The 285,206-nt window shown below is 51.0% G+C and overlaps 2 protein-coding genes and 1 long non-coding RNA gene across 12 annotated transcripts; 2 read left to right on the forward strand and 1 right to left on the reverse strand.

Annotated features, from left to right (window-relative positions):
- Window positions 1-4,770: 4,770 nt before the first annotated feature.
- On the forward strand, window positions 4,771-88,716 carry Grip2 (glutamate receptor interacting protein 2). Of its 5 annotated transcripts, none has more exons than XM_074044489.1 (24): window positions 4,771-4,852; window positions 62,429-62,506; window positions 62,750-62,885; window positions 63,758-63,903; window positions 64,485-64,571; window positions 65,057-65,132; window positions 66,089-66,234; window positions 67,133-67,280; window positions 67,383-67,552; window positions 68,444-68,569; window positions 68,833-68,982; window positions 70,452-70,638; window positions 71,096-71,241; window positions 72,017-72,097; window positions 73,350-73,413; window positions 73,502-73,647; window positions 74,499-74,643; window positions 76,536-76,675; window positions 77,192-77,371; window positions 78,172-78,340; window positions 79,718-79,823; window positions 83,842-83,985; window positions 85,212-85,358; window positions 86,335-88,716. In XM_074044489.1, exons 1-24 carry the CDS (start codon window positions 4,798-4,800, stop codon window positions 86,491-86,493), a joined length of 3,132 nt encoding a protein of 1,043 aa, XP_073900590.1. In that variant the 5' UTR covers window positions 4,771-4,797; the 3' UTR covers window positions 86,494-88,716. The 5 variants fall into 5 exon arrangements, with proteins under 5 accessions (XP_073900590.1, XP_073900588.1, XP_073900591.1 ...); XM_074044487.1 differs by having other exon boundaries at window positions 73,347-73,413; window positions 86,335-88,715; XM_074044488.1 differs by lacking the exon at window positions 4,771-4,852 and adding an exon at window positions 38,724-38,869 and having other exon boundaries at window positions 73,347-73,413; window positions 86,335-88,715.
- A 2,432-nt stretch (window positions 88,717-91,148) lies between these two features.
- Slc6a6 (solute carrier family 6 member 6) lies at window positions 91,149-168,075 on the reverse strand. Of its 5 annotated transcripts, XM_020175672.2 has the most exons (17): window positions 167,959-168,075; window positions 154,505-154,548; window positions 140,215-140,323; window positions 128,610-128,849; window positions 127,115-127,249; window positions 125,639-125,870; window positions 117,240-117,372; window positions 111,200-111,334; window positions 110,050-110,153; window positions 109,802-109,926; window positions 105,896-106,008; window positions 101,602-101,739; window positions 100,593-100,695; window positions 100,007-100,107; window positions 97,868-98,038; window positions 95,022-95,158; window positions 91,149-92,204 (listed from the first exon to the last, which is right to left on the reverse strand). In XM_020175672.2, exons 3-17 carry the CDS (start codon window positions 140,231-140,233, stop codon window positions 92,189-92,191), a joined length of 1,902 nt encoding a protein of 633 aa, XP_020031261.1. In that variant the 5' UTR covers window positions 140,234-140,323; window positions 154,505-154,548; window positions 167,959-168,075; the 3' UTR covers window positions 91,149-92,188. The 5 variants fall into 5 exon arrangements, with proteins under 5 accessions (XP_020031261.1, XP_020031264.1, XP_073900595.1 ...); XM_020175675.2 differs by lacking the exon at window positions 140,215-140,323 and having other exon boundaries at window positions 167,959-168,074; XM_074044494.1 differs by lacking the exons at window positions 140,215-140,323; window positions 167,959-168,075 and adding an exon at window positions 167,754-167,899.
- Window positions 168,076-184,930: 16,855 nt separating this feature from the next.
- Window positions 184,931-189,431, forward strand: LOC109694030 (uncharacterized). 2 transcript variants are annotated; one of them, XR_002213075.2, is made up of 4 exons: window positions 184,931-185,080; window positions 185,649-185,807; window positions 188,740-188,962; window positions 189,218-189,431. It is a non-coding gene; the product is annotated as an uncharacterized lncRNA (long non-coding RNA). The 2 variants fall into 2 exon arrangements; XR_012436117.1 differs by having other exon boundaries at window positions 185,649-185,725.
- Window positions 189,432-285,206: the final 95,775 nt, after the last annotated feature.

Genomic DNA, 285,206 nt, shown 5'->3' on the forward strand with positions numbered 1-285,206 from the left:
TTGCTCTGCCCCACTTCACTGAGTGACCTTGGACGGGTCCCCGTCCCTCCCGACATCTGCATGTATCAACAGCTGCGGAAAAGGGTTAGTATGAGGTTCTTTCCAGCTCTAGACACCTGGGATGCCTTCCACAGGATGTCCCCAGCCTTCACCTACTTTTATCACAGCCATACTGCAAAGGCGGGGGTTATGAGCTCCACTCCCAAGATGGGTAAACTGAGGCTCAGAGAGGTGCAGTGACTGGCCTGAGCTCATGCGGCAAAGGAGCTGCTCCCCTTGGAAGCATGGATGTTGTGAAGCGATGGATGCATTCCAGTGCACAGTGCAGGGCTTGCACACAGGAGGTGCTCAACAAATACCAATGGAGTGAATGGAGGAATGCTGGAGCTGGGGTTTGGACCTGAGGATGGGTGGTGCTGAACACTTTGCTTCTTCTAACTCCCAGCACTATCCCCAGATAGTCCGAAGGAAAATATCTGGGTTTTTTTTTTAAGGGGAAGGTCTATAAAAATGTGGAATACTCAATGTTTGATAGCAATGATCAGGGAAGGAACGGAGTAAAGATCAGGACGATGGGGAGGCCAGGCCCAGACCCACAGCTCGGTGTGAAGCCTTGCTCAGGAGCTCCAACCAGAACACAAAGACTGTTCTGCAGCCTGCTGGGTCCTGAGGTAACTGCAGAGCCATGGTTGCTGCGATTGCAGGCACACTTCCCCACGTGAGTGATTACCTTTACACGGGGGTCTCTGGTCTTGAGATCTCTCATCAGCAAGAGAATTAGGAAGAATGCACTCCCAATGTGCACATACTTCCAAATGGAATAGACATACACACTGGTAACCCAGGTATTGAATACCAGGAACGCTTCTTGCTTTGTTTTCTTAGATTTAAAAACAAGATAATTTCATAGTTCCTTCCTTCACCCTTGTGGTTTGGCTCAGCCCCCCATGAGCCGCCTCACCGGACTCAAATCTGCCTGCTCCCACCGCACACCAGCATGTTCCCAGGAAGAATCAGAGTCCAGAGCCCTATTGCTCCAGCCCCGGGCACCTGGAGTCACATCTGCCCCTCGTCTCCCGAGACAGCCGGAGGCCTGGCTGGATGGCTGTCTTCAGGATGACCTTGGCTGAGTGTGGTGCTCTCTGGTCTTGGCTGCTCTCTGCAGCAGGTCTCACAGCCTTCACTGGCCTCCTGCACCGGGACACCCTGACCTGCACAGGGGCCTGGGGTGTGCGGGCTGCTGGGCTGGGCACTACAGAGGCAGCGGCAGCTGAGGCAGGGCTTGGGATCAGCTGCTGTTCTCAGAGTACCTCTCCCACGTCCACAGTATTCATACAACCAAAATAGAGCTAACACTTACATGGCGCCTCCCGTGAGTCAGGCACAAAGAGCTTCACTCTGTCAACTCACTGAACCCTTACACCAACCTCAGCAGGGAGGTGTCACTAGCATCACCTCTCCCACTTTACAGATGAGAAAACTGAGGTCACACAGTTCGGAGGTGGATTTGAGGCCAGGCAGCTGGTTGCCCCATTAGTTCTCCTTGGGTTCCTAGTTCTTCTGACTACAACTTCTTATTATTGGTCCTAAGACCATGACATTTTCCTCTTGTCCTATTCTACTGCTCTTCCTGCCATTTTTATTGCTATTGTCACTACACATGTGCATCCACTTCCAATGGGGTTCTGTCCAGACAAACCCATCATAAGTCAAAAATGTACTGAATACACCTACTGCTTGTGATAGCTCAGCAGCACAGTGAGATATGGAGCCTAAGTCACTTTCCTTTGTGATCATGGGACTGACTGGCAGCTGTTCTTACTGCACATTGCTAGCCTGGGAAAAGAGCAAAATGCAACATTCTAAGTTGGGTCTTTGCTGAATATGTATCACTTTCACACCATCATAAAGTCAAAAAGTCGTAAGTCAACCATCCTAAGTTGGGGACCATCTGCGTATTATTCTCCTGCTATAGTTTGGATCATAAATGTCCCCTCATGTGTTAAATAAAGGCTTGGTCCCCAGGCTTGGCGCTACTGGGAGGTGGTGGAACTTTTAAGAGGTGGAGCTAAGTGGGAGGTCTTCAGGTCATTGGGGGTGTGTCCTTAAGGGGATGGAGGAAACCTGGCCCCTCCCCATTTCTCTCTTTTTCTTCCTGGCAGTGATGTTAATATTGTGCTCAACCAGAAACTCCCACCATGCTGTGCTGCTACAGGCCGAAAGCCTCAGGGCCAACCAGTCATGGACTGCAACCTCCAAAACTGTGAGTCCAGATCAACTTTCTCTCTGTATAAGCTGACAATCTCAGGAGTTTGTTACAGCAACAGAAAGCTGACTAGCACCCCCAACCCCCCCCAATACTGGCTTTCTACTGCTGCCTCCTCTCACTCTTTCTTCCATATTTGTGCTTCTCCTCATTTTCCCCTCCCACTTCTACTTACAGCTGTTTCCTGTCATGCTGCTATGGTTTTTCTTATTACTATTGGGGTTTTTTGGGGGTGGTGCTGGGATTTGAACTCAGGAGCTCATGCTTGCTAGGTAGGTGCTCTACCACTTAAACCACATCCCATCCTTTTTTGCCTTAGTTATTTTTCAAATAAGGTCTTGCATATTTGTCCAGGCTGGCCCTGAACACCTCTCCTGTGAGAGGTGGAGTCTGTGCCACCTCCCCTAGAACCTGAGCAACCTGTGATGTCTTCGCCTGGTAGCGTATGGCAAAGTGATGGGACGTAATTTCCAAGGCAAGGTCATCTGAGGAATGTGGCTCCACCCTGTGCTGCTGGAACTCCCACACTTGGAGCCTGAGTCCCATGACAGAACTTTAACTGCCCTGAGGCTGCCATGCCTTGAGGAAGCCCAGGCTCCGCAGAGATGCCATGGCAGGCTACTGGGGAGCCAGGTCCTACTTTGCCTCCCCTTTGAGTGCTCATTGCAGCTCCAGTGTCAGACAGCAGACACTAGCAGGTGAAGAAGCCTCCAGAGGATTCCAGCCCCCCCTTATACCTCCGATATCATAGAGCTGAGATGTCCCCTGTGCCCTCTGTGCCCAAGGTCTTGACCTACAGAGTTCATGACCATAACAAAGTGGTTGTTTTATGCACTCACTCATGGTTTGAGGGGACTGTTTTGCAGTGATGGTTACCAGAACGCCCTTTCTCATGTGCGCTGTCCATCTGCTCTCCAACCACTGGGGAGTTCCTGGACCCTTGCCTTGCACTCCATACTGGCCTCCTTTGCTGGGGCCTCCTGTCCTCCATGCTGGGATCTTTGCCGCTGTCATCACAGTTCCAGCAATGTCATCGTCAGAGCAGCATGCATCCCGGCTGTGGAGGCCATCAATCTGGACGCGGACAGGAGCAATTTGCAATTTTGCTGCCAGGGGAGGCTCACTTTCTTGTCAGAAGCTCACAGCCATTAAGACAAGTTTTGGAGTCAGCATTCTGCAAGTCCTCCCTCACTCCAGGCCCCTGGCCTGTGCCCTCCTGTCTAAAGTGGTTAATAATTCAGAATTAAAACAGGGCTGGAATGTGACCCATCAACGGTCAAAGCAGAACGAATAAGTGATAAGTATCTATTGGACTTTGTGGGTGCTGGCTTGGGGTGCCTTGGAGCTGGGCAGATCTGGATTCAAATATCAGTTGTGCTACTCCTGGCTGTGTGGCCTTTGGGCAATGCACTTACTGTCTCTGAGTTTCAGTGTCCTTATTTGTTAAACTGGGCTAATTACACCAATCTTTCAGAATTGTTGGAGATCTGACATCACACTCTTCCTTACAAAAGTGCTGCTTCTGCACTGATAGGACCAGCTACCTGGGATCCCCCCACTGAACTTCCTTTTGGACACAAGTGGCTGGCACCAGCCATTTCCACTTATCTGAGCAAATGTGAACATAGAGCCCTCCTCCTTCTTTCTGCATACACTACAAATACTGTTCTTTGCTTTTGTCACTAATGACCCCTCTCAGAAATGCCTTCCTCCTTTGATGGCTGCATAGGACTTCATGTTCTGTATTGTACACCCTCTCCCCCAAGGTCCCTTCCTTCCCATGGAGCAAAGCAAATCTGACTTCCCTGGGCTCTGAGATCTGCTGGGCTAACTGCTTCCAGGCGGGAGGAGCTGTGTTCAAACCTGCCAACAGACAAACCTCCTCTCCCACCAGATCCAGCCTTTGCTGTGTCTACAGACAAGCCCTGCCCTGTCTGAGCCTCTTTGGCTTATCTGCAAGATGCAAGCCTAAGGCCTCCTCTTGGGGTAAGAAAGAGTGAGGCTTCTGTGCATCCCTTTTGCCTCTCAAGGGCCTGCGGTCAAAGGACATTATTCATTCACTGGCTCGTTCATTCACTTATTTCATTTATTTATTGATCTTTTCACTAGTGCATTCATGGCTCAGTCACTTCTTCACACCTTGCTTCGGGTCTTTATCTGCTCAGTTAGTCATTCACTCACGAATTCCCGGTGCTTAGTTATTTGGGTGTGCGTGGGTCAACTTGCCCACTGGAGGGTAGCGGCGGGCACCCCCTCCGCCGCCCCGGCCCCGCCCCCGCCCCGCCCCCGCCGCCGCCCGGCCCCCGCCCCGCGCCGGGAAAGCGCGCGCTCTCGGGGATCGCGGGGAGCGTCGCTGCTCTGCCGCCGGCTCGGGAGGCTGAGCGATCCCGGCGGCCGCCCATGCCCGGCGCCCTGGGCCCGCGGCCCTCCCCAGCGCTGCGCTGCGCCGTCCGGCTCGGCGGGGGCGGGGCCGGGGCCGGGGCCGGGGCCGGGCTGGCCAGGCCAGGTCGGGCCGCAGGGCGGCCGCGGGGATGCGGGGCTGGCGGAGGAACCTCGCGCTCTGTCTGCAGCGGCTGCCGGACGAAGGTAGGACGCGGCGCCCGCGCGGCGCGGAGGGCGGCCGGGGGCGACACGCGGGGCCCGGCGAGGATTCCCGGGGCGGGGGCGGTCGGCGGCAGGTGAGGCGCGGGAGGAGGGGGCGTCCACCGAGCGGGGAGCATGAAGGGTCACCGCAGGACACGCGGTGCGGTGCGGAGCGGAGCGGAGCCGAGCCTGGTCCTAGGAAGCCCGCAGGGGACTCCGCCGGGCGCGCGGAGGTGGGACCCGGCAGGGCGACCCCCAGGGGCTGAGCGAAGGGTCTGAGTCCTCCTCCGAGCACCCCTGGGCTGGCCCGCGAATGCCATTCCCGGGGCGAGTCGGCTGGGGCAGCGGCCCCGTGCCTCCTCCCTCCGCGCCAGCCTGCCCGGGGCGGGATGAGCCCGCGCTCGCGGTGGGCTCCTGTGGACCCCGAGGCTGCAGTCCCTCGCACCCAACTTTCCTTCGCACGCCTGGCGGCACCCCTGCGTGAACCCCAGAGTCCGCAGTTGCTCAAAGTTGCAAAGAAGCGTGTGCATGTTTGGGGGTGGGCTCGGCCGCGCTGCCCCCTGCCCGGCCTACACCTGCCGCAGCGCTGCGGCGCAGCCCCCTGAGCTCGGCCTCCCGCTGCTCCTCCCCGTACCTGTTGTCTGCGCCGCTTGCAGGGAGAGAGGACGAAGGAGGACCCACGCCCGGGGCCTGTCATCGCCGAGCAAAGTTTGGGTTTGGTGCTAATTAAGAATTGCTAGAGCTGTAAGTCCAGAACCAGGTGACATGAGAATGGCAGCTGCCACTCCGTTACTCACTTTGAGGGGCACACTGAGCAACACCGACAGTTCCCGCCTGACTTTAACCTTCACAAGCACCCCTGCGGAGGGCGCTATGATTCTTTTCCCTTCACAGGTGAGGACATGCCCAGAGAGGTGAGGCCCCTTTCCCAAGGTCACACAGCCAGGAGGTGGGCTAGCTGGTATGTGAACCTAAATCTGTGTGACCCTAAGGCTTTGGTACTTTCTAGTCCCCCTTTCTCCAGTTTGCCTCCAGGCTGGGTTTTCCAGTTCAGGGTGGGTGGGTGGGTGTGTGTGTGTGTGTGTGTGTGAGTGTGTGTGTGTGTGTGTGTGTGAGTGTGTGTGTGTGTGTGTGTGTGTGTGTGTGTGTGTATGAGAGCTGGTCCTGCCCCTTCTGTCCTGTCCCCAGGGCTAAGTAGGGTCTCTCACCCCTACCCCACTGAGGCCCTAGGCAGTGAGGGCCCAGAAGCCCAGCCTGCATAGTCTTATTTAGACCTCCATCAGACTTTCACTGGTGCCCCAGACCCTGGCAGGCATAGAGGTCACCCAGTTGTGGCAGACCCTCCACTCCTCTGAGCCAGGCCAGTGTGGACCAAGCAGCTTTGGGATTCAGGCTCCTTTCTGAGACTGAGGGACAAGGCAGGAGATGGGGCTGTCAACTGGGGAGTGGAGCGGCCCCAAGGAGCAGAGTAAATTAAGATGAAAATCTTGCAGAGCCAGATGCTGGCCACCAACCTTGAATCTTGAGTGTGGCCCTTCAGAAAATGGGGTAGTTTTGGGACATCATCCTCCCTCTCCAAGGCTCACTTCCTGTCCTTATAGAGAACCTGCACACATGTCCTGCCTGGGGGTACCAGCAAGGAGGAGATGAGGTCTTGGCCTGGGCATATCACGCAGAAGGCTCAGAAGTGGGGCTATATGTCCTGAGGAGGGTGTTTCTCTCTTGTCCCTGGCCCTGTCCACCCTGTGTGTGTGTGTGTGTGAGTCCTGGTGGACAGTGTGTAAGGCAGTGTGTGGTGATGGGTGATGGATGTATGAGCGTGTGACAGTGCTTGGTGTGAGTGTAGGCATGTGGGTGGCATGTTTGAGATGCATGTGAGGTACACGAGGCACATGTGTGACACATGAGGTATGGGGTCTTGTGACATATACAGTAGCTTCATCTGCCATTGGCCACTTCCTCGATCCAGGATGTACTTGGCATTTGAGCTTTCCCTGGAAAATCTTACTTGGGATTGATCCTTGAACTCAGCAGGAAATTACTATTCTAAAGAGACAATGTCTCTGGCTTTCTCTGGGACACAGGAAAATTGATTCCCATGGCTGGGTCTCAAATGAGAGGGTATGAAATGTGGGTGCAGTTTGATAAGAGGCTTGTGGTGGGAGGTGAGCAGAGCAGAGGGGGACGCAGATGAGAGACAGGGCACGGACCTGGCATTTCTGAGGGGACCTTCAACCATCCATATGTTTTTGAACAAGACTAGTTCTTCTGGGTACCATGAGTTGAGAAATTTAAGGTCTCAGAAGAAGGGCAGGCTTGGAGATCAGGCTCATGCCTCTTCTAGATCCCTCTGAGTGCAACCGTGTGACCTTGGATGTGTACTTAATTTTTTGAGCTTCAGTTTTTTCATGCATAAAGTGGGAAGGACAGCCTTGCAAGGTGGTCATGAAGAGTCTGTGCTAGCATGGCCTAGTGCAGGGACCAGCACGTAATAGGTGCTCAAGAAATACTAATCCTGCCCTTCCTTTCTGATCATTGTTATCTGGCTCAAGTTCAGGTTTGGAGAAATGACCTGGAGCATCAGTCAGTGGACAACTCAAGACTCTGAGGGGGTTTTTGGGTTGAGTGGCCGGCATGAGATTCTGCAGTACTGGGGTCTGCAGCATGAGATACCGCAGTAGGGTTTTGTCTACCATGTGGCTACCTGACTACCACCTGGTCTTGCCCAATGAGACTGACTGAGAGTGTCAGGACAACTCCACATAGTTTTTAGTGATCATTACCTTAAAGAGAGACACATGCAGCCATGGGATTAGAGATCCCGTGATTCTTGCTTTCTGATATTCTTGGGGGGGGATGTATAATGTGACTTGTGACTTCCTTCTGCTGGATTGATCTTCCAGTGAGCCTCTACCTTGACCTTAGTGGTCCGGTAGACAGTGACACATTTCCATCTATTCATGACAGCAAATGCTTCATGAAGGACCCTCTCTTCCTCGCTGCCACACCCAGAGAGGATCTGGCCAGTGCGTACATGCAGTCAGAAAAATAAAAGTCAATCCTTAACCTCAAGTTGCTCCCAGTCCCTCAAGTAACAAAAGTTCAAGGTGCCCAGAGCTGGAGGAACATGGAGTGAAAGCAGCAGCACATTTCCACTGGGGTAGATGCTCGGGGGAGGGCACTGTGTGACACAATTGAGAAGTCAGATTTCCACCAGCAGCATCTCCCCATGGTGTGGCCTGATTAATGCTGGTGCTGCTTATGCTGGTCCTTCCTGCTCTCTAATAGACTCTTGAAATGTTAGCCAGAAGGGTTAACAGAAGTCATCATGTCCAACTCTTTTAATAGAGAGATGGGGACATAAAGAAGCAATGAGGAGATGATTTTTGGGTTTTTTTTGTATCCATTCAGCCAGTATTTACTGGGCCCTGCTCTGGGTGCTGGGGATTCAGCTCTGAACAAGATGAAGACCTGCTGAAACAGAGTTCACACTCTAGAGGGGGAGACAAGGAACAAGTAAGCCAGTAAAGTGAATGGGATAGTTTCAGAGTCCTCAGTGATAGGAGACAACCCAGAAACTTGGGAAGATGTGATGGACAGCCCCAGGGGAGGAGATTTCCTTAGACAGAGACAGTGACTTGAGCTAGAACTAGAGAACGAGAAGACCAACCATGAGCAGAGTGGAAGAGTGATGCAGGCAGGGGAGAGCAAGTGCAGAGGATGGTGCTGGTCAGCAGGGGCAGGGCAGAGTGGATGGTCTGACCTGCTGGAGGAAGAGCTGGAAGAAGTAAGGGAGAGTTATGAACGGTAATGCTAAAGGAGCCCACATCACAAATGGCAAGCTCACCATCAGACCTTGACTGCTTGGGGGAGGACTGAATTGTACTGTGTTGGGAGCCTTTGGAGGACTTGACCAAGGGGCTTAGGCTGGCTCCGAAGATGAGCAAGGCTCTGACTGGTGTGGATGGCAGTAGGGAGAGGCATCCCAGACAGAGGAATGGTATGACTAAGGGGCGGAGGTGGGCAAGCTGTGAGAAATGAGGCTGCCACAGGAGGAAGGGACGGATGGCATCGAATACCGGCTCGTGGAGCTGTCCAGGGTGCTGACAGCCACATGTGCGTGTCTGGAATTATGGCCAGTGGGACAGCAAAATGTGTGTGTGTCCCCTATGGTACCCAGCTAGCTGATGTGTCCCTGTGCCGGTTACCTAGGAGACAACAGGAAGACGATATGGCTGAATTTGATTGGCTACTCACTCCTACTGCTCAACTCTCTGTCAGAACCGCATGCAGGGATTAGATACAAATGGTCCTTGTGGGCATGCCAAATGCCGGGAGACAAGATGTTTGCTGCCCCAGGTCCTGCATGTGTGTGTGTGGCTGCCAGTTCGTGCATGTGTGCACATGACTTGAACAAAGCACATCTGGAGCTAATGAGCGCCCTGCTGTGAAACATCTGCTGGCTGCCTTAAATCAGGTAGCAGGGACCCAGATAAATTTACAAAGGACCAGCCAGACTTGGGGAAAGATCTTTTGTGTGGTTTTAATAACTGCAATGTCAACATCCGAGCTGATTTTAAATGTCTCCTTGTACCTCCAAAAATGCAAATAAAGCTTTGAATGGCGGAAGTTATTTCCCGTGACGCAGACCGTGATGTCAGTGAGCAGAATTTCCCCCCACCCCCACCCCAGGCACAGGGTGGTGTGAGATTGTAGGTCGGATTTTTCTCTCTTCTTTTTTTTTGGCGGGGGGGAGCGGGAAGACAACCTTTCTTTTACTTTGTCAGTAAAAGGACACGGAATCTATATTCCAGTTTCACTCAGAAAGGTAGCGGGAAAACAGAATCATCAAAGGGATTCTTGAGCAGTTGGCTGTCCATAGCAGCAGCCCAGGTAGGCTTGGAAAATAGATTTTTTTTTAAATAAAAATTCAGTTTTGGGGCTGCAGAAGATTAGCATCCTCCATCTCTCTTCCCTGCTCCTGCCTCCTACTTTGCAGGACCTGGCAGATGATGCAGTTGGTGAGGAAGGAAACAAGGGTTTCCACCTGCTCTTCACTTCTCTGTCCTAGGCTCAAGTTTTCACAGGCCATGTGTGATCCTTCTCAGCCTCTTCCTTTTTCCAGTGGGGGAAAAAACCATCCTGCACTTTCCATGCAGCTCCCACTTCCCACATCTTCCTCAATGCCGGTTAGGTGTGTTTTATTTGAAACATCTGACAGTGGGTTTCATCTGTTTACAACCTTGCTCTCCGTGTGCCATTACTTGCTGTAGGAGTTTCACACTTCACAGGCCTACACAGGGAAGGCAAGAGGTAAAAGATGAGTAGAGAGAGCCCCAAGGCCTTTGCACTCACTTTTCCCCCTGCTGGACTGATATTCTAGGGCTCACTTTTTGCCATTGTGTCCCCCAGAGAAGCCTTCCCTGACATCCACCTAAAGTGACAGTCCTTTAGCCCTCCCACTTTCTTTCTCTTTCCAGCCCTTTGCACTGCCTGACGTTATATTATATACTCTTTTGCTGCCTGTCTCCCACTACTCTGTGACTGGGGCTGTGATTATGGCCATTTATTCTCCTCTGTAGCTCCAGTAACAAGCCCAGTGCCTGGTACTCAGTAGTTGCACATTAGGTATGTGCAGGCTGAGGTAGTGAATTGGACCTGGGAGATAAGAGCAGAACCAGAAAACGTAGCCTCATGGGAGCTCTGGCTCAAACTACCAGATTTTCTGATTCTTCTAGAGAAACTAACAATTCACAGTCACTGGAATTTATGGGCATGGGCCACTTCCCCCAGCCAACCCTTGTTTTTTTGAGACACGGTCTCACTGTGTAGCCCAGGCTTGCCTGGAACTTGCTATGTTGCCCAGGCTGGCTTCAAACTTATGATCCTCCTTCCTGAGCCTCCCAATTGCTGAGATAATAGGCCTGTACTACCATGCCTGGCTGAGGGAAGCCAATTTTTCAGATGAGGAAATTGAGGCAGAAAGACATACACAGGAGCAGAGAAGGGATTTGAACCAGGCTGTTGTAGGTCTTCTTTGTTTGTTTTTGGTGGTACTCAGGGCTTCACACTTGCTAGGCAGGTGCTTTACTGCTTAAGCCATTCCTCTAGCCCTTCCCTGGCCCCTGGTCCCAGGATGAGCTCCTTCCCACCCCAGTACTGGAGTGAGTTCTTCTGTCTTGACACACTAATGGATGTGGGGACACGATTCTGCCAGATTTCGGAAGGCACAGATGATTATGTCTGGCTTATAGACAGGTATCATGTGACTTTCACAGTGGCTTGACACATTTGTTGCTGGTAAGCTTTAAATGGGAGGGGAGATTTCAAATAGAAATAGAGATTTGCAGCTTTCTTCAGCTCTGGCAGCCCTGAGCTCTCTGCTGCTCGCTGTGCAACACATTGCCACACTCCTCACTCAGCCCTTTCATGCACCAACTCACCTGTTTAGCCATAGAGGCACTTGTGATGGAGACCTTGAACTCACCCACTAAAGGAATCTGAGATCCATTCCTTTTTAGGCAGGAGCAAGAGAGAGGCAGCTTTAGAAAGCTCCCATTGGGTGCTACAAGGGTAGGAGGTAAGTTGAGGCAGGGACACTCCTAAAATGGGTAGGGGCATTATCTCAGCACTTCAGGGGTGTCTCTGCTGTCCTTGTCACAGCCCTGCAAGGCTGAGGTATCAGCCTTATCAGAAGAAGAAACAGGAGCTCCAAATGCATACTTCATGAGGGAAAAGATTGAAAAATTGGAACATAAAAAGTACAAAGTTGCGTAGGACAAAAGAAACCACCCACAAGGTTCAAAGCTAAGCCCCAGACCAGGAGGGATGGTATTTATGACGCACAATGCTGATAAAGAATAATATCCTGAGTACATAGAGCTCCTGCAAGCCAATAAGAACAGATAAGCAATCTAGGGGAACAGTAATAGATTTGAGCAGGAAGTTATTAGAAGGAGAAACACAAATGGCCAGAAAGAAGATGAAAGATAGACTGCCTCACCGTCTTAGGGGATTAGTCTGTTAGCATTGGGGAAATGGCTCATAGAAACAAATACAGTACCAATTTTAAGAGAAAAATTTAAAACTCACAGCACCTAGTGTTGGTGAGACCATGGGAGAAGCAGACTCTGACATCCACTGTCAGTGGGTCGAGTCCTGTTGGAGGGGACTGACAGTTATTTGTTAATCTAGGAAGTGGGACACCCTTTGACCCAGCCTTTCCTTCCTGAAGTATCTGTTCTATAGAAATGTCTAGTACAGATGCATAAGGCAATATGGACAAGGTTGTTTTGGCATTGTTTATGAAAAAAGGAATAAATTAACTGTCCATCCACAGGGGACATGTGCACTGAAGGAACACATGGTTCAGATATACACCTCAAACACAGTGGTGAGGAGCCTTTCTCCAATCTATGCCTCTTACCTGCCATGTCCCCACTTCTCCTACGGCAGGTGAATGTTAGCCAATTCTAGCATGTGTTTCTCGAGGCTTCTTCTGTGCCTCCAGGAGTCTCTCACCATGTGCTTCTGCACTCTGCTCTTTATCATGAGATATATTGTACACAAAGGAGAACAATAGAAATGTGTGCTTTTAAAAGCACACACAAGGTGATCCTCACTGCATCTGTCCCTGGCTGAAGCAATAGAATGTGGCACTCAGTGCCACAACACTCCAGACGCTCTTCCATTTGTGCTCCTCTTAGGATTCATGTAATTTTACAAAAAGGATAGGACTTGCAATAGTTTTATTGTTCAAGGTCTTCAGTTAGTGGGAGGTTTGGTTCAGCTTTGGCCCATCACTCAGGAGGGTGGAGACTACAGGTAGAGAGGAGAGAGAAGTGGGCAGGGGAATGGCCCAACCACATGATGACAATTGTGGAGGCTGGGTCGAGGCCTGGGTGGACACCCAAAGTTTCCTGTCCAGAATTCTCCTGGCTTTGGGAGATAGGAGCTAGCTCCTTCTGGCAGCACAGCTGGGGACTCCCACTTGGGAGGGAGCCCTTCAAACAGCCACTCTTCAACCAAGTGAACAGCGCTTCCCCTCTCCTGTCCAGTGAGGTAATTTACTGCAGGGTGAGAAATGAATTTTTCCATGAAACTTCCCTTCTGTGCTTGTTGACTGGGCTTCCAGATTGATATCTGCGGTATACAGGCAGCAGACTTGGGGTTGGCAGGGTCCTGGAAGGCAGGTGGGTGGGGCAGCTGTAAATCAGTAGCCTCCAGGTCTCCCAGGTGGGTCACCTCTCCAGTGGGTTCAAAGGGGCTCAGAGAAACCATGCCTAAGGACAACAGGAAGGACCCTCCCAGAGAGATCACTTGGTCCGGTTCTCTTGGGTCCTATGTGAGGAGACAGTATTCAGAGAATGGGAGTGGTGGCCCAGGGTCCACAAGGAGGCCAGGGATCCTAGACCACGTTTTGAGTGGTTTAACTTTGGCCATTATTTTGTTTCTTCTAAGCATAAATCAGGCCTTCCTCTGAACAACTCTGGATCACATGCCAACACTTGCTGAGACTATAGCAGTGGCTAAGAGCTTGCTGCATTCTTCCCCCAGGAACTCACAGGCTCAGCCAGTGGTCTTGAGGGAGGTGTGGGGGGCCATACCCAGAACAGGCTCCTGATGAGGGGTGGAAAAAATATTAAGAGCTTCAGTTACCATCTGTTTTCTATCACACTTGGATTTTTCCCATTTTTATGTAAGTTGTATAATATGCATGATATACAAATGGCTAACTTGTTATATGTATACATATATCAGAGGAATGCACAAGTATCTTTTTTTTACAGATTGGGTTTCAGGACCATAAAAGGCTAGGGGAACTCCTTTCTATCTATGTCAAGGGAATACAGTAGTTGGGCAGATTCTGGGGTGGGATCTTGGAAGATAGAGGGCAGCCAACATTTAGGAGCACCTATTAAGTATCAGCACAGGCATGGCCCTCTCAGCAGAAGCCTGACTCCTACAAAGCAGCGGGAGGCAGGATGGCTGACCCCAGGCTATCGTTTGAATATGGTGCTCCCCAACTCAGGCAGGAGTTAATTCCCAGTCTTGTGTTAATAGTATAAGATGGAAACTTAATCCAAGTGGGTGTTTAGAGGTGGGGACTTTGGAAAGTGATCAGGTTTTCATTAGGGTGGAGTCTCCATGATTGAATCTTGGTGGCTTTATAAGAAGACAGAGATCAGACACACATGCACACATGCTTCCTGTCTTGTCATATGGTGTTCTGCATGGCCTTGAGGCTGTATCATCACCTGATGAGGCCCCTAAGACCTTACGCCTGAAGCCAAAATGAACCTCTTGTCTTTACAAAGTTAGCTTGCCTTAGGTATTTTGGTATAGTAATGAAAATAGACTAATATCCCATTTTACAGATGAGGAGATTGAGGCTCAGAAAGGAATGGGATTTTCCCAGCTTTAATGCCTGGCCTGGGACTGGACTCTTTAACTCTCTTGTTGGCCTGTTTCAGGGTTCTTCCTCTTAAGGTAACTGTTGGATGTGTGAACTATTTTATGGTGAAGTACAGCAGCAGCAATGAGCAAAGGCATTGCTATGCCCGCTTTCCAGACAGCACTGAGAGGAACACATTTCTCTGGCCTCTGGCATCATATAAAATATATTAAGTGACTTTCAGGTTCAACATGTAATTGCTAAACACAGATCATTTGATAATAAAGACCAAGAAAAAACTAAAATCATCCTCCACCAACCCATTCCCCAGGGTACATGGGTGTATTTCCCTCTAGCCTTTTTCACTGCTTGTTGTCATCATACTACGCATACTATTTTCTGTTTTACCTTTTCTTCCCTTGGCTTTCTAGGGTCAGCATGGCCTTGGATTATTAAAAACTCTCCTTGTTGCACCCTGCCCCCTCGAGGGGCCACAGTGGGCATGGTTTATTTTCCTGCTCCCCTACAGTTGGACATCAAGGTTATTTCCAGCCTTTTGCTTTTATAAATAAGACCTCAGTGAAACTTGGCTTTCCTGTGGCTTTCATCAGCCTGTAATGCAATTCTGCGTAGGCTTCCCCCCACAGCTGTTATTTCTTACACTTGTCATTTTTAATGGCCACATAATCTCCTGCAGTGTTGCTGTCCCTCATGTTCTATGCCATTTCTCCTTCCATATCCCATGCGGCCTCCCCACTGCCCCTCTGAGAATGGGCCAGTCACTCCCTAGCGCCTCTGATTTGGGGATCTGACCTCCAGGGGGAAGGAAGGGTTGTCTCTGTTGCCTGGACCCCAGGCATTTGCCTCCTCCCTGCATCCTGGCCTTCACACGTGCTCCCTTTTTATTTTCCATTGCCTAACTAGCACGTGTCAGTCACTGTCTACAAGCTGGAGTGCAGTAGTGAACAAGCCCGAAGCTGATGGAGCAAGGGACATGGGTCATATGCAGATGGACAAATGAAAGAGTTCACTGAGGGAAAAGCTGCTCAGAAGGCAGGGCAAGGGGATCAGATGGCAGAGGGTGACAGGGTAGTCAGAGAGGGCCTTGTGGAGACCTGGAGAAAGTTCCTGATGGAAGGATCACAGTTGGTGTGGCTGTGGTGCATGTGCAAGTAACCAGAAGCATGGAATGGGAGGTGGGATTGAGAAGGAATCTAGGTTCCCTGGGAGTCATGGGAACTTTTGCAAGAGTTTTAAGCAGAGCTGCCATGTGACCTGATTTCTCACGCCATCCCTTTCACCTGCTGTCCTTTCTGCCTCTCATCTCTTAGGCTGAAAGGACCCTCCAATTCTTCATCTGTAATATGAGTAGTAATAGTGTTTGCCTTCCAGGGCAGCAGGGGAGTGAGCTAGGGTGATCGTGGGGCTGTCCAGTCATCACTGTTTGTGAAGAAGATCTGCTCATACAGAGTTCCCTGGCTGTTTTCTGCCTCCCTCAAGTCTAATCTGTAGTTCATATGGTTCCCTCTGACAGGTGCCTTAGGACAACGTGGTCCTGCAATCTCCAATCCTTCCTCTCACTTCCCTTGGTCCCAGAAGTGGGGGCCTGTGGCCTGTATTTGATCTGAGCGTTCTCTGTGAGAGGCACCGGCCAATCCTGCCTCCCAAGGCCACTGGAAGGCTGTAAGGGTACTTGGTGGGCTTCACAAACAGCTCCAGAGGCACTAAATCAAGCACCTTAAGAAATAATCTTTTACCCTGAAATCTTCGTCATGTTTGAGGGGTACGTGTGGACGCCCTGCCTCAGTCCTGCCTGCAGGTACCCTGGAGGGAGGTGGCAGGTGGTCCTTGGGGGACAATCAAAAGCAATTGCACTGGATTCCCCACACTTAATTTAATGAAAGGGCCCTGTGGGGAGGCGGAGGCAGCGAGGCAAGGCCTGTGGGCTGTGGGCAGGAGTGATTCGGGGGAGATTTATAGTACTTCATAAAAGATTCAGCTCCAGGCTGAGCTTGAAGGCTGCTGGGCTCAGTGCCTGAGCTCTGTCTGTACAGACTGAGAGGCAGGTGGCCTGGGGAACCCCACAGCTCTAAAGACTTTGTGACTCTGGGCAAGTCCCAACCTCTCTCTGGACTCTGCAGCACCACAGGGCACTCCAGTTCCTCCCCCAGCCCATGGTTCTTTGCCCCAGCCTGCCTCCTACCAGACATATTTTTCACAAGTATTTCCACACCTGTGAGGTTCTCCAACTATGTTCCTCCCTCCCATAGTGCTGTTCCATCATTTAGAGGAGGAAACAGAGTCTCTGAGAAGTCCACTCAAGTACTCAAGTCACCTGGCAAGCCCGGGGCAGTGACGAGGGCTGTATGGTCCCTTGTAAGTGTGAGGGAGACACCTTTGTTGACTCAGGGCTAGAAGGACACTTGAGACTTGCATGAGGTTGATCTGATTTTCTACAACTCCATGTGGAGTCTGATCTGTCAGGTTTTATTTTCTCTTTCAACAGAGAAGGGCCAGGAGAATGACAGAATCAGCCTGGACCCAGAGCAACTAGTGCCAGAGGCGGGGATGTGGTCCAGTGTTCTCCCCAGTACGTTGCTCAAGGCTCTAGGCCTCCATGCACTTGCTTTGTTACCCTGGGCAAGTGACCTGACCTCTCTGAGCCTCAGTGTCTTGATCTATGAAATCAGGATGACAATGTTCCCACCTTTCAGGGACACTGCGAGTATCAGATGGTGGCACAGGGCCTAGAATAGTGCCTGGCATCCATTCCCTCTCAGAAAGATTCTAATTCCAGGGCCTCTCAAACTGTGGAGGGAATCTTACTCACAAGGAGCCCCTCCTTCTCACAGTCCTGGGCTTTGCTGGGGCAGCCTGGATCCGTTCTGAGGCAGAAGAAAAGAGAGGGAGCTTGGCGTAGGCTGTGGTGCAGATGGCAGGCAGCTAATTTATTTACCTCTTTCTAATAAATATGCATGACACATAAATAAAATATCTCACTTGTCCTATTCCACCCGGATCCAGGCAGGCAGTGACAGTCGGCAGCATAGCTTAGAAGCTGGCCTCTGAGTGTGGCGTCTGGCGAGGGGGTGATGAGTATCTACTACTTTTACTTCCCCTCCTGCCACACACCCAGCAGCACTCTGACTTCCAGTTAGGGGTGTGGGCTTCTCTCCTGGCCACCTAGTGCTTTCTGCTTTCCCTGGAGGTGGGTAAGACTGGACTTACTTATGCTGGGAAGTGGTGGGACTGTGTATGGCACTGGGACCAAATACCTGAGAAAGGCAACGTAAAGGAACCTCGGTCTCAGAAGTCTCAGTATTATGGCTGGCTCCAGAGTTTCTGGGCCTGCGGCAAGGCAGAGACATCATGGCAGAAATGTGTGGAAGAGTGGAGCTGCTCACCTCATGGCAGCCGGGAAGCAGAGACAGGGAGGGACTGGGGAGCAAGTAAAACCTTCAAGGACATACCTCCAGTGACCTACTTCCTCTCCTGGTTTCCATCACCTCCCAGCAATGCCATCAAATCATGACTCCATCAAGGAATTAATCCACTAAATAGGTCAGGTCAAAGCCCTTAGGATCCAGTCACTTCCCCAAAGCCTCATCAGCTGCAACCAAGCCTTTAACACACAAGCCTTTGGGGACCACTTGAGATTCAAACCATCACTGCTGCCATCAAAGCCAAAAACAACCCGTCCTGGGTGGGGTGGACTGGAGGACTCCTGGAACATCCCTTGAGATGGTTAGACCTCAGAGGAGGACTTAAGCTTGACCTGCTTGTAGTTCACACATCAGCTTCCTGGGAGGGTTCCTGGCCTCCATGTTTTCTCCCCACTGAAGTCAGCTCTCCCATTCCCCTATTCAGCTCATCAGGGAGCCTGGAAACCCAGCTGTAAGACGGTAACAATTCATGGACTTGCTGCCCTGTAGCTGAAAGAAACCTAGAGAAGGGCCAGGGAGCAGAGCCAGCCAGTGGAGTCCATTCCTCCTCAACCTTGGTGAAGTCACCTGACTTATGAGTCTCAGTGTCTTTGTCTGTGAAATGGGCACAGCGTTGGTCCTAACAGGGTGTTGTATGACATATTCATTTAGTCACTCTACAGGTAGATGCTGCCTAGGCCCTGGGGATACAGTAGTAAATAAGGCAGACTAGGACTCTGCGCCAATGGATCTTACATCTAGTAGGTGAGCCACCAAGCACCATGGCAACAAACAGATGTGCACTCTAATGGCAGGTCAAGAAATGAAAAGAAATGAAGCAGAGTCAAGGGCTAGAGAGGGAGGGAGGACCCCTTCCAGCTCAGGTACTCGAGGAAGGCCTCCTGAATGATGAGAAGCTGCCAGCTATGCAAATAACTGGATTGGCGGAAGGAAAGGCAAATGCAAAGGTTCTGAGGTGCAAATAAGTTTGACAAGGTCAGGGAAGGCCAGGTGGTAATAAAGCAGGCAAAACTCTGGCATGGTTCTTGACATGGAGCAAAATACTTGGCCTTCCCTTCCTTCCCATTGCTTATGTGCTTTCTCACTCTTCTTTTGGCCTTCCTTGAATCTTTCTTGTATGTGTGAGGGTCAGTGATTCCTAAAACACACAAGCTGAAAGGACTTTGTGACTTGTGCAAAAGTTCCTTTTGATCCATCCAAATGTAACTTAAGTCCTATAGGAGGCCTCTGATCTCACCGTCTGCTTCCCTGGCAGTTTTACTTAGCAGATATAGTCAACAAAGTGTTTATATCCACAAGATATAAAGAGCTCCTATAAATTAACAAGAAAAAGAGACAACCTAACAGAGACCTGCTAAGGGACTGGCACAGGTGCAATAAAAGGGAAGAAGTCCAGGTGGCCAGCAAATGCACAAGAAGGTGCTCCACAGCACCTCACTTAAGACAGGTGAAACTGAAAGCCACAGTGTAGCACCTGACATATGTCAAAAAGCCCGGCACCCGAGTGCACTCAACAGAGTTTGAGCTGTGGGGCTGTCATGCCCCGAGAGTGGGAGGAGTCCCGAGATAAGGAGTAAGAGAGTCATGCTCTTCTTCCCTAATCTGTGCCCTTGGCAGCCCTGCTGCTGGGTCCCTTCTCCCACGTCTCCCTACCTTCACAACCTCTTCTGTGTCACCCTGTTCCTCAGTTCTGCTTCCAAGTTTGCATATACCAGTGTCCAACACAGAAACCAGTTCAAAGCCTCCCAGCTGAACACAGCCACCTGCTCTTCCTCATGCCTTCTGGGGAAAGCATTTGGTTATGACAAAAACCCAACCCCAACTGGCCCAAGTGAGAAAGAGACCTTCAGTGCTCACCACAGCTTCATGAAGGGCAGTGTCCAGGGCTCAGAGGTCATCAGAGCTTGGCCTCTGCATCCTCATCTTTCTCTGGGCTGTTGGCTTTGCTTCAGGTAGGCTCTCCAGACTCTTATTATTCTACCTTCTGGTGAAAAAAGAATGCATATTGCTCTAGCAAATGTCCTGAGGCCATTTCCCATTGGACAGCATGGGATTACATGCCTGTCATGTGTTCTAGAGAATGGACTGTTCTGATCGGCTAAATCTGCTTGTGCCCGCTTTGGAAGCAAGGTTCATCCTTATGAACTAAACGGTAAGAGGTTGCCCCAGAACAAGATGTCAAGTGGGCAGAAGCAACTAATGTGCACTGCAGGAGTCTCAGGTCACTTGGGTGAGGATGGGGCTATCTTATTTATCTGTCCATCCATCCATCCATCCATGTGTCTACCAACCATGTGTCTTATCTATCTATATCCTATGTATCTATTGATCAAGTCTGATTTTAAATAACTGGCAGGCCAGGCAGACTCAAATAGGGTTTCTATGGTGGAGTCTTGAAGACAATTCCTTCTTCTTTAGGGATCCTTAGTCTTTGCTCTTGAGAGCGTATAATGATTGGATGAGACCCCCCCCCACACACAGACATTAATGAACGAGTCCACTGACTGAAATGTAATCACATTGGAAAAAAAAAGTTTCACAGTCCCAGACTTGTGTTTGACCAACCTAATGGATATTACAGTCTGGCCACATTTGGGGAAGGGAAAAAAGGTGCTTCCGACACCATAAGGGAAGTTAAACACATGTGGTTCCCAGTCCACCTGAGGCTGTGAGGAACCATTCAGGAAGGGAGTGGAGACAGATAACCTTGGCAGAGGGAAAGGGAGAGCTGAACCCTACTGGGGACACCAGGACCTGAGCAGGCCTGGTGTCCATGGACTAGTCATGAGTGAGTGTTGGCTCAGCATCTGCTGTGGGCACTGGGGTAGGGAGTGGCCAGCTCTGCCCCTGCCTGTGCCCCACAGAGATCCCCAGGGTCTGGAAGCGGGCAGTCCCTGACCCAGCAGCAAGTCCCACAAGAATCAGCAGCTCTGTGAGCACCCTGGCATAAGGTAGTTTAGCCATCAACTTCTGTGCCAAAATGAGGTAACAAGAGATGGTAGCACAAGAACCACAGTGATTAGTGTTGGAGGAGAGCCACTAGGCACATGTGGTCAGGCTTGCCCTTCCACCCCATCTAGCACCAAGCATGGTTCAGCAGCCGTGTGGAAGGGCACAGGGTTGCAGCTGCTTCTCCATCAAGGAGCCATGTGCCCTGGGGAGGTGCTTCCCTCTCTGCACTGCTCAGTGAGATTCTGGACATTTGACAAGGGCCAACCCATGCCTAGTGTTCAGCCCAGTGCGAAGCCAAGAGGAATGCTGCAGAGTGTCCCACTGGGACTCAGGGAGGGAGCAGAGTTGCCTGAGGTGGTAAAGCGGGATATGAGGGGAAGAGTGACTTGCAGCCCAGCTTGGCCTCATGCGAGAGCCCTGGCCGTCTCATTTCCATGGACCTTCTCCACAAAACCGTGCTTGGGCTGTGATGGTTACAGTGGTTGTTTTTGCCATCACAATCCCTTCCACCTGTAGAGTGCTTTCTAGATCTCCTGTACATCACTGTCAGTCAGCTTCCCATTACTGTAACAAAATACCCAAGGCATTTATAACTTATTAGAAAAAAAGGTTCATTTTGGCTCAGGATTTCAAAGTTCCAGTCCAAGACTGAGTAGCCCACTGTTTTGGGCCTGTGGAGAGGCAGCACATCATGGCAGGAGTATGTGGCAGAGAAAAAATACTTACCTTCACCAGCCAGGACACAAAAGAGGAAGAGATCAGGGTCCCACAATCCCTTTTGAGGGTATAGCCTCAATGACCTAAAGACCTTCTAATAGACTGCATCTCCTAGAGGTTAAACTCCTGCACAGTAGTGCCATACTAGGGACCAAATCTTTAACACGTGACATTTGGGGGACACTCAGCATCTAAACTATAGCAACGTCCATCATCCTATCTGATCACATGGAGCCTTCAAAGTTTATAAGAAGGCTGTCTCAGGAACATTTGTTAAAATTAGCTTTATTGGGGTATGCTTTATATACAATAAAATATACTCATTTTCAGTGTACAGTTTAAGTTTTCACAAATGTAGGCACCTGTGTGAGCACCAGCCCAATCAGAATGTAATGAACATTCCCATCACCTCCAGCAGCTCCCCTGTGCCCTTTCCACCAGACTCAGGTGACACAGATCTGCTTTTTGTCAATATATATTGTATGTGTCTTTTTTTTTTTTGTTTTTTGGCAGTGCTGAGGTTTGAACTCAGGGCCTCATGCTTGCTAGGCAGGTGCTCTACCACTTGAGCCATGCTCCCAGCCCAGACTTCTCTTTTTAAAGAGTTTCTTAAAGTCTTGTCTGTGGCTTCCTGCGCTTGGCCTGTTTTGAGAGGCACCCATCAAGAACTAGGGTCTTGCTCTTCCCGGAAGTCAAGTGCCTTGCTGTGCTCCCCATTCCCTTGGTGGCAGCATTTGTATGGTCTCTACTTTGGGCTGGAGGGAAGAAAGCTACTCTGAACACTGATGTGTAGGCTGTCTGAGCGCGTGTTTCCATTTGTCTTGGTGAAATACCTAGGAGTGGCACTGCTGGGTCACGTGCTATATATGTGATTAATTTCAATAAGAAACCGTTAGGCTCACTTTATGGAGGATCAGAAACCAGAAAGTGGTTCACCTGGGTCACCAAATGTGAAACAGCCCAGGCCTGAGCTCTGCTACCTTGCTATTTATTCACCTGATAAATGAAACACAAGAAAGTCCATTCCTTCAAACCCTTATGAGCACCTCCCCGTGCACCACTTCTTAATCCTTGCAGCAACCCTGTGGTAACCACGTTATCCCTATTACCCAGCTCAGGGAAGTAATGGGGCTTGCACAAGGTCACCAGCGAAGACTCAGGCTCAGGTGCTGTGCTTTCGGTTTCTGTACTGCACCAACTAAAAACACAGAGAATAGTCACATTTACTCTCTGGCCCACATCAGTAAGGTCTTGCACATTGATGGCCACACTGTCCCACAGCCTCAGCGGCTTTTTAACATACCACATGCAGCCACTTGCAGTGCACTGGAGATGGCAAGCAAGGGAACAGCAAACAGAGCCTGCCCTACCTGACCTCAGAGTCCAGGTCTGCCCTAAGGAGGAGAACCCCTCACCAGCCTGAGGGGGAGCCAGGGAAGACCTTCTCCCCTTCCTTTTCCCCTTCTCCTTCTTTCTTCTCCCCTTTTTTAACTTTTAGCAAGGATGTATTTTAGTACAACAGGATAAAGTATGGGGGTGGGGGAAGAGAGCTATCACTTCTTAATACCACCATACTAGGGACCAACCTTTCGTTTGGGGGGACAACTCACATCCAAACCATAGCACACATTTCTATCTCTGCGTCTTCCTGACTCTCCCTATCAACTGTGTCTCTCTCTCTAGATCTCTCTTTCTGTCTTCAGTTTCCTCTTCTCTTTCTGATTCATAACACGTTTCAGTTTCTCATGGATTTTCTAAGAAATAAGCATGGATCATTTGTCTCTTGTCCAATCCATCATGAACATAGGTAGCACAAGTAATCAACACAAAATAAAGCTGACATTGGCTAAAACTATGCACAGGGAAAATGGCCATTGATCTAAAAATTGACAAAAGAATCAAATCTCCATGCCAACTTTAAGTGCTGCAAAAATTTGACTGAAAACTGGAGTTGACAGAAATAATGGCTAGACACAGAAACCCACAGGGGTAGAAGTCGGCTGATCAGTATGTGATTGATGAATAAAATCCTCACTACAAATGTTAATTAGGAGATACCCGATTTCAACAAAATTGACCTCAATAAAGCAAAAAAAAAAATGAGTGGAAACCATGGAAGTGGCTAAACTATGCCTTGTAGAGGATGAATCAACGGTTTAAGTGGAATTGACAGAGTTCATGCTAGAAAAGGCTTCCTAGGTCATCAAAATTGCTGAAATTGGAATGTTGGATGTCCTTGCTTTCTGACAGTGGGCTCAAAATGTCCAACTGTCTGGAGGGAAGACCTTGGTGCCTGTGACATGCTCAGTAAATGCTGAGTAACTGAAGTGTCTCTTAGTAGTTCAGGGTTGCTGCCATTAGGCTGTGTGCTGGCCACACAGCACCTTTAGGAAACATCCTGGTATCACTTCCTCTCCACCTTTCAGTTGCTCCCCACTGCTGTCAGGATTGAATTCAAAGTCGTCCCATGGCCCACAGGCCCATGTGGCCAGCCACTGAGCCTCTCACTGCACCCTTATCCCTCAACTGCTCTCCAACCACACTGGCCTTCCCATTCTTGGGGAACAACAAGCCAAATGAGAGGAAGAGTGGCACAGTGGGATCTGATTCTTAGAACTGATTCTTATGTCTCTTGTTACTTATGAGCTGTGTGACCTTTCTGCAGGAAATGTAGTCTCTCTGTGGCCCAGTTTCTCTATCTGGAAAATGAGGCTAATAGCACCCACAGTCCTGAGGATGAAGTGAGTTAATGCAGGAGAGCTCCCAGGCCTCTGTGCCTGCTGCATGGCAGCAGTTCCACTAGTATCCATTCTCCATCCTAGCCCCCAGCCCTTGCCTTGCTATGTTCTGCATGGGGTCTTTGTTATTCAGACTGAGCGCCTCCAGATCTTACCACAAGCCTCTCAAGGCTGCTCCATCACACTCATAGCACCCAATCTTGTCCACCAAGCACTCACTGTATTTTGTAACCTACTTGTCCCTGAGCCCCACAGGGGCAAGACCTCCCATCCAACCTCAGCAGTAGTGGGGATACTGGCATTTAGCAGGTGATCAACAGATCAGGGCTGCTGGGGTGGTAGACTGCACCCTCTCCCTCCAGTGGTGACAGTGCCATTGAGACCTCCTGTGTCCCCCTTGGCTGGCAAACAGACTCAAGCTCCATGCAGCTCACTGCCATGGAGTATGACTTCTCATACTGAGGACAGGGTTGAAGCTGCCCCTGTCCCTCCCTGCCTCCTAGGGCTTTAGGGAGACAGAACAAGCCTCAGCAGATGCCCAAGCAGATGCCAGCTGCCTGATGACAGCTCCTTAATTGCTTTCTCCTCATCCATTTTGTTTTCCTGACCCTGGGGCAGGCTCGATAGGCTGCCACCCTCTGGCATGAGATTTTGGTGACTGAAGAACTCTGCTTACCATCTTTCCAGTATCCCCTTGCATTCAGAGGACACCTTTAGAAATTCTGCCTTAGGCTCAAGACTGCTCCTTTTTAAGCAAGTGGCCCAGGGGCCATTCTTCAGAGAACCAGCATTGGCTGAGGACCTACTATTGCTGGCACTATGTTGGGGCCTGCTGGGCTCTAACCCAGGTGCCACATGCCACTCAAAACAACAATGGGCAAAGACACAGGGTCCACTGATTTGGGAGTGGCTTTCTGGGTTCCTCACTCCAATGTGAGCTCAGTAGAAGTCTTAACCCTGGTATGTTCCCAGGATCCTGTGAACTGGGACTTTCTCACAGAAAGTGCTGGGAGAGGAGTGTGTTTATATTGTTGCAGTCAGAACCCGAGGAATCACTTGGCTGTGGGTCATGAACATCTTCCCCTTCCCCTTTCATTTAAAGTCATAAAACACACAAGTGAGTATAATTTAGAAACATAACACAAAGAATAGTGAAAAAAATGAACACTCTTGTGATCACCCTAGTTAAGAAAAAGAACAATGGGGCTGCTAGGGATGTTAGCCTAGTAGGAGAGTACTGGCCTACCATGCACAAGGTTCTGGGATCCAGCCTTAGCACCAAAACAACAAAAAACTTAAAAAACAAAACAAAACATTGCTAGCCCCTTAGAATACCCCCACAGATTCACCTCAAATTGTGTCCCCCTCTCCTCCACCCAGAAGTGCTCACACTCCTCATTTTATGGATAATCATTCTTTTGGTTTTCTCTACAGTATTAACCACTGTATGCATCAGTACATAAGAAGTTTTTGCCTGTTGCTAAACTTCCTGTATTTGGAATAACACAACGTATATTCTTTTCTGTGCAGCTCTTGCACTCAACGTCATGTGTTTGCTATTCAACCATTTTGTCATGAAGCAGTAGTACGCTTTTTCATTGCTGTGAACTCCATTGATGTTTGGAAATATGCTCTATTCACTTATTCTAAGTCCATGGACTTTTGGATTGTTTCCAATTTTTGACTGTTAAAAATGCTACTATGAATATTCTTAAACATGCCCTCTGGGTACCCAGCTGCATGTGCTCCTGTTGGGTATATACTTTAAAGTGGCACCACCAGGCCATAGGATTTGCAGATTTAAGCAGCCTTATCGAGATGTATTTTTGGATGTGTGTATTTCAGAATTTTGACAGATGTTGTCAAATACCTTTCCAAAGTAGTCCCAGGTTACATTTCATAGGCAGGGTATAAGACTTCCAGTTGCCCCACATCCTCACTAATATTTGGCATTGTCAGATCTTCGGGGATTTGGAGGGCATGACTTCGTTTTTATCAAACTTTCCTGGGTATTTTACAAAGGGAAGCATCAGAATAACATGTGAGTTTGAAAAATACAAACCTAAACCAAGCATGGTGGTACATGTCTGTAATCTCAGCACTCAGTAGGCTGAGGGAGGAGAATCACCCGTTTGAGGTCAGCCAGGGCTACAGAGCAAGACTGAGGCCAGCCTGAGTTATTTAGCATGACTGTTTCTGAATAAAGAAAAAAAAAAAAGACTGAGAGTATAGCTCAGTGGTAGAGTGCTTGCCTAGCATATGCAAGGTTCTAGTTTCCCTCCCTAGCACTGCCCCCCAAAAAGGAGGGGGACAAAACAGAGAGAGAGAAGACAGAAACAGAGAGAGGAGAGAGGGAAGAGAGGAGGGAGGGAGGGGGAGAGAGAGAGAGAGAGAACACAGGCCTGGGGCCCTGCTGGGTTATGCTGAGTGAGAACCCCCTAAGCCAGGGTTGGAGTGCAGACATGTAGATGAGCCAGGCCGCACTCCTTGGTGCTCCCCATCACAGGTCTGTGTTCAGGCAGCCCTCTTGCAGGAGGCTATCTAGCTTCTTGTTGATTTGCAGTTCTTGATGACCTCTTCTCCCAGTATCAAACCACCCTTCTCCAGACCCCATGGCCCTTCTCTCTGGCTGGACCTTTTGTGTCATGTCCCAGTGCTTTGGGAGGTAAAACAAGGGTAGAGGGGTCAGGGGCTGGTGGAGTGACTCAAGTGGTAAGAGTGCCTGCCTGGCAAGCATGAGACCCTGAATTCAAACCCTGGTGGCACCAGGAAAAAAACCTGTTTTAAGGGTAGAGGGGTCAGGGAGGGGTTGGCATTGGAGGCAGCTTCACCCAATGCTGCTGGAGAGCCCTCTGGGTTTCATGACAACCTTCATGTGCTATTCCTCAGTGACAGCATGCCTCCTCCGTAAGCTGACTCTAGGACTTAAGAGTAATGTGTTCCTCCCCCGTGTCCCTCCCTCCAACCCTCCCAAATGAAATGAGCATCCCACTGGCCCACTCCCAGTTCTGCATGGTTGAATCACGAGGCTAGTGAGAGGTGGGAATGCTCCCCTTCCAGTCTCAGATTCTGGACCTCGTACATGAGTTAGGCATGAGACCCCGAGACCTTCAAGACGGGCGGATACACGGGCTTTGAGGAGATGGCTTGGCTCTGAGATTCCTTCAGTGTGTGACACTGGGCAAGTGACTTAGCCTCTCTGAGCTTCAGTATCCTATAAAGTAGACATGCTTCTTGGCCTCACAGGACTGTGTGTGCCTGTAACGAGTCACCATTTTCCTTGGTTCATTCTTTTTTTTTTTTAAGTGCTGAGGTTTGAATTCAGACTCTTGCTTGCTAGGCAGGGACTCTACCAGTTGAATTGAACCATGCCCCCAGCCTCTGAGTCACCATTTTTCTTTGAAACATCCTGGATGGGTCACATTACAACCCTCTGGTCCAGACCTCCCACATCTCTGATTTTCAGGCTGCACTAGCCTCTTCCTTGGTCATCCTGCCTCCATTCTTATCCCCCAGTCTGCTCTTCCCCGGTAGGTCCAGGTATCTGGTTAAACCCTAAGTCAGATCACTTCTCCCCTGCTCAAATTCTGTTGTGGCTCCCTCCTCCCTCAGAGAATTTAGTGCTGGCCCAACCCTCTGATCTGCCTCATGACCCCTCTAACATCCTCTCCCACTACTACTTTGCTCAGCTCCAGCCACACTGACTTCCTTGCTGGTCTTCACACATACCAAGCACACATCTGTCTCAGATCCTTGACAACAGCTTTGTTCTCTGCCTGGCTCAGTGGTCTGCATTCTGGGTCCTGTTTCTTTTACTTGTGGAAAGACATGATCACAGAGGCTTCCTCCCCAAAAAATCCTCACCTCACTTTTGTCTTCCAAGTTCTTATTTCAACCTACATTATATTACACCCATATTATGCTGATTGTCCACCTTCCGTGGTAGGTGAGTTTTATTCCCTGTCAGAGCAGGAGAGCTGCTCCACATCTGTCTGATGAGCCAGTGGGTGAAGGAGGGGTGCAATGTATGCACAGGGTTTGGGATGAAATGGTGCAGGACGACCCCTGCTGTTATGATTGCTTCTCTCGCAATGCCTCTGTTGCCTGAGCTTTGGGAAAATCCTAGTTTGAGGACACGCGAGGCCCATGTGCGAGCTGCGTTTGTTTGGTGATAGCCTTGTCCCAACCTCAAGTGTTCCTTATCTCTGGAGTGCCAGTGTCAGCCTAAGCCTCCTACTGTCTCCTGGCTCTGGCCACAGTCTGCTAGGATGCCATGTGACAGTGCAGCCGAGGCATGCACGGTGCCCAGGAAGGGCCTGCACTTCACAGCATTATTAGGTCCACCTATGGTGGATGACTGCCTCCCTGAGTGGAGCCCATGCTGCAGGGACAAGGGACTTGGAATACCTTAAGCACGTGCCCTCTTCTTCCTTATAGATATCTTTTCAGTGCCTGGAAGCAAGGGTCCCTGGTTCAAGACTTAGGCTTGTTCTCTTGCTGAGTGACATTGCACAAGTGTCTGCCTCAAACTGAGGCAGAAACCAAGAGGAACAAATTGTGTTCTGAGGGACAGGACTGACAGCAAAGAGCAAGAAAATGCCTCAAGGATGGGTGGTCCTCTTTTCTTCCTCCATTCATCAAAGTTGAGGTCCTTTGGGAGCCATGGCAGATTGTAGGAAAGGAGAGAAAAGTGATGCAGTCCTTTCAGATATTACTAAAGGTAGGGTCAGGTTGGACCAGGCCAAGTATAGACAGAAACCCAGCCTGTATCACACAGTGGCCTTGAGGAGGGAGTTCAATGGAGTTGAGGGAGAGGCTGAAGAAGCCAGAGGCTGGGGTGAAGTTTTGGGCGAACGCAGCCTGTTCAGTAACAAACACCAAAGGCTTACACTGTCCCTTTGAACACCAAATGATCTGGGGTCCAATGATGCTGATACCCTGCTGTGACCCCACCTTGAATCTGATGACCTGTGGCTTCAGTCCACTTACTGCTGTGGCTTCTGCCGATAATTCTGGCATTCTCTGTTGCTGTTCCAATGGCTTGTGGCAGGATCCCAGTGCGGTGTGGATCATGAGTGTGATACCCACGGCTCTGGATCCACCAGCTGGGATTCCATGAGGCTGACATGCTGTAGCTCCAGGGTTTGTCTTATATGCTCTCGTGGACTATCACTAGTCCCCTAGGACATGTCTCTGTGGTCCCATCTGTGAACTCCATGATCTCCATGAACTGTCACCAGTTCCTTACTGGTTTGGATTCTGATTCCAACACCATGGTGCCTGACTGGAATGGCCAGAGCCAGGAGACTCTGTCCAGATTGGTGGTCCTGCAGCTCTGCAACAAAACAGACCAAGGCCATCCTGCAGCCAGGCCAGGCTAGTCAAGGAAAGCAGAGGGCACCACTGGTACATACTCCTCCCTCTTGTACCCAGGGTCACAGGTAGGGTCATCTCTGGTACAGCTACAGTGTACAGCTGCTGCCTATGGGTCACAGGCACTGTGAATTCTGGCTTCAGTGGTACCACTATGACTGTGTGACCTCAGACCTCCTTTCTCTGAGCTGCAGGTTGGGAGTTTGGGTATAAAATACGTATCAGGATGGGGCTGTGTTGGTGGCAGGTGGACAGAAGAAACCCAATGACCCCTTTGTGGTGGTTTTTGGTCTTCTGTATGGCAGGTGAGGAATACAGTCACAAAGACTACCCCAGGGAGGATAGTGCTGGGACATGGATCCTCCAGAGGTCTTATACCCACTCCCCTGGGCAGTGCTGTGATTGTGGCTGCTTAGAGCCATGGACACTGTGACCCAGAGCACATAGGTTCTTTGCAGCCCTTTCTCATCCCTGGCACTGGCTGCTATCTTGGGAGCTGCCCTCCAACCTCTCTTGGCCTTGGAAACTTGGGACAAGATCTGTTTGGGAGGTCCTCAAGCCACAGGGTCTGGAGTGGGTGGGGCAGGGAGGCTGTGGTTACTTGTTGTGTGGAGGCTGGAGGCCTTTCCCTACTCTTATGTGGGGACCTAAGAAGCCCTCAATCAGTGGGAAGTCCAGCATTCCTCATGCCACCAGCACCATTAGCACATCTGCTGAGTGGGAGCCTAGCCCCACGGGTTTCAGCCCTGACTTTGCTTTTGATGGGTTCTGTAACTTTGAGCTTGTTCTTTTCCCTTTCTGGACCTCAATTTGGCACTGGCCAAATGAAGACAAGAACCCCTAACATAATAATGTGTATCCCCAAGGGTGGACCAAAACTTTGTTCCCTCTCCTCAATTCCTACTTTGTTTCCTAAATGGAGATCTCACTGGCTGGTGCCAAGGTAGAGCGTGACCAAATGTGCCCTCCCAACCCCTGAGTTGTGGGGTCAGTTCTTCCACAGTGCGGACTGAGCTGGAGCCTGGGTCACATGGCTGCTAAAAGATACCAACCCCCCTCCCCCAGTCTGCCTCTAAGTCTAGGGCACTTTGGCTGTCCAGTCTTCAAGGATGGCCAGGAGGCAGAAACCCAGATAGGGAGGTACAGCCCAGGATTAGAAACTCAAGATGCCTGTGTAGACAGCTGTGCCCCTTGGCACTCATCACCCATGCTCACTGTATTTAATCTCACCACTCCACACTCACGTGCAGACACATGGAGACCTGTGTATGTTTCCAATAGCCAAGTGGGTACCTGGCTATGCTAGAGCCAGGCTGCCTAGTCACACCCTACTCTGCTCAGAGCCATGGGACATTGGCTCTTTGCCTGGGTCCTGGTACCTTGGTCTCCACATTTGTGACATGAGGATAAACACAGTCCCCACCTCACAGGGTGTCAGACGGTTAATGTGCATAAAGACCTCGAAACAGGGATATTGCAAAATGATAACTTTAGGTGTCACAATGTAGCCCCGTTTTTCAGATGAGGGAGCTCTGAAAGCAAATGCCTGCTCTGAACTCTTAAGTCAGGGTTGGTTCACAGAGCACTTGTGTTACTACCTGATGGTCAGAGCCATCAAGGGATTGGACCATGCCATACCCAGTGATGGATGACCAAGTAGCAGAGGCTTTGAATTCTAACAATCCCAGTAGTCCCAGTAGCCTAGTGTCCCTTCCTTGGGACTCAGCAGGTGCGGCAGGGAGCAGGGGCATGGTGGGGAAGGGCGCCTCTGCCTCGCCTGGCTGGAGCAGCCGCAGCCCTCATGTAGTACAAGAGACCCATAACCGCGGGCTTCCCGGCCATTGCTTCTCAGTACCACCGTAGAGACTCTACCAGGAGCGAGAACAGGCAGGCCACCTGCTTCCTAGCAGCTGGCCTTGTAGTGCACCTGTCGGCCATCCTCCCCGGACGTGTGGGAGCCATCAGACGACCTCGGACTTCCCTGCCCCACACTGCGGCCGCCTTCCCTCCGCACCTCTGAGTCCCCTGCCTGCCTTGCAGGGCGACAGTCTGGGGTGGTTCAAGCCCTGGGCTCACTGGGCCATTCCAGCCAGCGGCCAGGTGACATTCCCTATGGCACTGCACCACCTGTGATAATCATGCTGGGCCTTGATGCCTGCAGAGCCCCGAGTTCTGTGCCCGGGAGAGTAGGTGCTCGATAGCGGTTTCCCTCGTGGTGACCCAGGCCCGTCCGCTTCCGAGACTCTGAGGAAAGGTTCTCACTCACAGTTCTGAGGGTCCGGTCCGTGGTCCGGTTGCTGGGTGGCTTTGGGCCTGTGGCGACGCAGCACATCGTGGCAGCAGCACACAAAGCCACTCACTTCCGGTGGGAAGTAGAAAGAGAGCGGAAGCAGAGACCGGAAGAGGCGGGCTCTGGAAGCCCTTCGATGGCACGCCCTCAGTGACCTCACTTCCTCCCGCTAGACCCCGCCTCTTAAAAGCTCCACCGCCTTAAAATAGAGCCAAGGGCTGGAGACCAAAACTTCAAGGCAGAGGCTTTTAGGGCTACACTTCCGATCCCTGTCCTGAGCTCTGAGCTCTTAATCGTCATCTTAATCATCCTTTCTATTATCAATGGGGAACCATCCACCCTGTTTGACCCAGGTGCTCCTGCTTCTGACTCAGAGAAAGGAGCAAAGCCAGTGCTGCCAACAGTCTTTCCCGCTCCCATCTCCGCTGATCGCCAGTACACTCACCATCAAGGCCCCACAGCCTCCTCCCCCTGTAGTTAGGGAGAGTGCTAAATCACAGGGCAGTCCATGCTCCAAACACCACAATGGCTCCCACCTTCCACGGAGGAAAAAGCCAGGGTCTTCAGGGCCCTACATTACCTCCCACCCCCTCACCTCTACTGCCCTCCCCTCGCCACCCCCAACCCCAGCCTGTGCTGCCCCTCCCTGCTGCAGCCCCCTCCTCTTCCATGCTTTTCTTCAAGTCACCTCACTGAGGCCTTTGGTGACACTCTCCCCTTTTTATTTTCACATTTTAAATTTTCATTTACTTCTAAATGGCACCTATAACAAGGAACACCCCAGAGGCATTTTAAAGGCAAATCTCATACTTTTTTTCATCTATATTTCTAACAGATAAAAGGCTTTTTTCTTAAAAACTACAATAACAGCATCAACCCAACAGAATGAACCGTAAATTCTCAATATCATCTCTGCCGGGTCCTTTTGCAATGTCCCCTACTTATCTCCAGTATGTTTTCATGCACAGTGTATTCATATTAGGTCCCGGTACTGTGTGTGGTTGATCAGTCTCTTAATCTGTAACAACCCCTTTTCCCTCTGTATTATTTTTTCTTTATTTGTTGGAGAAACCAGGTCGTTTGCCCCACAGGTTATTTTCATGCTGTCTTAATGGCGTCATCTGTATCTTGTATTGTCTGTCAACTGGTCGTTGGATCTGAAGCTGGGTTTGTTTCAGTCCAATTTTGCAAGCAGGCATTGTCACAGAGAGTGCTGTGGGCTTTCTCCAGGTCCTTTCAGCAGGCACTGAAGGCCAGGTGGATAATGCTCAGCCTGGCTCAGAAGTTTGAGCACTGCCTGCTCTCCCACTGCCATGGGTAAGGGCCAATCCTTTGTTTCCTTAGGTCTGCAGAATGTACTTTCCCAATTTCATAATTTCTTCTGTACTTATTTCCTGTGATTCTTCTATCAAGAATGACTTTCCCTTATTAGGTTTTTCTAAAACACCACCGGCCGAGGAAAGAAAGATGAGGTCAGATGGTGCTTCATTCTTTATCTTCATTTGTCTGTTTATGGGCAAATGAGTCAGGGCCTTAACTACCTCCAAAGGGACCAGTGAGGTTTTTTTCTTCCCTTTTGAAAATCATTATGTGCACATGGAATTTTACAGTTTTGCAGTCATTTTTTTTGATGCTCGAGTTGTCCCAGATTTGGTCATTGGGAGCCCCAGGACAAGCTTCTGTGTCCTTCCAGCCTTCCCCACTCAGACTTTGAGCATTTCCTTCATTTGTGAGTCTGCAGAAAGATGCCTGGGTGGAGACGGGGTGCAGGGGTGAGTTGTAGTCCACAGTCTGAGTTCTGGGGAGACAACATCAAAACTGTGCCCCGATACCTCTTACCTTGCTCTATTTACCTCTCCCATGTGATGTCATTTACTTATTACATTTGTCATTTATTCTCTTTCCTCCCACCAGAAAATCAACACCACAAAGTCCTGATTTTGTTCATGGCTGTACTCTTGACTGACACACAGAGGTGTTTAATGTTTGTTGACTGAGTGAATGGATGGATGGATGGATGGATGGCCCTTATGCTATCCCTCCTTCAGCCTGGGGAAGTGGTGAAAAGGGTCCCCTACCCCCACTCCTTTCCTGGTCTGCAGAGTCTGCCTTGGAGACCTGGGTCTTTTTTAGATCAGCAGAGCTGGGTAAAAGTGTCACGTTGGGCCCATGGGGAAGAAAAGGCCGAGAAGATTAAAGGCATCTTTGATGAGATGCTAATTTGTTTCTGGAAGCAGGTGGGGGTGGCAGCAACCCGGAGCCCCAGAGGCTATGCGAGGCTAAGTCAGGAACAGAAGAAGTAGAATGGTAGAGGCTGGCTGGATCCCTTCAAGATCTTTCTGCTTCTTTCAACCCATCTCTTGGGCTCCGTGTAGCTCATTATTTGAGGGGAGCCAGACAGTCCTGTGTTTGAATCCTGGCTTGGCCACCTTAGGCAATAGGAACACATTCTCTGGGTCTTGGGACACTGAAGTGAGAATGTTAAAGGGAAGGTGACCCCAGGAAGGATGTAGGGGTACAGCCATGGCAGCCAGAGAACAGCAGGGACTTGCTGGAGGCCACACAGCTGGCTCTAGGATTGTCTGGGCCAGTCTGCCCCGGTTGTTTCCACAAGGGCTCTGCATCCTGTGGTCTCATCTCCTTTGGGGGGCTCCTGTTCCTCACACTCTCCCTTGGGCTGCTTTCTCTTCAGCAGGAACTCTGCAAAACCCTGGGGTCAGCTGCAGCCTGGGGAAGGCAGGCTTGAGCTGCCTGGAAGGCAGCACTCCAAGACCCCCTCAGAGTACTGACTCAGCTCCCCGACGGGGTCTGCCAGGTCAACTGCTCAGTAATGGCTTCTGCACCGGCAAGGACTTCATTCCCCAGCTGTGGCCTCTTTCTACTGAAGTGGAAGGTTTGGGGGCATATTATTCTGTGTTCTGTTTCCCACTCATATATTTACCTATTTATTCGTTGAGCCTTTGCTGAGACCCCTGCTGTCTCTGAAATCTGGGACTCCAAGATGAGGACAACTCTAGATTAGTCAGGACCTTTTTGGGGTTCAAGTTACCAAAACAAAACAAAAAATCCAATTTGAACTGGCTTAAGCAAAGAAGAAGGGGATTTATTAATTTAAATAACTGAAAAGGAATATATGGACTTCAGGTATGGTGGGTTCCAGGTGCTGACACGACCTCATCAGGATTGGATCAGTCTGTCTCTTTCCTTATCAGTGCCACAGTGGCCACCAGCAGCTCCAGACTGGTACCACTTCTCTGCACCCCAGAGGAACCTCTGTTTCCTGACAGATTCAGGAAGGGTCTTTCACTGGGCTGACAGGTCACATGATCACCCTCAGCCAGTCACCATGGCACATTAATCTGCTCTTGGTCAAGACTCCTCCTGGAGCTGGGGGACAAAGCTGCACCCCACTTGAGCTTTGAGAGAAGCAACTACCAGGAGTATGGGCTGATGGTGCCAGAGCAGGTAGCAGAAGTTTGTAGGAGAAGTTGAACTACACGTGGGGAGGGAAGATTTGCAGTGAGCACCTTCTGTATACAGAACATGGAATCACTGCTTCCTCCCCACAGCCCTGTGAGGTGCAGATTCTGGTCTCCAGCGTTCAGGGGAAGCAGGCTGGGGAGAGCATCTCTTCCACTAAACGGACAGTTCTTAGAGGGCAGGAAGCTGGTGGCTCAGCTCTGCTCCTTGTGTGTGGCAGCTGACACAGCACTACGTAAGATCTGGGTCTTCTGGGACCCACACGGCCACCCCCTCCAACCCAGAGCAGCTTGAATAGGCTGAGCCAAGTGGCTTCCAGGTGGGTCCTGCACTCTTTGAATGGTGACGCCCTAAGCATGGGAACAGACAGGGAGATAGCTCTGCTATTCCACCCCACAGTTCTCCCTTCCTGGGCCCATCATGGGGTCCACATTCCACGATCAGAGCCTCCTGGTCCTGCCCACCTCCCTTGGCATCCTTTTCCTTTGAGATAGAAAGCTTGGCTCATCTGCCCACTCGTTGACCTGACCTCCCGTGGTCTTCCAGACTCCAACTTCAGTTGCAGTTGTGCTCCATGCAACATCAGCCTTCACCATACTGCTCACCAGTACGTACTGGGTGCTTACTGTGTGCACCCAGTAAGTTACTATTTGAGAAGGTTCATGTCCTTTGGATTTCATTTCATCCTCACAATATAAGAAGGCGCGTACTGTTATTACCCCATTCTACAGGTGAGGAAGCTGAGACTCAGCAGGTTAATTAATAGTCTGACAGCCAGAAGGTAGTAGAGCTGGGATCTGAGCCAGGCAAGCTGGCTCCAAGGGCTGCACCTTTAAACACACCTGCAGCTGCACCCAACAAGCATTTTACCCTCTCCCAGTCAATGCCGGGTGAAACACCAACCTGGCCCTTGGAGTTCTCTTCACTGGGCCCAGGATAGACTAGGGGATGGGCAGGGAAGCCATCACTTCTACTGTGCAGAGAAGATATTGAGGGAGCCATGGAGGGAGTCACATGTCTAAGGCTGCAAAGTGGAAAGTATCCAATTCCAGCTCCGTAGCCAGTCTCTTTGCACCCCCAGGTCCAGATGTGGAGATGACCTAGTCTGGTGGCTAGGATCTGAGACCCTTCTCTGTCATAGTTGTGCTGCATGACCCTGGTGGAGCTCACCCTCTCTGAGCTTCAGTTTCCTCATTTGTAAAATGGGGATCCCCTGCTAAGACCACACGTGCACTGAGAGGAGTCATGGAAAGCGGCGGGGTCCCGATTTTTCTGCCTCCCCCTCCTATTCCCATCCATGTAGAATAATCACAACACTAATAGCCAGTACTTATTAAATATTAAACATTTACTGCATGGCAGCCTCATACAGTCCTCACCATGTCAGAGGCAGGAAGTGACTGTCAACTCCATTGTCAGATGAGGAAACTGAGGCTTAATGAGACAAGCCAAGCTGGGGTTTGAACTCAGGTCTGCCCATCCCTGAAGGCTTGTGTTCTGTGATCTCTCCCCTAGAGAGATCTCTCTGTTTGCACTCCTAAACTGGAGCCTTGCTCTTCAGCAGGACAGGGCCTTTCCTCCTCTGGAGTGCGGGGGCAGTGGCAGTGGGGCGACAATCTGTTCTCCATGTCTCAGGAAGGAGCCAAGCAATGTGGCTTATCCTAGGTTGGCCTTGCAAGGCTCTGCCACCCATGCCTCAAGGATGAAGGACAGAATCCCCCCACGGAGTCAGAGAAAGGAGGCTGGGGGGCTTAGGGGTGTGGCTCAGTGGTAGAGTGCTACCCAGTAGCATGTGCGAGGCCATGGCTTTGCTCAGTGCCTCTGGCCTGAGTCACCCCCTAGGGGAAGCTCCGTCTTCTCCACAGGCACCTTGCCATGCCTGTGACAGGATTCCACTTGTGGTGGGAGCTCAGCCTGGGGCCTGCTGTCTTATTGTGGAAAATCTGCAAGTCTCAGGGAGGCATTAAAAGCCCGGTAGAATCAAAAGCAGCCTCCCGCCTGGAATCACAGGGTGGGAGACCATTGAGAAGGGCATCACTTCTCACTGAGTCATGCCTTTTTATTAATTGCTGGGTCTGTTTTCCAGAAATTGCCCTGCACTCCATCCGGAGTAGGAAGCCTGTACTTTGGTGGCTTTGGGTACAGAGCTGGCAGGAGGACTGCCTGGGGGAGACATCAGGCTTCCTCAGGGGAGGCGTGAACAGCAGTGAAGCCTGATTTCTATGGCAGCTGTGATTCCCCAGCCGGCACCTGGCCTTTCCTGAGTGTGGTCTGTGCCCAGATCCATCGTAGGGCTGAGTGATTTGGGGAAAGGATGAGGGGAACAGAGGTCCTGTCTCTGCCTGCTCTGTGACTCTGAGCAAGCTGCCGCCCCCTGCCTCAGTCTCTCCAGGGGTAATACTGCCAACCTCAGGAAGCAGGGTGGGAGATCAGAGAGGAGGTAACCCAGGGAGAGACAGGATAGAAAGTTGGACGTGTTTACTGAGCTCCTGCAGACCCTGCCTTTGTCTTTTTTTTTTTTATTATTCGTATGTGCATACAATGTTTGGGTCATTTCTCCCCCCCCCGCCCCGCAGCCCCCTCTTTTAACTCCCCCCCACTGCCCGTCTTTGTCTTAAGAGCTCCCAGACTTGGGGACAGGCAGACAATCTAAACCTAGTATGAAATGAATTACAGCACTCCCTCACCCCCATCTGTGGTTTCACTTTCCATGGTTTCTGTTACCTGTGATAAACCATCGTCCAAAATTACTAAGTGGAAATAAAGATTATTTGCTAATATCATTATTTCTGTGTATTCCAGAAATAAATACTTCATAAGCATAAGTTTTAAAATGCATTCTGAGTAGCGTGGTTGGGTGGATTCACTCTGTGTACACTACCATCCCCTTTGCAACTTAGCAGCCATCTGGGTTATCAGAATCAAGTAGGAAGGTGAACACTATTCTGACGCTGCCCTAATAATAAGCCACAGGAGAAAACATAGTGTATGTGGGGTCCAGTGCTATCTGCAGGCACCCACTGGATTCTTGGAATGCATTCCAAGCTGGTAAGGGAGGACCAGCCAGTCTGGCCAGTCCTTCCAGCAGGCAGGAGTCTCTGAGGACTGAGCAAGCAGAGAAGTTCCACAGAGAGCTTCTGGGGAAGGCCAAGTGCAAAGGCTGGAGGCATCAAAGGAAACCTGGAGAGTGTGTGTGTGTGTGTGTGTGTGTGTGTGTGTGTGTGTGAAGAGCAATATAGCTCAGTAAGACATGGGCTGGGCTAGGCACTTTTGGCGGGAAGAGGATTGGGGTGGGGGGGTAAGGGACGTGTGACAGCGGTTTGCAATTCCAGAACATCGGAGCTGTGCTCCTGGAGAGAGCTGCGGTGGAGGAAGGGCCTCGCCTCAACCCGTGCTGGCTCTGGGGAGGATTATCTATTTTAGCAACTCGGGGAGGGAGGAGGCAGGGAGCGCCCAGCCTCTGCCAGACACCCAGGCAGTTCGGAGCGCAGCGCAGGGGAGCCGGGCTCCGGGCGCCCGAGGCGAGCGGGCTGCGTGGGTCCCCGGCCTCGCAGCGGCCCGCGGGCAGCAGGGGCGCGATGCTGGCAGTGTCGCTCAAGTGGCGGCTGGGCGTGGTGAGGCGGCGGCCCAAAGGTACCAGGCGGGACTGGCGGGCGGGGCCTTGGGGCTGTGGATGGAGGCAGAGGCCAGGGGTGCAGAGGAGCGGATTCGCTCTCTGCCCTGCTACCCAGCTCTGCCTGGCCTCCCCAGCTAAGCTCTGGGGATTTCTCTAAGGCGTTTTCCCCTGGATCCGGGTCTCTTTTTCTCCCTGTTTGTGCCTCTCTGCGCAGCCCTCTCCTGCCTCCTCACCTCTGTCTATCTCTGGTTCTTTCTCTCTCTTTCTTCATCTCTCCTCTGAGTCTCTTATCTCACTCTGGGTCTCTTCCTCTCTCTCTCCCTGCCTCCCCTCCCTCTCCCCTCTCTCTTTGTCTGGTCCTCCATGTCTTCCTCCTCCCTGATGCTTCCCCCCAACTCTCTCTGCCTTTCTATTTTTCCCCTCCAGCTCTGTTCTCTCAGTTCCTAACTGTCCTTTCCCTGGGTCCATTTCACCTTCTGTCTCCCTCCTCCCTCCTCCCTCCTCTGTGCATCTCCTTATCGTCCCCATCCCCTCAGGGAGGCCCTTTTCTCTCTCCCCTGTTCAGACTGTGGGATGTCCAGCCAGTGGAAGGGTCAGCAGGAGCTGGTGGGAGGGCAGAGGGCTCTGTCAGGGAAATTGAGGCCAGGGGCTGTGGACAAAGGTGGACTTGGCTCTGGACCACTCTGAGTCAACTCTGAGCCACAATGTGAGCTGGTCCCACCCCTGGGCACGCGTCCAAGCTCTTCAGAGGGCAGGAGGATGGGGCTCGGGGTGGGTCAGGGTTGGAGTGGGGATGGGGTGGAATGTATGGAGCTGGGCATTAAGCCTCCAGGTTGCTGACCCAGGCTTCACCTGTGGCCTAGGCTGCTGCTTCTCTGTCTACAATATGGGGGATGGAATGAGGTCACAGTCCTTCTGCTTCAGGCAGGGAAGTACAAATAACCAGACTAACAACATTTATTCAGTTAAGGAACTTACCCAAGGCCACATGGAGCTCTCCTAAGAGTATTTTTTAGTCTCTGAGGGACCTACGTGAAGGAGGGATGCCTTGGAGAAGGGCCAAGGGCCTTAGGGTCCATGGGGTGACAGAGGGCTTTAGGCCCTCTCGATCTCTGAGTAGCTGGAATCTGACATCCCAGAGTCCTTGAAGCCCTGTCTGCAAGGGTGACAGAGTGGCTGACACAGGGCACAATCAGGAACAGGGTTTCCCTTGGGGTTTTCCAGGGACTCCTGTGCTGGGACCACCCTCACCCCAGGGAGAAGTCCCACACCCCATCAAGGTCCACTGTCTTCTGACTCAGATCCACAGGCCCTGAGGTCCTCAGCCAGAGGTACAGGTGAATACATTCTAGGGCTGTTTTACATGGGAACATCCGCACCCCCCAATCTGGAGAACAGCAGACTAAATGCTGTGGATCAAATTCTGCACCTAGGAGATAAAGGAAGTACTTGTATGGGCTCAGACAGGCCTGGGTTCAACTCTCATCCCTGGCTCTTATTCCCTGTCTGACCTAGGACAACGGCTGTGGCCTCAGTCTCTTCATCTGTAAAATGGGCCCAAGAAAAGCCATCCACTCGAAATGACACCTGGAAAACACCGAGGCAGGGCCTGTCTCCTAGTAGACTCCTGGAACTTGGAATTCCACCTTCCCACCCAGATCCACAGCCACACACCACTGACCCCCGGGGTAGCTAGCTGTCTGTGACCCAAAAGCCCTTTACAGAAAATAGGCAGAGAAAATAAAAAAGCACATGCCTGACTGGCTGAGGACATACTGTGTGCAGACATACGCCAGGATTCTGCCTCACGCATCCCTGCCACTCTTTCACGGGGTAGGGCTCCAAGGGTTTGGCTCTGGTCTGCAGACCACAAGGTAGGGCTGCAGAGAGGGGACTGTGGTAGAGTCTGTGGCAGAGGTGAGGAGCCAGGGTTATAGGGCACAGATGGATGGATGGATGTTGAGTCAGAATACACTGTGCCGTTCTTTGGTTCAACAAATATTTATTGATTGTTCTAGATTCTAGGGGCACAACATGGAATAAGACAGACAAAAATCCCTGCCTTTGCCTTCCTGAGTTGTGTCTGCTCGTGCCCCTCCACGGTCAGTCCCTCTCTTCCCCCGGCCCTCCTCCTCTGGGAGGAGGCTCCCTCGCACTCCCCCTGATCCCACATCTGTATCCTGGCATTTCTTACACTGGCACAATAGCAGTCAGGGCTCAGCACTGACCACCTCCCTCCAGGTTCATCCAGTCGCCTGGCTCCCGTGCCTTCCCCAAGCCTGGGGCACCAGGATTGCCGATCCACCTTGGAGACCCCAGAATTTCTTTCCTCACCAAAATGCTAGGGCTACACTCAACCCGGAATCATTCCTGGAATGGCAGAATCCTGGCTGCCTGGAGTTCAGCTCTGGCCCTGTTCTCTGTTCTCCGAGCATTTGCTGGGCGCTTGCTGTGTCCCCGGTGCTGTGTTAGGCAGTTCACATGTGCTTCCTCATCCTCTTAACTGGCCCATGAGTTGTGAAGTAAATTGGTGCGTTGCAGCTGGGGAAACTGAGATTCAAAGAGGAAGTGGCTTTCCAAGGCCGCATGCCTAGGAAAGAAGTAATGGAGTCTGAGTCCACACAACCTTCTGCTTTCCAAGTCCAAATGGCCTCCAGGGGACACTACTCAGTGGCCAGGACTCCTGCGGAATAAGAGATCCTCTGTTGTGCTCCCAACATGTGCTACTGGCCTGCTTTTCCCCCCGGGCTTCCTCTGCATCTCCTGCAGCCCCTGCCCTGAGACAACTTGGAGAGACAGCAATGGCCCCTAGAGTGCTCTGCTCTAGGCCGAGTGCCCCCCTTTCTCCCAACACAGGGTCTTACCCCCCCCCCGACCCCTTCACACACATCGGACCTCTGTCCATGCCCCGTCCTGCCTCTGCGGCTTTTTCAGAGCAGAGGATGAAGTCAGCCCAGGCCCTGGGGAGTCTGAGCCGCCCAAGCCTCCCTGATTCCAGGACACACTGGATGAATTTCCCATCTAAATATCGGCCCTGCTCACGCCACCCACCAGAACCTGAGCTACTCTTGTCAGCTAATGTCTCTGTGTTGTCTCCGTTTGTCAGCTTGAATGCTCAGTCCGCGGGACCATCTGCCTGCCTTAATTGTGTGGATAATTGTGAAGCGTGCCCACTTGGCCTCCCGCCCAGCGGAGACAGCCTGATGGGGCAGAAGGAACATCCATCAGTCAGGAGCCGAGGCCAAGGCCGAGGCCAACTCCCTGTGGGTCTCTGAGCCGGTCCTGCTCCTCCAGGCCTCAGTTTCCTTTCTGTGCTCTGGCCTGCTCTCTGAGAACCAGGAGCCTCTTCACTGCACACACACCCATCCACCCACTCACTGCACTTGGCCGACCTTGTCTCTGTAGCCCCCGCATCTCACTGTCTTGGCCGAGATGTCAGTGACTCATAAGCAGATGTGGTGGGCAGGTGGGCAGACACAATAGGGCACAGAGCCAGCGAACTCCAACAGCCACGCCTCTGGCGGCTGGTGTCCCTATGGGATGACCTTGGGCAAGGTCCCTGCCACTTGAGGAGCCCAGGTGCCCCAAAACAGAATAGCTTTGTTGGGGAAGGTTGGTTTGGGGTTTGGAGGCAGATGGGGGTCACTTGGAGTTCATGTTGGGGGATGGCAGTGAGGGGGTCCTAGGCTGACCAAGGTTGAGCAAAAGCAGTACCCCAGAGACTGGGGCTCTTCCAACCCACATATGGACCCCAGTTTTACACACAGGGAGATTGAGGCCATTTTTGCTCAAGGTCCCCCAGCCAGGCAGAGGTGGAGGTGGAGCCAGAACTTGAACTCAGGGCTCCTGTGAAGCCCCAGAATGTCCCTCACTCTTCACCTCTGCCTTAGTGTCAGGCTCTTCTGGGGACAGATGAGCAAGCAAGAGGGTGGGACATCTAGCCAGTGGACACAAGGGGAACTGTGGGAGTTCAAGAGCTCTGTGGATCACAGTGAAGCACCCCATCCTACAGGAGGACCTTGGGAGACGAGGGGAAGGCTCCTTGGGGACAGGAGAGCAAGCAGTCTAGGAAGACCTTGCAGCAAAGGCTCAGAGCCAGAATCAGCTCCGAGTCTGCTTGCTGGGATGGAAGGGAGGACAGATAGGAGGCTGATGGGTTTGGGGCACCAGGTAGCAACCTCCCAGTGATTCTTCCTCACCTGCATTCGGGGGGGAGAGGGGCATGAAATGTGGCCAAGGCCCTCCACTCCTCCTTCTCCACCAGAATGGGACTGTCAGCCCAGAGCTCTCCCTGCCCTAGGATCCACCGTTCCTCTACAACTCCAGGTCCTCTTTTAATATCAAAGCCCAAAAATGGGGACAAAACCTGGTGAGGTCATCCCCCACTCAAGAGAACTGTGACACCTTGGGAGACAGAGACACCAGTTCCCCCCAGGGTCCTAGTTTCCCCATCTAAAATGAAGCCATTAGTCCAACCTTGCAGACTGAAGCAAGTACCACCGAAAGTGGGGAGCAGGCTGAGATCTGGAGGGACCAGGCAGAGGCCAGCTGGGGCTGTCACCATTACAGTCTGTGTTTCCATTCTCTCTGAGCCTCCAGTTTCCTCCATGTACTGTGACGCACTGGGCATAGAAGACGTCCATCCAGCACGGTCAGATGTGTGGCTTAGGCAAAATGATTTGTCTACTCTTGGGGGGAGGGGCTTTTCAAGAAGAGGTCTTAGAGTCACAGAGTGAAAGGCCACCCACCCTGTCCAGTTACATACCAGGTCACCACTGAGGCCACATTCAGACTCTGAGCCGTGACCTTTCTTGCCAGGGCTCAGAGGCCATGGTGTGGGCCCCGGGGGAGGCAGAGGTCAGCAGGCTCCAGGTATGGAGTGACTTCTACCCCTTACAACTGCTGGGGCCTTTGGCTTATCCCAGCTGTGAAGCTTGGCCATGCCCTTCTCTCTTTCTCTGGGTGTCAGTTTTTCCTTGTAGGCAAAATGGGCAAATGCTCACCTCATAAGGCTTTTGAAAGATTCTGCACATAAAATACTGGGTACCCAAGAGATGCTCAATAAACGCCAGCCCGGCCCTCTGTCTGGGGCATTTGCATTTGGACAGAGGGGACTCCTTGATCCAGGCGGTGGGAGGTGGGATCCAACCTGACCAGCCAAGGCCCAACTCTCCTGCTACCCTCTGCTGGCCACAGAGCCCATCCTTGGCTCTTGCTGCCTTCATTACCAGCAGTGGGGTCAATACAGTCAGGTCCCTGGGTGCAGAGGCAAAGGGACTGTGCGTGTCCTCCTCCCCAGATCACTGGAGGGTCACCCACCTGCAGTCATGGTGCCAGGAAGGCACTCAGAGCTCTCTCCTATATAGCCTGTCTTTGCCCACAGAAGCTACCCCACCTGCCTACCCAGTGCACCGGCTCTTGCTGGCGAGTCTTTTTCCACCTTCTGCCCTTTGGCCGGCTGTGCCCCTGCCTAGAATGCCCTTCCCACCTCATCCCTGAGGGTTTATTTAGTTCCTTTGTGACCCTCTGCATGTGGTTCCTTCCACGAGGGGTGCCGATGCTCTGGTGTGTACCATCCTTGGTATACAGAAAGCCCTGTGTGAGCTGAACCTCGAGCCTGGCTTTCTTGGTCCTGGCCCAGGATCTTCTCCAGGGCAGGGCAGGGAGGGGCCACATGGTGGCATTTGACATCCTGATTGAGAGATGGAAAGGTGCCTTTTACCGGAGCTAAGCCCTGACAGTGTTTCTTTGTTTAATCAACAAAAGTGTTGGGTTTTTTTGTTTAGAAGGCAGTGAAAGGGCAGATGGGCAGAGACAGAGTAGCCCCCAAGGGCAGAATGGGTGAGGGTTGGCTGGGGTCAGCTGAGGCCCCCTCCCTGCTCCCCAGGAACTCTGTATTCATTTGAGTTAGTTTCCTAGGACTTTTAACTGACCTTACCTTCTTTCCCTCCATACTCTTCCATAGCTCACAGGTACTCTTAGGAGAGAGTTCTAAATTCTATTAACATGCTATTGGAGGAACTTGGTTTTTTTTTTTTTTTTTTTAACCCCTGCCTCCAAAGGGTGAACTAAATCCCTCAATTCAAAACATACATGGTACTTACTGGGCCAACTTAGCACCTGTTCTGGCGTTATCTTACCTTTTTTTTTTTTCTCCTGCCCTATCCCCATTCTGTTACTCCTCTGTTGGTGAAATAGATCTTACACATAGGTGTGTCTTTGAAGCATATGTAGTGGTGTGTGTGTGTGTGTGTGTGTGTGTGTGTGTGTGTGTGTATGTGAGAGAGAGAGAGAGAGAGAGAGAGCAAGAGGGAGATCCTAAGGAACTTAAGAGTTGTATGCCAGCTGGGCACTGTGGCTCACACCCGTAATCCTAGCTACTGAGGAGGCAAGGATCAGGAGGATCATGGTTCAAAACCAGCCCAGGAAAATAGTTTATAAGACCCTATCTCGGGAAAAAAAAAAATCACAAAAAAGGGCTGGTGAGCAGCTCAAGCAGTAAGAGCACCTGCCTAGCAAGCTCAAGGCTCTGAGTTCAAACCCCATTGCTGCCAAGAAAAAAAAAAAGTTATATGCCAGGAAATGGAACAAAGACCAGATAAGTAATTCAAAATATTTTAGGGATTGCTTATGCCAAACACAACTCAGAAGACCCTGCTAGAATCCTCATGCAATATTAGTAATTAATCCTAGCATAAAGTTTGTCTCCATGAGGGGGTCTGGCCAGGTTTGCAGCTTCAACTCTGCAGTGTCAGGTCCCTAAAGGATGCTCAGAGCCTTGCCCTTCTGGCTCCTGTGTGAGTGGATTGGATGGAGGAGACACCTGAGGCCAGGTTCTGGGAGGGGCTTGGAGCTTCCACACCCTCTCTAGGCTCCACCCTCCACCTGTCCATGTGCTCTGCTACCTGGAAGCTCCTGTGCATGGGTTTGTAACTTACACAGAGGCTATTCAGGAGTAGCTGGCCTTCTCACTCCCTTCCTCTCTATTCCTTTCTTTAACTTGACACTGAGTGTTCTAACATTCATTCACAAGGCTGTGCTTCTAACTGCTGTGTCACACTCTATGCAGCCACCCGTGTCACCTTGTCCCCTCCCTTGGGATGGGAGCTCAGTCACCTTTATCAACAACCCCGAGAGTTCCTGTCCCTTAGGGAGCTGTGGGAGGAGGAGTTTCTTTCACACCTGCCTGGGTGAGGGAGCTGGGACACAGGGTAGACAGGTCATTTCTCTAAACACCACCAGGTGCCTCTAGTGTGGCTGTCTCAGTTTACCCTCCCTCCTCCCCTTTTCTTCCCCTCTCTCTTTCCATCTCCCCAAATCATGATATTTCTAACATTTGCCACTTGGAATAGAGTCAAGTGGAAGCCCTATGAGCAGGACCGCTCTTTGTACATGAACTTGGAGCCATTTGCCTTCCCAGCTCTGCCTGGCTTATTCACAGTTAGTGTCCATTTTCCTTTTGCTTCCTGCTTTGCATCCTAGCTCCACGAATTGTGGCTTGTCTTCCCCTACTCTCATGCACATGCTGGCCTAATCAACCAAAGGGGAAACTAAACACAGAGCCGCCAAGGTGCCTGGCCCCTTCCTCCCTCTGGCCCCCCATCCCTGTGCCATTCTGTCCCTGTGGCCTCCTCTGTGGCAGCATGGACCCCAAAAAGGAGCCCTGGACTGGTAATACCTTGACTTTCCTGAGCAAGGGAGGCACCTGGCCTCTCTGAATATATGGGTCCCTCTACCCAACAGTACTGACTTCTGTGTGCTCTCACTCATGGGCTGTTGAGAGCACTTCCATGTGCTCTGGGTGGGGTTTTTTTATGGCTGGCATCAGGCAGGCCTGGGCTCCAATCCTGACTCTTACCTTAACAGTCTACGTGACGATGAGCAAGTGGCTTCACCTTTTGGGGTATGGTTCCTCATTTCTGCAAGGCGGCTGCTGTGAGAGTAAAGTAAGATGCTGAGGGTGGGCTATCTGCTTCTCTGCCACTTCTGCTGCTTCTCTTCGTTACCAGCTCCACCCGCTCTACTAATGATTTTTTTAAAAATGAAAGATAGGTAAGGAAAGACCACTAGAGAGAAGGCTTTTATTGAGCCAGCTCGGGCAGGACAGATGGGAGTCTCCAGGCTGACTCAGAAAGTGAGCCAAGCAGCCTGCTTATATAGCCAGAAAGGGGGTGTGGCAAGGGTGTTGGCACCAATCACAGTAGTCCTTCGTGCAATTGAAGGATCTTGTTTGCACCAATCATAGGCCTTCTGCTGGGCCAGCAGGAGAAGTGCTATCCATTCTGGTCTGGGTGAAAATGGCTGTTAGAATTCACCAAGGCTTGTGATGGCAAAAACAAACAAACAAACAAACAAAAAACCTGACACAAGCTGTTTGAAACCGTCATGGCTGGGATAGCACCTTCTGGAACTAGAGTTGAGCTTTAGCAGCAAGGAGATGTGGTTGCCCTGTAGCTTCCTCAAGGCCTCCGTGGAGTGTTCAAAGCAGCGGGGCTGCCATTAGGACAGGATGACCAGCTGCTGGGCTGACAGTCCTCTGCTCAGGGCAGCGGGGCACCAGGGAAGTCTAAAGGTGTCAGTTAGGGAGCAAATCACCCTGGCCCCCAGCATCTTAGCTTATTTACAGGAAAAATAAACACTGAAAGGGAGCTTATGATAAAGGCCTGTCATTAACGTTAACAGTATTAACAGTGCTCTAGCTGTGCTTAGCTCCTGCCGCAGTGCCCAGGGAGAGCTGGGTCCCTCTGAGCTTTCTCACAGCTTGGGAGAGAGACCCTGAGCCAGTGAGTCTCCATGTGTGCTGCCCTCAGGCCTGGGAACTGGTGGGTCTGTAGGTGGCATGACCTCCTGAAGTTCTACCCACAGGGATGGGGAAGATGTAGGTAAAGACAAAGCCCCTAAGAGGGGGTCAACCTAGTGGCTGGGAATCAGACTGAGCCTTGGGTAGCCCATCTGTGAAATGGGAAAAACAATGCCCTCCCCACTTTGTTTAACCACAAAATTCAAGGTCTGAGGAGGAACAGGTGGGAAGGAGCCATTGTCCTGGTCTGGCCCCTAGGGCCCGGGTGGTGATAGAAGGAGGAAGACATGACTGACAGCCCATAGCAAGAAAGGGTTTATCTTGCTTGTCCTCAAATTGCCATCTCTGCCTTCCTCCCCACCAGACTTCATTTCCGGCTGCCACTCAGGGGCCCTGCTGGTCTGACACGTTTCACTGGTATTATGGCAAACTCAGCCCTGTCGCCTGAGAGGAAAGATGAAAACCTGGGTCTGGGACCCAAGTCTGTGTTGGTGAGACCTCTAACAAGGCCTCTCTGGCTTCCCATTGTGCAGTAAGGGGTGGCCAGGGTGGCCAGGGATGTTAGGAGTCCCACGGCATGAGGACAGCACAGTGTATCAGAGAGCATGCCAACTGCAGGGCCTGCGAGTCCCATTAGGAGGCACTGGGAGGTCCCACAGGCCCGGCCCTATATGGGCTGGGAACAGGCTGGAGCAAGACCAGCCCAGTCTACAGGCCCCTTCCAAGGCCTCCACTCTCACCGCTCACAGGTGGGAGACAGATGTGGATCCTGGGGCCACACAGCTGTGCGTGCCAAAGCTAGGATTCCATCCTGGGTGCTCTGCCACATTGAATAGTGCGTCTGGACTTTGTCACAGTGTTGACATGCAGTTCTTGGTAGGGGATGCATTCACACAGGGCGACCTGGTCCATTTTCTGCTGCTGTCACAGAATGCCTGAGCTTGAGAAGTGTGTGCAGAAGGAGGGTGGTCTGGGCTCACAGTTTTGGGGGCTGGGAAGTCCAAGGTTGGGTGACTGCCTCTGGTGAGGGCCTTGAGCTACATCAACTCGTGGTAGAAAGTCAAAGGGTGAGCAGGCGCGTGCAAACACAGAGGACACAGGAGCAGCTTGCTTTGCAACAACCTCCGTCTCGAGGTAACAGTGCAGTTCCCAGAGAGCAGGAACTCACGCAGGGGAGGTTTTCTGCCCAGGACCCAAACACCTCCCAGCCAAGGAAGCTGAGGTCCAGAGAGGCTGATCACACGGCCATCAGTCATCTCACAAAGCCTAGGGGTGCAGAGGTGTCATGGCTTCTGGTGACCTTGGGGTGGGACGGGGAAGGGGGGGGCTGCCTGTTATCTCCCCCAGGCTGCCCAGCCTCCCTCATGTGCCAAACACAGTATTCGAACATGGAACAGCCAGATGCTGTCCCATGGGAGCTGCCAGAGGCCCAGGTGTCCAGCCACCAAACCCTGCTGCAATCTGTCTCCCTGTCCTCTGCCTCCCTTAGGCTGGTAGCATTGGACCAGAGGGGTGTCTGGAGCAGGGAGCGGCAGCAGGGTTGCCTGTTCTTGATTCCCAGAAGGGGCCCACACTGCTCATTCTGAGCCAGAAATCTTCCTCCCCTTTCCCCTCAGCAGCTTTCCAGGGTGTCTGAGGTCCTTGTAAAGACTCTTCACCTCACCCTCCCTTGCTCTACAACCACCCATAGCTCCCGATTGCCTGCAGCCAGACTCCTTAATACAGCGCTTCTCAAACTTCCATCTGGGACTCTGTTCATACCAGATTTTGATCTGGCAGACCTGGGTGGGGTCCGGAGTCTACACTTCTAACAAGCTCTTAATGACACCGCTTATCATGGCCCTCAGAGCACACTTGGAGGAGTGGGACCTCCATAGACTGTCCCTTCCCTAGCCTGGCTCCACCTGCAGATTTTTCCTGTCTGCTTCTGCATGGGACTTTGTCCATGGATGCACACCTCCATTGACTTTCCACACATCCCTCCCTGCCCTTCAAAGGTCCCTCCCTGGCGGACTCCCCAGATGGCAAGTTGCTTCTCACCTGCACTCTCAGACCCCTTTGTGAACCCCTAAAACCCTGAGAGGCTCACAGCAATGCTAGAACAGCAATGCTGGCTCCAGGCTTCTGCTTCCACCCATACCAGCTGGGTGACCTTGGGCAAGTTGCTTAATCTCTCTGGGCCAAATTATTTCTTTAAGCCCTGCCTTGTTCCGAAACAGATCAACAGTTGCTTCTGAGTGTACACTTGGATAAAATCAAATAAAGAAATGCTGGCTGGATGACGGGGGCAGAGGGTGGAGGGAAGACCCTGTTTTCTTAGCTGTCTCATCCCTGGTGTCTGACACAGCAGGCACTCAGAGAAATGCTGTGAGAGCTTTCCTGTGATCCACAGTGTGACCTTTCCAGGGGCTTCTCATTCACAAAAGTAAATTCCAAAGGAGCGTCGAGAGAGAAAGAAATGGGGCAAAGCTTCCCACCGCCAAACGCACCTGTCTGGAGAGCAAATGTTTTCTTAAGAGAAAGGGCAGATGGGTTCCAGAGGCCTGTGCGCCATGCCCTCTGCCCCCTAGAGGGGCCACAGATGGGGAAAGAGGCAGTCTCTCTTTCTGCCTAGCAAATGGAGCTGGGCCTTTGATTGGACCTCTGTGCCAGGCAAAGGTCAGTCTTCATTGCCAGCCCCTCTTACCAGGGCCACATTGAGCCTGTCCCCTGCTCCCTACTCCATCCCATTATCCTGCAAATTCCCCCAGGATTCCCGTCCTTTCCCTCTGGCCCCCACTGCCCCTCCTGTGGATGAGCCATTGACATCTCTCTTGGGTCTTTGGTTTCACTGCTGGTTGAGGGAGCTGTGGCTGGTGCCTGGACCTGGCCTCCAGGACACAAATGAAGTCACCCAAAGAGGAAGGCAAAGTGGGCAGCAGGAAAGAGACTTGGGCCTGTAGACAGGTTTAGAGCCTGGATAGTTCTGAAGGTGCCACCAGAACTGGTTGAATAGGAGCCCATGTGGGGTGGCCCAGGGATGACGGCTGAGGGGCTCTCATTGTTCTGAAGAGAATCTGGAAGAAGCTCCCAGGCCCTGGCCACCGGACACCCTCTCCTGTGGCATGAAGGACGCACACATATTTGAACACTGCTTGTCCCCTGTAGCAGGGACCTTGTCTGACTGGTTCTCTGCTACATTTGGCTGGGTGCACTGTGCAGTTGCACAGGTTGTTGGCACCGTCGTTCAGTGCCTAAGGTCACTGTCACACTGCCCTTCTCCCCAGCACCTGGACACCTGGGCAGTGTCTGACCCTGTTTGGTGGGGTGGGGATGGGAACTGTGGGGTGTGGTTGGCACCCTCTGTCTTGGACAAGTGGATCCTGAGTGTCCATTAAGACTGCCTGGTCAGACCTGAGCCACTGTGGGGGATTCCTAGTGTGTGCAGGGCAGAGGCCCAGCTGGGGCGGGGAGAGGACAGCATGCCAGCTGTGGGGCAGAGCCTGTGACCAGCTGCCCCTGCCCATCAAGCCCAGAGGCAAGTCTTCACAAATAGCTGGGCGGACACTCCGTGCAGCAGGCTGTGGGGCTTATGTCCCCAAGCTCCATCTCTGGAGAGAAAATGAGGCAGGTGGGGGTGGCTGGAGCATCATTATCAGGGCCCTGGGGCTGTGAGCACCGGGATCGGAAACAGCTTTGCAGAGGTGCCCAGCAGGATTCACAATGTCAGATAGGCTCCTTATCTAGCTTGATCCCTGGGCTTCTGGGCGACTTCTGGTGGGATCTGTGACTTTTTAAAGAATAAACTTTGGAAAGTACTGTTCCTCTTTGCCATATGGAGAAACTGAGGCCTGGAGAGGGTAATCATTCTCCTGAGTCAGGGCAAATTAGGAGCAGAACTGGACCCAGGGGCTGTGTGTCTAGAAGCCCTGGGGAGGGTCAGGCATGCCATCCTCAAAGAGCCCCTGTCTAGCTTCAGACTATGGGGCTAAGCGCCTTGGACCCCACCCTGGAGCCAGCCAGTTGATGACAGCCGTGTCCCCTTTAAGCAGAGAGCCGTTGGCTGCAGTGTATGGACTCAGTGGACTCGCCCAGCCAGTGGGAGGGAGCTTCCTCCTGGCTCCTCCCCGGGGAGTGAGCTAGGCAGGGACCAGTGTGGCTCCGGCTTGGAGTTGGTGAACAGCAGGGGAGACAGCAGAACCATGCTGTGTGGGCTCAGCCGGGACAGCCCTGGAGAGGAGGGTATGTAACAGGATGGGGTTACAGCAGAACAGCCTCTGCTGCCCAGGGAGGGGATGGGGACAGTAAAATCCAGGGTTGTCACTGCCCAGACATGGGGCTTGGGGAGCAGGGGTAGGAAGAGGGCATGGGACCATGGCCAGGTGAACATTGGGAGGACTATCTACCATGCTGCAGGGCTCTTCCACATGTTGAGGGGAGCAGCTGGCTGTCTGGAGGTTCCAGGCAGCACTCAGCTCCCAGGGGCTTAGGGAGCCAGGGAGCCTGTCCCTTTCGCCAGCACGAGCCAAGCTTTGCCCAGGTGTCACGGATGCATGGCTATCTACTAGAAGCAACTCCCCCAATTGCAGAGGTGGGAGCCCAATACCGGGTCACCATCAGGGTGATGTAGTGCAGAAGGATGGACCTGGAGGTTCCCGGAATTTAGCAGGGACATGGAGCACAGCTGCCACATTCCTGGGTGGCCAAGGCTGAGACCTTGGGGAGGGACTATGGGGTAGACATGGATGTTCTCTCTATCCGTTGTCTCAGCTAGCTGGACCAGCCTGACCTCCCTCCAGCAGGGGATTTGTCAGGTCATCCTACACCTGTTGTCCCGGGGTTGCCACCCCAGCCTCACAGGCCTCCATCCTTCTCCACACTCCTGACATACTGTGACACATCCTTGAGGACAGAGACTGTGTCCCATGGACAGAGGTAGAAACCGAGGCTCAGGGAGGGCGATGGCCGAGCTGGGACTGTCCCTCGTGGTTTACAGTAGAGCCCCTGACCTGCCTCCAAGGGCTCAGTGAACTTTGCCTCTCACTCCAGTCCCCCAGCAAGGGGCAGAAGTGGTCACCCCAGTTCAGCCTTAGTCCCCAGATAACATTCACAATAATGGAAGCAGCGGTCACAAGAACCCTTCTGGGCCAGGCTCTGTTCTAAGCCCTTGCTGTACATTTAATCCTCACAACAACACCGTACTTTGGGTACCATTATTCTCCCCATTTTACACTTGGGGAACCTGAGGCACTGCAATGTCAAGTGGGCTTGTCTGAGGTTTCACAGCCAGAAGTGGCAAGGCTGGGACTGCTCCCATGTCCCTTCCTGGTCACATCAACCCTTTCAGCCCAAAGTCCAGGTGAGGGGTCTTCTTCTGCCTGTCTGTCACAGCCAAAGGATGGTGGAATAATGGAGACCTCACCTGGAAGTCTTTTCCATCCTTCTGGGCTTGTCACCTCCATCTCGGCCAAGGCCCACCTGCCTGGGCCTTTGCCCCAGCCTCCTGGCTTCTACCAAGGGCTCATAGTAGGGAGACTGCAAAATTCAAGCCTGATCACAGCTCTGAGCCTGGCACTCAGAGCTCTCGCAGATCTCCCTGGCATTTTCTCTCTTTGATCACTTGCTTGATCTTCACCATCACCACTGCATCTAGTCTCCCCGCCAGGTCACAGGACCTCATGATCACGTCTGCTTCAGTTGACATCAGACCCAAGACTCTTTTTTAAAGCACAAGAGTCTTTTTTCGAGCACAGCAGGATCTAGGGGCTCAATTAACATTAGGAAGCTGGGTCTCTTCATCTCTAGCTCTGCCTTTCTTAAGCTAAGCTTCATTTCCAGGCAGACACTCACTTCCTTGACTTTCAAACTCAAAATCAAGCAACATCCCCAAGGACAGAGCCTGTTTCTAAAAGTTGCAGCAAATATCTCAAGACTGCTCTCATTGGATCACATGCCCACTGCTAACCAATCACTGGGCCTCTGATTGGCCAAGACTAGTCATGTGACCTCCCCTGGAGTTGGGGAGGGCAGCCGCTGGTGGCGGTTCCACACACCTCCACACCACACATGGGAGGATAGGGTCCTGAGAGGCTGGTGCTCCTCTGTGACAGCAGGGACTGGGGCTCAGGGGACAGGTGGCCCAGGACTCTTTCTGCACTGGATGAACTTTGCCTGGGTGGATCTTTTCTCAGGACCACACTTTGGGCACGTCCAGTCTCTGTCGGGAGCTCACTCACCTGCCACTAACCTCAGAGTGCTTGAGGGAGGGGATGGTGACCTGCCTCTGGTTGGTTGGGGCATAGTAGACTGCACACAGGTTTTGGCAGGAAGCCCCGCCCCGATATGGTTCTCCTGCCTCAGGGATTGGAGGCCTCCTCTGACTCCCCAGCCACAAAGGTGTCTTTGTCACCAGAGCTCAGAGACTGCTAGGCCTGAGCCAGCACTTTCCACCTAGCAGGGGCCCTGGAAGGCTCGGGCAGAAAGTGTGTGCACCCTGTCCTGCCCCTTCCTCCCCTGGAGGCTTCGCCAGAGGCATCTCTTGGCCCTGGGATCCCTCAGGCAGGGCTGTGGCTCTGGGGGAACCTCAGAGGCCACTTGCTCGGCAGTCAACAGCTGGCACCCATAGTCACAGAGGCATGGGTTTGCATCCGGACTCTGCCCTTCCTATTTTCTGGCCTTGAGCAACTCATTCTGCCTCTTTGATTCTCATTCTGGTCATCTGTAATGGGAACTGAATTCAAAAAAGACTTGTTGGGCGCTTACTGTATGTCAGGCAACACTGGGGGCTCACGCAGTGGTGAACAGATGGACAAAAGCCCGACTCCATCCGCCCCCAGCTGACATCCCAGTGAGCCCAGGCAAATAGGAAATAAGACGAGTATGTGACTAAAACAAAAAAAAAAAGGCCTCTGGATGGTGTTGCATGCTATGAGGAAGCAGAAAGCAGGGAAGAAAGGCAGTGGGAGGGGCTGGAGGTGTGGGGGTGTCCATGCAAGCCATGAGCTGCACCCCCTGAGGAGGTGACATTCCCTGCAGGAGGTGAGGGAGGGAATTTGTGGTCGGAAAGAGTCTTCCAGGCAGAGAGAAAAACCAGTGCAAAGGCCCTGTGGGAGGCCCTTATGTTCAGAGAGAAAGTAAGGAGGCCAAGGAGCAGGAGTGGAATGGGGGAGAGGAGAGCACTAGGAGGTGAGACCAGACATAGGCTTTTTCTGTCAATGGGGCACACTGAGTCTTCTCTCTGCTTCAGGCAGCCACCCTTGAGAAATCAAATGGTTCTGTTGGCAACCCAGTTTTGAGGTCACATTCCTTGACATTACCAGTTTTAGAGAGAAGTGGGAGGGTGCAAACCCAGAACACAGCTGGTTTAGCCTGTACCCCTCTCACGTGGTGTGGGGCTGTCATTACCCCCTGGAGAGGGACAGGGATGTTGGCAGGAGTGTGGCTCCAATCCCAGCCCCTCCACCCGCCCCCCCCCAGGCTTAGCTACCATGACAGGAAGAGAGAGGGGTGCCTGCTCACAGTGGGCTCAGAGGGAGGACCATGGAGCTGGTCCCCTCCCCAGCGATGCTCATGGTTCCTGGTAGCACTTACCCTGCCCAGCCTGAGGTTCCTAAGCCCTCACATGGGCCTCTAGCAGTGCTGGCACCCAAACCCCTTGCCTGGGGCTCTTTACCTCCATGTTTGCAGGGAGAGAGCAGAGCTGAGGTTAAGGGTTAGCTCATGGGAGTCAGAGAGACCAGGTTCCAGGATGCCCTGCAGCACACCCTCTGAGTGGCTTCTCTGGGCCTCAATCTTTCTATCTGTGACCTCCCTCCTTGGTTCTCAGGAGAGTTAAATGAGTGGCCCCCATAAAGTGCTTATGGTGAGCCAGCCCCGGGAAGGGCCCAACACAGGCTACTGTAACGTTTTTCTGTTCTTTATCTCTGGCAGTGACACAGAGTGATGGAACTTTTGTTTTCTTTGCTGGCACAGGGGTTTGAACTCAAGACCTCACACTTGCTAGGCAGGTGCTCTACCACTTGAGCCACACCACCAGCCCGTGTTGAGGCTTTCTGACTTTAACTTAGCATGGACACACTTCCCATTTCCTTTAGAAACGTGTCGTGCTACCTGTGCTGGTCTCCCCGTGTTTCTCTGGCCCCTGAAGGCTGGCTTCCTGGGAGGCCTGTGGAGACTGAAGCCAGCTCCCAGCTTCCAGGGTTTCTCCCTCTGGTTCTATTCTACTTCAGCCCAACAGGGACAGAAAATGTTGTTCTGGGATAAATTGCCACAGGGGCAGGCTACTGCTGCCCCCAGGCCTGTCCTGAAGAAGGGGGCCCAGGGGGCCAGACTCCTCAGGAAACCACATGGTCTGGGCTTGACTGCTGGCTCTGCTGCCGCCTAGCTCCTAGGAGCTGTGTGTCCCTGGGCACTTCTCTTAATCTCTCTGTGCCTCGGTTTCTGTATCTATAATATGGGGTGATAAGGCACCCACCATTGAGGAATGTCATGAAGACAAATGGTGATCATTCTAAAGTTCTCAGGACAAGCCTTGGCTCAAATCTTTTTTTTTTTTTCTTTTTTTATGGGATGGGGTTTGAACTCAGTGCTTTGCACTTACAAAGCAAGCACTCCACCACTTGAACCACACCTCCAGTCCATTTTGGAGATGAGTTCTCGAGAACTATTTCCCCTGGGATGGGCCTCGAACCCCGATCTTCCCCATCTCAGCCTCGCAAATTGCTAGAATTACAGGCTTGAGACCTGGGCGCCTGGCACAGGTTCAAGTCTTGACCTTGCCCCTTACCGTGGGACATTACTTAACCTCACTGTGCCTTAGACACAAAGTTCATCCTTCCCTTTCCTGGGGACCAGCAATGCCTTCCACAGTGGATGGAGGTTGGACGGTCACGTGGTGGCCTAGGAATTGTCAGTGGCTCCCATGCATCACCGGGAAAGCAGGAGCAGGGAGTGGGGGCCACCATTCAGACATTGAGGTGCCCCCTTCTCACGGCACAGGTGTCCTGCCTAGTGTGTCCAAATTGGACTGTGGACCCGCTTACATGCCGAGTGCCCTTCCTCAAGGTCACAGAAGCTGGCCTTAGTCCCACCCAGCCCCTTAGGCCTCTTTCCTGGCATCCGGCTTAGGCGGGACCCTGGCAAGGGGCTGACTTCCTTTTCCTTTTGTCAAAGCTCAGTAGCTCCCTGGGGCTGCAGAGAGGGGGTGATCATGAAGACAAATTAACAAGGATTTCAAGAAAAACAAAATTAAAAGGAAGCCCACCACCCTTCCAAGTCCTGGCCAGCCATGAGATCCCAGGTGTCCAGGCCTGTTCTCTGGGTGGCATTTCCTCCCCATGTTCCCCTACTTGCCTGTCCCCATGGGCAGGGACTGGCTGGCATCACAGCGGAAGTGAATTTCCCTTTGAAGCGAGTTCTTATAGCACGGATTGACTGAAGGCAAAGCTCGTAATTGCCCATTGCTGGAAGGAGGAGACAGAAAAAAAAATGTAGATAAAAATATCTCTGTTTTTTATGCACGTTTCCAGCTGAAAATTGGTGGGAAAGATGTTTTTGAAAAGCCTTCATCGCTAAGCATGTAATTACCAGACCCAGAACAAAAATGAGAGAGTGGGAGACAGAGCATGTTTGCTGAGGTAGTAGGCTGGGGTCTGAGCCCCATGGGTTTTCTAAAAATAAAGTAAGCCCCTCAACTTCTCAAGTGCTGGCCAGCTGCCCTCAGTGAAGGGAGAGATACCCCCGTTTTACAGATGGACAAAGAGAGACTCAAGTCACACAGCCAGTTAGTAATTCTGACTCTGCTTTGATTCTCTGTTTGAATGCTGCCTCAGTTTCCCCTACCCAAGGGGGAGAGTGAGGCACAGTGAGGTCCAGTGTCACCTTTGAAAAAGCATCAGCAAACATAGCATTCCTTCCAGGGAACTCTGAATGTGGTAGGTCACTGTGGCTGTGCAGACGCCTCTTACCCAATAACTCACCCACTGGGTGTAGCCTCTTGACCTCCAAGAGGGTCCTCATGGCCTCACCCTGCTATGCACGGGCTTCTCTAGAGAAGTCTCTCACATAGCCGCTTACTGTCGCTCTCTCTGTCTGCACACAGTGCTATGAATCTTGGTGTGCAACACAGAGTTGTCCCCTTTCCCCCCAAAGACTGGAGAAGAGGTGGCTCACAGCCTGAGCCCAAAGCCAGCAAAATTTGTAGAAGGGAGAGAGTTGGGGCCACTAGGGTAGAGATGGCAGACCTACACACCTCAGCTGTCCCAAGGGTGCCAATTCAGCCCTGAAACATGATCTGAATATTGGAATGAGGAAAGGGCAGAGTGGGAGCTTCCGAGACAGACTAGGAGGACCCAATGGAGACACCCCAGGAGAAGGGGCCTCTCTTCAGCCACTGATTCGTCCAGCCTTTGCTTCAGCACCCAGCATTTAGGGATCCCATTGGTCCTCACTCTCAGTTGCTGAGTTCTTTATTTTTTATTTTTGGGGCGCAGAACTCCACCTTCAGCCCCTGTTTTTCTATGCTTCATTCTGAGGGAATCTGCTCTCACTTTGGCAATTTGGGCCTCAACTTCCTTCTCTTTCCTTGAAGAATCATCCTCTGAGCGCCCCCATCCTGCACCCCTTTCCTGTGGGCACATGATCCCTGGAGCAAGCCAGCCTATCTCTGGTTTTCCCAGGACAGCTCAGGAGAAGGTTTTTCCAGTGGCAGAATCTAATCTGCAACATTTTAATTTCGGAATTGCCCTCATGAAACACCAGAGACGTTCGCTGTCACACAGTTGATAGACTCCAGTCTTCTTAATTTTATTAGCTCAGAAACATCTTGTTGAATCTAAATGAAGGGCGCATTAGGAAACTCTAATGGGACGCACTATACTTAATGGTGTGTTGCCCGAATTGGTGGCGGCTGATGGGAACGGGGGTCTGAGGAAGGAGGTTGAGCAGAGCTGCTGGGGACACAACCCCAGAGGCCTGAGCAATGTTTCCTGGCTTAACTGCTATTTGATTTGTTACTTAACAGCTTCTGGCAACAAAGGGAGCCTGGTTATTTTGTGTGCTGGAATGATTTCTCAGTGGATTGAAGGAAGGTGATGAAGGTTTCCATAGATCCAGGTTGAACTGCAACCCTGGTCCAGGCTGAGGCCCATCCCTGGTCCATGCTGAACCTGGCTCAAGACTATAGAGCAGTTGTTCTAAAAGGGAGGGAGGGGTGACATTGCTTCCCCTAGGGATCATTTGGCAATGTCTGGAATCAACTTGACTGTTACAGGTGACAGCCTCTGGTGATTAGAAGTGTGGGTGCTGTTGAAGTTCCTAGGGTGAAGAGAAATAATCCTACTCAGCCATGGTGAGGAATTATGCAGCAAAGACGTCATTAGCACTGAGAAATTTGCTGTAGATTGAGTCCAATTTCTGATGATGACTGAGCTCCAGCATGAGTGGGAGGGGTGTGCACAGGGTGTGCATGGATGATCAGGTCACAGGAGAACCCAAAGCAGGCAGTGTGCAGCGTTTTGCTGCAGGGAGGGTGGGCTGTGGCATTGCTTCAGAGCAGGTGACCTGAATACCTGTCAGGCACAGACTGCTTGGAAATGAACAGGTGAGCTTACAGGAAAGTATGAATAACCTCAGGCCTCAAAATGATGAGGGTGAGCCTGGAAATGGGGTCAAAAATGTTGCCACTCAGCAGACTCTTCTGCTACCACACTAACACTCAGCAGGGTCTTCTGTTCTCCTCAGATAGAAATGGTGAGAAGGTGAGAACCTCTTCCAGCTCTGGCAGTCCTGGCCCTCGAGGGCCCAAGGCCTAGGGGCTGCACTGAAGGCCCAGACGCCCACAGCTCCAGGCCTGAGGCTAGGGGCCTTCTGCTCCAGGCTTTGGCCGCAGAGACCATGGCTCTGGCCACTCGGCTTGGACACTCACTGCTCTGCTTTAACCCCAGTTGCCCCAGGACTTGGCAGTTACTATAATCCTCTGCTCCCAACAGCAGTGAGTGGCAGCAGCAGGCAGCACCTGCTTGTGTCACAGCTCCTGAGCAGGCCTTCAGTGTTGGGACCCTCAGCTCCTACAGCAGCTAGTGTTACAGCCCTCCAGCCTGGAGTGCCTGAGGCCTTGGAACTTCCTGGAACTCTTCCAGCAACCATAGCCTGCAGTTTCTTGTCTCGGGCTCTTCAGTCTTTCTTCAGACTGGTCCTCTCTCACCTTTTTTCTACTTCTGCTGTCCCACATTGTCTCTTGCTATTGTCACTGTGAAAGTGCTCCTACTGACCACTACAACTCCTCTTTGTGTTACTAGCTCAGCCCCCTCTATTTATAATAAAAATGCAAAGTAAACAAAGATAGGACCGCTGGAGAGAAGCCTTTTCTTGGGCCTAGTGTTGTAACACGCAAAGCAGCACAGGAGGGTGTCTCTCAGCTGACCAGAAAAGTGAGCTGGGCAGCCTGCTTATATGGCCAGAGAAGGGGTGTAGCAAGGTGTTGGCACCAATCACAGTATAGCTATTCATGCAAATGAAGGATTGTGTTTGCACCAATCGTAACATAGCCCTTCATGCAAATGAAAGTCTGTGTTTGCACCAATCACAGGTCTCCCTCTGTGCCACCAGGGGAAGTGCTCCCGCTCTGGTTTGGGTGAAAATAGCTGCATGGTCATCTAGAGGTCACAGAGGCTTGTTTTGCTTAGAGTGCTGCTTTGCAGGGCAGGCTGTCTGGAGGGGTCACAACTTGAGCTTGTCTTCAGCCGTGGTTGTAGTGGAGTGTTCTCAGAGTGTCCAAAACAGCCATGCCAACTGGCTCTTGAAAATCTTAATCATTCACAGAAAGCATTAAAATGCTGTTATAATGAACGTTCCACACAGAACTAACAATTCTAATAGCATTTACTGGTATTTAGCAATGTTTGGCAGTGTTTGGCTCCTGCCTGTTCTATGAGTCCATGGATGTGCCTTTCTTGAAAAGACACAATTATGGAGACTAAACAGACCTGTGCCTTTTGGGAGCCCAGGGGATGAGGTGGTGGGGGGGAGAATATAAAGAGGCAATGAGGGAGAATTTGCAGAGGTGATGGAACTGTTCCAGAGCTTGATTGTGGGGGTGGGTTGAGGACATTTTGCAAAGAGTACATTTTAGTGTCTGTCAGTTTTTAAAAGCAGAAGAGAATATAAGTGAGGCTAGCATACTAACACACACATACAGATTGCTAAACCCAATATCCGAAGTACCGAGTTTATTAGGTCCTAGGTGGGGCCCAAGAATTTACATTTCTAGCACATTCCCTGTGCTGGTGCTGCTGGTCTGGGGCCACAGTTTGAGAACCTCTGTGTGATGCTATCCTATAGTTGTCCCTTGGTACCAAGGGGGACTGGTTCCGGGACTTCCCCTCCCCCTACAGAGTAACAAAATCCTCTGATGCCCAAGTCCCATTTAGAAAGCAATAAATTATTTGCATATGGTCTACTTGCATGCTCCCATGTACAGTCAGCAGTCTACCTGCAGGCTCCAGTTCTGTGGGTTCGACCAACCACAGCTCGAAAATATTAGGGGGAAAATTGCCTCTGTACTGACATGCACAGATTTTTTCTTGTCATTATGTCCTGAACAATATAGTCTAACAACTGTTTCCATAGCAGTGACACAGTGTTAGGGACCGTAAGCCATCCAGAGGTGAGTTAAAGCACATGGAGAATTGCGCAGGTTCTTTGTAGGTGGAACACCACTTTTCATAAAGCAGCCGAGCATCTGCAGGTTTCAGTGTCAGGGGTCCTGGGACCCGTCCCCTGCCGACACTGAGGAACAACAGTATTTTGAGTCATCTCTACATTTGTTAAAATTACCCAATGCTATGCTCGGGAATGACAAGAAAAAAGTTTGTTCATGTCCAGTACAAATGCAATTTCTTTTTCACGAATATTTTTTTTCCATGGTTGAATCTGCAGATGTGGAACCCACGGGTATGGAGGGCTGACCATCTTATGTTTGAAATGCATGGACCATTACCTTATAACTTAAAAAACAGAAAGATTTCAATGCAGATTAGACATGTTTAGAGAAAGAAGGGGGAAATGTGAGAGAGGCAGGCAACAGGTCCCAGAGGACAGAGGGCCCAGTCCCAAGGCCATCTGTTAAGAAACCATATTTGCAGGAACAGTGGGGGAGCATTGTCTTCTTCCAGGAAGGCCGAGGGAGACCGACTTGCCCAAACTTACTCAGGCCTCCCAGAAGGGCTGATGATGGGGCTCATAGACTGTAAAGTGCAGGCCTGCGTGGGGTCCTCTGTGGACAGAGTTTGCTCAGTGTCATCCCTGTCTCACTGGGGCCTTGCACCTGCATGCGAGCATCCCCAGCCCCTGCAGATGACAAAGCAGCCCCTGGGGTGGGGTAGTGGACTTGGGTTCCAAGCCACATCGTCCAGCTTCCCAAGCTGTGGACCCTGGACACAAGCTCTCTCTCTGAGCCTCGGTTTCCTCATCCGTGCTGTGAAAGGGTACTGCCAATGGTAACAGTGGTGATGATGGTGGCGATGGTGATGACCCCACAGGGTGTCAGGTGTTCTCCCATGGAATAGCTATGAAGCCCAGGCACATGGCGGGCACTGAGCCTAACGTTATTCAGAGAGGGTGAGGACCACGCCTTCCTTAGGGGATGAAGGGCACGAGGATTCCTCTCGGCTGTGGCCAGTGGCAGGAAGGACCATCTCACACCGCAGCCACCAAGTGGGAGATTCCTAAGCAGGGAGGCTGCCGGGGATGGGAACGGACGTGGTGCTCATCCAGTCTTTTCTCTGGCTTTCTCCCACAGACGATGGGCCTTACGCTAAGGCAGGCAGGGACGTGGGAGGGGACGTGGCCCTGGCCTGTCGCCGACAGAGCATCCCAGGTAAGGAGCTTCCTCTCCTTCCCTCGAGGTGCAGCGGGCCATGTGGGTCACACAGCATGGGCCCTGCCACTCATCACCCCGTGATCTCAGAGCAGTCACTTGGCCTTTCTGGTCCTCCTCTGGGAAGTAGGTGATGACCCAGCAGCCAGTGGCTGAGTGCCCGGCTGCCCTGTGTTAGCCTCCCTTGCCTTAGTGCCAGGTCCGGGCACCCCGGCCACCTGCTCACCCTCTATCTGCCGGCAGAGGAGTTCCGGGGGGTAACCGTGGTGGAGCTGATCAAGAGAGAGGGCAGCACGCTGGGCCTGACCATCTCCGGAGGCACCGACAAGGATGGCAAGCCTAGGGTCTCCAACCTGAGGCCCGGGGGACTGGCAGCCAGGTGAGAAGAAGGCTTGGGGGGCCCTTGGGAGGCCACAGAGGGAGGGACTTGGGCCTCTAAGGCAGTTAGGTAGATAGTTTGAGGTCCCCCTGAGAACTTGGTGTCCACAGCAGGCAGGCCTCCAGCAGTGACTGTCATTCTAGGCCCCATCTTCCTCCCTCTTAGGCTAGGGGTCAATGCAGCTACAGCATCCCACTGTCTCCAGGTGATGTGTCCTTCCAGACCTCTGCCTGTGGTGTTCCCTCTGCCCGTGAGGCTGCTCCCTACAGCACGCTCCCTATTCATCCCTCAACACGCGCAGCACAGAGGTCGCAGCCCCAGGGAGGCCCTCCTGGGCTGCAAAGGCAGCACTGCGCTGTGCCCAGACAGCCCTGTGGGCAATCTGTGCACGCGCTGCCCTGCGCTATCCCTGCCTTTCACCTCTGTGGCTCCTTTAGGCCCTGAAAGTTGTTGTCAGCATCTCTGGCACTGCCTCTCTGGGCCTAAGTCACTGATGAGTGTCCAGTTGAATGGGGGATTTTCGGTGAAGAATTGGGAAGAGTGCAGGACATGATGGCCTGGCTGTTTCTTGGGCTTGTCCCATGCTGGTCACTAGAGCTGCCAGTAGGAGATGACACGTCAACACAAGGAAATGCTGGCAGACCAGCATAGGGGACAAGCTGGAAAAGGCTTGGGTGTCCAACAGTCCAGGTTAGAACTGGCCCTTATCCTACTACCTGGCTGTGTGACCATGAACAAAACGAATGACCTCTCTGAGCCTCTGCTTCCCCATTGGTAAAATGAGGATCCAGAAATCATCCAGGAGGGTGGTGTGAAGGCCAATGCCCATGGGCTTACACCGGTCACCACGCACGCTCTGCTTCTTGCTTCAGGAGTGACCTGCTCAATGTGGGCGACTATATTCGGTCAGTGAATGGGATCCACCTGACTAGGCTCCGCCATGACGAGGTCATCACCCTGCTCAAGAATGTGGGCGAACGTGTGGTGCTGGAGGTGGAGTATGAGCTGCCCCCGCCCGGTGGGTGCCCTTGGACCAGGAACTTTCTCCACTGCCTCAGTCATGGGCGGACACAGCCACCTCCCTGATGGGGCCTGGGTGGTGGGGGACCATGCTGGATAGGGTGGGCGGTGCCTGGACACGGGCTTCCAGGCCTCACCTGGGGCGGGGTGCAGTAGTCTGTCACCAGGAGGTGGTGGGACCCCGCTAATAGCCCCCGTCACTGCACATTTAGATGGAGGGGAAGGACTGGGGCACGTTGGCTGGATAAATGGCCTCAGGCCGCACTTGTCCTGCCCTGAGGCCAGAAGCTTGGAGTCTCTCCAAGTTCTGAATTTTCAAAGCTGGCCGAACAGCTTAAAATCTGAGTGTCTATCTGGAACACAAGACTGGCCTCTGCCCTGTCCTCTCTGAGTGGCTGACTAGCTGGGCGTTAGGGACGAGGTGCCCTCTGAGCCTCATATCCTGCCTGGAAAATGGAGAGCGATTCACCCTCCCTGTGGCCGGTCACCCAGCACTGCTGGAATGAGCTCTGGGGACATCTGCTGACTTGGAGATGTGACAGAGGGACTCAAAGGAGACCTCCATCCATCTCTCTGCAGCCCCTGAGAACAACCCAAGGATCATCTCGAAGACAGTGGATGTCGCTCTCTATAAGGAAGGCAACAGCTTTGGCTTTGTCCTCAGAGGTCAGCGTTAAGGGACAAGAAAGAGGCCACGGCTGTTGGCACGTGCGCTCTGTATGCTTGGTTGAATTTAATAGATATCTTGCTTCTGACTTTGAAGAACCCAAGTTTAGTGTTAAATGGGGAAAATGTGTGAAGCAATGAAGTGTGCATGGTTGAAGGGAGCGAGGCAAAAAAAATGGCTCTAGAAAACAAGGTGAAAGCCGAGGTTGAGGTTGAGAACAGAGTTTGGAGCTAGAGAGCAGCCAGGGAAAAAAGGGAAAAAAGATGAGCTCATAGGAAGGGAAGTAAGCCATTTAAGAGAAAGAGAATTTAGGTCACGTTTCCTATCCCTCTTCCCGTCTCTGGGGGAGCAGGGAGGGCAGGGTTTAGAGTTGGTGTCTCAGAAGAATGGACGAGGTCCTCAAACAGGTTTTACCGAGGAGGTTGTGTCAGGGAATCAGGCAGAGTGGGCAGGTAATTCCTGCATGTTGTTGAATTCTGTCCAGGTGGTGCCCATGAAGACGTGTACAAATCCCGCCCACTGGTCCTAACTTACGTGCGACCTGGTGGCCCAGCAGACAGGTGAGCCTGAGCCAGAAGAAATCCACAACATTGCACTGTGGGGACGTCCCCAGGCTCCTGTGACTTCATGCAGTTCCCCAGATGGGCAGACGGAGGCCAGAGGGGGGAAGCCCCCTGCCCCAAGCCACTCAGGGACCTCATTGGTGGAGTCAGGATGAGACCCCCACACGAGAAAGACCCCCAACACTGTCCTCTCCAGCATCCTTCTGGCTTCGGGTGGGGATCGAGACAGTCTTGGTGCCATTTTTCTGGGGCTCAGCGACTGGCCCTCCCTGGGCCAGTCTGTGACAACCTCCTGTGTCCCAGCTGTGCCTCAGTGCAGCCCAGGAGGGCCAGGACAGAACGTGGGGAAGGAATGTGTCCTGGTCCCGCCCCTGACCCTTGACCTCCTGGTGGGAGATTCCTGGCCATTTTAAGAGACTTTTGGCCAGGACTTGTCACAGATCTAAATCTGTCCTTGGAATAGGGCCCTGGAGTCGCTATTCATAGAAGCTCCCAGAATAGCTTTGGCACCTGTTGCCCAGTGTTCCAGGGTGGGGATTGGACCCACATGGAGAAGAACATGCTGGGGCCCCTCCCTAGGGCCCTGCCCAGTGCTTTCCCAAGCCTGTCTCCCAGGCACTGCCTGTCATCAGGCCAGAGTGACTGCTGGAAAGTAGAGTGGAGACAGTGGGAGGGGACCCTTCTGATGCTGTGTGGCCCCAGAAGGACTGACACCCTCTCTGGGCTCTGCTACTCTTCTCTGTCCCTGAAAGCAGGGTGAGTAGCCTTGAAGGACACCTCAGCTCAGCTCAAGCTAGGGCTGGGCCAAGCTAGGGCTGATCTATGGGGTGATGGGTGTCTGAGCTGGTCCAACACCCCTTACCTGCCGTGTCAGCTGCAAAGCTGCCTCACACCACTCACGCCTGTCTCTGTGGTCCTTGCTCCCTCTGAGCCTGCACTTCCTGTCTCTGCAGAGAGGGCTCTTTAAAGGTGGGTGACAGGCTGCTCAGTGTGGATGGGATCCCCCTGCACGGGGCCAGCCATGCCACCGCCCTGGCCACGCTACAGCAGTGCAGCCAAGAGGCCCTTTTCCAAGTGGAGTATGATGTCACTACCCCTGGTACGTCGGGGCCTGAGAGGGAGGGTTGGGGCAGGCAGGGGCAGTGCAAAGGCTGTGTTACCTCGGACCAGTCACTTACCCTCTCTGAGTCACTCTATAAACGTTATGTGCCAGTGAAGGAAGGTACAGATGGTCTCACAGAGCTGACATTTGAGGGGGAGAGTCAGCAGAATAGGTAATGCTGCATGTGTGTGGCGATGTGTGTGGCGATGATTGCTGCAGAGAGGAAGCGAGTCAGGAATGGCTGGGGGAGGCCCTCTAACCAGGGCGGTGAGACAGGTAGTACATACCTGAGAAAGAGCGTTCCAGGCAGAGTGAATGGAACATGCAAAGGTCCTGAGGCAGGAGCCTGACTGGCGTGTGATGGTGAGGAGGCTGATGTGGCAGCAGCAGATGGAGGAGAGGGAGGAGGCAAGGACGGAGTGGGGTGAAAGGTGGGGTTGGGGACTGTTCGAGGTGACTACAGCAGTCTAAGAGAAAGTCCGTGGTGCTGGACCAGTCTGGTTACAGAGGAGGGGACAGAGGTGTGGTATTCCAAGAATACCGTGAAGGCCAAGTGTGACTTCGTGGCAGCTCCGCGTGGGTGCACAGGCAGAAGAGCCTAGGCTTTCATTTCAAGCCCCTGGCTGGTTCACAGAAGTGCTCTGTATTCTGAGCCAAAGACCAACCATAGCCAGTGTTATAGTTCTGTGCTGGTATACACACAGCAGGCACTCAATAAATGCAATGAATTAGCATTGCCCAGCAAAGCCCTGGGGTCTGCCCCCTCACACCAGGACTCCCTGTGCTGCTTAGAGGCCACCTTGGTTTTCCTGCCCGTGAAGTGGGTACAGTCACCCCTTTCAGGCAGCAGGGGTGAACCGTGACAGCAGAGTGAGGCTTTTCTCTGTTGTGCTAGACACAGTGGCAAACGCTTCAGGTCCCTTGGTGGTGGAAATAGCCAAGACGCCGGGATCTGCCCTGGGGCTCTCGCTTACCACCGGCTCCCACCGGAACAAGCCAGTTATCACCATTGACCGTATCAAGCCAGCCAGCGTGGTGGACAGGTGAGGCGCTGGGTGCTGACACCACAGGTATGCAAGGGGAGAGGTGGCCCAGGGCTCTGGCCTGCTGGAGCAGCACCGCCCTTCACTCCCCTACCTGGACAGGAGCGGCGCCCTGCACGCTGGGGACCATATCCTGTCCATCGACGGCACCAGCACGGAGCACTGCTCACTGCTCGAGGCCACCGAGCTCCTAGCCAGCGTATCGGAGAAAGTGAGGCTGGAGATCTTGCCCGTGCCCCAAAGTCGGCGGCCCCTGAGGCCCCCAGAGGCAGGTGGGCCCCCAGCAGGTCTCAGGGCCCAAACCCCAGGGCCAGTGGGGAGGGGCACAAGGAGGAGGGCCCCAAGACCCAAGCCTTGAGTGGGCTGGAGGGACTGTGTGAGGCCAGTGTGACTACTGTCCCTCTCCACAGAGAAACATAGGCCACTGAGGCTGGGAGAGGTGGCGGCTAAAAGCCCCATAGCTGAGGCTTTAAGCTCAAAAGAACTAAGTGACTTTTCCAGGTTCCAGAGCTGGTCAGCAATGGAACAGGATTCAGCCCTGGCAACTGGCTCCAGAGCTAGCCAAATGGGCTGGGCAGTGCCCAGCAAGGCAGGGTCCATGGCAGAATCCATTGAGTCCTCCCCTGTCTTTCCCAAGACAGGCCAGGGCAAGCTTCCTGGAACCTGCTGGGAGGATGAGGGGGTACAGGGCCCCCGAGGCTCAGGAGTCCTGGGAAACAGATGCCCAGGACAGATCAAGCAGGGTGCGGAGTTTGGTGGGGCAAACTCCGATCCAAGGCTGCCCTGCTGGATGGCAAAGGTGGCCAGGCCCTCCTGCCCTACCATGTGTTCAGCCACCTGTTAAGGCTGTGATGCTATCCCGGGGCCCCAAGGGGCTGCATGGGCACTGTCCACCAGCTGTGCCCCCACCCATCTTTTCTGTGGGCAGCACTCACAGCTGGGAACCTCTTGCTCAGAGATGGGGCCTGGGTTGAATCCTGCTCCCCCAACTGCCCTGCCTGTCCCTGTACGGGGAGCCTGGGTCCAGCACCTCACCTATGTTCAGTGCCTCCCCAGTTTAGGAAGTGTCAGGGTCTTTGGCTATTTTCTCCTTCTACTATGGGACATGGGGAGCCCCTCTGGCCCCCACAGCACCCCTCTCCTCTTACCCTCCATGGCCACAGTACGAGTGCAGAGGAGCGAGCAGTCACACCGCTGGGACCCCTGCGTGCCCTCCTGCCACAGCCCAAGGCCCGGTCACTGCAGGACACCCCCCTGGACTGCCCCGGTGGGCCAGGACCAGAGCCGATGTAATGTACCGGCCCCAAACTGCACCAGCCCCACTCGCCCCTGCCTAAGGAGGGGGACCTGCCCATTGTCACCCAGCATGTCCCCTAGAGACCTAGTGGGGGTCCACAGGGTCTGTGGAAACCCCAGTCTTTGAGGCCTAGGGGGAAGAGACCCATCTGAGGTCCCACGGCTTCCATGGGGCCCTGTGGTCAGGTGGCTTTTGGCCCCCTGCAGCAGGCTGGGCCCTGCTGGGGATCACAGGGCTGTGCTCTGGTCTCCCCAGCCTTGTCCTCCACTCCCTTTTCCTCGCCGACCATGAACCACGACTTTCCCTGCACCAATGCCAGCACCCTGGCCCGGGGAGCCCAGCCTGCGAGCCCCAGGACCATGGCGGGGCGGAGGAGGCAGCGGAGGAGGGAGCACAGGAGCTCGTGTAAGCCAGGGCCCTCTGTGGGACCACCTGGGGGTCCATGCAGGGCCACCAAGGGTGGGGGGGGTATTCCTGGATGGGAACTGGGTATGATGCAGAATTTTAACTAACACAGCCATGCCCTTGTGCCAAAATGTAGCCAGCCACACAGTGGAGTGGCTCTGTCCTTACCAAAAATTGAAATCCTGACCCCGACCCCATGGAGACAGACTCCAAAAACATGATGCTAGGTGAAAGCCGCCAGCCACAGGGGACCACATATGTGTGACGCCATTTCTGTGAGGTACTCACAACGGCCCAATCCACAGGGTCAGAAATAGGTTGACAGAGCCAAAGGCTAAGCAAGATGGGAGGATTGTGGCAGGAGATACAGAACAGGGTTTTTTGTTGTTGTCCTTTTGGGTTTGTTTGTTTTTTTGTTTGTTTGTTTTTGAGCTGGCCTGGGACTCACAGTCCTCCAGCTTCAACCTCCTGAGTGTTGGGATTGCAGGCATGCTCCCCCAGCCTGCTTAGGATTCCTTTTTGGGGTAATGAATGCGCTCGCATTGATTGTGGTGGTGTCTGCACAACTAAAGTTCCCGAGTGGTACACCTTGAATGTGTGTCTGCTGTGGCGTATGAACTGCATCTCATAAAATATTACAAGAAACATGAAGCAGCATAGCACAGACCATAGAATGTAACTGCTTACCCCCTTTTGCTTTCCATAGTTTCAGTTAACCATGGTCAGCCACAGCCCGAAAATACCAAATGGAAAATCCCCAAAATAAACAATTCACATGTTTTTAAATTGTGCACAGCTCTGAGTATCATGACAAAACCTCACACCGTTCCACTTCATCCAGCCCAGGATGTAAATCATCCCTTTGTCCCGCTTATACACGCTGTATACACTACCCACCTGTTAGTCACTCCGTAGCTGTCTCTGTCATCAGATTGACTGTTGTAGTAATGCAGGGTGGTGTTCAGGTGACCCTTATTTCACTGAATCATGACTCCAAGGAGCAAGAGTAGTGATTGTGGCAATTTTATGACACTGTATTCTTCTAATTATCCTATTATTTATTATTAATCGCTTTCTGTGTCTAATTTATAGATAACCTTATCAAAAGTGTGTACATGTAGGAGAAAACAGTACCATAGGGTTCAATATTATCCCTGGTTTCAGGCACCCACTGAGGTCTTGGAACATGTCCCCCACATGTAAGGGAAAGCTACCATAACATACTAATGCAGACCCCCAGAACCTCTGTTTTGTATGTTACAGTCCTTCCCCTCCCAGATAGGAGTCATGGCCCCATTGTACAGATGAGAAAACTAAGGCAGAGAAGGTGATGATTTGGCCCCATCCCAGGTGGCACTGAGACTCATGTACTTGCCTCTCTGGCTTCAAGACCTCACAAGGGCTTGGGGTGGGCAGCTCTGGAAGGCCTGACAGGGGTCCACTGAGTGCCAGGCCCATCTGTCCCACAGTGTCACTGGCCTCCAGCACAGTGGGGCCAGGTGGACAGATTGTGCACACGGAGACCACGGAGGTCGTGCTTTGTGGAGATCCCCTCAGTGGCTTTGGCCTCCAGCTCCAGGGTGGCATCTTTACCACTGAGACCCTGTCCTCCCCACCCTTGGTGCGTTTCATCGAGCCTGACAGCCCTGCTGAGAGGTGAGCCTGCTGTCCCTTCCCACTGGGCCTGCAACTCAGGGGGCTCTGGACAGCCAGGGAAACTAAGTCAAAAAACTAAGCCCTGGCTTCACAAGTGTACACCACTTAATCACCATATCGTCCCACTGGCAGCCCTGTTTGATAGCTGAGGAAGCTGGGGCTCAGAGAGTCTGAGTCACTTCCCCGGATCGCACAGCTCATGCATGGGCACCTCTGAACTTGAACCCCTGTGTGCCTTCAGTCAGAGTCCCCTGTTTATACCTTGTAAGGCCACGAGGCCCATCAAAGTCAGGCCCTTAGCTGGGTCACATGACAAATCACCAGAGGATACATAGCCAGTACCAGTGGAGCCGAGAGTCACTCCAGACCAGGAGCAAGGGCCTGGCTTTGGCAGGGGGTGGCATGGGGCTCTAGTTTCCTGATGGAACATCTCTTCCTCTGCCACCGCTGTGGGCAGGTGTGGGCTGCTGCAGGTGGGGGACCGCGTTCTGTCCATCAATGGCATCGCCACAGAAGATGGGACCATGGAGGAGGCCAACCAGCTGCTGCGGGATGCTGCACTGGCCCGCAAAGTCGTGCTGGAGGTGGAGTTCGACGTGGCGGGTGAGTGGGTGGCCCCCACTGTCCCACACACCTTGGAACCCCACCTGTCACTCTTCATCCCACTCCTGCCTGGTGCAGTCGCTCCACCCTGCCCTTCCTGCTCTGTGCCCAGCACCTCCTCTCACCTGCAGTGTACACCTGGGTCCTGAAGTAGAGGAAAGCTGTGGCTGGGGAGGGAGAAATCTCACACACAAGTGTGGCCCGGGTAGAAACTTCAGTGGGGACAGGGGCGGGGGGCACCAGGCAGGGCCTGAAAAGACTCCAGGCTGCTTCTCTATCTGGCTTGGATGGAGAACTAAAACCACGTGGGTCGGGATTCTGGTTCCAGCACTTCTATAATTTTGGACAGGACACTCCCACTCTCTATGTTGTTTTTCCACCTGTAGAATTAGCAGGTAGAATCCCTACAGGAGAAATGTTTGGGTTAAGTGAAAGAGATCATGTGAAAAATCCCCAGCCAAGGCCTAGCGCATAGAGAGTGCTCAGTCAATCTTTGTTGGATCCAAGGTGTGAGTTTGGCCTTGGGGCCCCATGCCAGCTGGCACGTCATGAGGTCTGGGCTCCATCCTGACTCTGCTCTGACTAGCTGTTTGTGGACAATCTGTTCAAGACCTCTGGGCCTCGGTTTCCTTGCCTGCTAAGTGGAAGAAGCAGGGTGGTGTTGGAACAGTGGCTTTCTGGGGGGTCTCTCCTGGCAAGAACAGAGTGGACGTGGGGCTGGATCTTTGAGCTCTCACCATGGGTTTCATGTTACTCTGGGTCCGTTTGTTCACAGAGTCCGTCGTCCCAAGCAGCGGGACCTTCCACGTGAAGCTGCCCAAGAGGCGCGGTGTGGAGCTGGGCATCACCATCAGCTGTAAGTCCCCTACCAGCCCTCCCCACCCCCATCAAGCAGTTCCCGCAGCATGGCACCTTGTGTGGGCCAGGGAAAGGCTCCAGGGTGGGGGTAACCATCTGCAGGGCCTTGCTGAGTGTCCTCAGGCAATATGGAAAGCCTCAGTTTCTCATTCTGCACAGTGGGAGTCTCCTGGCCCTCAGTCAACAGTGAATTATCAGGGCCAACCATGGAGGCTGGGCTGGGTTTTCTGTCTCCCTGTGTGTGCCCACAGTCCACAAGAGGCCTGGAACACAGTAGGTACTTAATTCATGTTTGTCAAAGAAATGAAATGAAGACTGCAGAACACAAAAAGCAAAGTTGAGTTCACAAGCATAGGAAAATTGAGGCTGAGTAAAGCTTGTCTTCGTGTGGCCAATAAGGCTGAACTGTAATGCTTGCCTGGGACATCTGAGGTTATGTCCTCTCGCTGTCCCCTCATTCGTGCCTCCAGCACAGCTGGCCTCCTGGGTGCTCCTGGGGTATTCTATGCTCCTTCCGGCCTTTGCCATGGCTCTTCCCTCTGTCCTCTTCATCACCTCCCTCAAGTCTTTGCTCAAATGTCACCTTGAGGTCTGGGAATACTGTTTGGTGATAGAGCACCTGCACAGCCCTGGGTTTGATCACCAGCACCACAAAGATAAATAAATTAATTAATGAATTAAACAAAATTAAAAGTAACCTTGGCAAGGCCTTCTCAACCACTTGATTTTGGATGGAACTGGCACCACACAGGCCTTTCCTTTTTCTCTTACTCCTCTGCACGCTTCATTGCCTGAGGAACTGCATAAACCTAAATGTTCCTGATGATCTGTGACCCCACACGCTAGATCGCCAGCTCCAGGAGGGCAGGAGGGCACTGTCTATTCACTGCTGTATCCCCCGTGCCCAACACTCAGCGGAATTCTGGATGCACCCGGACACCACCACTCAGCCCTTCAGTCCTTCCAGGGTTGTTTGCTGGGGTATGGGCTGAACAGGAGGAAAAACGGCTGATGCTCACTGAGCACTCGCTACTGCCAGGAGTCATCTGATGTTTGGTGCCAGCGATGCCTAGTTAAATCTCACCACCTCAGATGTGGCCACTGCCCCCATTTTACCGAAGGGAAACTGAGGCACAGAGAGGCACCCAGCAAGGAAGCAGTGGGACCTGGACTCTGCATCAATGTTACCACCATCTACCGTAGGCTGAAGTCTTGCAAGGTCAGATTCATGGTCTCTTTCCCCGCAGCAGCCAGCAGGACACGAGGGGAGCCCCTGATCATCTCCGACATCAAGAAAGGCAGCGTGGCACACAGGTAGGCCCGCTCACCTGGGTGAGATGTGTGGGTGGGGCTGGCGCCTGCATGCACAAGGTTCCTTCCCTTCCCTATCCCACTCATGCAGGACTGGTACCCTCGAGCCAGGCGACAAACTCTTGGCCATTGACAACATCCGCCTGGACCACTGTCCCATGGAGGACGCTGTGCAGATCCTGCGTCAGTGCGAGGATCTGGTGAAGCTGAAGATCCGGAAGGATGAGGACAACTCGGGTATGCCCTGCCCCTGCCCTGCTCCTGCCCTGCCACCTACCCAGATCCCACACCTGGGACCCCTGGGCTCCCAGGGAGCAAGGAGCAAGGTGGGGCTCCTGCTGCCCCTCGGGAAGTAGGTGGAGACTGAATGAAAACATGGAGGGTGTCCCCTGGCTCTGGTGAGGTCTACATGAGCTGAGGAGCTACCTGCATCCTCCAGTTCCCCACCAGGTCTGAGAGTCCGTCAAGAAGCCAGTGGGTGAGTGACTGGTGTGTGTGTGTGTGTGTGTGTGTGTGTGTGTGTGTGTGTGTGTGTGTGTGCATTTGTGAGAGCTACAAACTGGGGCCCCTACCTCACCAGACAGGGGCACTTATGAGACAGTGACCAAGAGTCAGGCACAAACAGGTAAACTGGTCAGAAAGGTTGCTGGAGATGCTAAAGGAAGAAGTAAGGAGAGGGGCAAGTGGAGCGTGACCCCGTATTCAGAGGGGAAGAGGGTCATGTGTGAGCAGGTTTCTTTCCTTATTCTTTTTAAGCTGGAAATCTGTTTGTTTTTTTAAATCGTCATCCCCATTGCTGTTATTGTGGGTTGTGCTTGAGATCTGTGTTTTTAAATGTTGGTTCCTTGTGTGTTCTCTGTCTTTTTTCTTCTCTCCATGGTGTTTGGACAGCAGACTGGAAGCAGAAGGTGGCCTCGTGGTCCTCAGGTTGTGGGGTCATGGCACGAGTGAATGGTTGATGGGTGAATGAGTGTATAGATAAGGTGAATGAGTGCCAGGCCTATGGTCAGGGACCTTGTGAGCTGGGGCCCAGCTCCTGCCCTGCCGCTGTCCCTCACAACTGTCCCCTGGCTGTCTGTCCCTTGCAGATGAGCAAGAGGGCTTAGGCGCCGTCAGCTACACAGTGGAGCTGAAACGCTACGGTGGTCCTCTGGGCATCACCATCTCGGGCACAGAGGAGCCATTCGACCCCATTGTCATCTCGGGCCTCACCAAGCGTGGCCTGGCTGAGAGGTGAGCCAGGAATCCATGGGAACAGAGTGGGCCTGGGGCCCCACAGAGAGGGCAAGAGCTGGGATGAGCTAAACTAGATTCCGGCCTGTGTTTCCACATTCACGCTCTGACCAACACTAAGCAAATAAGCCCCTTTCCCTGTCTCAGTGTCAGCAACCCATCTGTAAAATGAGGATGGTGGGTAGCCATGACAGAGGGGGCAGCCAGCAGACCTCCTGGCCCAGGAGGATTGCTGTGCTAATTAACCCTTCCTTTCCCTCCCAGAGTGCAATTCTGCAGTGCCACTGCGTGGCTCTCGGACTGAGTCACAGAGGAAGTGCCCCAGTACTGGGGACTAGCACATGGGGCTTTTCCTGAGGCACTGCTGCCCTCCCCCAGGACATGTCCCTGAGGCGGTGGCAGGGAAGGGCTGTGAGAAGGGAACTGTCCCAGCTGTCCCACGGTTGGCCAGGGCAGAGGTAGAAGAGCTCTGGGTAGGAGAATCCTGGATTTCTCCCAGCAGATGTGCGGGGATGAGTTAGGTGCACGAGGAAAGGTGAGCTCCCTGGCTCGGGGAGGAACTGGCCAGGAAGGGGGCCCTGTTGGGACTGAGGGCAGGCAGTGCCCTGGGGGAGCTGTGTGGACAAGCAGACACAGGCCAATCCCTGATGGACAGGAGCTGGGCTCCCTGGATGGCCTGCTCCTGGCGCGCCCCCTGCCGGACTCCTGGCAGATTGCAGAGGCCTTGGGGACCAGGATGACTGCAAATGTCTCAGCTGGAATGTTTGCTGCATGTCTGCAGGGTACCTGCAAGTGAGGTGCTGAGGCGTGGGGTTGTGCCTTTCCTAGGGGGAGGTAGCTCAGTGCTGTCCAGCAGAATGCAATGTGTCAACTTTCTAGTAGCCACATTCTAAAGGTAAAAAGAAACCAAATGAATCTGAAATATGTATTTACTTCAACGTGTGTTCAATGTAAAATTAGTAACAAAGTATCTTATATATTTTTTCATACTGCTACATCTTCAGAATACGGTGTGTATTTTAGACTTTCCACACATCTTGATTGGGACTGGTCACATTTCAGGGACTCCGTAGCCACCTGTGGCTGGGGGCTGCTGGCACTATATGCCTCCCCGTCCTGGAAGCTGTCATTTCCCTGAGCACCCCCAGGCAGTGCATGGGCTCCACCCTCGGAGCTCCCACTTGAAAGTGACATCTCCATTTGGGGTTCCAGATCCCTGACCCCAGCCCTTGGCTCTTCCCGACCTGGCAGGTACATTCTGAGCTCTGGCTGCAGTTTCTCTCCCACTTCAACCCTGACTGCTCACCAGCATTGCCCTCCCTGTTGGCCAGGTACCTGCATTTTTTAAAAAGCTCCCCAGGTAATGGTAATGGATGACCAGGTAGAAAACTACTGGACCAGAGCACAGCCACCACCTGGCCTTATCTGCCCTTCACAATCCTTTGTGAGGCCAACTGGACTCACCCTCCAGGTAGAGAAACTGAGGCTCAGACAGAGAGCAGTACCAAGGGTTTCTGCTGGAGAGAATGAATCCATCCCACGTATCCATCCCTCAATTATAATTAAAAATTAAATAAGTTGTATCCCCCCACCATTTTACAGATGAACGAACTGAGACTTAAAGAAGTTAGGAAACTGGCCCAAGATCACATAGCTAGTATGTGGTATTCAAACCATCCTTAAAACTTGTGCTGGACAATCCCCTCCCAGACTGGCTTCATACTTCTGTTAATCCAACCCCAGATCACACCTTTTCCTTCCCTGCAGCTGGACTTAACTGGAGTCAGCCAGGCCTGGACCTTGGGGCTCCTGTGGAGTCCCTAAGGACAGCCCCACACACTCTGAGGCCCTGAGGGTCTAACTCCCATCCATTCCCTTTATCTGCCCCTCAGGACTGGCGCCATCCACGTAGGGGACCGTATCTTGGCTATCAACGGTGTTAGTCTCAAGGGCCGGCCACTGAGCGAGGCCATCCACCTCCTGCAGGTGGCAGGCGAGACGGTCACACTGAAGATCAAGAAGCAGCTGGACTGTGAGCCTGGCCCCATCCCTGGGGACCACCCCACCCATGTAGGAAGGCCAGTCCCTCTGTGCCGCCTCATGGAGTCCTGGCCGCCCCCCCAGGGAGGGGGAAGGGGGCCTCAGATGGCTGAGTAGGAGACAAAGAGGGGAGTGACAGCCCATGGCTGCACAGTTGACATGCCCTTAATGGCCTCCTGGCTCTTCAGGTACCCACAGGTGCCTGGTGTCCCTACCTGTGAATGCCTCAGTTTCCCCTGAATACAAAAGAGCCTGAGACTTTGGGTCTTCCTTCTAATCCGGGCTCCACTGTTGCTCACTGTGTGACCTTGGGCATGTCATTCAGCCTCCCAAGCCTCAGTGTCCCCTTCTGTGAAACAGGTTTGCTTACTCGTGTAGCCCATCCGCTTGGCAGCAGTGTGCTGGCCAGGATGCCTGGGAGTTTTCAAACCTCACTGAAGGGGTGAAACTGAGTCTCACTGAGCATCATGGCTCTGAAGTCAGAAGTGGCACCCCTTCCTCCTCCTAGGCCCTCTCCTTCCCCGCAAGTCAGGCAGCCTCAGTGAGGCCAGCGATGCAGACGAGGACCCGCCAGAGGCTCTCAAAGGGGGCCTGCTGGCGACTCGCTTCTCACCAGCTGTGCCCAGTGTGGACAGTGCCGTGGAGACCTGGAGCAGCTCGGCCACAGAGGGTGGCTTTGGAGGCCCAGGTAACAACTGGCCCTTGGACAAGCCTTTGCAGGCCAGTACCTCTGTCTATTCCTCCGGACCCCTTCTCTCCTCACTAGCTCCATCATTTGGGGACATTTCCTGAAGGAGACCTGATTTGGCCATCCGCCACTCCCAGGACCCCTTGATCCCTGAGCTTAAACCACAGCTCAGCCTTGGATTCAGACCTCCTCACGTGAGCTTAGGAACCAAGCTGGCCTTACTTCTGCTGCCTCCCTCATTCTTATCCCTATGTCTGGCACACAGTAGGTGCTCAATCAATGTGCACTACAACCAGTTAAAGATGGGAAAGAAAACACCCTCCCAGCCCATCCTACAAGACCTGGGTTGCACCTCCAGGGTGTCTTCCCCTGCCTCTGCATGCTGAGGCCCATGGGAGGCATCTGAATCTGGAGCTGCCTTGTAACCTGTGGCCCAGCTCCTGGGAACTGCAGCTCGGGGTACCAGCAGCAAGGCTGGTTTTCACTGGAATGCATACAGTTGCTCTGGTCTGGTGTCAGCATCCCCATCCTCAGCTCTAGACAACTCCTCCCACACCTCTGGCATGACCAAGCCATGCCACCGAAGCCAGGCCAGGGTCCTGGGGCCCCTGTGAACTTTCCTAGACAGCCAGAGGACCAAGAGAAGATGGTGATAGGGGCCCTCAGAGTGCTGGGTGGTCACACGGGCCCTGAGAGAAGCAAAACGCTGTCCATGGTCACCCAGCATGGCTGGAAATCGGGCAGGAAGGAGGGTGAGGTGAGGACAGATGGATGCTGATGTCCATCTCTCCACCTGCCAGGATCCTACACCCCACAGCGGAGTCTGACTCCCCAGGAGTGGGGGCCCAGCAGGCTAAGGAACAGCCCCCTACCCATCGAGCCCCGGAGGACCAGCTGCACCCCAGCTCCTGCTGACGACAGCTTCCCCGAGGAGGAAGAGGAGGAGGGGGACTGGGAGCCACCAACAAGGTCTGTGGTGGGGAAGCTATGAAGGAGGGGGCCATCTGGGAGGGGAGCCAGGCCCTGGGGCCGGGGAGGCGGGGCCAGAAGATTCATCTTCCTGAGGAGGGGAGGGTCTTCATGGGAGGGAGGCATTAACTAGAGTCATCACTGCCAGGGCAAGATGGGGAAAAGGCACTGGTGGAGGGACAGCAGGGCAGAAGGGGACAGCCTAGCTTCTTCCTCCTTTGCTCAGAGGAGCAATGGCAGACACAGAACTCAAGTCCATATCCCCTCATTAGCCCACGCTGCTTGATGGCCTCCTGCCAAACCCTTCAGCACATGACCCCAGCCCTGGGCTGTGCAGGTCACCCTGTGTGACTCGGCCTATGCAGAAGAAGGAGGGAAGGCGCTCACAGAGAGTAGGCCCCCTGAGAAATGCACAGCTCCACCCGCTGTCTCTGTGTCGGTCGTCCCATCTGCTGTCCTGGGAGTTCCCACACCTCCCTCAAAGTCCAGCTCCAATTCCCCGCTCTGGGAGCAGCCTGGCTTTCTCTGGGAGAAGGAATTCCGTTCCCCTTCCTCTGCTGTCCACGGCTGCTCACCTGCCACGCTGTGTCCACCTGGTTAGTTAGCTGACACTGTGTTTTCTGCAGGCACTCCCAGCTAGCTTGGGAACTCAGGCAGCACTCAGACTCCTCAGACTCCTGTGTGAGTGAATCACTGGCTCTGCTTCCCTGCCCCAGGGTGGCCTGAGCTCAGGCAAGGCTGGGAGAATTGACGTGAGCAGAGAGGACGCCCTAAGCCATGCTCTTTCCACCTGTGAAGTGGGAAGGGAAGGAGGCGAGTTTTCCGCCTCCACGTGACCACCACGCTACCTGTTGCCTTTCGAATGAGTCTCAGTGTTTACTGATGATGGCCACACAACGGGGGCTGGAAGTGATGGGTGGCCTCTACCCCTTCCCTAGCACAAATATGCCATCCTCTCCATTCATCTGTGTCTTGGCTGGCTCCAGCTCTGTCCCCGTCACTGTCCCACAGTGCCATGTGTCTGGGTGGGACCAGGGACTATGCTCTGGGGCTATACCATGGATCTCCTCTCTGTCTGTCTGTCTGTCTGTCTGTCTCTCTTCCCAGGCGTCCTGTGTCACCGTTCTCCACCCCGTCTCATCTGCCCCTGTTCTAACTGGCCACCGACAGTCCTGGTCGCCCTTAACTGCGTCTCCCCCTTCATTCTGTGTCACTGCCCTGGGGCCCCAGCACTGCCACCAAGGACTCCCGCCTGCCTGCCTGCCCACCCTCTGGCCCCTTGAGCCCGACACTGGGCTCTGGTTGCTGAAGACCGTGAGGCCCAGCCAGCCGCCCACCCACCGGCCAGGAGTTGACGCTGTGGTTCCTACGTTACAGCCCAGCCCCCGGCCCTGCCCAAGAGGAGGGCATCTGGAGAGTGTTCGGAGAGGCCCTGGAAGACCTGGAGTCGTGTGGCCAGTCAGAGCTGCTGAGGGAGCTGGAGGTATGGCGTCTGGTCTGCAAGCCTGCGGGGGAGGGCGGAGGCAATGTATCTGAGCACACTGGGGTAGGCGCGGGGGGCAGGCTGCACACAGGTGAACCGTGCCCGCATGTCAGGGGGGCATTTATGCTCTCACCTGGGCGCCCTGGGTGTAAAGGGGTCTTCACAATCTGCAGAGCGCACTGCATGAACAGTCCTGCGAGTGGGCCTGAGAGGGCGGAGGTACATGGCACACTGGCACTTGTGAACTTGCGGACATGTCTGGCCTCATGTGTGTGCCCTGGGAACCCATGCATGCACACATGCAGTGTGTCTTCAGAACACGTGTCTGCACGTGTGCATGTGCACGCACTGGGAAGTTTTGGTGTCTGTGGGTGCATGCACACATGTGCACGTGCAGGTGTTGGCATGAGGGTCGACACAGGAGATGGGGGACTACGGGATGCCAGAGGTCACTGCAACTTTGGCTGAGGCCAGCACTGCCTGCCCACAGATGGGTCCAGGAGGACCTGAGTCACTTCCAAGGCTCTGTTCTGGGTACAATTTGATTTAATTTTGATTAAATCTCTGCTTTATCTGTGCTTTTACCCCCATTACCCCCTCATCAGTGGTGTCAATTACAGGCCTCCTCAAAGAATCAGTTTTTGGTTTTGTTATCATCCATGTTTCATTGTTTTCTATCTTACTCATCTCTGTTTAGCATTGTTCTCTTCCTTACGCTTTTTTTATATTTAGGTAATGATACTTTTCTTGGTTTCTTAGCTATTTAATGTTCAGTGTTTCTTCTTTTCCCACACAGTACATTTTTAAGGCTATGAATTTACCTGTAAACACTACTTTGGTTCTGATCCTACAAATTTTAATTCCTGGTACTCTTATTATCCACTCGTTTTAAATATTTTAAAGTTTTCCACTGTCATTTTTATTTAAACACTTGAGTTCTACAAAAATGGGGTTTGGGTTTTGGGCAGCTTGTTTTTGTTTTTATTTGTTTAATTTATTTTATTGTTTAATCCAATTTTAAAAAACCAAGCCAGGCACCAGTGGCTCACGCCTGTAATCCTAGCTACTCAGAAGGCAGAGATCAGGAGGATTGCAGTTCATGAGACCTTATCCTGAAAAAAAACCATCACAAAGAAAGGGCTGGTGGAGTGGCTCAAGGTGTAGGCTCTGAATTCAAACCCCAGTACAGCAAAAAAAAAAAAAAAAAAATTATATTGCTTTTTAGATTTTTATGATGCTTGCCAGAGGACATTTGATTCTTTGGAATTTGTTACGACTTATTTCTTTGTGGCCTAGAATGAATCGGTTTTAGTAGCTTTCTCATGCTTGCCTGCAAAAGAATGTGAATTCCCTTTTATTGGTGTAGGGTAGATCAAGATTGTTAATACACTTTTTCAAATCTAGGTCTTTACTAAATTGTCTGTGCTTCCCAATACACCTCCCTCCCCCCGCCCCTGGCAACTCGTATCTACTTCCTGTCCCTGTGGGTTTGCCTGTTCCACCTACCTCATGTACATGGAGTCAGATCCATGACCCTTTGTGTCTGGCTTTTTTCACTTACTTTAATGTTACAGTATTTATCAACAGCTCATTCCTGAATAACATTCTGTTACATGGATATACCACACAATATGTTTTTTGGTTTTTTTGGCTGTACTGAGATTTGAACTCAGGGCCTCGTGCTTGCTAGGCAGGAGCTCAATCACCTGAGCCTTGCTCTAGCCAACCCAACATATTCTCTTTAAAAGAAGCAGACCTTAGTCTTAGCTTTTTTTTTTTTTTTTTTTGCAGTACTGGGGTTTGAACTCAGGGGCTATACCTTGAGCCACTCCACCAGCCCTTTTCTGTGAAAGGTTTTTTTGAGACAGAGTTTTGCAGAACTATTTGCCCGGGCTGGCTTCAAACCTCAATCCTCTCAATCTCTGCCTCCCTAGTAGCTAGGATTACAGGTTTGAGTCAGCGGTGTCTGGCAGGCCTTAGCTTTTTCATTTTCCTTACACTGTCTAATCCACACTTTTCTCCTCCTTAATAACACAGGTGCTTTTGAATGCACTAAGCTTCTTTTCAAACCATCTCCTTCCAGCTCTTGACTTGTTCATAAAGATTGTTTTAGCCAATTCTTATTTAGTCTTACCAGAATGTTTGGCTAATTTCTTCACTCACCGTTGCTTCTTGTCTCCTACTCTTCCCTTACGAGTTCATCTTTCAGGTTTTGTGTTCTGAAATGTCTGTTTCACTACAAATCTTGAATGATAGTTTAGCTGGGTATAAAACTTGTGTTTTTCCCAGGGCTTAAAGGTTCAGTGATCTCCTGACCCACTGTAGCCTTGGAAGCTCCCTTCTGTACCCAGGTGCCAGAGGGCAGACCCCTGCTGGTCAGCTTCTTCCCTGAATGCCACCTAACTCCTAATGTATGTTTGGGGCTCAGTACCTCCCTTGGGCCACTTAATTTCATAAAGTAAATGATTCCACTCTTGCTTATGCTTGTCTCCAAGTTTTTCCTTCTTGCTTTGAAAGTGTTTTTTGGGTTTTTTTGTTTTTTTAAATGAGCCTAAGTCTTTGTGTTTGTCAGGAATGAGAGCTTCCCACATTATCTCAGTCTGCCTCTTAAATGCACATCCTAGACTCCTGCAATTCTAAGGGTCCAAGAGTCTGGGATACTTCTTGACTCTTCTGATTCTACTTCCTGATTCTACTTTTTATCTTATCCCAAGATACCAAGTCCCTGGTCTTTCCTGCTGGACCCTGGCTGTCCAGGTGGGTGAGGACCAGGTGTAAGATGTGAAGAGGGAGCCTTCCTACTGCTCCTCTGAGGTCCTCCCTTTGGTTTCCTGTCTTCCCTCTGCTCCAACCAATAGTGTGGCACTTGAGACGGTGCCACACTATCTGCCTCCCCTTAGGGGGTCTCTAAAAGACACTCCTCAGCATCAGACAGAACTGTGGACTAGTCATAGAAACCCAAATACTGTGATGGACTGGAAGAGGAAGTTTCAAGGCTGTGGAGACGACTGTGTTTCTAGAAAACTGAATGATGTCACCTGTAAGATGTCCATCCTCTTGTCCTGGTGCCGCAGTGGCCCTGGACCCCATCTGCGGGTGGTCCACAGAATGTGAATAGAGTACCCTCAGCCACAGGTTCCTTGTTCTCAGCTTCCAGCTCAGCATTTCTGACTGCCCACCCCTCCTTCAGCTCACCTGTCCATTTACCTCCAAGACATGCCATAACCTTCCCTTGCCCCCATTGTTACCATCCTGGTCCAGACTGCCGTCATCTCTTGCTTGGATAATTCCATGGTCCCCAGCAGATCGCTCCCCTTCCATTCCCACCTCTGCAGCCTCCACGCATCCTAGCATGTTCACCTTCCCCACCTGACTGAATCCTCAGGATCTCCCTGATGTTGCCCGAGGAGAAGGTTCACATTCTCGCTGGAGGCTAGGGCACTGAAAAGCTGAGGCCTTGTCCTCTAGGATCACTGTGTGTCCTCTCTGTCCCCAACCGCAGAGCTTCTTCCCACCCCACCCCACCCCTGGGCTTTGCAAAGTTTGGGCATTGCACACACTGTTCCTTCTGCCCAGGATTCTGTTCCTCCAGAAGCGTTCCTGATCCCTCACACTGTCTTGGCTCTCTCTTCCTGTGTACCTTGCCTGTGTCCCTCTTACCATTTTCCTATTTACGTTTGTGATTAGCAACAGAGCAGTGTGGTTAAGAGGTCGACTTTGCAAATCTTGCTAAGCCTGTTTGCTTATATACAAAACAGGAGAAGATGGTACATACCTGCCTCATGATTGCAGAGAATAAAATGAGCTATACTTGTGAAGTGCTGAGGCCCGAACCTAGCACAGAGCGAGTGCTAATAAACACCAGAGGTGATGATTCTGATTGCTAGTGTGATTGATTAATGACTCCCACCCCTGCTCGCACTGTGACCTGAGGCTGGCACCCAGTAGGTGTGGGTAGATGCTGACTGCCTGGTGGAGCATGTGAGTGGGTACTGAGAGATGGACCGTGTCCCCACAGGCCTCCATTATGACAGGCACTGTGCAGAACATGGCCCTGGAGGGCAGGCCTGGCCCCCGGCCCTGGAGGAGAGGCCGGGAGGTCCGAGCGTCCCCTGAAGACCTGCAGGAGCTACTGTTGCCAACACCCTTGGAGATGCACAAGGTGGGTGCTGAGGGTGGGCACAGAAGGTCTGGACTCATGTCATGGGGCCACAGGAAGATGCCATGGACTCTGAATGACCCTGCCCTAAACGGGCTTTATTCTCCTCCACCATAAAACTGGGATTTTGTACTAGGTTGGAATTTCCATAACTCCTACCATTTGTTTGATAAGCACACATGTACACACACACACACACACACACACACACGCACACACACGCACCTGTGATACACAGTGGGCTATTAATACTTTTCTGTAAGTAGATTTGTGAGCCAGGTGTGGTGGTGCATGCCTGTAGTCAGTCCCAGCACTCTGGAGGCAGAGGTAGGAGGATCACATGTTCTAGGCCAGCCTGGGCTACATATCAAAACACACCCTCACCATAAAAAAAAAATATGGTTTTATTCCCACTTAAGTGTATACATTCATATGTGCACATACAATTATATATAGATACACACACATACATACATACATATTACACATATATAGACATGTGCACTGGTGTCTATACTGCATTCAGAGATTCAACCAACTACAGATCAAAAATATGCAGGAAATAAACTCTGTACTGAATGTATACAGACCTTTTCTGGTCATTATTCTCTAAGCAGTACAGCGTAACAACTATTTATAAAGCATTTACCTTGCATGAGGTGTTTAGGAGTGATCTTGGGGTGACTCAGAGTATTTGGGGAACAAGATCTGGGTAGGTTGATGAAATACTGTACCACTGTATGCAGAGGTCATGGGTAGCTGCAGACTTGGGGATCCACAGAGGGTCGTGGGGTCAGCCTTTCGGATATGAAGGGACAACTGTATATCACTCTGCATACATAGCACACCTTTCCATCACTACCTGAAGTGAGATGCCAGCATCTCTTGCCAGCCGTAGGTGGCAGAGCAGAAGACACCTGCAGCCTGCTCTGTGAGTGGGGGACACCTGGTGCTGGCTGGGGTGGCGAAGACACAGCTGGTCCAGCTCAGGCTCTTCCTGCACCACTGAGGCACTGCACACACACATGTGGAAAGCCAGGCCCTTTCCAAGAGGCCCGGGGTGTTAGGCCAACGCTGTGACCTGAGGCTCTCATGGCAGCCAGGAGGACACCCTGGGGAGAGGGCTGACCTGGACCCCAGGGGCACCAAAGGCCAAACCAAGTGATTGGGGGTACAGTGGGGACTGGGACCAAGGTGGAGCCCCAGGGATGCCCTCCTCGTGCTCGCAGGTGACCCTACACAAGGACCCTGTGCGGAACGACTTTGGCTTTAGCGTGTCAGACGGACTCCTGGAGAAGGGTGTCTACGTGCACACAGTGCGCGCTGATGGCCCGGCCCAGCGCGGTGGCCTTCGGCCCTTTGACCGGCTCCTGCAGGTAAGGCTGGTCCCCAGCCTTCAAGGTTGTCCTCATCCAGGCGCAGCTGAGGGACACCAGGGTCACCAACACCTCCTCCATGCCTTTCTCCCTCCCCAGGCTACTGGACATGCTAGCACCAAGGTGCGACTCACCCATATCCCCTGGGCTGAGGCCCCACTCCCCGGGTTTCAGGAGGGTCCCCATCCTACAGCTGCCACTCCCCTCCAGACACATAGGCACAGAAAATGAGACATTCCCCTCCCCCCTTCACCTAGACACACCAGTCACATTCCTTCACATCCCATTGGTCAGAATGAGTCATGTGACCTGCCTAGCAGCAAGGGAGCCCAGGGCACATGTCTGTGTGGCCAAATGCCCTACTCAGTCACCTGGCATCACCTGTCCCTGTCCCCAGCTATTTCTGTTCCTTCACTCTGATGTTCTCCATATTTCTTCTAAATTTACTTAGCTTTTTTTTTTCTCTCTAAATTGATGGGTTTTTTCAACTTAACATTTATTTTCACGGGAAATTTTTCATCTTTGTTAGGAATGAAAAATCAGCATCCTTTACTCAAAGTTCGAGGTAAAATACAAATAAAATAGGAACAAGGCACTGTCACAGAATTCTAGGCAAGAAACCGAGTGTGTGGTCTGCTTTTGGGGATTGAACCCAAGGCCTTGCACATACGTGGTCTACCACTGAGCTACACCCAAGGCCCTGTGGTCTGCTTTTTATGTTAAAAAGGGAAAGAAGCAGGCATTAGAGGGGCCTTGAAAGATATACTGGCACCTCTCTAGAACTTTCTCTTTTATGACATCTAAACGGAAGGATTGAAAAAGAGTTAATGAAGACTGACCTCTTAATGTAAGCTCCAAGATTTACCCTTGTGACTGGGCTGGAGAAAGCCCACATTTTGGGAAATCATTTTGGGAAATTCCCTCTTCAGCCAACTAAGCTGACTCTTTGCTCTGCCCTTGGCTATGCACTGTGCAGGTCAACCATGTTCGCACGCGAGACTTTGACTGCTGCCTGGCAGTGCCACTCCTGGCTGAGGCAGGTGACATCCTGGAGTTGGTCATCAGCCGCAACCCCCTGGCACAGAGCAACCGGACTTCACAAGGTCCAGGTCCCAACAGTCCCCGGATGCTCTGAAGTCAGCACACGGTCTGGACAGCATGTGGCTGGGCTGGAGAAGTGGACACCCACTCGTCTATCTGTGGTTCTGGAGATTCCAAGCGAGGAATGGGCCTTGGTCTCTGCTCCCCTGTTCTGTGGTTACTGGGGTGCCAGGCAATGAAGTCCCTCCCTCCATTGGAGTGACAGCTGGTTTTCACCAACTCAAGTGTCCAAGATGCTCAGAGGAGCCCACTCCAATGAGGTCGGGACAGGCGGCTCATCTGAGGAGCGAGGCTGAGGTGTGTGTGGATGGTGGGTGGGTGGGGTCCTAGGTCCATTCAGGGCCTCCTTGCAGAGGACAGGAGTTGGGAAAGCCCAGCTCAGTGTGGGGAGCTGGAATGAGCTTCCAGGGAGGAGGAATGAGTTCCCTGTCACAGGTGAACGCGCGAGAGCTGGGTCTCCCAGTGAGTTCACAGCCTGAGGCTTGAGGTGATCGTCTGTGGACCCAGGTGGTCATTTTCCTAATGGGAAGAGCCACCTCATCCAGAGACCCTGCCAGTAGGAAGGACGAGGCCTAGCGAGAGCCAGTGTCTTCCTTGTTCCTAAATCCTGGCGTTTGGGGCTCTCGGGTTCTGACAGCCAGATTCCTACCATCTCCATTCAGGAGACCCTGGTGGGAGGCATCTGGGGTCCCAGGAAGCTCTGGCCTCTTCATTCTGAAACTTGGTGGTTTGATCCTTTCAGCTTCTGTGACTTGGGTCAGGTGGGGTCCCTAGGCAGCCTCAGTGTCAGACTGAGGGCTGTCAGCCCACCTGCCACAACTCACACCCCTCAGCCCTCCATGAAGGAGGGGAGCATTTGGGGTCAATACACCCAAGGAGGTTCCATTCGCCTGCCATTCCCGTGAATACTGGAAAAACATGGACATACGGGTGGAGGTGAGAAATGGTGCATTCCTCCCAAGTGCAAATTGGTGAAGGAAAAAGAGTTGGGAAAGTTCGGTCCCACTTGAAATCTGGTTGCACCGGCAGCCCTTAACGTCATTGTCCTGTGTCCACAACATAGAGAAAGGCCCAGACCTTCACTTGGTAGTCAGGGCTGTGGCCTCTGAGAGGTGGGCAGGGTTCAGCCTGTCTGGGTATTGGCTTTGCCCCAACCCGGCTCTTCATAGGGTCTCAAGAAGACAGAGGCCTCCATTCCCACCTCCACCCTTTTCTACCCCTGGGGCCCATGGAGGCCAGAAAAACACTCTTCTGCTCAAGGCTGATGGACAGAGAGGCCCTTCCTCTTCGCCCTGGTTCCCTCGTTGGCTGACCCCTTCCAGATCACCTCCTAGTCTGGACAATAAAGGGGACAGTCTAAGCAGGTACAGGTTTCATGGTCAAGGCCAGGACCATCTCCACCTGCCCGCTGAGACCCCTTCGGCTCCCTGCCCACTCTCCCTCCACTTCCCCAGCCCTGCCCCTCGATGGTACCGCCTGGAAGGCCCTGAATGCCTGCAGCTGGGTTGTCCTGTGCTTCTGCCATCTTGGATTTCTGTGTAAACATCCACACCAGGGTGAAAGAGCAGTGTGCATTCCTCACAGGGGCACCAAACAAAAGCCAGGAGCCCTCAGCTTTGAAGGCCAGTGGATGGCACAGCAGAGATGGCTCCTGACTACCAATAGCCACAGCTGTGTGACCTTAGGCACGTGACTCTGGGCCTCTGCTAAGTAACATGGCTGGACTGGACACTCAGGGCCTCTCGGTTTGGGAAAGCGGCATTCATTTCCAGGATGGGAGGACACGAAGCAAGGGAAAACACATCCAGTCTGACCCTCCTTGGGCTGAGGCCTCTGCCATTCTCCCAGACATATGCAATCAGGCCTGGCAGCGGGTGGACCTCCTAGCCTGACCAGCTGGCCTCCTCATATGCAATATTCCCTCTGGCTTCTCACAGGGGTGTTCGGCCCAGACCTGACATTCCCGATGCCCTCCCCAGCAAGCCTGCCTGCCTATGCATTTTGGGTACCACCCCTGTGACTTGTCTCCCACCCCCAAAGCTGTATTTTTCTCTGGCTGAAATTAGAGCATATGCCTTGTAAAGTATTTTTCTACTCCGGGTTCTTAGGGCTCTCGGGAAGCACAAATGCCGTTTGCGGTCTGTTTGGGGCCCATGTGTAAATCTTTGACCTGCTGGGGGCTGCAGGGACCTGGGGGGTGCTATTGGGGTGAATTTTTAATAAAACTATTCAGATGCACTTAAAGGCCACTTGCTTTTTTAAACCCATGGGCTGGCAGGGTCAGCTTGCATGTGAATCTGTTAACGTTTCACCTGCTTTTAATTCATTCACTTGCAAAGTCTGTCGTTTACTTAGCATCAAGTAGCCCTGGATATACACTCTGGACAGACAGACTGAGGTCCTGTCTGTATATTCTATGGAGGACAGTGAGCAAGTCATAAAGAACTGTTTCAGGTCTGAAGTACAAGGAAGAAAATAAAACAGCTCCGGAACAGAGGGGTTGGGGTGAGGGACTCCAGCTCAGGGAGTCAGGAAGGACTTCTCAGAAGAGGTGACATTTGCAGTAAGAGTTACAGAACAGGTCCTGAGTTCTAACCCCAGTGCCACCAAAACAGGGGCCAACCATGTGGAGACCTGGAGGAAGTGTTCCAGGTAGAGATACAGTGAGTGCAAAGGCCCTGAGGTAGGAATGAGTTTGGCAGGTTCTAGGAAGAGAACAGAAGCCTGGAGATTGGGTGTGGGGGGCCTTCTATATGCAGGCAGATGAGTGGTAGGTCACTGCATGAAATCCAAACTGGGTGAAGAAGGGCCAGGCAGATAGCCTGGGGGTCTAGCTATTATCCAGTCTCCAGAGGGTGCCCAGGGCAAGATGAGGGTGCCAGAGGTTCTGGGATCCAAAGAGCAGGACCAGGCCTCATTGGGGTACCTGCCAAGTACATGAGCACAGAACGGCTTGTTCCCACGAGCTCTCAGGAGGGGAGTGAGCTCCCTATCTCCAGCAGGATGTAAATGGGTAAAACCAGGAGGCAGACCATTCATTCACCCAGCAACACTGCTCTGAACGCTCTGAAATGGCCTTCAGAAGTGGCTTTGCAACCACTTGTGGCACGTGAAGAAGCAAGGCCCAGAGAAGTCAAGTCACTTGCAGCAGGGCACAACCTAACTAGAGCCAAAGTTTGAACACAAGTCACATGGCCAGGACACACAGAGAGAGGGAGGGAGATGAGACAGTGGGTAAAAATGGCGACAGGGAGGGGTTTTATTCTAACATGATCTCCGACCAGGTCAACATAGCCCATGAGCCTGCAAACCTGGGTGTGCATCCTGTGTGCCCTGGAGCAAACTGCTTCCTTCCTGAGCTTCCTCTCTAACCTGAGGAGTGACCATCTCTCATCTGAAATCCAAAACTTTTTGAGTGCTGATGTGATGCTGTCAGGTCACAGTCAAAATGCAGATGTGCTAAAAATATTTTACAAAATTACCTTCAGGCTGTGTGTATAGGTGTATATGAAATATAAATGAACTTAGTTTACACTTGGGTCCCATGGAATCTTATTTACATATGCAAATATTGTGAAATCTGAAACCCTTCTGTGCCATAGCATTTTGAACCCACTTTTGAGGATCTTCCTGGGTTGGACTATAGGCTTTTTTTTTTAATTTTTTTAATTTTTCATTGTTTTATTATTCATATGTGCACACAATGCTTGGGTCATTTCTCCCCCTGCCCCCACCCCCTCCCTCTCCCCCCCACCCCCTCGATACCCGGCAGAAACTATTTTGCCCTTATCTCTAATTTTGTTGAAGAGAGAGTATAAGCAATAATAGGAAGGAACAAGGGTTTTTGCTGGTTGAGATAAGGATAGCTATACAGGGAGTTGACTCACATTGATTTCCTGTGCGTGGGTGTTACCTTCTAGGTTAATTCTTTTTGAACTAACCTTTTCTCTAGTTCCTGGTCCCCTTCTCCTATTGGCCTCAGTTGCTTTTAAGGTACCTGCTTTAGTTTCTCTGCGTTAAGGGCAACAAATGCCAGCTAGTTTTTTAGGTGTCTTACCTATCCTCACCCCTCCCTTGTGTGCTCTCGCTTCTATCATGTGCTCATAGTCCAATCCCATTGTTGTGTTTGCCCTCGATCTAATGTCCGCATATGAGGGAGAACATACGATTTTTGGTCTTTTGGGCCAGGCTAACCTCACTCAGAATGATGTTCTCCAACTCCATCCATTTACCAGCGAATGATAACATTTCGTTCTTCTCCATGGCTGCATAAAATTCCATTGTGTATAGATACCACATTTTCTTAATCCATTCGTCAGTAGTGGGGCATCTTAGCTGTTTCCATAACTTGCCTATTGCTATAGGCTCTTTACAAACTGTAAAGTGCTTTTCAGATGTGTAGGAAAAACTGTTTTGCCAAAAGACCTAACACATGTTAGATTTTAAAAAGGAAATGTTTATTGTCATGTTATAAGATGATTACAAACTCCTCTAAAAAAAGCAAAGATGAATTTAAAATATCGATATACATATTTATCTAAAAAGCAAAAAAGGAAAAAAACCCTGCAAAATACAGGGGTTCATATCATAAAACATTTATACACAAAGCTTGTATACTGCGAGACTGAATTACACACCAAGGATCTTGTTCAAATACAAATGTTCCTCCTCTTGTTGGTTAATTATAGGTTTTTGTTTTTTTTTTTTTTGGTTTTTTTTTTGTTAAAAAAGTTTAAAATATCTTAAAAATATTTTGAAGTTTTAAAAAATGTCCTGATGAGCCAGACATATTTCTGGAAGGAGGCAAAACCCTCGTTCTCAGCTTTCTCTTGTGCTAAATACAGTCACAGTTGTTGGGGATTGGTAAGATTAACTGGGTTAAAAAAAAAAAAATGGAGCTACAATCTCAATTTGAAACCAAACACATAATACGATGCTCCATCCTTCAGGGAACATGCAAGAACACACCTGTAGTGACGCCAAGAGAACAATAAAAACCAGCTTCCTAGGAGGATAAGGTGTGTTCTAGGCTCAGGCATGGACAGGGAGGGGAGGCAGAGACTTGGGGATGCCCCTGTCCCCGTGTTGCTATTGGGGTTTTCTGGTCTGTCTTGTCTTGTGGCTTTCTACTGGATGGAGGTTTGCACACAGAGGTATTTACAGTATCCATGTGCACAGGGTCTAAGGGCGGGGCAGGACCTGGAGGGGCTTTTTCCCTTGGGTGCCTTCCGGGCTTGTGTCTGCGTCTGGGGGAGAAGGTGAAGGTGCCTCTGCCCTTGGACTGGTTGCTACAGCATTTTGCATCAAGAGTAGTAGTGCCAGGAGAGGCTGGTGGGGCCACAGGTCACAGTGGTGATGCCTGTGGGATACAGGAAGGCCCTGGGGAGGCAGAGGGGGCATGGCCTGCTCTCTCCTTCACTTCACCAGTCTTTGCGGTGAGCTGGGGATGCGGGGTGAGGGCCAGGGACCAGAGAGGCACAGAGGAGAGCTGCACAGGGCTGCAGGGGAGCAATCTTCCAAGGAAGCATGTGAGGCCTGCCTGGGTTTCCTGCTGCGCAGAGAGGGGGTCTTGATTCCCAGCTGCCAGACAGGGAGAGGGTGCCAGGCCGTGCAGATCTAGGTGGGCAGGGTAGGGAGGGCCTGCCTCTCCTCTGAGGCCAGTTTCCTCCTCACTGCCACAGCTTGGGGTCCACTTGGGCCATGCAGACAGTCTGAGGGTGGGGCATGGCTCATCTCATCCTGAACCTGGGGACAGCATTTCCTGTGGTCAAGGTTGTCTTTGGTTATCAGCGAGGGCTCAAGCATCTAACTGGACAGCTCGCCCTCATTACCCACACGTTGGAGAACCTGCAGCTAGACCATCTGGTTCTATGCTTTGCTCATAGGGCCAAGTCCCCACCTGCCCTGGGCCTTAGTTTCCCCATTTACAATGAGGGCATTAGATTGGGACCCTACGGGTCTTTCCGTCACTGACCAGTGGGATCTTCCACTGTGGAAGCTTCCCGGCCCATGATCAAAGAAACATCTCATAGGTTAAGGTTCATGGAACCCCCACCCATTGATTTCCTCATCTCAAAAACATGCATTAGCACCTCCCTCGCTTCCTGTCCAGCTCTGGCAGACTGGGTTATGTGTGGACATCAGAATCTCAGACCTGTCCTAAGCAGATGCTTTTGCTGCTCTGCAAGAGACAGGTGGACCGGAGTGATGAGCTCTAATTAAAAGTGTCATTTATATGGAGACATAGAAATACAAGCATCATTACACACACTACTCACAGAGCCAGGGGGTGGCCAAGGGGGGCAGGAATAGAAGACAGGTGCCAGGAGACTGAGGGATCGGGCTTGGGGAAGTGACTGACCCTTCCGTCCAGGCAGCGCCTGGGGACTTGGTCTATTTGTATCTTTGGTCTAGAATCTGATCTGGGAACTTTATGCAAAGAGGCCTTCCTCAGGCCATCTCCAGAATGTTGCAATTTGTCTACCAACCCAAAATACTGATGCCTTGCACGCAGGTGTGTGCCCATGGAGGGAGAACAAAGACTGAAATGACCACAGATGCCCAGGTGGCCGTTGCCTGCTAAACCCCCTCTTCACACATCACCTGTCTTCAGTCATTGACAGTGGTTAGTTTACTCAAGTTCCACAAGACAAAAGAAAAAGTTTACACTGCTACTTGGTAAAATTTAAAAAGCAAAAAACAAACCACTCAAATCAAATCAGACACAACAGCGACCATAAATACATAGAAAAATAGCAACATGGGAGAATTGTTGGTTTGGAATAGGACTGGGTGGTGTTTGGCCAAGTATACAGCTTTGGAAACAGAGAAACCTGTACACTTATCAAAGACAAGAGTTCAAGACTTGCCATTAGGAGGGGGACTTGTGACTCCCAAATTTAAGGAGGGGTTTCTAAGGTTGAGGGAGCCCCAGATCTGAAAACCTAAGCCAGACTCCACTCTCTACAACCCTCCGGGCAGTCAATTGCATGACAATGTTTCAGTGTAGGTTAGACTTGGAACTTGGAAGTGACAGTAGAAATGGCACAGTTTAGGTCCAGATGGGGCTGGGTGGAGATCATGTCTGCTGCTGACACTGTAAAGGTTTTGTGACTTCTCTTCTGGTTCAGAGGAATTCAGCTCTGCATGGGACACATGGCAAGCCAGCTCTGGGAAGCCAGCCCCCTGGACAACAGTAACCTTCTGCAAACCTTGCCTTGCCATCTCTCCTTGGTCCCCAGAGAGTGGATGCGTGATAGCGGTTACCGTAGGGCTCAGGAATGAAGAGTTCAAGTCCCAGGTCCCTGCCAAGGCTGCCTTTGTGCCTGAACTCAGAGGAGAATTTTGGGTGCACCTCAAATCCAAGATCCAGCCTCAAAAGCCTCCCTTGGCATTCCTTGCTAGGAGCAAGGGTGGCCCTGGGGTGGCATCTTTTAACAACAGCTTGTTAGGAGCCTCTGGGAGATGAGGACAAAGCTGAGGGTTGGGGAGGGGAAGAAAGAAAAGTGCTCCTCCTGGCACAACCCATTCAAATACTAGGCCACATCCTTTGGTCCCTCTTCATTTTTCAACAAATCCATCGTGCTTGGGAAATTAATGCCCAGAGTCAAACGCAACAGACCCATGCCGGGTGACGTCCTGGGCTGGCCTCGGGCTCATGCACGGAATAGGACACAGCCTTCCCTGCCTCATCAAAGCCTCACAAGCCTCATCAAGGGCTCCCAGACCAGAGCCACTTCACCATCAGTCTCCTGGATCTCCCTCACTGCCCCCTCTGAGACCCACAGTGGTTCTGACAGTCCAACTGACTATCCACTCGCGGTCTCAAAATACAAGGTGGGATTTCCCCAAGTGCAATGGTTTCTGCTGCTCTTATAATCAGACTTCTGCCAGAGGGCTTCATCTTTCTGCTTCAGTCCCTTTAGTCTGAAGGGTTGGCTCATTACTTCGGCATCTCTCTTCTTGGCTAAGACAAACAATGAGGAGTGTCCTTTCAGTCCCCCTCCTGACCCTTGGGGTCTGTCCTCTGCTGTTTATTCCACCTGAACCAGGCTCTGGAAGGAGCTACACCTTTAAGACACATCTGCCGTCCCAGGAAAATTCCTCCCAGTGTTTTTGTGGGGGGCAGAACTTCCTGCCAGCTCTGTAAGCACCGAAGAATTGCTTTTGAAAACAAGATCTATTGCTGGCAAGATAATGGATTCAAGTGCTAAAAGTATGACAATCTCGAAGTGTATAGAGAGTTAATTGTTTAAAAAAAATATACAAAGAAAAGTTTACCAAGTTCCCATAAAATACATCTAATTTAGTATGAAAGGTTGGCCTCTCTCTGGGACATTTGCCCGTTGGTTTTCTTTTTGTACAAAATATCCCCATATCTAAACAAAATACACACACGCACCACGAAACACACACTTGCACGCACACATAGAGTGACATTTTCTGTGACAATTAAAAAAAAAAATCCTAGTGCAAATATAAAGCTCTGTAAACCTGGTCCTATGAGAATCTGTGGTTAGTAAACAGCAGGAAAGCGGCTGGCCCTGTCGCCCGGGAGCTCACATCATGGTCTCCACGACGATGTGCGTCGGTTTCATGAGCGCACCGTTCATGGACTTGCGGGAGTCGAAGGGCACAGCCCCCTCCCGCTCCACGGCCCAGCGGTTGGGCTCCCTGGGGGTCAGCAGGTACTTGACTCTCTGTGGAAGGAAGACAGGAAGGAGTAAGGAGGGAGTGAGCTGGCCTGATTCCCTGGCCACCATCCCCACCTGCCTCCTGAACCTGCCCAGGTGCTGTGTGGTTGTGGCAAACTTCCACTCTCCCTGCACCTCCTGCTCTTTGTTCTTTGAGGAAATAAATTTGTTGGTTAAGGTGATTCCAAGAGCTCGCAGGGCCCTCCTGTCTCCCTGGGCTCTGGGACAAGTTTCCTGAAACAATCCCTGTGTATGCACGAGTAGGGACAAGGGACTGTCACCTTCACATGCTACCTTCTCCCTCCTATGGGACCGAAATGCACCTCTCTAGAATTCCTGCCCTCTCATTTCTCTGGCTTGCAAAGCCACTTGTAAACCTTAGGGTGGAAAGCCGTCTCTGCTCCCCTGGCATCCACCATCTCCATGCACAAACTGCCACCCCTCTGCCTGCCCGTGAGCTGCGTGTGCTGCCCCCGTGCGGACAGGCTCCCCAGCTCTCTGCAGTGTCTGCTTCTCCTGCAGCTTTGCGAGCTCACTGGTGGCGTCTCGGGTCACTCTGGGCAGGGTGAGCTTTGCCCTCCCAGTGAGTCACCTGACCAAGGAATCAGTGAGGGAAATGAGCCCTCTCCACGGCCACCAGAAAATCAATGGCAGACCTGCACTGGGGACTCACGGCTCCTGCCTCCCGGCCCACCCCGTGTCACACATCTGTTCAGACTTTCATAGGCCAACAACCTATGGAAAAGTAAAAATTTAACAAAAGTTTAATTAAAATTTAAAAACAAACAAAAACAAATATAGAAGAAAAAAGCATGAGTGAGGCCCTGGGTTTGATCCTTAGCACCACCGAAAGAAAAAAAAAAATTGATTATTAAGAGCTTACAAACTTTCATTTAAAAATCTACACTTTCATTTTCTCTCGGACAAACGACAAGATCCAGCAGCTCCAAGCCCACACCCCCTTCCCGGCCGCAGTGGCCAGAGAGCTACCCCACAGCTGCCCACTGCAGACTCGGCATGACTGCCTTGCTCCAGCCCTGCCTCAGCAGTTTCCCTGTCCCAGCCGCTCATCCCTGGACCGTCCACACATCTGTACCGTGGGCCATGGAAACAGACGGGGGACAAGGGGCAAATGCCATAGGAAGCCGGGTGAAGCTTAGTCTACACAGGAGGCTTGGCCTTAGCTGGAAGCTTCAAGGGACAGAGACCGGTATGCCAGAGCCTGCCAAGAGGACCACCTGGACAACTCAGGCAGGGTGGGACGCCTGAGGGCACAGAGGGAAGGACCAGCAGATGGTGGTTCTGCTGCCTGTGAAGGAGGGAGGTGGCCGTCAGGCTGTGGTGAGTGCAGGGCACAGGAAGGAAGCTATCCTCACTCACTGATCTCTCCTCTGTGCCCGTGCCAACATGGGCAGGACCAGCTTGAAAGTCAGGCTTTGAAGGGACACAAGTTAGTGACTTTTTGGTGTCCTCCCCAACCTGTGGTGTGAGAGTGCTGCAGACACTGAGCAATCAGAACAGATCTCTAAAGACCCCCTGCCCTTAGTGTCTGGGTAGCAAGGACATTCCAGGTTGGGGGCCTCAGTTGCCATGTGGAAGGCTCAAAGCGGTGACCATGTCCTACCTCCTGTCCTCTGGCCTGCTGTGTCAGCCTTTTTTTTTTTTGGCAGTACTAGAGTTTGAATTCATTCTCGCTAGGCAGGTGCTCTACCACTTGAGCCACTCTGCCAGCCCGTGTCTCAGCATTTCAGCATTTTAACAATCCACGGGACCAGTCTGCATTCTGGATGAATATTGGAGTCCTATAATACATTCTCTTAAAAACTACAATAGGTTCAACCTGTCTAGGAAACCCCGGAAGCCTTCCTGGCTCAGGCTGTCCCAGTCTATGTGCCCCTCTTCCCCCACCAACAACCCCTCCAGGCCATTCCCTGCCCGGAGGAAACACGAGCCAGCCTGAGGGGGAGCCAAGGCCCCAGGACATCCTGGCTCCAGATTTTTAAAAAGAGAATAACAATAAAAACAGCCCAGAACAAAACATTGCAGCCTTGGAGCCGGCCCAGGCCTAAAGGTTAAAGGAGATTCTGAGAAAAGAATTTCTTGGAAAGTACCCTGGTCTTGCCAGGCCTGGAATCTCCAGCAGTGTGGAGGAATTTCTGAGAGAAGGCTGGGGGGAGGAGGGGGCGCCACAGAGACTGCTGGGTACCGAGGCTGGATGGGGCTGTGCCTGGGGCAAGGTGGCCTCTGAGGGTCAGGCTGTGGATGGGCCCAGGTTCAGCACCCAGCCTGGCAGGGCTTTGCCTCAACTGGATACAGGACAGGGGTGGCATTTAGTAGGGACCCAGACTTCCTCCCCAGAGCCCCAGCTCCCATCTCCCCACAACTCCTTTCTGGGATGTGGCCCTGGCTTATGGTGCAGCCTACAAAGCCACTGTGCCCTTTCTAGCTTGGTCACCCACCCCTCTGGGCCCCACTTTGGAACACCTTTATTTGGTACATTCTTCCTCAGCCCACGGCCCTGCTTGAAATGTCACCTTCTCCCACACAAACTGGCCTCTGCTTCCGTTTTCCTACAATATGCTCTTCCATTCGGGATCTCAACCCTTTTCATTGAGTGAAGGTGGACACAGGACTCAGAGAAGGCAGTCATCCTGCCTAAGGTCACACAGCAAACTGGCAGCTGGCCAGCCTTGACCTCCCACCTTCCCCACTCACCACAAGGAACGGTCCCTCTGCCTGGCAGAGGCGGATAACGACGACCAGTGGGATACATATCATGGAGGAGAGGGCCAGGCTCCAGCCCAGCCCAATGGCCCAGGTGGGGTACACGTAGACTTTGTTATAGGTCAGGGGGACATACTTGGCGAGAGAGAAGACGAAACATCCCTGTGGAGAGATGGGGGCACTTAGAGGGGGTCCTTGGAGAACAGAGGGCTGCTGGTAGCAGGGCTGGCCTCAGTCCTTGGGAGAGCCTTTCTTACACCCTTCCCTGCCGCTTTTGGGATCTCCCGGGTAACAATCTGATTGAATTGCCCGCTCAGTAGCCTTCTGTAGCTCCCCAGTTCCCTCAGTATGGCTGGTCAGGCCAGCTGGGAGCGGTGCCCTCCCCTCTCACCAGCACCTTCTCTCCAACACTCCTGCCTTACTTGCCCAGGCTCTTCCCAGATTCTTCCCTCTAGAAAGCAGCTGCAGGTGCACACAGTAGGTGCACAGTAAATGCCAGGGGTATGGATGAAGGCCTTTCCGCCGCCACACACATGAGCGCACGCACACAAACATGCACACGCGTGCGAGCGCACACACACATGCACTCCTACCCACCCCCTCCAGGCTGAGTCATGGGCCCCACTATAGAGTATGGACCTGGCCTCAGGGATCCCAAGTGGTCGGTGAGGTCAGTCCTGAGCCCCAAAGACTGTGACATCCAGTCTTTAGAGGAACGTGGGGCTGGCAGGGACCCCGGCTCCTGTCTCTGCTCATAATGAGGGCATCTCTAAAGAGGCCCAAGACTGGCTAGGGCAGAGCCAAGAGGTGAAAATGAGGTGGCTCTTTATCCTGTAACGCTGGCTCTGATGGCAGGAGAGAGGTATGCAGGGAAAGTCGAGGTGGAGAGGGAGGAATGGGCTGCAGGTGCCCTCACCAGGCATGGTCCTCCCTGTCTCTTCTGTTGTTTTCTGCCTGTGGTGCTGGGGCTATGGCTTGGCTGAGACCTGCCTCTGATCACATCCTCACTCCTCTCCCAGATGGGTGACTTCAATCTACCACCAAGGAATGACGCCCACTGCTCATCCAGCTCCTCTGAGAGCGAGAGAGGAAGAGACTGGAGGTCAGAGTGGTGAGAAGATCGGCCCAAATATATGCATCACGTGATGACAGCATGGGCCTGAACTCAGAGAAATGCATGTCTGCTTGAGGTAAACAGTCCCTAGTTGTCAGGGGCAACCACGGGTTTTATTCTTGTGAGGGGGAGACATGTATCTGGGACAAGGCCACAATCGTAATGGTAAGGCCTCGCTGGGATTTGTGGTCCGCCTAAGGCTGCTCAGCCACACCTGGGTTTCAGATCATTTTGGATAAGCATTGCTATCCAATAATGGCCTTACCATTATTATTAAGTAATATTATTAAATAATAATGGTAACAGTCTAAAGTTGTCAGCTGCCACTCAAGTCTCACTTCAGACTCCCTTGTCTTAGAGGCAGGAAAACTTAGGTCTAGAGACGGAAGTGACTTGCTTGAGTCGCAAAATGAGTTAGTGCCAATGCTGACTTGGTTTTGCTAGGAGCAGAGACTGCCGAGGGTGGGGACATCTTTTATCCCCCGTTGCTGGTTCCTAAATACGAAGGATCAGAGAAGAACCTCGTCTCAGGGAGAGTGGGTACACACTACAGTCAAGTCCAAGGTGGTGACGGGGCAATGTGACAGACTTGTCCCCTCTGTTAGAATGTCCCCTCTGTAAGCTCTTATTCCCCGCCCCCCACGGAAACAGCAATGTCTGTGGCTGCTCTCCTCCACATCCCAGTGACCAAACTGAGCTGTGGCAGCGATTGTGGAAAGGCTATCAGCCATGGGGCCTCGGGATTTCTCAGCACACTCAGGCATCCTCCTTTCACAGCGTCTTTCATAGCCTTTCAAAGGCTGGCTCCCCTGCCAGGAATGTCCCTCAACTTCCTCTTCCTGACAAACTCCTACTCGCCCTCTAAAACTCAACTCCAGAAAACCTAGAGCAGCTTTCCTGAGTCTCCCAGGTAGAACTGAAGCTAGGTTTACAACAGGCCCACACCAAGCAGGTGAATATGTCACAACCCAGGGAGCAAAAGTGCCTCGCCTGAGCCAAAGCAGGAGGGAACTCACAACACAGAGAACTGGAGTGATGACAGCCCAGCTGTACTTCATCCAGGGCCCAGGCCGATAACCAATCATGTCCTCAATACCGTCATAGAAGTTATCTCCGCCTGCAAGAGACAGCAGTGGACTCATAGGAATGCAGGGTTCGAGGCCAGTACTTCCCTGGCAGGTCCTGAGGGCCCTGCGGCGGGCGGGGGGGGGGGGTGGTCTCTGGGACCATAAGGCATAGCAATGCTTATCCAAAATGATCTGAAACCCAAATGCGGCTGAGCAGCCTTAGGCAGACCACAAATCCCAGCGAGGCCCAGCTAAGTCTCAGGAGGTCAATACAGACCATTCTTTGGCACTAGAGCAGGTAATCACAGGCCCTCATACAAGCAAGTTTGTATTTGTAGACATACATTTACAGCTTGCACCTTCGGTGCTGGGACGGTAATGTGGCCAAATGGTATTACTTGGGAAGGGAAGGGGCATCCTTGAGAGAAAGTGTAGGTAGGGAGACCCTTCTATAAATTCTCTGATCCTGAAGGGTCAGTGTAGAGAAGCCCAAAAAGAGAAACCTGTGAAAGGAGATGCACAGATCTGTACTCACCATATATCCAGGCAATAACAAAACATTCAAAGAATGCAACCCACAAAAGGCATACACCGCTAGCTGCATAGTAGTCAAAGAGTTGAAACACATACATGCCACCCTGTGAAGGAAAAACACCACAGAGAAGGTTGATTTATTATTTGGCCTCTACTTCCCTTCATATACAAAGAGCTCTAGCAAATCAACAAGAAAAAAAAAATACCTCCAAAGGAAAATGGCTATGTTGACCAGGTGCACATATAAAAAAGATGCTCAATATATCTGGCAAGTTTAAAAAAAATACACAGACGAAGAGTAAGCTGGAAGCAAATATCGCGTCTTAGCAAAACAACGGGCCCGCTGAAGTCCACATCCAAAGGAGGGATTCAAACTAAGTGAGGCCAATACAGGAGACTCCAGTGACGCTCAGCTGTGACTCTGAGGGGCGTTTTCTTATAAGCATTCCCCAAAAAGCATTCTTACTTCTGATAAGGAAAACCGCTAAAGTGAAGGTCTGTGCTGGATTTGGGGCAACTGTTAAAGGAAACCCTTTCCTGGAGGATTTGGGCGGGTGGCTATGGTGGAGTGTGGGAGAACGTGGGTCATGCCTCCTGCGAGATAAGCCAACCTTCCACATTCCTGTTTCCCATGCTTCTGGCTTCCTGTGGCCCCTGCCCGGTGGCCCAGCATACACGCCCGTCATCAGACACCCAAGCAGTGGCAGAGCTCTTGCTGAGCACGTGCCGGGACCCGGGTTCGATCCCAGCACCACAAAAAAGAATTTTTAAAAAAGCAAAAGTAGTTGGGAGCTGAACAGAACCAGACTGCTGGGGCCTGAGTGTCCTTCTGCTGTCACACTCAGGTGTCCTGAGCACAGCAAGACCCCTGAAGCGGGTGTAGCAGGAGGTGAGCCCCTCCTTGGTCGTCCCCCAGCCAGTGTCCCACTGTGGCCCTAAGAAGGCTGGTTGGGGCATCGAGTTCTACATGAGAGAAGACCCTTGTACCGCACAGAGTGCCAGCCACCTACCTCCGTCACCATCGTCAGCCCCAGCAGGTAGCTGATGCTGCACACGATGGCAATGAAGGTTTCCCGACGATAACCCTTCCTTAGGAAGGATGGGTAGAGGTCAACCAAGGACGTGATCTGTCCCTCGACTTCAACAAACTGTGGAGGGAGCAGGGAGAGGGCCAGTCAGAAGAGGCGCCCAGCGGAAATACATGACAAGGCAAGTGCTGAGGACACCTGTCCTTGTGTCCACAGCCAGCCAGGTGGCCCGGCTAGTCTCTGGGCCATGCCTATGACACCCACCCTCCGTTCCTTGTAGCCAGACCCTAGACTGTGTGGTCAAGCCACTGCGGTCCACACACAGCTTATCAAATGAGGGACACACGTGGGTACATCACATCTTGCTCAGGCTGTTCCTGACACCAGCATGCCCTTCCCTCCTCACTCAAGACTCAGCTAAAGAACAACTGCTTCTCTAGGAAGCCAGTGCCGACTCTCCCCTGGCATGCTTGGGGACACGTGTGCTGTCATGTCAACCTCCCTCCTTGGTCAAGGCTAGTGTCACACTCATCCAGGCCTTCAACACCCAGCCTGGCCACACACACGTGGCAGCTCAGGCAATGTGTGACAAATGGGTAGACTTCACACTAACCTGCTGGGTGACCAGGGCAAGACTGGGCCTCAGTTTCCCTTCTGTGGAGTGGAGAGCAATTCAGGTCAGATTCCTATGGTGTTTGTTTTTAACCCTTTGGATTGGAGATCACAGGCCCGGGAGAGCATTTTGCATGTGTTTACACACACGTGGCCAGGTGTGCAAGCCATATGTGATCGCCTGTGGCTCCATTTCCTAGGCTCTGGTGTATAAGGAAGAAGACTTGAAAAGGTCACTTCACAGGTTCAAGGGTGACTCTCAGTCTTTCCGTATCTTTCTATCTCTGTGCCTAATCATTTATTTATCTTGGAGACTATGTCAGTCATTACAAGGAGAACTACCTTCTTAAACAGTGGCATAAAACTCTACCCTCTGGACAGTACCACCACCGACATAAAGATGCCGGACAGACAGCTCTCAGACTCCTCCCACTGGCTCAGGAAGGGACGGTTCCTCTCCACCTGCATTTGGGTGTAAGTACATGTGTCTCCTTGGCAGGACCTTAAAGCGCTACCTCAGGGTTCAAGGACCAGCAGTGGCATTTAAATCCAAAGTGCCCTGCCAACCAGCATGCCTCCAAGGCTGGTCTGATTCTTTTAAAAGCTGAGATGCTAAAAACCTCGATGCATCTGTTGTTCACCCAGGACAGGCTGTGGGGAAGGGTGTTCCCTCAGCACTCCTGCAAGACAGACCCAACCACCTACTCCTCTGGAAGCAGCACAGGAGGATCAAGGAAAGGAACACAAACAAAAAGTCTCTTTCATGTGTTGAAAGGGACCCACAATCAGGGAAAAGGTGACCAAGAGGCTCTTGAAAGGGGTCCCAAGGGAAGGGGTGGCTTTTTTGACTTCTGACTGCTGTGTCCAGCTGAAAAGGGATTTGAACCTCACTAGCAACAGAATTATAGCAAACTTGCAGCTCCATCAAGTTTCAAAAAGAGTTAGAAACAAAGGGTCCTTTTTTTTTTTTTTTTTTGAGATGAGGAAATTAGGGTCAGGAAAATCCAGTGCCACTATGAATCAGGACCAAGACTGGCACAAGCCGCCTTGTTTCCAAGTCCCCCCACTTCTGCAGGAACCACCACACCCCCTCCACCAGCCTCTTCCAGCCTCCCTCACTTATCACTGATGGGCCTCAACTTCTTCCTCTATAAAACCAGAGGTCTTGCGTACTCATCAGGGATGTTGAGAGAGACATGACAACTATGAGAGTTAGATGACAATTTTGACAAGTGTTGATCCATGTCTGGGGGCTAGGCTTGGGGCACTCAAGTCAGAGGGGAAGGCCCCAGCTCTCTTCTCCTTATGCTGTTTGTTCAACCATGTTCCCTTGGGGTGCCCCAGATATAAGCAGGCATCTGCCTCCTTGTGGGTGACTTCCCCACTCTGTCCCACCAAGAAATACCCATGTGATGTTCCTATGCCAAAGACAGCTAATTCCCACTGAGGCACGAAACCCTGGGCAAGTGTGTCCTCTGCCGAGCTAGGGTCCTGGGTCCCTGACATCGCACTTAGGTTGCCTTAGGTTGACTGTGATCTCCCCACTTCCATGTGACAGAACTATTTTTGGGGACTTCAAAGGGAAAGCCAATGGGGACAAACCATCAGCTTCTGGGGTCGAAGCTTTCACTAGCTGGTTGGCCTCAGCCAAGTCCTTATTCTCCGTAAGCCTGTTCCCTCGGCTGCTAAAAGGGTAATAGAGTAGATGCTAATGGATGAAGCTCTGGGTGCAGTGAACTGGGATGAGCTCTGTAGAGCAGTTGCCTAGCATGTGCAAGACCCCAGGTTCCGTCCCTAGCACTGAAACAAAAGAAAAGAGATAATGTGAGTGCAGGGCTGAGGGTGAGCTGGGACGCAGAGGTGCAGAATTGCAGCTCAGGAAAACGGACGCTCTCTGGAGGGGGATGCCGGGATGGTAGACCACGTGCTAAGGGATGGTTTGCTGTACATTTAAAGATGAGTCAAGCAGTTCATTTTATGTTCTTGTTATGTGCTCCATCCATGAGCACATAACAAGCCTGGCATGGGGTCCGGCACCTGGTGGCACCGTGCACAGTGGTGCCCTCATCCTCTGCACAGGACTGACATTGCTAGTGTCTACAAGGTTTTCCTCATTCCCCAAGTTCTCACCATAAACAGAAGCAAAGGATGGAGCCTGACCTACACTGTCAGCGCCCCAGTTCCTGCTTCAAACCTGGATCCCCAGAGACTGGGGCCAGTGACTGGGGTTCCATTCCAACCCTTGCCCCTTGCTGGAGTGACACAGGCAGGTCGCTTAACCACTGAGCCTGGAGTTTCACATTGCAAAGCAGGGTAAAGAGCAGCGACCTCTTCTGAGGCCAGCTTTGCCAGCTCCCAGCATTCTCTGTGCAACCTGGGGCCCTGCTGAAAGGTGCCAGTCCTCTACATCCCCCAAGCTATCCCCTGGGGGTGGGGGAAATCTAATGAATAACTACCTCCACTTCCTACTTAGGAAGTAGGTTTGTGGCCTATTTTGGACCATGGAGATGTCACACATCGTCATTTATTAACCTGTCTTTGTTTTTTCCTCTTACTTAGAAGCTCTGGGAAGAAGCTCTGAGGCTACTTTCTGGGGCCTCCCTCCCAAGTCCAAGCTCGTGAAGGAGGAATGATTAATGAAGTCCTCTTGTTGTTTACGCAGCTCAAGTAAATCAACTGCGCAAGTTTTGTTTTCTGTCTCCTGAATGCTTTTACTCTGCCGTCTCTGCTAACGTGGGTCCCCTTTCTGCCAAGTGCTCTGCTCTGTTCTTGACCTTGCTAGCTGACTGTCTCCTCTCTCCGGACTCCCACTCTTCTGCCTGGCCTTCTAGGACTTCCCTCCTATTCAGTTCTTTGAAGACTATGGCCTGTGGGGAGGGTGATGAGGGGCTCTCCTGACCTGACCACAGGCTCTGACTGTGCAGAGGGTCTCAGTTTGACCAAAGCCTTTTCCTGGGACCGGTGGCCCCACCAGATCGATCCACGCCATATGTTGTGTGCATCCTACCTGCTTCTCTAACTGGCCCGGGCACATGGTCACCTGCCCAGCACACCACGACTCCCCTTCTTGCAGAGTCATGTCTGTGCTCCAAGCTGCCATCTCAACCAGGCCCCAACAGAAGTACGTGCATCTCAGGGAAAGGGGTCCAAGTGCTCCCATAAATCAACCCCAGGCACCCTGACAGCTCTGTGCCTGGCACTGTGCCTGGTGCTTCTCAAAGGCAAAGGTGGATATAATCATACCCATTAACCAGGATAAGGAAACTGAGGCTCAGAGGGGAGGAAATGGGCCCAGTATCACATACAACTGTGCTACTCCAAAGCCAGCTGCAGCAACTCCCTGCCTGTCACTGACATACCCCAATAGTCACATTGCTCATCTACCATGTCACCTGGGCCCTGCCAGAAGAACATTGTGACCTTTTGGGTCTTGACCTCCTAACTCCTCATTTATGGCTTGACTGTAACCATACCCCCTGGGCTGTCTTCCCCTTGCTGGGTGACAGCCTCCAGCTGTGGGGTGGTCAGATATTTTCCTGCCTCCCTGGGGCCCTTCCCACTCCTAGTTTTTGGAGTAACCCTTGCTGACCAAAGCCACTGGACGGATGTACAGGTCCCTCCCCCCACCACCATGGGCGGTCCCATCCAACGCACAAACACTTACCTGGCTATCCAGTCCAAGCAAGAGAAGCATAATAAAAAACAGGATGGACCAAAAAGTAGGGAGTGGCATCATTGTCACAGCTTTCGGGTAGGCAATGAAGGCCAAGCCAGGACCTAAAGGAAGAGAAAATGGGGAGGGGGCACAAGGAGGAAACACGTCAGTCACCAAGCCACTCGGAATCCCAGGCCTCACACAAAGACACTTGGATCTGAGGCAGGTCTCCCAAGCCCAAGATGCAGGGAGGAGCCAGGTCGGAGTTGCTGCCTGGGAAGAGAGACCAGGCTTGTCTCGCTTTTGGGGTGGGGCGTGCCAGGACGCAGGAGGGGTCCCGTTTTAGCATCTGTCTCCTATATGGCATGAGAGGCCTCCTCACAAACGTGAATCTGCACAGACATGGGTTATTTGGGGCAGGGCCTGGGACTTGGGCTGCCAGGGACTCAGGAAAAAGGAGTACCCTGCCCCTCCCAAATCAAAGTCATCCTGTCAACACTGGCTGGAAGTAAGCCAGGGGGAAGGTTTGGGTTATCTGGCAAGTGAAGCCCTTCTTTGGAAAAAAAAAAAAAAGATTTCTATTTTTGAGTTAATGGATAAAACATTGCAGAGTGGAAGGGAAAAAGAACACAGAACCACACCCAGTAGGGCAAAGGGCTCTTCAGGGGTGCATCTGTAGGTCCCCCCACTGCCTGTAGGCAAGCAAGGCCAGTATGCAGCACTGAAGGAGACGGCAGGCACGGGAGCCCAGGCCTGGGAGACTGATGGTCACATCCAAGTCCTCATCGACCATTTCCTCTTTGTATCTCCCCACAAGCTGTCTCAGGGCCTCAGTTTCCCCAGCTGAAAAGTGAGAGAGCTGGTGAACCCAGAAGCCTTCCTACATTCATATTCTCAGAGATGGACACTATTGCCCCAGAAAAGAGCATTAGGCATCAAAAGAGGAGACTCAGACAAGACCTGGAGGCAGAGTCTCCTGGAGGGGACGGCTCTGCAGTCCTTCTGCCTCCAAAAGGCCCCAGAGCAGGCGCCAGGGGAAAGACTGGCTGTTAACTGACACTGTGGGCTCCACAAAGGAAGGCAGGTCCCAAGGGCCTGGTTTGAAACACTAAAGTAAAATCAACCACTAAAAACAAAACGAACCCCCAAAAATCAAGAAGCAAGAAACAAAAAGGGCCAGAGAGCATGACACATATTTTAAAGCAAACCTCAGAAACCAAATGAATGGTTCGAGAAAAAAAAAAAAAAGTCACAAAAACAAACCAATTTTGCAAGAAATTGGAACCAGAAATCACATTGTAAGGCAGTAACAATTCCAAATGTGGCAGGGAGGACAAGTCTTTTTACAACGCATGGTCCACTCAGCCTGAGAAATTCCGACCAAAATAATGACCTTGGGCGGCGGCAGAGCAGTAGGTCATTAACGGAGGCTCTTACCAAGCCCCAAGCTGCTCCAATGGACACAGGTGAGGGGTGAGGGCCAGGTGCAGGAAAATATGCGGCCCACCCAGGACTCTGTAAAACACCCTTGGAATCAAAGTCAGAATCAAAAGCCACGCACGTCCACCTAATCCATCAGCTCGGGCTCTGACTGGCACACACCAAGAATGAGGAATCAGGACCAAGCCGTCTGCGAGACAGATGGAAAAATGGGGTCCTCACCAGCCTCCACCAGCTGGGCACTGTGAGGTTTCTCAATTCACCTGTTTCCGCGTCTCGGTTTTGACTTTCTCAAACCAGCCTCAGGAGAGGGGCTGAGTGTCCGTTTCTAAAAGCACATGGTGAGCTTGGGATGGAGAAAAGTCCAGGAGAAGTCACCCCATGGCTCTGAATGCCCCTCCGCTAGCAGGAAACGCGCCATGCTGGCCCGTCTGCCCTCCACTTGGCTGCGTAATTATCTCGTTCAAGTGCACTTTTGCTCAATATGGTGCTTGTTAAAAGCTTATTAGAGAAAAAAATCACCCTTGATGTGCCGGCTGTTCAGATATCACCGTGGGGAATGAATGACAAGGTCTTAGAAGTGGACAGGAGCAAGAAAACAACTTAGGCTGACCACGTTTCTGTATACAAAGACACCTAGCTGTCCACAGAGAAGGATCTGCTTTAAATAACCCATGTCCATCTCCCACGGCCAAATTCACTCCGTACTCTTGGCGTTTCCCAATCAAGGAACAAGCTTGCAAGCCCTTGGCCGAAAGAAAGCCATGTGCAGAGGGGACTGTGAGCTGTGATGGGTTCCCTCCCCCCACCAATGTAACTGCCACCCCCCAGGTGACCGTGGGAATTTCTTTTGAAATAACTTTCTATGTCTCAATCTGTGACCTGACTTTGGGGGCTCTGGGGAGGGGTGAATGGTACCTCTGAAGGTCCAATTTGGAAGTGGGGAAAGGGGAGAGGTACGTGCTGAGCTGTGGATTTGCCATGGTGGTTCTGCACCACTGGGGTCTAAGGTCAAGACCTAGCAGTGGACAGGGGCCAGGGACTTCGAGAGGTCAGAGGAACCCAGGCAAATTCTCCCATGGGAGGGCCCGAGGTTGTCGAGTATGCCAGGCTGGGGTGGGAAGGCAGGAGAAGGCCTGCCTGGCCTGTGGTGGGTGAAGGTACAGAGGACAGGGTGGGTGTCAGGAAACCCCTGCTCTGGCCCTAACCCACCCAAACAAGGCCCTGATCTCAGGCCACTGATTTCCTCATCTGAGACACACAATGCCAGGGGGCGTCCTGACCCTCTAACACTAAGACTCCAGGCTGTCAGCTTGTGTTTCACATACAAGAAGGCAGAGGTCAGGGGAAGGGAGCATCAGGGACTCCAGCGGCTCCTGCCCCTGGTCCGCAGAGGTCTCTGGAATTACAACCCATTAAACTTGCCCCTTCTGCATGAAAGGACGACCCTCACCTTCCTCCAAGTGACCCCAGAGAGGCTGTGAGAAATCAGGATGTCAGGCAGGGGAGGGGCCAGGGGGGAGGGAGGGACAGTATGTGAAACCACGAAACCTTCCAGACAACCGATGGCCACCCTCCAAGGGAGCCAGGCAGGACTGGAAAGCATGGAAAAGCCGGATAGGTGGACTTTGGGAAATCCCAGGAACCTATGTGTCGCTATCCCTGTGGCAGTTTTAAAGCCACAGGTCCAGGACTTCAGACAGTCATGGCCAAGTACTCCGGGGCCCTGGGATGCGTGGTGAGGTTCTGGCCTCAGAAGACCTCCAACACTGCCATGTCCTCGAACCATCTTTGCTGTAATTCTAGGCTGCAGGTTCCTAAGGTCGCAAACTGTGGCGAGCCCATGAAGCTAAGACTCTGTCGGCTCCCGTAACTCCAGCTGTCCTGAAGAGGGCCACATTTGCCAGAGGGGCCCATACCCCAAGGGGCGACAGGACCCTCATCGCCTACCGCCATCACTATCTCCAGGGGTGGCGTTCCTCCTCCTCGATCCCCTTTCTTGCTTCCCAAACCCACTGAGCCCTGTGCCTACGGTGGAGCCTGACAGAGGAGAGATGGGGTGAAATGAATGAACGGATTTGGCTATAGGGAACGCCAGGAGCAAAGTGCAAAACACGGAAACCCAGCTGAGAAGGTGGCGAGGAGGAGCCGGCTGGTGACTGGCCTGGGCCTAGGCTAGGAGAGAAGCTTCGCTGTGGGGAAGGGAGGGAGAAAACCACACCATAGGAGCGACCGGTTCCCAACTCAGCCACCCCTCCCATGTTTCTGCCATCCCTTGGGCCGGGCTGCAGTGAAGATCTTTAAACGAAGCTTTTGCACTCTCTGGTCTTGGGGACTTCTTGGTGGGGGTGGGGGGGTCTATGTAGAAGCCAGGCTCACCCCCCCATCCCCCTGGGGTCTGGCTTCATGCCTGCAGTACTTGGCTTACACACTAGGTGGCAGTGCCCACCACCACTGCCACCAACACCACCGTACCTGACTCAGCCACATCAGCAATGTCCACCCCTTGCTCTTGTGCCATGAAGCCCAGGATGGAAAAAATTGCGAAGCCAGACACAAAACTGGTACCACTGTTCAGGCATCCCAGCAGCATACAGTCCCTAAGTTACACATATGTCAGGAGCAAGTTAATTCACAACACAAGGAAGCCACGCTCCCTACTTCTTCTCTTTTCTTTAAATATCATTTCTCACGTCCTCTGGGCCCGCTGGCACGACACTTGCCTGTATGAATTGTACTTGTACTTGTTGTAGCTCCCCAGTGAGGTCATGGCCCCCAGGCAGATGGCATAGGAGAAGAATATCTGGGTCCCAGCATCAATCCACACCTGGGAGGGAGAGGGGTGGCAGGGAGAGAGAGGGCTCGTTAGGGCTGGCTTCCAGGAGGAGGTGGCAAGGGTTCTTGGCCACCCAGCGATGGCCTAAGGAGAGGGCCTTGCAAGGTGCAGAGTCCAGACTGCAAATAGTCTGTGTTGGGACTGACGACACATTTTGAAGTAATGCTAAGCTGCAAGGAACCCCAGAAAAGAGCCAGTGCCCCGCCTCAGCCCATGCATCATTTCGGAAACTGGGCTTTGGAAGCAGAAGGATCTGAAGTCCAACCCTGGAAGGACTTACAAATATCACCCCTGGAGCCTTGGTTTTCATAGCTGTAAAATGAGTGCCACAGAAAAGCTCTTCAGGCTCAAAGATAAACCCACAGGCCAAGGTTCTTTATGACTGCAATACTATCATCCGGGGTCTTGGGTTGGAATGGGAGGAATTCCTTATTGGATCTCTGGAACCTTCTGCAGCAGCTCCAATTGCTGTGAAGCTGCCTTCAGGGCTCTGCTCTTGCACTGGCCATTCCCACCCCCCACCCCCCACCCCCGTCCTGCCCAGGGCGTCAGGGAAATGCTGGCTCCTGGGAGGCAAGCAGAAAGCTGGGGATCGTGGTACTTGGGTCCCCAGTGGACCCATACTCCCGAAGCCCCGTGGCCAAGCACCAAGGGGTGGACTTGCAGCGTGGGCCGCTCAGCCTTCCGAGCAGTCATGAAGTCCCAATCTCATCCTAAGCCAAGGAAACTGTCTCCCGCCCCAGGACACTGGGAGCAGAAGCCCAGTCCGAGGAGGACACTGGCTCATGAGGGACCTCGCCCTTACCTGGCACAGCGCCTAAGGCAGCCTCTGTTATTGCCGCCTCAAGAGTCCTACACAAGAAGAGAGACACCCACAGCTGGAAGCGTCCGAGAGCACGTGAGCAACTGCACCCGCCACAGGCCGGTGGAAAAGTACAGGGGGAAGCCCAGCTAGAGCCACCGAAAACCCAGCCCCAGCCCTGCCGGCACGCACGAGGCCTGGGTGGGAGGAGGACTGTGTTCCCCACCTGCCGTACCTGTGGGTCCTCAAGGCGGGTGATGTTAGGATACAGGTAGAACTTGATGCCTGCACCGGCGCCAGGCAGCGTCAGCCCTCGGATCAGCAGCACCAGAAGCATAGCAAACGGGAATGTGGCTGTGAAGTAGACAACCTGCAAGGGGCACAGTGGCGTTATGTGGGCCCGCTGGTAACAGTCGGGGTCTTGGAGTCAAGTCTGCAATCTCAAGTGCTGTGTAACCTTCAGCATGTTGATTAACCGCTCTGGGCCTGTTATCTCACCTGCTACCTGAGTAGGACACAAGGAGCTAGGTCAGAGATTTACTGTAATTAAATGAAAAAAGTCCTATAAATATCCATATTTATTATATCTCAGGCATTATCCAAGCCCAGAATACAGTGATGGAGAAGAGAAAAGAAATGCCTGCCCTTGGGGAGGTTAGAGAGACAAAATGCAAATGAGAGAGCAGACACCTGTGTGGACTCACGTGTGGATGCACAGGGCTTAGCCCAGTGGCTGCCCACGTGGTGCTCAGTACATACAACTGACGTTCCCACTGTCAATGTGAGTCTATGGTGCAGAATCAGATACAGCACCGGGGTGCACGCTGTAACCCCAGCACTCGGGAGGCTGGGATAGGAGGATAGCAAGTTCTAGGCCAGCCTGAGCTACAAAGTGAGACCCTGTCTCAAAAAGAAAAATTAAAGATAAATAAGGATTTCAACTCTCAGCTCTGCCCTCTTCATTTGCTGGGGGACACTGGGCATGTTGCTGAACCTCTCTGGGCCTCCCTCAGTTTCTTCATGCAGGAAATGAACAATAAGAGTCATAGCGGCCCCCTTGTGACGTGGTGAAAGGAAGACAACAGGACGAAGGTCCAAACAGCACCTGACACTCAGCTGCCCAGGAAACAGGGTCTGCCATTGACACGGATTTTGTGGGAAGCAGATGGGAACTGGTCCTCACCCAGCCCAGGGAAGGACCAGCACTCCACTGGCCTGTGGGAGACCCACAGCCTTCCCTGAGTCACACCTCTCATCCAAGGCCAAGGTCAAGGGCAGCGGGCACTAGTGATGACCTGGGCCAGGCCGAGGACCTGCCCACTCTTTCTCCTCCCGTCCCACAGGCTGGTCTGCCACAGCACAGTCTGGGAGTCCAAAGACCAGAGGGAAGCTGGACCCCCGCCCCACTGCTGGGGTCAAGACCCTCAGGCCTGAGCTCTAAGGCAGCAACTGGGTGCTGAGGGTCATTGCCCCTCTCTTGGACCAGATGGGCTCCAAGATCCCCCTACAAAGCTCTAGAGTCAGGAGGTGGAGCAGCCCAGACCTGAGCTCACGACTGCATCTCTGCCACCTCCCCGCTGGCGACTGTGGCCACTGCTTCCCCCGCCTGTGCCCCAGTGAGCGCTCGGGTATTCTTAGCAATCAATACCATTGTGACATCCCACAGGCTGAAAGGGTGGCTTCTCCTGCCTCTGCCACCCCTCCCCGGATGTTCCAGGCCTCAGTTTCCCCAGACACCTTTCTTTCTTTTCTTTGAGAGGCTGAGAACCCTCACACTTTCCCAAGGGCAGGAGGTAGACAGGAGGGCGAGGGCACGTCAGGAAGTGACAGAAGGGGCAAAAGAAAGCAAGCCGGCCTGTCCCCTTCCTTCCTGTGGACAGGCAGGCAGGCGCCCCTGGACCAGTTCCCCACTCTGGGGCCTGTGCGTGGGCCACACCCGGGCTGGTGAACAATAGCTGCAGACAGCAGCCTGGCGGGGGTCCCCAGAGGGCCACAGCTTCAAAGCTGCAGGCAGCAGTCAGGGCTGTGGGCGTGGACGTGGGCTGACTTCCCGTTTGAGTACTTCGTTTACTTAACAAGCACTTAGGAGGTGCTTACTGTGTGCCAGTGTTAACCGTTTGCTCCTCACCACACCTTGCAAGAATGGGATGCCATTATTTCTTGCATTTTCTAGATGAGAAAACCAAGCCCCAGAGAGGTGGGACATCACCTGCCTGGGGTCCCGAGTTAGCAGGTGTTGGAGGGGGACTTGAACTACTTACAGGGTCCCCACATCTTTGAAGGGGATTTGCTGCTGTTGCTCGGTCCCCTAAACCCAGAGCCTCACAGCCCCTGGTCCTGCGCCTCAGCCACCTCTCTGGAAAGCTGCCCTTGCCTTGTAGACTTTGCAGCTCTGAGGACGAGCCCTTGAGAGTCGTTCTCTCAACTTTTCCGTGACTCCCCTAGGATCCCCAAGGGAAAGGCTGGTGCCAGACGCCACCAGTGGGCCCCTGGTGGTGACCCAGCAGGCCTTGCCGTGGGACATGGTATTTTTCCACTCTTGCTGGTGAATCTCTGTGTCTCCTCTGAGTTTGAACCCAGAAGCTCTGGCCCAGCTGCCCCAGACACCGTGAGGACTTCTTCCCAGTCCCCTGTGGTGCAGGTAGGGAAGAAGGTGGCCCACGCAGCAGAACACAGCTGAGCTCCTGCGTCCCCTAGCTCACTTTGGGAGGTGAAGGCCTACGGCAACAGAGGTCTGTCCTAGACAAACCCTGGTGGGGGAATCACTCACACATTTTACACAAGGGGAAACTGAGGCTGGGTTAAAAGGGACCTGTGAAGTCATATACTTCGTAGAGGCAGAGCTGAGCCCCAAACCTGGTCCGGCTCTGCCTGACCCAACCCCCTTTGATTCTGACTACTGGACAAAGTGAGCTGCCCTGGATGGTGGACAGAGAGGGCAGCCTCAGCACTTGTCTGTGACGTCTGGACTCCATGTTCCATGAGAGCAGATGCCTGGCTCTTTCTCTGTTGCTGCATCCTTAGGCTGGTGCTGGGGTGAGGCCAGGAGGTGGACAAATGGGGTGGGGGGGAATCAGGTCAGGAATAGGCTTGCCTGAGTCCAAATCTCAGCTTGGTCACTGACAAGCTTTGTGATGTTGGGAAAGTTAATTAACCTCTCTGGGCCTCAGTTTTCCCATCTGCAAAACAGGACTATTAACTGCACACAGGAGCGAATGTTAGGAGCATTAAGTGAACTGCTAAACAATAGTAAGAGCCGTGTCCAGCTTAGCCATGCTACACAGCAGTCGCCCCTTGTGGGATAAATTAAGCCATGGCCTAAATTGTGGAGAATTCTCTTGTGGGAGAATCAAATACTCCAGTAAAGGAGTCTGTCTGCTACTTGGGGAGGCTGAGCTACGTGAACTCAGGTCCTGAGCCTCAGGAGCCCAGGCCCTCCTTCCATCCACCCCCAGGGTGGCCATGAACCTGGTCTGTGGCCAGGGCTGGAAGCTACAACAGGCCGGCAGGCAGGCAGCCTCTCAGCGCTGAGCTCGAGGAAGTCCATGGAGCTGGCTGTTTGTCTTGGCTTCTCTGGGCTGACCCAGCCCTGCTATTGTTCTGGGAACTACGCCTGCCCTGCAGAGGAGGGTGTCCCTAAGGGTGAAGTGAGGGGACCTCTGGCAAGTCACGTCTTCTCTTGGCCACAGCTGCAGCCTGGCACCCTCTCGCTTGACTTTGGCTCTGTTCCCCTGCGTGCTGTGCTAAATCTCAATGCTGCTCATGGCGCCTAGTGGGCCTCAGCCTCCTCCATCACACTGGTTGCTCCCCATGGGTCTGGCCAGACGTACTTTAGGGCGTTTGAACTGGCTGTTCTCTCTACCTGGAATCCCCCTCAGGTCCCAACTCTTCACTTCTTCACATCTTTGCCCAAAAGTCACTTTCTCAGTGAACCCTTCCTGGCCACCTGTTGTCCCTTACCACTTAATTCTTTTCCATTGCTCTTGTCAGTGTCTGACTCCTATCTCCTACCAACTCTGCCCACTGGGCTGTCAGCTCCTGGACACTGGATCCCTAGCCTCATTCCTACAGAGCAGAGGCTCGAAAGATAGCAGCGCACAAGAAAATGATTACGTCTCTGGTATTGCTCAGCACCAGATTTGCTTCCACCTGGGGAAACTGAGGCAGAGTGTAGCAGACAGTTAACATTCACTGGACAGTCTGTGCCAAGCAATGTGCTGGGTGTTTAACACACTTCATTTGAACCCTCACTACTACCCAACTTACAGATGAGGAAACTGAGGCTCAACGGTGAGGGAGTGACCTTGGACAAGTCATCGAACCTCTCCAGGTCTGTTTTCTTGTTGCTTAAAAAGCAATAAAATAGTGTGGTCAAAAGACGGAGGAGGAAGTGGGAGAGCATAAGGTGACAGTGCTCTCTGAGGAGCTGGCACGGGTTTCTAAGGCCTGGATGGCTTCCTTTCCAGACCGGGGTTCAGAATTGAGAGTAGCTCTTCCCAGAGCAACAGGCAGAAGACATTGGGGTTCTAGAGTTTGGATAAGGGCCCCCAAGTCCATATGTTGAAGGTTTGGTCTTTCATCCTTTCAAAGGGGATGCTGCAACCCAGCCCTTTCCTTTCTCTCCCTTAGCCTCCCAGCTACAATGAGACCATCACTTCCTCTGCTGTGTGCTCCCACCATGACGTACAGTGCCGCTACAGGCCCAAAAGCAAAGGGACCAAGCAACCATGGACTGAAACCTCTGAGGCTAGAGGCCAAAATGCACTTTCCATCCCTTAGATTGACTTTCTCAGGTATTTGTCACAGGAACAGAAAACTGACTAACACAGGGCACAGGATCGCCAATTCTAGGGACGCTCCCTTCTGCCTCCACAACCCTGAGGTTCCGCGTCATGTCCAGCAGGTGACTGGACTGATTTCTGGGATCTTGTTCCACGATTTTGCCTTCATCCAGGAAGCGTCCTCAGCAATAAGTAGGTGGCTGGGGCAGCCAAGGGCCTTTCTCCAAATTACTTCGTCCACTGCACCTCGATGCCCTCAAATGCCTCCTGAAGAGACACTTTTGACTAATGGGGATTTTGTTAATTTGTTTGGTTGTGTGTGTGTGTGTGTGTGTGTTACTGGGGTTTGAACTCAGGGCCCTTGCTTCCTCAGCAGGTGCTTTACCACTGGGCCATGCCCACAACCCCACTGCTTTTTTTTTTTTTTTTTTTTTTTTAAATCTTAAAGCAATGGCCCGCATTACAGTGTGAACGAGGGGCCAAAGTTACTAGGACATTGAAAGGCTCATCAGCCAATCCCTGTGGATGGCTCTGTGCCCCAGATTCAGCTCACGAGAGCACCCTGCATGACCTCTGTCATCAGAAAAGCCAGGCCCTCAGCCAGAGCCCTGGTTACCAGGGAACTGCCTGGCTCTCACTGGTAACAGGTCCCATTTTCACTGTCGCCAATACACCAGTTAAACATACCTAAAAACCTTCCTTCCAAGCTAAGATTTTAATTTTCAGCCGCCACAATTGTTCATGGCTCCATTCAACTCTGTGACACGTCGATCAGCAGCAGCAAATGCTCCTGTTGCAGACCAGGACTTTGGTCAACAGCTAACATCTGGTTAACGCTCATTATTAGCTAACGCTTTCCTGAACAACCAAAACAGAAATTGTTGAAAGGCTAGCTACAACTCAATTAATCTGACCTAGCAGCACGGACCCAAACCAGGGCTGCCCAAACTGTAAGGCACATCCAGAATATCTAGGGATGGCGTGACAGCAGAGCCCCTGACTCGGGTGATGTCAGGCAACCCCTGCTTCTGCAGCTCCATCAAACCCTGGTGTTGCTGATGTTGACTGTCATGGCCCACTCTGCAAAGCCAGAGTCCACATTGGCTGCTGGTGAGCTCGCAGTGCCTCTGGCTCCCAGTTATCATAGGTCATGATGCCAACATTAGTTAACTGCTAACGTCTGCATTTACTGCCAACACTTGGAGGAGGAAAAGCAGCAGTGGTGGGCTAGCTCCTGGGAGACATTTGGGAATGTCACTGAATACTCGAAATCGGACATGGAGGAAGCATGAACACTGCGAGAGGGCTACACCACCAACAGGGCTTTGTTTCCCTACTCTTTCCAGAGGACCAGTTTGTCCTCCTGCCACCATGGCACCTCCCTCCTATAGTTACGGCTGACTGTGGGCGGGCAGGCCAGCAGGGTGGGAAACTCTGCTGAGACCAGCCTCAGCATGGCTGTCTCTGAGGCAGGGGGACAAGAGTCCAGCTTACCTTCCCTGTGGACCTGACACCCTTCCAGATGCAGAAGAAACACACCAGCCAGACTAAGAGAAGGCAGAGAGCAAGGTCCCATTTCAGAGTGCCCGGGTGGTCGATTCCGGGAGACAAACTCAGCACGTTGTGCCTTCAAGAAAACAGAGTGAGAGGTCAGTGGGGCTGATCCCAGGTACTGCATATCACAAGCCCCAGGGGACCCATTTTTCTTGGGACAGAGTTATTGGGAAGTCAGATGGGGATGGGAGAGCTGAGGTGAAGCTCAGTGGCAGAGCACCTGCCCTAGCATGTACAAGGCCCTGGGTTCCGACCCCAGCACTATAAAACAAAGAGGGGGATGGATTCTGACTCCTAAGTCAGCTGAACTCAGGTTCAATCCAGCCTGGCCTCAGGCAAGTCATGGAACCCCAGCCTCAGTTTCCTCATCTGTGGTGACCATGGGACCTTAGGACAACCTTCTGTAGTGTTGACTGGGGGCCAAACACTAGGTTCAAATCTCAACTTCCCTGTTCAATCACTGACTTTAGGCAAGCTACCTGGCCATCAGACCTCAGTCTCTTCATCTGTTAAATGGGGTAACTACCCTCCCCCAACATTCTCTGTCCCATCCCTCTATTTTATCCAACTCCAACTTTTGCCAGGCGTGGTGCTTCACACCTATAATCCCAACAGTTGGGAAGCAAAGGTAGGAGGATCACGGACTCAAGAGTCCGTGTAGCCTGGGCTACACAGTGAGAGCCTAGCTCAAAAACAAAACACAACAAAATAAAATAACCCGAGTGTTATTCAGATCTCTTCCAAAATAAAAGCCTTGAGCTAGGCACTGGTAGCTACTTAAGATGCTGAGATCAGGAGGATTACAGTTCGAGGCCAGCCTAGGCAAAAAGTTAGTGAGACCCCCCCCCATCTCAACAAATACCTGGGCACTAGCCTTTGCCATTGGTCTTCCAGGTTACCTGCGCACTGAACCTGCACGCTGCTAACTGCATTAAACAGGCCCCCACACGCTGGGTGCTCGCCGTCCCTGGGAGAAGCTGTGTTTCCTTCTAACAGCCCTGACCAAAGACCATTCGCTCCTGAGGAGTAGACAGACTCCATGCCTCCGTCTGTCCTTCCATCAAATGGGAATGCCAGCTCCTGCCTGGGCTGCTGCTTGGGAAAGCATTCCAGAACATCCCATGCTCTCAGCAGCCTGTGGCTCCAGGTCTTAAATACTCCCTGGCTAGGACCCATTTCCATCTCTTTTCCTTTTCTTCCAGAGAAGCCTCAACATGGGGACCTTGAATAAACCCACAATTCCTTCAAACGAGGCTGTGTTCTCACAACCTGCAACAGCACCCAGCACACAGCAGTACTCACCGCACCTTTTGCAAGGATGAATGAGCCAGCTGGGATAAGGCAGGTGCCCATATCACTGTGGAAGGTTCCATGAACCACCCGCACTCACAAGCCTGAAGGAGGGGCGTCTTTCCTTTTTCTCTTGATGGTCACAGTAAGACCAGCACCCACCCACACCCACCTGGGACAGTGTCTGCCATGATAATGATGCCCATAAAACAAAAGCAGCCAGCATCTGCTTATTCACCAAGGCCTCTCCTGATTATCTCATTTGACCCAAGGGGCAGAGGTAATTGGCCCCACTTTACAGATGGAGGGGCCACTTGCCCATGGTCACAAAGTCAGCAGGTGGCAGGCACGGCTGTCACCCAACCCTAGGCCTAGCTGACTCCTATCTAGACTCTTCACTGCTGGGCTGATTTTAAAAGAAAACAGTGCCTTGGTCTTAAAAACAGTCTCCTTCGTCAGTCCTCTGCGACGTGGCAGGGGCCCCTAGCCCACCCACCCTGGTGAAGGGCCACGAGAAGAGGAAGGGCACCTTCCTACCTCTGCCGCTTTGCACACACCACCCCTTGGTGACCTCTCTCTGATCTGCCAGGTGCATCCAGCTCGGCTGGCATTCTGATGACTCATCCTGGAGTCCTTCCTGCCTTCCGCTGTTCTCTCCTACATGGTGAGACGTCTGTCTTGCACACCAGGCTCCATGTACCCCAAGGACAAGGGGGTGTCTCACGCACAGACACACAGCAGGAGCTCAGCACATGTGGACAAGACACCCAGCCACAAGTGGCCATTTCTTTTTGTTCTTTAGGGCAAGTTGACCAAGAAGCTTAAAGGCCCAGATCCTGCTGGTCCTAAACCACCAGACAGATGGCCTGGCAAAACACCAGTGCCCACTGCTGATGGAGGCTGCCATGCTGGTGTGTTCTCAACAGCTGAGCACCTACAGAGGCCAGGACAAGGCTGAGAGAGATACCTGTCCTTCTATTATCGGTAGTAGCCCCTGTACAGGATCACACCACGTCATTCGGGCACAACCCAAGGCAGGTCTTCTTAGTAATACATTCCCAAGACCAACTCCTACAGTGCCACCTGCACGGGTGACCAAAGACACAATGTCTACACCATCAAAGACTGGAAGTAACCTGACCAGCCCTCGACTCAGTATACCATGATGCAGTGCTACACAGCCCCAAGAAGGATCTGGGTAGGTTGAGAAGGCACCAGCTCCTGGAGCTAAAATAAGTGAGCAAAGTGAAGAGAGTAAAGAACCAAGCACAGGGTACCTGCCACAGGGGAGGGGACAGGCATACACTTTGTAAAGGTTATAGGAAATTCCTGAAATACCCTAGGAACAGAATGCATGTGTCCTGTCAACCCCCATCCCCTGCCCAGTGTGGCTCAGGCCCAGAGTGACCCTTGCCCTTTCCTAAAACAACTCAGGGGCAGCTATGGAGGCTGGAAAGCATCTGGGTCACTGAATCCCGGTAGAGCCCCCCACCCACCCCTGACTAGTCCCTTCTGCATCTGCCTCCCAGGGTCTCCTCATCACACGCCAGCAGCCAGGACCCGCTGGGCCTTCACACCATAGAGAATGAGTGCTCAGTAAACTGCTGAGTGCTGTGCCCCCACATCTCTCCCCTTGCTGCACTGCCCCTACTCAGGCCTGCCTGCACCCCAGGACCATTTCAGCAGCCTCCCCAGTCTTCCTGCCAGAGAGAACTCAGCAATACCCCACAAAGTCTCATCCCTCCTGCCCTACAACTTCCCATGGCCTCCACCTAACAGGTGCCCTGGTCCCCTTACCACCCAGACCTGAAAAGAGTGTGGGAGTGCCTACGAACAAGACCAGAACAACAGATACAGACAGGAAGCATCATGGACAAACCAGACGTAAGGTCCAGACTCTGCCACCACCTCTATTCCACCCCTTTACTTCTTCCTCCTGGGCTGAGCCATGCCCCAGGGCCTTTGCACTTACCACACATTTTCTACAGTTCACCTAACCCCTTCCCCTCAGGTCTCCATGCCAATGCAACTTCCCCAACAGCAGCTGCTCCTGGCCAGCCTGTGTCAAAAGCACCTCTTGTGGTTCTCCATGTCCTGCCTTTTGTCACTTATCATTGCTTTTATATTGCAATCGTCTTTCTGCTTCACCACTACCTGTCCCACTAGGAGGTCAGCCCATGGCAGCAAGCCCTGCATCTGTCTAGGTAAGCGTGCAGTGTGCACCTACTAAGTACTAATTGACAATTCTTGGTGACTTGCTTGATGGGGAAACGTAGGCTCAGACAGAATTCACCTGAAACCACCCAGACAGAGAGTAAACCTGGGCCTGGTTCCTTGTTTTCCGATGCAGCCCTGGGCACTAGCCACCAGGTGTGTCAGGTCCTATGCTGCCCTTGGCCAGGCCCCCTGGCACTGCAGGTTTCCCTGTGTCTCACCCAGAGGGAGGAGACGAGAGGTAAGCTGCATTCTTGTCCAAGAAAAGTACCGATTCATTCCAGGGCGGGATCCAAAACAGAATCGCCTGGCCGTCTGTTTGGAGTTGGCCGCCCTGCTGCCGTCCAGCCGGCACTCAGAGATGTAAATACGTCCTCCGAGTGGGCCAAATCGTTTCCTTTTGACTGCAGGCCAGCCATTTATTGGCCACAGCTCTCCCCTGGAGACTGGCGGAGGCAACAATTATAAAAGGGCCGTCCGCCGGAGCACGGGGCTGCGAGGCCCTTCCCCACCACCTCCTCCTTCCGACAGCTGCACAGCAAGATTGGCTGAGCCCGGCTTGTTTGCAAATATGACTCACGTCTTTGATTCTAATAGAGCCTAATGATTCGTGCTGAGCTCCCAGGGGGCTCTGGAGGAGCCGAGGAGGAAGGCCCGGCTCCAGCCTGATGAAGGGCATTCGGCCAGACTTGGCCCCGCCTGTCCTCCAGGGCCTGGGGGGAGCAGGAGGCCTGGGGACAAAGGTGACCTAAGAGAGCAAGAACCAGTGGGACGGGGCCGACGGGCAGAAGCTCTGCTTCCCCTTCGGAGCCACTCAGCGTTAAATTACAAATTAAAAGTGTGGGTCCCTGGGGCCCCAGTGGCTTCTCAAGGGAGTCTGAGGCCCTCTGCTGAGACTGGTGACTTAGTAGTGCAGACAGGATGGGCGTGTGGGGGTCCAGGCCAAGAGACCACCCCACGTGGGTGGTCTGAGACTACAGAGTGACGCACACACGAAGCACAAAGGGACCTGTGCCCATGGATGGCACCAGACTCATTTCAACCACCGTCCCCCACTCCCCCTCCTGGGCTGAGCACCATCCTGCCCCAGGCCTGGAACTAGCTGTTCCCTCTGCCACTCATCCCCACGGCTCCCCTACCCCATCCCCCCGGGTCTCTGGGACACAGACAAAAAGTTCGCTAGAGGCGTCCGATGCCGGGGCTGGAATCTGTGCTACCGAACCCACAAACCCACGTCTGAGGCTCCTCCTAAGTACGAGTCCTGCTGAGCGACACAACGGAGTCAGGTGGGAGCGGGCCTGGCGGGGTGAAGCCACTGGCCAGTGTCAGGAGGCCGGCTCCGTGTGAGCCCCAGTCCAGCTGCATCCTCCTCTAAGGGAGGGAGAGTCCCCACCGCAGTCCTCTGTGAACGGCAGGGAGGAGGCTGGCAGGGTGGCCAACAGGCTCCTCTCTGCCCAGGAGAAGCTGGGAGAAGTCTCAGCTCCCATGACCCCTGGTTTCCTAGACCTGCACATCTGGCACAGGTAACTGAGGGAAAGGGGAAAACGTCAGGGCCAGGCTTGGACTGCAGGGCACTGAGGCAGCTCAGAGTCTACAACATCCCACAGCGCACACAACGGCCCAGAAGCAGGCGCCGCAGTGCTGCTGGCCATTTTCAAAGGGGATTATTCAAGTTCTATCCCAACGAGAACCCAGACTTGCTTAAGGCTGAGCCCTCAGAGAACCTGTATACAGTCAGTGCTCAAGACACATCCCAGCCTCTTTCCCACCAGTGTGTTTCCTGATCAATGTCCACAACACACAGATGCAACCATGTTACTCTCCTACATCTCTCATGACTCCTCATCCCAGGGAACAAAGCAAAAATTTAGCTTAGCATTCAAGGCCCCAGCCCCACCCCCTCAAATTGCCCCATGAATCCTATGCTCTGGCCGAACTTATTCCTCACTATTCTCAAAACTCATAGCTTTCAGAGTGCTTATGCCTCCGTATGGGCTGTTCTGTCTAGAATATCTTCTCTCTCCTTTTCCTCCTAGTAAGCTTCTACACATCCCTCAAAGCCCAGCTCCTATGGCCCTTTCATTTGTAGAATGGAAGGGCAGTGACTTGCTGCTCTGGAGTACAGACATGGAACTCGTAAGACGAGTCAGCACTCAGTGAGGTTTACTGCATGGCAATACAATACTCTCGCTCCTTTCTGACATGTGGAAAAGGGTTGTGAGCTGAGACATGACACATCTGGATTTGGAACTGATCATAGAGACGCAAGGAGATGGCTACGGTAGCAGGAAGAGGCTGCGTCCGGGACAGTGGAGATGGGGGTGGCATGGGGAAGGTGGTCAGACCCTGGGTGCCCGAAGTAGGAAAAGCCAAGTGGCCCATGAACTGGACATGGGTTTGAACAAGTTTTGGATGCTGCCTCGGTACTTGCCCTACTTAGGAAGCCTCCAGAGCGACGACATGAAATGACGGCATGTTCCTAGCTCAGGGCTTGGGGGGGGCCCGGTCACTCCCTGTTCCTTCTCTTTCTTTCCACTGCTTCAAGCCCAAGACAAGGGAATACTGTGGAAGGCAGCAGGCCGGGTCTTTCTCGCCCCATGACATTCAGCTGCACTTGCCCGGCCAGTCCGCTGGCTCAGGCCCCAAGTTCACAGGAAGCAGCCCTGGGTCCTTCACCGAATCCTGCTTCCAAGGATCCTGCTGGTGGACCCAACTTTTCCCAGGGGTCTGGACAGACCGGAATGTCTGAATGTTCAAACAATCTCATGAAGCTCTGTAGGCCGGGGCAAGAGGGGTGTGCAGGCAGGAGTGGGAGGGGAGCAGGCAAGAGGCCGAGGCCGGTGCTCTCTGGACCAATCACATTTGTCAGGCCCCTGAAGAGGCCCAGGGTGGTGCCTGCAGAACCAGGGGGGATTTGGCAAGGCAAGCGTTCTGGAATCCCCCAGGAGGACCTAGGCTTGGGGACAGTCCAGGGAGAAGGTATGGTGAGGACCGACACCAAGCTCCTCCACCAAGACCCCTCATGCACTGGATGAGAGGAGCCAGGCAGAGCCACAAAGGGATGGCTCTGTACAACAGGGCGTCTCTGGGCATCTGCCAAGGAACAAATTCTGTAACCTCAGGATTAAACATCCCCAGGGCCTGGGAAGCAGTTATCTACTGAAAGGGCACCACGGAAACGGTACCCGTATTTACAGAGCAGGTTCTCTATATTTTAGATAAAGCAGGAATTCGTTCAGGCAGGCCCACCCTACAGTGCCATGATCACGGCAGGTACAAGGAAGGACACTGAGGGCCAGAGAGAGGACCATACCTGCCCAAGCCAGAGTGGCAGAGTAAAGGTTCAAACCCAGGCAGCTGGTGCCCAGCAGAGGCAGTGCAGCCCAGGGACACCCCCAGTGGCTGGCAGGGTGTCAGAGGCCTGGGTGGGGCAGACCTGGGTGGTCAGGCTGTGCCAACAACAGCACAGAAAGGCCAGGACTGTGGCCTTCGGCCCCATTCAAGTGAGAAGAATGACACGCCAGCATTTCTTTGTCCACAGTCACAGCTCTCTAGGGGCAGGGAGGGAAGGTGGTGAATGTGCTTTTAACATTCCCTTTGTTTGGCAGTGGAAAATACCTCCACAGGAGCCTCCAACCCAGGAGGTGCAGAGACCTGCCCTTGAGCACATGACAGAAGGCCCCCAAGTGACACAGACCAACTGAGGACGCCACACACAGGGAAGGGACTGTCACAGCGCGGGCCTGCTCTTGCCCACAGCAAGGCCACATCTCAGTCATTTCCAGGGGCGAGGGCATGGAGCCTGACTGCTGTGTTCAGAGTTTAAGAGCTCACGACACCTGAGGCAAGTGATGGCCTTGTATTTCTGATCACCTGTAAGTACTGCGTAAGGATGTTCCCCGTGCATGGGCTTGCCAAGAGGTCCCCAAGCCTCGGGCCTGCGTCTGCCTTTCTGATGTCTCATTCGTACTTCCCTACACTACTGACCCTGCGGTCAAGAGCAAAAAAGGCTCACAGTCATGAAGAGGTAGAGTTTACCTCCCCCAGCTCTTGGACGGGGATCATCCTGTGACTTCCCTTGGCCAACAGGGCACTAACGCAAGTGACACAAGCAGAGATTAAGAACAGTTCACACACTGGGCCTTGTCCATCTGTTGCTCCAGAGCTGCCTGTGACAAGCCTGGACTAGCTTGCTGGGACCCCAGCCACAGCCAGCCAATCCCCAGAAGAGCTATCCTGAGGAGCGACAGGTGCCCCCAGACGCACAAAGGAGCCCAGTTCAGAACAGCCTAGCTGAGCACAACAGGCAGCCTGGCTGCCAAAAGGCAGTCATGAGCTAAACGAAGGGTGCTTTTCTAAAGCCACCAAGTCAGGGATGGTTGTTATACACCAAAAGCTAACTGATTCCTAGTTTTGCTCTACTGACTCACCTTTTCATTTGAGTTAACTACTCCAGCTTCATTTTTCTCTGCAACAACAGAGAATTTTTTCTAAAATATATTTATAAGAAAACTGTATCATGTTCAAACATACATTTCCCTGGCTTTGGGGCAACAATCCTCAGGGGAATCTCATGAGGTAGAAACGAGTCACTTCCCTCATTTGACAGTTAAAGAAACTGAGGCTCAGAAAGTGGGGTAGGGGACTTCCCTACAGCAAACAGCCAGTAAATGGCAGAACTGGGAACTCCAGGCTTGTCTGAGACCAAAACCATGTTTTTATCTCCAAACAAGTACCCCTTCTCCCTCCCAAGACAGTGAGGCCCACTGTCTTCTCCACCTACCCGTGCCCCCCGACCCTCCCCCACCCTGCTTCCTTCAACGAGATGGCCTTACTCCCAGAACTCGGTGACAGGGGAGGTGAAGTTGGTGCCGAGGGTGACCCAAAGACTCTTATTATTGCGCAGAGTGTCCTCCATGCACTGTGGTGTGTTCCAGCTGTGGTTGCAGTGGGCCCAGGGCAGCTCCTTCTGGAAGGACTGGAACAGGTAGTATGTAGCCCAGGCAAGGATGACGATGTAGTACACGTTCAGGAGGGACACAATGACAATGGATGCATAGCCAATGCCTGCAAGTAGGACAAGCAAGATAGGCAAGTGTCACAAGACGGCCACCATGACCATGGACCACACACTCACCTGGAAGGGCCTGGTATGTCTAGGCCTCTGGCCAGAAGAGGCCCTTCAACAGTAACCAGCAAGTCTTTGCAGGTTGAATGGATGCCTGGATGGATGGACTTGTGAAAGGGCAGTCAGAGAAATGGGATAGCTGCATGAGTCAAAGGATGAATAGAGGAGGGACAGAGCAATGAATGCAGTTGGATGAACAAATGGCTAGATGAATAGGGTAAACGGATGTTTAATCAACAGATGGGTGGTCAGTTGGCTGTATGAATAGATGGATGGATGTCTGGTCGGTCAATGGATGGGTGGTTGGCTGACTGGCTGGCTGGTTGGCAGGATGGATGGATGGGTACATAGATGAATGGACAAGTGAACGAGTGGGTGAATGGATGGACAGACAGATGATGAATGGGTGAATGGATGGATGGATGGATGGATGGAAAGCTGAATGAACAGATGTTGGCTTGATGGACGAATATCCATTTGTTGCCCAGATAGCCAGTTTGTTAGGTGTATGTATGGTGGCTGGTTAGAAGATGGATAGAAAAGGCATGGATGGCCTAATTACTGACTGATTTAATGGAAGAAAGATGTAACCAATGGATGGATATTTACACGGATGACTGAATGGAGATTCTCACATATTCCCAACCTTCCCATGACACCCTAACAGTGATTATTTTGAGTGCATACTAAGTACTCAGCATATGCACACAAAGCACACTGACACAACTCTTGTCATTTTGTCTTCACAGCAACCCTATGAAGTAAGCATATCATTTCTATTATGTAGATGAGGAAATTGAGGCACAAAGTGTATTTCCAAAGTCACCAAACCATGAAGGAGAGGAAATGGGACCTGAACTCAGACAGACACTCCTGAATGTGGGTATTTATTACGTGCTGGGCTATTGGTCAGCTGCCAGCTCACCCACTCAACCAGCCAGGGAGGTGGCACAGCTGGGACCTGCTAAGCAGCTGCTGTGCACCCGGCACCTGCTGCGGCTTCCTCCCCTACTCCTCAGGGGTTCAATATGGCAACAGAGTGGCCTGGCTGCTACTGTGTGTCAGGCACAGAGTCAAATGATATGTGGTAGGAGATCCAATGTACCTGGCAAGCAGCAGGCGCTTAATAGAAAATGGCAGAAGTGAGGCACCCAGACCCAGGAGTCCTCAGCTCAACACTCACCAGAGAACAAGGGGCAGATCTTCTCCCAGCAGGTGATGCCCCCTTCTGAGGTGTACTGGCCTATGATGACCTCCAGAAAAAACACAGGCAGGCCACTCCCAAACAGGAAGATGAAATATGGGATGAGAAAGGCACCTGCAGGTGAGCAGAGGGCGAAGGTGAGGCCAGACTGTCATGGGGACAGAGGCTGGAGGCACTCACTCCAAGTCCTCTCAGCCAACAGAATCAGAAAAATGAGCAGGGGATGAAAGGACATAGGGACAAAGGCCAAACTCTTGATGTTGGTTGAAAATTCTCCAGGCCCTGCCCGCCTGTCATCTTCCTTCCAGTGTCATTGCCCCCTACCCCCACCTTCAAGTCCACCAGGACCTTCAAGCTGCCGAGCCTTTGTTTAAGCAGACCTGCAGCCTGCCTGCCTTCTCCAGTGTCCCTCTGAGGAGAGACAACTCGGCCTGCAGGACCTGGCTCCTCGCCACCTCCTGCTGAAGCCTTCGGCAGCCCTCCCAGGCTGGCACAGGCAGGCGGCTGGAAGGTCTAGGAGGGGCAGTGGTGAGAAGCAGGAAGTGGGCATCTCTAGCTCCGGGTGGGTGCCAGGGGAGAAAGGAGGGCAAGGCATGGGGTGGGGGATCCTACTTGTGTCCACTAATGGCTTCCGCGTGTCCATAAACCCTTACACTGTGGGCAGCTTGGATCTAGTGTGTGTGCTTTGTTCTGGCAAGCATCTAGGACACTCATCAGAGTCCCAAAGGGACCTGATGCCTATGAGAGGTTAAGAAAGTAGCCTCGAAGGAGGAATTCCCCAAAAGGTGGTTCTTCTAGCACAGCGGCCCACCTCTGGTGCCCCGCCTGGCCAGCAAACCCTCCCTGTCTGGTTCACTTCCAGCTCTTCTCACTGCACCAGCAAGAAAGTTTCCACCAGGGGCTGCCTGAGCTTAACACCTTAGAGGTTTTCGCTCAGAGCCTTCTGCAGGCAGAAATATAAAAATCAAAACCCGAACCAACTCACTAATCAGCCTAGCAATACAGAAGCCTTACATGTAAAAAATATCTTCATTGCATCTTTTTTCCTTGGATACGTTTGCATTTTGGCACTAGTTTTCCACATAAGTCCAGAAGCTTGCTTTCTGGACTGCTTTGGGTGAAGTTGGAAAACTGAAAGCCGATGAAAGAAGCATCAATATGGCACAATTTAGGAAGGGGAGTGTGAGTGAGGACTGGATGACAAGGGCCTGACCTCACCCCAGCTCTTCAGAGAGAGCACATGAGAAGATCAGAGAAGGTGAGGGAACTGCTGAAGGTAACACAGCAAGACCCTGACAGAATGGTACCCTGATCCTATGCCTGCTAATCCTGTGACTAAGATGGACACAGGGCAAAGGACATGGGGTGGCAGGCTAATGGGGAGGAGGTGAGGCACACAGGCCACCCATGCTCTGGCCTCAGTCTTCACCTCCAGTGACACTCCAGCTCCCCAGCAGCCCCATCTCGGACTCACCTCCACCATTTTTGTAGCAGAGGTATGGGAAACGCCAGACGTTGCCCAAGCCCACGAAGCCACCAGCCACAGATAGCACAAAGTCGATCTTGCTGGCCCACTTCTCCCTCTGTGGAGGCTTTCCCTCGGCCTCGTCCTCAGGCCGCGTGCCTGGGCTCTTCCCTGGTGATGGCTTCAGGATGTCCTTGTGGAAATCTTTGAGACACTGCAGCTTCTCCTTGGTGGCCATGGCCTCAGTTTCTATGGGGGACAGAACAGGACTGATGTGAGGTTAACCAGCCACCTGGGTGTCTCCGAACAGTGTCTCCTGTCCCACCGTGGACCACTTCCCACCTGCACAGGCTGCAGCTGGGGCTGGCGTCCCCTCATCAGCCCGTGTACAGCAATGGGAGCCATCCACACCCCCTCTAGGGAGCAGGGACCTCATGATTCAGGTTGGGGACACTTGGAACCCACAGAAGCAATGGGTTGCATTTTCTGGACACCTGCTAACCAGATGAATTAGGGTCTCCGTGGCTGTGGTCCCTGAATGTCAAACTTCAATCAGCCCACACCCCGATGCAGGCACCATCTTTTCCAAAGTCCAACACACCCAGGCAGTTCCAGGCACATTCCAACTTATGGCCCCATGCCTATAGCTCCAGACGAGAACAAAGATGCCTTCTAATCTAGGATCTGCATAGAAAATGACAGTTTCCTTGGTTGGGCACAGTGGCTCACATCTACAATCTCAGCTACTCAGGTGGTGGAGAGTGGGAGGATCGCAATTCAAGACAACCCCAACAACAAAAAGTTAGTGAAACCCCAAAGCTGAGTGTAGTAGTACCCGCCTATAATCCCAGCTCCCTGGGAGGCACAGGTGGGAGGATTGCTGTCCAAGTCTAGGTCCCCGCAAAGATGTAAGACCTGACCTGAAAAATAACTAAAAATAGCTAAAGTAAAAAAAGGGAGCATGGCTCAAGTGGTAGCGCGTCGGCCTAGCAAGCACCAGGCCCTGAGTTCAAACCCCAGTACCATCCAAAACATAAATAATAATATTAATAACACCATTAATAATAATATCATTAACACCCTTGCACCAGACTGACCCACAGAAAGGGCCCGTTCATAACTGCAAAGAACACATAAATGGGGTTTCCATCATAGTATAGAAAGTGGGTATTTCTGAAATATATTTGCAATAGTTAATGAGTCATACGTAGCAGGGAAAAAAGGCATTTGCACTGAGACTTGTGCAAGAATGCTTGTCTGGACTGAGGATGTGGCTTGGTGGCAGAGCACTGGCTAAGCACATGCAAGGAAGGCCCTGGGTTCTATCACTAGCACTGAAGAAAGAAAAAAAAAAGAATGCTTGTTAATCTCCAGCACCCTCACCCCTCACTCTCTGCTGACCCTGGCTGACCAGAGCCCAGGCTCTCTTGGCCTCTGGCTCACTTCTGGGTCTGGACCAACAGGCCTCCTAAGTCCAAGGGATACCCACTACCAGCCAGCCAGGGCAGAGCCTCTTCTTCCTCTACTTCCTCAGGTCCCAGGCCTCACCCTGGGAGATTGGTCCTGAGGGCCGCCGTCTGTGCATGCAGGAGGTGGGCCCGACTAGCCATCAAAGACAAGATAAAGCCAGCCACCAGTGGCTCACGCCTAGCTACTCAGGAGGCAGAGATCAGGAGGATCACAGTTTGAAGCCAGCATAAGCAAACAGTTCGAAAAAAGAGCTGGTGGAGTGGCTCCAGCAGTAAGAGTGCCTGCCTAGTAAGCATGAGGCCCTAAGTTCAAACCCCACTGCTGCCAAAAAAAAAAAAAAAAAAAAAGACCAGATAAAGGTGGCCCACCCTACACCAAATTCCAGTGTCAAGGCCAGGTCCCTACCTTCAGAGTTCACCCACAGCACAGCAGAGGCCACAGAATACAGAAGAGGTTGGGGACCAGAGCTGGTAGGCCTCCCCACCCTTCTCTGAACCCCAGCTTCCTTATCTAATACAACTAATGACAGCAACGGTAGCCAAGGTACAGCCATGCATTCTGGGATGCACCTCGTCTACTTTCAAGATCCAAATTAGTAGCCAACACTGAAATGCCAGATTTCGGAGAGAAGTAGAGATTTCAAGGTTCTCTCAAAAAACTGGAGGGCCAGGACACCCGGGACTTATGAGCCTCACGTGACCACCAGCTGGAGCAGATGTGGCTGTCCCATGGGCAGCTTGTCCCCTGGCTTGGAGGACATGCTTGCCTGGCTGGCTCCAGAGCATTCCAGTGTGGCTCTTCCTCACTCTGCCCTACCTGAGAACTGTCCGTTCATTCACTCCTTCCCTAGCTGTCTCCTTGGTGACGGGGACACAGGCTCAGGGGCAAGGACTTGGTCTGCCTTGTTCATCGCTGTACACTACGCCTGGTGCTGTGCCTGGCACAGAGTAGGACATCAGGTTTCCAGAATGACATCCATAAGAAACCAGCGACAAACACAAACCTCAGCTCTGCTGGAAGGGATGAACCTCTGGTCCCAGCCTGCAGGCTGGCGTGAGGCCCTGGGATGCGCACAGGGGACGTGTGGACCTCGCCCCACCCAGCAGCCCGGCCTCCAGGGGCTCTGCACAACAACAAACCCCTATTTCCCCCACGCCTCCTTCCTCTCCCAGGTTCACTCGGGGTGGGGGACCCCGATTGTTTCACTATCTGGCAGCCAGCAGACTGAGAAAGGCTTCCTGGAGCCGCTGGGCAGCCCACGGAGCCCTTCCTCTGTCTGGTGGAGCATCCGCACGGCCTTTCTCTGCCCTGCTCCCTCGGGGCCGGGCGCGGGGTTCGGCAGGCCCATGGCCACTGTAAAAATAGCCCGTGCGGCCAGCATTGTTCCTGCATTAATCCGCAGCCCCCGATGGTTATCTAGGCGGCTCATTGTGGGCCGGCTGGGGGGCACATAATTGGAGGATGTGGTACTTACTCCCGTCTGGGCCAGGTGCATGCAGGGAATGACCCAGAGCCTCCTGTAGACAAGGGCTGGGTCCACCCTTCTTGGTCTTCGGGCCGGAGGACTTTAAAGATTGGCCTGGCCTTTAAATCTAAGCCTCTGCTTACATCCTCCAATGGGAAGGGGAGGAGAGGAGGCTTTCAAAACCTCATAGGTAGCTATGAATGGCAAAGGCCTGGACCCCTCTAGGGTCTGCTTCCCTGTGGCTGCCCCTGGGTGCTGGCTTTGCCTCCTGGGTCCCCAGACCCATCTGCCACATCGGCACTCAAGAGAACCTCTAGAAATTTGGGAAGGGGCAGCCAACTGGGGTTCTCTAAGACTCTGCTACACTCTGGTTTCTTAGAAAACAAGGACTCCAGCCTTTTCCACACTCAGGATCCCATTGTCCCACCACGTGGTAGAAGAACCAGGATGGAGGGAAGCTTGAGTGAGGCCGAGCAGGATCCTGTCCTGTGCCTGGAATTTGCGGTCTCATCCCCATCACCTTTCTCACTAGGCACAGGGACACACTTTTGCTGTGGGACCAGTCACACACCACTTGCCCTAGAGGATGCAGAGCCCAGATGTCCTGCTTGTACCCCCACCAGGCTGGTTGCACTCCAGAGGGCCACTGTCCACAGAGGACATTGCTCAGTCCCTAGGCTCACTCAGGCCTGGATAGAGTCAAACTTAGAGGCAGGTTCCCTTCCCCCCCTCCAGGATGTCTGCCCTTGTGGAACACCATTCTAGCGAGACCCACACACCTGCTCCTACACATTCCTGGCATCCACCCACATCCTCCCCGTTGCTATGGCAATCACTGCTCCAGGCCTGTCAGCCCCTTGCACGGGCATCAGCAACAGCCTCCCCACAGGTCTCCCTGCTGCTTGGCCTACCCACCCCCCCAGTCTATTCTCAATGCAGCAGCTGAAGACAACTTTAAAAACCTGATCAGAGCGTAATCGACCCCCAACCCCAACCCTGCAATCACTCCTGGAGGGAAACACAGCTCCCCACACACACACACCCCCGCCCCCCAGGCCCTCCAGGTTGCAGCATGGCCTCGCAGCCCCACAGGGCTGACTTAGTGGTTCTTCAGGCCCTCTGAAGTATGTGGACCCTAGCCCAAGAGCTGACAACCCCCGCTCTGGCTGCAAGACCTCAGACAAATTGCTCAACCTCTGTGGACTTCAGTGTACTCATCTGTAAAGTGGGGACAGTCATGACTCATGGAGAGTCATGAGTTAAATGAGGGGTATACAGAAATTGCTTTGAACTGTGTATGATACATGGTTCATATTTAGACTCCCTAAATAGCAGCCACCATTACTATCACTGTTTTACTGTCCACCCCAACCCTGGGGTGTTCAAAGCCTGCATCCTACTCAGCGTGAAAACAGCAAGGCCCAGACACTCTGAGGTCACCTAATTGAGCCAGTAGCAACAGAGACCATGCTGCACACAAACCCTATGCTTGTGCCTTCACTGACCTTCTGTGGGCCCAGCCTGACCTCACCTGACATCCTCCCTGGAGTATGTCATCCATCTCTGCAGACTCCCAACCCCCACAGTGGTCAAGTGGTCACCTCGCAGTGCAGGGAGTGCACAGGCACCGGTCCCCTCAGAGGCCTGCTTCCCTGCAGACAGGAGCTGTTTTTCTTGGCACTGGGCCCAGGGCTATTTTGTACCAGATCCATCCCCATTTTCAGAGTTTCCTCTAGGTTGTGGCTACACGATTAGAATGGACTCTGATACACAGGCTCTGGGATAAAGCCTTCCTCCTTGGCCCACTGAAAAACTCTGTCTCAGTCCCAGCTGTGCCTGACTTCCAAACTGCGTGCAGATCACCTGGTCGAGTGTTGGCACACCTGTAGAGATTCACCCCAATGACACCATGGATTTGTAAGACACACCTTCGCTCCCCAGCTGGTTTTAAAAAACACCAGAGTTTTGAGTACTTGGACTGGGCTGAGCTGTTTATAAATATGGTTTCCTATCCCTCATCAAACACTCTTATGAAAGAGACTTTTTTTTTTTTTTCCATTTTGTCCTGTTTGGAATTGAACCCAAAGCCTTGCACACATCAGGCAAGCACTCCAGTGCCGAGCCACGTCCAACAGTGGGAAGCTGAGGCTATACACATGGGGGTAGGAGAGCCACAGAGGCTGAATTCACACCTTGGTCTGCCTCACTGCTATAGCACTGAGCACAGCTCAGAAAGGTCTTCACTGTGCGTGGGGCTACTGAGCCAGAGGAAAAGGCCTGCAAAGGTGCTGGGGGGTCAGGTGACATGGCGCCTGCCTGCCTCCAGTGGGACCACAGGGGCCCAAGTGAGCTGAGCCACTGCTGCGGCTGCCTCCTCAGCATCTGCCACCTCCATCCAGAGCGTGGGGAAACCAAGCTCAGAGACTCTCTGTGCCCAGCTCCCCTGCAGACCCTGGATCAGCTCACATACAAAGCCCACCTCCCACGGGGTAGGGACAATGATATAAATCCCTTACCATCCTAACTTAGCAGCGCAGGACCTCTCAGCCCAGGCTGGGGTCCGTCTCCCCCTTGGTGTGCCCTCCACACACCCCAACGTGCCTCCCAGCAAGCTCCCTGGCCTACATTGGCTAGCTGACCACGTCTCAGCAAACGGCTCGGATTGAACAACATGCTCCATGGATTGGGGAGCAGCTCCCAGAATGGAGGCAGGAGGCCACCCACTCACTGCACGGGGGGTGGGCATATCTGAACCCAAACGCCCTCAGCCCACTGGTGCATGGCGGAATCAAGCCCACAGCTCCAGCTTTTGCCTGTCTTTCCCAGAGCAGGTGCCTCTGTGCCATCCTCCTTTCCTTGTCCACTACAGACCCGGGGTTCAGTGCTTATAGAGGCCATGACAAAACTGTGCATCCAAGGCCAAGTAATAACCTCTCTGAGCCTCAGTTTCCTCGCTTAGTTACATATGGAAGTCAAAGTAATACCTCACAGGGATTTAAATAGAATGACGTCCATAGAACGTCAGCACATGGCCTGCACAGGTCACACAACCCAAGACTTTATGACACTCAGTGGCAGGCATTGTACTGTTTAAAACGAAGGAAAGGGAGGTGGTGGTTGGGGAGGCATTCATCAAACAGCACCACACTTCAGTTATACACAAAGAAAAGGCTTAGCTGGATGTGATCGTGCACAGGAGGGTGAGTCAGGAGGCTGGAGAGTTCAAAGCCAGTCATTTCACATAAAAATATCATATTGTACACAGCATAAATGTATATTGTAAATTTTTAAAATATTATACAGAAAACTAAGCTGCGTTTAACAAGTGCTGACTGCACGCACGTTTATTCAGCCAGTGCTGAGTACCTGGTAACACATTTTTCTTGGGTAACCCCCCTCCAAGGCACTGCTCCTGGCTTCCTTTTGCTGATGAGGCCCAGAGAGGTGAAGTCATTTGCCAAGGTCACACAGTGGCTAAGAGGCCACTTGAGCTGTGAATGACTCCCAAGCCAGTTCTGGCCTCCAAAATTGATGCCGTCAATGGCTTGTGGCTATCATGAGTCACCATGGCAATCTCACAAAGTGAAATAAGGTCTGGTGCCTTTAAGAAGTCAGCTGCGAGCAATTGGGCCAGCTGACAAATTTGGGAACTAACCTCAAGGGCGAACAAGGAAGTGAAGGACCACATGACATAACAGAGACAGGGTTCAGGTGGCTGGACCCCGGACGTGGGGCTGGGCTGGGTCGGCATATAAGACAGCACAGACATGGCGGGAAGATGGTGCTGTGTGCACTGGGCCTTCCTCTACCAAACGGGGCATCTGATGGAGCAGAAGGGGCTCCTCAGGGCACTGCCTCTGACTCCAGGCAAGGTACAGGCTCAGGGAGGAGGAGGGCCCAACAGAAGTGTGTCACAGGTATATTCCTTGGGTGCATCCTTGGCCCCAGTAACTGAGGATACCACAAAATAAACAAACAAACAGATAAAGTGAGCTATGCTGAGTACAGGTCTACCCTCAGAGTGGGGTGAACATTTTTGAAAAGAAAACAGAGATTGGGCACTTCTCTCACATGCAGGAGACCTTGGGTTTGATCCCCAGCACAGAGCCAAAAAGAAAAAGGAAATTAATCGAAGACAGTCTTTTTTTTTCTCTCATAAAAAGTATACCTTTAAAAGATTTAATCATTTAATTGAATCATGTGGTCTGTATCCTTTGGTTATCTATTTCTGGCATGCATGCTAACCCAAGCATGGCAGGCCGAAATGCCTCCAGAGGCTTGGTGGTTAAAGGACAGGATAGCAGTCCCAGGGAGGCCGCAGGGAAGATCAGGGACCACTGCTGCAGTTGCCCCTGGGACTGGGGTCCACTAGGACCAGATCCTCCACACATCTCAAGAGATCAGGATCGCACACACGGACACGTTTTTTCAACGTCTCTAACACCATGCAAGTCGAACACAAAGAAAGAAGCAAAACTCAGCATCAGGACAAGTTTGTCTCCTTTGGTCAGAGGATTGGCCCAGGCCACCCAAGGTGAACACAGCAAAGAACAGGACCAGGCTTCTCTGGAGATGCTGACAGGTCAGCCTCCAGGCCTGATAGTTTGTCCTCATGGGGTCAACCAGGAAGCCCGGCATTGTTTTGTCTGGAACCAAGTCAAAAACATTAAGCAACAATATTCTGGTCCTAGTGAAAGTGAATTCCACTTGGAGAATGGTTTTAGCATGCCACGTCTGGGACGGGGCACCTTGCCTGCCTGGGGTTTGGCATTCTCCTTCCAGAGCCCACCTCATACAACCTTGCCTTTCACAGATCAGGAAGCCATACTCCGGAAAGTGTGGTTCTGCCCCAGATCCCACAGCCACGGAGCAGTGGGCCAGATGTCATTGCACCCAGACTATGACTCTGGTGCCATCCAAGGGCTGGGCCAGCTCTAGATGAGACCTGCCAGAGCAGGCTGTCTTCCTTAGCATGTGGCTTAGAGGGAAAAGTGGATGCAGGTAAAGAGGTTTTGAGAAGAAGTGGCCTCTGAGAAAATGGTAGGTGGTGAAGGCACAAGTTAGGTCTCCTCCACGGCCACCTTGTCATCTTCTCGTAAAAATGTTGGCAAGTCTGGGGTTGGGTCCAAATTGCTTTAGCACTCCCTGGAGGTGGCTGGACCTGACCTGTTGGCCAGCTGGGCAGTAGAGAAGAAACAGGAAGGAAGGGGTTGAGTGTGACTCAGTGACAAAGGCTTGCCCGGTATGCACAAGGCCCTGGGTTTCATCTCCAGCATCACAAAGAACAAACAAGAGATAGAAAGGAAAATGCCCCAGCTGGCTGCTCCGTGGCTGGGCTGGACTTGGGGAGTGGGCAGAGGAAGTGGGGGTCAGGCATTGCCCTAAGGCAGAAGAGAGCTGGGGCACACAGCAATCCCCAAACAGAGGTGTCCCAAGGCTCAGCCTAGGCAGGCTGCTAAGTCTGGAACACCAGAGGGTTGGGAGTCAGAGGGCTGGGTCACATGAGTCTAGTGACTTCCCTCTGTACCTCGGAGGTCCTGGGACAAATCAAGAGCAAAGGTAGCTAGGCAAGTAGCAACTGTTACAGAAATACCTACTGGGAACCTACCGACTATGTGCTAGGTACTGTCCCAGGAATCTGGGAGACAGAGGTGAGCCCTACGGAGCTGAAACCAACTCAGCAGCCTGGATGAAGTAGCGATGCCCAGAGAGCTGAACGCACTTGCCCAAAGTCACACAGCCAGGATCCAAACCAGATAAGACAGTTCTAGTAACCATGCTTCCAACCACACTGAAATCAAGCCAAGCTCTGTGTGGCAAAGATCTGGGAAACAGTGTGTGCAAAGAGAGCCATCGTGGACATAGCCAAGAAACAGATGGCCAGTGTGTGACAGCACCTCAGGACAAGGTTAGAATCTGGTCTACTCCTGAGTTTTTGCTGCCCCGATGAAGGCTTAACCCCCTCAGCTAAGCATGCCAGCTTGACCTTGACTACCTGGCTACCTCCCTCCCACCAGGGATCTGGTTGGATTTTTCATGGAACTTTTGATCATTTAACCCCAATACCTTGCAGCACACTCATCCCGAGTTGGGCCCCACAGGCTGGGCAGAAGAGGCTGCCTTTTTGTACAAAGAGGGACCAGCTTAGATGGGGGACTGAACTCCCTCCCTTTGGTCCAAAGCCTCGCCTTGGTGACACAAAGAAGAAAGAGTATTCTTGTACACGAAAGCCTGATTCCCACCCCACCCATCCCCAAACATCATGGGCAAAGCCACACTCTGGAAAGAACAGGGCTCTGGGCTACGGAAGGCAGTTGGACAGGAGCAAAGCCCTGCTGACTCGTGCTGACTGTGCCCTGACACACACCTGTCTGGGGTACCGTGTCACTTCCTATCCCCCAAGTGCTCATGGGCAAAGAGAGGGGAGGTGTGTTTTGTGAAAGTAACAAAAAAAAAAAAAAAAAGATTCAAGGTTCAGAAGAAACAGGAGTGCTGCATCGGCTTCAGTGTGAACAAGAATGGCTTCAAAGAGGGGGAGTCCCATGATCCCTGCGGGCTGGACCCTGAAGCCAGTGTGTAAGGAGGAAGACTTCACAGTAGGAGCATCCTAGAGAACCAGAGGTGTGCTGGAGGAGGAGGAAGGGTGGGGAGGAAGGTGCAGGGAGACAGAAGAGCCCCTTCTGTGTCCACCCCGGCTCTCAGGAGTTTGGGTGGCACGTCTGCAGATGCTGCACACGGAGGGCCTCAGGAAGACCTGGCCCCTAGCTCAGCAAGTCACTGGTCTTCCTTTAGCAGCCATGGATGTGCTCTTAGCACTGAGGGCTTGGGGTCGGGTGGTCCTGCTGTATTTGGGGCAGTGACAGCACCACTGGTCAGCTGCCCCCCTAGCACTGCTCCAGGGTGTAGGGGAGGTGGAGGGGCCCTTCTCTATCCCCTTCCCCCACAGCCCTGAGGAGCGGGGAGCAGTGAGTCAGCAGGCAGCGGGCTCCCATCACTGACTCACCCAGGAACAGGGCTGTCACTCACCTGCCGGAAGGGTAACTTCCCCACCACCCTAGCCCTCAGCTTGGTTTTCAGGAAGTGAGGCGATGGGGGGAGGGGGGAGCCATAGTTCGGAGGCAGGAGCTACAGAGCCCAGGATTGTTTCTGGAGGCCTCTGAAAGAGACCCCAAGAAAAGCTGTTGCCACATCCTCAGACCTCCCTTTCCAAGCTTTGAGAGCCCCAAAGTCGCCCAGCCACCTGCCCCCCTACCTGACCAAATCTCGCCTATCCAGCCTGCCTGGGCTGGCTGTGAAAAGAAACAGAGGCAGCCCCTCCCTTGATCTATGGAAACACAGGACAGGTTCTCAGAGACAAAGTCAACAGGGGTGCCTATGGCCCCGTGCTCACACAGAGCCAGGCCACTATGTCACCAGGGCTCTGCTGGAAGCCACAGCTCCATGGAAACCACATATGCTATTCTTTGCCCTAGGGCAAGTCACTTTCTCTTAGCCTCAGTGCTACCATCAGTACAGCTGGCACAATATCCCGTGCAGTATCTGAAACTCCAGGCCATTAAATGTTTGTAAACAGCTCTTTCCTTACTCCGTGTTCCTCTTTGTTTAAACATGTTTTCTTTTTCCTCAAACAGAAAGCACATTCTTCCTCCTTCCTAGCTACACCCTCACCTCGCATTGACTGACTCACAAATGCAGCTCAATCAGATGCTGGTGCCAGAGGAACGAAACAGCCTGACAAGGATGTGAATGCAAGCACTGTCCACCACAAATGTGCTGCTCCTCTTATCTGGAAGCCAGAGTGCAGGATTCCTCCCCAATCTCAACGAACCTGCCTGGGATCCCTGGGACTGCAGACCGACACGTCTGACACTTCCTTACCTTGGCACCTGCGTTCTGTGACCTAAAACACTCTTTCATAAAAATGAGTAAGAACCCTCACCTCAGCCTGCAGGGCGGTGGCCATGAACTCCACAAACCACACCAGCTCTGTCCCCACATCGCCAGCCTGTGTGCCTTTAACCAGTAGTATTGGATGCTTCCTGGCATCAGGACAGGCCCAGCACATAAATAAGTGGCAGAGGCCATTTAGGGCTCAGGTCCCTGAGAGAAGTTCACCACAAGGACAGGCATGTCACCTTCTGCTTTGGCATCCCTAAGGTCCCTCTAGACCAAGCAACAGAGCAAAGGCAACGACAGAGGTTGAGAACACGGGCTGAACCATCAACAAAAAGGGAGGGTATCCTGGGTCCAGTTCTGAGCACTGTTCCCTGAAAAGATCAAAAATCTATGAAGCCTTTCTCTTTGAGAGATGAGCCCCAAATCTTTAGAGAATCAATTTTCATTACACAACATGTACCTTAAACATTTTCCAAAAATAACTGACATGTGTTTTTCCTTGGTCTCCCCAAAGATCTAGGCATGCCAGGGGATTCCACAAAAGTTGGATTCAGGATCTCACAAGTCAGGCTTGGTGCACCCGCATGCACAGCCACCTGAGATACAAAGAAACTGAGGCCCAGCCACACAGCAATGATGAGACAAAGGTCTGGGCGCCAGCATCTACTACAGGCGGCCTAATGGGGCCACGGAGAACTCCCTTCGCAGAGAAGAAACTGAGGGCTGGGGGCAGCGACATTCCCAGCGACCCCAACCCGGAGGTGAGGCAGACGGGAGGCAAACCTGGATGGACGGGATTCATATCTAATTCTGTCTGGTTGGCAGGTGTGTTGGTGCAGCGGCAGCGATGGCAGTGACTTCCAGCACTAAAGATGGTGCCTAACACCAGCTACTGCTTGGATAGAAGAAAACTCAGCGTTAAAATCCACCCGGGGAGGGCTGGGAGGCTGACAGCAGGTCAACCCCAGCGCCTTCCTCTGCACTTCAACCCACCCAAGTTCTGATGGAGCTGGCCCAGGGCACTGCCTTCCTATGGCCTGCCTCAAGAGTTGGCCCACATCCACCACTGGAAACTCCTGGGAGGCATGCCTGGCCTCTGCCCCCACGAGATTGCTTCTAGCAATCCCCACCTGCCTACCACATCAGCCCCAGCTCAAGAACTAGCACTGGCTCCTAGCTGTCTGAAGAATCAATTCTAAATTTCTCCAGTCGGAACCCAAGGCTCACCTACATTTCTGTCCCACTCTCAGTCTCTGCCTGCTAGTTTCTCCTTTGGTCCCAGGGCCTCATTCTTCTCCCCAGCTGTGTGCTGTTTGTGAGTCTCACGTTTAAGTGGCTGTCACCCACTGTGAAGACCTGGCTCAGGTATCACCTGCGACTGGAGACCCCCTCCCTGCCCATTCCAGACTTCCTGCTTCAGCCCCACTATGCACCAGAGGCTGGCCTCTCCTTCAGAATGGGAGACTATGGTCAAAGTCCCAAGTCCTCCTTGGGAAGCCTCACTTTACGTGTGAGACAGGCTCCACTTTCTGTGAATGCCTGGGGCACGGGCTATTGTACAGGCGTCAAGGCAGAAACCAGGAATCCGGCCTGCTCAGTTTCTCAAGAGAATCTAAAATCAGCTGAGGCTGGGAAGACGACGCTAAGGAATTGGGAGACTCTTGGTAAAATGTGGAGCCTAGGGGCTCCTGTGCCACTAACTCAAAGCCAGCCTCCCATAACCATCTGCCCCAGACTTCAGAGTCTGCCAGAGGGTCTCCAGACCCCCACGGTGCTGCTCCTCATATGCCCTCATTTTACAAATGAAAAAGATAGCTCAGGTAGCATGCCTTCCCTGGTCCAGGAGGGCCCAGTGAGCAAGCCCAGAGCCAAGGTTCCAATCACGACGGCTACCGCGAGTCATCCACTCGCTAAAGTGGAAAGCAGCTAGGAATACAGGTGGGCTGGCAGGGGACCTCTAGGCTGGGAGTGTGAGCAGGGCTGTGTGCCTGCTCCTGGGGGGAACGCCTCAGAGACCAGGCCCCAGCCCCTGATGGGGGCATCCACTGGGCAGAGACAGAGATGTTCAGACCTGGCTCTGCACTCTGGTGAGTTCTGCTGAGCAGGCCTCAGGCAGCACCTCCAAGGACAGGAATGGGCTGTGGGCATGTTTGGAAGAGCTGGATATCTCCCCCCTACCGTGGAGGCAGCAGGTGCTTTCCCGCCTGGAGAAACACCTGTTGTGAAATGCAGCTCCCCAAGCATAAGGACCAACAGCAGGATAGGCTCCAGAGGCCCTGCTGATTGCTGCTTGACCAAGGCCGGCCCCTCTAAGCTCTGGTCTAGACCAGCTGATGGCGAGTCCCCACTGTCCCTTCCACACACGGGCGCACACAGGCCTCTCTCTTAGTGAAGGCACCTCCCACCAGCAGAGGAAGATGCACACTAAAAATGTACCTCTATCCCTCAGTTCCTCCTGTCCAGCAGGAACAATAGTCCCTACTTGGGGGCATTGTTGAGAGTTCTTACATTTTGTCATCAGGATTCTCCCTAAAACCAGGGACAGCTTGGGACTCCAGGCCACAGCACCGAGTGCCTCCTGGCATCAGATTGTCTCACAGAGCTAAGACCAGAGCTCAAAGGCAGGCCAAGGAGTCCTGCGTTTTGGGATGTTGCCAGGCCTCCTCTGGCTGCCCCTTCACTCCTATCCCAGCTTCCTCGCTGGGCCTCCTCTTCCACAGCAGGCACGATCCCTAAGATCCCTGCCGCTATACCTTGTGACTGAAGGAGCCCTGACTTGGTGGCTCTTCAAGGACCTGCTATTGCCCTCTTTCCCAGGCTTTGGGGTTGGGTTGGGGGCAATTCTAGAAAAAGAACTGTGTAGAGGAGCTGGGGACCAGCCCAGGCCCTCCATGCCCCGTTCAAGATGCTGCCTATTCTGTTGGACTTGGTGTGGGAAAGTGGAAGCTACAGGGGCTGGAGCCTGGACTAGAGAGCAGGGAAGGGCTTTGCTGTGGATACTACTGCGAAATGGGGCTGCAGAGTGGCCCCAACAACCAAGCAGCCGCCCTCCCCAATGCTGGCCACACGGAGGCCTTGGCAGCTGGGAATAAGCCTTTGGGAAACCAAGGTGGCTTGCCAATGCTCTCCAGGATGGCTGTATCTGCAGAAATCAGACACCGGAACCTCTCAACCTGGCAAGGTCCTGCTAGGCCCTGGGACCCCCTCACTTGGGCATCACTGAATGACACTTCATCAGCAACTCAAGGCACAGTATTTACACACAGGCAAGGAGCAGGGGCAGATCCTGGCTGTGTGTGTGGCCCTGGGCAGCCTACTCTCTGTCTCTGTTTCCCCATCTGTAAAACACAGATGCTAGAGCATCAGCCTCATGGGGTGGAAGGGTGACTACGGCAGCTGGTGTAGATAGCTGCCCAGAGAGGCCCATGCTAAAATCCTGTGAGAGTGGACATAGGCAGGGCTGAAGCTCATTTAGCAACCCTGCCTTTGTGGGCGAGCTTACGACAGTGGCAACTACTGAGGCTGGCACTTCAACCCTCCCGGGAGCTTGTATTCCGTAATGTCCAGGGTGTGCCAATCTGGGATGAAGCCTTCACGATCTAGCGCTGTGAGGTATCCCTACCTTCTGACATTAAGGCCTTCCTTTTTTTTTTTTTTTATTTCTCTTCCCCTGCAGTGCTGGGATGGAACCTAAGGCCTTATGCAAGAGCTCTACTGCTTACCTATACCCTAGCTCTTTCTCATTCTTTTATTATTATTTTTTTTTTTTGGCCAGGTACTGGTGGCTCACGCCTGTAATCCTTCCTACTCAGGAGACAGGAAGATTGCAGTTTGAAGCCAGTCAGGGCAAATAGTTCATGAGAACCTATGTCAAAAATACCCAACCCAAAAAAGGGCTGATGGAATACCTCAAGTGGTAGAGCGCCTGCCCAACAAGTGTGAGACCCTGAGTTCAAAGCCCAATACAGCCAAAAAAAAAGATGTCCCTTCATGGAACTAAAGCCAGAGGGGGGTTGCTTTATGACATAACTTGTCATATCCACCCACCGTTCCTAGAAGGCCCTAGCCATTCACTGCAGGGTGCATTTCCACAGGCACTGGAAGGTACATCCTGCTCATCCCACTCTTCAAATGCCACCTCCTCCAGGAAGTTGTTCCTGACCAGCCCATGCCCATCTTCCAGCAGGTAGGCCCTCAGTCCTCTGCTGTTAGTCCGTTCCTCCCTGTGGTCACAGAAGGCAGAATGTTCTAGGGCAGGGGCTGGGCTGTGGTCCCAAGTTTACGGTAGTCATAGCAACCTTTGTTCCTCTAATTCCAACTGTTTTCCTGTGGTTGCAGTAATAACTACAGCTGACGTGCCCAGCACTGCGCTGGGCACTTTACACAATGTCAGCTAATGGCAGCTTTTAATCAGGCTAAATATTTCCCTCTGTCCTTAAATCCTTTTCCACTAATTACAGCTGCTCACTTATCTCCTAATTAGTCCAGAGGTAAAGAGAATTTATAGCATCTTAAGAGAGGCTGCCAGGACAAAAGGCTGGAAAAGCCAGACACGCAGAGCCTCCAGCCACACAGTACCAGCCAGTGCCGGCTCCCAGAGCTTGGGGAGGAGGGGGGGGACGGCCAAGATCTTGGCATCCAGCACTGTGATGTTCCTTTCACCCAGTCCTTACCACCCTGTGAGATGAGATTCCGAACTAAGGCTCAGAGATGTTCAGTGATTTGACCAGGGTTGCACAGGTGGTTAGCAGTACACTGCAGAGGCCTGGATCTTTAACCCCTGAACTCTGGAGCATCTCCAGGTCATGACCTTTAACACCATGAAGCCCCACCCCCTCAACCTGACCCAGGAAGAGATTACAGTCGGCAAGAGGTAGGGGAAATCATTCTGCAAACTGACCTTCAAGGATTGGAATCCAGGTCTTTCTGAGTTGGACCAGACCAGTGTCTTCATGGGCTAAGTGGTGCTAGGTGGTGGCCCGCTGCAAGACAGTGCAGGGAACCATCCACGTGCCTCATGCTAAGTTCCTTCCCATTTAATTACACTAGAAGGGTGTGATGACTAAGTACTGACCCCGCAGGCTAAGGCCCCTGCCCCTGGCCTCCTCAGGGCTGTGGCTCTGACCCTCCTATCTCTAGTGTCCCACCCCTGCAGCCCAGGACTTAATCAGCTTCCTCATCACCTGCATAACTTGCCTACCCGAAAAAGTCTCCTTTTCCTCCTCGGGGGCGAGGATACCTGAGATTTAGGCCACAACTATAAATAGCTAAGAAATCCGTCTTTTTTAATTGACTCATCTATTTATTTGGTCAACCAGTTCCTCCTGACCCCCAGATGGCCGAGTTCTACATTAATTCCTTCCGACACAGTCACCGGAGAGGAGGTGGCCTCCTGGCCCCTCCAGCTTTGCTCTCTGAATTCCTCCCTTGGAGACTCTGGTCCCCAGATACCCATTGCCCATGCTGCCTCACCTAGATTTTAGCTGGAACCCAATGGGCAACTTGCCGGCTGCAAATGGGGACCTCAGTTGCATCATCTGTAAAATGGGACACCTCAAGTTACACAAGGGAACGAGGAGGAGGTGACAATACACAATCACACAATCGGCTTGCTCTTGGGAGAAACAGTCCTCGCCCTGCCTGGGGAGAGATCATCCATCTTTCATTTCACGCACTTGGTCAGCAAACAATGACTGTGGCCTTTGGTGTCCAGCGTAGCTCTGGGAGAGGTGGAAACAAACAGGGTCCTGGGGTGTGTCACACAGGGAAAACACCTGATACTCAATTTCCCCCCGGTGATCTGTGGCACACAAGCTGCTTTTAGCAACTAGGAGCTGTCGAGCTGTTTTCAAAGGTGTTGCTTGTGGTGGCACCGCTGCTCTCCCCACCCCCATCCCAAGGCACTTTGCATGAGAAGTGCAGACTAGGTTAGGCACCTCATTAGAGTGGGTTTCCTCTGGGGACAGAGTTTGGGTGAGGGCAGGGCTTGTTGTCCTTCCTGGGCAGAAGCAACTGTTGAGTTGCTGTCTTGAAGGGGCCCCTGCAACCATGAAAGGACTTTGGTTCCTGGTGGCTGGTCCCTACACTACCACTGGCACTGGGCATGAATTTCATGGTCACCCACCACCTTGCTTCCTTCATTTGGCTGAGCCAGGCCCAACTTGGCTTCTGGAAAGTTCCCACTGTGCTTTCACTCTCTGCCAGGCCTTTCTTTATATGGGCATTTGCTCTAGCAGAAATGCCCTTCCTGTCTGTGCCCACCTGGGAATACTGCTGTCACTTGAGTCCTCTAGAACAGTTTGTAGAAGTTTGTATGTCCAAAGCGTCTTCACTGGGGGCTGGAGTGTGGCAGAGCACAACTGAAGCCAAGTTCCATCCCCAGCACCACAAAAAAATTAGTAATAATAATAATAAAACCAAAGCATCTTCCGGGGACTGCACCGACAGTGTCTGATTTGAGCACCTGTCCTTCCTGTCCCCCACTGGCCTAGACAGAGGAAGCCAATTATCTCTGGGTCCCCAGGGCCAGCAGGGGTGGTCCACTGGGAAAGTCCACAAGGTTTTGGTTTGGCTTGGCTTGGTTTTTGAGGCAGGGTCTCACTAGGTAGTCCAGCTGGCCTTGATTTTGTAATCCTCCAGCCTCAGCTGCCCAAGCGCTGGGATGACAGGACCAGCAAAAGTCCACAACTCGGTGATGACCGAATGATCAGACTTTCAATTCTCAGTTTTCAGATGCTTAGAAATTTTCCCCAAACTTCCCCTGTTATCAAATACTCTTGCCTTTCCCCAACTCAACAGAACTGGAAGCAGGTGAAAATGTGAAAGTTTTTAATGGCTGGAAAGGCTGAGGGCAAACGAAAGGTCCTACCCCACAGCTGTAAGAAACTGGGGCGATCCTTCTCCCCAGACACAGGCGCAGCTCTGCCATCAGCCATGGGGTTTCCAGGCCCTGATCGCCATCTAGTTTTGTTCTTGTAGGGTGAGAGATGCCACTGACTGTCTGAGTTACTGAATCTGACTGTGTCACTGTGAAATTATTGTTCTAAGACTGTTATTAGTAAGATGTGCTAACAAGAAATCTGTGCACCAAACTTTTCTTCTTCGTGCCCAAACCTCCCCAGTAGGCATCCCAGTCCCCATGGTCCAGATGGACCACTGAAGCCCAGGTGAGAGATGGGCTCGGCCTGGGGGGCACAAGCAGGAAGCAGCAGCAAGGCAGCACAATGGGAAGGGTGTTTCTGAGAGGAACAGAGGCCTGAGGTCTCAGGTGCTGTGCCACCTTGGGCAAGTCACTGCACCTCTCTGAGCCTTGTGAAGTTTTATTTTAGTTTTTGTGGTGATAGGGTATGGAACCCAGGGCCTTGGGCATGCCAGGCACATGGTCAACCTCCCAGCCATACCCCTAGGACGAGAGGCTTTTTATAAGGGAAAATGGCTGGAGAGGTAGAGGCAGATAGGCTGATGACTGCATCCATGGCCATCTGAATATTGGTCTATGTGGTCATTTATGTCATCTCCCCTCCCACCCTGTTCCCTATTCTGTCCCCACACTGCCCAGCAATGCACTAGTGTACAGTGGATGCTCGACATCCACCCAGAGATGGACAGAGGGAGCTGGAGGTCCAGCTCAGTGGAGAGCACTTACCTAGCACCCACAGGCCCTGGGTTCCGTCCCAGCACCAAATGAAACCCACTAAGAAGGACAGAGAATGCTGTCTGGATGCTGCTGCTCACTTGGCTGTGAACTCAGAGGCATGGGGGTGGGGAGGGTAAATCCAGACAGACAGGGACCTCTGAAGTCAGCTTTCCCTCACTGTAACGAAATGCCCGAGATAATCAGCTTATGCAGAGAAAGGTTTCCTTTGGCTCATAGTCTCAGAGGCTTCAGTCCATGGCAGCTTCACACACTTGCTTTGGACCTGTGGTGGAGCAATGTACCTCATGACAAGGAGGAGACAGGCTCCCACAATCCCCTTCGAGGCCAAGCCCCCTCAAATGACCTAACTTTCTCCCATTTTTATTTATTTATTTATTTACTTATTTATTTTTGGCAGTGCTGGGATTTAGCTCAGGGTGTTAGGCTTGCTAGGCAGGTGCTCTGCCACTTGAACCACTCCACGGCCCCTGGGCCCCACCTCTTAAAGGCTCCATCATCTCTCTGTAGCACCACAAGCTGGGGACCAAGCCTCTAACTCAAGGGCCTTTCGGGGACACTTATCCAAACCACAGCAGCCCCATGGACAGGAAAGAGGTAGGGCTTAGGCCCAGAGGCCTGACAGTCCTGTCTCCCTCCCACACTTCTCTCAGCCCCAGCTTCTTCACCAGGAAGCAGAGCACACCGTGACTCTCAGAGGGCCATCTCATGGCTCATAGCACATGACCGTTAAGTTCTGGGGTGTCACACGGGCTCAGTAAGTACCTCCATGGCAGAACCAGACCCAGGGGAGACCCCTACTGCCTGGATGGGGACAGCACAGGAGGGGTAGGGCTTGGGGGAGAGTCCACTGGGGCTGGATACATTAGGACAATCTGAGTCGGTTTTGTCAGTTTCCATGGGAATGGCCATTTCCCCAGCGGGCTGCTGGCTGGACCACATGCAGGGGCAGATCTGTCACACTGAGCAAATACTGCTTGGGTCACACTTAAGACTCACCAGTCACTGGAACTCTCACTTACCTTGTGCGCAACTCAACCTTATGTCCTGAGGGATCCCTGTGTTAACCACACCCGAGCACAAAAGATGAGACCCAGAAAATAAGAGGATCCAGTACTCCGGCAACCCACAAACAAGGTCACACCTCTCCTTGCACAGGCACCTCCTGCCTCCTTTCCTTCCCACCCAGAGGCTCTGCCAGCTGGCTACAGAGAGCTTGTGACATCCTCTCAGCAAGTCCTTGCTTATGCATGGTTTTCCCGGAGCAGGTGCTCATTGCCTGGGCACCTTCCAGTATCCTGCTCCCATGACAGACATTACTGACCAATCGTTGGCATTTTTCCCATTGATCTGCAGTCTGAGCCTTAGATTCCTCTTCAGAATTTGGTCTCTCTGGGCCTCCCACAAATAAATGGACAAGGGAAGGAAGGCCCTTGTGTGGGGTGAATGGTCAGGGGCTAGGCAGGATGCTCAAAAAAGACTAGGGGGCACAGGGACTAGCAGGAACTCACAGGACAGCTTGCTTCTGAAAGCACAGGAAAGAATCCTTGCAAAGGCCAGGACGGGAAGGCTGTCACTGAGGCCAGGAGACAGACACCCGCCAGCTCTGGTCTCTGCAGAGCCCCATCTCTTCGAAGCTGCTGTATGAACTGCACAGCCCCAAATGGTGCTGAAACCCAGGCTCCCTGCCCTGACATGCGGCTGACCGTGAGTCTGTTCTTACTGCCTTCCCCAGCCTCAGTTTCCTCTCCTGTAACACGGGACCCCACTAACTACCTTATGAGATGACAGAAGTATCAGACAGAAAAATGTGAGAACTGCAAAGAATTGCACCTGTAACTATTCAGACTTCCCAGAGATGGAGCTGCCACAAAGTCATCACAATCCTGGCAATAATGCTGTTTACTGAGTAAAGTAACTACTTTGTGCCAGTCATTGTATCAAGTATGAACTTTCTGTGTGCCTTCCCTTTTCCTTACAACTGAAGAAGGGAGATTCTGCATTATACTACCTCATGCCATTTTGACAAACATCTTAAGGGCCCAGAGAGGTTAAGTGATGTACTCAGGGGCACAGAGCACGGTATAGGCCAGTAACATTCACAGCGAGCTCGCTGGCCACCTTAGCTGAGATCCTAACCATGCCTCTCTCTAGAGGGTGGAGTATGCTTTTCAAGCTCCAAGACGGGGACCAGTATTCACAGCTTTTTTTTTTTCCCCCTGGGTTTTTCTTGTCTTCCCCAGATGAGGAAGGCTGGCAGACAGACTGAGACCTGTTTCTTTGGGACGGATGGTTTTACATCTCTGTTCCCCAATGCTCTGAAGGCAGGAGGACCCCAGCATGGTGCTGCTGAGGTGGGACAGGAACTAGGGAAAGTTCAGACTTTTAAAAACTGTACAGCTCAATTTAAAGCACCTTAGCAACCCCTCCCTCACCCATCCCCTCTGAGCGCAGAGAGCTCCTTTTCAACTGCAAATCCTTTGTTACACTAGGAAGAGTGGGAATTTCCTCCCGCAAGCAGGAACTAAGGGTATCTGAGAATTAACATAGGTGTAGGCACCGCCCAGACCCTCCTCCAGCCAAGGCCAGGGCAGACAGAGTGATGGGATTCCTCCCACCTCCAAGTTAAGGATGATATAAAAATGACCTAAATAAAATGCGTCCCTTTTGTCTGCATGTGGTGCCTCCATTCCCCCTAGCAGAGACCCACCTGTAATCCCCCACCGTCCTGAAATAAAACTCTTATTTCCCTTGCTACATCCGTGTAGAGCGCTTGGATTCATTCTCGTCAGAGTGCAAGAGCCAAAATCTTCTGATCAGAATTACCAGTGTCTTCAACACTGCCACTCCAGAGGCCTTGAGCTGTCACTGATGTGAGGGAGAGAGTAAATGGGAACAGCTTCTGGTGAGTGAAAGACTGGGAACACGTTTTTGTCCCAAGTTGGGATACAGCTCAGTAGCAGAGCCTGCCTGGCATACACGCAAGGCCCTGAGTTCAATACTCAGCTGTCCCGGAGACAGCTGGCACAGCAGCATGGATAACCTCGTGCTCCATACCTTTGCAAGTGCTGAGGACGGGGGTGGGATGGAGCAGCTGCAGCTTTGCACCCCAGGCTTCCATCCCCAGAACAGGGGGAAAAAATGTTAGGATGGCCAATATTTTGCTACATGTATTTTACCACAATTAAAAAACAGAAAAGGAGGGAGAGTGGTTTATAAAGCAGAGAAAGTGAAGCCTGCCAATTTCCCATGGCTAGGAAACTAATTAAATAAATGATCACCCAGACAAATTATGACTTAGAAAGAGGGATCAGCGGGCTGTGGCACCTGGGCCAACTCCAGGTGTGAATAGCTTTGCTGGTACACCTGACACAGTTTACTTGCTAACTCTCCATGGCTGCCTCCTATGGTAACAGCAGAGCTGGTACCTCGTGGTCCACAAACCTAAAATACACTTATTCTTTTCAGAAAACTTTGCCAGCTCATGACTTAAAAGATCAAAGACCCAGAAAAACACCCAGAAATATGTGATGGGAGGAAAGCAGGCTGTACACAGAACCACACTGTGTCTTTCTTTTAAAATTTGGGCTGAGTTCCTGTGGTCCAGCTACTTGGGAGGCTGCAGCAGAAAGATCACTTGAGCCCAGGAGTTCTGGGCCAGTCTGGGCAACACGGTGAGACTCAGGCTTTTTTTTTTTTTTTTTTTTTGGGGGGGGGGGAGTTAGGTGGGTGGTGAAGGAGGGTGCTAGAGATTGAACCCAGAGCCTTGTACTTGCAAGCGCTCCACCACTTGACCAAGTCCCACGTCCTTTTGTTTTTATTTTGTTTTCAAGACAGGGTCTTGCTACCTTTTCCCAAGCCGGTCTTGAACTCTCAGTCCTCCTGCCTCCAAGTGGTGTGGTGTACCAGCACACCCGGTTCACGCACACACACACAATTAGATCACACTGTGATTATCTCTGGATGGTGGGAACATAGATGAGTTCTGTTTTCTTCTTTTGTAACGGGCTTTTATTATAGGGGCACACAAACAACAAATTCCCTTTTATCACTAACTTGGCCCTCTTGGGGAGTGGATGCTGAGGCTGGTTAGAACAGGGCATTTTCCAAGTCATGGGCCTATCATTACTAACAGGACCTGTTCACAGCAGGGGAGGGGGAGGCAAGGTCCCATGACCAGCCCAGAGCTGTGCCTTGTTCACAATCTCCTCTCTTCCTTAAACTGCCCTGCACCCGGGGGCTGGACTTGATCCTGGGACTCAGCCTCACTGGCTGGGGGTGGAGGGTAGGGGAGAGCTCGCTGGAGGGAATCCTGCCCCAGGGAATTCAATGAGAAAAGTATGTGGGGTGCTTGGCACCGATTTTTTTAGGCCTGCTGAGCGCTTCAGATTTCTGACTGTGGTCACCAAGTGATGTCACCCCATCTACCTCCTCTGCCCTGTGACTGCTGTCTTTCTAATCCTCCTGGGTGCTGTTAGTGCTCCATTTTACAGGTGGGGAAGCTGAGGTTCAAAGAGGCTTGGTGACTCTCCCGAAAGTCACACAGTGGGCATGGACTGGAGCGGTGCAGGGCTTTGCCCATGCTAGACAAGTGCTCCATCACTAAGTCACACTCCCATCCCTGGAACTAGAGATTGGGCCTGGCCTCCACCACATGGCTTGTCCAGGCTATACTTTTTGGCTGGTTCATTAATAGTGCAGGGTCAGCTGAACATGTCACAAACATCCAAAAGGCACTACATCCTATTCTCAGAAAGGAGACTTGAAGGTCAGAGGCCCCAGGGGGGCAGGGAGAGGGCACGCCAGTGAGCGCTGACAGGAGATAGCATCTGAGCATACCCTTGTTGGGCTGGGTGCTCCCTCCAAATCCCAGGCTGTCACATGATGAGTGGGGCAAGAGGCCTTTCAAAAAGAACAAGCTAGGGAGGCTACATGGAGGAAGTTTCAGACAGGGCTGAGAGCAAAACTACGCCTCAGCCGTGGCTGCCTCACCGACAATATAGACAGCCCAAATGTGGACTGGTGAGCAGGTCTCAGTGCTGGCCTCTATCTGCTCACTGCCTACAAAGCTGCCAGGCGGGTGGGGCAGGGCCCCTCACACAACCCTATCTGGATGCAGAACTCACATTCCAGTTTCAGAGCAGAAGGTCCTCCCTTGTTTCCCCCTGGTCTTTGGCTACTCATTAACCAGCAGGAAGGCCTTGGGGAAGGGGCTGGGCTCTGAAGGCTTGTGGGGGAGGGGGGAGCTGCAGTCAATGAGTTCCAATCACTAATAACCATGTCACTGTGGGAGAGGTCACTTCACCTCTGAGCCTCATCATAATAAAGATTAATATCAATGTCCATGACCTCACAGTGCTATCGTGGGGCCTGCACCCGCTTCTATAAGGGGCTTAGCTATGCCTGGCACAGAGTAAGGGTCAACACCTTCGTCATTTTTACAAAATAAATAAATAAAAAAGAACACCCACCTGCAAAGGCTACTATGGAATAAAATGAGCTAATGTGCCACACCTCCCAGCTGCACCAAGCACAGAACCCTGCCTGAGTCCACTACAGATCAGCAATCATTACTACTGGCATAGAACGACTAAGGTGACTCCAGAAGATGATGCCAAGCTGGTCATCTCCCTGCCTCAGGGACGTGTTCTGGGCCACTAGGGACAAATCTGCCCAAGGTCATGGTGTGAAGAACACATCTCCATGGGCTGGGCTGCTTGTGTGAAGGAGCACAGGTTAGGGAGGGGGCTCAATGACAAGCATACACAAGGGTTCGGCCATGGGAGGCAGCAGACCCAGGGGTCTCTGGGAGCCACAGACTGGCTTTTCTCTTAGTCTTGGCTTCATAGGTGGAAATCAAACCACACCCAGCCCTGGAGCAGTGGGAACTTAACTTTCTTCCTTAGAAATTTCTGGGGAGCATAGCACAGTGGTAGAGAGCACGCCTAGCATCCACAAGGCCTGGCTTCCACCCAGCACTGCAAAAAAATAAATAAAATAAAATAGGAAAAAAGTAAAAAGAAATTTCTGTCCTGTCCAGGAAGGCAGGGTTTCCAAATTCCAGAACACAGACCAGAAGGTGGGTGATGAAATCAATTGAAAGGGTGAAGACTATGGTGTACCTAAAAAGAACCAGTACAGGAGAGAGCCAGAGCCAGGCAAATGGTTCACACCTGTGATCCTAGCTACTCCAGAGGCTGAGATCTGGAGCATGGCAGTTCAAGGCCAGCCCGGGCAAATAGTTCATAAGACGCACCCCCACATCTTCAAAACAACCAAAGCAAAATGGACTGAAGGAGTGATTTTAGTTGTAGAGCACCTACTTTGCAAGCACAAAGCCCTGAGTTCAAACCCCAGTCCGAGAGAGAGAGAGAGAGAGAGAGAGAGAGAGAGAGAGAGAGAGAGAGAGAGAGAGAGAGAGCGAGCACACGGCACGAGAGCAGCATGCTGGCTTAGGATCCCTAAGGATCCCAGGGACAGAGGTATTTCTTACTGAATGCCAGGATTAAAGGACTTTGAAAGGCAAGGATGTTTAAAATCAGCTAAATCAGCCTAAAGAAGACCCACATTAAGCCCCTCTTAAAGACACTATTGTGATCCTGAGCTAAAAGAAAAACACGCAAGCAAGGCTGTAAATACCAAGACAATCAGCAAAATGTCATTAAGGCTTGTAGATTAGATTAGAGAATTGTGTCAATGTTAGAAGTCCTGAGTTGATAATTGTGCTGTGTAAGACAATGGCCTTGCTCTGATGAAATACTTGAGGGACTGGGTAAAGGGACACCCTTCTTGCTACGTACTTCCTGATGAATCAGCAGAAACAAATTTTCATGTGACTATGTCTAGAGAGAAGGAGACGAGACAGAAGTGCCAATCTTAACTATGGGAAAATCTAAGTGAAGGGTACACAGATCGTCACTGTAATATTCTTGCAACTTTGCTGAGGGTTTTCAATATTTTTTCTTAAATAAAAAGCTCAATGGGGTCAAGGTTGGAGCCCAGTGGTGGAGGACTTGCTTAGCACGTATGAGACCCTGGTTACCATCTCCAGCACTGCAAATAAAATGAATTCAATAGATCAGAGACGATGACTGACAGCACCTGCACTGGGATGCTAGGCCACCCTTGCATGTGGGTCTGGCCCCATCCTCAAAATCAACTCAGCAAGGTCCCCATCCCCATGCCACATCTGCTCCCTGGCAGACTGCATTACGGGCACAGGCCAGAGTCTGCACAAAGGGCCAACCCAGGAGACCTGCCGCAGTGAGCTGCCTGAAACAAGGTCCTGGGGGCTTGTGGGTCCTGTCTTCTTCTCCTAGAGCCTGGAGGAGACACCGAACTTCTGAGAACCCCACTCTGGATGGTGACTGCCACACACATGGGTGAGACTGATGCCACAGGGAGGTCAAAGCTACTTACGTTTTGGAGGTTCCTGGGAAGAGGTTGTGCTTTGGGCTCTGGATCTATGACAGAGAGGAAGCAGAGAAGAGATCTGGTTAGGCCCTGACTGTACATACGGCTCCAGGTCTTCTTCCCATGGGTGACCCCAAACATACACATGCTAGGGAAGGGTCTTGGCAACCCCCCGGCCTGGAACCGGGAAAAGCAAGGTGCTGAGGCTCACACACACACACATATGCACACACTGAGCCACACTCATCCACGTGCTCACACAGACCCACGTGATTCTCAGACACATATGCAGACACACACTCCTGCTCACTCCCATGCAGCCCTCTTCTGGATGCCCTCTAAGCTCAGCCAGCAGCCCGTTCTAGTGATCACCCCGCTCACTGTCCACCATGCTCAGAAGGGCAAGATATGTCCCTTTTGCTGGTTGCAAACAAGTAAGTCACCCGCCAGCCCTGACCAGAAAGTCCTCATTCCTGAGAGCCCCCAGCCAGCTCTGTCATGTGCCCACGTCCCAGGTCCATGACTGGCTGTTCCTTACAGACACAGCAAGGCTAGATAGAGGGGAGGGGAAGGCCCTGGGAACCCCAAGATTCTTGGAGGATATGATGCACTTCTGCCAGGAAAACCAGCTGCACTTTGCTGAGCCAAGCAACCCTTGGCGGGGGCTGACCAGCAGCCATTTCATGGGCACTTATTTATTTTTATTCATTTACTTACTTATCTCTGCAGTGCTGAGGATGGAACCCAAGGCCTCATACATTACTAAGCAAAGGCTGTACCACTGAGCTACACCCCCGCCTCCTTGGGTGTTGTTTAATAGGACGCCTCTGGTTCTATGGAACCCAGTTTGGGAAACAGGCAAGTGTGGACCACCCACAGAGCTCCTTGCCCTGTGGGCGGGAAGACCCTCCTGATTTCCTGGAATATTGCAGGGAGATTTAACATTTCAAGGAAGTAATACTGGAAACAGCAGTGATGGGCAGCGGGATGCCTGTCCTCTGTCTTTCCTCCTCCTGCCTGCAGCCCTGCCCTTGTGGCCTCTTCCCCAGACTCAAAATGCTGCTCCCAGCAGCCTGCAGAGCTTAGTCCCCCAAATCAGACAACCTCACTGCTTTATAATGGTCCCCACTGGGTCCAAGGCACTACAGGGTAGGAACGATCAACAATTTATTTAGCACCTACTATGCGCCAGGCTCTATCCCAACCCAGACAACACATCATGAACAAGTCAAAGTCCCCATTCCCACAAAGTCCTGGAACCACGTGGTGGGGCTGTCAGGTGAAATGGAAGTCACTGAGGAGTCACCTTCTACATGGACACACACTATGGAGCTGGGTAGATTAGTAATGTCTGCTGTACAACGTGTGCCTGACTCTCCTGGACTGCATCGAGGGAAGAGGGATGGCAGGGAAAGGTGGAATTGTTTGAAGCACAATTACAAGCCTAACAGTAAGGGAATAGGAACAGGGCAACCTGGTTCTGTCTGGGAAGTCCTCAGCAGTAGGAGGCCAGCCCAACTCAGACAGCAGGACATGAGAGACATGCACCCCGCAGCCTTTCTGGGACAACCTAAATCTATTGGCCCTGGAGCCCCAAGTGCGTGCTTCCAGAGCCATTGGGTCTGGGTGGGCTGACATCACCTCCTGCCTCGAGGTGGGCACACAAGCCACACTGGCAATCCAGGAAGGTCACTGTGATTGATCATACCTAAAATTCTAAATTTCTAAGGTTGAGAGGGTTTATCTGGGAGGGGCAATCCCACTGGAGCAGCTCAGGGCACCCTCAAGGAGAATGGTTCAGACACAGAGGGCCACAAAGCCCAGAAATGCAAAAGCAACCTAATGACCCGTCTTAGCATCTAGATCCAGCCACACCTGAAGGAGTCAGTAAATGTCCTTTTTAAAGTTACTTTGAACTGATTTTTTTTTTTTTTACCCATTGCAGCCATAAGAATCTAGACCTATGCTCAGCCTTAAACTTGCTGTGTCATTTTATGTCAGTCTCTGCATCTCTCTGATACTGAACCATCAGAATAAAGGGAAGGATGCAAATGATGTGACATTTGAGGTCCCCCTTGCCTCCACCACAGCCCAGGCGCTCCCCTCATGCCCATCTCCACCCCCACCCTGACATACAGCAGGAGATGTGGAAATCAGCCCTTCTCACAAGTGAGTAAGTAGGCATCAGAAATGCCTAGGTCTCTATCAAAAAGTTCACAGGTCCCACCCTTGTGTGTAAATGCCAGGCCAGTCTCCATTCTCACGAGCTCTGGATGGTGTCTAAAACTGTGCCGGTCCAGGGACCTCCATCCTCTCAGCCTGGGTCAGGCTCCGTTCTACTCTTCCTGGTTGCTGAGATCAGGTGCCCAAGGCCAAAACAAGGCCCCTCTCCATCCTCAAAGCAGTTCTCCAAGAAGGGAAAACTCCACGTGGTTGCAAGGAGAAGCCAGTCTTTACATAAGGAGAGCACGGGGTCCCAGGTTTGAGTGCCTGCCCCTCGGGGCCAGCCCACTCTGAAATTGATCTAGACAGCAGGGAGGATGTAAGAGCAACAAAATGCCTCCCTGGGTTCCAGAGGCCCCGTGAGGGTCTCCCGGGAGCTGACAGCATCTCCCAAAGTCTCCCCCAGCAGGGAGCTGGCCAGGTCCCACTGTGGGCCTGGTGCCTGGGGCCACCCCGCTGTCTGCAGGGCCTGGCTGGCCCTGGGCTCTCCCCTGACTTACATCCGACTTGGCTGCCTGGAAAAGCCTCCTGTGGCTTTTGGACCACGGACACTGCTTAGTAAAAGGCTTCCCCCACTAGCATCCTTTCCAAGGTGGCACTGGCCCAAAGAGCCTGGCTGGGCCAACTCCCAGCCCTGTGACCCTGGGCAAGTCACCTGCCTTCAGAGAGGCCTTGGGTTTTTCATAATGTAAAATGGGGGTAAGGGGGTCTTTTGTGAGGATGAAAGAGATGAATACTTACTCATTTTCAGTTTTGACAGGGGGTATGGGGATCTTTCTATGTTGTCCTATCTCTTGGCCTCAAGCCATCCTCCTGCCTCAGACTCCCAAGTTCTGGCACCACAGGTGTACCCACTGCACCAAGCCGTCACAGACTGGCTTTTAAAACCTAACAGGCAGAAAGTGCCCAGGAGCTGCCATTTTACTTCCTTCACTCCAATGTGGTCCCAGAACCAACAGTGACATGCCAGTCAGTTGGAAATACTGACTCTCAGGCCCCACATGGACCTACCATACAGGAAGAGGCATTTTAACAAGACCCCCGTGAGAGCCGGGCATGGGAGACACATCTGTGGTCCCAGATTTTCCAGGCCGAGACAGGAGTATCACAAGTTCCAGGCCACCCTGGGTTACAGGGTGAGACCCTGTCTCAAAAATAAAAATAAAATAAATCCTAGGACTAGAGGTTTGGCTCAAGCGCCTGTCCAAGTTCAAACCCTAGTACCGCCAAAAAATAAAAATAAATAAATACAGAAATAAATCAATCCCTGGGGGAGGTCTACAAGACTCTGCATGTGAAGAGTGCTGGTATATGTTGCTATTATTATTGCTTTTGTTACAACATCCTGCCTCATATGTAACCAAACCACCCCGCGAGCTGTTCCTGGATTCTGATCTCTAGGTCTAAGGTGGTGGCAGGGTATGAGGTCAAGAGTAATAAAATGCTGAGGAAGGGCAGGAAAATTTTCCTGGTGTCTCTCAGCCTCCGAACTAATGAGCCTGCGGGCAGCTCGGAGATGAGAAGGGACTAGACTGCTGTCATCCTGCAGTGAGACTTAGAGAGCAGTTATTACTGCCAGGAGCTGGTCACGGCCAAGGTAATAAAGCATGAAAACAGCATTCCAGGTGGCAGATTTGGGGCTTTCAGAAGAGTCTGGCTGCCTTTGTTCCTCTCTGCGGAAGGCTGAACCTTTTACATTCGAAGAAACCAAATTACCTCTGACTGCAGCGCACTGCCCACAACTCAAAGCAGAAGTTGGCACTGGAGCTACCCTAGAAGATGTAGCCCCTGCCTAGTGAGGAGGACACTGCCGGCTGCATGTGGAGGGTCTCATGGAGTAGCAGTGGTGTCCCTCACCCTGCATCAAAAACAAATCCATAAACACAGCGCGCCCTGCAGCACCCTGACCCAGCTGCACTCTGACCAGAGGCCTGGAACTCAGAGGGCTGTAAAAACGAAGTCAAGAAGTTGAAGTGCACGGTCATCACTCTCTACCACGCTGCACTCACTCAGCGCCCTTGCGTTAGCAGGAGATGAGCTCTTCCACCTGCCAGAATCAACCTTTATCTCTCAACCATCAAAAGTTTGCGGCAAGGAGTGGTTTGTTCCCAACCTATGGGACTTGGGGACAGCAAGGAGAACAAAGGGGCACCTGTTACTTGGCTCAGCTCTGCCACACCTTCACACTGCAGCCAGATGTGGCTGCAGAAAAGTCCCCCAGTGAAACACTACTGGCTCCAGTTCATAGCACACTGTGGAGTAGAGGGGCCAGAGGACGGAGTTCCATTCCCAGTGCCACAAGGAGAACAGAGCCATATCTGGCGGCCGAGAGCTGGCCTGGGTGGCTGTTCTCCAGACACTGGTACGTTTTTCAAGCCTGTAGCCTCGATGGGATACTTTTAAGACAAACTTCCTTCTACCAACAGTAAGTGGAAACAGAAACAACCTGCACACTACCTGCGGGAAGGGGCTAGCAGGTGTAGGTTTGGGGTTTTTTTCTCTTTTTCTTTTTAAAGGTCTGTTCTAATCTATATTCTTCTACCAGTGGAAGAAAAACCCACATTGTTCCCCAGAGAAAATGTTCCTTTCCAAAAGTCAGTTGCTAGAGTTCTGTTCAGTGGGCCACTGGAACTCCAGTGCCCAAATTAGGACACTCCTCTCAGAGTGAGAGGACCAGAACATCTTCAAAAACAAGAGGACAACCGCATCCTTACAGGGGACCACGGGGACGGCAACCCATGTGGTGACCACAGCAGAGAGAGAAGGGGCTCTTCCCGGTTTATTCAGCAGGCATTTCCCTCAAACGCGAGGACCAGAGAGGGAAAAGGATTCACCTTGGCCAGATAGCACGCCAGGGAGAGACCAAGGACATCTAAGTCCTATGTCATAGTGCCTGATGTTGGGGCCTTGATTTAACCATATAGCTCCTGTGTAATTTCTTTTCTTTTCTTTTTTCTGAGACAGCATCTCAAGGCTAGCCTCGAACATGAGTTCCTCCTGCCTCTACCTTCCAAGTGCTGGGATTACAGGCGTGAGTCCCCCTAACTGGCTGTAATTTTTTGTTTAACATCCATCACCCCTCACAAATAGATAGCTGTTTTGGTCTGTCTAGTTCATCAGCCATATCCCCAGGGCCTGGAACAAATAAGTCCTGTCGGGTAGGCGAGTGGATGGAGGGACAGATGGTGATGGTGATATAATTCCCAAGCCTGGACCCGGTAGATTTTCAAAGCACAGGCTCTCATTTCAGGGTAGAGGGAGGCCACCACTCTCCATGTGTGTGTGACCATATACTGGGTGCTGCAGCATCTCTCCTTTCCCTCCATGTGTCTCCAACCAGGTGACCAGGTAGGCAAGACCACAGAGAGTTGAGCTCAAGTCAGAAAAATGGGTTATGGGGGCTCAGAGTAGGGTGAGCTCAAGTCCACTTTGACTCCTGTAATCTCTTTTGAGAGCTTACTATGTGTCAGGGTCAAGGATACTTCATGGATCAGGTAGCTTCAGGCTGCCCTTGAAGACCAGGAAGAAAAACTGGTTGGAGCAAGGGCCTTGTAGACCAAGGGACCAGCACAGAAAGAGTCCTATGCTCAGGTGAGGAGTAGAAACCAGCCAGACCACAAGGAGAGGAGAAAACTGTGGCAGGTGAGGGTAAACACTGGCCAAGAGGCAGATCCTAACAGGGCTCCGATGCCAGGCTAAGGCATTTGGACATGTCACAAAGCACTAGGGAGCCACTGAGGGCTCAAGCTGGAAAGCACTGAGGGTTGGTCCCTGGATGGGCAGAAAGATGCCCAGGAGGCATGGTGGTCAGCAAGGAGGCTGTGGTGATGTGCACACCTGAAGAGCTGACACCAGGTGCCATCTGGGGATGGATTGAAGGTCCTCGAAATCATGACCTGAGTCTTCTACTAAGGTGGATTAGCTGTGGAGGGCAGAGCCCTCCAGTCCTCCCCATTACTGAGCCCTTACCAACTAGACATGAATGCCAAAATCCACAGCCGACCACACTTCTCTACCCCCAAGCAACTGGCAACCTCGGGTTAGGGGCTTTCCACTGGAAAGGGGAAGGTGGAACAAGGTGGTAAGTCAGATGGCACTTCTACTGGATGTGATGAAAAGCCGTGAGACAGGATGCTCACAACATGGGCAGGGACCATACAGATGTGGTCTGAGGCTCCATTTAATGCGGATACTGAGGTTCAAAGGGGACAGGAGGAGCCAAGGGCCTGCTGGGACACCCAGCAGACAGAGGAGGCATCCCATTTCCAGGCCTACCCTTCTGCCTGGGCCCATCAGCCCACGCCCTCCCCACATCCTAATCCCAGTCATAGCCAGAGCTGCTCACTGTGCCTTGCCAGGCTCCAAGCTCCTCTCTGAGCCTTCCAGGAACCCCATTCTGGATTCTGAGGCATGTCCTGGGCAGTCTGCCTGAAGGAGGCTTTCGATAGGTCCTGCTAGCTGTGATAGACCCAGAATCTGAGGTCCTGAGCACCTCAGATTTGAGGCAGAGCCTGGGGATGTGGCTCAATTGGAGCACTTGCCTAGCACGTGGGAAGCCCTGGGTTCCATCCCCAACATGGGATGGGAGATGGGAGATGGAGGATGGGGGATGGGAGAGGGGAGTTGTCGAGCAACAATGCCTTAACAGTGTCCTTAAAACTCCCCCTGCATAGGGGAGTTCTACATGGTCACTGAGGGGTAAGCGCCATGGATGATAGGAAAGACCCTCTGTGAGCTGAGGTTCTCTTGATGTCAGTGATAAGGCCTCCCAGGCCCTCAGTCTCCTGACCCACAAGGTGGGCAGACAGGGAAAGTTAGCTGGTTGACCCTGAGGCCAAGAGCCCACACTCACAGCCAATGGGCCACTCTTCCAGACACCTGCCACCCTTTCCCGTGTGCCTGTCCTTGGCATAAACCACCTGGGATTGTTCATTAATCTCCTCCTGATACACATCTTCCCTCCCTCCTTCCGTGGGACTGTGAGCCACCTGAAAACAGGGAGTCCTTTATTTATTGCTGCCCTCTACTCCTGGCACCATGTCTGGCACACAGAAAGTGCTCAATAAACATTTGTGGTATGGCCAGTGGCAAATGGCCACAGCCCCAGCCACTCTGAACGGTAAGGATTCACCCTTCAGGAGGATTGCTTGAGCCCAGGATTTCAAGCATGGTAAGACTCCCATTTAAAAAAAAAAAAAGTTCCTGTCATTGAACAGGCTCAGAGTAAGTTCAAAGCTGCTTGGGGAGAGTTTCACTCACCAAACTGGTGGCCCCAGGGGTGGTCAGCCAGCACAGAAGAGGTCAGTGGCTCCTGTACACAGGCCAGCCGCGCACAATGGGCTGGCACCTATGCACTCTGATGTGCAATGTATCCACAATGGTCTGTTGCTTGAACAGACCAAGTGGCAAAACCAAGAACAGTGTGATGTATTTTTGTTAAAAACAAAACCAAACCACTGCTGGCTCACTGAGCAAATCCTAAACAAACCCTGGGTCACTGAGGAAATTCAAAGTGAAAAGAAAACTGATCTGGAAAATGATAAAAACTGGCTCACGTCCATAAGGACACCTGAGGGACACGACTAAAGCTGTATATGGAGAGCAGTGTGTAGCCTTAAGGGCCTTTATTTATGTTTATGTTGCAGTGCTGGAGATGGAACCTAGGGCCACACACACACACACACACACACACACACTACCGCTGAGCCACACCCCAACTCCAGGTCCTACAGATTTTTTTAATGAGCTGAAAGGACCACTTTTTAGTTTATTCACTTTTGTATTGGATTGCAGTATGCTATTTTCACAACGTAAAAGGAGTCTTTTGGCAGTTTCTCATAAAGCTAGCACATCTTATGCTTATGCTTCAGCAGTTCTGGTCCTATATGAATGAAACGGTCTACAAGGACCTGTCCATGAATGTCCACAGAAGTTTAATGCATAACACCCACCCTGGAAACAACCAAACTGCCCATCAACAGAACAGAGTAACTGTGCTAGAGAAACCTCTACCCTGTCCCAGGGGATGCGTTCCCAGACCCCCAGTGGGTACCTGAAGCCACAGACAACACTGAACCCTATAAATACTATGCTTTTTTCTATCCACACATACCTATGATGAAGTTTAATTTATAAATTAGTCACCATAAGAGGTTAACAACAATAACTAGTAACAAAATAAAACAATTGTAACAAGTAAGACTTACGAATTGCTTATTTCAGAATCCCCCATGTAGTATTTCCAGGCTACACTAATCGAGGGTAACTGAGATGTTGGAAAGTGTAACCACGGATAAGGGAGGGTCACTACATCTGCACAATGGAATGCCACTCAGCAACAAAAGGAATTGACCACTGATACACTCAGCAGCATGGATGGCGCTCACAGACTTCAGGCCAAAAGCAAAGGAAGGCTAGGATGCATCTCAAGTACAAGGCCCTAAATTCAAACCCCAGTACTGCCAAAAAATAATAAAATAAAATGTTTTTTAAGAGCTAGTGGAGTGGTGCAATTAGTACAACGCCTGCCTAGCAAGCGTGAGGCCCTGAGTTCAAACTCTAGTGCCCCCAAAAAAAAAAAAGTTTTTTAAAAAGACACATTCAAACCCCAGTACTCAGACCCCAGTATCAAAAAAAGAAAAACCCCACAAAGGAGTACACAGTATACGAATCTGGAAGGGTTTTGTTTTGCTTTTGAGACAGTCGTCTTACCATGTAGCCCAGCCTCCCGCCTCGGGTGCTGGGATTACATGCACACGATAAACCAGCACACAGCCATTTACATGAGGTGATTCTGTACTCGGCCAAACTAATTTATGGTGTCAGAAATCAGAAACTGGTTATCTTAAAGGTGGGGAGGCCTGGAGGTGTGGCTCAGTAGTAAAGAACTTGCCTAGCAAGTGCAAGACCCTGAGTTCAAAGTTCAAACCCCAGTACTGAGGAAAAAAAAAAAGCAAAGGCGTTTTATATGTGTATGTGTATTGATCTAAGGTTGTGTTACACTGGTGTATAAACGTGTCAATCCTCACTGTACTGCACAGACCTCTGCAGTGTAATACATGTACACCTCAATTTTATTTTAATTCTTTTTCTTGCAATGGGGATCAGAGTTAAACCCCTAGATTCTTAAAATACATTTTTAAAAGTCACACGAAAACCAAGTGAGGGGGTAAGTAACTGTGTCCCAGCTACTGAAGATCAGTATAGCTCATGAGTTCGAGACCAGCCTGGACATGGAGACCCTGCCCCCTGCCAAAACCCAAACAAACAAAAATCCAGAGTGAAAACTTATAAAACACAGATTCCGAGGCTCCACCTCATTGAGATTCTGATTCAGGGTGTCCAGGCTAAGCCTGGCAATCTCAGTGTGTTAATTAAAAAGGGGTCTCTGAGAATTTGCCTTTTAGTTGCTTTTTTTTTTGCATTGTTGTTTTGTTTGATTTATTTGGAGATGGACTCTCGCTGTGTTGCCCAGGCTGGTCTCAAATTTTGGGGTTCAAGCAGGAGTTTGCAAGTTACCATTCTCAGGCAATCCTCCTGCCTCAGTGTCCCAAGTAGCTGAGACTGATCCACCACCTCACACCGGTCCTGGGTAATTCTACCCCACCCCTTTTATTGGGGTGGTTTGACTTTTAGAAACAGAAAACACATTCCTATCTGTCTGCCTTCCCCCACACCCCTAAGGCATCAGCCTCAGCTCAGGTTTCCAAATGAAGCCTCCAACCAGGCACAGCAGGAAGGAAAACCCCCGCCAGCTCCGTCCATAGCTCACCCTGAAGACGCCAGGGCTGCTTGCTCCAGGGAGGTGGAAGCCAGCGTTAATGGCCTGTGTACCTGTTAAACAGCATGTCAGGCTTTGCCCCATGTTTACAGAGAGAGCACAGGGCCAGACTCACTGGCACAGAAAACATATTGTGCCGGACCCAGAGCAACCCAGTCACCCTTGTGTCCTGGACGCCAGCCTAGTTCCTCGCTCATCACCAGGAGTCTCCCAGGCTCCTGGCTTAACCAGCCTTCCTGTTGTCCCTAAACCCTGTCGGATCCTATTTCTATCCCTGCTGCCCTTCCAGTAAAGTCCCCTTGCACCGTGCTCAAGGCCCTCACCATCTGGCTCCTGCCAAATCCAACCCTGGCTCCTGGTCCTCTCACCAGTTGGGACTCTAGAGACATGTTATACAAACATGCTTGGCTATTTCATGCCACTGTGCCTTTGCACCTGCTATACCCCCGCCCAGAACACCAGCCTATCCTCTTTCTCCAACTGTAGAAGACAGCAACTCCAACATCACCTCCTCTAAGAAGGTGGAGCATCTTCTGCGTGCTACCCTACCCCACCATCTGTGCCTGCCTGGGTCACTCAAGTATTCCTCAGGGCACCCATGGGTGGCAGTGGTCCTTCAGAGGCCACCCCTCTCTCCCTGTGGATTATGAGTTCCTCAGAAGCCCATGTTCTGCCCTGAATTCAATACCCACCCAGATCTAACCTAAGCTCGGTTTATTAACTAGCTAAGTGAGGCACATTAGAAACAACCCCCAATTCTCACTTAAGAGCTACCATGCACGGCCCCTCCCCCCCAGCCCATTAATTCAAACATCTGTGTCGGCCAGGGCAAACACCAAAAAGCAAAATGCATCCCCCAAAAATCTGACTCTTGCTCATGACTGCTGAAGAACTGGAGGATCAGCCTGTGCTGCCAGGTTGGCCCTGGGTTCCAGACCCTCTCTGGCAGTGGCTGAACAGCATTCCGGGGCGACCCTGTAATCTTAATCTATGTCTCAGCTCTTTCCTGTATATAGGAATGTGCTCAGTGACCCACAATGTCTTATCATTCGGGACCTTTGGAAACTCAGAGAACCACAGCTCCTGAGTCCCTCGACAGACTGACAGATGATAAGTTGGGGTGAGAAGACAGGATCCAAAATGCCTCTTGGGTGGGCTGATACCTGCTGCGGGGCTCCCCAAGAAGAGAGAAGGGATAACAAAGTACCAATGGGTCCCCTTAGCTCACCCTCCAGCCCTACCTTTGTTCCTCATTTTCTCCAGATCCTGGTCCAACTTCAATTCCCGAGGAAATCATGACCAAAGCTCCATGGAGCCAAAACTCACTGCTGATCGAAGGCAGGCTTTTTGAAGCCCAGTTCTGCCAATGTCCAATCAAGGCAGTCCTCTAGATGGCTCTCAATTGGCCCATCCGTGAAATGGGCGTTGTCCCCCAGGGCCTCTGACTCTGCCAAGCAGATATGACCCAATCACCACAGGATGCCGAGGTGGGGCATGAGGTGGAGGAGGGAAACTGTGGCTGTGCCACGGGCAGTACCCCAAAGGACAAAGACTCCGAACTGTGCTGTGGTCCTTGCCACATACCACAGTAACCTGGGACCTCGTGACACCTTCTAATCGGCAGCTCTAGAGCCCAGCCCAGCTTTACAGCTTACTGCAAGCTTATTCAGCCTCATCTCCCTCAATCCCCTCAAGGTCGAGGCTTTGGTGTCCCTGCTACCTGGACAGCCAAGGCCAGGCTCAAAGAGAACCACTCAAGGTCACTATTAGGACAGAACACACTCAGCTCCCTGGGGACAAGTTCCTGGCTCGAGGGACCTTGGTTTACTGGCCTAATGGGCAGTATTGTGCCACCCATTTTACAGATGAGGAAACTGAGGCCAAGAAACATTGCCAGAGGTTAACTGGAAGCTGAGCCAGGTATCAGACACCCTCTGACCATTGTGCTAATCCCACCCTATTGTGGATTCTAAGCAGATGCCATGAAGCTCCTTTCTAGCCCCCCAACACCATCTCGATGAAACACATTCCCCCCACCTCCTCAGACCCACCCCACACTTCTCAGATGAATCTCTACTCAAGAGGGAGGCAGGCGGTTGCTAAGTGCTTACCCGCTCTCTCATAAAAATAAACTCCTTCTGGCTAGAAGACTCTGGACCAGATCCCCCTCCCTTTCAGCCACCAAAAAAAATTTTGTTTAATTTAAAAAAGATCTCTTCCTTGACATTTATTTGAACATCAGCTGTGCCAAATCAGGGGCCAATTTACTGAACTCCAAATGGAGCCACGCGCCACTAAACCGCAGCCTGAAGACCCTGCGTTCAAGCGGCTGGGTAGTTATTGAGCTGATTTATTTCCCTAGGCAGGAAATGGGGGCCCAGGCTGCCTCCCAAGCCTTTGGGGCTGGTCCTTGGGGAGGCTGGCATCTGGCAGAGGCCCGGCAGTGACCAAAATAGCCAGGTTGGTGGCCCTGCCCAGCACACACCTCCCTCCGAGCACCCAGGAGGGCTGTCCAGAGGGTCCCCTTACAGTCCAGGCTGGTGTAGGCTGAAGCTTTGGGGGTGCAGGAAGTGGGCCCAGAGATTCCCTCTGTGGCTTCCCTGGTGGGAGGGGTAGAAGAGCCTCTGGCCCAAAAGAGGAAGCCACAGAAGCAAGCGGAGAAGGCTCAAGGAAGATGTGTGCTCATGGCCCTGCCCACTGCCCATTGCCCCTTGGCTGTCCCTCTGAGCCTCCCCCGTCCCTCCACTCAGACATGCAGGGTGCTGGCACTGCCACCTACCAGCGGTACACGGGCAGCACCTGGAGCCACACCACCTTATCACCTCTCCCCATGCACTGCCTGCCCTGGAGAACTAGTTCTGGCCATTCCACCCACTGGACACCGGGAACACCCTCTCAGGTACATCCCGGGACACATGAGTGCCAAGAACCAGAGAGCGGGAGACACGCTCAGGGCCACACACGTGCACACGCACAATCTGGGTCTTGGAGACACGCCATACACACAGGTTCACACCGACGAGATACAGACACACAAGAGCACACAGGGGAAGACACGGCGACACGGCCACACCACAGTCAGGTATGGCAAACACATGCACACACAGCCCAGGGCACAGAGAAAGCACACCAGGACGCACATGTGCACGCCTCCGAGGATATGCAGAAATGCCACCCTCAGAAACAGACATACAGGGACAAGAAGACGCAGACGGTCACCGGTGAGGGAGAGGCTGTGACACACACACACACCTGCCGCAGCACCAGAAGCCCGAGCCCCTTCGCCGGGGAAACAATAACACCCTGGCCAGCGGGATGAGCAGGAGACCTCCGTCCTCCCGCCTCGGCGGCGAAAAGGACGCCGGAATGGGGGCACTGGGCGGGGAGGGAGGTGGCTCGAGCGCAGGAGCGGTCAGGGGGCTGCAGACGCCCGCTCCGCGCCCTGTCCCCCGGGTACCTGGGGTGGCCGCTGCGCTGCGCCCGCTCGGCTGCGCTCGGTTCCGCTGGCCGGGCGCTGCCCGCCCGCTCGGTGTCCGGCCCGCGGGCTCCGCGCTCCGCACTGGCTCTCGGCGCGGCTCGGGCTCGGGCTCGGGCTCGGGCTCGGGGCTGGCGGCGCCCGCGGTCCTCGCGGCTCGGCACGGGCGGCGGAGCGCGGCTATGGTCAGGGCCCGGAGCTCGGCGCTGGCGGCGGCGCGGAGGAAGCGGTAATTTATAAGCGGCTTCTTCCTGACCTCGCGTGTCTGTTGTCTGAACAGGCAGCTCTCAGCATCACCCATCCTGCTGGGTGGAAAAATACCAGCTTGGCCGGGCCGGGGGCGGGGCCTGAGCGCCCAGCCCCGCCCCACGCGCGGACACACACAGACACAGACACACGCACGCGTATGCACGCACGCGCGCACGGGCTCGGACACACAAAGAGCCCGGGCTCGCCTAGCCGAGCGCGCGCGCACACACCCTCCTGTGGCGCGGCGAGCGTTCGCTCCAAACGCCACCGCCAAGTGGTACAGCCCGTCTTTGGGCCCCTCCTGCCTCTGATGTAGAGCATGAGAGACGTGTGACTCGTCCCCTCCCCTAGCAACTGCCACCAAACCCCACCAACTCACCCACACAACCTGGCTCTTGGGATGAGGTGGGCCCTGGAGCTGCTGGAGTACCCAGGTCCAAACCAGGCTCTGCTCCTACGTCCAGGCTCTGCGTCCTCTTGGGCCCTCCTACAGCTTCTCTGAGCCTGGGTTCCATACTCTGTAAACTGAGCACAATGATCAAGCCCTATCCAGCAGCACCGGGGTGACCTGAGGCTCCGCTGGGAAGCCGGGTAGAGCTGCAGAGCCCCGGCTTTGCCGTGGCTGTTGGACCTTGGACACCTTACTCAGACTTTCTGTGCCTTGGTTTCCTCATCTGTAAAACAGAAACAAAAATAGTGGAACTTATTTTCTCTGGCTGCTAGGAGGCTCCAAGGTTCACAGTGTAAAGAATCTGGAACAGCACCAGGCACCTAAGAAGTGCCAAACGAGTGTCAGCAAATGTGACTATTTTTAAATGGAGGTGGGGAGTGTGCCATTATTCTTGCCCTTATGAGCAGGTCCTCAGAGACCATTTTCCACATCCACAGTCTGGCTGAGGCTAAGGAAGGGCCGTGTGACCTCCAGCCCTTCCTCAGCCCAGTTTTCTCTAATGTCAATGAATCTCTCTCTTTCCCCATCCCTCCCTCCCTCCTTCTCTCTATCAACCCTCTTTGACCCCACCCCCACCCCACTGCACCTGGGAAGTTGTTGTGGACAGCACAGCAGGTGAATCCTTACACCTCTTAAACCAAGAATAAAAGAATACCAAAGGGCTCACAGAGAGCCATCCCTGCCTCAGGCCTGGCCCAGCCTGCATCCACTGGGTCAAGAGCTCAATACCAGCCTCTTCTGGAGCTGCCAGAAGATTCCAAAAGCAGAATTCCAGAGGTGATGCTTCCTTTCACCCTACAGTCATCACCAAGGCCCTCTGCTGTTGGTCTCCAACAGAACCTTCCACCAGATTCTCCCAAAAACACCGCCAGCCAAGCCACACACTAAGCCCTTCCCTACCCTTCCCTGTGGGCCCTAGGTGCGTACACAGGACTCAGTGTCCCAGGGTAATACCATCCATTTTATAGGTGAGGAAACTGAGGCTGGAGGAGAAAGGGGACTGAGTCCCCACGGCCTTCTGTGTCTCCTGAAGTAGATGAGGACCCTCTGAGCTGCAGGAGTAGATGTCAAGGAAAAATTCCCCAGATGCCAGGTGTGGTGCTGCATACCTGTAAGGGAGGTGGACGAAGGAAGATCAAGGGTTCAAAGCCACCCTGAGCAACATAGCAGGACCCTGTCTCAAAAAGAAAAGAAAATTCCCCAGACTCCTAGTGAGTGTGTACTGCCCACAGCACAAGGGACTGAGGCACGAAAGCAGGTCACAGATGGAGGAAGTAGCTCTGGAGCTGAGGTTTGAACCAAGAGGAGGACTTGAGGAAGCCAAGGCTGCTGGGCAAGGCGAGGGGACGTGTGTGTTCTTCCTCTATCAGCTCCATAGTGGGTACTTGTAACTCCATGGAGTCCAGGAGTTTTTCACAGGTCTGGCACAAGTTGAGCGTGTTAAGTAACAAACACCCTTTGCATTTATTCATTTACTTTATTTTGAAGTGAGGGTCTCACTGTGTTGCTCCAGGCTGGCCCCAAACTCCTAGGCACCAGCAATTCCCTTCCTTCCACTCATCCTTCCAAACAGCTCAGGCTACAGGTGTGCACTGTTGTACTACCAACTGGGTTTATTTTATTTAACATACCTTTCTATAGCACTTAACTATATGCCTGGCACAGTCCAAAGTCAGCCCCCTTCATCCTCAGAACAAAACCAAAAGGTTAGCGCTACTATTTCTCCCACTTTACAGAATGGAAAACTGAGCCACAGAGAAATTCAGTAACTTGACCAGTGTCATTCAGTTGGTGAGTAACAGAACTGGAATCCAAACCTAGGCTGTCTGGTTCCAGAGGGGCTTCTGGTGCATGGATGGTTGCCAGATAAAGAACCCAGCCCCAGGCTGAGGGTGGGGCCCTGGGTTCCATCCCCAGTATCAAAAAAAAAAAAAAAAACCAGAACGCAGGTCCAGAGAGAGGAAAAAAAGAGGGGGAGCCAGGCAGTGCTCCAACTTCAGTCTCAGGCAGAAGCAGCAAGAAAAGGTGGAAAAGGACGAGGACTCTTCAGCAGCCGGGAGGAGGCTTGTGAATTCCAGGCCAACTGGGCTACATGGTGAAACTAGAGCAGGGATCAGGGTGACCCATGTTGCCAAAGCCAAGAGGACACAAAGGTTGAGTGGGCAGAGCTTGGTATGGAGGCCAGAGACTCCCAGGTCCCACTCCCAGCTCTTCGGCTTCCCAGCTGTATGACTGGGGCCTGCATGCCTGCTCCCTGAGCCTCGGTTTCCTCATCTGTAATATGGGCTAGTAAGCGCTGCCTCATTAGGCCATCGTCAGCAGTCTCAACTGGGGGTTCCTGCACTGAACCCAACTACCAGATGGGCTTCTTTTGCCTCAACTGGGTTTCAAAATATTTTGGGTTAATCGATGTGAACAAAAATTTGAGAAATTGTGCATTTATGTGCACCGATAAGTCCCAGCTATTTGGGAGGCTGAGATCAGGAGGATCGCAGTTTGAGGCAGTCCAGGTAAATAGTTCGCAAGATTCCCATCTTCAAAATAACCAGAGCAAAATAGACAGGAGGTGTGGTGCAAGCCAGAGCACATGTTTTGAGAGCGCCTTTGCAAGTGTGAAGCCATAAGTTCAAACCCCAGTCTCACCAAAAATAAACAAACTAACAAAAAAGTCAATAACCAAAGCTCAGCATGATGATGCACTCGAGAGGCTGAAGCAGAAGAACATTGGAGCTAGCCTGGGCTACATAGTGAGACTGTCTTAAAAAAACAAAAAAACTCAGAATGCCTAGTTTCTCTGGAAAAATGACAAAATGGAGCTACCCCTGCCCCATTACCCAACTGTCTACAAATAACCTGGAGCTAAGGGGCCTCCCTTATCTCCTCACTGTTGGATGTGGCTTCTTTGGGGTTCCATGGTTACTACCTGGCTGCTTTGCTCCTCTGTGCCACCTACTGGCCCTGCAGGGGGCTGAGTTTGAGACCTGGGCCCCCTGGCCAGGGGTTGGGAGTGGGCAACAAGGGAAATGAAAGTATTGGCAACCAGGAGAGGCCTTCAAGGAAAGCCAGGCAGAAGTTCTCTCTGGATGAGCCAAACATTAGTCTGAAACTCCATTGGGACTAACTCTTCTCATTTCAAGAATGAAAATTGATCAGCGGACAGAGCCTCCATCTGCAGCCACTCATTCAGCGGGTGAGATTTTTAAAGACTACAACAGGCTGCTTTTTAGCAATGTTGAATAGTAATATAACATCGATCCAGGACTTTGAACAAAACCCCGTCCCTTGCCAGAAGAGAGTTTGTCTCATCTATCAGGTCACCAGACAGAGTTGTTGCAATGCCACGGAGGTACAGTGCACGCTGGGCCATCTGGCCAGCTCAGGCAGGCCTCTTGGCACCTACCCTGCAAAGGACAGGGGGTCAGGAATGGTCTGGACAGCCTGTACAACTCTCAGAACTTCATTCCCAGAAGTAGCCCCAAAGAGACAGAGGGTCAATGACAGACCTGCTAGGTGGTGAGTGGCTGGTCCGCTTCTTGTCCAGGTAACTTTTTCCTGGGCACATCTCAGTGTGTACACATTTCTGAGCGAGTACCTAGAGCCTTGTCAGAGCATCCGAACCTTCAGGTGTCTGCTTACTGTCTACACTCCATCGTGCCTGCTTACAAATTCCAGCTTCATGCCTCATGGGTTTTGTGACATAGAGTGAATAAAATGACCCTTCTGTGCCTGGATGTCCCTGTTAATACTGCCAGACTGTACACATTGTGCCCTGCCCTGGATTGTCCTGAAGAGCAAGTGAAGAGGACTCATGAGTCTCTGGCATATCACCCACCACTTGGTACACTGATGCTCTCACCAGGCCCCCCACACCTGTGGGGTTTTCCACAGGTGTGGGGGCCTGGCAGCTTTCCACTGCCCAGGCTCATTTTCCTGCTAAAGCACATCACTCCCTGCCCTCTGCAGTCTGAGAGGCAGCCAAACTTGGAGCCCCAAACTGAAAGCACCCAGGAGAATGTATCCCCAGCAGTGCCTGCTGGGGCTTGGAGTGCAGAGGAGCTCGGGAAACCGAGGCCGGATGTGGTCTGTGGGGGGCAAGTCCCTGAGGCTGGCTTCCTCCTCTTTCTCAGTGGGAACAGCAAAACTGCCTCAGAGCCAAGCAGGGAAGGTGTCAGTGTGGAGACAGCCCTGCTGGGGCCAAGGGGACACACAAGTGCATTTAGTTCCTCAACTACCACAGGCCAGGCAGCCACCTTCAGCTTCCTCTCCCACCCTCCAACCCATCTGCACTCCCTGCTGGGAACATAGAATGCACAAGGAAAACAGACTAGCAGTTTCAGGTAAGGTTAGACATTTCTCTAAGGCTAAACACTGCACCTGTGAGCCAGCAATCTCACGCCCAGGTATCAACCGAAAAGAAGTGAAATCATTCATCCACACAAAGGTAAGAATGTGAATGGGGTCACAATGACCCCAAAGGGAAAGAGCCCTGGTTGTGTCAACAGGAAAATAGAAACAGAAGGAAGGACTAACACTTGCAAGCAAAAGGATTCCTGAGAGGCACAAAACCTGGAGGAGGTCCCCAATCACCCCTGCAACTCCATTTATATGGAAAATCAGGTGGGCTGAATTAAGGGTTGTAGTATTTGGAGAAATGGGGGAGGTGGGGGAGGAGGGGGCTTGTTGATAAGAAGGACCCCAGGGAGCTCTCAGAGGGATGGAAGATCTCACAGGTGTCTATGCTTGAAAACTCCATGAGCTGAGCACTCAAGGTCTGTGCGTTTCTCCTGGGCAGCCTATCATATATGTGGTTCCTGGTGCTCTGATTCAACCAACCAAGGATGGAAAGTGTTAGGCAAAGAAAAAGAGTTGCTTGTGTATTAGACATGTACAGACTTCTTCCCCTTGTCATTAACCCCTGTAACAACTGTTTACACAACACTAACATTGGATTAAGTCCCGTAATAATCTTTTTTTTTTTTTTTTGGCGGCATTGGGGTTTGAACTCAGGGCTATCATGCTTGCTAGGTAGGCACTTACTGCTTGAGTCACTGTGCCAGCCCTTTTTTTTTTTTTAATGGATTTTTTTGAGATAGGGTCTTGGGAATTATTTGCCTAGGCTGGCTTTGAACTCTGATCTTCCTGATCTCTGCCTCCTGAGTAGCTAGGGTGATAGGCATGAGCCACCGGTGCCTAGCTCTACTTTTTCTCCCCTCTATGGTGCTGGGGATGGAACCCAGGGCCTTGGGCATTCATGTGGAAGCAAACCCCGATCACTGAGCCTATTAGTAACCTAGAGAGGATTTCAAGTATTGGGGAGAATGTGAACAGCAGGCCATTGTCATTGTATACAAGGGGCTTGAACATCTTGCTGTGTGTGTGGCGGGAGAGGGTGTGGGGGGTAGGGGCAGAACCAACCCCTACAGGTAATAACTGTACCTCAGTAAACTCAAGAGTCACTCAAGCATCTTTCCTGCTTTTTTTTTTTTTTTTTTTGGTGGGACTGGGATTTGAATTCAGGGCTTCACACTTGCAAAGCAGGTGCTCTACTGCTTGAGGCTTTCCTTCAATCTATTTTGCTGTGGTTATTTTGGAGATGGGGTCTTGCCAACTATTTGCTGGGGGTTGGCCTCGAATCTCAATCCTCCTGATTTTAGCCTCCTAAATAGCTAGGATTATAGGCGTAAGCCACTGGCACATGGCAGCCTTCCTGCTTTGAACAACCCCTGTGCCCTACCACCACGATGCCACTAAGACTGGACTCCTGGAGGTCTCTGAGACTCGTCCCCCACCCCCCATGTCTGCTACTCCTTTCTTCCTCCTACCAGCTACTCTGATCACCTGGCTTTTGTTCCACTACAGTTCCATCTCAGGACCTTTACACTGGCTGCTCCTGTCCAGGGTACTTTCCCCTCAGTCCTTCCCAGGGCTGACTCCTTCTCATCCCTTGTCTATCAGCTCCAGCGTCTCCTGTCCTGCATCTCAACCACCTGCCTGCCCCTCCTCGCTTCACCAGCCTGCGCCATTGCCTTGTTTCATGTCACTCTACCTTGACTAATCAGGTGAAGTAGCCTATCATTGATCTACTGGTCTATCATTTCCATGGCTAGACTGCTCGCCCCATGTGGACAGGGCTGCCTGGTGCAACACCGTGTCCCTCAAGCCTAGAGAACTGGCTGCCCAGCCAGTGCTGCTGGGTGAATGGAGGTGGGGCTGCTTGTGATTGCCCCCACAGGGTTCACAAACTGCAAACGTGGCCACTTGTGTGGCTGAGGGAAGACCAGTCTTTAGGACTGGGCGCTCAACCCCATCCATGACCCGCAACCCACCCTCCTCTCCTGATCTTCGCAGGAGAGGCCTAAATCTGAGCTCTGAGAGGATCCTTAGTGGCTCCAACCCTGAGGGTCCTCTGTCTTTCTCTGCCTCAGTTTCCCCATCTATAGCAAGGGCAGGTTAGCCTTCCCCTAACTGAAAAGCACCCGTCATTCTGGTGAGCTGTTGTTAACATGCAGATTTGACTCAGCAGGTCTGGGATGGGGCAGAGATTCTGAATTTCTATCCAGCTCCTGGGCAGAGGAGCAGACTTGGGGCAGGGGGTGTCACAGGCCACATTGGGCATCATGAGTGGAGAAGGCTTCTCAAAGTCTGGCTTCCAGACCCACAGCAGAAGTACCTGGGAATTCTTGTGAAAGCAGAGTGGCAGGCCCCTCTAGATCTCCCAAATCACAAACTCTGAGGTGGACTCAGCAATCCTGTTCATCAAGCCCTGTAGGGGTTCCTAAGGCAGCTCAAGTTTGAGAACCACTGCTCTGGGAGTTAGGGGGCTCTCAACCTTGGCTTCCCATTGCAATCACGTGGGAAATTTAAGAAACTTTGGTGCAGGGGTGGGACGTATAGCTCAGTGATAGACCACTTGTGCAAGGCCCTGGCTTCTATCCCTAGCACCACAGGGAAAAAAAAAAAAAATCCTGATGCCTAGGTGTCCTCAGAAAGTCTTATTTAATTGAGCATGAAGCTTATTTATTTATTATTTTTTATATTTAGATAAAATTCTCCAGGCAATGTGAATGTCTCATTATAACCCTGCACCCTTGGCCTGGGAGTGCTGGGCGCCCAGAACTTCACAGCCACCCAGACAGACCCGGGCAGGCCTAATTCCTCTGCATTCTTGCCTGGGCCTCTCAGTGGCTGCCTTCTTATATTTGGTTATTTTTCCCTCACAACAATTCAAAATATTCCCAGCTTCCAGACAATAAACAAAGCCACAGAGGCGAGCACCCTGACTGTGTTCCCACTTATGGCCTGATTCAAAGCCTGCCTAACTGGACTCTCAGGCCCTGGCAAACTGGTCATCTGAGCCTGGGCAGGGTGGACCAAGATCTACTCCTAGAGTCCCAGAATCCCCCAGCTCTAGGTGACCCCAGCCATCCCCCAAGGCCACTTCCCTGTGGAAACAAAGGCTCAGAAAGGGCTGGTGACTTGTCTCAGAACACACAGCAATGCTGTGAAGGCCCCTGCATTTGTGGTTTTCAGCTGTAGGGTAGATGTGTAGGTTCTGAATTAAGAGAGACATCTGTTGTATTCTAGACTCTGCCCTTTATCATCTGTGACCTTAGACAGGGATCAGCCCCCAACTAAGCCTCAGTTTGTGCATCTGTAAAATGAGAGTGGCACTAGAGCCCCACCCAAGGTCAACGGGAAGGTGATAGTCATAGTGCTTCTAATATTACAGTTGTCCTGATTATTTTTGCCAAGATGGCAAAATCAGCTGGAATGAGCAAGAAAAGAGAAGATGGTGGGGGTGAAGGTGGGATGGGAGGATAGGAGGTGCAAGGTCTGGGTCTCAGATATCTTACCTGGACCAGGGGTTCATCCTGGAGGTGGGAGTGGAAAAGAAAAGTCCAAGTTACCAAGACAGATCCTAGATAGGCCCTGGGAGAGGAGAGGAGCTAATGCCCTCTTGGTGCCAGAGACTCTGAGGATGGAGGTGACTTGCCACGTGAGAACTTGAGTGTGGCCTCTGGACATCATCTTCCCTCATGCTTTGATGCTATTTGTAGCTTTTAAGACTTTTAATCTCCACCTGAGTATTGAAAGTCCTGGGCCTGCACATACCTATTCCACAAGCATGTTGTCCTCTGTGTGTCACTGTTGGAGAAGAGGGGACGACACCAGGCCACCCCTAACACTGCAGGAGATTACTGTATAGCCAGGACACGGGTGAGGGGTGTCTAGATTTGGAGATGAGCCCCATGGATGTCTGTTTCTGAGTGTGTGATCACATGTGAAATGGGTCCCTGCACGAACCTTGATTTTCCTCACAGATGGTCTGGTGCATCAAGAAGGGGAAAAAAAAAAAATCTTGTGATTGTTTCTTCACCTTTAGCATGAGCCAAATTTTGCACAGATCCAGCCACCTTGCAGGCCGATCATTGACAGCCTGCAATCCACCAGGCTGTCACTGTCACTGACTGCAACACACAGGTTGAGTCTGTTTCCTTGGCCTTCAGAGTTTATTGCACCTGCTCTGTGTCCATGGGATGGAACCAAAAAGTCTTATGTGTGATTTCCCAAAGCACAGAGATCTGTTCAAATTCAGACTCCACCTCTGACTTGTGTGACCCTGGGCAAATCACCAGCCCTTTTTCGTGATGCAAGATAGGGTCTCGCAAACTATTTGCCCAGGGGGGGTTTCGAACCAGCGATCCTCCGGATCTCTGCCTCCTGAGAAACTAGGATTACAGGTGTGAGCCACCGGCCTGGCTTCACCAGACTTTCTGTGCCTGAATTTCCTGAAACATAAAAGGGAATGTGGGCAGAGAGAGAGGGTGCCCAACCCTGAAGCCCCAATCATTGGAGGCATCCCAGAATTTGACATTTTCAGGTAATAGGGGGCTTTTCCCTTTTTCATTAGAAGATATCCCAGCTAGGTGTCCACGTGTCCTCCACACCCTTTGTCACTTACTGTTTTCTCTTTCTTTCTTTCTTTTGTCTTTTCCTCTTCCTTTTTTTCCCTCAGCGCTGGAGCCTCTCACAGCTGAGGCAGGTACTGTACCACACAGCCACACCCCCAGTCCTCCTCTCCTTTTTTAACAGAGAAGAAAGCCAGCTAGGTTGGCTTTATTTTTTAAGGCTCCTTCTATTTATAGAAAGGGTCATGGTCTTCTATTTATAGCCATAATAGATGCTTTACTTTTAGCAGAAGGTGCGCAAGTTATGGGAAAGTGGGTCTGTTTGGAAAAAAATTCAATGCGTGTTCATTTAGGAGACATCCTAGGAGCACGCTAGACTCCTATGGCTGTGGTTAACAAGCACCACACGCTGGGTGACTTCAAACAAGAGACTGGTTCTCTTAGAGTTCTGTAAGCTGCAAGTCCTAAGTCAAAGTGTCAGCCAAGGTCCCTGCAAGGCTCTTGGGGCAGCCTTCCTGTCTCTTCCTAGCTTCTGGTGGTTTCCACCACTCCTTGTGCCTTGGTTTGTAGCTGTATTGCTCCACTCTGCCTCTGTTGACAGGTTGTATCCTCTTGTGTGTCTCTGTCCTTACCTGGCCATCCTCTTTGTCTGACTCTATGTCCAAATTTCTTTTTCTTTTATTTTTTTTGGCAGCACTGGGGATTGAACTCAGGGCCTCAGGCTTGCTAAGCAGGCACTTTTGCTACTTGAGCCACTCCACCAACCCTTCTCTCTTCTTATAAAGACCCAGTCATGCTGGATTAGGACCCCTCCTGAATGATCCACCATTTTAATTTCACCTGCAAAGGCACTGTTTCCAAATAAGGTCACAGTCCCGGGTAGCTGGGTTGGGAATTCAGCATATCTTTTGGGAATGGAGGGACACAATTCATAACTGCTGAGTTGCCACAGAAAGAAAATTCACACAGGAAGACCTGCAGTATCTTTTGGAAGAGGGGCTCAAGGGACCACAAATGTGCCCCAGTTTTGTCCAGGGACACAAACATAGTTTTGTGGGGACATCTTGGGCAATCCTGTCTTTTCTCCCTGAGTCTTGTTTCCCTGTGTTCCACAAGGTCCCAGAAGAACTCTGGGAGGCTGGAGAGAGTTTGGAGGAGGTGGGGAGTCCAGACCCTCTGACATCACCAGCACTTTGCTCTAACCATTATACAGACAGTAGGAAAATACATCATTTGACCAAAAAGCACCAAAATAACTTCTATGGCTGAGGATGGAGCTCAGTGGTACAGTACTTTGCTTGTCTAGCATGCACAAAACTGAGGGGGGGGTTATTATTAGTAGTAGTAATTATTCCCAGTGCTGGGGATTGAACCCAGGGCAAGCACTCCACTACTGAGCTATAGACGGAAAAGTAGAATTTAAAAATACTAGTTTAGAGTCTGGGACGTGTGAGCCCTGGGTTCAATCTCCAACCACTGAAAAAAATAAATTAACACATAAAACCACTGATTTATGTGCAAGGCCCTAGCTTTGATCCCCAGCACCACAAAAAATAAGTAAAAATTTAAAAAAATAATAAAAAACACTGGTTTGCGTCAAAACTTGAAATTCTGTGAAACTATCTAGAATTTTTATTTAGCTCCGATACGATGGATGAATCATTGATTTCACGGCTCTAGCAGGTAGAGCCCATGGCAGGAGGACCAGTGGACCAGAGAGCCTCCCCACCCCACCCCCAACTGGCAGCTCCTCCAGGAGTTGCGTGTTTGACTTGGTTTGTTTTTGCAGAACACTCCTAAGCAAGTGGACACCTGAGCTGTGTTTAGAAGGGCAAAAGGAATGGGGAAGGGTTGAGAGCATGAGTGCAGGCAGGCAGGCAGGTTGGAAGGGGCACTGGCGGCAGGAATGCCTTCCAGCACTCCCTGAGTGCCAGCCTCATTCTTAGCTCTTTGTTTGCCTTCAAGTCATTTGATTCCCACAATAGCCCAATGAGGCAGGTGCTGTTAGCCTCCAGGCTCTGCCAACAGGAAAATAAAAGCTACCTGCCACGTGACATAACCTGGGGAGAGGTGGACACAAGTAGGATTGGAGCCCGGCCAGCAGAGCAGCCAGGAAAGGGGGCCTGGCCTAGAGGACAGGGATCAGGAGTTCACAGCCTTACGCTAGAGCCCAGGGCTGCTGTACACCTGCTACTGGTCACCTCTTCAGGCCGTGGTGTGGTTACCCTATCTGTGCAAAACAGGGTTGAGCCTCCCTTCAATTGCCTAGGGGGGACCTGCCCTCTCTTGGCTTCTTCCTGCTCCCCATTAGGATTTAAATGCCCCCATGTGGTCAGCTCCAACTTAGTTCCTGCCTCCAGTCTCACAGCCACCCCCCTGAGAGATTCTTCTAAAAGACCCTAAATTCTGACTTTGGCCCCTCTCCTCTGCCCAGTCCCCACTGGTGACCTCACCAACTTCATGTCTTCACTTGTGTGTGTCCCAGGGAGAAATCCAACTCACCATGTCTGTCTTGCTAAAGAGCCTTCAGTGGCTCCCTATTGCCTCAAAATGATCAAATCTCTTCATTCTGCCCCCAAGGCTAGATTCCCTGCCACTCCCCCTAAACCCTTCCACCGGCTTCAGGAAAGGATTCATCCCACACTGGAGTTCCCCTCTGCTGGATCCACCCTGTTATCCCCTAGGGCGAGCTAGAGGCTCCTCCTAAAATAGGTAGCAGTGCCCTGTCAACCTGTCCAGTCGTGGTGCATGTCACTCCTGGGTCTGGTCCTCACTGTACCCCTACAACAGCATCCTGCATCAGATGCAGGTTGGTAGGAAGCAGGAGAAGACCAAGCAAGTGTGAGGTGTGCTTGACACCAAAATTGTGCTTTCCTGTGGCCTGTGACCCAAGGGTCAGCAAGAGGTGCCTGTTTCTTTGGCCTCCAGGAAGCTCAGATCTCTCTGTGCTTCTGCAGAGTGGGGGCTGGAGACAGGTAGTACAGGGACAGAGGCAGGGTGGGGGACCTGAGAGGGAGTCATAGTGCATAGAGGTGAGATGGTCCATCTGAGGCAGGCCTTAGCCAGTTCTGGGAGCCCTTGAGCACCTGCACAGCTCAATGGGGCTTGTCAGGAGAGCCCATGCAGCTGGTGCAAAGGTTGCCAATTTGATTTTGGCCCACTTTGAGTTGGGTTCAAGCCCTGGCTCTGCTGCTTCCCTAGCTATGTGGCTGTGAGCATGGTCCTTGGAATCATGTGACCTTCACAGGTGGCCTGGGGAGTTCATGTAGGCGGTATGTTGCAGTTCTCAGCGCATAGCCACCACCAGAGTATTCAGATATGGCGGCACACAAGGTCAACCATGAAGCCTGCTGAAGCCTTCCACGGAGCCCAGAGTCGACCACAGGCTGTGGCAAATGGGGCCTGACCTATGCTTCAGGCTTAGGACCACAGCTGATTCAGGGGCTCCAGGCCAACCCTGCTAAGGGGGTACAGGGGGTATGGTTGTGAGGGCCTTACACATGCTGGGGGCACTTACCTCTGAGGATCCCCCCTGGTCCCGGCCAGCCTCCTGGCTGCTTCTTGGAGTCCTGTTGGAAAAGCACCTGTCTGAGCACAGGATGCACCAGCCTGGAAGATTCCAGCCTTGGCCTAGGAGAGCTGGGTGAAACAGTGAGTACGGGTGCTTCATGATTCTGTACGTAGCAGCCACTGCCTCAGAGTTAGAGGTTGAAGAACCTAAAAGAAGGGCCTCTGTCAGGGGAACTGAGGCTCGCATGGGGAAGGGACTAGCCCACCACCACACACAGGCCCATGGGAGGAGAAGGGTAAGGGTAAAGGGTCCCTCAGTCTGTCCTTTCCAGGCAAAGCGGCAGTTCACCCAGAACCTGTTACTGGTAAGAGGGGCATTCCCTCTTCCCATAGCACTGTTCCCACAACCCACTCGAGGTGGCAGCTCACAGGTCTTTTCCCCACCCTCCCTGCCCCATCTCCCTTCAGCCCCACTCCCTGCCCAGACTCCTAGGTCTCTTCTGAAGATGCTCATGGCGCCTTTAGGTCTGCAAGGACTTTGCTGCATCCCCAGCCCAGAGCAGCCCTGGCACCGTGGCTGGATGTTCTGTACTGGTACATTTCATCTCAGAACAGCCCCAGGAATGCCAGGCGTTGTGTTATCAGATGGACTATCCAGTGTCGCCATGCTTGTGTTCAGGCAACGTTTATTTTACTTATAATGGCCCCAAACTGCAAGAGCAGTGATGCTAGCAGTCCACCTCTGCCAAAGGAGCCAGAAGTGTTTCCCACAAGGGAAAAGCTGGGAGCACTCTCAGAGTACCTCTACATTCTCAACTTTTATTTTATAGTATTGTAATTGTTCAGTTTTGTTATTAGTGATCACTGTTAATCTCTTCCTGCATCTAATCTATAAATTAAATTTTATCATGGGTATGTATGCATAGGAGGAAACAACTGTGGCATATGTAGGATTTCGTGCTATCTGCAGTTTCAGGCATCCATTCGGGGTCTTAGGCCACATCTCCTGTGGATAAGGGGGACTGGCTGAGGCTGCCATCATTGATCTAATGTCCTGATTTCACAGTCAGGAAACAGGCTTCAGACAGCCGTCAGGGCACAGCTGGTGGGGACTGTTCTGGCTCCCAAGTCCAAGCCCTTAACCTCTTTTCAATGGTGCTGGGTTTGAGCTCCCCCAGCCTTCTGCTGGCTAGGCAAGTGGTCTTCCACTCGATCCATGCCCCAGCTTAATCTCTCTTTGGTTTGGCTCTCCTTCACTTATGGCTATTCGTCAAAGATGAATGGTGCAAGAACAGAAGACTGAGAAATCAGTTTTTAGCTGTGAAATGCTGAAGTGCTCACCGAAGATAAAGATCCCCACCCCGCTGTTCCCCTCTGTCCACAGCTCTGCACTACCTCTTCTTACTTTCCCCCTCACCCTTCCAGTGCTCTCTCAGCTTGCTCTGCCATACTTCTGTCCCCATAGAACCTTCAGTGTCTCCCCATTGCCTGCAGAACAAGGAGTGCGCCCTCCTCCAGTGTACTGGGTGGTCTTGGAATTCACCTTATCCTCTTTCCTAGCTCTCCTTCCCTCCTCTCCTTACCCCATGTGCCTGACACTCTGCCATTGCTCGCTTTGTAACCTCCACCTGCCCCTACCTTGAGCTTATACTGTAGCCCCCTCCATTATCCAAGCACCATCCAGTCCCACCTGCTCCCTGTGCTGCCTCTCCCAGTCCTGTGGAACTCCACCCCTCCTGGACGCACATGACATTTTGCCTGTCCTGCCCCTGCAGCTTTTCTACTTAACGGAGAATTTGGGGTTGTATCAGCCAGGATGGCTAAATCATTCCACCTCTATGCTCCTCCATTTCACCGTCTGTAAAATGGGGTTGGAGACCAGCTGTTCCCCAGAACCTGCTGGAAGGATTAAAGGAAGGCACAAGTGCCGAATTAGCTTTACCATCTCTAAGTTCCAAAAATGCATGATGGGGAGGGTCTCCTCAATCCCCCCTTCCTCCAGGCCAGAAGAACCCTGATTTACAGGGAAGGGCAACACACCCCATCCTGGGAGACCAATCTAAACTGAATTGGTTGGTGTCAGCCATTCCATTCTCCGTGGCCTCAGACAGGTCCAGGGTGGGCAAGAGGCTGGGATCTGGCCAAAGATACCTATAAGAGTTTGCTGTGGGGCTTTGGGAAAGGTTTTCCTTCTGGAGAAGAGGTCAGGTTTGTAGCTCAGAGATGGAGAGGGCTTGCCAGGCATGCCCAAGGCCCTAGGTTTGATTCCCAGCAATCCAAGAACATAAATAGACAAACAAACAAATAAATGAGTAAGTAAGTAAATAAATAAATGAGAGAGACAGTTGTTTGTTCAGTGGAGGCAGCCTTCGTCCATGTCTCTGAGCTCCGAGGGGACCAGTGAGGAAGTTGTGTTGTGGGGGGGGGGGAGGGGGGGGTGCAGGGAGGACAAGGGAGAAACTGGCAGAGGGTGAGGTCGGAGAAGCCAGGTCACAGCTAGGACTTCAGATTTTATGCATTGTACCTCCAACTTTTCATTATGAAAATGTCCTAAAATATATTAAAAAAAAGGAAAATATATAAAAGAAGCATTCACACATTTGTGACCCAGGCTCAACCACTGTTAATATTTGGGCAGAGTTGGCTTTGCTTAGTCATTTGAAGGTGACTTGCAGACGTCATGACACCTACCCCTAAATCTGGATTACTCGTCTCCTAGGCGTGGGATGCTCCTTTGCACAGCACGGCACTGCTGTACCAGAGAAAATGGAATGAAACTCGTGCCCTACTTCTCAATCCATGTTCAAAATTTCCTCCAGAGGTTCACATATCCCCGGGTTCACATATCCACCTCCCTCCCTTCCTTCTTTCCCTCCTTTCTTCCCCAGAAACAGGATCTAATGAAAGTTTACATTTTGTGCTTCATCGCTGTACTAATCTTAAATTCTTTAAACGTAGAATCTATTTAAAAGAAGAGAGTATTTGAAAGTGTCTTTTTAAAACTTATTTATTTGATTATTTATTTTTCGGAATGTAGATTTTCTTTTTTTCTCTTTTTTTTACGGTGGTGCTAGGGACTGAACCCAGGGCCTCAAAAGCACATGACATACCACTGACATACCACCCCTACAGCCCCTGGCTATTATTTCTCATTTTTATTTTATTTTTTATTATTTTTTAACATTTTGATGGTTCTGGGGTTTGAACTTAGGGATTTGTGCTTACAAAGCAGGCACTCTACTGCTTGAGTCACACCTCCAGTCCTATTTCTCATCTTTTTTGCTGGTACTGAGGTTTGAATTCAGGGTTTCACACTTGTAAAGCGGATGCTTTACCATTTGAGGCATACATCCCACTCATTTTGCTCTGATTGTTTTGGAGATGGAATCTAGCAAACTATTTGCCTGGATTAGCTTTGAATCTTGATCCTTCTGATCTCAGCCTCCCAAGTAACTAGGATTACAGACATGAGCTGCTGGGTCCCAGCCAGGTGTACATTTAAAAAATTTTGGTTTTGAATTTCTGTGATGCTGGGGACTAAAGCCAAGCCCTTGAGCTAGTTAGGTAAGTGCTCCACCACTGAACTTCACCCCAGCCCTCTTACTTCTCCAGAAGGAAAACCTTTCCCACAGCCCCGTAGCAAGTCCTTTTAGGTGTCATAGGCCAGAACCCAGCCCCATGCCCACCCTAGGCCTGTCTGGGGCCACCAGGAATGCAATGGTAGGCACCATCTAACCCTTAGGGAGGTTGTGGCACCTTTAACAGGTGGGGCCTAATGGAAGGAAGTGAGATCACTAGGGGCATGACTTTGCAAGGTATATTGGGACCCGGCCCCTCCTCTCTGACTTTCTGCTGCTTAGAGTGATGGAGTGGCTCCTGCTGTGATGTGCTGTGCTGTCACAGGCCCAAAGCAACCAAGCCAAGCAGCCAAACAACCGTGAGCTGACACCTCTGAAACGATGAGCCAAAGCAGAGCTTTCTCCTTGTAAGTTGATCCGCTCAGGTGTCTTGTCACAGGGAAGGAAAGGAGACCAACACAACTACCTTCCAAGGGGAAGGTTCCCTGAGCTCTTTCCAGGAGACGCCTGCCCCATGTGAGGCAGCCACAGATCCTAATTCCTGCTCCGAGCTCCCTGTCGGTAGGACCATGCTGTATGCGTCTCTGTGGACTGTGTCCTCTAACACGGAGCCCAAGGTCCCAGACACTTGCTAAGACTTCTGTGTCCTATAGCAGTTCAGCTTTTTTTGCTGAACGGTGTCTACTCTGCATGAGCCCCAGTTTCCCGTTCTCCCACTGAGAGACATTTGGTTGTGTTTGGCAACTGTGAATAAGACCCTGGGTCTGGGATGGGGGTGTGGCTCAGGGACAGAGTGATTGCCTAGCATGTGAGAGGCCCTGGGTTCCATCTTGGCACCTCAAGAAAAAAAAAACGTTGTTGACTTTCATGAACAGTCCAGGTCAGCCATGGTATCTGATGATTTGCTCACAGTGCTGTTTAAAGTGTTTCTCTTCCTCCTGATTTATTATTTTTTTTTAATTTTTTTTGAGACAGGGTCTCTGCTGTGGACACTAGGCTGGCCTGGAACTCACAATCTTCCTGCCTCAGCCTCCCAAGTGCTGGGATTACAGGTGTGCACCACCAGGCTCTGCCTTTCCTTCTGATTTTATGTAAATTGAAACACTTTGAATCAGTTTAGTCAAGACTTCACAGGTGAGGCTATTTTCCTTCCGTCCCATCCCATCATGCCCCAGATGTCAGTGGTGTGATTATTTGTGATCTTACATTGGTCAGGCTGTGATCCCCAAATCTGTCCAAAGACAAGTTTTTAGGTATGGGGTTTGTTTTTGGTATATGTGTGCTAGGCTGGAACCCAGGACCTCGAATGTGCTAGGCAAAGGATCCACCACCTAGCTAAATCTTCAACCTTCATTTTTATGTCAAGGTTAATGGAGTGTTTTGAGCTGCAGAGTGACAGGATCTGATTTATCATTTGGAAAGACTGTATTGAGCCCATTGGGACTGGGATATGGTGGAGGGGCACAGGCAGAAGCTGCAGCTCCTGTCCACATGTGGGGTGATGGCAGCCATAGTGGAAAGTGGGCGGGTTCTGAGTGCAGTGGTGCTAGCCCCCGTATCTACACACAGTAGATGTGATTAGCCTGAGCTGAGCTTCCGACAGGTAGGTTCCATGGCCTTTTCACCTCTGTGTGCCAGCCTGGGGTCTGTCAGAGAGGGGCTAGTTCACCTGGGTGCAGCTGAATTCCGAGAAACTGCGACTTGTCGGGTTTGATGCTGCAATAAAGGAATCAACAATCTAATCTGTTTCCCAGCAGGCTTTGCAACAGCCTCTGATTAAGATTATGCCAGGGTAGAGCGCTTATGTAGTGTGTGAAGCCCTGGATGCACTCTCCAGCACTGCCAAAACAACAACAAAAACAAAAAACCCAGAACATGCTCAACTCCTCCTCCCGAAACACAATTGGATGGATGCTCTGTGACATAACTGCAGCCATCTTGAGTCCTAACTACCATGATGGCTGCTGAATAAACTTAGCTGGTTTTTCCTGCATAGTTTCTCAGCAAACCATAAATAGATACAACCATAGAGTCATGTGTGAGGCTTAAGAACTGAACCCATGCTCCAGGGAAGCACCTGACTCCTTATTAAGAGAAATCAGCTACATTCCAGCCTGGATGAAGTCCCATAAAAGCACCCTCTTTCTGACCCCAAGTGCAGGGATCCAGCTGGTCCTGCTGCTTCTGTCAGTAAATCCCCCCAATAAATTTCATGTTACAGTTTCTTTCTTTGGTCTTCCAGCACCTTGGAGCAGGTCCTTATACACTAGGACTGGGTTGTTCGGAAAAAAACCTATGAATCACCGGGGAGGCTCAGTTCTCTCCTTTGTCTTCAGGGAGCACAATTCACATTGCCCCAGAGTGAGAAACAATGTCACACAGTCAGGTCTGCTCTGGGAACACAAAGTCCCCAGCTTGGGGCCTGGGACAGAGAGCCCTCTCCCCCTTCCTGGGCTCAGACTCACCCCGCCCCCCCCCCCCAGCCCAGACACACACACCCTGGTCCAGGGACAAGAGTAGACCTCTGCATTTCATGTGCACCTGAAGACTGTTTCCTGGCAACCTGGGGACAGGCCCTGAGGAAGGTGGTGGGAACTCAGGTTATCTGTATCAGTTATCTCTCCATCACTGTACCACATTACTCCAAAGGAACGGCTTGAAATAGCAGTACACATTTGTACTCTGTAGCCAGGAATTTGGGAGTGGCTCAGCTGGGTGCTTCTGGCTCTTGCGTGAAGTTATTCTCAAGGTGTCAGTTTGGGCTGCTGTCACCGGAGGGCTTGACTGGAAGGGGAAGCTCTCACAGTGGCTCATTCTCAGAGTAGTTGTTGGTAGGATGACTCAGTTCCCCTGCACAGATGTCTGTCCTTCTGTTGCTGACTTCCCTACAGGCAGCAGTCCCAGAGAGCAGGGCGGAAGTTGCAATGCCTATGTAACTTAACCTCAAAGTCACACATCATCTTTTTGGCAATAGCCTGGAGGCCACAGAGTCGCCCTATTTAATGGCAAGGAGACCCCCACAGAAGTGTGAGCACAGGAGGTGAGAATCCATACTGTAGGCACCTGGCAATGAACAGAAAAGGCAGAGGCTGACTAACCCTCTGGTCTACTCGCCCACCTCAGTCCTGTGTGCCACGTGTTATGTTAGGCCGTGGGCATACATCAGCAGGCCTGGCCTCACTGAGGTTCTAGTGAAGTCCAGAAAGCCTTCCAACCCTGCAGAGGACTCATTCGGTGAACAAAGCCTGTGGGCCACACAAAGATGAAGAAAGCCACAGGAGCCTGAATGAGCCTCCCTACCTAGCAAACGTGCCACATGCAACCCAGAACCCCAAATATACAGCTAAGCATGCCAGGAGAGCTGGGCTGAAGGGCAACCAGAGCTAGGAGGGGAGAGGAAGCCCCTCAGCCTAGAAGGAATCAGGGAGAGTCCAGGAGTAGGTGGTTTTGATTCCTGGAGAATTTAGGCTGGGTGGGGACAGTGTCACACTGTCACACCACATAAGGTTCATTACTGATATGGAACCAGGCAGAGCCAGAGCCAGGCCTATTCCCAGAACTTGACATGGACACCCGGCACCCAGATAGACACAGGCTATCTGGCTCTCCGGAATGCACAGGGCCTCTCTTCGCACTGGCCAGAGACCTCCAGTCGCAGGACGACACAATGGTGGGAGGAGGTGATGTAGACTCACGAGTAGGTCAGCTTCTGTGCTCGAGGTCAACCATGTGACCGATTAGTGGGGCCTGTGAGTCCCACGGGAAGGGATTTTCAGGGATTGCTGTGGAGCAAAGTGTCTCCAGGCCTGACCTCCCTCCCAGGGGAGATGCAGAGCCTGGACTATGGTGGGCTAATGGGGAGCTGCCCAGTTTTGGGGGCCCCAAGTCTCAAGACCCCACATAGCCTCTCACCTCCTCTGTGCCCTGAGTTGGTAGTGCCTGCAGTTGTCATGGCCGCCCATAGCTGAAGGAGCCTCGGGGTGCCAGGTGCAGTGCTGAGGGCTTTACAGGCATCATGACCTGATTCTCTGAGACACTTGCAAGGGGGTGCTTCTCCATTTCACAGATGAAGAAACAGGCCTGGCAAAATTAGGATCACTGCTGTTAAATGTATCTTAAAACACCACTTGGATCTGCCATGGCTCCGTTCTCCTCTGTCACCACATGGTTCCATCCACCATTATCACTGGCCTTGACAGGTGGACAGGCAATGCTGAGGAAGGCCAAGTTCTGGCAAGCCTGTACCTTGGACAAGTTTACCTCCATGTACCTCTGTGACTGCACCAAAGGTAACCACTGCCTTGGGCTTGGTGGGTTGTTTTTTTTTTTTTTTTTATTGAGGTTTGGGTTTGAACTCAGGGCTTTGCACTTGCTAGGTAGGTACTCTACATCTCAAACCATGCCTCCTGCTTTTGTTCAAAGTATATTTTTATTCCTTTACTGTTAATACACATGTGTGTATGTACAAATAATATATATCACTTGCCATGTGTATTTTTCATCTTTATTTATTTGGCAGTGTCTTTTTTTTTTTTTTTTTCCAGTGCTGGGGATCAAATGTGGAGCATGCTAGGCAAGCATTTGTACCACTGAGCTACACCTTCACCTTTACAGAAGGATCGTGCTGAATGCATTCTTCTGGAACTTACCTTTTTTTCTTCCACCCTATGTTCCTGACATTCATCTGTGATGATATGTGTAGATCCATTTCATTCTTTTCACTGCTGTATATTACTCCATAGAGAGATTATAACTCTATCTAGTGTTCCTGTGTTTTACTTCCACTGGCCAGGTGGTGTGATTTTTCCCATACTACAGATGGGAAAACTGGGGCTCAGAGAACTTAAGGAGCTTTGTGTGGGATCAGTTAGGAACCCCCTCAAGCTTATCCCCAAATGATGAGGCTCCCATGCTCCTTTACATATGTGTGAACAAAAAATGGAAGAAGCCATTTAGCCTGGCTAGCCCTGGGACCACCTTGGCCCTCAAGGATAGCCAGGAATGGGACCTTGACATGGAATTCACTGGGAATGGGCCCATTGATCAAAAGACACCCTAAGCCCCAAATCCATGCATGGCCTCTTTCCACCCTCTAAGTAGGTTGAAGACAAGGCACCTCCTGTCCAGGACGTCAAATAGGAGAATCCTGAGTCAGACACCCCCTGAGCCTCAATTTCCTTATTTGCAACTTGGGGATAATCGTCAGATCTGCAGAGATAGTACAAGTCTGGAACAGTGCTGACTTTTAAGAATATGTGGGCATCAACTACAGTTATGTCCACACTTATCAAATCCTGCTGTACATCTGCCATGGGCCACGTGCTAAACAGGGGTTCTGAGGACCCAACAGGGGTAAGGACCAGGCGCCAGAGTGGGCAGAGGACACAGCTACTGACTGTGCAGTTGGGGCTCTTATCACAGGTGGGGAACTGGCTGGACTCGGGCTACCTGTCCCCCTGCACCTCTCTTTCTTCCCTCATGGGATGGACTTTGTTGGGTGCCTAGACCTCCCCCTGCCCCCCCGCCATGTCTGCAGGAAGTGGGGCTCCTAATCTGGGTGAAGTGTAGTCTAAGCCCCACGACAGTGAGAAGCTGCCAAAGGCCCTGGTGAGTGGTGAGCATCTTGGAGCCCAGAGATGCAGATGCTGGCTGGATCCCCACCTGGGCAGGCCCTGGGATGGGGCTGTGGATGTGATCTGATTTGGCGGTCACCTCATGCCCCAGACACGCAGGCACGGCACATCACCACCCAGGATGCTAAGAAAAACCCCTTCTCCTGCGATCTCCACCTCCCACCCCCTGGGGAGCGGCAGCTGCTTTTCAGAGTTCCACAGCAGGCTGCCAGCCCACCCTCCGGAGACCATCAACCCTTGGCACCTGGCAAAGGCCCTGCCCATCCTGCCAGGGGCAGCTGCTGCCTAGGGAGTCTGCCCACCCTCACGTCGTCCCTCAGGCACCCATTTAACACAAACAGGACCGGGCAGGAGGAGCCAATTCAGTTCACCTCAGAGCTCAGATCATGGCAGGCCCCCTCGTGTAAATTTATGTGGGTGTCCCTGCGTACCAAGCACCCTTGCTGGTCCCTTCTTCCCCCTGGTCTCTTTCAACTTCTGCTGGTTGATCTATTTCAGAAAGACCCTGGGGGTACGGAGACAGGGCAAGCGTCCTGCTTAGACACCATAGAATTCACAGCTGGAGAAATGCAGGTAGACAGCACTGCTCCCCTGATAAACGCAAGTGTTTGCGTGGCAGCAGCAAACGGGCAGCTTAACCTTTGAAAGGTAACTGGATGGATGCTCTGGGACAGAAGATTAAACCAACAATTTTAATAAATTTCTATAAACAACAACAACAAAAAAGAAAGACCCTGGGACAAGGTGATTTAAGCAGAAAAGGAACTCTTCCTTACATGGAGATGTGGCAGGTCCATTCAAGAACTCAGGGTATAAATCAGTGGTTCATCCCAGGCCCTGTGTTCAATTCCCAACACCAGAAAAATAAACAGCATGAGAATTGAGTCAGACAGCCTGGATATTGATCTTGACAGTGCTATGTGACCTGGGCAGTTTGCATGCCCCATCTGAGCCCCTTCTTTGTGTGGTGTGGGATGATAGGGCAATGTCACCTTTGGGAGCTGGCACCCAGGTCAGGGGGTACAGTTTAGGGAGTGGGGGGGCTTGCGGGCCATGACTCTGGGCAAATACTGGCAACAAGGGCAGGAGGGCCAGCTGGTGGGGAGGCTGTGAGTGAGGCAGGTACAGCTGGTGAGTGCCCGGGTGGGATGGCAAAGGTTGCCAGAGAGGCAGGGATAAAGAAGAGATGGTAACTGAGAGAGGCAACCAGCAAAGGAGTCAGAGGATAGTGACAGAGTCAAGGAGAGGAGACGTCTGGCTGGGATGAGGAGTCCAGAACCTTCCTTAAAGAAGAAGCTTTTGAGCTGAGCCTGGGAACACCTGGGGAAGACTTCAATTTTGGGGTGGGAGAGGCCCAGTGAGAAGTTGATGGTGACCAGGAAGGTGATGAGTTCTGCCAGTTGATCTCTCTGGACACCAGCAAGCAGGCCACTTGCAGAAGGTTCCTGGGGTCAGTCCCCTTCATGGGGTCAGTCCCATCCTATGAAGAACCCAGGGTTCTCCTCCTTTCTTCCTGCCCCAAATCTTGTACCAAAATAGGTGTGTGGAGCTTTTCACCGAAATTTCCCAGATTGGAATTGTGTCAGAGCTGGAGGGGGCTTTGGGATGAAATGTTTTCCCAGTGAGGAAGCAGAGGCACAGAGGGAGTCAGGGCCTTGCCTGGGGCAAGGGTCTGGCTTTCCTGCCTCCCTGGTGGGGTGGAGCTAAGCTTGTTCTTTCTGCAGGGCTGACAGGGAGAATTGGCATTTCTCAGCGAGATGAGAGGCTGAGGCCACGTGTCCTGTTGCTTATCAGAAGAGTCTGGTGATGAACACACTAAAGTGGAGGGGGAGGGCATGTACCCACATGGCACCTGCTCTGTGCCATGCACCACTCCATTATTCCCTGAGCGCTGCTCTCGCACGGCTGTTTCCATGGCATTTACATCGTATTGGGTATCATAAGTCATCTGGGAACGATTGAAAGTGTACGAGAGAATATTCTATGCAAACGCTGTGCTGTTTCGTGTAAGGGACTGAATATCTACAGCTTTGAGTGTTTGAGGGGATCCTGGACCCAGCAACCTGGAGTACCCTTTATACTCCAGTGTTCGTTCTATGAAGCACGTGCTTTTGTTCCCATTTATATCCAAGAAAAGAGGGGCACAAGCGGCTTAATGCTGGGCACTGTGCAACTGGTTATCACCAGTACAGGAGTTTACAAAGAGGGCAGCTGGGTCCCCTAGTCTTATACCAGCAAGTGTGGGGAGGGAGGGGACCAGACATGTGAAGACACCATATGTCCCCAACCAAACCCCTCCAAGTGCTGGCGGAATCACAGAAGCAGAAGAGACAGGTAGAGAAATTGAGGCACATGTGTAGCATCTTCCTCCTGGGTGTCCCCCACGTGTCCTCCTCTGCCCCAAAACTTCCAAAGAGTTTATTCTCTAAGCAGAGTCCATGGCCTTCAACACTGGGCACTTCCCGCCAGCCTTGGGCCTGGCTGCTTTGTCAGGATTTAGCAGTAAAGGGCATGATATAGATGTGGAAGGGTCTTCAGGCCCCACGAACTCTGTGGATGGCCTACTCCCCACGGAATCTGGGGTGTCAGGTGCACAAGGCTAGGAGGCACATCCCCTCAACTTGGATAGGGTGGTCTCTGAGGCACTTCCAGTTGGACTTTCCCAAGTTTGGGGTGCCTGAAAACCTAGATGGCAAAGAGCCATTGATGCGTGCCTTGTTTATCTTGGGAACAGAGTCAGAAACTGGAATGGACAAAAGTGGAGAGAACAGAGAGATAATTAGGTAGACACATGGGTGGGGATAGAAATAAATAAGGATAGTGGGGTGGGGAATGCTAGGAACCCAGACAGACCTGTCCCTCCCCAACAAAAGGCACCAGGGCCCCTAACACAAGGGCAGCTGGAGTTAGCAGTTGAAACATCCCCAGTCCAGCAGACTCTCTTCCTTACCCATCATGTCCAGTTTGGGCCTGGCAGTGTCCCCCAGGTGGGGGAAGAGGGATGGGAAGGCCAGATGTGAACCACCTTATTTTCCTAAATCTGCCTGAGAAGTTAGAATCAGGCAAGTGGTTCCAAACATCTGCTGTGTATCAAACTCAGTTCTGCTACGGACTGGCTGTGTAGACTTGGACAAGTCACTTTTCCTCTCTGGGTCTCAGATCTGGGCCTCTCTGGGTTTCTAAAATGAGAGTATCTAGCTGAGTGTGGTGCTGCACACCTGTGATCCCAGCACTAGGGAGGTGGAGGCAGAAGGATCTCAAATTCAACTCAGCTTGAAGAAAAATAGAATGAGGGTATTTACAGTCACAATGGCTATGTGTATATGTGGCGTGAGTCCTGGTCACTTGAGCTGTGACCAGCCGGGACCTTACTTTCCTTATAGAAGATGGGGTTCCATCAGTCACCGTTATGAGGATTCAGTGAGAGAGCACTGGACATGTGATGAATGGTCACACTCCCTCTGTCCCAGCTCTGCGGGGAAGAAAGCGAGGTCACATGCATGGGGCTTTGCAACTGCTCAGTACATTGGATCATTCTTAGTCTCCAACATGATCCTATCTTCCAGGTAGGGAAACTGAGGCTCAGGGAGGGCAGGCAACGTAGCCAACATCAGACAGCAAACAGATGGTAGCAGCTGGGATGATCGAGAGGCAGGCCTGGCCCATTCCGGGCGGAGCTTGTCTAGGAGAGGCCCTGAAACCATGAACATGGCAGCAATGGGTCACAGGGAACAGGGTAGGACTGGCCCAAGAGGCCCCAGGCTGGAGGCTGAGAGAGAGGGAAACAGGAGGCACCTTTGGGGAATCACATGTCACAAGGCTGGCCTCAGGGCCACTAGCCCTGGCAGCAGGGGCATAACTGGGAGGGGCCGTTGAAGGCTTCCAGAGGGGAGGAGCTGGGCAGATGGGGCTGGCTGCTGTGGAGGTACAGTGAATGGAGCACACTCACTGGCCAGAGAGAGGCTCGGTGACCCTGCAGGGGTGGTTATAGTCAGAGTGTGTGGAATGAATGAATTTTTATCCATACATGGGAAGATCAAATCCAGGGCCAGGAGCTACACTATAGAACCAGGGTGTGGGTCTCACATAGGCCACAATACCAAGCTGACCAAGTGCTGGACTTGTGAAGTCACTACCATGACCCCATGAGGAAGCAATTGTTATCACACCCACTTTACAGACACAGAAACTGAATCACAGATGAGTGACCTTAAAGCCACACAGGTGGTAACCGAGCTCTGACTGAACTCTGCTGTCATCCTCCAAGTGGCACACAGTAGCCTCTGGTTTCCATAACATGGGGTGTTCAGAGCACTGGGGAAGACAGGCCAGTCACAGCCAAGACCAGGAAAGGCATTCTGGGGAGGGTCCCTGCCGAGGAAAAGACCAAGGGGTGGGAATGGACCAGATGAGTGCAGGGTACAGTAGAACCTTTTGGGGTTCTCAGTAAAGGTGGCAGTCACGATGATAATATCTACGCACAGCAATACTACTCTGCGATAACACAATGTCCTCCACAGCTCATGAGGTGAATGCAGTGTGATGCCCATCTCTTGAGTTCTGAGAAGCAGGTGTGGTTACCCACGTCACAGATGGGGACACTGAGGCCCAGGTCAGCAGGGGAGTTGGGCCTGGAACCAGTGGTTCAGGGTGTCAAAGGCGGTCAGGAGGTATGGTAGGAGGAAGGTCGAGGGCCTGAGAACGCCTGCACATAGCAGGACAAAGGCTGGGAAACCTAATCGTGTATTTACCAGCCTGGAGATTAAGGTGGTCCTGCCAGGGCAGAAAGGTAGCAGCAGGGCAGGGGCGGGGGTCCAGGTCAGCCTTCCCTGGGCTGGGGGTCTGCAAGTCACCATGCTGGCTGTGGGGCTGTCTTCACAGCAACTGGCAACCCTAGCTATGCTACCCAGCTCGAGGTACTTTGTGTCCATCAATCCTGGTAACAGTCCTCAGACCAGGGGAGGTTCCTGGGGCTATACTTACCCTGCACAGGTGGGGAGGCTGAGGTAGGGAAAGTACCTGAGGGCACACAGTGACCAGGAGGCCGAGCCGGCTTTGCCCCCAGGCTTTGGAGTCATTGTGCCTACTCCTCTGCTGCCCGATGCTGTTGAAAGGGCTTCTCACCTTGGATCTGAGGAACAATTGCTCCACTCTGAAGGTGTTATAGAAACATTTTATGAAGACAAAACTCAGTTTTTAACATTTTCTCTGGGTGCTGTCACCTGGGAGAGTTCAGAGGCAGAGACCTGCTTCCTGTTTGTCTAAAGGACAGAATGGCAGGTGGCAGGGACGGTGGGCTGAGCCCTCCAGCAGAGACAGGGAAGACCTGTCTCAGGGGCGCTAGCTTGCTTTGGCAGTAGGCTGAGCATCTGTTCATTGGCCTGACTCTCCAGGGTGTCCCCATTGAACAGGTGACAAAACTGAGGCTCACTGGTGTTGATCACTTGCCAGAGGTCCTGGCCAGGTGGGGCTGACCAGCCTGCCCATGGACGCATCAGGAGCTGTCCATCTTGGCAACTGTCCTCTGGGCAACAACCCCTCTCTCAGGTGGTCCCTGGTCTGACTGCCTGAGAAGGGCTGGCCCATGGCCAGGAAACCAGAGGCAGCTGGGGGAGGGTGGGTAGAGGCAGAAATCACCCCTTTGGCACCCCAAGGAGGGGACCCCAACTGCAACACGAGCCTGCCTGAGAAGCAGTGGAAATTGGCCACTTTGGACAAATGAGGAAACTGAGGCTCAGGATACAGGAGAGTGATTTCCCAGCAAGAATGGGATAGAGCCAAGATCCACGTTTTTGTTTTTAGTTATTTTAATAGTGCAAATTGATGGGCTGTGGTGATAACACGATACACGTATACAGGATGTAATACCAAATCAGGGCAGTTAGCATCTTAACCCCTTAAATTTTTTTTGATTAACAGTAACAATTTACCTGTTCACCATGTGGTATTTCAACACTTGTATGCAGCCTGGAACAACAAATCAGTGTCACAAGTGCTCCCATCTCCTTAGGGGCACCCTGTGTCTGGAGCCTTCCAGCCCCCCTCTCAGAGCCAGGATTTGATCCCCACCTGTGTGTGGCTCAGATTCTCTGCCCTTTTCCTGTCCATCCTTTTCCTTCTGGTGTCTGGGTTCCTACCTTCCTTTCAAGTCTGGCACCTGGTTCTCTTCACTCCCTCATTCATTCCACTCACCCTGCACCCATCATGGCCACAGACGCTGTCACTGCACAGAGCTGTGTGGTGGGGAGAGAGACCCCAACAAGACCACCTCACAGGAGGACTGGGGAGAAGCATGAAGCATGGGCCCTGCGGAGGCCCAGAGAGGCAGCTCATTCAGCTGGGTCAGGGAAGGCTTCCTGGAGGAGGGAGCCTCACTGAGCCTGAAGGAAGAGGAGGAGTTGGCCTGAGAAGTCCTGAATCTGAGCTTCACTGGGCATGACTGACCCAGCCCCAAGAACTGCCTACTGCTGCTGGTGGTGGTGGTAGTAGAGGGGGGAATAGCCAGAACCCGTTCCCCCTCTGAGGGGCTGGGAGGCCTTAGGGGGTCACGGGCCCCTCTAACTATAGTATCAAGCTCCTGGTCCCAGGGGTCCACAGCAGCCTCCCCACAAAAACATGTCTAGTCATAGATCTGCAGAACTGGCAGGGCCTTTGTGCATGTCCCATGTAAATGAGGAGGAGCTAGAGATCCAGAGAGGGCATTGGACTTGCCCAGGGTCACACAGCAAAATGGTGGCTGACTTGGCATGAACATTTCCTTCCTTCCCCTTCACATTCTCTCCCTTTATCCCCGGCACCATCCCAGGGAGGTCGGCCATCATGGCTCCTCAAGTCCCTGCGGATCTTGGATCTGGGAAGAAGTAATAACAGCAGTGGTGGTGACAACTCAGCTCCCTGAGCTCTTCCGGTGTCAGTGTTTGTCATGGATTTCCCCCTCCCCCGTAACACTCCCCGAAACCTCGTGCAGTGGGTACTGTTACTACCTCCTCTCTACCTGGACAGAGGCCCAGAGAGGGAAAGGATCTGACTCAAGACTTCACAGCAGGTAACTAGCTGGGGCAAGATCTAAGCTCAGGACAGCTGGCTCCTCACTGACAGGAAGACATCTGAGCAGAAGGCGAAGAGGTGAGGCACCGAGTCACACCAGTGTTTGGGAGAAAAACATTCCAGTGGGGGAGTTGGTGGGGGCAAGTGCAAAGGTCCTGTGGCAGGGCTGTTCCTGCACTTGGGAGGGACAGCTAGACCAGTGCAGCTGGAGCAGAGTGAGCCGGGGGCAGGGGTTAAAAGGAGAGGGGTGAGGGGTGTTGGGGTCAGGTCACGCGGACTTGTGAACCACTGCGAGGAAGGGAAAGAGAGGGAGGGGAGGGAAGGAGAAGAGTAGAAGGAAAGGAAGGGGAGGACGGCAAATCTTTCTCTGTGGCAGGCATCATCAGTGGAGACTTTTCCCATTGATCCTAGGTTGATCCTCAGAATCCTGCTCAACCCAGTCATCATGCCCCCCAAAAGCGTTGGATGCCCAAGATGGTTTGGACGGTAGTCCAGTTCACACAGGATGGACCCATTACTTGTGAGCATCAACACATGCCCAGCACTGACTGATTGCTTTCCAAATTCTCTACATCAAATGCAAACTGTGGGCTTTAGTGCTCGAGTGTCCATTTCACAGTTGGGGACACTGAGGCCCAGAGAAGTCATCCCTCAGATGCTCATATAATTCACTAGCTAGGCTTAGAGCCCGGATTTAAACACGAGAGTCCCTTGTTCCAGTGCCACTCCACTACCCAGGGGAGACCCACTCCTCGCACTACACCGCCTCACCCACTGCACCTGGCCTCCTGGCCGCACCAGGCCTCTTCATTCCAACAGACTGGTGCAGGCAGGTATGGGCAAAGCACACGGGGAGCCTGAGAACCTCACCTGCCAACCCTGTGCCATCACAGGGCAGGGTGGCATGGAGGGCACGTGTGCCTGTGTTGGGAGCCAGTGCTGGCTGGCCTGGGGGCTGCTAGCTGAGCTCAGCCAAGGTCGAATTAGTCTCTGCTCTCTGACACACTCAGAAGTTTAAGGCCAAGAGTTACTAAGGAAAAAATACAATGGAGGTCAGGTTTCTGTCCATGCCTGGTGAGGACCCCAGTGTCCAGTTAGGGCTGCCTGTCGTCACCTGTGCACGCTCTCTGCTCACTGGAACATGCTTTGTGTAACTAGAGAGATGGTTGGATCTTGTGTCTTTCCTTCCTGATGGAAGGAAAGAAAGCCAAAGAGCCTCGTGGTTCCACCCCTGCACACCCCCGCACCCTACTCCACCCCCACCCAGCCCGTGTTCTTGCTTCTTCAGCACTTATCACTTCCTACCATGTCGTGCATTGTTTATGTCTTTGATTATTTAAAATCTCTAACAGTTCAGGGCTCAAACTCACCCCGCTTGTCCCTCCCCAGCTCTGTGCCTCCTTGTCCCCAAGGCCTCTGTCAGAAAAGTCAGAAAATCATCCCCACTTTGTGGTTGTATTTTATTTCTTTTATTTTTTGTAGTGCTGGGTATGCAGACCCTGGGGTGCCAGGGTCTCGTGCACGCTACCCAAGCACTGTACCACTGAGCCCCATCCTCCTTGCCTCCATCTTGCTAATCCCTCTTCATCTTTCATGTCTCTGCTTAGCTGTCACCTCCCTAGCCCCGTTTCTGGGACAGTCCAGACGGGTAGCCCTCCAAGGGCAAGGGCCACATACGATGTGTGCATCCTTATAGCCATGGTGCTCCATAAATGCTCCATGAACGGCTCACATTGGGAGCAGAAGAGCTCTTGCCTTGTGATGCTAAATCCCTTTCTGCCTCACTGTGGGAGGAGAGCTCCGCTAGCTCAGTGCATGCTGGGAAAGTGTGCAGCCCACCATAGTTTCTTTACAAAGCCCTTTCATGTTGTTTTCTAACCACGCTGTGAGACTAGCAGCTCTGACATTGCTACTAGGAGTGGCTCAGAGAGGTCCAGTCACGTCCTCCAGGTCACACACTTTGTTTTTTCCTGGCCAAGAAGACAGAGCAGACACCAATACCAGAGGGCCTGGTCAGATGGATCCACATGGTGGGAAGGCCAGGTCCCAGCTCTGATAGTTGAATGAAAGTGTCTGGAAATCTGAATTCCTTGTCCCCAACCAGCAAGAGGAAAAAGGAGGTCCAGACTTGGGGTGAAAAAATGAGAGAAGAAATCCCACCAGTTTACACGGGAACACTTTCCAGAATGTTCCAAGCCCTCCCCGGGGCAGATGCTTTTCTCTCTGTTCCCTTAAGAATGAAGTCCTTAGTAGGCCAGTCATCCTCGGAAAGGTCCCAGTTCTCCAGTCCCGCACCCCCACCCCACCCCCACCCCCACTCCACCCCCACCGACCCCCACTCCACCCCCACCCCACCCCCACTCCCCCCACCACCCCAACATACTTCCTGTCCCCAGACTCTCACCTGCCCCGGGGCCACACTGTCTACCAAACTCTGCTGTCAGCCTCCATGCTAACTGTCCCAGCCACTGTGCTTCTGTAGTTCTTTATTTATGTTTCTCCTTGGTGACATTTGATGTTTTCCAAAGACTGCCGCATGTCATCCTGCAGGCTCTTCTGATGTGACAAGGACACTCTTCTCTGAGAGATGAGACTCTGCAGTCTCCCTTCTTGACTCTGGGTGGGCCTGTCATGAGGTAGAGTGACACTGTGTGACTTCCATGCTGCGTCATAATCCTCCAACCTGGTTCTTTTGGGACCCCTACCCTTGGAATCCCACCACTCCACCTGTGGAGACCTATACAGAAAAAACCCAAGGCCCAGACATTGATCACAAGGACGAGCAGGAGTCACTCAGCAGGGGAAGGGAAAGGATATCTTGCCAGGTGCTGGTGGCTCATGCCTGTAATCCTGGCTGATCAGGAGGACCGAGACGTCGAGCCAGCCCAGGCAAATAGTTTGCAAGACCCTATCTTCACAACACCCGTCAAATAAAGGGCTGATGGAGTGGCTCAAGGTGTAGGTCCTGAGTTCACACCCCAGTACCTGACTCATCTAGTCAGCTTTGTTCTTAGTATGAGGCAGGTGCCCATTGTACAGATGAGGTCACTGAGGCCACAGACATGAAGTAGCCAGCCAGGTCATGCGGCTCAGAGGTGACAGAATGGGATGGGAACTCAGCATCTTTCAGGGGATGTGGATGAGCGACCAGGATAGGCATTTGTGGGAGTTCTGGAGGAAGGACAACGTTGTCCCTACAGGCAAGATGTGGGCTTAGAAATAGCTTGGTACGTGAACATTAATGGGTCTCTCTGCACCAACCAAATTCCAAAGACTTTCTTGGAAGAAACGATCCACTGCTCAAAAAGAGCAAGGCCTGGGAAGCCCGGACTCAGCTGAACTCCGAGAGGAGGCCGGTCCCCAGGCAGGTGGGGAGGTCGAAGGGTCAGAAGAGGCTCCTGGTAGAAATTCTTTGGAGAGCTGGAAGATCTGCTGCCTCCTTGCTGACCGCTAGTGGAGCTGGAACTTTCCAGAAGCTGTTAGTCTGCTAATGTCTGGGGTCCTTAATGGTGACACAGGGTCACCAAGGCACTGCTGCTTACTCCAACCTTGGGCCAGATGAGGTCTAGCATTGTATCTCTCTCCCTGGATTGCCTGCGGTGCACATGGCTCCCTAGTACCCACGGCTTGTTCTCCAAGGGACGCGATACCCCTGCGGGGCCCCGCAGTCTGTTATCTGCCTCCTCAGAGACCTGAGTTCAGAGTCCTGGGTCTGAGTTGCTGCTGTGGTCTGTGCTGATCACCAGCTTCTCCAGCCATTTCACCATGTCACCCACCCCTGCTGCCTGAAGTGAGGGGTGGAAGGAATCTGAGGCTGAGGATTTGGACAGGTGCCTCTGTGCCTTGGCTCCTCATCTCAGCAGGGGGTGAGGATGAAAGTAGAAGAGTGTTTAAGCAGCGGGACTTAGCCTAGTCTAGCTGCAGTCGGGGTCTTTACTCATGATTGGCACCCAGAGGGGCGGGGGTGGGTAGGGACTGGTTCAGTTCACAAGGTCACTCCAGCCCTGGGGAACACAGGATTTAACTCCGTGCTCTCTCTCTCACTCTCTCTCTTTTCTCTCTCTCTCTCTCTGGACATATCTTCCTGCACATGATACCTTTATCCCCTGGACTCATCTTGCCAACCTGGCCACAGGTAGAATCTCTCAAGGAGCCCTATAAGACCAGATAACCAGGCCACATCCCAGAACCAGCATCCCTGGCATTGGGATTCTTCAAAGCTCTCCTGTGGATTCCAGTGTGTGAGAACCCAGTCCCAGCAAGGCCACGTTCCCACTGTGCTTCCGTGCTGGGTGACCTTGGGTTTGTTCACATCTTTGAGCCTCAGTCTCTTCGTCCAACTAGGAATGCTACTCTGTCATCACAAGGCTAAAGGGATCATGTAATTTAGGGAATCACCTAGTTCTAAAAGCTTGGAAAAACAGTAACTAAAATAGTCATGCTCACAATACTGACCTTGCTGAGTGGAAGGGGACAGTGATGTGGACTTAAAAGGAGCACCTTATAAAGGCACTTCTGGAGCGCAGTTCAGAGGCTGAGAGCCACCAAGTCAAAATCTTCCCTCTGTAGGATTGGGTAGGTAGCTCAATGTCTGTGTGGGGTCTCTGCTCAGATAACAGTGAATACTGCAGCATTCAGCAGGCCACTGCGCCTGTCTGCACAGAGGGTCGTGGTTGTGCCCACCAAGCAGCAGGGTCCCTCTGCCTGGTCCCTACAGTGCCCTCCCTGGGCTGCAGGGTGGAGGGTGAGAGAGACGGGGGAGTTGGGCTCACCTGGTTTAAGCACAGCCAGGAGGTTATTTATTTATGTATTTACTTATTTTTCTGGTGATACCTGGGATTGAACTCAGGGCCTTGAGCTTGCTAGGCAGGCACTCTACCACTTGACGCTGCTTTGGTTATTTTGGAGATAGGGTCTGGATTTGTGCCTGGACCAGCCTTGATGGCGATCCTCCTGTTTACACTTCCTGTAGCTGGGATGACAGACTCGTGCCACAGCACCCAGCTTTTACTGATTAAGATGGGGTCTAGAGAACTTTTTGGCTGGGTTGGCCTCTAACTGCAGTCCTCACGAGGGAGGTTCTTTGTGTACAACTTTAAAAAACAAGCATGACTCTGGGACTTGCCATTGTAAACGTTTTATACGCATTTCCTTGTGGAACCCTCAGAATAGCCCTGTGAGATCAGTTCTGCCATTCTCCATTTCATATGTGGGGAAACAGGCACAGAGCAGTCAAGTAACTTGTCCAAAGTTGCACAGGGGATAAGTGGCAGAGTCAGGATTTGAACCCAGGCCAGCTGGTGTCATGGACCATGCTTTCAACTGCTCCAACTGTGCCGTGTCTGTTACCAAACTTGCTCCTTAGGTTGAATGCTCAAGATGGTTGGCAAGAGTCTACAGAAGAGGAAACTGAGGCTCAGGTTGCTGAAGTACTGAGGCCACCCAGTCAGCAAGAAGCAGAGCTGCAGGTTGGCCTGGGTCTATCTGGCTTCAGGTCCTGTCTTTCACCCTCTGCTTTTGCGGTGTGAAAATCAAAGCATTCGTTTGTTCATGCACTTGTTTATATATTCCTCTGTCTCTCTAATCAACATAATTGAGTACCTACTGTTTACCTGGCCCTGTTCTGGGTCTAAGAAGGTGGAGATGAGATAGTACTCTGTCCCTGAGGCCTTCCCAGGCAGTAGGGTAGACACGTAAATACCCTCCCCAGGGTCTAGGGGAAAGACTGGTTCTGTATGCAGGAGTCTGGAAGGGCAGCCTTGAGAGTGGCTTCCAACTGGAATTCATGGGATGAATCTTGCCTTCATTTCAAGAAGAGTAAACTAGGCAGAGAGAAAGGCAATTGCAAAGTCAGGGTCATGTGAAAGTATGTGGTCCATTTGGGGACATCACATGATTGGGTGTCACTAAGGTGACAGCAGGTGTGGGGGGGGTCAGTGGGATGTGTTGTTTGGAGAGTAAGTTGCTCACTGTCCAGGCGAGCAAGATGAGGCCTAAGCTGGAATCATGGTGAGGAGCTGTAGAGGGAGGGGGAGGTTTAGGTTGGGTAATGGCAGGAAGGGACCCATTACTGTCCCAAAATGGACCTCACCTGAGAATGGAGGGGGAGAAACAGAGCACATGGGGAGTGGGACTTACTGCTGGGCTGATGGGAACGGGAGCAGAAAGGGAAGGTGGGGACAGCCACCTCGGGCCAGGACCCTGTTAGAGTGAATGACTCTCCATGGAGATCAGGGCCACAGTGACAATTCTACCCAGGAGGAGGCCTGGGAGAGACAGTGCAGGACCCAGAGTCCAGCTCTCCTGCACTGATGGGAACTCACCTCTTTACCTTCTAGGTGTCAGCTTCCTTTCTGCCAGTGGGGACCCTAATCACCTTGGCGATGACCAGGGCCTGCCTCTCCATCTTCTGGACGTGCTCTGCTGCACCTTCCTCTGTACCTCACTTTAGCTGGGCCCTCTCTTTCCAGCTGCTCCCTCTTTCCAGCTGCTCCCTGATCTCCTGGCCTCCTGTCCACACTGTTGGTCACTAATGCTTACTGGAGGGCACTTCGTAGGACACAGTTCTGAGCCTGGCGTTCACCTGCTTCATCTGTTCTGAGATAAAACAGGTCCTTCGTGCTTTGGGCCTTTGGGAAGCCAGCCATGCATGTACTTCTGTCTTCTACCCTCGTTCTCTGGCTTCAGAGCACACACCCTTCCCCCGAAAGTCCACACCATTGCCACGCCTGTGGGCTACAAACCATGCTGTTCCCTGCCTGAGTTGCTTGTCCTTGCTGTGTCTGGTAAAATTCCCACAACCATTTGTGGGGCTGAGATGTAAAGGAAGGGAAAACATGGGAAGGGAGGGGCTCTCAGATATTGCCAACACCTCTTGCCACAGATATGGTTCTTGTCCAAGCTGGCAGCCAGACCCCAGAGCCTCAGGGGCGGGCACCAGGCCACCAAAAGGAGGCGAGGTGACCAGGCAGGACCGACAATACAGTTTCCCATGCTGCCAGGACTCTGGAATGTGCGGTCCCGTCCTGTCTCGTCTGTGGTTGGAGAAATATTCAGCCGAGAATAAACACTCTCATTCCTGATGAAGGGCGATGTCAAGGACCCTCTAGACCCGAATGAGAGGACCTCACCCTGAGGGTTCAGCTTGGTCACATCCCTTTATCAAGAGGGCCACCTGGACCATGCTGTGTGATGCCCCGTGAGCCGCTCCCCCTCTCTGTGCTACCATGTCTGTTGTTTCTAGCTCAGGGGAGAGAAAGGACCCCACAGAGAGGTCCTGCCCACCTATGGGCTTTCTTCAGGTTCAGCTGGGGCTATCTCCAGGAACTGTGAGTGTCTGAAGAAGGAAACCCCCTGGAAGTGAATAGATCTGTTGACTCTTCTTGAAGTTCCATTTTATGATGTCCCTCCAGTGCCAAGGACTGGGAATGGCTTCTCCTAGGAGAGGTGGGGGCTTCCAGAAACTCAGATGTGCTTTCCAGAAACTCAGATGTGCAGACTCAGTAGGGACTCAACCCAGGAGTGCTCTGTCCTGCCTCCCTGGCTGTCCCTCCATGCACACCTCCTGTGGTGGACACTTACTGCCCTCCACGTTGCCCATAGTTCTTAGGGGGTCAGTGCTTCCTTTCCCAGCTGGACCTGGCCTCCCTATAACTCCCCCATCCCTGCCACCATGGGCCACCAGATCCTTTGGTTTCCCTGTCCCAGAGACGGCCCTGCAGAGACTTAGGGTCAGCAGTGGGCTCCCTTCTGCTGCCCTGCCTCACACAAAGGTCTCCTTGCTGTTCTCTTCCTACAGCACCTGGTGGCCTCCAACTCTGTCCCAGAACATCTTCCTGCCTTAACCATGCACAGCCAGTGTGACCCGGTCATGGAAAGCAGGAAACAAGTGTTTTGAGGCCACTTGGCATGAATTCTAATCCCAGCTGTACCACTTCCTTACTATGTTGCTTAGGACAGGTGACTCACATTCCCAGAGCCTCAGTTTACTCATCTGTCTGATGGGAGCAGTAGAAGCATCCAGCTCAAGAGGACAGGCGAGGTGTAGGTTAAGACATGCTGCAGAGGCCTTTGTAGCTCTGCAATGAGCCTCCTACCTGTGTTGCCTCCGATCCTCCCCAGTCCACCCTGCACCCTGCACAGTGCTCAGCCTATAAGACCACCTCTTTGTCCCCTCAAACCATGCCCTTTTTGGTCTCTACGCCTTCATACAGGTTCCTGCACCTAATATGTGCCTCTCCTTCACAATATGGCAGTCCTCCCTCATGGTACAGGGCAAGGGTCGTTCCCAGAGGCCTCCCTTCCTTCTGTCAGGAAGAAACACTCCTCTTTGGCCCCCTGCCTGCCCGCACCCTCCAAACTGAGAGGTTCTGAGGCAGAAGAACTGGAAAACAGAGCTTGACCCTTGTCCTATGTCTAGATCACACGACTCCTTGGGCCTCAGTTTGCCTCATATGAGAAATGGGGACAAGAACCAAGCTCTTGCTCTGTGCCCGTGTGTTCTGTCACCCGCAGAAGTGCCCCTAGTATGCAGGTGCAGCTTCCCAGTATAAGTGTGCATTTCCTGGACAAGAATAGCACCGTGGGCCCACGCAGCAGGGTTACATAAGTTCCAGAATTTATTTTCCCTGTAATTACGGCAAACTCCTGGAGCCCTGGGTGAATGGGCCCAGGCCCTGGCTCTCGATTCTACGCATGCTGGGACACACACCAGAATTAATTTAATTACCATCCCGGGCCTCCTTCCAGGTGGGCCATGCCAGGGCGCTTCCCTCTGGCTTTCATTAAGTCTCCTGTCAACATGGCCTGCTCCGAGTAGGCCTGTGGAGCCATGGGCGCCGGCCTCAGGCCTGCCTGATGGATTTTGTTTACCCTCTTCTTCCTTCCTGCAGATTCCTCCCTTAATGACCTTGGAGCCAGGAGGCTCCCAGGCAGGGGCTGAGTGGAGGCTGAGCAGCTCCCCCTCAATCCCCTGGAGTGAGGTGGCGTGGGCAGTCCTCTAGAGATCCAAATTTCGGGAGGGAGTTAAGTGGATCTAGAAGCCACATTTGTTCTGTTGGGTCATTAGAAAACTGTGGAGGAGCTTCCAAACACATGCAGGCTGAGCCCTGATGTGGGTCTCAGACTGAGCCCTCATCCCTTTTGCAACCAGTTTATAAACTCAGCCTCACTCTGGTCACAGACTGAGCCTAATCCTAGTTAGAGCCTGAGGCCTGGCCTTGCCCCAGACTAAGCCCTAGTTCTGTTTACAGACTTACCTCTGATCCCAGACTCAGTTGCAGACTAAGCCCCAATCATAGTCATAACAGGGACCTTGACTCTGGTCACAGACAGAACTGGATTTCAGGCTGAGGCCAGTCAAGACTGATCTTAGCTCTGGCTATAGATTTACCCTCTATCTTGGTCTTCCATAGAGCCCTGACCCTAGCTGGAGATGAATCTGGCTTCACGGGATGAGTTAAGCCCTGATCCTGACTTTATACACAAACCTGATCTTTGTCCCTATCTGAGCACCAAAATTAACCCAGGCTGAATCCTTACCCATTGTAGGCTGAGTTCTGAGCCCTAACCTGACCCCTGGATAACCCCCGATCCTGGATCCAAAACAAGCTCTGACTCTGGTGATACACTGAGTCCTAACTCAGCCCCAAGCCTGGAGGCTGCCTGACCACACCCCAAGTTCTGGACTTCTGTTTTCTCAAGATCACCCCTTTCAAAATGTCAACCAATCCCCAAACAGGAGCCAAGTCAGCCCGTTAGTGCTCATTCCTCAGTCAAGAGAGAGAGGACCTGGAGAACAGCTCAGCTGTGGGCAGCACGAGAGAAACAGAGACTATAACTTCCTAACAGAAGAAACCGAACTGGGGAGGTGGCTCAGGAGGGAGTGGGAGGAAGAAAGAAAAAACAAGATGCTGAGACTGGGGGCAGGGGGTCCAGGTCCCCTCTGGAAGGACAGTGGCTATGAAACTCTTGATGTCCCCTACTGAGAATCACTCATTCATTCAGTGAACACGTACTGGAAACAAGAGCCAAGCATCACCAGTGAGTCTGGTGCCCTCCATTCCACCATGCATGCAGTAAGCATATACTGTGTGCAAGGGAACCACATTCTGTTTGGCAGGGAGAGGATGTCTCAGTGGGCGTCTTTAGATGATAAGTGACTTCTTCCTCTCCGTATGTTAGCACACCTGTCATGGATTCCTGTGGCACTGGGAGTTAGGCAGAGGTGGCAGTGCTGCTGTTCCATGATGGCTGGGGTGTTGGGAGAATGCAGTCACTGATAATACTACCCATAAGGTAATGGCCACAGGGATTGCTCATTGGGAGGCCAGTGGCTGCTGGTTGAAGGCTTGACCTCCATTTTTCAGTCCTTAAACAGTAGAGTTTTACTTGATAATTCCTCATCAATGCCACCCTTGGACACCTCGTAGCTGGATTTCAGGTTAACAGATCACAGCAAGGGTCACCCGAGGGCCCCGAGCCCTGGGTGAGGTCAGCTGCCTGGGGTGTGATCTGTTTCAGAGCAGGGTCCAGGGCAGCTATAGGACTTGGCTCATAAATTCTTCCCCAGAAGGCTGGGGGTATGGCTCAGTGGTAGAGGACTTGTTTACCAAGAGCAAGGCCCTGGGCTCCAACCCCAGTACTAACAAAAAACAGAAATAAAAAACAAAAAAACCCTTCCCTGGTGACCCATTGACAGTGGCTGACCACAGCTGACCAGCTAAAATGTCACCAAGGGGACAATGGCCTTGACCTGCAGGTTTTGCAGATTTGAGTATGGCCTAGGAAGTCACTGCCTCTTCCCCATACTGGGCCTTAGTTTTTCCATGACTCAAGTGAAGGAATAGAGAGAGTATGGTCTCTGAGGGGCTGATAGGCCTCAATGTGACTTCCCCCACCAGCCCCTGCCATGAGCTGGGTGACCTTGGCTAACTTGCTTGGTTTCTCTGAGCCTTAGTTTCCCCACTCAAAATGGGATGATGAGCTCTCATTTAAGATGTTAACTGAAAAGAGGACAGATGGTAACAGGCTCAGGCAGGCCTGGATACACAGCAGGCACACTATAAATGCAGGTGACAGCATTGCTGTGTTTGAGTGGAGATTTACACCCCGTGTCTCACCAGATGTCCATGGAGGCAGAGGATGAGGAACCCAGCAGACCTGGCTTTTATCCAGTGGGCTGCTTTGTTAGATTTCACTTGAAGAAAGGGGACAAAGGCTAAAAATATTACTATGTGGAAAGTTTAAGCCCTGGTTCAGTGAGTTTCCAGGGTGAAAAGTGCTTGACAAAGGACTCTGGGCAGGCTCCCCTCAAAATTCTGATTTTCCTCATAGGCCTTGTGAGGGTCAAGGGGGTCCTTTCAGTTCATGGCAGTGTGAATTCTCCCCAGGTGTCCACTGACAATAGGGAGTAGCTATCACGGTCTCTTTAAAAGCCCTACTGTGTGCCTCTCTCCACGCCTGCCAGGAACTCTGTCTTCCATAGAACATTTGACAAGAGGCCAAGCAAGATGGTTATCAGGCAGACAGGCACTGCCACTTCTCTTCTCATTTTGCAGATGTGGAAACCGAGGCATGGGGAAGCAGCACAATCTTCCAAACATCACACGGTGACTAAAAGGCAGAGCCTGGACTCACAGGCAGGGCTGTCTACCAGCCCTCCCCACCCGAACTGTCATAGTAAGGCTGGGGGCTCCTGACTGTGTACAGGCTGTGCACAGGAACCCCACCTCCCGGGTCGCTCAGAGGCATAGGGCAGGCAACTTGTTCTGAGCCATTTTTTCTTGCCAGTATTTTGCTCTGTTCTGTGGCCAACTCTTACTTGGTGGTTAAGCCCAAGGAGGAAGAAATCTGTGGCCCTCATTTGACCCAGGAAATGGAGTGAGGCAGGTGTGAATGGGTAGGGAGGGGAGACAAGGCAGGTTGGAAAATCATTGAGGTAGGGGAATGCATGTTCATGGAGCACCTGGCACCATGCTGGCAGCGGGGGATTATTGTCACTTGAAGGGAGGTGACTGGTGAGCTGGGGTCCAAGACTGGCCTCTGGTCCAGGTCTGGGTGACTGACTCCCTGACCAGTGGTGTTTGCTGGGCCAGTGAGGTCATTTCCCCTAGCCCTCCTCGGGTGGTGGCAATCCCTCCTGCCTGGGGCTATTACTGCTGTTTTTAGAAAGGCTGGGGTTGCAGACAGACAGGCCTGGGTTCAAGTGCTGGCTCCACCACTTAGTCCCAGTTGTGAACTTGACTGTGTTATCCACCCTGGGCCTCAGTTTCATGTTCTGTGAAATGGAGACCAGAAATCTTCTGGGGAGGATAGGGAAGGGGGGACTCAGAAGAGGAAACCCATGAAAGTGAAAGTGGGCTGGGTACCAGCCCCTCCTGACCATTCCACACACACTCTAGGGGTGACAGCAAACTCTAGAACGTCAGGAAATAGATTAATGACAAGGCTTCACCCTGCAGACTCTCAGAGTCATGTCTCGGGCTGGGTGTGGAGCCACAGGGAGGGGTGACACCTGCCTTTAAGGAGCTCCCAGTCCAGAAGGGGAAGAGCACTTTGAGGGAGGAGGTGGGCGCTCCACCCAGTCTAATGGGGAGGACAGACACCCCATTCATCCCCAGAAAGGATTCAGATGCCACCTAACTGCAGGAGCAGAGGCAATCATTCCATCCACTCTGGTATGGGGTAGACACATTCATCCTGCTGCAGAACCAGGAGCTTAAATTTAGTGTTTCAGTGGTGCAGACCACAGGGAGGGCGCCTGAGGACACACGCATTCCCATCACTCCGTAGTTACTAATAAAGCACGTACTATGTGCCTGGCCTCATGCTTGGTATAGATGTATGGGTGGGCTGACAGCCGTGAGGCTAGCTGGGTGCTTTGGAAGCAGTCAAGGATCCTCTTTGGGGTCCAGACGCAGAGGGGAAGGTGAACTCAGTCATTCCTCATGGACTGCAAATGTTACAAAAACAATGGAGCCACATCCACCCCCAATCTTTGCTTGTATTTTGTCTTTTGAGATAGGGTCTTGCTAACTTTCCTGGGCTAGCCTCGAACTCACAATCCTCCTTGCTTCTGCCTTCTGAGTAGCTGGGATTACAGGCATGTACCATCATGTCTCTTTATCTTCAGACACCAGACACTTGGAAGTTTGTCTCCATGACCTACTGATGCACCAAAACCCCCCTCAAATATAGTGTTTGAAAATAGTAATGGGGGCTGGGATGGAACTTAGTGATAGAGCACTGTTTAGCATGCCTAAGGCCTGGGTTCTATCCCCAGTACCAAAATAAAACTGCAACTATTTTATGAGTGCTGCCATCTGGTCTGGGTTCAGGTGAGAAGCTCAGGTTTTGTTTATGCTCCCTCAGGCAGGTGCAGACATCTGTGGGGCTGGATGGTATTAAATGGCTTCACAGAGCCACAGGCCTCCAGCAGGTTAACCCAGGCATCTCCATCGGATGCAGCCTTCCCAGAACCAGCCCCAGTGTGCAAGCACTGTCTAAACCTCTGCTGATGGTATATTGGCCAGAGCAAGTCAAGTCTACAGCCAGCGTAGGAGAGGACCACCAGAGGGCAAAGACACAGTGCGCTGAGGCCCATGGGAGCTGTCACTGCACAGCCAACACCAGCTCCCCCAGGCCAGTAGTAGAGGCTCCTCTACCTGTGCACCTCTGTCCTTGCTTGTCAGACCCTGGCTGATGAACTCCTCTGTGCCCCAGCCTCCTCCTCTGTAAAATAGGCACCCTAAGCACTACTACATTTGAGAGTTGTTTTGAAGATGGTTAAATAAAAATTACAGGTGCCATTATTTTGGACTTAACTCCTGCCCTGGGCCCCCACAGACTAGGCTAAAAATCAAAATGGAGTCACTCATGTAAAAGATCCACATGCCCAAGCTGAAACAGAGCCGTTTATGTGACCGTCCCAAGATCAGGATTAGAGAGAAAGCAGCCAGATTTCCTAAAGAGGAAGTTCCCTCTGCCTCAGTCCATACACGAAATATTAACTACTAAGTGTTTTCCTGGTGTTCCGTCTCCCTGTCCAGTCTTACAAGGAAAATGACTTTGAGATGATCAATTTGTTTATTTATTCAGTGGTGCTGGGGATGGAACCCAGGACCTCACTGATGCTAAGCATACACTCTACCACTGAGCAACACCCAGCCAGTTATCTGATTTTGTTCCTGATTTCTTCGAGGCATTTTCTATGTAAGAAAACCAACCTCCCCTGCACAGCTCATTGGGACACTTATCTATATTATGGGACAAAGCACTGTCCAGTGCTAGGACTGAAAGCAAAGCCATTTAAGATAGTTACTAAGTTGTTGGATTATTGTCCCTCGACAGGATTAAATGAGTGAATACACAAAAAACACTTAAACCTGTGTCAGGTACAGACATGTGAGCTGTCACTGTCAGTGCATGATTCCTACCAGGAAGACTCCCACCCTGTCCTTCAAAGCCCTGCTCAGGAAGTCCCCTCTGCCCTGAAGCCTTCTCTGAGTCTTCGATTCTTTCCAGCCAAGCTGTCCTTCCTGGTTCCCCCTCCCCATCTGTAACGGGTCACCCAGAGAAAGGAGTTGCAGGGCCAGCACAGGGGACAATGAACTATCTCGTTTCCTCTGCAGTTAGGGGCACCATGGTTCTCGACAGCCCCATTCAACACAGCTGGAAACTGAGGCTCAAGGGAATATGCACACTTGCCCAGGGTCACACAGCTGTCAGTTGGGTGACCTGGGAGTTGAAGTGTTTGTCCCCCCCTCGCTGTCCAGCCTCCTGTTGAGCATCTAGCTCAGCGGGTGCTGGGGACTCAGATGGAAGGCAGATGCAGGCTCTGCCTCTGCCGCACAGAGCTCACGGTTTGGTGGAGGGGGAAGTCGAGGCACAGCTGAGAGCAGGAGGTGTGAGCAGCCCAGGTGGTGGGACGCAGAGGGAGCCTGAACCCACCATGGCCTCATCCTCATGGATCTCAAGGACATGACCTCCCCTTAGTTCCCCAGAACTGAGGACAAACTCCCGCCCCGTAGGATCCCAAATCAAGTTCCCTGTCCAGTGGGGTGGGGTAGTGCTTCCCAATTCTGGACTCCATCGACCCAGTGGAGACTCGCACATCCTCATCAACCTTGGGCTCCTCTGCTGGGAGCCTCCTGGCACTAGTGAAGAAATTCTACAGCCCTGAAAAATAAGATCTGCTCTAAGTCTCTCCAAGCTGGACGCAGAGACATTGTGCAGGAACCAACCTCCCCTGAGAGGATCCGGGCACTCACCCTGGAAAGAACAAGTCCTGGGAAACTTGACCTGCCCTGTGTGAACAAAGCCTTTCATCGGGCCACCGAAATGGCCAGCCTGAGTGGCTTTGGGCCATTTTGTCCACTCCGAGCCTTGCAAACCCCACGTGTAAAATGTGGATGAAAATAGCCACCACATAGGGTTTGGATGCAGCTGTCCCTTGCCTGTCATTCCACCATAGTTGGTACGCTTGGTGTGGCACACGACAAGTACTCAATGATGACAATAGGCCTAACAGAGTTCCCTGCTTTGGGCTGGAGAAGCTGTAGACACTTCTAGAGTCTCCTGGGGCAGATGAGGGTGGCATGTCCTTCATTAGTTAATGCAGTAGGTAGCAGCTACGACTTGAGTTAGGATTTATCAAACTGATGGAGGGCTTGCTGGAAGCCAAGCAGGGCACAGGTGTACTCAAGCCCTGGAGAGTTATGCACAATTCAGTTGCATAAGAAATAACAGCATTTAGATGGGCGCCAGTGGCTCACGCCTGTAATCCTAGCTACTCAGGAGGCAGAGATCAGGAAGATCACAGTTCGAAGCCAGCCCAGGTAAATAGTCTGTGAGACCCTATCTCAAAAAAACCCATCACAAAAACAGGGCTGGTGGAGTGGCTCAAGGTGTAGGCCCTGAGTTCAAACCCCAGCACCACCAAAAAAAACCCCCAAAAAAAACCAAAAGAAAAAGAGAAAAGAAAGGACATAATATATTTGTTTTAAGAATCAGAATCTCACTATGTTGTTTAGGCTGGCCCCAAACTCCTAAGCTTGTGTGACCCTCCTGTCTCATTTTTCTGAGTAGCTGAGATTATAAATCGGTCCCACTTTGCCCGGTTTCCTTTCATTTTATCTTATTAGGGTATAATTTCTGTGATCTGTACCCTGTATTGATTTGCTAGGACTGCCAAAACAAAGTGCCGCAGATTGGTGGCTTGAACAACAGCTATTTTCTCAAAGTTATGGAGGCTGGAAATCCAAGATCAAGGCATCAGCAGGATTGATTTCTTTGGCAGCCTCTCTCCTCAACTTATAGACGGCCCTCATCTCCTTGTTTCTTCACACGTTCTCCCACTGTATATGTGAGCAAGTGTCACCTATCTTATTGGATTACGATCCACACTAATGACATTATTTTAACTTAATTACCCCTTTAGAGGCCCTATTTCCAGCTTGGAGGTGTGGCTCAAATGGTAGAGCACCTACCTAGCAAGTGTGAGGCCCTGGGTTCAAACCCCAGTACCGCACGCGCACACACACACACACACACACACACACACACATATACACACGCGCGCGCGCGCGCACACACACACAGTTCCTCCTCAAGGGAGGAATTACCTGTTTTGCTTATGGTTTCAGAGAGTTAAGTCCACAGTCCTTGGCTCCATTGATTCTGGCTGTGGTGATGCAGACATGAGAGGCGTTCCTCTCGTGGTGGAACAGTAACAGGAAGGGCCAGGGCAAGATGCAGCTCCCAAAGATCTGCCCCCAGAGACCCACTTCCTCCAACCAGACCTCACCATCCACCTCCTCCCTGCAGTCTATTCACATTTTGAGCCCATCAGTGGACTAAACCACTAATTAGGTCAGAGCCCTCATAGTTCAATCCTCTCTGGAAATGCCCTCATGGATACATCTGAGGTGTGCCTTACTAATCTCCTAGACAGCTCTCGATCCCATCACGGTGACAATCAAGATTAACCATCACCGGGGGACTCCCATTCTACTTTCTGTGTATGAACTTTACTACTCTGAGCTGGGTGTGGGGGTGCACACGCCTGAAATCCCAGCACTTGGGATGCTGAGGCAGGAGAATCACAAGTTTGAAGCCACTCTGGGCTACATAGTGAATTCAAGGCCATTCTGGGCTCCATGACAAGACCCTTTTTCAAAAAAAAAAGAACAAAACAAAAAACAAAAAAACAAAACCCAAAACCAACCAAACAAAAACTTTGGTGCTCTGGGTACCTCGTATGAATGGAAGCATATAGTATTTTTCTTTTTGTAACTGGCTTGTTGCTGTTAGCATAATGTCTTAAGACATTAATGTCTTAATGTCTTAAGGTTCATCCCTGTTGTAGCAAGTGTCAGCACATCCTTCCTTTTTAAGGCTGAATAATATTCCACGATTGGACATTGTCCATCAATGGACGCATGGGCTGCTTCCACCTTTTGGTTATTGCGAATAATGCAGCCATGAACACAAATACACAAATACCTGCTCAAATTCCTGCTTTCGATAGTTGGGTAGTTATTTTCTGATTGAATTGCGGCACTCTTCTTTTAGAATGGATATAAACTCGCACCAGTTATTTATCTGTTAACTGCTTAGTCTTTCAGCTGACATCTTACTTTCATCCCAGACAGGGGGCTTACATTGGCGATCAGTTAACTTCTTGTTATCTTAGCTAATGGTGTTTGAAATTAAACCGGGGCCTTGCACATGCTTTACCGCTGAGTTACACTCCCAGCCCCAATTTTAAATAATTTCTTTTTGAGATAGGGTCTCACTATATAACCCAGGCTGGCTTCAAGTTTCCAATCCTTCTATCTCAACCTCCCCAATGCTGGGATTACAGGTGCGCACCACCATACCTGGTTGTAGCTAAAGTCTTAATTAGGTGTTTCAGATAAACACCTTACTTTCCAGTTGGCGCTTTGGGCATTAATAACTTACATCTTCTTCTGTAGCTAATGGTGGACATTAATGTTAATGTGCACTGATTCAGCCAGATAAGACACAGCTGAATTGGGAAAGCAAAGTGGGGTGCGTGATAAGGACTGTGAAAACGTTAAAGGCAACTAGCCTCTGAGTTAACAAAGGGGAGTCCTCTAGGGGAGTTCCTTCCACCACTTGAGTTATAAATTGGGAAAGGGACGAGCCATGTGTTGTGTGTTTGATGCCACCAGTGTATACTGAACACCTCAAAGGGCCCAGCCCTGTGTTCACGACATATTCACTGACCAAAGTATAAGACTGGTCCTAGTCTCAGCTGCCCTTCCCAGCTCCATGGGGGCACAGTGGGCTAGCAGAGCCCTGAGCACCACTTCAAACTCTCCTTTGGACAAATGGGCAGCCCAGGCAGGAGCAGGGTTGGTTCCTGGGGATCGGCCACAGGAGGGGGAAAGACACTAATGTATCCAGCCATGGGGCTCATGGAAAGCCAGAGAGCAGGGCAGAGCAGCAGCCAAGATGTCACAGGCCCAGGGCCCAGGAGTCAGTTCTGCCATGGTCCTGTGGTCAGGAAGCCAGTGACATGCCCCCTTGGTGGCTCCCAAGGGCTCAGGGATCAAGTTCCACCCTGTTTGTACTCCTCTTGTTCCTCTTCTGCACCTGCTCCTCATGACACAGTCCGGCCCAGTGACTGGCCTCTAAAAGCCTCTTGGGCTCAGTGCCCCGAGCCTTTGCACAGCAGTACCCACGTCAGGAATGCTCATCCCTTTCCCAACAGACTTCTGCAGCCTTCGTTCAAAATGTCAAGTCCCTCCTGGGAGGTTTTCTTCTTTTTAAAGAATCTTGATGGCATCTGATGCTCTGTGGCTACAAATAGGATCTGACTCACTTCGGAGTCAGAGCCTGGGTTTCCACTGAAGTGTTTTGAGTGAATGAATGTGTATGTGTGCGGGTGAGTGGTGGGTGTGGGGCAGGTGTGGGGCCATACACCTTCTCCTGGAGATGGGAGAGCTCGCTCGGCCCCAGAAACACTGACCTGCCAGTCCCAGGGCACCCGGGCTCTGCTCCCTGCTCAAGGCTATGGGCTCTTGCTGTGGCATTGCCAAAAGGCCACATACCCACCATCCTAAAGCTAAATCTTTCCCTGGTCAGCACAGAGCCCCCTGTTCTGGATGAGGGGACATCTAGGCTTGGGTACCAAACCCTGGATCTCTGGCCTGTGGATACCAAAACAGCAGCATCCTCTGCTGGCTCCGGCTGCAGAACTCATGGGGCAGATCTGAGCACCACCCTCCCAGTCTTGCATGTGCCCCACTCCAAGCCTGATATCCCTAAGTTTGCTGTGTGACCCCTGGTGGGAGTCTTTAGACATATCTGCTTCGCTGACACCTCTATGTGTTCCGCCCCCCAACTCCCTAACCTCATCTGCCTTTGCCCCATCAGCTGGGGCATACTCTGCTAGTTCTCTTCTCAGGACCTTTGCATTGGCTCTTCTTTCTGCCTGGAATGCTCTTCCCCTAGATCTTGGCTCCTTCCCTTCTTTGAATCTCAGCTCAAAGTTCCCCTCTTGAGACAGGCCTTTCTTGACTGTTCCAAGAGGCATGGGGACAGCCCACCTGGATTGCCTTCACTCCCTAGGGTGTCCTTAGGGACATCTGCTCATGGCCTGGCCCAGAGTCCCACATTCTGGAAGTGCGGGGAGGACAGAGCTGCAGGAATTTGGGCCCTCCATCTGCCACAAACTGCCAGTTAATCCTTGTAATAGTACAATCTACTATTAGTTGCTGCCTTAAAATGATGGTTCTGTGGGCTGGGGTGCAGCTCAGTGGTACAGTGGTAAAGCGCTTGCCTGGGTTTGATCCCCAGCTCTGAGAGGACAAAAAAAAAAGAAAAAGAAAAAAAAATGGTGACATCAAAACCCGATTTTGCAGTTGGAGAAACCAGACTCAACGAGGTGAGTGGGTTGTCCAAGGCCACACAGCAGTAAGGAGTGGTGACTGCAAATTGATGCTGTGCTCAAACCCTCAGCCACCTCTCCTGCTCAGTTCCTGCCCCTCAGGCTTCCCTAAGATTTGCCCCTTTTCTCCTCAGACTGGCCCAGACTTTACAAAGCAAGGCGAGAGGCAGCAGAGGAGTGGGCCTGTGCCCAGGAGGGAGGTGATGAGAGTGGGCTAAGGCGTGGGAACGGGTGACTTAGGGTGGCTGACTAAAGCTTTTGATGCTACACTGTTTGCACCCAACTTTAAAATGGAGTAGATGGATAAGTGGGTGTACTTGGTCTGAGCACCCAAAAGCCTGCAGCCTGGAATATCACTCAGTCACGGGAAAGTTGAGGTGTTTTGGGTCATGCTTGAGTGAAGGGAGGGCAAGGTGGAAAGGGGGATGGCACACCCTGGCAAAGACTGTGAGGTGGAGATGAAAGGGAGCAAGGGGCAGATATGGCTGCCTTGGCTTGAGGAATCTTGCTGGATGCAGATAGCAGGGCTAAGAGAGAGGATCTGGGCTCCAGAGGCCTCAAATGATAAGCACAAGATTTGGGTATGAGGAACCCATGGGACTTCTTGGTGGCTGCTCCTGGAGGAAGGGGACCTTGAGAGAAGAAAATGGCCACTGGACTGTTATAGCCTGTAGCTTCGCTTGCCCTCGGCTGACTTAAAAATCACTGATTTGGAGGTCACACCACTGGGCAATACATTGCTAATGTCCTGCCAGCTTTGCTGTAGAAAACACCTCTGCCTTGTGGGTTATAGTAACAGTTGCCTAAGTTACTTTTCAGGTGGTATTGGGGTTTGAATTCAGGACTTCAGCCAGGCTCTAACTACTTGAGCCACATTCTCAGCCCTTTGAAGGCCACTTGTTCCTGAAAACACTGCCTCTTGAGCCTGCAGACATGGGAGGGTGACTGGCATCTCTGTCTCACGTTGTGCCTGTCTCCTTTGCTCCTGTAATCTCTGGATCCGATCCTATTCAGCTCTGCATATGGACACATTGATCATTGAGAAATGTTAACACAAGGTTAACTTGACCTAGACTTGCCTAGTCTCTCTCTTTTCTCCTTCAGGGCTAAATAAAGATTACCAGCCACCATGACTGGAAACACCAGACCATTAATGGAATGAAAAGGGTGACACTGAGTTCCTGGAAGAGCTCTGATTATTCCCAGAAAGACCCCTGTGTCCCTCCCTGTCTCTCTCCCTCATTATTCCTATCCTAGATTCGTAACCCTCTAATCCCTGGTTCATGAGCAAAGCTCCCTCTTCCTGTTCTTTGGCCACTGAAGAAAGCCCTTCTTTCTCCCTCACACTCATCTCTCAGACATGGGTTTTTCTGTCAGATGAGCTTCTGGACCTGGATTCCATAGCTCCTCTGGCTGATTCTCTTGCTCAGACAGCCCCAGGCTCCTGACACAGTGGGTTCTTTCTTCAAGAAGAATTCAGTAACAAAACACCAAACAGCACCCATGATTCAGCCCCTGCCTGAGGGGCTTTTGCAAGGGGTGGATGGGCTTTGTATTTCTTTCCTTTCTCTCTCTCTCTCTCTCCTTCCTTCCTTCCTTCCTTCCTTTCTCCTAGGGCCTCCTATGCATGGTAGGAAGCTCTCACCACTGAGCTACATCCCCACCCCCTATTTGAGGTTCTGTAACTGGAAGTATTCTCCTGTCTATACCAAAGTCAGAGGCCAGGCAGTCCTGGGGGCCAGTGGGGGCCATACATGCCTGTGGTTTAAGGGTGTTAGAGTCCAAATCCAGCTGGACTTTTGGCTAGCAGTCTCAGAAGCCAGCTCACTGCTTTGGGGATGTAGGGAGAGTCCTAACAAGTGGACACTGCCCACATTCCCAGGCAAGCAACACTGTGTCTTGCTGACTCTTCACAATCCATTTTGCAGACCCAGAGATTAGATCCAGGGAAGACACAGAGCAAAGCATGGCTGAGCCCTGTTGAGAATCCCATGCCCAACTCAGGGCTGGCTCAGTCTATGTTTATTGACTGGAGGAGGAAGAACAAGCCAAGGCAGTGAACATACCAGCCAAGTGGGCCAGTCCCGCGCCCTGGGTGTAGGGGGGCGTGCACCGTCCCCCTGTATCTTTCTTGGAGGGCTCCTCATAGGATTTCACGAAGATGGCTTACATGGTTGACAGTTCTTATTCTAGCCTATTGGTCCTCCAATTATGGCCTCAAACCAAGAGCAACATTACCGGGAACTTGGAACTGGAGTGTCTGGAGTGGGGACCTGTGGTCTGTCATCCCTGCCCCAGATTCCAACATTCATGAACCTGAGAGGAAACTGAGACCCAGGGAGATCCACTCTTGATCCAGACAGGGCCAAGAATTCAACCTGGGTGGCTCCCAGCTATCTCTTCTCTGGACTCCCCTGGAAATCTGTTCTTTTCTCTGAAGAGGATGACCTCTTTTCCCTTGAGAGTAACTTACTGACATGTTTCTGTCCCCACAAGACTGGAAGCTCCTTGAGGGCAGAAGAGGCATTTGCTTTGCTCTGTCTTCCAAGACCCCATCACCCTGCCTGGCACGGGCTTGTTGAACTGTTTAACTCCTTTTTTTTGGCAGTGTTGGGGATGGAACTCAGGGCCTTATCGATGCCGGGCAAGTGCCCTATCATGAGGCTACACCCCAGCCTATTTTAACTCCTTTTCAGAGCTCTCTTTTATGCACTTCATTTCTGGCTACCTTGCTCTTCTGGGTTCTGCCACACTCCCTGGGCACTGCTGAGTCAGAGGACAAGATGGTCAGCTGTACCCAAGGGTAGACGCCAGGCCAGCCTAGTCCAACATCTCCAGGTCAACCTAGCTTGTGTCCTTTTATCAGGGTTTCTTTCCAATTCAGTGAGTCCCTCAGAGCTAAGACCAGTTGGCAAAACTCAAAGATGATTGTACTGTCCCCTATTGTCCTCGGCTGACATCCGCTCTACTTCTGCTGTCCCCCTTCCATGCAACAACTCCTCTTCCTGACCTAGGGACCGCTCTGCTCTCAAGACAACACTTGCACCTGAGCCCAGACTCTGAGCTCAGATGCTCAGTTGCCACCCTTCTTCTTGGTGGACAACTGCCATCTCTCCATATGCTTCCTTTTTCCAATTTCTGGAAGGATCTTCAATGTTCTCACTCCCTTTCCCCCATCCTTGGAGAGAGGTTTCAAACTCAGAGCTAAACCTGGATCAAGTGAGAAAGGCTCCATGGGTTCAGAGGTGCCTATGGTTTAGTGTGTCTCCCTCCCCTCTTCAGGGCCTAGGAAGTACAGGAACATTTGCTAATCCCACAGGACCTGGCTCAACTGCCACGTGACATTTAAGCACCTCATTCTAACCCACGCCAGAGAAAGGGATTAGCTGTGAGGGACCAGCAGCGGGGGCAGCTGCTAAATCACTCAGTTCTCCTTCCTCCCTTGCTGCCCTCGCCTGAGCACTCGTACCAGCCTCCCCCCCATCCCTGCCTCCAGTCTCACCCCCTCACCCATCTGTCCCCAGCACAGCTGTGACCATATCACCCCCCTACTAATAACCCTTCATAAACCCCTGTCCATTACATAGTCAGAATCCTTAGCTCTGTATTGGTGACTCTTGGGGGTCTGACCCCATGCTGACATTCTGGCTTTGACTCCCTCCAGCATCTCACATGCACCCCTCAGCCCTGTGGTACCTTCCGAAGACACTCCAGACCCTCCACGCTGCCCTGGGTCTCCATAGCAGGATGGTCACCCGCCCTTCCATGAGTAAATTATTAATAACTCCTTCCACACTGAGCCCCTCCTGAATGTGGTCTGATTGGTACCCTGCCCAAGATACCTCCAGTCGGGTGGGGGGAGGGGACAGCAATGACTCAGAGGAATGACAAACAAGTGGACAGTGTAGGACAAGGGCTCAGCTGTTTAAAGCTCCCAGTGGCTGTCTTGGAATGTATAATAATTTTGTCTTTGAGTTGTGTTTTGTAAGTGAAGTCCTAGGGGACAGCAGAGTGTGTTCTGGCACCTGGAGACTTGCCCACACTCTGGCACCCCAGTTTCTACCCAGTGACTTCTGCTGCTTTCCGCCAGGGGTCTGGTGTGGTTCAGAGAGGGTCAGGGAATGGGGAGATGGTAGCTGTCCTTGCCCGAAGCTGGCAGCACTAGATGCATTTGGGGCCACTCTGGGAAGGGGTCCTGGTAACTGGCATGGAGGCCCAGTTGAGCAGATTGGTTTCAATAGCCTTGTGAGTTGTTTGTCCACCATGGGCTGGAAAGATGCCAAATGTGGCCTCCCTATCCCTTTTGGGCACCGCATGTCACCCGCCAGGCAGCCGACAATGGGAGAGGGAAGCTGGCAGCCAGTAGGAGCATGCATGCCAAGTGGCTGGGCGGGGCTTCAGGCCATTGTGAGGGTCCCCCACGGGTATCCCTGTACCCAAAGCTGTGACATTCCACTCCTTCAAGCTGCAAACTGGTTCATGGGAGGTAGGGAGGCCTTCTAGCTCAAGGATGCTCTTTGGGTTCAGGTAATGGAGGGACAGTGACAAGTGGGAGGGTGGAGCAGAAAGTTTGGGTTCTAGAGCCTGCTAAGACCCTGGATCCAAGCTCCACCCAATAATGCTTGGCCCCAAACTGTGCACAGCCATTCTGCGCTTGCCCATCAGATAAAGGGCGATCTTGCATCACATCTCCCCCGGCACTCAGTGCTGACTGTGTCAGTTCTTAGCCAACTTCAGGGGTGAGTTTCAAAACAAGAACAGAAGCAGGGGGATGCTGGAGAGGACCTGTTTTTCCTCAAGATCCCTGGGCTTCTGAGGGACACAGCTTCCTGATGTGGTAGACACTGAACCTGCCCTCTCTGGCTGCTGGAGTAAGCTCAGGACACTCAGTTCGATTGGAATTTTAGACACACAAGTAATTTTTTTTTAGCTTTTTTAGCATAAGTATGTTCCAAATATTGCATGAGACATACTTATGCTAAAAAAGTATTCATTGTTTGTCTGAAATTCCAATTGAACTGCATATTCTTTATTTTTGTTCATCTAGCAACCCTGTTCCTACCCAGTCTGTGAGCCTCACTCCAGACAGAATCCCGAAAACTATCTTAACAACCCCAAACATTGCACATTTTCAAAAAGCCCCAGACGGAGGCTGGAGACGTGGCTTAAAAAGCCCCGAGTTCGAAGAGTGCCTATTACTCATGCCTGTAATTCTAGCTATTCAAGAGGATCAGCAGGAGGATCATGGTTTGAAGCCAGCCCTGGGGCAAATAGTTCAAGAGACTTTATCTTGAAAAAACCTATCACAAAAATGGGTGGCAGAGTGGCTCAAGTGGTAAGAGTGCTTGCCTAGGAAGTGTGAGGCCCTGAGATTAAATCTCACCAAAAAAAAAAAAAAAAAAACAAAAAACCCAAAACCTCGAGTTCAAACCCCAGCATGGCAAAAACAGTCACTCACAAAGCCCATGATGACGCGGGGGAGGTGTGTAGCTCAATGGTAGAGTGCCTGCCTAGCATGCACAAGGTCCTGGGTTCCAACCCCTCACCCCCAGCACCCAGCACTGAAAAAGACAGAAAAAAAGAAAGCTCCAGATGAGAGTGATGGGGAAATCAGTTTCTCCATCTGGCAGTCGAAGCCCAGGGAATGGAAGACATTGCACTGGCTCACAGAGCCAGTGGGTGTCTGCCCTGTACACATGATGGCACTGGGCACTTTTGAATGCTGCTTGGGACATCAGCTGTGACTTTTGGGTATTGCTGATCCAACTTTGCAGGGAAGGCGCCTGGGATCTAGGAAGGGAGGGTCTTTGCAGGGCCCCTGGGAAGTCTAATCACAGTCTAACACAGGTCTGCGTGACCTTGCTCCATGCTCCAGTCTCTCTAGCCACTGCCGCCCCCTTGACTGGGTTTCTAGGGATGTAGGGTTTAGGTAAGTGGATGTGGGTTTGAACTCAACACCTCTTCCCACAGGCTGAGTCACTTGGCCAGGTAGTTCCCCTGTGGTGGTTCCAGAGGCCTCTCCTGGTGTCCAGACTATGATGGAGCTGGATGCCTGGGGACAGAAGTCAAGTTTTTCATACCTCAAAGCAGACTCAGGGCAGGGCAGAGCACCTGAGCCCCAGGATGTTTTGTGCAAACCCCATCCCCCACAACCACCACCAGGGTGACACTCCCCAGGCCTCTCCACTGGGCCTGGAAGCCCTCAGTGCCCTCAGCTGACCGCCCATATTTCACATAACCACAATGGCCATAGTGATAAATAGCTGGGACTCCCTCAGATCTCAGAAGAGCCAGCCACATCTAAACGCTTCACCTATATGGAACCATTTAATCTGCACACTGGCCTTGCCATGGACAGTCCCCTTGCACCCTATGGCTCAGCCAGGGAGGGCTCTCCCCTCAGGTTACACAGGTGGTTGGTGTCGATCCTGAATCTGAACCTGGGCAGAGCAGCTGCTGCCTAGACGCCTAAGTCTCTCTGCTATTTCCCCAGCCCTTAGCATAGGCCCAGCACGTAGTAGGCACCCAACAAATAATTGTCAAGTGGATGATGAGATGTACTCTGTCAAGCTGTACTGTACCCTTTCTGGGTCTGTTTTCCAGAGAAAGTATTTGTTCTTTAAGGGTGACCAGCACAGAATCTGGTACATGATTGGTTTTCAATAAATGCTTGATGACTAAACAAAAGAGAGAAAGTACCAGAAGGGATGGTTTAGGTGCCTGAAAAGAAAAGCATCATGGAAGGTGGCCAAGAATGTCCTCTACAAAGGAGGCCTCAGTGGGTGGAGCCCAGATTCCCAGTCCTTCTGAGGACCTGGACCCGGAGGGCAGCAGGTGGTAGGGGGCTTGGTGCCTAGCTAAGGAGATAGCATGGGGCTGGGAACAGTGCTGGGCTTGCAGGAAGCCCCCAGAGATGTCCTATCCAGCATGCGCCTTGCTTACTCACGCCTCCGGGCTAAAAGGTGGAGTGTTTGCCTAGCACCAGGCTCTGGGTTCCATCCCCAGCACCACACACACAAAAGTGTCTTTGTTGAAATATAGTCATGTCATAAAATGCACACTTGTAAAATGTACAGTTCCCTAATTTTTTTATTATACTCAGAGAGACATGCAACATCACCACTAGCTAATTTTAGACATTTTTATCACCCCACCTCAAGAAACCTGTCTTCATTGGCAGTTTTCTCCCTGCCCTTAGCCCTAGGCAATCACTGATCTAGTTCCCTCTCTGTGGATTTGCCTTGTTTGTAGAGGACATTCCTGGCCACCTTCCATGTTGCTTTTCTTTTCAGGCACCTAAACCATCTCTTCTGGTATTTTTTCTGTTTTGTTTAGTCATCAGGCATTTATTGAGAACCAACTATGTACCAGATTCTGTGCTGGTCACCCTCAAAGAAAAATACTTTCTCTGGAAAACAGACCCAGAAAGGGTACAGTACAGTTTGACAGGATACACCTCATCATGTAAATGCAGTCAGACAGCATGTGGTCTTTTATGACTGACTTTTTTCACTTAGCGTAATGTTTTCAGAGTCCACCGGTACCGTAACATGAAAGAGCATTTCCTTCCTTTTTATAGGTGAATAATATTCCATTGTATGGAAAGACCACAGTATCTTTACTCATTTATTTGGCCATGGTGAACAATGCTGCATAACCATGGGTGTACAAGTTTTTGTGTGGCCCCATGCTTTCATTTGTCGTGGCTATACACCTAGGAGCAGGATTGCTGAATCATCTGGTAATAGTCGTTTAACATTTTTGCTGCCTCTTAGTTTTGGGGAAAACCTATTTAATGATAATCTTTTCCAAACAATCAAAAAGTACATTCCAATTCCCAAGTAGTCCTGTAACTCCGGCAAAGGTTGGGCTGATGTCCAAATAGAGTCCTTGAGGGGATGGGTCACAGCTCAGTGGCAGTGAAATCCCAGCTTTGCCACTTGCTGTGTGATTTTGCATCAGTGTTTCTACCTCTCCGGATTTCATTCTCAGCTATAAAAGGGGATTTTAGCATCTAACTTGAGGGATTTGTGAAGATTAAATGAGATAATATGGGAAGAATGCCTGGCATGCCATATGCCATGACATGACTGTGGCTGTCATTCAATGCAGCAAGCACTTGCTTCTTTGTGCCCAGTTTGAGACACTATCATTTTATGCCTGGAAGACTGAAGCCTGGAAAGGACTAGGGTTTTCCCAGAATAAGGGATGTGAGAATCAAGAATGTTAGGGGCCCTACCTGACCCTAAGATACTTTGAGGCAAGGACGGGTCTAGTAGAGCACCCTTAAGGCATACTGAAGCTCTCACTTTGCCCCTTCCCTTCCTGCCAACTGACGTCATCATCTGTGCTTTGGGAGAGCTCTTCCCTTCTCTGTGCCTCAGTTTCCTCATCTGTAACACTTTATTTCCTCCTAGGGTGGCTGAGAAGATTAAATGAGATAAATTAAATGAGTGGAACCTGGTGGAAACAGTGCTCAGCAGATGGGAGCTGTTGCCTCCAGCTCTTAGGAGGGATGGATACAGGCAGCATAGGAAAAAGAAAGCGATAAGATGAGAACTGTAAACTGACGTAATCTGCAAAGATTAAAAACCCAGGCACACTCACTGTAATAACAGATGACTGTGACAAAAAGAACAGATAACACCAAGTTGGCAAAAGTGCAGAGCGAGGAGCACTCTGGTTCTTAAGCTGGTAGGAGTATAAAATGGCACGGGCATGTCAGAAAACTTTGGCAGAGTGTCTCAAAGCTCAGCACACACACATGCACTGTGACCCAGTGGTTCCACCCTAGCTGTTTACCCAACAGGAACGTGTACTTAGAGTCACCAAAAGATCGGTTCAAGAATATGCAGCACTGTTTGTGACAGTGCCAAACTGGAAATAACCACAAGTTCAACAACAGGGGAATGGGTAAACAGACTGGCAACTCAAATGGGAATGGCAGACAGCGGTGAGAACAAGCCAGAGGGCTGCAATGACAGCCCAATCACCTGGATGGACCTCACAGGCTCTAGGGCAAAAGGAGCCAGGCCAGGGGCACAGGGCACGGTCCCATCCCAGTAAAGCTCAAGTACAGCCACAGCTGCCGTAAGGAGTAGAGTTCAGGGACCTGCCCTCCTGGGAGGAGGACACATGGGGGCTTCTGGGATGCTCATTATGCCTTATGTGCTCTTCCTTCCTTCCTTCCTTCCTTCCTTCCTTCCTTCCTTCCTTCCTTCCTTCCTTCCTTCCTTCCTTCCTTCCTTCCTTCCTTCCTTCCTTCCTTCCTTCCTTCCTTCCTTCCTTCCTTCCTTCCTTCCTTCCTTCCTTCCTTCCTTCCTTCCTTCCTTCCTTCCTTCCTTCCTTCCTTCCTTCCTTCCTTCCTTCCTTCCTTCCTTTCTTTCTTTCCAGTCTTAGGAATAGAACCCTGGGACTTGTGCATGCTAGGCAAGCACTCTGTGGCCAAGCACCATATTCTGGTTTTTGATCTGGATGACAGGGGTGTGTCCAGGTTGTGAAAATGCACAAAGCCCCACACATGTTTGAGTTCTTTCTTCACTATATGAATGTCTTACTTTGAAAAGTAGAAAAATGAGACACTTTTCTTCTTTGCAAGAAAGCGTGTGAAAATCTGGGGGCGTGGCTCATGTGGTAGGGCGCCTGCCTAGCAAGCGTGAGGCCTGAGATCAAACCTCAGTCCTAAAAAAAAAAGGCATGTGAAGGAGGTGACTTCCACCCTGCAGAAGGGCTGAGGCGATGGCAAGTAGGAACAGAGGAGGACAGCAGTGATCAGGCAGGCTGGGCTGTGTGGCGTTGGAGGGTCATGTGTCCTGCACCCTCCCCCCATCCAGAGGTAGGGGTGGGGGCGCTAATTCAGTGCCCAGCTCTGAGGCCTTAGGCATTGGGCTCTAAAGGAACCGACAATTCCAAGCTTAAAAAAAGAAAAGTAAGGCTGGGGCATGGCTCAATGGAGGAGCACTGGTCTAGCATACTCAAGGCCCGGAATTCCATCCCCAGCTCAAGGCCAGAAAAAAAAAAAATTAGACTAACAAAAGAAAATGCTTCTACACCCAGGCAGGGCACAATTCTCACTTACTTCTGGGCACATCTCTACTTCTGTGTCAGGGGTGTTGCTACTCCACAGCTGACTGTGTTGGGACAGTAAGCAAGAATAGATCTACCAACCACATCACTGACCTCATCACTCATCGTGTCCTCCACTCTGCTCCAAGCAGGCCCTGTGCAGAGCTTTGCACATATGTTGCTTGCCTTCCTTCCTTCCCTCCCTCCCTCTCTTTCCCTCCCTCCCTTCCTTCCTTCCTTCCTTCCTTATTTCCTGCTTTCCATTTCCTCCTCTTTCCGATACCAGGATGGAGCCCAGGGCCTTGCCTATGCTGGGGACATGCTCTACCCCTGAGCTGCACCCTGGCTTTCATTTGTTTCTCTGAACAAAGGCTGGTGGCTAACACAGCACAGGGTTTCTGAGCCTGTATTGGGAGACTGACAACCTGTGTCCAAACTCGACACTGGACAGCTTCACAGCTATGCAAAGGTGACACTTTGCTTGGTAACAGCATCTGTAAATGGGGATGGTGACAGTCCTGGTCATCCAGTGCTGCCTCAAGGACTAGCAGGCCAGGTGCGCCCAAGTCTAAGTCATTGTAGATATTGGCAGGGCTGTGGTTTTGTTATTATTAATGCTGCAGGGTGGACAAACTGAGGTTTACAGAGAGAGTTCATCTGCCCGGGGCTGTGCTGAAGGTACCAGGATGGGGTTGGAGGCTAGCGTGGGCCAGCCTCCTCCTTGGGAGCCCAGAGAATATACGGTCACCCTTGCTGGGCTCACCTGGCAGAGGGTGGGGCAAGTAGGGCCTGGCTTCAGCTATTCTCTTGGCCCCTTCTGAGATCAGAGGCAACCATTTCCCTCCATGCCTGGGCAACATGCTGGGGCTGAACTCATGGTCCCTTCCACCTTCACCCTTGATGCCTCTCACTGCAGGGTGGGGACAGGAAGCAATGTCAGAGTCCAGGAGAGAAAGGTTGTTTGAGCCTGGGAGACCAGGAGGTCTTCCTGGAGAAAGCCCTTATCTTGCGGAGAGGCTCCCATAGACAGCCTATATGGCTGGGTGTCAGCCTATTTTATAGAGAGGGAAGCAGCTTGTTTGAAGCCACCCATGAGCAAGGGAAGCCTCGGGATTCAAAACCAGGGCTGTCAGAGCTGTTCTTTTCCAACATGGCAGAAGTTGAAGAGTTGGAGGTACCCCCGACCCTGGGAGCTCTCGGAGGTGGAACTAATGAATAAGCACCAATATCAGGGTACAGGTAAAGTGTGCCTGAATACAGTAGGTGCTCAAGACAATCTCCAGTGGAGCCAGCACCAGGCTCCCTCAGCCCTACCAAGCAACAGGCTCTGCTGGGCCTACGTGGGAATGGGAAGCCGGATGTGTTGGGGCTGTCCAGATGCATATGGTGCAGAGTGCACTTTCTGCTGGACTAATTAGAGCCATGCTTTCTCCCTTGTTGGCTGCTGGGCAGCCCCTGGCATGTCCAGCCCTGGTTCTGAGGAGGTCACTGTCTTCTCAGATGACCTCAGAGCACTGTGGAGGCCCAGAATTCAGAGCTTCGACCACCCCAGGTCCCTCTGTGGCCTGGATGGAGCCTGGAGGTTCAGTGACAAGGGGCGTCCCTACATGCAGCAGGAAGAGCAGGGGCACAGGCCATGCTGAACCCCACCCCTACAGCATCCTTGACCTCCTGGGTCTGCACACCCCAGAGACAGGAGGCCTGCCATCTCTCAGGCTGGCCTTGACATAGCTGTCAAAGCCCAGGCTTAGGAGTAAGACATTCTGGGGTTCACGGACCTTATCCCTCTTCTTTAGTTTCCCGGTTTATGAAATGGGGAGAAAATGGCATATAACTCGAAGGGTGGCTATGAAAGTTACACAGGTTAGCATTTGCAAAGCTCTTCAGACAGTGGAAGGCACCGAGTGAGTTCTATGCTGGTGTTAGCCACATCACCACCATGACTACTGTGGTTCCTACCACTGTGCCCGATCACCCTTCTGCCTCACCACTTACCACCTGCTTCTTACCCTCTCTGACTCTTAGATTCTTCTTTAAAAATTGGGGTAATCGCTCTACCTGTCTTACAAGGTTGTAGGGAATAGCTATGATAACACACGCACGTATAAATTACACAGTGCCCTGCGTATAATTGGCACTCTGTAGCCCTAGGGGGTCAGAAGAGATAGGTTTGAGTCTATTTATGGCTTTGTGACCCTGGAAAACTCGTTTAGCTTCTCTGGATTCTGGTTTCCTCTTAGCTCGAGACACTGAAGGTGCTCCATAAATGTGTCTCCTTCTCAAGAATGTCCCCACACAGCCCCCAAACCCAGTGTGGCCTCAAGCAGGCACTGAGCCTGCAGAGCTTTCACTAAATCTACCAGGGCTTTCATGAGGAACAGGGACCCTGTCTGCCCCACAAAAGAACTATGGCAACAACTCAAGTTCAGAGAGGAAGCCCTCTAGTATTTGAGGGGCATTTAAGTAAATCCCAGTGGGTGATCGGGGTGTGGTTGGATGATAAAGTACTTGCCTTGCATGCATCTGACCCTGGTCCCAGTCCCCAGCTCTAAGAGGGACCTGCCACCATCCCTGCCATCTTGTTGTGGCCTGTAGCCCTGTGTGACATCTCTGATCTCTGTCCGCTTATCTAGCTCTGGGCTTCTTGAGTCCTGGCCATGATGCTCATTCTATCATCCCCACACATCGTCGCTGCTTCCCACTCATGCACCCATTCAAAGGCTGTGTACATGCTGGGCCCTGTCTCAGAGATTGGGGACACAGTGGTTGGGACTAGGCCACCTCCCCTCAGAAAGCTGGGGTGGGGTTGGGAGAGAGCCAGTGAGGGGTGCACAAGGCGCCCAGCAGGTGGGGGAGTGATTTGCTATTTAGATAAAGGGCTCAGGGGAGGTGGCATTAATGCCAGACCTAGAGATAAACATGGAAGCATCCACGGCAAGCTCAGAGGCAAGGGTGGTTGGCAGAGGCTCAGAGATGGGTAAGCACAGTAAGGCTCAGTTTGCAGAGTCCAGTGGACTGCCAGGCAAGACAGGAGGGGAGTGTGTAGCAAAGATGCAGCGATGGGCCCCAGGTCTAGACTGTGGTTTCTTGGGACATAGGGGTCAGTGGAAGGGCTTAAGCAAGGGAGTGACATCATCTGATTCATGCTTTGAAAGAATCCACGTGGCTTCCGAGTGGAGAACAAGTTTTAGGCAGCACCAGGGGATGCATGGATGAACAAGGGAAGCCTGACATGAGTAAGTCTTAACGGTGGACTAGGGCCCCACCTCATTACCCTTGCTCCTCGGAGTCCACAGGACTTCTGGAAACCTGAGCTTTCTGCGTAATAAAGCAGGAGGAAGAACGGTAAGCTCAGGCCAATAAGGAATGACAGCCTATAGGGTGCAAAGCACATAGGCTGCAGAGAGCTGAGTCACGTGCTGAAATCCCAGTCAACTAAACTGGATTGAATTTTACTGACTTTTTCTGGAGGGTGCAGTGGGATGGGACCCAGGGCTTCATGCGTGCTAGGCACGTGCTCTACACAGAGCTGCACCGGAGCCTCTCTCTGAGCTGAAATGAATTTACTTGGGCCAGTCAGAGTTTTAAACAAACCTGAAATTGCTGATATTTCAGAATCAGATTTCCTATAACCTTTGGATTCTGGGCGTCTTTGGAGAGCTCCCGAGTTGGGCAGCCTTGGGTGTGTATTCTCTGTCAGCAGCAGTCAGGGAGCAGGGCTAAGACCCCTCATTTAGATGGAGCCTGTGCTGTAGTCCCTGCCACTCTTCACTGTGCTCCCCCCAGCACAGCCAATGGTTACTTCAATGGCCCCAGGGCATTTGAGAGTGTAGGGGGTCTTTTCTCAAAATGGACTGGAGGTGTGGTTCAAGTGATAGAGTACCCACTTTGGCAGTGTGAAACCCTGAGTTCACACCCCAGGCCCACCAAAAAGAAAAAAAGAAGGGGTGGAGCTCAGTTGGCGGAAGTGAGGTCACAGGGGGCGTGTCCTCGAGGAGCGCCTTGCCCCGCCCCTTCGTTTTCCTTCCGCTGCCTGCGGGGCTGAGTGAACAGCTTTGCTTCGAGGCCGGATGCCCACGAAGCGGCTGACCGGGACCGAACCCGTGAGTCAGGGTAAACCTCTCTTCTTATGAGTGTATTAGCTCAGGCATTTTGTCACAGCGAAGGAAAGCTGACCGACATAGCGAGTGGAAAAGCAGCATGTGCGAGGCCCAGGTTTGATCCTCCGCACCCACTCCCCAGAAAATGAATGAATAGATAAATTATTAAGCCATCCCGGTGGGGGTGGGTGCCAGGTGCTGTCAGGGGCCGTGGTGGCCCCTGTGGCCCAGGGGCCGGGGCGGAGGATGCCAGCTTCGAGCACCCGGGCGCTGCCTGTGGTGTGACGTCAATATGTCATGGCGTGGACTGTGTGACGTTGGTATTTCGTGGCAAGGGTCGTCTGCTTTGTCACGGGGACTTCCGGTTGTTTCTGCGCCCCGGAAAGTCCCTTGTCACCCACGCGTGCGCATGCGCGCAGTGAACGTTTTCCCCAGGCTTTGCTAGCCTATTTGTTTTAATGAGCAGAACATTTGACTTTGGATGAAGTCTAGTTTATCCTTTTTTTTTGGGCGAGGGGGGAGAGGAGTTAGTGCTTTTTGTGCCCTAATCAAGACACCTTTGCCTCGCTTTGTTTTTGGTTTGAACTCAGGGCTTCGCGCTTGCAATGTAGGCACTCTATCATTTGAGCCACACCTCCAGTCCATTTTGCTCGGGTTATTTCGGAGATGGGGGGTAGGGGAGTTTCATGAACTATTTGCCCAGGCTGGCCTCGAACTTTGGCCCTCCCACTCTCATCCTCCCATGTAACTCTACAGGCGTGAGCCACTGGTGCCTGGCTTCCTAATGTTTAAAGGTATTTCTGTTTCTTCTGTAATAATCTTGGCTCTACTTGTCACACTTAGATCCAATTCAAAGTGATTTTTCTGTATGGTGTCAGTTAGCAGTTGAGGCACATCTTTTTCCTTTTGGGATAGTTTTTGCTTTGTGTAGTCCAGGCTGTCCTGGAATGAGTTATCCTCCTGCCTCAGCTGCCCCAGTACTGGCATTACAGGTGAGTACTCCCACACCTAGCTACGTACATTTTTTTTTCCTCCAAACCTATAATATTCCATTGTCAGCAATGTCTGGTAAAAGTACTTTTCCCCATTGATTAAATACAATTTGCCTTGCTTTATTGTTTTAAAATGATTATTATGAATAATCATCTGGTGAATGTACTTCTTATATAACAGGGCTACCACCTTCTATACCTGTGTGCTGGGGAAGCTGTTAATAAGACAGCCTCTCCTCGCCCCTTGAAGGTGACAGTCCACTGAGGAGCCTGGAGTTGCTGACTCAAGTGATGAGGCATATATGGTTTCTTCCAATTGCAGGAGATATTAAGTGAAACCAGTTGTCAAATGCAGGATGGGGGAGGCCTTCCTGGGAACATGCCCATGTGAACAACAGCTGAAGGTCTTAATGGACCACAGGTTCAACCCGAATCAACAATTTAAGGTACCTTAAGATCCCTTTCACTACCTCCACAGTTAATGCACGGTTTATTCTGTGTTCAGAAGAAAGGAAGGGGTCCTTTCATCTGAAACACTCTCTTCTATTCAGTCCTGTTTCAGGGTCTTTGGCTGATCTCTAGGAGAGGGACAGAGCAGACAATTTTCTGAGGACTGTCTGGAGGGCGTTACAGAACAGGGAGAGAGCTGGAGGTCATGTCCTAAGAAAAGCAGGAGCTGCATGGGCCTGAGACTTTCCCATCTCCTAGACAGGTACAGAGGCAGACCTTGGCTGTAAGCAGGGAAGTTTTATCCTGGGTGCAGATGTCCATATTTCCATGGATTTCCAGGGAGAGAGGGGATTGACCTGAACCTCTCCAAGGTTGCTCTGTGCAGTGGTATACTATTCGGAGACTCCTCAGGCTCTCAGCCTTCCACACCAAGCTCCTCTGACAGTGTAGGATACCTTCGTCCTTGAGTTCTGTGGCTGCTGGCCAAGATCCTGAGGTGGAGACCCAGCCCCGCTAGGCTGTTTACTGGAAGGCCTCTTGATTCCCCTTCACACTCCAGCCCTGAGTGGCAGGGCCCAAGGAGGCCATGAGGAATGTGCGCCAGCCCCCTGGCTGTGTCTGGAATTTCACAGGGACATTCTGCCGTCACTAAACTTACCACCAGGACCTGTGGCCTCTGGGTAGGCTCAGGCATGCCAGGGGCTGAGAATGGACCACAAATGAGTCGGCAGGAAAAAATGCAATGGACCAGGCTCTGGGGACACATGGCACCCTGAGTTGGGGAGAGGCAATCCCTGGAGTCACTGAGACTCCTGAGATCTGTCCTGTTCCCTGTGGCCAGAGATGCTGCCCTTTCCCCAGGAAAAGACCTGTGCTCAGAGCATATACTTGTCATGGGGTAGGGTGAGGTATTTGGTCAGTCATTTACTCCGCAAATATTTATTGAGGGCCTGCCATGTGCCAGGCATCCTGCCATATCCTGAAGATACTTGGAGGGGACGGGGGAGGTGGTTAACAGAAATAGTCCTCTGGAGTTTACATTCTCCTAAGGGAAACAGATGGTTTCAGATAAAAGGCTTTGTGGAGCTGAGAGGTGGAAGCTCAACCTGGAGAAATCAAGGGGGCTTCCTGGAGGAGGTAGCATTTTTATGGAAACCTGGAGGGAAGGGAAGGAACTGAGCTGGGAAGAGGGAGGTGGGTGGTTTAAGCAGACCACCAGGCCAGGCCACAGGTACTTTGGGGAGCGAGGAGCAATGCTCTGATGTCCCAGGCCACCATGATGTCGTTTAGACATTTCACTTTTTTCTTAGAGACTACATCACATAGGAGAAAGAGGCTATCTTTTGGGGTTGGGTGAATGTGGTGTGGAATCCTAGCTCCCTCTTCCTGCTGTGTGAAACTGGCAAGCCAGCTTGCCTCTCTGGACCTCGGTTTTCTCTTCTGTAAAGTGGGGATAATAACAAGTACTCCTTGTAAGGTCATGATGAGCAGGAAGGACGAGTAGCTATGTAAATGTGCTGGCTGCCAGGCCTGGTGCTGCCGGGATACTGATCAGGGAAGATTCCCACATGACCTGTGGACTCTATCTTCTATCAGTCTCTGAGTGCTGTCCCCTCTCAAAGCCTACCCATGCCCAACAATGTGGTGGCAGCCACCTGCTGGGACAGGGAGCTGTGTTTTCCATGCCACCCTGCTCTGTGGGAAGGTGACTTAAGTCCCTTAGTGGAATTTCTGTCCACCCACCTGGCTCTGTTTGGCTCCCTAGGGTATAAAGGGAAGGTCATCTCTTTTCTCTGGCCAGCAGCTGTCAGTGACAGGGTCCAAGTACTGCCCTTGGGTTCTCTTTCCTGTGTGGATATGGTCCTGGTGGCTGCCAGCCCTCGAATAGACAGGGACAGCTTTCTGCTGCCCTCACCCGGGGACTGGCATGCACCACTGACCCATATCTGCCAGCCAGTCCCATGAGCTTACTCAGGCTGGAGGCAGGGCTCCATGAGACCCTTCCCATCATGTCTGCCCTCTTCAGAGCACTCTCCCCACCAAGGGTGGGGGCTGAACTCCACCCAGTGCCTGGCCTCCTCCTGGGGTGCTAGTCTCCAGAAACCCTGCCTGTGATTTGTCCTACATTCCCTTGGGGTGCTACATTTTTATTTTTAGGATTTATTGAGCACCTTCTGTGTGCCCCACGGTTATCTCATGTATCGTCCCTCGGTTTACAGAGGTGGCAGCCAGAGGTTACACAGCCATGAAGGGGCAGAATCGGAAATGGAATCCCGCCTGCTGGCTCTGAGGCTCACTGAAGCCAGGAAAGGACCTGAGACTAGCAGGGAGGTCCCAGTCCACTACAGAGGAGGAAACTGAGCTGGATGGGAATCAGTCACCAGCCAGCAAGAGGCAGAGCCCAAGTTTGACCCAAGCCTGTAAATCAAGTTCACGGGTATAATAGAATAGAGCCAGGCTGCCCTGAGGCTCCAGTGGTAGAAATGGGTCTGCTTTTGGACTCTGGACTTACATGGCTTCTGGGCTTGATACTGACAGGATACCTGATCAAGGAAGATCCCATGTGACCTGTGGTCGCTATCCCCCATTGGTGAGTACTGCTCCCTCTCAAAGCCTCTACCCATGCCCAGCAAGGTAGTAGCACACACCTGCTGGGACAGGGAGCTCTGATTCCTTTAGATTCCCTGCTCCATAGCTGAGGAGGCACCCAGGAAGTGTGGAAAAGATTTCAAATCCCAGTCTGCCACAGTACAGTGTAGCACACAGCGTCACAAATGTGGTGCAATGGATGAAAGCCAAAGGGGTGAGTGGATATGACCTTGTCAGCACTCTTGATCTGATGATCAGAAAGACACTGAAAGGCTGGCTGCCCCTAGGCTTCTTACCTGGCATGTCCGAATGGGCCCTGCCAACTGCTCTCTGACTACTGTTGATTGGTCTGGAGGTTGGCACTAGCTGGGCCAATCACATCCTGATCTCCCTGGCCACAGAAGACTGGCACAAGCATAGCTAACCTAATCTGGGCCAAATGAGTTCCAACACAGGAATGATTTTTGAACTTGGAACTCATAGGTTGAGTTGTGAGGCTGTAAAATGTGAAGCTTGGGTCAGAGGAAAACTTATTTATCTATGAAGATGCAGTGAAATTACATTGAGATTCCCCTTTGCCATAGTCAGAATGGGTATACTCAAACAAACAAGTGCTGGTGAGGATGCTGGAAGAAGGGGGAGCACCCTTACACACTGTTGGTGGGAATGTAAAGTAGTTGAGCCTCTATGGGAATCAGGAGAGACGCCAAGGAACTAAAAGCAGAGCTACTGCGGGATCCTGCTGTACCACCCTCAGGCACACATCCAAAGGAATGCAAGTTAACATACAGCAGAGGTGCCTGCACACCTGCATTATAGCAGCACTATTTACAATAGCCAAGACTCGGAACCAGCCTAGGTGCCCAACAACCAATGAGTGAATAAAGACAATGTGGTACATATATACAATGGAGTATTAGTCAGCCATAAAGAAGGACGAATTTATGTTGATTGCAGGAAACTGATGGAACTGGAGATAATCAGGTTAAACGAATAAGCCAAGTTCAGAAAGACAGATACTGCATGTTTTTGGTTATGTGCAAAATCTAGACTTAATTATTTTTTTACAATATGACATGATTGTAAAAGGGGTACTGTTGGGGGGGGGGACCAATGAGTAGGGGGAGTGGGGAAGGAGTGACAGAGGAAATGAATATTATAGACATACATTATAGTATATATGAAAATAACAGTGAAACCACCAAAAACTAATAACAAGGAAAGGGGACAAGAGAGAGGGGGGTCAGAAAGAGTAATATAAACGGGGCAAATCTGATCAGAGTACGTTATGTGCATGTTGTGAATATCACAATGAAACCCTTTTACAATTATCATATGCTAAGGAAAAGAGAAAAAAAGTTGGTGATGCATGCTAGAGACTCAGCAGAGAGGCAGAAACAACTGTCACATGCCAAGGGTAAAGTGTCTACAGTGAGGGATTATGGTGCACACTAGGAAATAATACCAGTATTTCAAGGTAACATTTTTCAACAGCTATTATAAATGATTCTTTATTCAGGATGAAAAAGAAAACATAGGGTGTGGTCACATCCATAATCGTAGTTCTCTGAAAGCTGAGGTAGCCAGCTTGGACTATATAGCGACACACTGTCTCAAAAGAGAAAAAAGATAGCTTTCACTTATGAGTTAAAACCAATCTGACTGTTAGCAGCTTAATAAATAAAGTTGTATTTTTCTTACATGATAAGAAATGCAGAGGTGACCATGGCCATTGCTTTGTCATTCACTGAGGCCAGAGCTAGGATTTTGTGACTTTCTTACTTTTCCCTCAAGGCTATAAGATAGCTGCCCCCATGCCAACCATCTCATCTGTGTTCAAGAGAGAATGAAGGGGAAAAGGGCTAGGCTGGTTGTGTGTTACCTTTTATTATGAAAACAAAACTTTTCAGAACTCATGGAGATGTCTGTTTACATCTTCTTGACCAATGGAGGAGGCTGAGGAAGAGCACATTGTTCTTTTAAATGAGAAGAGATGTTGGACAGGAAATCCTGTGACAGTCCTCAAGAAGCAGGGCTAAGGAGTGGGAGGGTTGTGGTGACCTGGGTACCTCGTTCTAGGTTTTGGCTCAAGGGGCCGAACTGGTTGATTTAAGTGGATTTCCAGATTAGTCCTGGGACTGTTCCTGGGATGCAGGTACATGGCCACTTCTGAGGACAGTCACTGCCTGGGAGTCTGTGCCTATCAGAGGTCATGGTTTGGCTCATGTGATCTGGTTGCCACGCCAACAGTCATTGGCCCAGTAATCTAGGCCTCAGGATCTGGCACAGTGACAGTCCTCATGCATGCAAGCACGCATGTGTGGTGTGGTGGGGGAGGGGGGAACATGAAATGTGTTAGCAACGCCCAGGCTTCCTGTTCTTCCCTGACTGGTTGTGTCATCACTCAGTAGCCCTCCATGCGGCCCACACTGGTACTCATTACGTGGTGACAATGTCATGTATTGTGGGAAGCAAAATTGGGGACTTGTTGGCTTGTTGCTTCCTGGCTGTGTGGGGGGAGGCAAGCCTCTTTAGTGGCCTTGTGCCTTCATTTTCTCATCTATACAATGACAATGAGCTCTCCTTCGAGAACGCCCATCCACATGAAACAAGATCATGTGTTGAAAGCCCTTAGCCCAGTGCCTAGCTCAGAGCAATTGCTGGTTCCATATTGGGTGAAATAAAGTACTCAGAAGTAGCAGGTAGTGAGGGGAACCTGGTAATTGGCCATGTGTAGTCAGCTTGGAGCACCAAGCACGATGGAGGGGCACTGAGAAATCATGGAGGGTGCTTGAACAGGGCAGTGCCTGGCTGGGAGGGGAAGTCACAGGGCTTATTCTGGCACTCCTGTGTTTATCAGTGTCTGGGAGAAGACCTTGGCTCCAGTTGAGACCTGAGGGAGCTGCCAATAGAAGAGGACCCCAGTTAAGCCCTGAACAATGGCTTCTCAGTGGCCTTTGTGGAGCCAGATTCCTGCTGTCCATACCACCCCACTTCCTGCTCCCAACCTGCTGGGAACTGCAGGAGGTGCCTTTATCCTCTGGTAATGAGCCAGGGTAAGAAATGTTAATTCTTCCTGGGCCATTCCCCAAACCCTCTCCACCCCAAACTGAAGGGACTTGCACAGGCTAATGAGCTTGGCAAGCCTGGGCTCTGGGGCTTATTTAGGCAAGCAGGGTTCCCAAAAGGTCTCATGTTCTCTTAGATGTTCAAATCTGACATTAGCGCTTTGTTTGCACTTCAAGTTCAAACCAAGTTTAGATTAAGTCTGAGATTAACCCTCCTCTGTGGCTAAGGTCCCATATAGAAAGAGAAGTCTGTCTGTCCACCAGCAAGCAGGAATAACCATCAAAGTACATAGAAGCTTAAGATCCTGAAGTCTTAGTCTTATCTTACCCCTCCCTTTGTTGTTCAACACACTGCCTCCTAGTGAAGACAAGAGTTCCCAAGGACACCTGGCTTAGGTACTGTCAGAGCCCCATGGACTTTACCTCACCTGCCTCTCAATTTGTGTGTGGGTGTGTGTGGGGTGGGGATGAAACCCAGGACTAGGCAAGCTTGTGCCACTGAGCCACACTCCTAGCTCCTGAGTCTCAGTTATTAAGACTCTCCACACAATAAAACTGATTTGTCAAAAAACTTTTCCTGAGGTGGGAAACATGGGTACAAGGTCAATGAGGTTTGTTTCCAAAGCCTGTCTTGGAGTTAGCAAGATGAAAAGAAAATTTCTAAAATGTGACACCAAGTTTGTAATTCAGAAAGATTATTTTTATGAATCTGGCTGGTTAAAAGTTCTTATTTTGAAGAGGGTGATTGCTCTTGGTTCTTAGCTGTTTGGCAAAGATCTGGTGTTTCTATGCCTAGGCCATGATGTCTTCCCAGGTCCCTAATAGGCTGGCAGTGAGCAGTCATAGTTGCTCAAATTTCACAGGTCCAAAGGAGGAAAATGGCCAAGGGCTTGCTCCTCCTGTCCCTGGTCCTGGGCACCTGTCTGTCTGTTCTGTGCCTGGGCTCTTCATCAGCGAGTGGAGCATCTGTGAGCAGGGGTGAAGCCCTGAGTTCAAGTTCCAGCACCACCAAAATAAACAAGCAAATAGAAACCCAGCACCATCTCTTTGTGCAAAACAAAAAGCTCACAGTCTCTGGACCAAGAAAATCTGAGAGTGCATTTAAGAGCCGAACGTGGAGGCGCATGCCTGCAATCTCCACTCCTGGTGCTGAGGCAGGTGGATGGAGAGTTCAGGGCAGACTGGGTGACATAGGAAGACTGTCTCAACTCTCTCCTCCCCCCCAAAAAACAGTACTTTCAAACAATTCATAATCAGTCACTGAGAGTCAGTGGCTCTCTACTTCACTCTAGAAAGATCCAGAGGGATCGATAGGTGATGGAACAGCTGGTATTTCTGTGGAGCAAAGGAATATTCTCTCACCTTAGTGTGTACATTCAGAAAAAGTTTCTGAAAGGACACAGAAGAAGCTAGTATGTTCTGCAGGGAGGGACATTCCACCAGCAGAGAGGAAGAATCTGACTTCTAGTTAGAATCACTTTTCTACTACTGGCAGTTTTGTTTACTGCAATGCAGGCATTATTTCTCCACTAAAATAGTTATTTATCCAAGAGAATTAAAAGCATAGGTCCACACAAAAACTTAAATGTGGATGCACTTATCAGCATTACTCATAGAGTCCAAAACTAGGGAAGCTCACATGTCCATCATCTGGGGAATGGATAAGTAAATTTGGTTCATCCTACAGTAGGCTGGTACTCAGCCCTGATAGCGAATGAAGTGCTGAGATGCTACAGGATCTCCTGCAAAGTGCAAGAAGGCAGACACAGATGGCCACATGCTGCATGAAATGTCCAGAACAGACAAATCCATAGAGGCAAGAAGCAGGTCAGGCCCACTACTGGTGGCTAACACCTGTAATTCTAGCTATTTGAGATCCGGTTCCAAACCAATCTGAGTGCTAATGGTAACAGTGCAGTATCTGTGATCAGAAGACTTGTAAATTCTTTGTGTCTCAAGTGGAAGAATCTATGGCAGGGCATGTGGGTATAATTGGAGCTTATTAAAAATTAGGGAAGGGGACAAAAGGGAGCATGGTGGGCCCAGGTGGAATCTGGAGGCAGACAGCGTGCTTCTGTCCATCACATGTGTTTAAAACTTGTGCTAACCTATGGGAAGGGAAGAACCAGGTGATTCCTGTCCAGTAATCAATGAATGGGGAGGGTATGGGTGGTGAGAGTGGTCTGAGCTGTCTCTGAGCCAGGGCATGGTCAATCTGAAATGTAACATTAGGTCATATATTTTCTGTGAGTCCCAAACTTTCCCTAACTCTAGTCTGCCTTGCAAATAGTTCGTGAGATCCCATCTCCACAATAACCAGAGCAAAAAGGACTAGAGGTGTGGCTCAGGCAGTAGAGCACCTGCTTTGCAAGGGCAAAGCTCTGAGTTCAAACCCCAGTCTCACAAAAAAAAAAAAAAAAAAAAAAAAAAGGCAGATTAGTGATTGCTTGAGAGCAAGACTTGCCTGACAATGGATATTGGGTTTCTTTTAGGGGTGGTGAAAATGTTCTAAAATTAGATATAGTGCATGACTTTGTGATTATACTAAATAACATTGTGAATTGTACACTTCAAGTGGGTCAGTTTCATGGTATAAGCATTGCATCTTAATGAAGCAGTTATTTTAAGAAGTTGTTACTATATGTATCAGTTTCCTAGGACTTCTGTAACAAAGTACTAAAAACCAGGTGGCTTAAGCAGCAGACTCATGTCTCAATTCTAGAGGCTAGAAGTTCAATGTTGAGGTGTCAGGAGAGTTGTGCTCTACTACTCTAATGGAGTCTTCTTCCTTGCCTCATGTAGTTTCTGATGATTCCTGGATCCTTGTTCCTTGGCTTGTAAATACTTCACTCTGGTCACATAGCCTTCTCCCTGTGTGTGTTGGTCACTGTTCTGAAGTTTTGTTTTTTAAAGAATACCAGTCATAATGGATTGGTGCCTACCCTAATGACCTCATCTTAACCTGATTAGCTTTGCAAAGACCTGGTTTCCAAATAACACATTCACAGATACCCAGGGTTAAGACTTCAGAGTGTCTGTGTATCTCCACTGTATCCTCAATCTGATATTTTTTTTTTGTTTTGCGGTACTGGGGGTTGAACTCAGGGCTTCATCTTGAGCCACCACCAGCCCTATTTTTGCCATGGATTTTTTTGAGATAGGGTCTTGTGAACTATTTGCCCAGGTTGGCTTTGAACAATGATCCTCCTGAGTAGTTAGGATTACAAGCGTGAGCCACTGGTGCCTGGCAGTGATACTTTTTTTGTGTGTGTGCTACTAGAGTTTGAACTCAGGATCTTTGCTCAGTAGGCAGGCACCCTACCACGTGAGCCACACCCCAACCTCTTCTACTTTATTTTTCAGATAGGCCTGGACTGCAATCCTCCTACCTATGCTTTCTGCTGTAGTTGGGACCATAGGCAGATACCACCACATCTGGCTTGTTGGTTGTGATGGGGTCTTGCTAACGTTTTGCCTGGACTGGTCTAGAACCCCAATCCCCTGAGCAGCTATAATTGTAGGCATGAGTCACTACTTATGGCCTTCAGTGTTATACTTTTCAGTGAAGTACCTGTATTTGACTAGCAGGGGAAAGAGGCCTCATGTAGAAGAGGATAACATGAAAGTACAGTATGCTCAGGAGAGGAGCTTTGGCTCTGCAAACTCTGGAAATCCAGGGAGGTTTCCAGGAGGAGGCATTGGAGGCAGACCTATTTATTGTAGAGTGACTATGGAATCTGTTGTCTAAACCAAGAAAGGGCATTGTGCAAATCATCACAACTGAACAACAGGTGTAAACCAGGACCAGACTCTGGTCTTAAGAGGTAGAGAGAATTTGAACACGCAGAGATAGAGGTGGAGAGAGAGGAAGAGCAGGACACATGGCGGGAGCAGCAGCTGCAGAGGTTCAGAGGTGGAGAAGCACAGGAGGCATGCTGGGAAGGTCTAAGAAGAAGAGTACTGAGAGTCTGACAAGAGCCTCCAATGCCAGCCCAAGGAGTTTGTAGTCCTTAGCCAGACTCTGCAAGACTGGTCCTTTGTGCTCAAACCAGAGGCCTCCCAGAGGAAGGGGCTGCCTGCCTTGTTCTGCAGCCATCATGCCAAGGAACCACTATGGGAAAAAGCACAAACACTCTAAGCCCAAACCAGGAGACCAGTTAGCAGAGTCACTTTGCCTGGCTGCCCAGAAGCACAGCCCAGTGGGGAGAGCTGGATGGGACCAGATACCCTGCAGATTAATCTGCTGATGTGGGGCTTTTCTTTGCCCCACTGCTCAGCTCTGGTTTGAGTCTGGAAGCCAAGGTGGCAGGGGGCTGGAATGTCCTTTTTGGTTGTTAAGACCTTCTACAAGTAGTTTCTTATTTTTCTGGGAACTTTCTTACCTTGGTGGCAACAAACCCTGTGTTGTCTGTTTCTTTTTCTTTTTGTTATTTTTGGAAAGGGATGTGTTGAAGTTATCAACTTCTGAATCAAGTAAGAGCTGGTTTTTATAGTCACCTAATCCCTTGGCAAACTATCCATCATTACTTCTTTTCTTGTAAAAGAAAATTTTTTTAAAGGAAAGTTTTATGTTTTGGGGCAGTAGGGTGGTGAGAGAAGCATTTTACAGCAAAATGCTGAGGTCTGTGTATGCCAAGAGGGGGAATCTGGTATTTCAGCCCATGCCATTATGGGAACTGTGTGGATCTTCTCCAGGTGCCTGGGCTGCCTGCCATGGTCTCTGCCTCCTCAGCTGCCTCTCTCCTCTATTGGGCACCTGCACTCTCTGCCTCCCCATAGCTCAGTCCTGGCACAGCTTTTCTTGCTATTCCACCTGTCTCTGTGTCCACTTCTCTCAGCTTCCTTTGTTGTTTGATCTGTTCTTCAACATAAGCATGTAGGGGTGCACTGGAGCTTGTGTAGGGTCCTTCCCTGCCTACGTGTATCCCTTGGTGGTCTTCTCAGTTCACATGCTGATGACTGGACCCTAGCCCAGGCTCCAGACCTGGGTCTGCACATGCCACATAGTCATTTAATGGACCTCCCAAAGGCCCTGTGTCGCTTATCCTCATGATTCCCCTGCCTTCAGCTGTTCAGATAAAAATTTTGAAGTCACTTTTGATCCCTTTATCCCTCCAGAAAGTCAAAGGTCATGCCCTACTCTGGGAGGAAATACTTCAAACATATTTTGTCCATGCTCAAACCTTGATGACTTACCAGTGATTTCAGTCTTCTCTTCCTCTTCCTCCTCCTCCCTCCTCCCCTTCTCCCGTCTCCATTCTTTCTCCTTATTCTTCCTGTTCTTCTTCCTCTCTCTTTTTCCTATATGTGTTTTACTTAGATGACATGCAGACTGTGGATTTAATTCTGTCTAACCTGCAACATGAAATCAATAAGAATCTCCCATGATTTGGCAGACTCAAATGATTTATTTGCACAAAACTCTAGGGCCTCAGTCCTGCACAGGATTTTGAGGATTTTGAGGCAGGTAACTGAGGCTCAGGGATGGCAAGGAACTTGTCAATATGTTGTGGTTAGGATATGGTTTGAATTTGTGCTCCCATGGTTTGGGTGTTGGAGTATTGGTTCTTTGTATGGCAGTATGAGAGGTGGGGCCTTTGAGAGGTGGGGAGTAGTGGGAGGTCCTTAGGTTCCTAGGGGAGCTACTCTCAGAGGGCTTAGGATAACTCTCATGGGACCCTGAGGTCTCAAGAGAGCAAGTTGTTACAAAGGCAAGTTCATCCCATGAATCACTCTGCGCTTCCCATTTCCAGACAGTCCCTTTCTCACACATGGTTCTGTGGTTCTGACACCTTCTGCCATCAAGCCTTCCCCAGAGGCTGAATCAATAAGGATACCTGATCTTGTACATTTAGCCTTCAAAACTGAGCTAAACGAACCTCTTCTCACCTCAGGGATCTTGTTATAGTAACACAGAACATACTAATGTGCGAGGTCCCATGGCAACATCTGCAGCCAGTGTTTTGGCTGGTACATGCTTGGTATGAGTGGAGGCTGGATAAATGTTTCTGGAGTTGAGAGTTCCTTAGTCCAGGGGCTCCCCAAGCTTGTGTATGCATATTGCATTGTGGGGACACTGATCTGCCTGGGAACATTCCCAGGTAGAAGACAAGATTTCAGCATTGGTGTGAACACCAGCTAAACACTACAGGATACCTCCATCCTATCCTTTGGTGCCAGGAATTGACCAAATTCAAGACCACATCTCTACTTTTACCTTACCCTTGTCTCAAGGCCTGGGAACACTAAAGATAGGAGACAAGACAGGACACCCAAGACAGTGGTAATTTTTCCCTCTTGGGACTCTGTCCATTTTCCTGTAGACAGTGCCCAGAGTTACATCCAGCTCCACAGTAAACTTGTGGCCACCACAAAGGTGAGGTCAGCTCTGCCTTTCCAGGTCTTTAAAGCAACACTACCACACTGTGTTGCATGGGGCACAGAGGTGCTGGCCAAGTTTCAGCTTCCACCTTTGATGGGTGCTTGGCATTTCCTGCTGTGCCCTCTGTGTCCTGCTCTTCTCAGCACACTTGCCGTTCCAAAGTCTGCCTCCAAAGCCCTGAGAAACAGGAAAACAGCCAAGAGGGGAAGACAGAAAGAGGGCAGGAAGAACCTCTCCACATACCAGCCATCAGCAAAGTCTGAAGACCTGTGAGGAACACAGACACTAATCTTTGGGCTTGAGGCCAGGTCCTGATGCGCTGTTCACTGACTGTACCTCAGTTTTCTTGATTGTCAAATGGGCAAGAGATTATTGCCCACATTGTAATGTCACAGTGAGGACTGAGCCTATGAGCATAGGGCTGGAATATGCTGACCCAGGTTCAAGGATTCTACAGCTTATCAACTTTCTGACCTTAGGTGGGTGCTGTAACTGCTCTGAATGTCTAGTAGGAGTCTTCAAAGCTGATGACACACCCCCTCCTTACTCAGTCTTCATGCCTGTGATGGAGGGAAGTAGTAGGAATTGTGTGAGGCCGTGACATGTTTGTGTGAATATAAGCCATACAACAAGGGATCTCACGCTGGCAGGGTGGCTCAAGCAGTAGAGCACCTGCCTAGCAAGCACAAGGCCTTGAGAAGCCAAAAAAAAAAAAAGAGAAAAATCATGGCATCTTTTATATTTTCATATGCATTTGCTGAGAAGCTTCTAAGTTTTAGACACTGAGAGGGATCAAGAGTTAACCACTTCTTGAGGAACCCAAGGCCAAGGGGAAGAGACAGGATAAGTACATGCCGTCTACTTCTCTGGTCCCTCTGTATCTTCAGGCTGTGGATGAGGATGGGTAGGTGGTGTGGGACAAAAGTACCTGTGTGGCAGGGTGAGGATGGCTCATGCCTGTAATCCTAGCTACTAAAGAGGCGGAAATGGAAGAGTCACAGATTGAGGCCAGCCTAGGCAAAAAGGTCATGAAGACCCCCATCTCAACCTATAAAAGCTGGGTGTGGTGGCCTGTGCCTATCATCCAAGCTAGGCAGGAAGTGTAAATAGGAGAATTGTTTCCCAGACCAACTAGGAAATAAAGTGAGACCCTATCTCAAAAATAGCCAAAGCAAAAAGGACTAGGGGCATAGCTCAAGTGGTAGAGTGCCTGGTGCAAGGCCTTGAATTCAAACCCTAGCACCGCCATTAAAAATAAAAAGCATTTGAGTGAAGTTACACAATGAATATGCCAAGTGATTCCTGAGTCTGGTGTGTCTTCATCTGTTCCAACCCAAGCAGGCTCAAATTGGGTTTTGACAGGATTGTGGTTAAGAAGGTGTGAGTAGGGTAGCATTGGAGGGGGGTGGTTGAGGGAGGCACAGGAACCACCAGATCAGTTTAGTGGGCAGTTAGTAGGTCAAAATGGCTGAGATAAAATTGCCCCAGCAGCAGGGGGACAAGTGGAGGAGACAGGGTGTCAAAGGGAGCCTGGAGAGCCAGAGATCTCAGCCTGAAGCCATAGGAGTGTCCCCCACACACTTGGTGAAACCCTGAGCATCAAGCTGAGGAAGTGGAGAGGAACCAGGGAGCTCACCCTCTTGTTGATGAGTTGGACTTGGAGATGGGGGAGGCACTGGCCACTGAGGAACCCAGGGAGCCCCTGACTCAACCTAGGGCATCAGAGAAGGCTTTTGCAGGGAGATGCAGCACTTCACCTGGATCTGAAAAACTAGATAGGAAACAGTCAAGTGGAAAGATGGGTGCACAGGAACCTGGATCAAGGCTCTCTAGCCCAGGTGAGCAAGTGTCTTAGGAGGCAGGAGGGGGTTTGGGGTGGAGGGAAGGAAGTAGGATGTATGGTTGGTTTCATGGATGGTAGAAGTGGGAATGCTGAAGGTTGGAGAGGGAATGTAACTGCAGAAGACATCTCTCCTCTCATTCCTCCCCTTTTGCCCCTCCCTGAGCACCTCGTTCACTCTGCTCCAGCCACACTGCTCTGGCTGTTCCTCCAGCACTTCTGCCCACCCTTACCTCAGGGCCTTTGCATGTGCTATTCCTTTTGCATAGCATGCCTTCTCTAGTTGTCTGTAGGGCTTACCTTTTATCATTACTGCCTGCTCATATGTTCCCTTCCCTGATGGGCCTTCCTTGGCCATCCATCCATCTGATTGTGCCTATCTTTTTATCCTGCCTTACTTTTTCCCTGAGAACATATCACTTCCTAACATACTATACATTCATGGCTTATTTGCTTTTCTGTCTCAATTAGTGTATAACTTGCAGAAAATTTGTTGGTTTTTACTCATTGCTGTATCTCTGGCACCTAGAATAGCACCAGGTATTTAATAAAACGTTCAATAAAAAGTGCGTTGCATAAAGGAGTGACCAAGTAGAGCAGGTGGGAGGTGATGCTGGACCATCTTTTTTCCCTAGGACACATTTGGAAAGATACTTTTTATCCTGTGGCACATGGATTGAACCGGCATATGGCTTTCTCTGAGCCCTGAACTCCTATCCCTGACTTCCTCATCTCTGTAGTGATCCTGGAACCCTGCCCTTGGCCCCTGGTGTGGGCAGAAGAGGTTGGGCCAGAGGATGGAGGGGCTGTGGTTTTGCTGCAAGTGGACGTGGTGTGGGGGTTGGTGTTGATAGGTCCTAGTTAGACTTCATGGAGTGTGCATCTGCGTGGCTTTCAACACCATGGCCAACTCCCAGGATTGCTGTCCAGTTAATTGGCCCTGGGAAAGACAGGTGAGCCTGTGCAGAAGTCATAGTGAGGATGATGACAATGGTCACAATGCTGCTGCTGACAGGTACTTTTACTGAACACTCACTAAGCATCAGACACTGTGATTGGAACCTGTAATGCATCCTCTCACTTGATGTCTCCCAGAATTTGGGATGTGGGGATCACTACCTTTCTCCCTTCTCAGATGAAGAAACCAAGGCTCAGCTTAGAAGGAACTATTTTTAGAAAACCTTAAGCCAATGTGGTAAGATGCATATGGAAGGAAATCTCTGCTTTCAGATTCCCCATCTAGAACTAGACTGACATTTAATTGTAAAATGCCATCAGGCTGATGCCTAAGGACCCTTCTAGCTCCAAATAAGGACAAGACAATTTAAAAAGTTAAGAAGACTTAGATAGAAGAACATGTATGTGTGTGTGTGTGTGCATGTAATTGTGTAAGCCCTGATATTCCATAGTGAAACCATGCCTCTTGTCTCTGTTTCTACTTCCTAGCCCAACTGTAGGCTACGACATTCTTCCACTAAAACCTCTGCTGTCAAATACTCTGTCTCTCAGGAAGGGTGGACCTCTAAGCCATCCATGGAAAAAGGTTTCAGACTTTGCTGCATGGAGGATGGCTATCTAGATAACTGTGTTGGGAATGATTTTGAGGTTGAATTTAGGCTTAAAGGGGAAAAGTGCTGTAATTGATTAGCAATGCCTGCTGAGGGCAAGGGACAAACGCATGGACACAGACATCATCTACCTTTCCTCCTAAGCTGAACCAGGGCAAAGGAGATTGGAGCAGAAAGTGAAGAAAGAATGCCTTTGTCTCAATCCAATCTTTTCTTGCAAGGATAGATGTAATTTACTGTAATCCTGTTATACTATTTTTAAACCTTTTTGGAATTTTAATTCAACTTGTAGATTTTTTTGGAAAGGGTGATGATTAAATATAAACAGCTTAGAAACTGCTCAAGGTGGAGAGTCTTATAAAGAACCTGGCCAAAGCAAGACAGGACCATCCTCTGATCCACAGGGCTCTGCCCTAGGCGTGCTACATGTGAAGTGGACCAATCCTCCTTAGATTCTCACCTGTTTGCCACCTCCAGCAAGTGGCCTCTCAAGTTAATGAGCCTCATGGCTCCTCTGTCCTGAGGAGTCCAGAGCCAGAAGCTACCAGTTATTCAGGAAACTCTGGATCCCAAGGCATAGGCAGGACAGCTGGTCCTGGGACAGGGTGGGAGTCAGGTGACTTGGGGCCACCAACTTGCTCATTGACAAACAAAGAATTAAGGTAGGGGAAGAACAGGATCATACAAGTGGGGTTGCAATTTCCCCAACCCCTTCTCTTAGTCTTGAAGGTTGGTTTTCCAGAGGCCTTGTAGTTAATGGGAGCAAGATTCTGTTGCACTCAGTTGGAGATTGGAATGAACCAGCACACGGCCTTCTCTGGTCACTATGCCTTCTTACAAATGGCAGGCAGCACTAACCAATCACAGCAGTTTCCCTTAGACCCAGACATGACCTGAGTCCTGTGCATCACAAGCTCTGGGGAGACAAACCTATTTTCCATTTTTCTCTAAGTGGAAACAATTTGACAGGAAGGAGAAAAAAATAGTTGTGCTGGGTACTTTCCAAGTGCCAGCCTATCTAAATTTACTTACTGCCAATAATTCTTACAAATTAATCACAAATCAGGGGTTATCAGCCTGATTTTACAGATGAGGAGAGAGGCACAGAAACAAAGAAACAACCCAGAAGTCCACCAAGAAGGCCCTAGAAAAGCAAACCATGGTACTGTCAGACAAATGAGATACTCTGTAGCAATAAGAAAGGATAAGGTTGATCTCACAGGGAAGTGTCTCCAGATACATTGTATCAGTGACCTATCACTGCCTAACACCCTCCAAGACTCAGTGACTCAGCAATTATTTAGCTATGACTAGGAGAGGCCAAGGGTCAGCAATTAGCCCAGGTCATCAGGCAGTTCTCTGGGCTCTTTCATGCACCTGGGTTCATGCAGTTGTGGGCTGGCGAGGTGGCATTGCTGGTCCTAGCTGGACTCTGCTCTCCTGGGCCTGCTGGAGCAATGGCACCTTGTCCTGCAGCAAGATAACCTGAACTCATTTTTGGGGGATAACAAGGCTCGAAAGGCCTGCTTTGAGCTAGGATGGCCTTTAGGGGGCCTAGGAACTGGCACCTCTGCCACTTCCACCTGTTCTGATGACCAAAGTAAGGCAGATCAAGGTGGGGAGAAGTAGACTGTCTCTTGACGGGAGATGCTGCTGTCATATTGGAAAGGGCATGGAGGTAGGGCAGTATGAAGGACTGGTCATATTGCAGTTGACCATGTGCTAAGCTTCATAAGCAACTGTGCAATATAGTCAGTTCTCTGAACCTGCGGATTCCACATTCAAGGCTTGGCCAACCATGGATTGAAAATATTCTTTAAAAATTGCATCTGGGACTGGAGATGTGGCTCAAGAGGTAGAGTGTTTGCCTAGCAAGCACAAAGCCTTGAGTTCAAACCCCAGTACCACCACCAAAAAAAAAAAAAAAAAAATTTGAATCTGTAGGAACATTTTTGAAGAGGTTCCATAGTTGCACACAAAATGTTAAGAGTATAATCCCTCTTCACCCCTAACCCAAGACCTCAGCTCTGTGCACTTTGTTGTTTATTCCCTAGCAAATACTTTGTAAGAGCTACTGACACAGCATTTATGTCATATTAGATACTATGAAGTCATCTAGAGACGACTGAATGTATACAGGGGATGTGCTGTAGGTACTATGCAAATAGTAAAATGCCATTTTACAAAAGGGACTGGAGCAGCTGCAGATGAAGGGGTATCCTGGAATGGATGACAGATGTGCACTACTGAGCCCAACTGTTGGTTGAGATGGGGGTCTTGAACTTTTTATTCAGGCTGGCCTTGAACCTTGCTCTTCCCTATCTCTGCCTCTTCTGAGTAGCTGGAATATAGGCATGAGCCACCAAGCCTGGCCAAGAAAGAATTCTTTTTGGAAGACATGGGAGAAGGGAGATAAAAGATGACAGATTTTTGTTCCAACCACTGACCCACTCTGATCAGTGGGTAAATCACTGGCTGTCTTTGAGTGTTCTCAGTTTCCTATAAAATGGACCAGGACTCCAAGCCAGTTGTGAGCAGGGCCACCATGTACTCCAGAGGTATGGTTCACATCATAGTCCATGTAATGAGCTCACTGCACTTGTGCAGTGCATGGTGTAGGCAACTAAAGGAGGCAGCCCAATGTGAGGCTGAGATGAGCTAACAGGTGGAAGAGGGTTAGGGTGTATATATGTGAGTGTGCAGAATGTGCCAGTGTGTTCCTTTTGGGTGAGAGGCCTTGGTGTTTACCTCTTGATGATATTTGTATGTGACACAGGCTGGGAAGATGGGAAGATCACTCCCTCCAACTCCACCCCCAAGCGTAGGCTCCTGAGTCTTTAAAAGGCTATACCTGAGAAAAGAAGGGGCAGTACTATGGGGGAGCTTGGCCACCAGATGTGCTGTGTTCTCAGGCCCTTCCCCTTCTGGCTCAGTCTATCCTCAGGGTGGGAATGCAAGAGAATTTCTCATGCACCAAGATAATGTTCTACTTCTCAGAGTATAGAGGTATTATTTAGCTTTGTCCCGGTCCTGATACTTAGTGTCACTGGGACCTTGGACAAGGTACTTCACCTCTCTGAGCCTCAGTTTACTCACCTGTGAAATGGAAGTACAAACCTGTGAGAATTAACTGTCTGGTGGGGTCAGGCACCTGGTAGGCCCTCCGTTAATACTGGCTCCTGGTAGAGTTACCATGACCTCGCAGCTAAGCCTGTAAACATGGTGGGAATGTTTACACAGACATAAAGTGCACAGAAAGAAACACCCCACACTGTCCACAGTGGTTATCTCAGAATGTGACAGTGCTATTCAGAAGGGAATGAGTATTTATTTACTTACTTATTTATTTATTGGCAGTACTGGGGGTTGAACTCAGGGCCTTGTGCTTGCCAGGCAGTTATACACACTACCATTTGTGCCACTCTGCTAGCCCAGCCTTGAAATTTAAAATTAGTAAAAAACCTCAGTAAAGATGTTTCCATTCTGAAAATGGAGAAATAAGATAAACAACAAAACAAAGGCACATGGAGGATGGAGGATGTTTAGGCTTGTGCACTTACTCCACGTAATGCTATAATGGTGGACGTGTCATGATGCATTTGTTGAAGCCCATAGAGTGTACAACAGCAAGCGTGAACCCCCGTGTCAGTTCTGAGCCAGGGTGCTAACGCTGTGTCAACATGGGTTCACTGATGGTGGCATATACCTTGCTCTTGTGGGTGTTGATTGTGGGGACACTGGGCATGTGGGTAGGGGCAGAGGGTACATGAGGAACTCTGTATACATTTTCTGTGAACCTCAAACTGCTCTAAAAAATAAAGTTCTTAGAAAAATGTGGGAGGGGCTGAGGGTGTAGCTCAGTGATAAAACATATGTGTTATTAGCATGCTTGAGGCCCTGGGTTCCATCCCCACTCAAAGCAAACAAATGAATAAAAACCAGAGTTGAAACTCATGCAGGGCACACATGTCCATCATACCAAGGAGGCCTTGGAGCCTGGAGATCTCTTTACTGTGTGGGACAGACAGGCCAGGGAGAGTGCGGTGGTGGGAACAGAACCCCGCTTTTGATTTTTGAGTTCCAGGTACTTCTGGCCAGCTGGGCATCTAGCACATAGCCATGTTCATAAATAACCCAGGTCCTTTCTCGCCCAGCCTGGGCTGTCACCAGCCACAGAGCCTTTTCCTCAATTGGGGTGCTGTAGCTTGTGGCCCTCAAAGCCCACTTGGTCCCCAGCTTGGCACTGTTGGGAAGTGGTGGAACCTTTAAGAGGCAGAGCCTCATTGGAGGTTGTCAGATGATTGAAGGAGGTGTGCCCTTGAAGAGGATGTGGGGTCCTGGCCCCTTCACTCCCTCTTGCTTCCTGGCCATGAGGCGAGTGACTGTGCTCTATCACACTCTTTCCACCATGCTGTGCTGCCACACTACAGGCCCCAGAGCAACAGGGCCAACCAGACTGAAACCTGACACTGCAAGCCTGTCTTCTCACTTTGTAAGCTGGTTATCAAGTATTTCGGTACAGTAACAGAAAGCTGACTAACACACAGGGGTTCTTGGCATGGCACCTTTGTACAGGAAGAAGAGGCCACTCTCTTGCGCCCTGATCAGGTCAAGGTCATGACAGAGGAAGTAGGTCTGTGTGTGTAGAGGATCCCAGCTTGGGGGGGGGGTCATCTGCTCTCCCCCACTCCCCCAGAGTGACCTTCATGTATGTTCCAGCAGGCCAGTGTGGCACATCCTAGGGAGCTACACAGCCGACATTAAGCACGCAGACTGGGCAGCTCTCCAAGGCCCTACAGTCAACTTAAGGACTGGGGAGACAGGTGCCTGACATTCATCAACCTTCCCAGGTGGCACAGCCTCTGCTGTGCAACCTTGTGTGACTCTCACCCCCTCTAACCCATCAGGTTCTGGTGACTCATTTCTGACAAGCTCCAGCAGTTTCTAGGTTGCATGGCATGGGGTATTGGAAGGGCTTCCTAGGATAGGGTCAGACCAAGAGTGGAAGACTCTGGACAAGTGGAGAAGGTGCCTACCCTTCAGAGGTGCTCCAGGCCTTCCTTACGTTTTAAAAATGCTCAGTAAGTAAACCCAGAGCCTCCAGGAAGCTTGGCATTCCCATGCCTAAGTGGGAAAGGAAGGCTTAAGGAAGCGGAGCCACTGTCCAGGTCACCTAGCAGGAAGCTCCTCTCCTCCACCGTAGTGTGGCCTCCCTTGTACATCTGCGGACTTGTCAGCTCCAGCTGCTCCTCTGGAGCTGGCGTGTGCCCAGCCTGGCCAGGGAGCAACGCTTCGGGGAGCCGAGCGCACGTGGGGCTGCATGTGGGGCACCCGGGAGGGGCCAGCGCACGTGTCCACCCACACCAGGCCGCCTGCCTGCGCTGGAGCCAGAGTCAGGCCGCAGCGGGAGCTGGCGCCTCAGCAGAGTGTACTTCCTGGGCATCCTTAGGGCCCTGTGTGGGCGGCCTAGGGGCTGATACTGGAGGGCGGAGGACGGGTGTTGCAGATAAATGCCAGACAGTCGCCACCAAGGGGCACTGCATCTTTCACCCACTGCAGAGTTTTAGAGTCAGGACTTATGGAATCAGAGCTTGCAGAAAAAATCGGAATGGCAGATGCCAGTTGTGAAGCCATCCTGAACTTCAGCCTTCTCTCTCAGCACTGATTCTAAATCCAGCTGCCTTTATGCACTCCCATGTTACCCCTCTGTCCCCAGGGTGGTCATCCAGTCTCCAGCCTTTTTCCCCTGATCATTGCAGTAGCCTCCTCCATTTGACCCTGGATCTGCTACACACCTGGCACCTGCCACAGCTGGGAGAGTGACTTTTGTCAGCTACCTTTTGAGTAAAAAGGGTAGAAAAATAAGAGGAATTGTCAGTGCTTATTTGCTGCCAGTGGTTATGTGGTGGAGATGGTGTAGAAGTGAGGCCCCAGACCTGTACACTTTGGACCCCCATAAGAAAAAGAGCACAGGAAGTTAAAAAATTTAAAAAGCTGACAAATGCTAGAAAAATCACAAAATAGCTTTATTAAGCAGTTGTCTGATAAGCCTTTATCTGTTCCCTTTCATTGATCACCTTTATAGGATGATAATTTTGTCATACTGTTTATAGAGAATTAGTTTAGTACTTCCTCTAGCATAGCCTATTGAGTACACATTTTTAATAAAATTATTTATAGACTGTTTAGGAAAAATTCTTAAAATTTAACATCTTGTACTTGAAAACATTTTATTTTATTTTTTAAAGTAAAAAAAATTTTTTTTTGCTGTGCTGGGGATTGAACCCAGAGCCTCATACTTCCTGGGCAAGCCCTCTGTCACTTGAGCCACCTCTCCAGCCTGGAAACATTTTTTAAAAATTAATTTATTTAAATTTAAAAGTCTTTTTAGGACTGGAGGCATGGCTCAAGTGGTAGAGCACCTGCCTAGCAAGTGCAAGGCCCTGAGTTCACTTAAAAAAAAAAAAGTTTTAACATACAATTGTACATATTTATGGGATAAAGTGTGACAATTTGATATGTGATCAAATCATGGTAATACACATTTCAAACTCCTCTGTTCTCATTTTTTTTTTGTAAAATATATTATACATTGTTGTGAGTTTCAGTGACCTTGCTGTGCTGTAGAATGTCCCAGCTGTTCCTTCTTTGCAACTGTCTTTTGGTTCCAGTTGTCCAGCCTCAGGGATGAGGGTTTCCTGGCCTCTGGAGCCAGCAACTTCTCAGTCATCAAAAATCTTTGTCCTGCTGGCAGAGTGGCCAAGGTGGTAGAGTGCCTGCCTATCAAGCCTGAGGTCCTGAGTTCAACCCCCAGTACAGAAAACAAAACAAAACAAAATCTCCATCTAACGAACACTCCCATGTTGGCTCTGAGTTTTCTCCTTCGGGGTCAAAGAGAAGAATACACAAGCTGATAGGCAGATGTTCAGAAAGATGAAAAGGGTGGAAATTTTTTTTTCTTCTGTGCTGGGGTTTGTTTTAAACTCAGGGCCTTGAGTTTGCTAGGCAGGCTCATTACCACTTGAGCCATGTCAGAAGATAAAAAGAGAAAGGTGTGTTGGTAAAGCGCCTGCAAAGTGTGAAGCCCTGAGTTTAAGCCCCAGTACTGCCTAAAACAATAAAAGAGAGAATGGGGTTGGGCTTGGTAAATTTCTAAGGAGCTGATCTCTCTGTTCCTCTCACAGATACCATTCATTCAGCAACATACGTGTGTTAGACACCTCTTGCTAGACTTTGAGTCTTTTTTTTTTTTTTGCAGTATAGGGGTTTAAACTCAGGACTTTGTACTTGCTGTGCAGGCGCTCTACTGTATGAACCATGCCACCATCCCCTAGAGTTTGAGTTTTGAGTGTCCCCAAAGTCCAAACGCTTGGTCTCAAGCCAGTGGTACATTGGAGGTGGTGGCCATTCTTTTCTCTCTATGGGCCACTACGAAGTGAACAGACCTCCCCTGCCATGTGCTCTTACCATGATGTACTGAGCTGCTGCAGGCTCAAAGCCGCAGGGCCAAGAGTTCATAGACTGAAATATCTGAAATCATGAGCCAAGATAAATCTTCCCTTCTTTTAAGTTGATTATCTCAGGTATTTCATCACAGTGACAGAAAGCTGAGTACCACACCTCTGCTATGGGATACAGTAATGAGCATGACCTTCATGGGGCTTAAAGTTTGGTGGTAGAGACAAAAAATGAATAAGCAGAGAAATAAAGTGTGAGAGACTAGTAAGAATGAGGCAGAAATTTAAAATAGGCACCAGGGCTACTTTACATTGAGGAGGTGAGGCTTGTGCTGAAACCTGGATGGGGATAAGGAGCAGGCATAGAAAGATGAGGCAGAGGAGCAGCAAGTGCAAAGACCCCGGGGTGAGAATGGGCCTAGTGTGTTTAGGAAACTGTGGGGATTCATGCCTATAATCCCTGCTATTTAGAAGAGGAGATGGGGGAGGGAATCACTGTCCAGGCTGGCCCCAGGCAAAACTGTGAGGTCCTACCTGAAAAATAATAACTAAAAGCAAAAACAAAAAATAAAAAGAATGAACAGTAAGCTGTGGAGTGACCTTAGAGCATGTGGCAGGGAATGTGTGCAGATAGGTGGTCAGGGAATTAGGCATGGATTTTTTAGCTGGGGTAAAGAATTTGAATTTTGTTCTAAGTACATAGGGTTTCAAAGAAAGTACCACATTCTAGGGTTCAGACTTCCTAGATACTTTAAAGGTAGCTTCGAGAGAGAAACCAAGCATTTATAGAATGCTTACTATGGACTGGCTCTGGGATAGGGCCTTTCCTAGAAAACTTCCCATTTGGTTCTTACACATTACAGAGCTGGAAAACAGCTAGTAAGTATTCTGGCTTATGTTCTCATATGGCGCAGCTTCATGGCCGTTCCTGAATTGTGTGTGGATTCTTTAGAATTAAGAGTACTTTTAAGTGCACCCCACCTTATGCACGTTACAAAGTGCTGCTTTGCACCTCTTTGCAATGGCTGGGGAGTGCTTCAGAGGCTTTGAGTAACTGGTCTTGCTCTACAGCAGCTCTTCATCCTCAGCTCTCAGCAGCGTCTTTCTGAACAGTGTGGATGTGCATGTGAACTCAGACTTGGAACCATGGGCATTAGCGGCATGAGCCGTCAGCCCCTGTGGCATTCGTGCAAATCAGAAAAAAGGCTCCCTTTGCTCACACTTCCAGCTTCTAGAAAGTGTTACAATAATGATTTTGCTAAAGTATCCTTTGCAGCCATCTGCAAAAAGGGATCTTCATACCTATGTGACTCTCTGCTTTTTTTTGAGACTGGTCTTGATGTGTAGTCCATGTTGCCCTTGAGCTCACACAATCCTGCCTCAGCTCCCTGAGAGCTGGGATTACAGGCACAATGTCCAGCTCTACACTGTTTTGATATGAGAGGTGCCTGCCTACATGGTCTTGTTTAGTGCATAATCTGAATGACTTCCATGATTTTCCACAGCTCTGCACACAGTGTTTACAACAGCAAAGCCATAAACCCAAGCACACAGGAAATCCACTTGGGAATGGTCACAGTTGGTCACACACGTGAACATATGCCATTCCACTGGCCATGACTATCCAGGTTTTCCTAGAGCTGCACAGCTCACAGAACATCAAGTTCTAGTTCACCCTCATTACCATGGTGTCCACTCTCCATGTTATCCTCCATGTGCATCTACTCCAGGGGGTGAAGTGTCTTGGTCAGTACTGGATCTGCCCAGTTCATCTCCCAGTTCTGGCACTGTGAGATGAAGCCCTTGAACTGTCCTCTGGAAAGAAACCTCATCTACCACTCTGGCTATCGTGGGGCTCCACCACTCCTTGGACCCACATCCCCCTGTGTAACCAGCACCACATTCAAATGATAGGGATTATTTTTCCACCTCCTAAATTTAGAAGTGTGAATTAAATAAAAAGAAATGGCTAGTTGTATAACTTCATATCCCTCTTTACTGCCCCCTCCCCTTGGAAAAATCAGCCTTAATCAGCTAACATGGTCCCTGAATGCAACCCCACTCCCCCAAGAAGCTATTAAGCTTACATAAGGAGTGATATCGGCCTGGTGTGTTACGAGGTTTTAAAACATACCATCTCTGTCATTCTGTTTCTTCTGTCTCCACCCCCCCACATACTCATACATCCCCCCTCCCCCAAACATGTCCATCAAAATGCTGAAGCTGCTTAGCTTGTCTGGAATTGAGCACAGACAAGCTGAGAGAAGGCTGTATTCATTGGAAGGTTCAAATATTATCACCTAAAAATAAATCACCTAAATCTGTAATGACAGATAATCTAGGAAGGAAGGGGACTCTCTGCCACAGAATTATGAACTGTGGGCTAAAAGGGAAGGGGCATGGAGGGAAATTTGAGGGATTTGAGAGGTACTTCCTAATCATCGTAACTTCCCAGCAGTGGAATGGCCAGCCGGAAGGAGTAGTAAGCATAAGTTGGGAGTTGAGGGCTGAGGAGTCCTTCACTAAGTGGTAACTGGAATTTATACAGGGTATGCCATGTGCCAGCAGTTATGTTGTGCAGAGACTGCTCTGATGGGTTGGCAAAAAGGTTTTGTCTCAAATGCCAAACCTACCAACTGGGAGTAGTTTCCTGGAGCTCTGGACACACAGATAGATTCTGAAGCTCAATGAGAAAGAATATCTTGGTGGATGAACAGTGTCTGCTGTGGGCGCAGAAAAAGTCAAGGGACAGTATGCCCTTTGTCAAGGATGTATCTTGTCATTTATGAATCCTTTCATTAGCAAGAAATCTGGGTTAAATAGATTGTCAGTTGATAAGTGACAGATCCTAGATTTAGACCCAGGAAGTTTGGCACGAAAGTGTCTTTTGATGGCTACTACAGTATTCTGCCTTGCAATGATGTTAGGAATGAGCCTTGAACTGAATATGTGATCATCAGGCAGCAGTGTTCCTCATATTCAAATGCCATAGGCATTTTTTTTTTTTTTTGTGGTACTGGGGCTTGAACTCAGAGCCTTCACTTTGAGACATTCCACCAGCCCTATTTTTGTGAAGGGTTTTTCAAGATAGGGTCTCGCGGAACTGTTTGCCTGGGCTGGCTTCGAACCTCGATCTTCCTGATCTCTGCCTCCTGAGTAGCTAGAATTACAGGCATGAGCCACTGGTGCCCAGCCCCATAGGCATTTGGATTAATGATCTCTGAGTTGTAGATTGAAGGAGGTCATCTACTGGGTCTGAAGCCTACTCCAAGGAGGAGCCATGTAGGCCAGTCCCGGACCTTGGACAGACACTTCAGTCCCCCACCCATCTCTGACTCCTGACCCCACAGCATGGACGAAGTAACCAGGCAATCAAGAATGGCCATCCCTCCTCCAGCTCCATACTTGGTGGCAGATTGTAGCCCAACACTCCTGACCTGAGAGCACATTCTACAGCAGACACAATGCAGGAAGCCTGAGGGGATCCAGAAGGCTCGTGCCTTTAGCCCAGCTTGCCACAGCATCCAGCTTCTCAGTCCTACCTGCTCCAGGCCAGCTCCCTTGATGCCTTTAGCACCATGCCACAAGGCTTCTGATAAGGTTTCAGGTCAGCCCCCATCAACAGGTAGAAAGAACCCCTTCCCAATCTTGGGACAACCCATGTAGACACCTGTCCCTCCATCCTCAAACTGCTGCTATGTGGCCAGTACCATCAGAACTTCTGCTCCTCTGTTCTGCAAGCCCCTTTTCAGCATTGTCTCACTCCTCCCTCATCAATCATACATCCTTCCTGTCCCAGAGGCCTCTCTCTCCAGCCCTATTGTTCAGCTTGTGTCCCTACTACTTTCTGGGGGAGGTCCTTTATTTCCCATCCTTGCTAAGAAACATAGCAACCTATAACAGAGATGATTTCACAAGAGGCTTTGTCAAGATATTCTTAGCACAAAGTCCTAAAACAAAAGGGGGAATGTGGCCTGTCCCAACCATGGATTGCTTTCCTTTCATGAAGATGGGGACAGTGGGATGACAGAAGCAAGGCAGGCACATTAAGGCCACTCACAACCTTGTCCAAAACCTCAGAACTAGATGATCCATGGGGTGAGGCTGCTTTTGTATTCTGTCAGGTGGTACCTGAGTTGTGCAAGGCAGGGGTAGAGAGCATGACCACTGAGGCTGGCAATTAGAATGGTCTTCTCCCTGCCGAAATTAACTTTGATCCTCTTCAAAGTGGGCGAAGAGTTTTACTAATACTATAGGAGTGTCTCCACCTTTAAGATAAACCCCAAGACTCACCCTCCCACAGAGGTAAGTCAGGAGGTGAATTTACATTTGCAAAAGGTGGACCCTGGACTGCTGCCGCTTCCGCTTCCGGAGTGGACTTAAGCCTTTCTTCACAGCTCTTTAACTAGAAGCTGCCTGAAAAATCACAGACACCAGTCATTTCCAAATTCTTGGTCTCAGATTGCTTTGGGCAAACAAGTCTTTCTGGGAATCCCAGTCCATTGAGACAGAAAATTCCACAAGCGGTCTGGGTGGGATGAGCCCATGACCCCTCCAAAGTGATGGTGAGATTACATATAAGTATGAATTCTCCTTAGTGGGGATCCCTGCTCATCTTTAGTCTCCAAGAGCTACCAGCCCCAGCAAGGGTTAAGAGGGTCTGGAAGTGCCTGCTGACAGTCTAGGGTACTGTGATTGTCACATCTATTTCTGTCACCTGTTTGCCTTCCTAAACCCTGTGTTGCTGCAGCTGACATTTAAATGAGTTTGCATTTGCAGAGCCCACACCAGCTGGCTCTGTGGGTGCTGTGGGGGTGTGGAGGTGAGGAGGGCTCAGCCCAACATATGGAAGGGGAGTGGCTGCCAGAGATTAAAATGTGGCCTCAGATCCCAGGGAATTGCCTAGGAGCAATTGCCTAGTTCTTTAAAGCCATAAAGCAGGGTGCTACAGAAGCTGCTGGGGTATGGGCGGATCAGCCTAGCTCCAGGTTTTCTTCTGCCGACGTGCTGTGTGAGGTGTTGGCCTTAAACATCAATTCACACACAGAGAGCCTGATTCTCGTCTGCTTCTCTTTGAACCTTCATTTCTGATCTCTTCCCTTGGCTCATGATGGGAAGGCCCAGGGCCGTGTTGGGTGTCTGGAACACCTTCCTTACCTGTTACCTGCCTTGGGGAAGACCTGGGCTGACAGTGAACACAGGGGAGGCTGCAGATCCTCTTCAAAGTGAGCAAAGAGTCACGGTTTTACAGTCCTAGTAGACTGTAAGGCATGTTGTTTTCTGTGCACTGCTGCATTTTATTTCTGCGCAGAATGAATGGAGTCTTGTAAGTTTTTTTTTTTCGGTGGTACTGGGGTTTGAACTCAGGGCCTCAATCTTGCTTGGCAGGCACTCTACCACTTGAGCCACTCCACCAGCCCTCTTCTATCTTTTTAATTGACTTTAAGCAAAACAAAAAAAATGGCACAAGGCATTTAGAAAATGATAGCGTGGGAGGAGCATGGTTATGACAAAAATGTGGAGGTGGGATGTGAATGCCCAAAGCTGGGGAAGTCTGGCCTAGTTGATCTGCAGGCTTCTAGAAGCTTCTCCTGTCTGACCCAGGAGAGGGCTCCATGGCCCCAGGCTCAGAGCAGGGGCTTATGGCTCTGAGGAAAGGCTGGGGTGACAACAAAGGAGTCAAAGTCTTCAGGTAAGTGTCTCGAGAGACACTTCCACCTTTTGGGTTACCAGGAGCTGGTCTATGGAGTTTAGAAAACCCAGAAGATGGATGATTTACTTCTGAGCAATTTTAGACATTACTCATTTACAAAAAGAATGTGACTTTATATGCTAGAGAATGCAAATTTCCCAGAGACTTTGGGCAATTGTCCCTGGTCCCAGGAAATGGGTGTTTTTTCTTTTCTTCAAAAGGGCCTGCCCCAGGCAGCAACTGAGACCCTTCACTCTGACATTAGATCCTTTGGATTCAGTCTCAGAACTCACATGACCTTGGGATGCCCTTGTGTATTGACCAGGGCTCTGGCTTGCAAGCAAGCTGTGGATCAGGCTTGGCTAACTCCAGCCAGCCGTCTAGGGCCTCATTGGAAGGCAGGAAGTTAACCTGGGTCCAACATGCACAGGAATTGGATGAGTGTGCCCAGGCCTAAGGACCAGCAGACAGCTCTCAAGTTGAAGCAGCTTTTCTGTGGCTTATGTGTAGGTCACGTGATTCAAAAGGGAGAGTCCTAGGGGAGAGTGGATGATTGGCCAAGCCTGGTCATGGACCTGCTCCATCTTAGAGAACAGGGCAGCTTGATTGACAGCTTTGACCCTATTGCCATCAAGGAGGTTGGAGGCTCCTCAAAGAAAAGCTGGGTGCCTTTTCCACAAAAAGGGGTGAAGACTGTAGAAAGGGAAGGAACACATGTCTGCTATGTTCCTTTGTCTCCTTGTGCTGTGGTTTTTCTCCTCTGTAAACAGGGACAAAAATGACCTTGAAGGTCACAGACAGTGGAGAGGAGTAAATGATGTCATACATCTGAGGGTCTGGATTTTAGTAACTAGCACTCCATAAATGTCAGCTACTTAAAAACTTTTTATTAAGGGCAGAAAAACAAGCCACTGTCTGCCAGATGCCTACCAGATGCCACATGCTTCTTCAGTTGCAGCCACGGAGGCCCTCAGGTTAGCAGATATGGGTTCAGATCCTGGCTCCAGCACTGAGCAGCTGTGAGACACTGGGAAAGTGACCTCAGCCTTCAACCCCTATGGTCACATCAGGCTGCCAGTTCTGCATGGGACAAGCCTTGAGTTTAGACACCAGTGTGGGTATAGCCAGGCCTGGGTGCCTTCCCTCAAAGGCTGCCAAGAGGGGCTGCATTCTCATGGCTGGAGCCCCACACCTGCAGCATTTGTGGTGAACGACGGGCACTGACGGGCACTGACAGGCACTGTGTGCTCATGCTAAGGACTTGCTGCCCTTGGCTCAGACAAAGGGCTCCCCTTCCCTGCCAAGACTCCTAAAGGCAGCGACTAGCCCAGGGCTACCAAACCAAGCCTGCTGCTCCAGAGCACGTGAGGCACTGGGCTGCAGCGGCATTGAGTAGGAGAAACTGCACTGAGCACTTACCGTATCCTCCTCGGCTTTACCCTGTTTTCATAGACTCTGCAGCCAGACCACTGGGTTCAGGTCCCAAAGCCACTGCTCACAATTGGCATGACCTTGAACGTGCCACATCATCAATCTGTGTCTCAGTCAGTGTTTTCATCTGTAAAGTGGGGAGATAACTACTTCTTTATGATATGGTTATGAGGGTCAAAGGAGATAAAATCTATAAAGTACTTAGAACAGGATCTAGTAGCAAAAAATAAAAAGACAAACTATTCCAGTGTCTGCCATCTTCACTGTCATCTCCATTGTTGTCCTCACTTCAGCACCCCTTTACTACTGGCTTATAGCCCTTTGGGTTTCTGATCTAACTTTCAAGGGGCTTCAGGAATCTTAGCTTTGTGTTTCCCTTGAGCTGTCTGGAAGCCAGTGTATGTTTATGCTGACAGCTGGCATTTACTGAGTGCTTGCTGTGTGCCCGGCCCTGAGCTGAGGCCTCTTTGTGCCCTTTACTCCTATGAAGTAGATGCTGTCATTATTATTCTCTTGTTTCACTAGAGGAAATTCAAGCAGAGAGATTGTTTTCTGTGTGACTCAGTCAGGGTTCATGAATGTGGGGATGAAGCTGAACTTGGCCATCTTCAGATGAAAAGTAATTTACTGGAAAGATACTGTGTAGCTCCTGAAATCTTTAGGTAACCTGGAGAATCAAGCTCAGAGAGCCAGGTGGAAACCAGGATGGGAAAGATGGACAATGTCATGGGCATGAGCTGGGGGCACTGGCAAGACCATCTTTGCCATTTGCTGGACTACCTTTGCTACTACCACTGCCATCTGTATCTTTGTATATGTCACTTAACAGTAGAAGCCTCAGGGACCAGGGGCTGTTACGAAGGAAGAAGAAATATCTTGTCCTTTTTGGCTTCTGTAGTGAGAGACAGAGCCTGTCCTCCCCAGAATTCCTTCAGCAAGGGCACAGATTTGCAATAGGAAGTAGGTCCAGGTAAAGGGAAGCCATGTAGCTAATAGAATTGTTATAACCTCTGAGCATCAGTCTATTCAGCGAGGATGCATCAGTCGAGTTATGCTACAACAGTGCTCTGTAATAAACCACCACAAAGCTTAAGACAAGAACCATTTATTGTCAAGGACCTGCAGGTCTACTGGAATTTAGGCCAGTCAGGGCAATTCTGGGTGGCTCTGCTCTCACCAAGGGCCATGGGGCAGTTGTGGCAACCACATAAAATGTGAAACTCAAGGAAGGGCCAGCTGGTTGAGGCTAACATCTTCTCTTTATAAGGAAGGAGGGATACGGGGCTGCAGGCACCTTCAAAGGAAGAGTAAATGATTTATAAGGGGTTGAATGAGCTTGGAGATCAAAGTTCCTCTGACTCTAATTACGCATGGTGTTTGAGTTTAGTCTCTATTTCTGTGATGTGAGTTTAATCTTTCTAGGTAATGACATTTCAGTAAGAAAATTGAAGGTAACTGTGTCCCTCTTTGGTAGGCCTGGTCTTTAGCAGATAAGCAAACTTCAGGGAAAGCCCTTCCCTCTTACTGAGATGCCACCAAGGCCACCACACTTGGGGACTTTCTAGGGCTTCAGACTGCATGTCCAAGCAGACTCTCTGACTTTGATGGTGTCCTGCCTCTACTCTATCTTTTGCCACCCTTCATATAAGCCCTGTCCTTGACACAGAACTAGGTACCCAGGTGGGAGGTGACTTGTGGGGTCTCTGTCAGGGACAGAACAGTTGGAATGCACAGCTTATAGCTAGTATTGGGAAGCAGCTTCTGTGGGGGGTCCCATGGCAACGTAGGGCTGTCTGTGAAGTCCGCAGGCCTCTGAGTTGCAACAAACCTGCCTTGGAGGCAGTGAAGGAATCCAGTCAGTAGAAGAGTCCAGTGGGAGCTGGATGACCACTTTGAGGGGTGCTGTGGTCCTTCTAGAGGATGGTGATAATAAAAGACTTATACTTTCATAGCACTCACTGTGTGCCAGGTAGTGTTCTCTGTGCTTTCATGTGCATTTACTCAAAACTTCCTCTCAACAGTCCTGTGGGTTGTTCTTACCTACATTTCACAGATGGGGACACAGCCTACATGAGCAAGAGACTCATGACAGCAAATCAGGAGCAAAGCATGAAGCCCAGTCTCAGCCCCATTGGTGGTGAGTACTGGTCCAAGAGGAAGGCTCTGTGTGCCCCTGGCCCAGCCCTTCACAGTGTGAGCACCTACCGATGGACAAGACAAGGGAATCGTATAAACAGAACACTTTTAGGAAGCAAACTCAGAAAGCTCTCTAAGAAAACTAAACTAAAACCACATGAAGAAACCATTGTTTCCCCCCTCAAACTGGCCAGGCCAAAAAAAATCTGATAAAACCCTGTGTTGGTAATGTCTCAGTCATTGTAGAAGGAAGGGCAGGGAAAGAAACTATCCATATTACACATGGTTGAACACTGACCAGAGTTCAGAGACTTCTATTTCTGGAGTTTCTTCCACAGACATGTCAAGCCCAGTGTAAGAAGGATAGATGCTTAAGGTTGTTTGTTGCAGTATTGTTTGGAGTAGTACAGGTTTGGAGAGGTCTGCCGACAGAGAACTAGCTAAGTACATTTTGCTTTATCTGTACAAAGGCATAATGAGGAAGCTTTTCACCTGCTATTATGGAAGATGTATTAAAGAAAGAAAAAAAGTGTCTAGACATGCTGATCCATAAAAGAACAAATGATAAACTAGACCTTATCAAAACTAAAAATGTTTGCTCTGCAAAATCTCTGTTAAGAAAATGAAAAGACAAGTATGATCTGGAAAAAAGTATTTGCAAATCCCATACCAACAGAAGACTTGCGTCTAAGGTTTCTAAACTCAATGGTATGAAACAAACAGTCCACTTCGAGAATGGTCAAGAGATTTGAAAAGACATTTCACCTGTTCAAGAGGAGATTATGCATGCAAATAAGTGGAACACCATTAGCTACAGGGAAATGCACATTAAAGCTATGATGTCGGAGCTAGGTAAGATGGCACACACCTGCAGTCCCAGCACTTGGGAGGCTAAGGTAGGAGGATCACAAAATTGAGGCTAGTCTGGGCTACATAGCAAGACACTGTTTCTGAAAAAGAAAAAGACAAAACAAAACAAAAAACCTGTGATACGACAAATACACTAAAATAGCTACTGTAAAAATATTAATTCTGCTACAGTTTTGGATTATGAATGTCCCCCCAAAGCCCATGTGTTGAAGGCTGTATCAATAGTCCATAACACTACTGGGAGGTGGAACAACCTTGAGGAAAAAGCAGGTCATAGGAGTGTGCCCTTGAAGGAGATGCTGGGACCCTGGCCTCTCCCCTTCTGCTCTCTTTGCTTCCTGGCTGCAATGAACAGTTTTTCTGCTATGAGCTCCCATCACAGGCTCAAAAACAACAGGTCAACTAATCATGGACTGCTAAAGCTATGAACTAAAATGAACCTTTCCTCTGCTAAAGTTTATTATCTCGTGTATTTTGTTACAGTGACAGAGCTGTCTGACACAAATACCAAATGCTGATAGGCCTGCAGATCAACTGGAACTTTCCTACATTACTCATGGGCACAGGCACTCTGGAAAGTGGGTTAGCAGTTCTTACCAAGTTAAACATTATTCTTAACACATACTCTGCAATTGTACTTTTGGGTATTTATCCCTTAAAAATGAAAACAGAACTGTTACTTTATTTCTAATGGCCCCAAACTGGAAAGTGCCCAAATGTCCCTCCACAAGTGAATCGCTAAATCACGTGCAGAATGTCCATAGTGTGGAATAGTGTACAGACATGAAAAGGAGTGAACTGATGATAAGGACAACTTGCATTGCTCTCAGAGGTATTACGCTGAGCAGGAAAAATGCCAATCTCAGAAGGTTATATAATATGATTCCACTTCTATAACATTGTTAAAGTGACATAATTATAGCTATGAGAATTAGATCTATAATACATGCATCAGTGATTGCTAGGGGATAGGGTCGGGGATTATAAAGTGTTAATACAAAGGACTTTCTTTTGGTAATTGGAACGTCTTATATCCCAATATACAAAAATCTATCCACATGAGAAAATTAAAGAACTATGCAGCAGAAAACAAAACCAACCAAGGCAGCCATTGTATGTAAAAACTGGTAGAATCCGAATAAGGTATGATTTTAAGTTAATAATATTTTACCCGTGTCAATTTCCTGGCCTGACAGCATGCCATGATGATGTAACATTGTCACGGGGTGGGGGGGGGGGGCTTGGAGAAGCTAGGTGAAAGGGACATGGGAACTCTGTACTATTTTTGCAACTTTTTGTGGGTCTTAAACCATTTCAAAATAAAAAATTTAAAAGTAGTAATGGTTTGAAGATTCTTTGTTTAATTCAATTTTTTTTCTTTTTTCTTTTGCTGTAAAAAGTAATAGCAAAATGAAGAATGTATTTAGGTTAAGCTATTGGTACTATTGGTACTTGAAAGTAATTCTGACTATGCCAGAAATTTCCTGGAAAGATACAGAAGAGTATGAGGTCCCCACAAAAGGAGCATGGGAAGTCAGGGCACAGAGGTGAGAAAGGAAGCCTGAGTTTTTCAGTTTTCCTGTTGAGATTTTTGAATCTTACTCTGTGGACAGTGGTAGTACTGTCCATTTTTACTGCCATCACAAAATACCATAGACTGGACTTGATGGCTTATAAAATGACAGAGCATATTGCTGAGGCTCCGCAGGCTAGGAAGTTCACGATGGAGGCACCAGCAGATTCTGGTGGAGGAGTGTCGCTGAATGTCTGCTTTCTGGTTCACACATGCCACCTTCTCACTGTGTCCTCATGTAGTGCGAGGTGCAAAAGAGCTCTCTGGGGTCTCTTTCATAAGGGTCATTTTATAATCCCAATCACTAGGGCACTACCTTCCTGACCTAGTCACCTCCAAAGGCCCCATCTGCTAAGCCCATCACCTTAGGGAGATAGGATTGCCGGGGGATGGGGGAGGGGGGAGGACGGGACACACAAACATATAGATGATAATCACCTTTTAAATCTTTTTTGTTTTTTGGGTGTTACTGGGTTTTGAACTTGTGCTTGCTACACAGGCATTCTACAGATTGAGCCACACCCCCAGCCCTTTTTGCTTTAGGTATTTTTTGCTTTGAGCCAGCTTCATATCACAATCCTCCTACCTATACCTCCTGCATATCTGGGATCACAGGCAGGTTGCCACCATGCCTGGCCCCTCACATTTTAAAACTTTGATTGTTGAAAAGCTAAGAGTGGGATCCAGGCAGTGGTGGAGATGAGGCATCATGGATCTGCCTCAGAACCTCAGAGGGTCAATTCAGGAAAGACTGGGACAGAATCCTGGGGACTGACTTTATTGAGGGGTCAGTGTTTTACTGTTCCCAGGAGATGCCCTGCCTGGGAATCGAGGCTTCCTTCACCTGCATTGTAACAGTGGTCAGGGGCAGTAAACGGCCAGCCACGTGTGGGCCAGGCACTTGGCTAAGCACTTCTCAGGAATTTACTCACATCATCCTCACTATAGCGGCATGGTACAGAGGAGGAAACTGAGGCACAGAAGGGTCAGTCACTTGCTCAGGCCCCCACATCAAGTTTGTAGCATTTTAAGACCTCAGATTTCCTGACCAAAATCCTGCTGAGCAAGCCCTGGATGATGCAGGAACCAGGCTGGAGGACAGCAGGAATGGGGTGGAGCTGGGCAGGCCAGCAGCTGACAAATGGTCACCTCGAGGTGGGCACCAACAACTGGACTCCCTCATGGAGCTTGCTGGAAGGCCAGGAGACAACAGCCAAACTGATGTGAGGGTACAGGTGGTCACAGAGGAAGTGGGTATGATTTGGCTTGAACTAGGGCAGCTTGCTGAGGTGGGTAAGGTTGGGGGTTGGGGTTACATATCCTAGGCAGAGTCACAGCCCTGGCCTTGGCAGTTGGCTCCAATCTTGTTACTGATACAGGCCCTTTCTCTCTCTCTCTCTTAGAAAGCATTAATAGTACAAGGGAATTTCATTGTGAAAATTCCATAATAGAATTTTATAATCTATTATATTCCCTTAGCCTCCCTCTCAACAGTGTTTGGTTATGCTATGTTTGTGTGTGTGTGTGTGTGTGTCTATATGTGTGTACTCCTTTCCCCTTCCCCTTCCACCTGATCCCCCCCACCATTCCCCTTTTACATTCAAGTCCCAGTATTAGTGTTATTATTATCATTTTAGACTTAGATTCTGTATATGAGAGAAAACATAGGTATTTGACTTTTTCTTTTTTTTCACTACTAGAATTTGAACTCAGGGCTTCATGCTCTACCACTTGAGCCACTCCACCAACCCAGATACCTGGCTTTTGAACTTGATTTATTTTGCTCAATATGATAATCTTCAGTTCTATCCATTTCCTGTGAACATATTTTCATTCTTTATGACTGAATAATATTCCATTGTATATGTAAATTACATTTTCTTTATGCATTTCATTGGTTGCTGGGCAGATAGACTGATTCTATAGTTGACTATTCTTAATAGAGCTACAATAAAAGTGGGTGTGCAGGTATTTCTTTTGTATGTTGGTTTATACTCCTTTGGCTATATGCTCAAGAGTGGTATAGCAGGATTACAAGGTAGGTTTTCGGGGTTTTTTGTTTTTTGTTTTTGGCAGTACTGAGGGTTGAACTCAGGGCATCAGGCTTGTTAAGCAGGTACTCTACCACTTGAGCCACTCCCCCCAGTTCTTTTTGTGTTGGTTATTTTTGAGATAGTCTTGCTCTATGACCAGGCCGGCCCAAACTGTGACCTTTCTACTTGTGCTTCCCCTTGTAGCTGGGATGACAGGCATGTTCCACTGAACCTAGCCATTGGTTCAGATTGGGGGTTGGGGTCTTGGAAATTTTTTGCCTAGGCTGGTCTGATCTCTGCCTCCCAAGTAGTTAGGATTACAGGATTAAGCCACCGTACCTTGTTCTGTTTTTAGCTTTTTGATGAAGCTCTGATTTTAGCTTTTTGAATGGCAGCTCTAGTTTCTGTTCCCACCAACAGTGTATAAAGGTTCCTTTTTCCCCCTGCATCTTTGCCAGCATTTGTTGTAGTTTGTTTTCTTGATGGTAGTCATCTGACTGGGGTGAGCTGCAATCTCAGTGTAGTTTTGGTTTGTACTTCATTTATGGCCCAGGATGTTGAAAGTTTCTTCATGTGTTTATTAGCCCTTTTCCCAGGCCCATTTTGCCTGCTGCCCAGTATGCCAGGCACTGTAATGAGGAGGTTTGCAAAAGACAAAGAAGAGTTTATCCAAGAGGCTGCCAAGCATGTGGAGACAGGAGAACAAGTCTCAAAGCTGCCTCCCTGGTACTTACAAGATAACCAGGCAGGGTGCTTGAAGGTGTGGGCAAAGGTGACTAGAGGTGAAGTACTCAGTGCATGTGTAACCAGTACAGGTCTTCCTAAGATGCATATTCAGAAAATGGGGGACTTAGAAGGATCTGAGGGTGGAGGTTTTGTCCCTTTGACATCAGACACCTGCACCAGTCCAAGTGAGGAGGTGGTGGTTTCAACAGAAAGTGGCCTTGAGGTCATGAAAAGTAATCCAGGCAACTGTTATCATCATGCCTTACACAGCAGAGGTGTTCTCTAAGACAAGGTCACTGGGAGACTGCTCAGCTGTGTGACCTCCAAAATTAGTGATTTTTAAAAGTCAACTAAAAGCAAGTGAAGCTACAGGGTTTATCTTGGTTTCCCTAAGTTTCAGTCTCTTTAATCCTTTGCTTCCTTTCTCATAAGTGGGAGCAGGGTAGAACCTGTGTTTCTGGGTCTGCCTGCAGGCTTCAACAGACTTAGACAGGGGATACCCTCAACACTAGCTTTAAGACCTGGGAGCAGCTCAGATGTTCATCAGCAGATGAAAGGGTGACCATGATAGACCAACACGTGGATTACTTTTCAGCAATGAACAAAAGCAAATCCCAGCAATGGACAGAGCAATGAAGAGCTGCCCAGAGTGTTGAGCAAAGGAAGCCAGTGGGAACGAGTGCAGCTGTATTGCCCCATTTACATAGAGCTTAATAAATGTGAGAAGTCAGGGTCGTGGTGACCTATGGGGATTAGGGGGTCTTAATCACATATGGTACTCACTTATGGCAGCTTGACTGGATAGGAAGTAATGGCCTGAGATTGAGTCTCAATTTCCTCACTTTATAAGTAGTATAGCCAGCAGTTCTGGTGAAGATGTTGTGAGGGTCATACAGTGGCAAGTGATTTCCTGGGTATGGAGGTGACTCTGAGTGGCCACTATGGGACTGGGCGGACTATGAGTTTCTAAAGCAGAGGCCCCTGGTAAGAGGCCTCCGTTCCAGCCTGGGAACCCTCCCCTGCTGGCAGGGAAACCTGTACTGACAGTGGGCCCCACACGGTATGGCCCAAGGAACCCCTCAAAGGGCAGAGATTCAGATAAGATTTGTGGGGTGTTTCCTTTCCAGGCTGTGACATTCCTGAGATTATTAGAGGTCTTGTTTCAGAAGTATTCAGAAGTCTAACCTGGTCTGAATTAAATCATCATTTTAATTTTGTCCTTTTTTTGCTGCTGGCATTGAACCCAGAGCCTTCTTGCACATGTTAAGTACATACTCTATCATGGTGCTACACCTCCAACCCAACATTTGAACTTTGTCCAGACCTCCTCTACCACTGTCCAGCTGAGGTCTGATGGTAAATCTCACAGGCCAGTCTCTGACTTCTTTTGGGTCAAGGGTCTACAAAAGGACAGGACAGGAAAGTACCACCATCTGTGCCACTACCACATGGTGTCCAGTCCTACCTGTAGAAGCTGCCTTCACACAGATGCTGGCTCTTAGGGCTCTGTGTGTTTTTAGGAACCTGCCCCACCCTGGTCTGGACTCTCTGGAGGCCCCAGGACACCTGCTTTCATGGATGTCCCACACCACCTGCCTCTGCTGACACTACTTCACTCTGCAGGTTCTCATGTAGAGCCTGAGACCTGTCAGCCTGTGCTCTCTGCCACTTTTCTTCACCTGTCTGCCTACACACTGCCGATGTCCAGCTGTGCCACCCAGCAACTATTGGATCACTGAGATGAGTCCAGGAAGAGCTGGACCTCAGCCTATGCCCTCATGCTCCTTTTTCCTGGGACCTCTTGTCAGTGCAGTGCTGTCCCCTGGGCCCAGCTAACTCTGCAGCTGGAAAGGCTGCACAGCTTGATGTGAGGTGGGGCATGGGGTCCCCTGTAATCTTGCAGCCCCCAGCTTTACTCTCAAGCTGTCTCTTTGATTTGAGGCTGTGGATGGGTGAACCACTTTGTAGCATGTTCTCTCAAGCCTCTCCTTAGAATGTGGGGTGCTTGGTTCCCACTATTTCACATTCCTCAGTTCCTCAGTTGAGATGGGGCAAAGCCACGTGTAATCATTTGTTTCCCTGATATTCTTGTAAGATCTCCAGCTGGGTTCAGTGAACCCTGTGGGCAGTTTTATTTCACAAAGGAGGAAATAGGGTTTAGGGAGGGACAGCAGTGTGCTCAAGGTCACACAGCCTGGAGCTGATGGGGTTTGGAGCCATGGGACCTTGTCCTTGCTAGGCAGGCACTCTTATCACTTGAGCCATGGCCCCAGCCCATTTATCTTTAGTTATTTTTCAGATAGGGTCTTGCATTTTTGCCTGAGGCCACAGCCTTGGACTGAGATCCTCATAGCTGGGATTGTAATGTGTACTACCACACCCTGCCCAGGATTTGAGTTCTTTCTCCTCTGTATCACTCTCTTTCGAAGCAGATCATAGGGCAAGAGCTATGGAAACTTAAGCAGGGCTCTTTTTTTTTTTGTGTGTGGTACTGGGATTTGAACTCAGGGCTTCAGGCTTGCTAAGCAGGCTCTCTACCACTTGAGCTATGCCCCCAGCCCTAAGCAGAGCTGAATTGGAAGCACTGGTCTCAAGAAGCAGCAGGTGTCTCAACCAATTCCAGGCTTACTGTCAACTCCAGTTGTCATGGGGCAGTGGGGGTGGTAGATGAGAAGCCTGGACTTCTGCCTCTGTGACTGAACTAGGTTCCTTCACTCAAGTGCTCCTGTCTCCTGGCTCCTCCTCCTCCTTGGAGCCCTCATGGCCTGGTTTCAGGTCCAGACTTTGCTCCTGACCAGCCAAGAGCCTTGAGCCCAATCTCTCTTTATTTGCCAAGTTCTCTTTATTTGCATATTGAGCCTTGCCTGGGGGCTACTGTGAGGACAGAGCTGTGTCCTGTGTTAAAGGGCATGGACTCCCCATTTTGGGATTAAATCCTGCTTCTCCATTTCCTGGCTGTGTGGCCTGGGGCAGTTACCTAACCTCTTGGTGCTTCAGCTTGCTCCTCAGTGAAATGGGGATAACTATAGAACTGACCTGATCAAAGGACCTGTGAAAATGAAGTCAATTTGTATGCATAAGATTCTTACAGGGGTGTGGGCACATGGTTTAGCATTCAGCAGACTGATTTATTGTTTCAGGAGGGGACAGGTGAGGTGGCTTGTGCAGAGCTCATGCTCACATGTGTGCAGTATGCTGACCTGGTGTGTACTCTTCTGTCCACTGCCCCCAGCTTCCCAGGGCCTGGCTCCCAGACCTCCCAGCCAGCTCCAGCCCAGCCCAAGCTAGGGAACGTTGCAGGAATTGGTGGGGTGTGGAGTCTGGTGCTGAGGGAGAGGAATTGCATCAGAGGTGACTGGAAGGCTGGGTGGGCAAAGGTAGCCCTCCTCATCCACTCCTCAAAGCCTGGGGGATGAAAGGCGTTAGAGCCACAGGGAAAGCTGAAGCATGCACATACCATACGTGTAGCAAAGTAGGATTCCAAACTCACAGTCACATGGGAATTAGGCCAGGGCGCCAGGGACCCCGTTCCACTGCCCTGGCGTGGGCACATGGGCTGCTTCCCGCATGGCTGCTGGAGGCGTGGATTGCAGGAGGATGAGGGTCATGGGTGTGACTGGGTGATTTGGATGCGGGTAGGACAGGAGACTCCTGGGGTGAGTGCACGCACACTCTCACTCACAAACACTCACACAGAGTAGCCACAATAAGAAACTGTGGTGCTTGCTCAGTTCTAGGACTGGGCAGCAGACTATGGAGCCAGCTTGTGCTGGACAGAGGAGGAGAAACTCAAGCTCCGTCTGTGCCCAGAAACTTCTGGCTGACTCAGAACAGGGACAGGTTTCACTCCTCATTGACTTCATTCCTTCACTTGAGGAAATCTGTTCTTTTCAATTACGAACTATTCCAGACATATAGGAAAGTACAGGAAATAATTAAAAGAACACCTGCACATTCCTTACTCAACTCTAATCCTAATGTGTTCCTCCTCGAGTCATATTAGAGATATTGTAGGAGCCCCAGGTTTCCCCTCCCTGATTGCCGTTCTCTCCCCCTCTCTCTGTCAAGGGAAATGACTACCCAAATCTGGACTCTGCCCTTCCATATTTAGTCTCACATGTGCATCTGTATCCATAACATCATTGGTTTTGTTTGTTTGCTTTTCAATTTTATGTAAACTGGACTATGGGTGTGAGTCACGCTGCAACTCGTTTTCTGACTCCCCACAGCTTAGCAGTGCTCTTCACATGGCTGCACAGGACTCTTAATCCATTCATTCGTAGTCTAAAAATAAACCACAATTCATCCAGCCTCTCCCTATTGATGGATAGCTAGGCTGTCTCCAGCTGTTTGTCCTCACAAATTAGCTGTCCTGGGTGGCTTTGAATTTGTCTCCCTGAGCACATGTGAGACGATGAGCTAGGTCAGTGGTGATCTTGTGAGCTTTCCAGGGTTGTGATGCTACTTCACACTCCCACAGTGACCACACAGATCCCTCCACAGTGACACTAACATTGGTGTACACCGAACCCTCCTTCTTAGGAGACTGGTCCATGGGGGAAAAGGCCTCCAGGTCCCAGAATCAGTGACCATGGAAGCCTGGACTGGAAGTGTCCCTCCACGGTCTAGTTATCTGTTGTTATATAACAACCCAGCACTTAGTAGCTTTAGAGAAGTCACTTACTCATTTTTCTCATGAGTATGCAAATCAGGCAGTGCTTAGAACAGGAGGGCTCAAAAGTCTTTGCTCCATGTGGTGACAGCTGGGGCTGCTTGACCAGGCCCTGGAGGGTCTGTGTCCAAGACGGCACACATATGGCAAGCTGGTGCTGTCAGGGGAGCTTGGCAGGGGATGAGGGATGGGAAGGTCTTAATTCCATTCCATGGAGCCTATTCATGGGCTACTTGGACTTTCTCAGAGCACAGTGGTTGGGTTTCAAGAGCCAGTGGCCCAGAAACTGTCATAGTGGCACCTCTGCCCTACTTTATTGGTCAGGTAGTCACTGGATCCAGATTGAAGAAGGGTTATGCTATATCCTGCATCTTTCTCTCTTTTTCTTTCTTCTCTCTCTTTCAAATTCCAGGACCTGCCATGACCTAGGATTTACTTAACACTAACTTGCCCACTGCCAAATTGGAGTGTATTGGACTAGGTTCTTTTCTTTAAAACAAATTATTGGCATATAATAAATTGTACAGAATAATGGGCTTCATCATGGTGTTGCCATATACACATGTAATGTACTTTGATCCTGTTCACTACTTTACTACTCTCATCCCCCATTCCCCTTCTCCTCTCCTCTTCTACCTCCATCGTAGTCCCCCTTTTGCTTTCATTACCTTGACTTATTTGTATTGTTTGTCTTCCTAGATTCCACAAATGAGAGAAAACATGCGATCTTTGTGGTACTGGTTTATTTCACTTAACATGACGGTCTCCAGGTCCATCCATTTTCCTGCAAACATATAATGTCATTCCTCTTAATGGCTGAGCAATACTCCATTGCACATATCATATTTTCTTTCTCTATTCATCTGTCACCTAGGCAGGTTCCATAATTTGGCTATTGTAGTGCTGCATACATCCACCTCTTGATGGAAAAGTATTGAAAATGTTAGACATTGTGTTTCAAAAGCAACACAAGTGACTCCTGCCACAAGCCTTCAGTAACAGAGGGTTCAAGGTGCTCTGGCAGCAGATAGATGGCAAGAGCAGCCATTGTGACTGCTGAGGGCTGCCCTAGTCATCTGTGACAGTAGAAATTCAAGTATGCCCAAAGCAGCAAGGCCCTGAAGGAAACATGCCCAAAATATTGGCTAAAGAGCCAAATCTGTCAATGTGCTTCATTTGGCCCAATGAGAAGTTTTTGCATAAAAAATAATTGTCAAGATTTTTGTGTGTGTATATGTGGTACTAGGGTTTGAACTCAGGGCTTAATGCACTTGTTAGGCAGGTGCTCTACTGCTTAAGCCTGCCTCCAGCCCTTTTTGCTCTAGTTATTCTGGGGTCTCCTTTTTGCCCAGGTGGGCCTGAAACCTCCATTCTCCTGATCTCAGCCTCCCAAGTAGCTAGGATTATAGGCATGAGCCACAGGTTCCTGGCTAATTACCAACATTTAAAATTTGGTAGATAGTACTTTAAAAAGCAAGATTTTACATTGTATACATGTATAGAAGTCTCACAATGAAGTCTCTCTGATTATTAATGTATGATGATTCAGAAATAAGAAATTAAGAAAAAAAACCCTAGATTTCTGGAAAAACCAAAAGACTTGGCAACTTGGCACCCTCATTCCCAGGTGGCCTCACTGGCTGAATAGTTACTCTGGAAGGTCCTCTCATTTACTGCAGTCCCTGACATCTGAACTGGCCTGGGGGCCTTTGAGTTGGCAGGTTGTAACTCTTAAGACATGCAAATGGCATTGGTGGGCACAGTCATTCTGCGGTGATCACTAGTGAACACAGTTGAGAGTGTGCTGCTGGGAGACAAATCGGGAGGTGGGGCAGAGCTGCTTTGGAACCTTCAGAGGTTGTTCAGCTCTATGGGAGAGGTAATCCTGGAAGGCTTCTGAGAAGAGACATCTGAGCCGACTCTGGATAGATGGCAAGGATTTGTAAATGTTCAGGACTCCAGAAGTTGGTGAGCTTCATTTCTGCCTGGACTTCTGAACACTGAAATCAGGAAAGGCATAAAGGCAAGAAGTTTCCCCTGGAATCCACTTTCTGCAATCCCCTATCTAGTAAGAACGAAAAGTAAAAATTAAGGCTGTAAGTACGCAGCAGTTGGAAAGACACCCAAAGATGCCAGACACTGAAGATGCTGTCTGTCCTCATTGACTGGCCCTCCTGTCTCACATTTCACCATCAGCAGCATCCTTGCTCACACACCCTGTAGAAGGCACGTGTGACTTGCAAGGAGGGCACGTGGTCGCACAAATCACTTGGCCCATGAATAAGAGGCAGAAGGGATTAATTAACCCGTCAGGTTAGCTGCATAGGGAAGGAGGCAGGATGAGTAAGAGAAAGAAGGATGCCTGGGCGGGAGCCACCGTTGGAAGCCCTGTGGTCCTGGGGATGAGGGAGCATCATGGTCATGGGAAGGACAGGAGGGAGGAGGAGGAAGGTAGGAAACTTGAGGGTGGCCATTAGCAGGGCTGCCTGCAAGTCTCTCAGTCCCTCTTTCAGGACCAGTACGTTCCCTTCCACCCACAACGGGATGTGGAGTGGATTGCTTTCCAGCAGCGACCTCGTGCTGGTCGCCTTAGAGGCTGTGATCCCAGGCGCTCATGGATTCCCAGAGGTGTAAGGTTATTCCATTAAGTTTTTCTGAAATACTAAGTAAGAGGCTGTAGTTCTGAGACTCGACTTCTACACTTGATGTTCTCCAGGGCCTGTTTCAAAATGCAATTATTCTAAGAGTTTATGAACCTACTATGTGTTCTCATCTTCACCCAGAGCTGGAAGCTGCCAATTAGCAGTGAAACCAATGATTCACCTATGTGCAACCCATGCTGTTATTTTTCTTTACATTTAGATTTTAAGTTGAATTTCTTTAATTTAACCTCCTTTGAAATTTTAGAAAAATGTTATTTTTCTAAAAACATGCCAGTACACCTTGGTAACATAGGTTTTAGCATCCCTCAAAATTACCCCAGGTTCAGAAGTCATTGCCTAAAGTTCCAGCCCCTCCACACTCCCCTCCTTCCCATTTACCTCTTTCTGCAGGGAAGAGGAAAACGTCTGTTTGCAAGTGAGCAGCAGGTGCTCAGGGCACTGCCCCAGGCTGACGAAGTCTCCTGGAAGGCTGTGCAGTCATTGGAGGTCGGGGGTCCTGCCTGATGTGGAGTCTGTGCTGTGGGCTGGAGCCCCCAGGGGATACTATGCAACGCTGCCATCTAGTGGCCATAGTGCAAAACACTGAGGGAAGGAGCCCAAAGTACATTTCCCGAACTTGGGAAAATTGGAGGCAAGATAGAGGGACACATGACAAAGAACCAAAGCAAATGTTGCAGCTAATCAAGTCCTAAGTTTGCAAAACAGAAACAATGTAAATGGGCTGAGTGTGTGGCTCAGTGGTAGAGCAGTTGCCCTACAAGTGCAAAGCCTTGAATTTAAACCCCCTTACTGCAAAAAAAGAAACAACGTAAGTGTCCACCATGGGAGATTGGTTAAGAAATTATGGGACAGCATCTTATAGCATAGTATGAAGCACTGGCAAGGACATTCATTATACGTATCTATATTATCAGTGTGGGAAAATGCTCATTTGAGTGGGGAAAAGATAACCCATCAGAGCTGTGCACTGAGAAACTTTCAGAGAAGGGAGTGTATGTCCATTTCTGGTGTGTGTCTAGAGAGAGCCCTCTACTTCCTGCTTTCCCCATGGTCATAAGTGCTCCCCATCTACAGCTGCTTAAGCCAGAACCCAGGAGCCTCTCAGCCCCCAGGTCCCCTACCTCACCCTCACACCAGTGCATTGTTGAGTTCACCAGTTCTGCCTCCAAGCCCAGCTAACCTATCCATCCCCCTGCCCACCGTCTTTGGCTAAGCCAGCGTTGTGTCTAGCAGGGGTGACCCAGAGGCCTCCCATGCTCCAACCTTACCTCTCTGCATTCTCCACCCACAGCCTGGGGCTTTCTTCAGCTAGCAGGGTCATACTACTTCCTCCTCAAAATCCCCCCTCCAAAAAAAAAAGACTTCTGTCTCACTAGGATAACCATCAGTCCTCATTGTGGCTCTCAGGCAGACCTGGACCCTTACCTTGAGCACCTGTCAGTGCTCCTGATTGCTGAGCTCCTGCAAACTCCTCACATGTGCTGAGCCCTTTCCTACCCGAGTCTTCTGTGACTTGTGCCTGCTGCTCTCCTGCCAGTTTCGACTCCAACCTGGGCACTCCATTGCCTCTCTGGAACAGTCTCTGTGGGTAATGCAGGATTTAGTCTCTATGTATTTTCTTATTTGTTTGGGGAATAAGTGCCATATTGATATGATTAGAAGGAAATAACTGTATTTTTTTCATTTAAAAATAATATTGAATGTACAGACCATTGGCAGAAGAAGGAAGAGAGTCTGAGAGCCGAAAGACCAGAGAAGGCTTCCAATGAAGGTGGTCTTAAAGAAAGGGAAGCTTTAAGCCAGGGTAAGAGAACATTCCAGAAATGGAAACATGTACAAAGGCATGGAAGTGGAGAGGGCAGCTGGAAGAAGTGGGACCTGATAATTTTGCCTGTGTAACACCCTTAATTCTCATTATAACATCTAGTTCCCCCAGATCTCCCTTTCCCATGTTCTTAGACCCTGGGCTCCAGTGGGGCTGATTCCCTGGATGGGCTGTGAGTTGAGCTGAGTCAGTTACAGCCTTTCCTGGGACTTTTACCTTGTCTGTCATAAAGGGATATTGCCTTTCCATGGAAATCACCAAGCTGGAAGAATGTAAGATGAGGTCTTTACCACACAAAAGGAAGAGCTTGCCTGAGAGTAAGGCCTATGCAGGGAAAAGCAGAGTCAAAGATGAAGAATGTCATATCTTGATGACAATATTTGAGCCCCTGGATCTAGCCACACCTGAAGCCATTTTTACATGGACTTTTTAGCTCTGTGAACGAATAAATCTCCTCTTTTTTGGAAGTTGGACTAGGTTACCATCAGTGTTGGTCACTTGTATCCGGAGGACTCCTAACTTGCACACCAGTCTGGAACATTGACTTGCTATGGAAGGTGGTGAAGGAGGTTGAACAGAAGCAGCAGAAACAACAAATACCATAGCCATTTTTTGGAGGCAAAGTTTTTATCCCAGTGGACTGAGGCTTCCAGTGTGGGAATTGCAGAGTTTGAATCTTCCAGAGAAGCCAAAAATCTGAAACGATGATAGGCTCTCTTCTCTGACTGACCACAAGCCACAGTCTCTTCATCGATCCAGAAATGCTTTGAAAGGAGACCCAGGGACAAAAATGGCCTGGAGCAGCTCCATTCTTGGCTTCCAGGGGCTCTGGAAGGAAACTGTCTAAGTCTTCCCAGACCGCATTAGAAAAGCCAAGAATCCACAAAGCAACTGGCCATGGGGTAACATGGACGGGGGATGGAGATCATTGATGCGTTTTCCAAGGCGCTTTCCCTGTTTGTGCAGAGTCTGGCTGCTCCCAAGAGGCTCTGGTCCCTGGCAGGAGACACAGTGGAGGTGAAGGAGAGAGACAAAAGCCTGCTGGTTCTAGCCTAGAGTCTGGTCCCTCCTAAGAGCTGCACAATGGCATGACACATGGGGACACCCAGTTGCCCTGGACGGACAGAACCTGTGTTGTGTGCCCTCCCATGATGCCTAACTCACTATCTGGCTCAGGATTCTAAAAAAGGCACTAGTTTTCACCTAGAGAAAAGACCCCAAGTTCTTTCTGAGAATGGGCAATGTAGAAGTCCCGAAGGACTGAGGTGGGCATTCACGTACCATTGACTTGTGTTGTTAGGGGCGTCTCCCACCCCTCTAGCAGCCATCTACTCTGGCCTCCAATAGAATATACCTGCCTCTGGAACCTGTGGCCTGAGATGAGCCATAGACCACGTCCTAGCTTTAGAGAGCTGCAGGTGCAGGTGTGAGCTAGAATCAGTAGATACAGAATGATACTTATTAAAATTCACCACCATTCATGATAAAAACCATCAAAGAGGTTGGAAGAGAAGGTTCTTAATCTGCTACAGGGTGTCTGCTAAAGAGACAGAGAGAGAAAGAGAGAGAGAGAGAGAGAGAGGGAACTCCAAATGCTTTTGTGTAAGGATAGTTCAAGAAATGAGTCTAGCTGACATTGTACAGAACCTGATCATTTTAATGAAGCAGATATAAAAATAAGAAGATTAAAGATTGGAAAGGAAGCATATTGTCATTACTGTCACTATTTCAGATGCTAATATTGTGTGTGGAAAAGATCCAAAATAACCTACAAGCTATTAGAATTAATGAGCAAGGTTAATTAATTAACCTAGAATTAATTAAGCAAGGTTGTTGGATATAATCAACAGATAAAAATCAATTGTTTCTATATACTAGCAAAAATTAAGAAATGAAAAATTTTGAATGCATCTATAGTAATACCCTGAGTCACTAAATATATATGAATAAATCCAATGAAAGGAGCATAGGATCTCTGTGATGAAAACTATAAAACACTGCAGAGAAATTAAAGAAGACCTAGATAAATTAAGGCCTGCACTGCATTCATTGATTGGCCAGGTTGTGATTAAGATGTCACGTCTCCCCAGATGGTTATGTATGTGCAGTACAGACCCAGGCAGTATCTCAGCAAGCATTTACAAGGAAATTGGGATGCTGGTTGTAAATTTATATGGATGTTCAGAGGACCTAGAAGAGGCAAGATGATCTCAAAAGAGAACCCAGCTGGAAGACTTATGCTACCAGATAGCCAGAGTTTTTATAGCCAGTGTGCATAGCATTAGTCATAGTCAAGTGGACCGACAGGAGAGACACCCATGCCTATGAAGATGCACTGCAATTCAGCAAGCAAAGTTGGCCTCTAATGAGTGATTCTAGCTGAATGGATATACACACGGGGAAATGAACCTACCTTATATTGTACACAAAGACTGATCCAAGATGGATCGTAGACTTAAGCAAAACCATCAGTTTTCTATAAAAAAATAGAAGAATATCTCCATGACCCTGGGGGTGGATTTCTTAATACAGTTTTTAATGAGGCAGATATAAAAATAAGAAGATTAAGGATTGGAAAGGAAGCATACTGTCACTGGTTCAGATGCTAATATTGTGTGTGGAAAAGATCCAAAGGTTGAGAGAAGATGCTTGCGGTATGTCCGAGAAAGAACTCATATCTAGACTATATGAAAAACTTGAATAACTTAATAAGAAAAAGAAGAAACTTTAAAAACGGGTCAAAGGCAAAGATCAGGCACTGCACAAAAGTGCATGCGAATGGCTAGTAGTCGTATAAGCTCACTAGTTTTCATAGTCAGAGGCCACACCCCTCTCCGACTCTATGGGCTAGTGGAGGCGGAGATGCCGCCATAGCAGAAGCCTCCCTCTAGCAACTTCTTCAGCCTCATGCTCTGCTACTGAGAGCCACCCCGTCTGAGGCCCAGCTCCACCTGGCCAGCCCACTTCTGGTGAATAACTGAGGCAGGGCTTAGAGGTCTGCTCTGTGCCCCTGCCCCCCATGTGGGTCACTTTGCTGGCTGTTCTCCCCCCAGCTTTGACATGCATCACAGCTCCTGTCTCCCTCTGCTGCATTGTGCTGCAGTAAACATCTCACCATCCAAACTATGCAGCATCTGCTCTGGAGAGACCAACCTGCAACAGTGAGGATGCAGATACAGGTGGATATGGAGCAACTGGAACCCTCACTGCTGCTGTGTGGGTTGTCACTTAATGTCACTGTAGAAACCTGTTTGACAGCATCTACAAAGCCAAAATGCATATAGCCTACAACCCAGCAAATTCTCTCCTGGGGTAGATGCCCAGCACACATCAGTGCCCATGTTTACAGAAGTCTTATTCACAGAAGTTAAATTCATCATAGCCCAAACTGGCAGCCTACCAAATATCCATTGACAAAGGATGAATAAATACAAGGGCAAGTTCCTACAATGCAATTCTATACAGCAAATTAAATGGGAGACACTGCTGCTAAACAGGATAACATGAGTTAATCTCATAGGCTTTATGTTGGACAGAAGACACCAGACATAGAAGACAACTCACTGTATGGTTCCCTGGTGTGCACAACCAGACCCACCAATCCACGATGCAGGAAGTCAGGATATTGGAGGAATCGAGGCTCGAGAGGGCCTGCTGGGGAACTGGAAGTGCCCCGTATCTTTTCTGGTCCGGTGGTGGCTGTGCATGTATGTACCTGCAGAACTTGACCAAACTCTACAGTTATAACTTGTGCACTTTATTGAGTGCTATACCTTGATTTTTATCATGTTGCTTTCAACTTAAGGAAATGTGAGTCTCAGATCTTCACAATGACCTATGTTTATTAGAACTCGCTATGTTCAATCCCCATGCTTTACATGCGGTGGTTTGTCACCACACATGGACACACATGACCCAGACACAACACACGCGTAACACGCACCTGCACCACACACACCTCAGCTCCAAGGCTGATCTGGGCGATCAGAACTTCAGACAGAGCTGGTGTTATCTGAACACTGTTTCAGTCATCTGGTCTTTATGCCTTTAAGGCAGGAGAGATAACTGTCCTGCCTCACAGCGTTGTGATCACACACACGACATCCAGCCCAGGGCCAGGTGCACCCAAAGCCCTGAGTGCAGGGATTGGTCATTGCAGCTGGGCTCAGCCGACGGAGACCCAACCCGAAGAGCTGGGAGCAGGGGGCAGAATGGGGGAGGCGGCAAGCAAATGACACCATGCAGTGCGTGGGACCTGGGAGAGGACAGGGCAGATGCTGGTGTAAGTATTTGCATCACTCATTTCAGTCTGCAAATTCCTTCCAAGCCAGTTACTTGGAAGTAACTTCCTCTCTGCAGCCTGGGAGGCCGAGGAAGATAACTCCGCCTAGGGAGAAAGCAAGGCTCCATTGTTGGGGAGGAGAAGCAGAGACAAATGATGGCTTTTGTCTTTTTGTTTTTTTTTTTTTGGCGGTACTGAGGTTTGAACTCAGGGCTTTGCATTTGCTAGGCAGGTGCTCTACTGCTTGAGCCATGCCTCCCACCCTAGTACTTTGTTTTTGAAAAGCAAAGGTAATTGTGATTTCTTTCAGAGAATTGGTAGGTTTGGAGCTCGGAGAAGCCATGAATCACCAAGTCAGAAGAAGGAGAGCTGGGTGAGGAACCTCAAGCACAGAGAGGGCAAGTGAATGTCCCCCAGGTCACACAGCAACTTAGTGTGGGACTAGATCCTGCTTAAATCCTATACCCTAGACAGGCAGTTGATGCAGCAGCATAGAATAAAGGTGGGGAGGGAGGAAAAGTAAAAACCAGTCTAACTTCTTCCCCAGTTCTTCAAATACCAACTTCTCTGTTGACTCAAACCACAGAGGCAGCTCCCATTAAAATAAAGACCCAGCCCTGGCCTCCTTGCTTACATAAGGACTACCAAAGATATGAACAAGAGTCCCACCCAAGACATCCTCCAACCACTTGGAACAGCATCCTGGCTAGAGATGCAGAAGAGAACGCAGACCTCAGTGCCATTACCCCAGGGCACAGACAGGCAGACACACCACCAAAGGTCCATAGCTTCAGACTGGGATGTCTGGGAACAAAAGAAGGAAAGGTTCAGATCTTAAGGCTGGGATGTCAGGCAAACATCAGTCCCCAGAAAGGGCTATGTAGGCTGGTTCCACGTGATTGAGTCCCATGTACACTTCAGAAAGCCCAGACATCCTGGGCACCACATTGAGACATGAGCAGCATGTGGTTGAGGCTGTCCTCAAACAAAACGAAGTTGGTAGGGGATGAGAGAAGTCCTAGCAGAATCCCGTCTTGGTGCCATCCCCAAATATTAAATTGGGCTGCTTCTATGATGATTGGTAGTTAATCCTCCCCACTAAGCCCTGGGCCTTCTGGCTGTCTGGAAGGAAGGCAGAAGGAAGAGGATCTGTGATTTGATTCCTTAGCCTGAGTCCAACAACCACTGGACATTGTGCAACAAAGTACTGTATGCCCACCCTGGTCTTCAGGCCAGTCCCAAGATTCCCCTACAGCCTGATGTACCCTCAGTCTTAGCCCTGCATCTCTGCCCAGGTGAGCTCTACTTAGCAAATACCTCTGAGCCCACTCTGTGATTGACCTCCATACTTGGGAACCACCCTGCTTCGCTAGGCGCACACATTCCTTTCTCATCAGGTGTCCAATTCCCACCACCCTTTCTGGGGTGAGCAGAAAGGGACCTGGGGCTGTAGCCATTGTCCCCAGCACCAAAGGATATGAGTGCCTTGCAATGCCCTTGATTGCTTCCCAGAGCAGGGAATGA

Source organism: Castor canadensis, chromosome 10, assembly GCF_047511655.1.
Source record: "Castor canadensis chromosome 10, mCasCan1.hap1v2, whole genome shotgun sequence".
NCBI lineage: Eukaryota > Metazoa > Chordata > Mammalia > Rodentia > Castoridae > Castor > Castor canadensis.

Coding starts and splice junctions, on each gene's coding strand:
- Grip2 (XM_074044487.1), top strand. CDS start 4,798: ATGCGGGGCTGGCGGAGGAACCTCGCGCTCTGTCTGCAGCGGCTGCCG. Junction 63,904..64,484: donor GTATGAGCTGCCCCCGCCCG/GTGGGTGCCCTT, acceptor ATCTCTCTGCAG/CCCCTGAGAACAACCCAAGG. Junction 66,235..67,132: donor GTATGATGTCACTACCCCTG/GTACGTCGGGGC, acceptor CTGTTGTGCTAG/ACACAGTGGCAAACGCTTCA.
- Slc6a6 (XM_074044492.1), bottom strand. CDS start 165,798: ATGATTTCCTCGGGAATTGAAGTTGGACCAGGATCTGGAGAAAATGAG. Junction 111,335..117,239: donor GTGTCAGGTCCACAGGGAAG/GTAAGCTGGACT, acceptor TGCCCCTTGCAG/GTTGTCTACTTCACAGCCAC. Junction 110,154..111,199: donor CCCGCCTTGAGGACCCACAG/GTACGGCAGGTG, acceptor TCTCCCTCCCAG/GTGTGGATTGATGCTGGGAC.